Here is a 273,292-nt window from a genome sequence, read left to right on the forward strand (position 1 = left end):
CAATATTAAACTGTTATATTATGGTCCTTATCCCATTCTAACCAAGTCTTCCCCCCTTCATTGACCGACCTTCCTTAATCCAAACTCTAAAACCTCTTGACATCTCCGTTTGGAGATAGAATGACGACTCAGTCAAGGTTGTTCTCTTTTTTTTTTATCATAGTAAGAAAAAATGTAATTCTGTCCTATTGGCAAGTTGTTTGGCAATATTTGGGGGATCCTTTCAACACTATGATTATAGTCTTTCTCTTCCACTGGTATATTTTATCCACGAGAGCAGGGGCCTTGCCTTGCTTATTCATCACTGAATCTCTGTAGCCTAGAATAGGTTCAGGAATGTGAGGAGCTCCCTATTGTATACATTATTCATTTACACATGTAAATTACTGTACAGGGGGATTTATGGAAATTTTTTAGAATAATATTTACTATTTTAATCTCAACCTTCTGCAATAAATTTGGAACCTAATTCCCTTGCAAGATGTGATTTCACAGTATTGAATTTTTTCTAAAAGATAAGAATATCAGAGAATGGTCTTACAGAGTTTCTTTTTGGTGGTAAACTATCCATCATTTGTGAATGGAGTCTCCTGATCATGGTGGAAGAGTTTTCTTTCTTTGTTTTTAATTCATTTTACTTGGCATTATGAATTAAATGGTATCCCTAAAAAAAGATACATTGGAGTCCTAACTTTTCATACCTCAGAATGTGATGCTGCAAACCAGCATGGCTAGTAATTCCAGGTCCTGAGAGAGAACAGCACAGAATTAAGAAAACAGACTCACTGAGAAAAAAGGATGGGATCAGGAGACCTCTGCAATGCTGATGGCAAGATCAGAGAGAGAGATTGCCCCTGGTCTGCCTTATATTTACAGTGTAGAAATTAAAGACTTTAAGCCAATATACAAATAAGGAAATCTCTGATACAAAACCACTTATCTGAGGCATAAATGAGATTCCTCATAAGAGTGCTCCACCTCACATCATGGAACATTCAAGGGTGTGGGGAAAAGCTTAGTATTGAGAAGATCTTAGTATTAAAAGTATGGGAAAGAACTTAGTCTTAAAACTAAGGCTTAGGCTAAAGGACCTTGCAAGTTTACAGCCTGTCTCCCATACCCAATGCAAACTAAGCGAGCAAACATATATATCATATTTACAAACTTATTTGACCAAAGTTCCACCCCTTTTGCTCACCTTACAATTAAAGTACAAGAATTTCTAGACAAGAAAATTAGGCACATTACACAAATTACAATGACAACAGAAATTATACAGTTTCAACAATTACAAAGGTACATTTCACCAGTCACTGAGCACTTTGCCAAAAGTGCAAAATGTCCTCGGACTTCTTTCTAGCAGTAAGAAAAGATTCCTGGGGCAGAGGATTGCCTCGGCAAAGCCGCCCCTCATCTCCATCAGGTTATTTCACATTGTCCAAAATTTGTAAGTCTATCCAACAAAGGAGCCAGTGCCCACTCCGGTCATAGTCTAGGAATTAGTCCACGCACATGGGGCCTCAGCCACCTCCCTCATTCCTGCCGTCCTGGCAGGTCTTACACTGTCCCAAGAAGCAGCATGTGGCAATGGTGGTCAGCTTTTCCATCTCTGCTCCGGAGAGCATGATGGCATCCACTCCTATATGCCAAAATTGCAGACCCACCAGGGGCATAGCAGATATTCCTTACTGCTGGGCTCTCACCTTCTGGAGACTGTAGACAGCATCTTCAGCCTTCTCATCCTCAGTAGAGGAGCTGGAAACGCCAGCTCCCACCACCGGGCTCGAGCCCCGGGCTGCCGCTGACTGCCGCCCCTCGGGCCTTGCAGCCCCAGCCCCGGCCTCAGCACCAGCCTCTCGCCCCTGCTGGCTCTCCACAACGTCCAGGGCAATCTGCGACTCACGAACTTGTGATTCCTTCTTCAGTGGCTGCTCCATTTCCAGGCGAATCTCGTGAACCTGGTTGACCTCCTTCTCCGGTGCTTGCTCCAGCTCCAAGGTAGGCATCTCTTTCTCCTACGTTTGCTCCAGCTCCTTCTACTGCTCGGTTTGCAGGTTCGGGCAGCTTCTTCCACAGAGCTCTCAGTTTTCTCACACATGGCTGTAAAAGTCAGCCAGCCTATGTTCCCCAAAAGGACAGCCATGGGGAACCATAACAGCAACCAGTCCTCTACTCCACCGCTCAAAGGTGGTGGTGGCTCCATACTGATCTGATTCAAATCCTGCCACAGACTATGCCAAATGTAAGGCCAGGAGCCATGGCCACCATCACAGCCGCCTGGCCCATGCAGGTTCGCATTTGATTCGGACAGACGATAATGAAACAACGGAGCCAAGAACTGGTGGGCCATTAGCTTTAATTCTAGCTTGCACCCGACGGGCAAGAAATACACACAGTGGGAAAACACTTCCCTTTCCATTCAGGGCTCCCAAAGCCACTGACTTATTCGAGTTTCCTAGAATCAAAGGTTTGTACCTCACCAGCCTTATTCACCTCTGTTCCCCATCTCCTGGCACCCAATGTGACCTTCTTTGGAATATCCTTTGGAAAAGATTTTTACAAGATAATCAAACTAAAAAGAAGTCATTAGGGTGGGCCCAAATTCAACATAGAAGATGTCTTTATAAAAAAGAGACATTCAGACACAAGCACACACACAGGGAAAATACCATTTGAAGATGAGGGAACTACGGAACACCAAAGATTGCCACAGGAAACTGAGGAAGAGGCACAGAACTCTCCTGGCCCTCAGGAGAAGCCAACCCTGGCAACACCTTGATCTTAGACTTCTAGACACCAGAACTGTGAGACAGTAAATTTCTGTTTTCAGGCCACTAATTTTATGAGTTACTTTGTGAACCACAGCCCTAGAAAACTAATACACTTGGCAAAATAAAAAATGATTGGACTTCAAATTTTTTTGGGATGCCTTTCTGTTTTCTTGTTTTTGTTTTGCTTGTGTTTACTTGCTTTCAAAAAATCAAAAGCCTAGAAATCACTCTTTAGATGTTATCTAATTCTAAAGCTCTCAAACTTTTTGGATTTCTTTTTTTTTTTTTTTTTTTTTTTTTTTTCATTTTTCCAAAGCTGGAAACGGGGAGGCAGTCAGACAGACTCCCGCATGCGCCTGACCGGGATCCACCCGGCATGCCCACCAGGGGGCAATGCTTTGCCCCTCTGGGGCGTCGCTCTGTTGTGTCCAGAGCCATTCTAGCGCCTGAGGCAGAGGCCACAGAGCCATCTCCAGCGCCCGGGCCATCTTTGCTCCAATGGAGTCTCGCTGCAGGAGGGGAAAAGAGAGACAGGAAGGGGTGGAGAAACAAATGGGTGCCTCTCCTGTGTGCCTTGGCTGGGAATCGAACCCAGGACTCCTGCATGCCAGGCCGACGCTCTACCACTGAGCCAACTGGCCAGGGCTTTTTTGGATTTCTTTATGCTTTTAAAAGCTGGGGTCCCAAAAGTTCTTGTTTATGTGGTTTACATCTATTATAATGTACCTGATTAGAAATTAAAACTAAGAAAATTTTTGCCCTGGCCAGTTGGCTCAGTGGTAGAGAGTCGGCTTGGCATCCAGGAGTCCCGGGTTCGATTCCCGGCCAGGATACACAGGAGAAGTGCCCATCTGCTTCTCCATCCCACCCTCTCTCCTTCCTCTCTGTCTCTCTCTTCCCCTCCCACAGCCAAGGTTCCTTTGGAGCAAAGTTGGCCCAGGCGCTGAGGATGGCTCCTTGGCCTCTGCCTCAGGCACTAGAATGGCTCTCGTTGCAACAGAGCGACGCCCCAGATGGGTGGAGCGTCGCCCCCTGGTGGGCATGCTGGGTGGATCCTGGTCGGGCGCATGCGGGAGTCTGTCTGACTGTCTCCCCGTTTCCAACTTCAGAAGAAAAAAAAAAAAAAACTAAGAAAAATTTTAAATGGATATTTAATTCACTTAAAAATAACAGATGCAGTAGCTCAGTGGATAGAACATCAGCCTGGCGTATGGATATCCTGGGCTTGATTACCGATCAGGGCACACAGGAGAAGCAATCATTTGTTTCTCTCCCCCTCTGCTCCTCCTGAAGCCAGTGGCTCAATTGGTTCAAGCGTGGCCCCGGGCACTGAGATAGATTGGTTGATCTGAGCTTCGGCCCCAGACAGGGGTTGCCAGGTGAACCCTGGGGTGGGCACATGAGAGAGTCTGCCTCACTATGACCCCTCTTCTTGCCTAAAAAAATAAACATCAAAGAAACAACAACAGTAATGGGCCTTGGTTGGGTCAGTGGATAGAGCATTGGCCTGGCTTACGGATATCCCAGGTTCAATTCCCAGTCAGGGCATACAAGAGAAGCGACTCTCTGCTTCTGTTCCCCTCCCTCTCCCCCTTCTCTCTCTCTTCCCCTCTCACAGACAGTGGCTGGACTGTTTCCAGTGTTGTCCAGGTGCTGAGGATAGCTCGGTTGATTGGAGCATTGGCCCCAGATAGGGGTTGCTGGGTGCATCCCAGGGCGAGCACATGCAAGAGTCCATCTTTCTTTCTCCCCTCCTCTCACTTAAAAAATAAATGAACTCATTACATGTTAATATAAATATTTTTTATATTCCATAACAAAAATAATTTAGTGAGTGTCATAGCATTGTTTTACATTAATGTAAATCTCTTTAATGTTGGAATTAAAAAAAAAAATTAGGTTCTCTTTTCAGTATCTGTATTCAGTCAGTTCTATTATCACTCCTCATAGTGTAGCCTCCAGAAAATTCCATTGTACACTTGTGAAACAATGCAAGTTAAAAAAAAAAGAATCTTAGTATTATGTGTAAATGATTTGACCCCATGGACCACATTTAAGGGCCACTGATCTAATTCAATATCCAATCGAGCACTAGAATCTCGGTACTATTAATAAAACCTCTACTTAATATTACATGATATCTAAGGGCCTTTATCTAATTAACATCCTACACAGGTTTCCCATAAAAGCCAAACTAAACTATTAGCTGACTTTGTAGGTTAATTTTAGGTTTCATATCTCTCATGGGGTGTGTTAATTAAAATATTGTGATGGAAAAAAACCAGACTTTGTCGGCAAACAAGCTGGAGTTAAAATATCAGATCTGTCTACTGTAGGCGTAGGCAAATTACTTAATTGCATTAACCCTTTCATCACTTATTTTATTAGTCAGAATTAAGTAAATCAACTTTGCATAGTTTTTTTGCACAGTGTTTGGACTATAAAAAGTATTGACTAAATAATAGTTTTCTTTCTCTCTCTCTCTCTAGAAAGAAAGAGATAGACAGACAGACAGGAAGGAAGGAAGAAAGGTAAGAAGCATCAACTCATAGTTGGAGCACTTCAGTTGTTCATTGACTGCTTCTCATACGTGCCTTGACCAAGAGGCTCCACCCAAGCCAGTGACCCTTTGCTAAAGTCTTAAACTCAAGCCAGTGACCATGAGATCATGTCTATGATCCACACTCAAGCCAGCAACCTTGCACTCAAGCTGGTGAGCCTGCTCTCAAGCCAGTGATCTTGAGGTTTTGAACCTGGGACCTTAGCATCTCAGGTTTTAAGCTTAGGTCAACTGTGCCACCACCACTCAGGCGACTTTTCTCTTTTTCAATCATATGTTTTTTATAAGTTAGTATCTTTTATCGGAAATCTGATTACCCATTATGATCACTGTTCACCCACTGAAGGTTAATTTCTATTTCTGTACAAATAACAAAAAAGACATAAGCCACTTCTGAGATACCAGACATGCAAACTCAAATTATTGAAGAAAGGAGGAGAGACAGTTTGATTATACAAACATAAGAGCTGACCATTCTCAAATTTTTGTCATCCATGTGAGCTACAAATATAACTTGTTTGAAACTAATTAATTCCTTATATTAACATGGATAAATTTTACAGACTAGGTTCCAAGGTGGAAAATAGAAAGGAAGTCACTGAGGAATTTAGCATGGGCTCCACAGGGAAGAGAAACAGAGCAAGAGGCTATGATCTATCTGGGAAGAGAGTCCTGGGTCACTCTAAGTGGGCCACTAGCCTAAAGGAGCTGAACATGGAATGTCACATGCCATGAGAGAAGAAGGAAGGAGATGTTGAATGTATGTTTTGTTCATTTTGACCAATCATACTTAGCATTATAAATGTTCTTTCATTTAAAGTCATTATGATTTACATTTCATAAACCAATAGTGACACTTGGAAGGTTGGGTTTTTCATACGTATCTTGTAAGTAACACTGTTGTATTTAAATTTCAGCCAGCCTAGATCTAAATGTTTTTAATGATTTAAAAAATAATTTTTAATGAATCACATAAATGAACCAGTTGGAAGAGCTTTCTTTTATTTTTCCCACCCATCTCTTTATTTCTCTCCTTTTTGGCAACCATCAGTTTGTTTCCTGTATCTATAGGTCTCTTTCTACTTTGTTTTGTTTATTCATTTGTTTTCTTTTGTAAGATTTCACATGTAAGTGAAATCATGTAGTAGTTGTCTTTCTCTGTCTGACTTATCTCACTTAGCATTATAACCCCTAGGTCCATCCACACTGTCATAAGTGGCAAGATTTTGTATTTTTTATTTCTGGGTAATATTCCATTGTGTGTGTGTGTGTGTGTGTGTGTGTGTGTGTGTGTATGTGTGTGCGCGCGTGCGCACGCGCTGCGCGCATTACTCAGCAATAGATGAATGGATAAATTAGTTGTGAAATATGGTGGCCTGGCCTGTGATGGCACAGTGGAGAGAATGTTGACCTGGAATGCTGAGGTCCCTGGTTCGAAACCCTGGGCTTGCCCAGTCAGAGCACATATGACAAGCAAGCAATGAACAGCTAAGTAAAACAACTCTGACTTGGTACTTCTTGTTCCCTAACCCTCTCTTTCTCTGTAAAATCAATCAATCAATCAATAAGAAGTTGGGAGATATATATACTGATCACAAAAAAATTAGGGGATATTTCAAAACAAATATGAAGCAATAAAATATCCCCTAATTTTTGTGAGCAGTATATATTCATTTATTGATGGACAGCTAGGTTGCTTCCATATCATGGTTGTTACTAGTAATGCTGAAATAAACATAGAGGAGCATATGTCTTTCCAAATTAGTGTTTTTGTTTTCTTTGGATAAATACCCAGAACTGAATTGCTGCGTTGTATGGCAGCTTTATTTTTAATTTTACAAGAAACCTTCATATTGTTTTATATAGTGGCTGCACCAAGTTACAATATTACCAATAGTGTACAAGAGTTCCTTTTTCATCACATCCTTGCAGCAATTGTTATTTGTTAACTTTTTGATGATAGCCATTCTAACAGGTAAAAGGTGATGTTTCATTGTTCTTCTGATTTGTATTTTGCTGATAAACTGGGGAACAATTTTTTTTTCATTTTCTGTTGCATGAGATTTTAGAACTGTTGTAGAATATTTCTGAATCACTGATTCCAAATCTGAAATCCGTTTTTTGGTGCATGCTCAAGTTTTTATGCAATTTTAATTTCTTTTTGTTACAGTTAATGGCATGCATTGGTTTTTAAATTGGAGTTAAAGGGCAATGACTCTTGGATTGAACATAACCACAAGGCAATTAATGTTTTACAGACATCACTTTTACATAATTGTAGTTGTTTTTAAATGTAAAAAATTATTATCTGATAAAAACACCCTCTTATTTTGTTTTAAGATTGAATCATGGCTTCTTCAAGTAGGTGTAAATGTAAGAATAGTCCTGACACCTTCTGTTATATATGTGGCTGTTACACACTTCAATGTCAAAGGCGCAATATTTCATCATTTGTGACACATGCATATATTGCCTATTTTCAAGTTCCCGTTGGTGATCAAGACAAGAAATGGGCCCCTCATATTATGTGTCATAATTGTAAGGAAATGCTTCATGATTGGACGAAAGGAAACCACAAAGAAATGCCTTTTGGTATTCCCATGGTTTGGCATGAACCTAAGAACCACAGCAGTGACTGTTATTTCTGTCTGATCATACAAAGGGCATCGGCAAGAAAAAGTGGCATATGATCGCATATCCTAATATTCCTTTAGCAATACAACCTATCCCACACTCTGAGACACTCCTGATTCCAGTTTTCAATGGTTTTATTTCTTCTAAGGACAATGAAAGTGAACATGGTGATCCAGTGTATTTTGATAAGATGCATGAGGAAATGGTTGTAGAATCTGAAGGGTCTTCTTCTGATGCCAGGCAGTCATTAACCCCTCAGCAGTTTAGCCAACTCGAATTGAATGACTTAGTAAGAATGACATAAAAGTTGTCCTCGACTTTCTGAAATATGAGGAGTATAACTGGATCATTTGTGTGGATCTTAAAATGATAAATTTCCTGCTAAGACAACAGAAAGGTTTCATGAAGTACCCTTGCTTTCTGTGTTTGTGGGACAGCGAGCTTGGGAGAAACACTGGACACAGAAGGAGTGGCCGAAACATGAAGCTCTGGAAGTAGGGATGCAAAATATTGTGAATGAACCTATAGTTAATTGAGACAGTATCATTTTCCCCCACTTCACATCAAACTTGGCTTAATGAAGCAGTTTGTTCAGGCTTTGAATAGGGAAAGTGAATGCTTTCAACATATTATTTCTGCTTTTCCTGCCTTGTCTTTTGAGAAGATAAAAGCAGGTGTATTCCATGGATCTCAAATTTGAACCCTCATACATGACAAAGAATTTACCAGGAAGATGAATGAGGAGGAGAAAGCAGCATGGCAGTCTTTTGTGGCAGTTACAAAGAACTTCCTTGGCAACAAAAAAGCAGAAAACTATGAACTTCTGGTTCAAAGTATGCTGTTGGCTTTCCGCGACATTGGATGTAACATGAGCATTAAGATTCACTTCCTGAATAGTCACCTTGATGGGTTTTTTGAAAATCTTGGAGCTGTTAGTGATGAGCAGACTACTGATGGAGCATCAAACGAGATTATCCTCAACAAGTACAGAAACACAAGAGCTACAAATGCAAATTTTGGCCTGAATAGAATTTAAACAAGTTTTGTGCAAATTTTATGATTAAAATAAGTGTTTTAATATGTTCTATTTTGAAATTGTAGACAAATTCTGATGCAATCATATCTTTTAGTGTATTAGTGTATTTACTGCATTATATAAATTTATATTTTCACAAAGATGATGCCCAAGAAGATATTCTATTTCATTATGTTAAACCAAATGTTGAAAATTATACAATAAGATGAAAACCTAAAATCTTAAATTGCAAAAGAAAACTGTAGCTTACAGAGAAAAACTGTCAGATTTGAGATCAGCACACTAAAATTAGGTAAGAAAAATTGTTTTTGTGGATGCAACAAAAATTTTGTTCCCCAGTGTAATTAGTGATGTTGAACATCTTTTCATATATCTGTTGGCCATCTGTGTATCCACTTTGGAGAAATGTCTATGCAGGTTCTCCTCCCATTTTTAATTAGATTGTGTTTTGTGTGTTGAATTTTATAAGTTTCTCACAGATTTTGGATATTAACCTCATATCAGATAGGAATATCTTCTCCCATTCAGGAAGTTGTCTTTTGTTTTGTTGATGGTCTCCTCTATGCAAAAGCTTTTTAGTTTAATGTAGTCCCATTTGTTTATTTTTTCTTTTGTTGCTCTTGCCCAGGAGACATCCAAAAAAGATATTGCTAAGACCTATGTCAAAGAATTTATTGCCTATGCTTTCTTCTAAGAGTTTTACGGTTTCAGATCTTACACTTAAGTCTTTAATCCATTTTGAATTTATTTCTGTATATGGTGTAAGAAGGTGGTCTAGTTAATTTTTTTTGCATTTATCTATCCAGTTTTCCCAACTATCTTTACCCCACTGTATATTTTTGTCTTCTTTGTCATAAATTAATTGCCCATATAAGTGAGGATTTATATCTGAGCTCTCTATTGTATTGTATTGATCTTTGATCTATATATCTGCTTTGATACCAGTACCATGCTGTTTTTAAAGTGCCGACATTGTACAAAGTGTTTAGTCTCCTTGAAGAATTTTCCCTTAAGAACAGCCATAAAGGTCTAAACTAATCTTTAAGAAAGTGCCTGCTTCCTAAAGGGTAATTATGTGCCCTGGACATCTGTGAGAATTTAAAGTTTTCTGACCCGCAAGTGAGAATTGGCTTATTACAACTGAATCACTTCATCACTTGAAAAGTCATTTCCCTCAAGTATTCTGGAAGGATTTAAAATACCAAAGTATACAAAATAAAATGAAAATAGTTTTGATTGCCAGCACTTGTATCCAAGAATTTTTAAGATTCGGTTCAAACACGTTGTTCATTACCTGATTTAGTCTGGGTGGCATTACCAATGTGTGTTCCTGCATTTGGAGTTACTCTTAACTAGAAAGAGGCTTTAATTTCTATGTCAACACTTCAAGCCAATAGACAGCAATTAAGAAAAACAAACAGCTATTTGTTTGAAACACTAACCTGGAGAGGAGGAATGTTAACATAAATATATCATACCTTTGACTTCTATTAGAGCATCATGTTTGTCCTCTATTAGAGCATCATGTTTCATAATGGCTATAAGCAAATTTGGAGCCCTTCTTGCTATAGTCATGCAGTTACCCACCAGAAATGGTATCATTCCAAATCACTTCTGTTATTGAAGCTATTTATTTTCAGAACCCTGAAACAAGAGACCTGAAATTACTGTTTTGGGTGGTACTTCCTGATGCCAGGAGGTGGTGTTTGAATTAAAAAACAAAAACAAAAAACAAAAAAAAACTGAACTACAAATAAAATTTTAATCAAAACTTTTATGTGACTGAAACATTGAGAAAAAGAATTCTTTTTGGTAGCAAACAACAACCACTTTTCCTAAAATGTATTTTATTCAAGTTCAAAAATTAATGCAAAAGGATTGATCTGGCAACTAACATAAGGAATATTTTAGTGTACACAGTGAAAACTCCATTCAGAAATTTATTAGTTTTAAAGTTTATTTGTTAGCATAGTAGATGCTTAACAAATATTTATCATGATATCATACACTAATAATTGTCAAATATTTATTTCGTACAGTGTTCTCATTATGACACATGAGGCAATTAATTAAATGGGCAATTTGCTTTGCAATTATGGGATGAAAACTCTGTAGTATTAATGCCATAATTAGAGATATTAACTATGTTCCAAGTATGTGAATATTGCTGAGAACCACAGAAGAAAGCTTAAAGAACAGACAGGGAGGGCCCTGGCCGGTTGGCTCAGTGGTAGAGCGTCGGCCTGGCGTGCAGAAGTCCCGGGTTTGATTCCCGGCCAGGGCACACAGGAGAAGCACCCGTCTGCTTCTCCACCCCTTCCCCTCTCTTTCCTCTCTGTCTCTCTCTTCCCCTCCCGCAGCCGAGGCTCCATTGGAGCAAAGATGGCCCGGGCACTGGGGATGGCTTCTTCGCCTCTGCCCCAGGCGCTAGAGTGGCTCTGGTCGCAACAGAGCGATGCCCGGAGGGGCAGAGCATCGCCCCCTGGTGGGCAGAGCATCGCCCCCTGGTGGGTGTGCTGGGTGGATCCCGGTCGGGCGCATGCGGGAGTCTGTCTGACTGTCTCTCCCCATTTCCAGCTTCAGAAAAATACAAAAAAAAAAAAAAAAAGAACAGACAGGGAGAGTGAAAACAGAGAGAATAAGAGGGGAAAAAATATCTATTGAAGGAGGGAGTGGAAAAAAAACAATTTGAGGTAAGTATAAAAGCAATAACAAGATTATAAGTAGAGTAAGAATAGTTAAGCTAGGAAAAGATCATTCTATTTTATGCTTATAAATGATTGTTATAAATGAAATACTGGTAATATTTGGAGAATAGAATCCCATGGTACCCTGTATTCTTATGATGTATTTCAAACTGTGCCAGCCAATATGGTAGCCCCTCGACACATGTGGCTAGCACAAAATGAGATGTGCTATAAGTATAAAATATATACAAGTTTTGCCCTGGCCAGTTGGCTCAGCAGTAGAGAATTGACCCGGTATATGAAAGTCCCAGGTTTGATTCCTAGTCAAGGCCCACAGGAGAGGCGATCATTGCTTCTCCAACCCTCCCTCTCCTCCTTCTCTCTCTCTTCCCCTCTCACAGCCAGTGGCTTGGTAGATTCGAGTACATCATTCCCAGGCACTGAGGATGGCTCCATCGAGCCTTTGCCTCAGGAGTTTAAAATAGCTTGGTTGTGAACATGGCCCCAGGTGGACAGAGCATCAGCTCCAGATGGGGGTTGCCAGGTGGATCCATGTTGGGGCAATTGTGGAAGTCTGTCTCTCTATCTCCCCTCCTCTCACATTAAATACACACACACACACACACACAAATTTTGAAAAGTTAGTACAAAAAGAAATAAAATCTCATTAAGTACTTATTGATTGCATGTTAAAAATGATAATTTTTTAGATATATTATATTAAATAAAATATACTATTTCAATTAATTTCAACTTAAAAAATTTTTTTTTAATGTTGCTACTAGAAGATTCAAAATTATATATGGGTGTAAGGCCAGTGGGTGTGGCCATACAGGTTCCCATTGGATTTGGGCAGATGGTAAAAGAACTGTGGAGCTGGAGGATGGTGGGCCATTCTGTATATTAGACTCTTTTAACAGCAGATGAGCAAGCAGGCAGAGAAAACTGATTCTTCCTCTCTCTCAGGACTCACCAGCAAACAAGTTTGGGGAAAAACTTCTTCTCTGGCAAACAATAGCAAATAATAGCCCCTCCTAATGGCGGCAGGCAATCCACAATTTACAACCTGCTGCTGAGGGCAAGCTCCAATCAGGCAAAGTACAAGGCAAGCAAGCCTAACACACTTGTTTGCCCAACAATGGGGCTAACATTTATATTGGCAATGCTGATCTAAAGAATTGCTGAGGGGTGCCTGACCAGGTGGTGGTGCAGTGTATAGAGCGTCAGACTGGGATGTGGAGGACCCAGGTTTGAGACCCCAAGGTCACCAGCTTGAACGCGGGCTCATCTGCTTTGAGCAAGGCTCACCAGCTTGAGCCTAAGGTCACTGGCTCGAGCAAGGGGTCACTCAATCTGCTGTAGCCCCCCAGTCAAGGCACATATGAGAAAACAATCAATGAACAACAAAGAATTGATGTTTCTCATCTCTCTCCCTTCCTGTCTGTCTGTCCCTCTCTCTGACTCTCTGTCACACACACACACACACACACACACACACACACACACACACACACACAAGAATTGCTGAGGGGAGACTAAAGGGGACCTATTGTAGAGTTCCTAGAGGGAATAGCATACATCTTGACTATTCTTGTTTTTCTCCCTTTTAGTTGTTTTGGCATCATTGCACATAGTAGACTAGTGGATGGAACAGAGGAAAAGTATACATAAAGGGTAGTTGGAGCCCTGGCCAGTTGACTCAATTGTTAGAGTGATAACCTGGCTTATGGATGTCCTGGGTTCGAGTTCTGCTCAGGGCACACAAGAGAAGCGACCATCTGCTTCTCTTCCTCTCCCTCTGTTCCTTCTCTCCTCTTCCCCCTCTGGCAGTCAGTAGTTCTATTGGTTCGAGCATTGGCTTCAGAAGCTAAGGATAGCTCAGTTGATTTGAGCATTGGCCCCAGAAGGGGGTTGCCAGGTGGATCCCAGTCAGGGTGCATGCGGTAGTCCATCTCTCTATCTCCCCTCATCTCACTTGGAAAAAGAAGAGACATAATAATATTACTATTAATTTTCATTTTTATGTTTTGGGGGGTTTAATAGCCCTAACTTTGGAGGCAGCAGTTTGGGGGCAAAGAGACACAGCTTTGAATTCTCCTAATAGCACTGAAGTACCCCAACTTATTTAATCACCTCCCTCCTGCTAGACAGTTATTTGCAATTAAGAGTGCCTCAGAAAGCACTAACATTTGTGTTGGTGAACACACAATACAGAGTACAGATGATGTATTGTAGAATTGTGCACCTGAAAACTGTATAATTTTGTTGACTGGTGTCACCCTAAAAAATTCAATAAAAATGGAAAAATACAAATATATTAGCATTATAGGCAGAGGCTAGTGGTGCAAAAAATTGTTTTTGCTTTTTTATTAATTATATATATATATTTATTTTTTATTAAGTGAGAGGTAAGGAGGCAGATAGACAGACTCTTGCATGCGACTGGACCAGGATCCACCTGGCAAGCTTCCTACCCGGGAATGTTCTGCCCATCTAAGGTCATTGCTCTGTTGCTTGGCAACCGAGCTTTTTTAGTGCCTGAGATGAGGCCATGGAGCCATCCTAAGCACCAGGGGCAAACTTGCTAGAACCAATCAAGCCTGGCTGCAGGAGGAGAAGAGAGAGAGAGAGAGAGAGAGAGAGAGAGAGACCGGGAGGAGGAGGGGTGGAGAAGCAGATAATGGCTTCTTCTGTGTACCTTGACCAGGAATCAAACCCAAGACTTCCACACACTGGCCAGTGCTCTACCACTGAGCCAACTGGCCAGGGCCAAAATTTTGCTTTTTTAAAATAAATAAGTGCCTAATTAATAGATAGATTTTTTTTTTTTTTAAGTATGGGCATGTTTATTTCTATATGAGAAATGCAAAGCTGAGATTTGGTCGAAAAGTTACTTTCTAAAAGAGTCTTAGCAATGCATGCTCCCATAGATGATAATGTATATTTTACCACCAAACCCTCCCAGTATTGGATGTTATGAATTGTCTTAATTTTTGCCAATCCAAGAAAGGAAAATTAGTTTTTGTTAGTGTGATAGTGAGAACAATTTTTTTGTCTTTTCTCATTTCCTATTCAATGAATTATTTGTTCTTCTTTTGCCCATCTTTCTCTCTTGAAAAAAATAAATTATAAATAATTTTACATTAGAGTTGTTAACCTTGTATTATATGTATTATAAATACTTTTCACAGTCTCTCATTTATATTTCAATGTTTTATGAGGAAAGTTGCCAAATAAATATTTTACACTTTACTTAGTCACATGTATATTTGTAAGAGAGGAAAATATTTTCCTCTAGCCTCTTATGTTTAATACTTGGAGTCCTGCAAGTTAAATTAAACTGACAAAAGGCAGATTAACAGGAGGAAAGGAATAACATTTTTCTTTTTAATTTTACATACACAGGGTTTCACAGAAAAGAAGAGAAAACCCAAAAAGTACAGTGTTGTGTCCATAAAGTCATGGTACACTTTTGACCAGTCACAGGAAAGCAACAAAAGATGACAGAAATGTGAAATCTGCACCAAATAAAAGGAAAACCCTCCCAGTTTCTGTAGGATGATGTGGCAGCATGTGCGCATGTGCAGATGATGATGTAATACCGTGTATACAGTGGAGCAGCCCATGGCCATGCCAGTCGAGATGTGGACGGTACAGAGGAAAGTTCAGTGTGTTCTGTGGCTCGCTAAATTCGAATCCGTGATCAAAGTGCAACATGAATATCAGCGCATTTATAACGAAGCGCCACCACAAAGGAATAACATTACTCGGTGGGATAAGCAGTTGAAGGAAACCGGCAGTTTGGAGGAGAAACCCCGTTCTGGTAGGCCATCAGGCAGTGACGAGTCTGTAGAGGCTATACGGGATAGCTACCTAAGGAGCCCTAAAAAATCTGTGCGTGAGCCCACATCGAACTGCACTGAATAGGTATGAAACTAGGAGAGTTTTTCTTTTATTTGGTGCAGATTTCACATTTCTATCATCTTTTGTTGCTTTCCTGTGACCGGTCAAAGTGCACCATGAGCCTGACCTGTGGTGGCGCAGTGGGATAAAGCGTCGACCTGGGATGCTGAGGTTGCCTGTTCGAAACCCTGGGCTTGCCTGGTCAAGGCACATATGGGAGTTGATGCTTCCTGCTCCTCCCCTTTCTCTTTCTCTCTCTCTCTCCTCTCCTCTCTGAAAATTGAATAAATAAAATTTTTTTAAAAAAATTGCACCATGACTTTACAGACACACTGTAGTTAGGCTTAAGAGTCTACATACTATTTTAACAAAGGGCAATAAATTGTGAAGTGACTAGACAAAGAAAGAGGTGTTTGGGCTTCTAGGAGCAGTAAATTGTGGAAAAGAAAATACATACCTGAGGAAAACAAATGGTAGATAAGGGTTATTTAGTAAGACTTTTTGTGCAACTCCTTGGTGCCATCTCCATCTGTGGTGACAAAGATTGCTCTCCTCCTAGTGCAGGAGAGAGGAGGGGGACACCTTCACAAAGGAAAATTTATTCCCTGTTTTTAGTTAGATAGTGGAAAGGCAGAGAGTTCTGCCTATGTCTACTTTTTTCTCAATTACCTTCAACTAAAGATAATCTTTATGCCACAGTGTGATATTTTGGGGTGGCATATTCAACTTTTATTTTATGGCTTCTAAGTTTCCTTTCTTTTCTTTTTTTCTTTCTCTTGGTGATAGGGACAGATAGGGACAAACAGGAAGGGAGATGAGGAGCATCAGTTCTTCGTTGCAGCAACTTAGTTGTTCACTGATTGCTTTCTTATATGTATCTTGACCAGGGGCTAGAGCAGAGCGTGTGACCCCTTGCTCAAGCCAGTGACCTTGGGCTCAAGCCAGCGACCATGGGGTCATGTCTATGATCCCATGCTCAAACCAGCGACCCTGCACTTAAGCTGGTAAGCCCGTGCTCAAGCCAGATGAGTCTGTGCTCAAGCTGATGACCTCAGAGTTTCGAACCTGGGTTGTCTCTGTGCCAGTACTATGCTCTGTCCACTGGGCCACTGCCTGGCTGGGTTGTAAGAAGTCTTTTCTAACCTACAGTCACAGCTATTCTCCTAATTTTTCAACCAATACATTTTTGTTATATTTTAATCCATAATCCTTCTAGAATTTATATTCCATATGGTGCAAAGTAGAGGCCTAATTTTGTGTTTTCCATCTAGGCAGCCAGTTATTGCTATTCCTTATTAATTTAGGAAAAATATAGATTTTTGCTATTAAACTGAAATGCCACCTTCATAATATATTAGTATTCCATGTATAGTTAAATTCTTCTGGATTCTCTGTATTTGTCTTAGCTACTTTAGATTACTAAAGAGTTATCACAAACTAAATAATATTCTTCATCTTTTTTAAAAGACTTTATTCATTTTAGAGAGGAGAGAGAGAGAGAGAAGGGGGGAGGAGCAGGAAGCATCAACTCCCATATGTGCCTTGACCTGGCAAGCCCAGGGTTTCAAAGCAGCAACCAGAGTGTTCCAGGTCAACGCTTTATCCACTGTGCCACCACAGGTCAGCCCATTCTTCATCTTTTTTTCTTTAGTTTTTCCAGCTTTTATTACGTCTGATACTCATCAATGTATTTTGCTTAATTTTAAAAAAATGTATTAGCTATCAGAATGCCTGGCGTGATGACCAAATTTGTAAGATTTTAAAATGACTTGTAGTGAATAACTTTTAGAAGATCTTAAGTATTTATTTAGGCTCCTTGATTTAGTCAGATGATATTTATTTTCTTTTTTAATGAAATTCTGTAGCATTACTGAATACTGCTTGTATTCAAATTCACCTCTACTCGTGCTAGGGGAAAAAAGAAACAGTTTAAATAGTGCAAATAACCTGATATTCCACTCAAGAAATACCAGCCCTAGACAATTTATATAGTTATGCCCAGTTAGTCATATGGGGGAAAAAAGTACATCAGTGATTTTAACTGCTATTGATAGATTAATCTCATTGGTCTAACTCAGGAGTTGGGAGCTTTTTTGGCTGAGAGAGCCATGAACGACACATATTTTAAAATGTGAGAGCCATATAACGACCCGTGTACATTACGCATTATCCAATAAAAATTTGGTGTTATCCTGGAAGACAGCTGTGATTGGCTCCAGCCACCCACAACCATGAACATAAGCGGTAGGAAATGAATGGATTGTAATACATGAGAATGTTTTATATTTTTAACATTATTTTTTTTTATTAAAGATTTGTCTGCGAGCCAGATGCAGCCATCAAAAAAGGTTCCCGACCCCTGGTTGTTGGCAGGGCTGCTAGCTGATAACTTTGTCAACATTGTGGTGGAAGAAATTAAGGAATTCATTAAAGATACTAAAGAAGAACTAAGAAAAACTTAAGAGAACAAATATATATTTTTTAACTTGCCTATATATTTGTATAAAAAATCATTATAGGCCCTGGCCGGTTGGCTCAGTGGTAGAGCGTCAGCCTGGCGTGCAGAAGTCTCGGGTTCGATTCCCGGCCAGGGCACAGAGGAGAAGCGCCCATCTGCTTCTCCACCCCTCCACCTCTCCTTCCTCTCTGTCTCTCTCTTCCCCTCCCGCAGCCGAGGCTTCATTGGAGCAAAGATGGCCCGGGCGCTGGGGATGGCTCCTTGGCCTCTGCCCCAGGCGCTAGAGTGGCTCTGGTCGCAACAGAGCGACACCCCGGAGGGGCAGAGCATCGCCCCCTGGTGGGCAGAGCGTCGTCCCCTGGTGGGCAAAGCGTCGCCCCCTGGTGGGCAGAGCGTCGCCCCCTGGTGGGCGTGCCGGGTGGATCCTGGTCGGGTGCATGTGGGAGTCTGTCTGACTGTCTCTCCCCGTTTCCAGCTTCAGAAAAATACAAAAAAAAAAAAAAATCATTATACAGGGTGGAGTAAAAGTAGGTTTACAGTTGTATGTGAAACAGAGTTTATTCTTGTATTGTTCATTAATTAGTGTATTTTTTCTTTTTTTTTATTAAGTGAGAGGTGGGGAGACATGGAGGCAGATAGACAGTCTTCCACATGCACCCCAACTGGGATCCACCTGGCAAACCCACCATGGTGATGCACTGCCCATCTGGGGCCACTGCTTGGTTGCTCCAAACAAGCTATTTCAGTGCCTGAGGCAGAGGCCATGGAGCCATCCTAAGCGTCCGGGGCCAAATGGCTCAAACCATTCGAGCCATGGCTACAGGACAAGGGTGGGGAGGGAGAGGGGGACCAGTGGAGAAGTATATGGTCACTTCATCTGTGTGCCCTGATCTGGAATCGAACCCAGGACTTCCACATACCAGGCTGATGCTCAATAGCTGAGCCAACTGGCCAGGGCTGTATTTTTTCCATATGAACAATTTCAAATCTAGCTGTGACCCACCATGTTTTATATATTTACATATAAATATATTTAACTTTAACTGGCAAATATATTTTATGTATTAATTTATTAATATATTAACATATTAAAAACGTGACATTTCAGTTTAATAAGAGAAAGATGGGTCACTCCTAACTTAATAAATGGCAATGACTAGCTCTTTATATGGAAGATAGTGAGGCCTCTATCTTGTACCATTTGCCATAACAAATTCTATAAAGATTATAGATTAAATATACTATATATTTTTTTTATTATTTTGGGGGCTTTCAAGGACAATTTGAGTATATTTAACTTTAGCTTGCAGATAACTTGAGAATTTAATTTCTGTGATGAATGAAAGTTAATGGTGGGCAGTTATCAAGAATTAGGAAAGACATAGAAAAATATGTCAGTTCCTGCCTTCAAGGAGCATGAAGAAACAATATATTTAATGGGGCCATATTAAGAATGTGGGACATTAAATAGTGTATTATATCATGAATGATAAAATATGTGGTCAAACATCACTATATAATTGTTGAATGAATCAATGAAATGAATGGACACAGACTATCCAAACACTATTCATGTATTAAACCTGAATCTGTATCTACAATATACTCAATTTCTAGCAATATTTAAAAATAAAACAATTAAAACTGCAAGAGTAAACATGCTTATTATTTGAAAAATTCAACCGGTTATAATTGCAAAAGGTTGAAAGTCTCTTCCAATCCTCATTTACCTGACTCCCAGAGATAACGTTATACAGTTTATGAATCTATCCAGAAACTTTGCATGCCATACACATACTTTCAAAGAAGTAGGCTGTATATAGTCCTCCTAAAGCTGATATTTTTTTCATTTTTTCATTTGATTACGTACTGATCTACTTAATTTTTTTTAGTGCCTGCACAGTGTCAGTATATCAGATCCTAAAATAAAAACGTAATCATTTCTTTATTGATAAACATTCAGATTATTTCCTATTTTCCACTGCTAAAAACAGTATACCAGGTAATAGCTTCATACCTCCTTGTGTCAGATTATCTGTAAAACAAATTGCCAGAAATCTCCTGAATATTTCAAATTGCATTTTTGATGGAGGCAGAAACTGTTTTATCATGACCTGGTTTGAACCGGTCAGTTTAGGTAAATCAATGCTGTCAGATGTGAAGATGAACTGGTGGCAACATCAAGATCAGTGTTTAGTTTTTTTCTTTTTAAATCTAAGAACATGTTCAGTCGTTCCTTTCTTTTCTTAGTTTTTCCGTGTATTCCTTCAGAAGCTTGGGACGTTTGGCTAAGAATATATTGTGCAGTCTTTGGTAAAGGAAATGACAGTTGTCCAAAGAATCTCACAGGGCATCTACGTAATTATCTTGTGAAATGATCTCGTCAGAAGAAACAAAAAAGTAGCTTTTTAACACACTCTCAAATACTTTACTTGGGACCAGTACTGGTCTTACAACTTATTTTCAATTTGTGGCAGAAGGCTGATTACTACACTGGGCTTTTTGACTTCCTCAAAAACTGGAGGGAAAGAGGATCAAAGTACTGCCTCTCCAGGTTAGGACGAAGAGACCCAGGGAAACCGCGTGCTAAGTTTGGGAGGGGTCTGTTTACTTCTCGCTCTCGCAGTCCTTACCGCGAGGGTTAGAGGATGGGTTAAAAACTTCCGGGCTCCATTACAGCTTTACTCTCTCCATTCCCTGAAAAAAGGAGTCTTCACGTCTCAGTCCGTTTCTAAAGCATCGGGCTTCTCTCAAAAGCCACAGGCAGAAACACCGCCTCGCGCCCAGACTAGGCTGTGAATTTAAGTAGGGAGCGAGACCAAAGAAACAAGCGAGGAAACCCGGTCGGCATAACACCCCGCGGCTAAAACACTGACCGCCTTCCCGGTCGCCGCGGGCTCCGCCCTTTAGGGGCGGGGCTGAGAGGCATTTCCGGGTTGCGGCGGAAGTGGAATATTTGAAACCTGCAGGCCGTTTGGTGGGATGTTTCCCCTCGAGAATTGAAAAGTGAGGCGGGCGTTCTGGAACTTCTGCTTCGTCCTGGTGAGTGGCAGGGGAGAGAGAAGAAACGGAGTGTTCCAGGGACAGAAGCGGGACCGTCGCGTTCGGAAGACGGAGCAATGCAGCGGGGGCCTCGGACTGCCTTTGGGGTTTGTCGCGCGGCGGGGCCGGAGAAGTCGGGGCGCTCCCGGCGGTGGGCGTACACAAGCCAGTTGTGATAGTATTGAGGTTTCCGAGGCCCCACAGTTCGGAGGCTAAACCTTGTTTCATCTCTGACTTTTTTTTTCTTACTCTGATTTTCTGGTAATTGCAGTTTAGCATTTCCGCCAATTCAGTTCGAATGCTGAAGCGTCGACAATAGTTACATCTAATTGCGAAAGGATTAGCACACGTGAAAGAATCTTTCTTTATTAAAGATGGAAGGTTAGAATCTTCCTTTATTAAAGATGAGAGATTGGGGATAGGTTTAGAATGTAGAGATGCTCGACGTAGCTCCGCGTTCTTCCTGAGCGGGATACCCGTAGTAGTCTTTATTATACTTGACCGCAGGGAAGTGACAGTCTTTGAAATGCCTGGCAGGGATTTAAACTGAAATCTGAGTATCCTTTGTGTTTAAAACCCGGATACTTTTCTTTCAAGCTTGACATTTTCATGCACCGCAAAAATCCAAGACTCTTGCTCATTTAAACTGGCTATAGTTACAGCAGTGACTTCACAAGGGTCTTAGTTTCCTAATAATAGGGATAAGGTTTAGTTAGTTCCACAGATCTGCCGCTCACCCTTATTCATTGACCAAGTGGGTTATTGTGGAGTCATTTTGGAAATACTCGACTCATATTTCCAGCATAGTGTTTTCTTTGTTTTGGGTTTTTGGTGGGTTTTGTTTCACTTATTTTTAGTGATGAACTACCTAAAATTTCAACTCTGTCTAACCCCATTGCAGTCAGGCCTTCTGAAATACTGCTTTCAAAAATTAGGGGATCAGGGAATGTGCAGATACTCCCACTACTTTCAGCCATAGTGCATTTTCACCAATGATATAAAAGTTGGTTTTGCATTTCATTTGCATAATTGAACAATTTTCTTTGACTTGTTTGCTTTTCTGATGTTCTTGTTTAATAAAAAAAGTCAAATGCTTTTTTTATCGCTTGATACTCATTTTGAAATATCCCCTAATTTTTGTGAGCAGTATAGTTTAAATGTGTATCCTAAATGTGATTATAAATGAGTGCTTTAAATGTATAGAAACTTTATATATTGAAAACTCAGACTAATTTTGTCTTGCTTTATAAGAATAGATATTTTGTTCGTTTATGATTTTAACACCAGGTAACATAACTTGTCAGTGTATAAATAGCTCTTAAAAAGTAAGACCGTAATAATATTCAGAATAAACATTCCTTCATTCATTGCCTCCTACTCCCTGTTTCCCATTCCTGCTAATGATTTTTTGTTTCATTATTAGCCAGGAGAAATTGATTTAAATATTAAGTATTGATGATCTTTGATTTAAACATTTTGTGTAAGACTGTATAACAGAGACATTAGCTGATCCTTTCCTAAGAATTGTAGGCAACTATTATGCTCCTTTTGTTTAAGCTGCCTACAAATGGTTATTTTTTTTTTTAAAGTTAATCTGTTTCTTTTTCTTACCTGAATTCTTTCCATTGGGTTTTTGCTCTGTCTACCTAAATCAAATCAATGAGTTTCAAATTTAATTTCATACAGGATACCTTGAAGGGTTTATGTGCTGATTTCTGCACTTCAAATCTCAGTGTACCCCGCTGGAGGATGGGGTTGAGGAATCTGTATTTTAGAAAGTTAGAAAATTTGGCCAGAGTTTCAAAAGCACTGACTTGATCTTTTCTAAAGAGGTTTTATACTATAATACATTGGTTAATGGCATAGAACTAAAGCCAGTACCACCTCTACCTCTTGGTAGCTGTTTGACCCTGAGAAAGCTATTTAACTTTCCTGTGGTTTAATTCCCTCAGCTGTATAATGGGGATAATAGCAAACCTACCTTGTAGGATTATTGTGAGAATCAAATAAGGCAATACATACACACATCTTAGAATAGTATGTGGCACATAGTAAATGATACATATATCTCCTATTAAGCATTGTACAAACCACATTACAGACATTATTATCTCAATCTTCACCAGTAACACTACTTTCAGATAAAACTGAAGCTAAGAGGGGTTCAGTAATTTATTTTCACACAACTAATAAGAGGTTTGAAGTGGGCTCAGAAACTAGATTTAATTGGAAGTTTATGACTTTTTTAATAAGTAATGCTTTTTGCCCTTTTCTGCAGTCTGACCTAAATTTTGCTCCACAAAAGTTTCTGATGGCTTCCTGTTGCCTACCATATAAAATTTATATTTCCTAGCTGTTTTTTACAAAGCGTTCTCAATGTGGTTCCAACCTCTGTTTCCAAGCGTCGTCTTCATAATATTCCAACACCCTTTTCCAACTTCTGATGTTTTAGCTATACTAAAATTCTTCAAATCTATTCTCTTTTTTTTTTATCATAGTCATTGACCTTTTTTATTTCACCTTCAAATTTTACCCAGCAAGTTTCAGTACCTTCCTAGATTTCCCCAGGCAGAGTGCTTCTTCCTCCTGTGCAGTTTAGTTGTAAACATTGTAACACTGTACCAAGAGCTGTTGTCCTCTGTCTTTATATCTGCAAATTCTTGATGGAGAACAGTGACTCCTTATGCTCAAACTTTGAGTGCTTATTTTAAGGAGTTAACATGTTGTGTCTTGTTAATACTGAAAGAATGTAATTCTGTGTGTTTTATTAGAGGGATTTTAGTCATATCATCTGGTTTGTAAATTTCACAAATATGGAAAAGTAAGCATTGAAATCACTGTTTCAGAAGACATTTCAAGTGGGAAAAAAATTTTGAGCAATGTTTATGAACATTCACAGAACTCCAAATGCTTTATACATATTTTCACACTAGTCCTTACAGCCATTTTATTATCTCTATATTCAGATGAAACTGAGGCATCAAAAAATCTATCTAGTAACTTAAAACATTTTTTTAAACTTAATTTCCTCTTAGTGCAGTGGTCTTTTCATTATACGAATAACATGTAGTGTAATTTAAAAATTAACTTTATAAATAGAAAGCCTTGTTTGTACATGAATGTTCATTTCTGCATCAGTTTTAAATTAAAATATTGAGGAATTGAAAAACAGGTTAGCCTTCCTTTTTAGTTTGAACAGTTAAAGCAGTTAAAGCTGTTACCTGACGTTGCCTGCAACCTTTTTTCTTCTTTTAATTTTTCCATTGATTGAGAGAGAGCATGCATGTGGAAGGGAGAGGGAGAGAGAAGCATCAATTTGTGATTCCACTTAGTTCCCTTTAGATGTATACTCAATTGTTTCTCGTTCTTGCTCTGACTCTTGCTGGGGATTGAACGTATGACCTTGGTGCGCCAGGAGAATGCTTTATTCACTGAACCTCCTGGCCAGGGCCCCACAGACTTTCTTTAAAAACCTGTGGGACAATGTAGGGACATCATCCTAAGGACTAGTGGATAGGGGTTGGTCTAAGGATGCTTCTATTCCACACACCATCTCCAGCCAAAGTTGTACCAGGTATTTAAATAACAGCTGAATATCTGATGTGGACTCGACCATTCACATTATTTCTCTTGAATTTGGAGTTGGGATACCAAGACTATTGGGAGCCAAGCTAGAAAAGTTTTCATATGCTGAGATAACAATGGACTCATGAAGAAAAACGAGCAGTGTGCATAGGGAGCTGATATGCAGAGGAAGAGGGTGGGGAATGTGTTTCCTAAGGACTAGTTATAAAATTAGTCAATATAAACTTGTAACTTTCTTGTTTTTCTTTTTCTTTTTTTCTGTTAAGACTATAATTTAAAGAGCAATTAAAAGTTTACAGCAAAATTGAGGGGAATAGAGAATTCCCATGTATCTCTTGTCCTTGCACATGCATAGACTCTCATTATATATAGTTTGTCAACATCTCCCACTAGAGTGGTATATTTGTTTCAGTTAATGAACCTACATCGACACAATAATCTCCCAAAGTCCATAGTTTAATTATGGTTCACCCTTGCTGTTGTATATTCATTGGGATTGTATAAAAATGTAATGACATGTATCCATCATGGTATCATACAGAATATTTTCACTGTTACAAAATTCCTCTGTGCTCCATCATTTCTTCCTTCTTTTCTCACAACCACTGATCTTTTTACTGTCTCCATTGTTTTTTGCCTTTTCCAGACTGTTATATATACTACTCACAAATATTAGGGGATATTTCAAAAGGAATATGAAGCAATAAAATATCCCCTAATTTTTGCGAGCAGTATACTTGTATCTTTTTTAATATATATATTCGGTGCTATAAATTTCCCTCTGAGCACTGCTGTCACAGCATCCCCCAAATTTTGATATGTTATGTTTTTATTTTCACTTAATTCAAAATACTTTGTATTATCACTTGAAATTTCTTCTATGACCCTTGTGTTATTTAAAAGTGTGTTTAATCTTTATGCATTTTGGGATTTTCCAGTTATCTTTCTATTACTTATCTCTAGTTTAATTCCATTGTGGTCTGAGAGCAGACATTGTATTATTTCTTTTCTTTCTTTCTTTTTTTTCTTTTTTGTTTTGTTGAGACAGAGATCTACAGAGAGAGGGACAGATACAGACAGAAAGACAGGAAGGAGAGAGGTGAGAGGCATCAATTCTTCATTGCAGCACCTTAGTTGTTCATTGACTGCTTCTCATATGTGCCTTGACGTTGGGGCTACAGCAGAGTGAGTGACTCCTTGCTCAAGCCAGTGACCTTTTGGGCTCAAGCCAGTGACCATTGGGTCATGTTTATGATCCCACGCTCAAACCAACGACCCCACGCTCAAGCCCAGTGAGCCTGCGCTCAAGCCGGTGACCTTGGGGTTTCGAACCAGGGTCCTCTGCGTCCCAGTCCGACACTTTATCCACTGTGCCACCACCTGGTCAGTCATGTATTCTCTTCTTTTAAATTTGTTAAGGTCTGGCTCTGGCTGGTAGTGCAGTGAATAGAGAATCATCCCAGAGTGCTGAGGTTGCCCATTCTGTCAGGGAACAGATGAAAAGAAATCAATGCATGCAAAATTAATCAGAACAGCAAGTTGATTCTTCTCTCTTTCTATCTCTTTTTCCCCCTCTCTCTCTACTCTCTCTCCCCTTTTTCTCTCCCCCTCTCTCACCTCTCTCTTCTCCTTCTTTCTCCTCTCCCTCTCTTTCCGCCCTCTCTCTCTGCCCCTCCCTCTCTCTTCCCCAATCCATCTCTTCCTCTCTCTCTCCTTATCTCCCTCCCTCTCCCTTTCCTCCCTTCCTTCCTCTTAAATCAGTGGGAAAAAAAAACAACTTTTGTTAAGATCTGTGGTCTGTGCCTGACCAGGCGGTGGCACAGTAAATAGAGTGTCGGACTGGGATGTGGAAGGACCCAGGTTCGAGACCCCAAGGTCACCAGCTTGAGCACGGGCTCATCTGGTTTGAGCAAAAGCTCACCAGCTTGGACCCAAGGTCGCTGGCTCGAGCAAGGGGTTACTCGGTCTGCTGAAGGCCTGCGGTCAAGGCACATACGAGAAAGCAATCAATGAACAGCTAAGGTGTTGCAATAAAAAACTGATGAATGATGCTTCTCATCTCTTTCCATTCCTATCTATCCCTCTCTCTGACTCTCTCTCTGTCCCTGTAAAAAAAAAAAAAAAAAATCATCTGTGGTCTGTCTAGGTTAATATACCATGTAAGCTTGAGAAGAATGTGTATTCTGTTGTTGAATGAAGTAGTGCATTATATCTACTTAATTGATGATGTATTCAACTGTGCCCTTACTGATGTTTTGCCTGTTAGATTTATCCATTTCTGATGGAGAGGTGTTGAAGTTTCTAACTATGGTTGTGGATTTATCAGTTTTTCTTTGCAATTTTTCTAGTTTTTGCCTCACAAAGTTGAATACTCTGTTGGTAGGCGCATACATGTTAAGTATTATTATACCTTCTTGGAGTATTGACCCTGTTATCATTACATAATGCCCTTATTTATCTCAAATAAGCTTTCTTACTTTGTTTTTTTTTTTAAGATTTTATTTATTGATTTTACAGAGAGGAGGGGGGAGTGAGAAGTATCAATTCATAGTTGTTTCACTTTAGTTGTCCATTGCTTGCCTGCTGTTTGTATGTGCCTTGACCAGGCAAGCCCAGGGCTTCTAACCGGCGATCTCAGCATTCCAGGTCGAAGCTTGATCCACTGCACCACCAGTGCTTCAAATATATATATGTGTGTGTGTGTGTGTGTGTGTGTGTGTGTGTGTATATACACACACACACACACACACACATATATATATTATTATTATTATTATTATTTATTTTTTGGTATTTTTTTGAAGTTGGAAATGGGGAGGCAGTCAGACAGACTCCCGCATGCGCCAGACCAGGATCCACCTGGCACGCCCACCAGGGGGCGATGCTCTGCCCATCTGGGCCGTTGCTCTGTTGCAACCAGAACCATTCTAGCGCCTGAGGCAGAGGCCATGGAGCCATCCTCAGCGCCCGGGCCAACTTTGCTCCAATGGAGCCTTGGCTGCGAGAGGGGAAGAGAGAGAGAGAGAGAGAAAGAGGAAGGAGAAGGGGAGGGGTTGAAGCAGATGGGCGCCTCTCCTGTGTGCCCTGGTCGGGAATCGAACCCGGGACTCCTGCATGCCAAACCGATGCTCTACCACTGAGCCAACTGGCCAGGGCCTGCTTTCTTACTTTGAAGTCTGTTCTGTGTGAAGTTAATATAGCTTTTCTTGCTTTCTTTTGATTAGTTTAGCATGATATATTTTCCTCTACCCATTTACTTTTAAAAATAAATTGATATTTAAAGTGGATTTCTTGTAGTTAACATATAATTGGGTCTGACTTTTCTGACCCACTCTGACAAATCGGTCTTTTAATTGGTACAGTTAGACCAGGCGTCCCCAAACTACAGCCTGCAGGCCACATGCAGCCCCCTGAGATCATTTATCCAGCCCCCTGCTGCACTTCCGGAAGGGGCACCTCTTTCATTGGTGGTCAGTGAGAGGAGCACTGTATGTGGCGGCCCTCCAACGGTCTGAGGGACAGTGAACTGGCCCCCTTTGTAAAAGCTTTTGGGACCCCTGATTTAGACCATTAACATCAAAGTAATTTTTTTTTTTTTATGGCACAGAAAGAGAAACAGAGGAGAGCTAGGGACAGACAGGAAGGAGAGAAATGAGAAGCATCAATTATTTGTTGAGGCACCTTAGCTCTTCACTGACTGCTTTCTCATTTGTGCCTGGGGGGGGGGGGGTTACAGCAAAGTGAGTGAAGCCAGTGACCTTGGGTTCAAACCAGTGACCTTTGGGCTCAAGCCAGCAACCATGGGGTCATGTCTGTGATCCCATGCTCAAGCCTTTGACCCTGGGGTTTTGAACCTGGGTCTTATGCATTCCAGTCCGACGTTCTATTTACTGCGCCACCTCCTGGTCAGGCTCAAAGTAATTATTGATATAATTGGAATTATATTTGCTATGTGTTACTGTTTTCTGTTTGTTGCCTTGTTCTTTGTTCCTCCTTTTTGTCTGCCTTCTGTAATTTTTTAATTGAGCAGTTAATATGATTTTATTTTCTACTTTTTCTTAGGATATCAGTTATCCTTTTTTTAAACCTCTTTTTAGTGGTTGCCCTGGAGTGCAATATACATTTACAACTAATACATAACCAAATATATTGTTGCTGGGTTTTGGGGTTTGTTTTTTTTTTAATTGATTTTAGTCAGAGAAAAAGGGAGGGAGGGAGAGAAAGACAAGAACATCAATCTGTTCCTGTATGTGCCCTGGCCAAGGATTGAACCAGCAACCTCTGCACTTCTGTCTGATGCTCCAACCAACATCTGGCCTGGGCAGCTATTGTTATTTTGAACAAATTGTTACCTGTTAGATCAAGAAAAATAAGTTTTTATTTTACCTACACTTATTCCTTTTTTGATGGTTTTCATTTCTTTATGTAGATTTTTATTTCTGACCTATATTTTTCTTTTTTTTATTATTTTTTTTTATTTTTCTTCTTTTTCCAAGTGAGAGGAGGGGAGATAGATTCCTTCATGCACCCTGACTGGGCTTCACCTGGCAATCCCTGTCTGGGGCTAATGCTCTGCCCATCTGGTGCTATGCTTGCACCTGAGCTATTTTAGTGCCTGAAGGAGAGAGGCTCTATGGAGTTCTCTTAACTTCTTGGATATGTGGTTTGCTGTCTGACTTTAATTTGTTATTGTTTCAAATATTTCTTCTGTTCCTTTCTCTTTTCCTTCTGGCATCCCCAAAATGTGTATGTTACACCTATAGTTCTCCTACAGTGTTCGGTTTCTGTTCTGATTTGTTTTTAGTCTTCTAAGTTTTTTTAAAGTTTCTATTAAGATGTCTTCAAACTCAGCAGCTTTTTCTTGAGTCTACTAGTAATCTCATTAAATATATTCTACATATATGTTATAGTCTGTTTTTTGTTGTTTTTTTTTCTCTTTGGCATTTACTTTTGGTGCTTTAATAGGATTTCCAACTCTGCTTACATTGCCCATCTGTTCTTGTATACTGCCTGCTTTATCCATTAGAACCCTTACATATTTAATCATAGTTATTTCATATTCCTCATTTAATAAAGTTTCAACATATTGCTATATCTGGTTCTGATGCTTGCTCTTTCTAAGTTGTGTTTTTTGCCATTTGGCATGCCTTATAAAATCTTATTGATAGCTGACATGCTGTAAATAGGCTAAGTAATATGGTAGTAAGGTGTGGGGGAATGGGACGTGTTCTATAGCTCTATGATGAGGTCTCAGTCTTTTCACAAACCTGTGCCCCTGGACTATGAACTTTACAAATATTTCTCAATTTCTTTTCTCCACCATTGTGTGGGTCAGGATGCCTAGAGTGGGCTAGAGTTGGGTATTTCTTTACCCAGGTCATTTAGGCTTTGATAGTACCCCAGCAGTTGAGGTTCTGCCTAACTGGTTTTCCTGAAGACAGGCCTTATTATGAAAGATAGATTGCTTTAGTGTATTTCAGAATGGTACTTTTTTCTCCCTCTGATGAAATCACAAGATTTTTCTCTGATATTTACTGTGTGTTCTTCCTCACATTCCAGGTGGTAAATCTCACAATATTGTGAGAGGGCCAGTGATGGGTCCTTCAGGAGATTTAAAATCTCACAGTTGTCTCTACTAAGCCTCCAGCAACTGGTCCATTGTAGCTCAGGTATTCCAGCCAAGCACTGGATCCCACAGCCATTTCAGCTGATACTTCTTTATTCAGGTAAGCTATGATTCCTAGTATTCACCTGTCTCTCCAGTCCTGGGCACATTGGTATGCCATGTGGCCACCCCTCTCTCTTTCTTTATTTTTTAAATTAATTTTGATTGGGTGACATTGATAAATCAGGATACATATGTTCAGAAAAAACATCTTGAGGTTATTTTGACATTGGATTATGCTGCATTCCCATCACCCAAAGTCCAATTGTCTTCCGTCACCTTCTAACTGGTTTTCTTTGTGCTTGTCTCCTCCCCCAACCCTCTCCCTCTCCCCCCCCCACCCTGTAACCCCCACACTCTTGTCCATGTCTCTGAGTCTCATTTTTATGTCCCACCTATGTATGGAATCATATACTTCTTCATTTTTTCTGATTTACTTATTTCGCTCAGTATAATGTTATCAAGGTCCATCCATGTTGTTGTAAATGACTCAATGTCATCATTTCTTATGGCTGAGTAGTATTCCATGGTATATATGTACCAAAAAAGCTATTTAATCCACTTGTTCACTAACGGACACTTGGGCTGTTTCCAGATCTTCGCTATTGTGAACAATGCTGCCATAAACATGGGGATGCATTTCTCCTTTTGAAACAGTGCTCTGGTGTTCTTGGGGTATATTCCTAAAAGTGGTATAGCTGGGTCAAAAGGCAGTTCGATTATTAATTTTTTGAGGATTCTCCATACTGTTTTCCACAGTGGCTGCACCAGTCTGCATTTCCACCAGCAGTGCCAGAGGGTTCCCTTTTCTCCACATCCTCACCAGCAATTATTCTGTGTTGTTTTATTGATGAGCGCCATTCTGACTGGTGTGAGGTGATATCTCATTGTCGCTTTAATTTGCATTTCTCTAATAATTAGTGATGTTGAGCATTTTTTCATATGCGTATTGGCCATCTGTATGTTCTCTTTGGAGAAGTGTCTATTCATTTCTTTTGCCCATTTTTTGATTGGATTGTTTGTCTTCCTGGTATTGAGTTTTACAAGTTCTTTACAAATTTTGGTTATTAACCCCTTATCAGAAGTATTGTCAAATATATCCTCCCATTGTATAGTTTGTCTATATATTCTGTTTTTATTGTCTTTAGCTGTGCAAAAGCTTTTTAGTTTGATAATAGTCCCATTTGTTTATCCTGTCTTTTATTTCACTTACCTGTGAAGTCAAATCAGCAAATATATTGCTGCGAGAGATGTCAGAGAGCTTACTGCCTATGTTTTCTTCTAAGATGCTTATGGTTTTATGGCTTACATTTAAGTCTTTTATCCATTTTCAGTTTATTTTTGTGAATGGTGTAAGTTGGTGGTCTAGTTTCATTTTTTGCAGGTAGCTGTCCAGTTTTCCCAATACCATTTGTTGAAGAGGCTGACTTTACTCCAATGTACGCTCTTACCTCTTTTGTCAAATATCAGTTGTCCATAAAGGTGTGGGTTTATTTCTGGGTTCTCAGTTCTGTTCCATTGATCTATATGCCTGTTCTTATGCCAGTACCAGGCTATTTTGAGTACAGTGCCTTGTAGTATAACTTGATATTCGGAAGTATGATACCTCCCACTTTATTCTTCCTTTTCAAGATTGCTGAGGCTATTCATGTTCTCTTTTGGTTTCGTATAAATTTTTGGAATATGTGTTCTATATATTTGAAGTAAGTCATTGGTATTTTAATTGGGATTGCATTGAATTTATAAACTGCTTTGGGTAATATAGACATTTTAATGATGTTTATTCTTCTTAATCATGAGCACGATATATGCTTCCACTTGTATGTTTCTTCCCTGATTTCTTTTATCAATGGTTTATAATTTTCTGAGTACAAGTCCTTAATCTCCCTGGTTAAATTTATTCCTAGGTATTTTATTTTTTTTGTTGCAGTGGTGAAGGGGATTGCTTCCTTAATTTCTCTTTCTGACAGTTAGTGTATAAAAATGCCTCTGATTTCTGAGTATTAATTTCATATCCTGCCACCTTGCTGAATTCATTTATCAGGTCCAGTAGTTTTTTCACTGTGACGTTAGGGTTTTCTATATACAATATCATATCATCTGCAAATAATGATAGTTTTATTTATTCTTTTCCAATTTGGCTGCCTTTTATTTTATTTTTTTCTTGTCTGATTGCTGTGGCTAGGACTTCCAGAACTATGTTGAATAAGAGTGGTGAAAGGGGGCACCCCTGCCTTGTTCCTGATCTTAAGGGGATTGCTTTTAATTTTTGCCCATTGAGTATGATATTGGCTGTGGGTTTGTCATAGATGGCCTTTATCATGTTGAGATATGTTCCCTGTATTCCCACTTTGCTGAGAGTTTTGATCATGAATGGGTGCTGGATTTTATCAAATGCTTTTTCTGCGTCTATTGAAATTATCATATGGTTTTTCTCCTTCCTTTTGTTTATGTGATGAGTCACATTGATTGATTTGCGAATATTGTACCAGCCTTGCCTCCCCAGAATAAATCCCACTTGATCATGATGTATGATTTTCTTCATATATTGCTGGATCTGGTTTGCTAATATTTTCTTGAGGATTTTAGCATCTAAATTCATCAGGGATATTGGCCTATAATTTTCTTTCTTTGTGTTGTCTTTGCCTGGTTTTGGAATCAGAATTATACTCGCCTCATAAAAGGAGCTTGGAAGTCTTACTTCATCTTGAATTTTTGAAATAGCTTGAGAAGGGTAGGAGTTAGTTCTTCTTTGAATATTTGGTACAATTCACTTGTGAAACCATCAGGCCCAGGACTTTTCTTTTATGGGAATTTTTTGATAACTGTTTTAATCTCATTTGTTGTAATCGGTCTGTTGAGATTTTCTGAGTCTTCCAGAGTAATTTTTGGAAGATTATATATTTCAAGGAATTTGTCCATTTCATCTAGATCAGGGGTCTCAAACTCGCGGCCCGCCCACCAATTTTGTGCGGCCCGCAGACTAATCAAACTTCGTGGATTAGTCTGCGGGCCAGTCTGCGGGCTGCACAAAATTGGTGGGCGGGCCGCATGCGGCCCGCGGGCCCGAGTTTGAGACCCCTGATCTAGACTGTCTAGTTTTTTGCGTACAGTTCTTCATAGTATTTCCTTACAATATTTTGTATTTCTGTTGTGCCAGTTGTTATTTCTCCACTCTCATTTCTAATTTTATTTATTTGAGTCCTCTCTCTTTTTTTCTTGGTGAGTCTGGTTAAAGGTTCATCGATCTTATTTACCTTTTCAAAGAACCAGCTCCTGGTTTCATTGATCCTGTGTATTGTTTTTTTAGCCTCTATGTCATTTATTTCTGCTCTGATCTTAATATTTCCTTCCTTCTACTATAGTGCTCTGGGCTTTACCTGCCGTTTTTTTTCTAGTTCTTTTAGATGCAGGATCAAGTTGTGTATTTGAGCTTTTTCTAGCTTCTTTAAGGTATGCCTGTAATGCTATGAACATACCTCTCTGAACTGCTTTTGCTGTGTCCCATAAATTTTGAGTTGATACATGCTCGTTATCATTTGTTTCTAGGAATTTTTAAATTTCTTCTTTGATATCATTGTTAATCCATTTGTTATTTAATAACATGCTATCTAGTTTCCAAGTGTTTGAGTATTTTTCAGTTTTTCTATTGTGGTTGATTTCTATTTTCATGTCATTGTGATCCAAAGTGCTCGATATGATGTCAATCTTCTTAATATTGTGGAGACCGCTTTTGTGCCCTAACATGTGGTCTCTCCTAGAGAATGTACCATGAGCTCTTGAAAAGAATGTATATTCTTCTGTTTTAGGGTTAAAGGTTCAGAAGATATCTATTAAATCGAGTTGATCTAGTGTGTCCTTTAAGTCTGCTATTTCTTTGTTAATTTTCTTTCTTGAGGATCTGTCTAGTGATGTTAGTGGGCTATTGAAATCCCCTACTATTATAATATTGTTGTTGATCTCGCCCTTTATATCCATCAAAGTCTGCTTTATATATTTAGGTGCTCCTATATTAGGTGTGAAGATATTTATAACGATTATATGTTCCTGTTGGATTGCTCCCTTTATCATTATTTAGTGACCTTCTTTATCCCTTACTATAGCCTTTGTTTTAAAGTCCATTTTGTCTGAATAAGTATTGCTACCCTAGCTTTTTTTTCATTTCCATTTGCATGAAATATTTTTTTTCATCCATTTATCTTCAGTCTATGTGCATCTTTTGTTTTAAGGTGTGTCTCTTGTAGACAGCATATGTATTGGTCCTGTTTTCTTATCCATGCAGTTACCCTATGTCTCTTGATCGGATCATTCAATCCATTTACATTTAAGGTTATTATTGATATGTAATTGTTTATTGCCATTTTATTCTTTAAAATTGTATTCCTCTTTTTCTATATTCTTTTTCTCCTTTGATCTTTTACAACAGGCCCCTTAGCATTTCTTGCAGCCTTTGTTTGGTTGTAGTGAATTCCTTGAGTTGTTTATTTCTCCTTCAATTTTAAATGGTAGCCTTGCTGGATAAAGTAGTCTTGGTTGTAGGCTCTTGTTCTGCAATACTTTGAATATTTCTTGCCATTCCCTTCTGGCCTCAAGTGTTTCTGTTGAGAAGTCGGAAGTCATCCTTATGGGGGCTCCTTTGTAGGTGATAGTCTTTTTCTCTAGCAGCTTTTAATATTTTCTCCTTATCACTTAGCTTCGGTATTTTAATTATTACGTGTCTTGGTGTAGATTTCTTTGGGTTTCTCTTTAATGAAGTTCTCTGAGCTTCTTGATCTTGTGAGACATTTTCCTGCCTTAATTGAGGGAAGTTTTCAGCTATGATATGTTTCAACAAAGTCTCTATCCCTTATTCTTTCTCTTCTTCTTCAGGAGCCCCTATGATGCGGATGTTATTTTTCTTCATGTTGTCACAGAGCTCTCTTAGAGTTTCCTCAGACTTTTTGAGTCTCTTTTCTTTTTTTTGCTCTGCTTCTGTGCCTTCATTTATCTTGTCCTCGAGTATCTCGCTGATTTGATTCTCAGCTTCATCCATCCTGCTTTTAATTCCTTCCATTGTGTTCTTCATTTCTGATATTGTATTTGTCATTTCTGACTGATTCTTTTTTATTATCTCAATGTCCTTTTTTATATTTGCTATCTCTTTAAGTGTTCGTAATGACCATCTATTGTTGTTCTAATATCTTTGAGCATCCCAACAATCGTTATTTTAAACTCTGCATCTGGTAATTTGGTTATATCTGACTAATTCATACCCTTTTCTGGGGATTTTTCTTGATTCATTTGTGTTGCATTTCTCTGCCTTCTCTTCTTTGTGTAAAAGAAGGTTTTGGTCACCGGAGTCCACTGGGTGTGGCCTCTGTGTTCCCTAGGTGTGGTCTGTCTGCAGGCCTGCCACACCCTCTGCTGTTGTTGCCTATGGTGTTTGGTTATGGTTGTTGCTGGTGCCTGCCCACTGGGGCTGTTGCTGTGTTTTCCACTTCTCCTTCACAGGAGTGACTATGATCACGTGCTCGGGTGTAGAAGCCTGGGTGGCCTTCACCTTCGCCCTGCCCTCGCGGGTGGCGTTTTGCTCTGCCCTGAGCGCAGGGGTGAGCACCTTTGCTCAGCTGCGGGTCTCCACCTGATTTCTGGCTTTTCCCCCACCCCTGCAGGAGGAGCCTGCTCATGGCAGGGCTGCTAGCCTTAGCTCCACAGGCTGGGCAGAACTGTGTGCCCATGCTCAGTAGCGGGATTCTGTCTGTTCTGGGCTATTGGCTCCATCCCCGTAGGAGGAGCCGGCTCCCAAGTCAGGCTCCAAGCCTTGGTTCCAGGGGCGGGGCAAGGCTGTGCTCCTGCACCCTTGCTCAAGGGTTGGTCTCACCCCTTCTGGGGCTCCTGACTTTTACCCGCAGGCTGGATTGTAGGTCGCCCGCAGCTGGGCTTGACCACTTTTGTATGTCCCCAGCCGGGCAAGACTGAGCTCACACTGGGCCTCAGTGGTGGCCAGCTGGCTTCTGCCCTTGCTGATAGAACAACACTTCTGCATCCTGCCTCCCGCCCTCTGGCTAGCCCTCAGTAGCGTGGGTGGGGGTGCTGCAATTCATTCCCTAACACTCAGTACTATAGTTCTGAAAGCTCCCTCCTTCTAAGCGACTCTGCTCTAAGTGCCGCAGGAGAGCTTGTTTGGCTGGTAGTCCTTCCCTTTGCAGTTATTGCTGTTTCCAGGGGAAATATTCACTTCAGATTTGGGGAGTGACTCGTCCCATGGGTTAGGGTAGCTATCTCTCAAAATGTTTCTCCCTGTGCCTCCTAGATTACACTCTCTTACCGCTTCTCCGGTCCCTTCCTCTCCCCCTGTTCCCCGGAGCCCCAGGTGAGTGATTGTGAGAGAGGTTTTCTGCGTGGCCCCTTTAAGAAGAATCCTGGGTCTGAGATTTCAGACTCTTTCTCACAAACAGTATCCTGTCTTGTTTCCAGCTAAATACTGCCCATATGCCTCTTCTAGGCTCTGGGGCTGCAGGCTGCGGCTTTGTTCCTGGGACTCAGGACCCTCCCCTGTATGCTAAACTCACTTCCCGCCAAGTGAGTCTCTCCCGGCTGCCGTTCACTTGGGGAGCTGGGCAGCCTTCTCCGTGTTTCCGCTTTTCCTACCAGTCTCAGTGTGCCTTCTTCAGTGTTCCTTGGTTGAAGAGTCCTTTTTAGTCCAAAGTTGGTTTCCAGATGATGGTTCTTAAAATTAGTTTGTAATCCACTTTGATTCTGGGAGGTGAGAGTTGGTACATCCACCTACTCCATCGCCATCTTGTCTTCTCTTTTTTTTATTTTTAATTAAGTGAGAGGTGGGGAGGCAGTGAGGCAGATTCCTACATGTCCCCTGACTGGGGTCCACCCAGCAAGCCCACCTCTGAGCAATGCTTTGCCCATCAGGGGCCACTGCTTTGTTGTTTGGCAACCAAGCTATTTCAGTGCCTGAGATGAGGCCAGGGAGCCATCCTCAGTGCGCAGGGCCAACTTGCTTGAACCATTTGAGCCATGACTGCAAGAGGGGAAGAAGGGGTGGGGAAGGGTGGAGAAGCAGATGGTTGCTTCTCCTGTGTGCCCTGACCAGAATCCAACCTGGGGACTTTTACATGCCCAGCCAACATTCTACTGCTGAGCCAACCAGCCAGGGCTTCACCTCTCTTTTACATCCAAGTATTCATTATTGTCCTTTCAGCTCTTCTTGCCAGGATACAGTAGTGACTTACAAGCTCCTAACATGCTGTATTTCCTTTAATTTAAACAAATATCTTTATTTTTGAAGAAAATTGTTAACTCTTAAACATCTGTCTAGTAATGTAATTTGTATTGAATGGTATTCACCCACTTTAGGAGTACAGTTTAAAGAGTTTTTTTTAGATGTATTTCATTTTTTGGATAGTTGACAGTTTGTTTTATCCATTGACAGTTGATGAACATTTAGGTTGTTTATAGTTTTGGGATATTACAGATAAAGCAACTTTGGACATGTGGACTATGGGCATATGCTTGTATTTCTTTTCATTGCATCATATGTTATGTGTACATTTAACATTTTTTATTGAAGTAATGATCACATTTATAAAATTAACCATTTTAAAGTGTACAATTAAGTGATATTTTAGCACGCTCAAATGTTGTGCAATCATCACTTCTGTCTAGCTCTAAAACATTTTATTACCCCAAAATGAAAACTCATACTCATTAGGAAGTTGCTCTACATTCTCTATTCCCGTGTCCCTAGAATCCACAAATCTGTTGTCTCTGTGGATTTATCTGTTCTGGATATTTCATATAAATGGGTTTATTCAATGTGTAATCTTTTCTATCTGCTTTATTTCACATAGCATATTTTTGAAATTCCTCTATTTTCTGACATATATCAGTACTTCCTTGCTTTTTATAGCCAAATAATATTCCATTATCTGAATATACCACATTTTATATACTTATTCATCTGTTGATGGACCAATGAATTGTTTTTATATTTAGCTATTGTGAATAGTTCTGTTATGAACATTTGTGTATAAGTTTTTGTTTGAATTCCTGTTCTCATTTTTTTTTTGGCTAAGTACTTAGTGTAATTGCTGGGTGATATTGTAGTTCTGTGTTTAATGTATTGAGCAACTGCCAAACTGTTTACCACAGTAGCTGTACCATTTTACAATTCCTTCAGCAAAGTATGAAGGTTTCATTTTCTCTATATCCTTTTCAACACTTGATTCCTTTTTTAAAAAAAAGTCATCTTAGTAGGCATCAAATGGTACTTATTGTGGTTTTCATTTTGCATATCCCTAATGACTAATAACGTTGAGCACAGTTTTATGTGTTCTTTGCCTATTTAAATATTTTCTTTGGAGAAATGTCTAGCTAGACCCTTAGGTTATTTGTCTTTTCTGAAAGTTTCTTATATATTATGGATTCTAGGACCTCATGAGGTATATGATTTCCAAATATTTTCTCCCATTTTTCAGGATTGTCTTTTCACCCTTGATTGTGCAGTTCAGTTTATTTACTTTTCCTTTGTTTTTATTTATTTATTTATTTTATTTTATTTTGTATTTTTCTGAAGCTGGAAATGGGGAGAGACAGACAGACTCCCACATGCCCCCGACCGGGATCCACCCGGCATGCTCACCAGGGGCGAGGCTCTGCCCACCAGGGGGCGATGCTCTGCCCCTCTGGGGCGTTGCTCTGCCACGACCAGAGCCACTCTAGCGCCTGGGGCAGAGGCCAAGGAGCCATCCCCAGCGCCCGGGCCATCTCTGCTCCAATGGAGCCTTGGCTGCGGGAGGGGAAGAGAGAGACAGAGAGGAAGGAGGGGGAGGGGGTGGAGAAGCAAATGGGCGCTTCTCCTGTGTGCCCTGGCCGGGAATCGAACCCGGGTCCCCCGCACGCCAGGCCGACGCTCTACCGCTGAGCCAACCGGCCAGGGCCTGTTTTTGTTTTTTTGATGCTTGTGATTTTCGTGTCATATATAAGAAATCGTTGCCAAACCAAAGGTCATAAAGATTTATATAACCTTATGTTTTTTCTAAGATTTTTATAGTTTTGGATCTTTCATAGTAGATCCCAAGTCTTTGATTGAGTTTGAGTTAATTTTTGTGTATAGTGCAAGGTAGGTGTCCTACTTAATTCTTTTGCTTGTGGCGACCCAGTTTTACCAGCACCATTTGTTGAAGAGACTATTCTTTGACCATTCAGTGATTTTGATACCCTTGTCAAAAATTAATTGATGATAAACATATGGGTTTACTTCTGAACTCTTTTTCTGTTGATCTGTATGTTTATATTTATGCCAGTACCACCCTGTTTTGATTACTGTAGTTTTGTTTTACATTTTAAGATTGGGAAGTAACGTGCCTGAACTGCGGTGGCGCAGTGGGTAAAAGCATCGACCTGGAACACTGAGGTCGCTGGTTCGAAACCCCGGGCTTCCCTGGTCAAGGCACATATGGGAGTTGATGCTTTCTGCTTCTCCCTCCCTTCTCTCTCTAAAATGAATCAATAAAATCTATAAATAAATAAATAAATAAAAATAATTTAAAAAAAAGATTGGGAAGTAACAATACATCAACTTTTTCTGTTTTAGATTGTTTTGGCTATTCAGCATCCTTTGCAATTTCTTATAAATTTTAGTGTTTTGTTTTTCCTTTTTTTTTTGTATTTTTCTGAAGCTTGAAACAGGGAGAGGCAGTCTGACAGACTCCCGCATGCGCCCGACCGGGATCCACCTGGCACGCCCACCAGGGGGTGACTCTCTGCCCACCAGGGGGCGATGCTCTGCCCCTCCAGGGCGTTGCTCTGTTGCGACCAGAGCCACTCCAGCACCTGGGGCAGAGGCCAAGGAGCCATCCCCAGCGCCCGGGTCATCTTTGCTCCAATGGAGCCTCGCTGTGGGAGGGGAAGAGAGAGATAGAGAGGAAGGAGAGGGGGAGTGGTGGAGAAGCAGATGGGCGCTTCTCCTATGTGCCCTGGCTGGGAATCGAACCCAGGACTTCTGCACACCAGGCCGACCCTCTACCACTGAGCCAACCGGCCAGGGCCAGTGTTTTGTTTTTCATTTCTTCAAAACAAAGGCCATTGTTGTTTGGATTTTTTTTTTTTTAAGGTTTTATCTATTAATTTTTGAGAGAGGATGGAGAAAGAAGCAGGCAGCATCAACTCATAGTAGTTGCTTCATGTATGTACCTTGACTAGGTAAGACCAGGGTTTCAAACGGGCGACCTCTGCATTCCAGGTCAACAGTTCATCTACTCTTGACACCACAGGTCAGGCCAGGCCATTGTTTTTTTATTTTGGTTTGTTGTCTTTGTATTTTTCTGAAGTGAGAAGCGGGAAGCAGACACACTCCCACATGTGCCTGACTGGGATCCACCCAGCATGCCCACCAAGGGCTGATGCTCTGCCCATCTGGGGTGTTGCTTTGTTGCAACCAGAGCCATTCTAGTGCCTGAGGTGGAGGCCATGGAGCCATCCTCAGCACCCGGACCCTCTTTGCTCCAGTGGAGTCTTGGCTGTGGGTGGGGAATAGAGAGGTAGGGAGAAAGAAGAGGGGGAAGGGTGGAGAAGCAGATGGGCACCTCTCCTGTGTGCCCTGTCTGAGAATCGAACCCAGGACTTTCACACACCAGGCCAACACTTTACTGCTGAGCCAACTGACCAAGGTAGGCCATTGGTTTTTGATAGAGCTTGCATCAAATCTGTAGGTTGCTTTGGAGAATATTGCCCTCTTAACAATATTAAGTATTTTGAAGATTCCAAGATAGTGACAGAGTAGGCAGATGTTCCAACTCCCACTTTCTAGGACCAAATTGGATTACAACTAAATTTAAGAACAGTCATCTTGAAAAACCAACTTTGGATTAAATGAAGAGGAGTACATAACCAAGGATCACAGAAGAAGCCACATCGAGACTGGTAGAAAGAGCAGAGACACAAAAAGGGCTGCCCTCATCTCTGGAGCAAGCCGCAGCTGAGGGTCCGGAGGGACTCTCAGTGGCCCGGAGGTATGCCCTGAGAGGCGAGGGACCTAAGTCCCAGGCCAGGTGCCCCAGCCTAGAGCACCAGATCCTAGAAAAGGTGCCCACACAGCATTTGGCAATGAAAAGGAGGAAGGTCTTTTCGGTGATAACAGGAGCTCTCAGACGCAGGCTCTTTCTTAAATGGCCCACATAAAAGATCTTGATCATAGCCACTTACCCAGGGCTTTGGCAGAGGGAGGGCTGAGAGGACTAGAGTTACATGAGGAGAGTGTGAAGATGGTCCAGGGAGAGACACTGTGGGGGATGGCCACTGGAAAACCTGTACTAAATCATTCTCAAATATTGTAGTTGCTGTCTTGGGTGGAGCAGACCCCTGCCCCCATATGACACCAGCCTGGGGAAAGCAATGCCCCACCCTCAGAAATCTCTCTTGCCCCACACTGTGGAGATTGGGATGTTCTGAGAAGCCAGAAAGCAGAGGGTGTGTCAGTGACTTAGTTTTCTGGTGTTGAGGCTGGAGCTTTCTCCTGCACTGTCCCAAGACTGTGACTGGTGCTTCTACCCCATGGGAGATTCAGTAGAAACTGTCTGGACTGCAGGCAAACCAAACCTCTGGGTCTCAGAGGCAACTCCCTACGGAGGTCGGTGAAAAAAGTCAAGATAGACTGATACCTGCAGTCAAGGGGCGGGGGCCATACCCACCACCCTTCCTGACCCTAGAATTGCCTCAGGCTCTAGATTGTAACAGAAGTTCTGTTTCACTGGTGGAACCAAACAGGCAGCCAGCAGACAAAAGCTGCAGAAGGTGGCTCTCAGAGAACCTTGGCCTTTTGCTGACCTTTCCCCAGGCCCAATGTGGATAAAAGCCATCCTAGATGTGTGGCTTGGTATTTCTATGTGCACCTGGGCCCAGCAGAGATAGCCACAAACTCTGGATTGATTGTAGCTCCGAAAAGGTTGCTGAGGCCCAGTCACAGGCAGTCTCCCTCACTTATGTGTGCTGGGTTTCCTCCAGGGAGACCCAGGGTTGGCACATCCAGTGGCCAGCTGCGGAGAGGATTAGTTCAGGGCTTAACAACATTGCTGGTGGCATGTGCTAAGGGAGCGCTTATCGGGCAACAGACACAGGTGTGGCGAGTTCTATTTTCTGTGGTCAGCACTGCACAGTGACTTGTGCACATTGGTTGGGCTAGAGCTTCAGTCAACTAACCTGGGTCCTGGATATCCTGCCCTGCTGGGCCAGTTTCCACAGGGGGAACGGAGACATTCAACATAGACATTCAAGGTGTGGGTCCCCTCGAGCCTATTGTTCAGTCCAGTTGAGGGGCATAATCACTTTCTGGTGGGGCACAGTCATCCCCAGGGAAGGGCTCTCTCAGTCTTCCTCCCTGAGACCAGGGACTCCATAGCTAGAAGAACCTCTGCAGAGGGGACTTTTGGCCCCACCCAACCAGAACCTGCTGCTCACCTTGCTGCAGAGAGAGAGAGAAGTGGAGTGTCCAGCAGTGTCTGAGGGATTGGGCTCTAGTGTAGAGTCCCCTTTCCCCATACTGAACTCCTGACCAAGAGACCTCTGAAGTAGAGGGTCCAACTAATGCATTCCCAACCTCAGCTGCCCTAATCTACCAAGCTTGCAACTGTAGAGGGGTTGATGGTGTAAGGCTAGTCTAAACCCATTCTGCATTCTTTCTACAGAAGACCAGGAAGCTGCAAGAGGAGGTGGGGCAGCTATAAAATGGAGGCAAATCTTACAGAGCTTGGGGCTTTTATGAATCTACCGTCATTTCTAAGCAGAAGGAAGCGGATTGCTATACACAGTTGGCCCCTCCCGCACTACCCGGGCACAGAAAACACAGACTCAAACAGCAAAGAGAGCCGTAGCTCCAGACAGGTAGCCCATGGCAGGTTACAAACAACTACTTGCACCTATCCAAGACAACCCAGCACCAACACAACCAGTAGTGGGTGGCAGACTGTACCAACAGTAGACTCAGCTAACTATACAAGCGGCACACCCAAAGGAGGAATCCAGCAGGCACCAGACACTACAGAGAATAAATACGTCCAAGACAGACACTGTACATTGTCTTAATACACATGATCAAGGTTGAACCTTAGAACCAGCCAGCCTGAAGAGATAACCTCACCCATGAAAAGGCCAACTGCATTCAATATTCACATATAACAGGAGGATAAATATTACCCTCAAGAAGCATTCCTAGAGGAGGGAACTCAGGTGGCCTGGAGGTCAGTACCACTGAGCCCATCTTCCTCATAAAGATGGCACAACAAATTTAAGTCAGAGCAAAGCTACCTAATATACAATATGGCAGACGGAGAAATATGAACCAAATGAATTGAGAAATTCCCAGAAAAAAAAAACAAAACTAAAAAATGGAAGTAACCAAACAACCAGATTCAGAGTATAAAATAGTGGTTATTAGGATGCTCAAGGATCCTAGAGCAACAATGGATGATCACAATGAGAACTTATAAAGAGATAGCAAGCATCAAAAAAGACATTGAAATCATAAACCAGAGCCAGTGAGAAATGACAAATATGTGCCTGACCTGTGGTGGCGCAGTGGATAAAGCGTCGACCTGGAAATGCTGAAGTCGCTGGTTCAAAACCCTGGGCTTGCCTGGTCAAGGCACATATGGGAGTTGATGCTTCCAGCTCCTCCCCCCTTCTCTCTCTGTTTCTCTCTCTCTCCCTCTCTCTGTCCTCTCTAAAAATGAATAAAATTTTTAAAAAGTATTAAAAAAATGACAAATATCAGAAGTGAAGACTGCACTAGATGACATCAGCAGCAGGCTAGATGAAGTGGAGGATTGAATCAGCAATGAAGAAAACAAGATGAATATAGGCCTGTGATGGCGAACCTTTTTATAAAAACTGCCCACTTTTGCAGTGCTGGTCAATCTGGTCCCTCCCGCCCACTAGTGGGCATTCCAGCTTTCATGGTGGGCGGATACCTTTTATTTCTTTTACCTGATTCCTGTGCAAGGTCTTCCAGTATTATGTTAAACAACAGTAGTGAGAGTGGGCACACTTGTCTTGTTCCTAATATTCAAGGAAAAGCTTTCAGTTTTTCACCACTGAGTACAATATAGCTGAGGATTTGTCATATATGACCTTTATTATGTTGAATTACTTCCCTTCTGTACTTATTTTATTGTGTTTTAATTGTAATGGCATGTTGTGAGGATTTGTCATGTATAACCTTTATTAAGTTGAATTATTTTCTTCCTGTACTCATTTGATTGTGTTTTAATCATAAATGTATATTGTATCTTGTCAAATGCTCTTTCTACTTCTGTTGGTACAATCATAGGATTTTTATCCTTTACTTTGTTAATATGATGTATCATATTGGTCTGTACATGTTACGTTGAACAATGCATTTTTGTGCTCCTGGAATGAGCCCCACTTCATTGTGATGTATTACCTTTTAATGTATTCAATTTGATAGTATTTTGTTTAGGATTTTTGCATCTATATTCATCAAAGTTATTGGTATGTAATTTGTGTGTGTGTTTCCTAGCCAGATTTTGGTTTCAGGGTAAGTAATATTGGTCTTATAAAATGAGTTAGGAAGAATTGTTGCTTATTCAATTTTTTTGGAAGGGTTTAAGAAGGATGGGTATTAAAATCTTTGTGTATTTGGTAGAATTTCCTAGTGAAGCCATCTGGTCTTGGACTTTTACTGTTGGGAGTTTTTTGATGACTGTTTCAATGACTTTACTGATGATCAGTCTATTTAGATTTTCTAATTCTTCATGATTTGTATAAGAAGGTTATATATTCCTAAGAATGTCCATTTCTTCTGGGTTATCAAATTTTGTGGCATAACCTTTCTGTGGTCTCTGTTGTACCTTCTCTTATGTTTCTGATTTTGTTTGTTTTTCTCTTTTTTTCTTTGTGGGTGGGTCTATCCAGTGGTCTGTCATTTTATCAATCTTTTCTAAGAACTCTTTGTTGCACTTTTTTTCTATTGCTTTCCTACTCTATTTTGTTTAATTCTGATCTAATTTTTATTTCCTTCTATTTACTTGGTCTTTATTTGTTTTTCTTTTTTTTTAGGTCTTAAAGATAAAATGTTAGGTTTGTTTATTTGAGGTTTTTCTTCTTTCTTGAGTTATAATGCTATAAATTTCCCTTTTATTATCAGATTGGCAGCATCTTCAAATTTTTGATGTGTCATATTGTCAGTTTCATTTGTCTTTATATATTTTGATTTCTTCTATTCCTACCTTGACTCAGTCATTGTTTGGTAGCATGTTGTTTAACCTCCATATATTTGTTGCTTTTCCAGCTCTCATTTTGCATTTGATTTCTAATTTCAAAGCATTGTGGTCAGGGAATAAGCCTGGTATGATTTCAATCTTCTTAAATTTGTTGAGGATAGTTTTGTGCCTCAACATATGGTCTATTCTTGAATCTAAGTGCTGTAGAGACTAAAGTATATTCTGGTGTTCTGGGATGAAAAACTCTTATCAATTATGTACATTTGGTATAATGTGTCATTTAAGACCAATATGTCATTATTGGTTTTCTGTTTGGATGATTTACCCATTGCTCTCACTGGGGTATTTAGGTTCTCTACTATAAGTTGCATTTTTATCAGTTTCTCCTGTTCTATTAGTAGTTGCTTTATATATTTTGGTGTTCCCAAGTTGGGTACATATAGGGGGGTGAGCAAAAATAGGTTTATAGTTTGTGAGTACACGAAACAGAGTTTATTCTTGTATTATTTATTTATTAATTATTGTATTATTTATTGTTTTATTTGTCTTATTATTTCACATACTTATGATTTATCTTTTAGCTAATGATGACTGGTAATTTAACCTACTCTTGCCCATCCTGTTTATTTTAATTTTTTTTTTTTGTATTTTTCTGAAGTTGGAAACGGCGAGGCAGTCAGACTCCCGCATGCGCCCAACCGGGATCCACCTGGCACGCCCACCAGGGGGTGATGCTCTGCCCTTCTGGGGCATCGCTCTGCCACAATCAGAGCCATTCTAGCGCCTGAGGCAGAGGCCACAGAGCCATCTCAGCGCCCGAGCCAACTTTGCTCCAATGGAGCCTCGGCTGTGGGAGGGGAAGAGAGAGAAGAGAGGAAGGAGAGGGGTAGGGGTGGAGAAGCAGATGGGCGCTTCTCCTGTGTGCCCTGGCTGGGAATCGAACTCGGGACTCCTGCATGCCAGGCCAACGCTCTACCGCTGAGCCAACCGGCCAGGACACCCATCCTGTATATTAATGTTATGTCTTCCTTATTTTCTTTTTAAGATTTTATTTACTGATTTTGTAGAGAGAGGAGGGGAGGAAGCAAGAAATACCAACTCATAGTTGCTTCACTTTAGTTGTTCATTGCTTGCTGTTGCTTGTTGCACATGCCTTCACTAGGCAAGCCCAGGGTTTCAAACTGGTTACCTCAGTATTTCTGTTCGAAGCTCAATCCACTGTGCCACCACAGGTCAGGCAGTATTATGTCTTTTTGATATACTGTCCCCTTAATCATTATAAAATGTCCATCTTTGTCTATTGTTACTTTTTTATCTTAAAATCTATTTTCTCTGGTATTAGTATGACTACATTCATTCTTTTCTGTATGCCGTCTGCTTGGAACATTATTTTTCATCCCTTTCTCTTTGAGTCTGTGTTTGTCTTTGCAGTTGAGATATTTCTGCTGAAGTCACCATTTGTGGGGTTTTTTTTGTTTTTTAATTCATCCCTCTGCTCTGTGCCTTTTAAGTTGAGTTCAGTCCATTTACATTTAGGGTGATTATCAACATAGGAGGATTTCTTATAGTCATTTTATCTTTTGTTTTCTGGCAGATCTGTGCCTCCATTGTTTCTTTTCCCTTGTATTTCTCTGTTATTTTAGATTAGTAGTATTTTATGATTTAATGTTTTATGTCTCAATTCTAGATGTTTGTTTCGTTGTTGCCATTAGGTTTATGAAAAAAGTTTCATATGTACAGTAGTCCTTTCTTTCTGATTGTATCTTTTCTCCCTTCACCTCTGCAAGTTTAGTTCCTTTGTTTTTGTTGTCACAAAATATCCTTCTTTGTGCTGTGCTTTCATTTCCAAACGGTAGTACATTTTTTTTTTCAAGCTTTTACCTTCTTTAACCTTTATGTTATAATTAAGTGTTTAATACCCTATTCTGAACAGGAGTTGCAATTGCATGCTTCTTCTGTGTGTCTGTTAGTCATTTTATAGTTTTGTATCCTTTTGTCTCCTGTTTGAAGTTATGCAGGTCTTGTGGGGGTAAATTCCTTCAGCTTTTGTATGACTGGAAAAGCCTTTATTTCTTCTTTGTAGCTAAAGAATAACTCTGCTGGATATGTTAGTTCTGGCTAGTAATTTCTCTCTTTCAATAATTTGAGGCCCTGGCCAGTTAGTTCCGTCAATTAGTGTGTCATCCCAAAACGACAAGGTTGTGGATTTGATCCATGGTCAGGACACACACGGGAAGCAACTAAGTGAAACTACAAAATGACTGTTTCCCATCCTCCTCCTCTCTCCCTTCCTTTCTCTGTCTCTCTAAAAATCAATCAGTAAATAAAAAATTAAGCTCTGGCCAGATAGCTCAGTTGGTAGGAGCATTGTCCTGAAGCACAGAGGTTGTCAGTTCATTCCCTGGTCAGGCACATAAACGAACAGCTTGATGTTCCTGTCTCTCTCCCTGCCTTTCTAAGAAAAAATAATTAATAATAATAATAATTTGAATACTTGATCCCACTCTCCTAGTTTGTACAGTTTCTGCTAAAAAACTCTGATAATCTAGTGAGGTTTTCTTTGTATATTACTGTCTTCCTTTCCTTAACTGCCTTGATAATTATTTTTTGTTGTTAATTTTTGACAATTTTAATATAATGTGCTTTGAAGAAGGTCTTTTAGATTGAGATAATTAGGTGTTCAGTTAGCTTCTTAGATTCAAGGATCCAGTTTTTTCCTTAAGTTTGGGGAGTTTTCAGTTATTTGTTTTAATAGGTTTTCTGTCCCTTTCATCTTGTGGATACCCATTATTCTAATATTGCTCTTTCTTTTTTTTTTTTTTTTTTTTTTTTTTTTTGTATTTTTCTGAAGCTGGAAACGGGGAGAGACAGTCAGACAGACTCCCGCATGCGCCCCACCGGGATCCACCCAGCACGCCCACCAGGGGGGATGCTCTGCCCCTCCGGGGCATCGCTCTGTTGCGACCAGAGCCACTCTAGCGCTTGGGGCAGAGGCCAAGGAGACATCCCCAGCGCCCGGGCCATCTTTGCTCCAATGGAGCCTCGGCTGCGGGAGGGGAAGAGAGAGACAGAGAGGAAGGAGAGGGGGAGGGATGGAGAAGCAGATGGGCTCTTCTCCTATGTGCCTTGGCTGAGAATCGAACCCGGGACTTCTGCACACCAGGCCGACACTCTACCACTGAGCCAACTGGCCAGGGCCAATATTGCTCTTTCTGAGTCAAATAATTCTCATAGAGTTCTCTCATTTTTTTTTTACTCTTGATTTTCTTCTTCCACCTCAGTCATTTCTAGATTTCTATTTTCTTCATCACAACTCTTTCCTTCTCATGATCTATTATTTTGTAAGCTCCACAGTTAATTCTTTATCTCATTTATTTAGAGTTCTTCAGTTCCATAGTTTCTTTGGTTCCTTTTTATAGTTCCAGCATCTTTTGGTGAAGGACTTCTTTGGTTCACTGATTTTTTTTTTTCTGAGCTCATTGAATTGCTTTTTTGAATTTTCTCTTGTCTCATTGAGTTTCTTCAGAACTGCAATCTTGAATTCTGTCATTCAGGTCCCAGTCTCTCATATCTTTAAGTTTACTTTCTGGAGATTTTTCCTTTTCTCTCTGAACTACTTTGGTTATTCATTGCTATGATGGATTAATCTCTGCATGGGCATTTATGGAAACAAAATATATTTTTTAAGTATTTGACTTTGCTGTTTATCAGGTTGATAATTAAAGGTCTTTTTTCCTGTAGGGTGGTGGTGAAGCACGAGTTTTATTTTCTTTTACCTGTGCTAGGGCTTCCAGGTTCTCTGTGGACAATGTCACCTCGGCTGTGGGAAACACCCCATATTTCTCAAGGAGGTAGGCGTCCTTTTTACAACATTGCCTCAGTCTCAGAGCACCATGTCCATGGTGGGAAGTAGTGAGCTATGAGTCTCCTGACCCGTGTTTTCCTTGCACTGCCTTCCCGTAGCCAGAAGCACCCACAGAGCTGTTCTGAGTTGACCCACTTGCCTGCCATGCTCTCTTGATGGGTTAGGGACAGGTAGGTTTTGGGAGCAGTTCACACAACTTTAGCTCTGTTCTTTCTAGTGGGTTTAGCCACAGTGAAAACAGACCACTTAGGCTAGAAAGTTATTTTTGCTTTTTTACATCTTCCAAGTGAGGATTTTACTGCTGGGTGAGCCAAAGGAGGATAGGGTGGATAGTTCCCATGACTGCAGATTCCTTTGTCCAGGGATGGCAGGTTTGGAATGCTGCTACCCTTCACTGTGGGAGATGGGCTGGCAGGGTCGTTGTAGCCTAAGTCTTGTTTTGGGACTGAGCCTTTCCCACTCTTTTAATACTAAGATCTTTTAATACTAAGATCTTTTTAACACTAAGCTTTTCTCCACACCTTCAACTGTTGCATGATGTAGGGTGGTACACTGTTATGAGGAATCCAATCAGTGCCACAGATGAGTGGCTTTGTATCAGAGACTTCCCTATTTGTACATTGGATTAAAGGCTTTAATTGTCTATAAAGCAAAGACTGGGGGCTCACTCTGATATTGCCATCAGCATTGAAGAGGCCTCCTGATCCCATCCTCTTTTCTCAGTGAGTCTATTTTCTTAATTCCATGCCGTTCTCCCTCAGGACCCGGAATTACTAGCCACGCTGGTCCACGACACTTTGCATTGCTTCTCTACCCCTGACCCTGGTCTCAGCCTCAGTGTGTGCTGGCCACCAGGCCTGCTTGCTGTCTCTTCCCCTCTGGTTTGCTCAGTGGGGGTTGCACCCCTAACTGTTCACTGTCGTTGGTTATATCCTTTGGGTCAGTGAAGCACTCTGGGTTGCATCTGTGACTCTTATCTCTATCCTTTCCCCATCTTGTTGGCTCTGTTCACTCCCATACACCCTTCAGATGTCTCAATGCCCAGATCTCAGACATGTTTGTGTGCTAAGCAGGAAATCCTTTGTTGAATTATAGCTATCCAACTTTTTGTAACTTCAAGGCGGAGGCCTGGAAGTCCTCTCACACTGCCATGCTGCTGACATCGCATAAGCTGCAACATTTTCTTATTCCCAATTCATTAGGCTGTTTTACACATAATATCATGTGTTCTGAAAATAGAGATATTCTTGCTTTCAACTTGGATGCCTTTTATTTCCTTCTTGCTTCATTGTTCTAGCTAGAAGTTCTGGTACAGTGTTGAGTTGAAGTTGTGAGAGTGGACATTATTGTTTTGCTCCAGATTTTATGTGGAAAGTTTTCAGTCTTTCACCACTAAATACCATATTCTCTTTGGGATTTTCATAGACATCATTTGTCAGGCTGAGGAAGTTCCCTTCTATTCCTAGATTGCTGAGTTTATTACCATGAAAGAGTGGTGGATTTTGTCAGATTTTTTTTCTGCATCGATCAAAATGAATGTCACTTTTTTCATATATTTTGTTAATGTTAAACTACCCAAGCATTCCTGTGATATATCCCACTTTGCTTTGGTGTATAGTTCTCTTAACAAAGATTTAGTTTGTTGGTATTTTGATGATTTTTTCCATTTGTATTCATAAGGTGTCTTGGTCTATAGCTTTTCTGTGATGTCTTTAGCTTTGGTATCAAGGTAATGCTGGCTTCGTAAATTAAATTTAGAAGTATTTCCTCTTCTATTTTTCAGATCAGTTTGAGAAACATAGGTACTGGTTCTTCTTAAATACCTGTTAGAATTCACCAGGTAAGCCTTCTATGCCTGGTCTCCTCTTTGTTGGTAGGTTCTTGATTACTGACTGAAGCTCTTGATACACATCTGTGAAATTTTCTATTTCTACTTTAGTTTGCTTTCTAAGATTAACTTGTCAGCATACAAGTATTCATATAATCCTTTTTATTTTTGTAATTCTGTAGTGTTTTTGTTTCTGATTTTAGTATTTTGAGAGGTTTTTTTCTTGGTCAGTCTAGCTAAAGGTTTGTTAATTTTGTCAATCTTTTTAAAGAACTAGCTTTTGGGTTTTTTTCTCTCTATTGTATTTCTAATCCTTTACATTTATCTTCACTCTAATTTTTATAAATTCCTTCCATCTACTAGCTTAAGTTTCAGTTTGCTCTTCTTTTTCTAGTTCCTTTAGGTATAAAGTTAGATTCTCTCTTTTTTTTTATGACAAGGAGAGAGAGGGGCAGATAGGGACAGACAGACAGGAAGGGAGCGAGATGAGAAGCATCACTTCTCGTGCAGCACCTTAGTTGTTCACTGATTACTTTCTCATATGTGCCTTGACTGGGGGGCTACAGCAGAATGAGTGACCCCTTGCTCAAGTCAGTGACCTTGGGCTTCAAGCCTGCAACTGTGGGGTCATGTTTGTGATCCCATGCTCAAGCCAGTGACCCTGTGCCCAAGCCGGATGAGTCCATGCTCAAGCTGGTGATCTTGGGGTTTCAAACCTGGGTCTTATGTATCCCAGTCCAACACTCTATCCACTGTGCCACCGCCTAGTCAGGCTATCTTTTTTAAATTTCTTTATTTATGGCTGTAGATGTCCCACTGATCACTTTTGTTGTATACCATGGGTTTTAGTGTGTATTCATTTTCATTTGTCTCAGATCTTCTCAAATATTCCTTGTAATTTCTTCTTTGACCTTTTGCTTGTTTAAAATTGTATTGTTTAGTCTTCACAGTTTTGTGAATTTTTTAGCATTTCTTTTTTCATTTCCTTATTCATTGTTTTGAATTTCTTTTTTAAGTGTGTGTTCAATTCCCAGGCTTTTTTTATGAGGCCATATTACCCTACCCTGGTATAAGAACCAGATAAGATACAGGCCAAAATGATCAGTATAGATGCACTAGTTCTCAACAAAATGCAGCAAACTAAATTCAACAGCACTTAAAAAGATCATACATCATGATCAAGTGGGATTTATTCCTGGATGCAAGGATGGTTTAGCATATGCAAATCAAAAAATGTGGTCCATCACATTAATGGAATGTGTTGTAAAAATCAGTCACCTTAATAGTTGCAGAAAAAAGCACTTACGAAAAAACAACATATTTTCATAAAATTCTCAACAAATTGGATAAAGAGGGAACATACTTAAACATAATAAAGGCCATACATGGCAAGCTAACATTATATTCAATGGTGGGAAGGTTGAAAGCTTTTTTTGTAAAATCAGGGAAGACAAGAAAGGAGTATACTCTTACCACTCCTATTCAACATAGTACCAGAAGTCCTAGCAGCAGTCAGGCAAGAGAAACAAAAGGCATCCAAGGCCGTAAGGTATAAGTGAAATTATCTGTTTGCAGATGATGTAATTTTATATATTGAAAATCCTAAAAGTCCCACCAAAAAACTGCTAGAATAGTCAACCAGCTGCAATGTGAGGAAATTTGGCTTACTTTATTATATTAGGTATCTATTGCTGTGTAACAGTTCACTCCAAAATTTGGTGACTTGAAATAATAAACATTTATTATCTGACAATTTCTGTGGATCAGAAATTTGGGAGCAGCTTAATGGTGTGATTCTGGCCTAAGGTCTCCCAGGAAGTTGCTCTCAGACTGGCAGCCAATCTGCGGTTGTATGAAAGCTTGACTGGGGCTGAAGAATTTAGTTCTAAAATAGCTTCTTCCCAAGGCTGTGCATGAAGACCTCACTTCTTTGCCAGGTGGACCTCTTTATTAAAGAGCATCTTAAAAGTCCTTGTGACATGGCAACTGGCTTCCTCTAGTACAGGTGACCCATGAAAGGAAAGTCACAATGCCTTTTATGACATAGTCATGCAAAAGGCTTTTTGGTGGAAGCAAGTTACTTAGCACAGCCACAAACAGGGAAAGGGCACTCAGGCTCTACCTGTGGAAGAGAGAAGACTCGAATTGAGTATCACTAACTGACCAAGTGAAGGTAAGCAGTGGAAGAGACTCAGCATGCTTCTGGACAGTGGCTTTCTGGATTGCTTTATTAAATTATGAATGATTTATCAAGGAAGAGGGAAATAGTGTGATTTTATTTTTAAGATTAAGTCTGTTATTAAGACATGGGCCGTTATTGAGTATATACTTATACAACATTGTTTTTCTCCTACTACTTACAACATCTTAAACTTTACATACTGGAAGAAAAATGATAAAAATTCAACTAAAATATGTGAACCATCTTTATTATTTATTTTTTGCTGAAGTTTTGTTTTGGAGATGGTTGTTTAAAATAAAGCAATAGTCAATCAGGATTTGGAAACAAAGGTTTTATTTTAGGGGCCAGGGATAAGAAAGAAGGCTAAAATGAACGGATCAAAAGTATGAGTTATAAAATGTTTTTAGAACAATTTGGGATTAACTTTTATATAATTTTAAACAAAAATTTTAAAATAGTAAACTTTTATATATCCTTTATCTATACTCACTAGTAGTTTGTGTTTTGTGACATTTGCCTTGTCATTCTTCTGTCTTAAATAAAATCAGCAGTGATAAACCTGTAGTGTAATATGTGGTGGTTAGGTTTTTTGACTCATTGCAATGACAGATTGCAGACCAGGGAAACTGCGGGGCTTCTCACCAAAGGGTAAATGAATTCTTAAAGGGTTTTGGTAAATCCAGTTTTGGTGGCATTTAGTTGAAATTTAAATGAAGTAATATTTTCATAGGGTCAAAACAAAGTCAAGGCTTTGTGTAAAGGAGAAAACATCAGGTCTGGACTACAAACTGGACCTAGGGTGTTGTTTCCTTGAGAACTACAAAATTAAGAGAGAAGAAGAATATTGGGTTCAGAAAACCCTTGTGAAGTATGTGGATTTATTTCTGGGCTTGTTCCATTGGTCCACGTTAAATAGTGTATATTAATACATTTTGATAAACTATATAAAGTGCTTACTAGATATTAGCATACATAGAAGAACCTTTTCCATTCCTATTTTGATAGCCTTGGAGATCTTTCTTATGTTTTGCGTGTGACCAAAGATGTTTAGAGGCTTTTCAGTATGGTCCTCATACTTGTTGTGGTACTTTTTTTGTGTGTCATGTGAGGTTGATGTTTTTTTATATTTTTTTCTAAGTATGAGAGAACACTTGTTTAGTACATAGTACTAAGTTGGTAATTAATGAGCATCTTCCGGTACCTTTTTAAATGTAACATAGTTGTCTATATAATTTTTAAAAAGTGTAGACAGGACTTAATCACACTGTTTACCAAGAGATGCCTTGGATCCTTGCAGTGGGAAGAATAACAGATTTTTATGATTTCTTTACAAAAAAATTTAGTCTAGAATCTTGCCCATTTATATCAATATCTGTAGTATAATTATTGATCACATTCAGCAAACACTTATTAGTACTGTGCTAAATTATGTGGGGATTTTACACTCAGGGAATTTAGCAGTGTAGCTAAGGATTTAACAAAATTGAAATACATATCATGTAAAGTAATTTTTTTTCAGAGAGAGAGAGGGACAGACAGACAGGAACGGAGAGAGATGAGAAGCATCAATCATTAGTTTTTCATTGCATGTTGCAACACCTTAGTTGTTCATTGATTGCTTTCTCATATGTGCCTTGACCACAGGCCTTCAGTAGACCGAGTAACCCCTTGCTGGAGCCAGCAACCTTAGGTTCAAGCTGGTGGGCTTTTTGCTCAAACCAGATGAGCCCGTGCTCAATCTGGCAACCTCAGGGTCTTGAACCTGGGTCCTCTGCATCCCAGTCCAATGCTCTATCCACTGTGCCTCCACCTGATCAGGCTGTAAAGTAATTTTTAAATAATGTTTGCATTAATGCAGTTGAAAGATTTTAAAATATTTTTAATAAAGTTACCTCTATTGTAGACCTCAGTCATTATTCTGGGTTCCAGTAAATTTAAAACTAAACAATAGATAGATGTAATTCACTCACAGAGATGAGATGGTAAGGGATTATAAAATAGATTGGATCTCAAATATAAATTTGTTTTGGAAACTGAACTAAACATCATTTATAAGTTAAAATTTTTGTGTTTACAAGTTCTGTTACCATGTGTTTATGGAATTTTCTGCAATAAATTCTTAGGAATGAATGGATTGATGTATGATATGCTGAATTTATTATTAGAAGTTGAATTATTAAAAAGGCATTTTATCTTCCTATTTATGGTATTATATTTTTTAAGATGAATCCACCTTGCCCCCATTTGCCTTTTAGCAAGTTTAAAATTGGGCTGCCTGGGGGAGGTAGTAGAGGGTAAAGTGAATCAAATACTAAATGGTGTTGAAGGAGACATGACTTTGGGTTGTAAACACACAGTGCAATATATAGATGATGTATCGCATTCGTACTTGAAACATATAATCTTATTAACCTATGTCACTCCAATAAATTTAATAAAATTAAAGGAATCAGACTGTGTTCCTCAATCAGTTTTGGCCTAGGTAGGCCAGTCTGCAATCATTGTATGAATATGTGTAAACATTATAAGTGTCGTCATATGCCTGTAGCATATAATCAATGCCTCTTAAAAAGAAAAAAAAATCCAGGAAACACTAAAGAATAATTCCTTTAATTGGTTGTGTGGAGAGGGATAGGAAAGAAGCTAGACCTACTTAATTGAAAGCCTGCTTATAGTGGGATAATTTAGTTTTATGGATTCTTTTATGAACTATTGATCTTGATGGCACAGATGCTTTTGTAAGAAGAACCAGAAAATACTGAAGACTTGGAATTAAAGTACTGTAATTCAAAAGACTGGGATTATGATTTTTTACAAAAGTAATATATGAGAAAACTAGTGTTCAGACTCAAAAACTTCTTAAAATCTGTATGTATGAAATATAAATTTTAAATTGTAAGAAAGCATTGATGAAATTTGATAGTAATCTTTTTGGGTTTGGTCCTTTGATATTAGTATTCTGTGGTATTTATCATGCATGCTCTTTCATTATTTTCATGTAAGTGACATAGTCACTCAGTTATAGGTTAGTCTTTTGGCACTTCCGAGTTCTCTCACCTCTCTCAGCACTAGTTTTACAGCTATAAAATGAGATTATATTTACCTAGCAGTATCATTATGTTTATTTTTCCACTTAAATTCCAAGAGCCAACACATATGTTATACTTGAATCACATAACATTGCAAGTAGGCTGTTGGAAAAGTTAAACTTTAATGTTATTAAAATAATATTCTTGCCCTGGCTGGTTGGCTCATCAGATAGATCATCTGCCTGGCATGTGAATGTCTGGGGTTCAGTCCTGATCAGGACATGCATGAGAAGTGACCATCACTTCTCTTCCCCTCCTTCTCCTCCTTCTGTCTCTCTTCTCCTCCCTCTCCTCCTTCTCTCTCTCCCACCTTCTCTCTCTCTTCCTCTCCCTCTCCCCCTTCTCTCTCTCTTCCCCTCCCATGGCCAGTAGCTCCATTGGTTCAAGCTTAGGCCTCAGGCGCTAGGTTGATTCAAACATCAGCCCCCTGGTTGCCTGGTGGATCCCAGTCCCAGTACATGTTGAAGTCTATCTCCCCTCCTCTCACTTAAAAAAAAAAAAAAAAGTATTCTTTCTCCATTTGATGTTTTGGCACCAGAGAACAATTAGAAAGTTATATTTTGCCTGACTAGTGCTGGCACAGTGGATAGAGTGTTGACCTGGGATTCTGTGGATCCAGGATCAAAACCCCAAGGTAGCTGGTTTGAGCTCAAAGTCTCCGGCTTGAGTACGTATTGTAGACAGGACCCTGTGATCACTGTCTTGAGCCCAATGTCACTGGCTTGAGCAAGGGGTCACTGCCTCGACTGGAGCCCCCTGGTCAATGTACATATGAGAAAGCAATCAATGAACAGCAAAGGTGCCACAACTAGGAAGTAGATGCTTCTCATCTCTCTCCCTTCCTATCTTTCTCTCTCTCAAAAATATAAATAAAAATAAGGAAAAAAACATTTTAATAATGAATATAAATAATCTTATTTGTTTACCAGTGAGGATTGAGGAGACAGAGGCATATCAGTGTTTTTCAGTATGTAAATGGTTGAGCATGATCGGGAATTAGAATGTGATGTGGCAGTTAATATGCTTGCAGCTCTGTATACAATCCCTGTGAATATAACAGCCACACATATAGCCAGATGGATTGTTTTGTAGGCTGCTTACATATGAATGCCATTGCTACTGATTATTTGATTTTTTTTCCTAAACAATGAACAAAAATAAAAGACAAATTTCCTTCACCGTACATAGGAGTTGTAGGTTAGAAATATTGTGTCCTAAAATAGCAAGAAAAAAAGGATGATATTTATGCATATTGGAAACTCATTTTGTCTTAAAATAGCAGGGAAAAAATACTATTTAGGGTGAAATGACTTAGGTTCTAGATTAATAGGGATTTGGGGGTGTTTTTTTTAACCTACTTAAATGTCCAGCTGGAAATTCAGAAGTCTAAACCATGATTTTCAATCAGTGTGCTGCAAGAATTTTTAAAACATGCAGTACCTGACTATTTAGTCAAGAGCACTGACCTCTTTTCCCTTAGATTATAAAATAAAATTGACAACAGCCAGCACAGTAGCCGTCTGGTGATTTGAATGAATCAAAATAACACCTTTTTTAGGGGGGGGGGGTCAAATCACCAAAGGTATATTTTTTTGGTGTGCCACAGAATTTTAGTAATTTTTTATATGCCTTGAGATGAAAAAGGTTGAAAATTGCTGGTCTAGATTGTTCTTTGTTGTCTATGTCTGTTGGGTCCATTGCGGGGTGTCTTAATAGCCTGGCCTCTCTCCATTGAATATAAGGAGGCATCTTAATTCCCTCCAATTTTAACAGTGTCTCCATACTTTACCACCCTGGTTGAGAACTATTGACCTTAGTTGTATAAAAGGTGAGAAAGTCAAGTACTAGAGTATGAAATGATGTGCAACTTATTTGTAATCATGCATTGATGAGCTTTAATTAAATTGATAATTTTAGACTCTTAAAATTGTATGTTTTTATTTTTCCTAGTAAAATGAATGAAGATAAACCTGGTGACTCACAGTCTCTTGGTAAGTAACTATTTAAAATATTTTCAAATAAAATTTAAAATATTAAGATATTTTACTCGTGGCTTTTTATTATAATAAATCTCTTTAGAATGATACTCAAACAATAGAAATGAATTCCCTGATCTATGCTTACTTCATACAACCATATACTGAAGTACAATATTGTGTGTATTCATTTCAACAGAAGTCTGCTATAAGAAGACAACTTGTCATATTTTATTTGTATTCTCTCTATATATTTATCTGTATAGTTTGTATCTGAATAAAACATTTATTTACTAAATAATTTTTACATTCCCCTTACAAAAGGAAAATACAGGTAAGAACAACTTAAATAATACGTGAAAGTTTAACATGAAAATGAAAACTTACCTCTGAATAGTCACAACAGTCTCCTCACATAGATATAGACCTTTGCTTTTAATTGTTGTTTTCTTCATTTATATATTGAATTTAAACAGTATTTATTGACTTGTATCATGGAAAATGAGGAATTTGAACAGTTACTTTATACTGTTCTGCCACCAGTTCTCCCCTCATCTACCCTTTTGAAGATTTATTTTTTATTTTCTCTTGAATTAAAGTATTATAATTAAAGTGCTATACGTTGCTTGTCACTTTTAAAGAGTATCTGTTGACTCTGTATCATGTTGGATAAGGTGTTCTTAAACCTCTCTCTGCTTTCTTGATTTTCCTACAGACTTCTGTCAACAATACTAATAGTTCTGAAACTTAGTAATAGTGTATTTCTCAAGTGCAAATATTAACTATCCTGTTATTTACTTAATATTTTTGCTGATTGACTCAGTTTTTTATATGTTTTTCAATATTATAATGCACCTAGTATCATTTGCTATAGTAAAAGGTGATCATAAGTATAATGAAATCAGAACAATTTTACTGAATTTTAAACATCAAAATTAAAAAACAACAAAGTACAAATAAAAAACAAAAGTAACCTACTTATAAAAAATGCATGCCTAAAACCTAATCTGTTCTGAATGCAAGGTGAAAGGAGGAGGGGAGCCTTTGGAAAGCACAAGCTCAGAATATAAATAAATAGCAAATGCAGCTCCATCCAAGCATACACATCATAAGGAACTTTTCTCTGTAGTCTAAGCTCATTCCTTTTATTCTTCTACCTCTAACTGTATAAGTGGAGGCACTGGAGGTGAAGAAGTTAAGGTGGGAGCTGCTGGTATAAGATGTCCAATATTATTAACAAATAGCAGTTTGCTTGTAATTAATATGATCAGTTTACTTTCTATGGGGAAGGAGAGGTGCTGAACTCTTTTAAAAGATTGGAGGAAGGGACATTCATTTTGGTTTATCTCATTAAACTGGAGTAAAGAGGGCAAATATTGGGGGGATATTTCAAAATTTTACATTTTAGCCCTGGCCGGTTGGCTCAATGGTAGAGCGTTGGCCTGGCGTGCAGAAGTCCCGGGTTCGATTCCCGGCCAGGACACACAGGAGAAGTGCCCATCTGCTTTTCCACCCTTCCCCCTCTCCTTCCTCTCTGTCTCTCTCTTCCCCTCCCGCAGCCGAGGCTCCATTGGAGCAAAGATGGCCCAGGCGCTGGGGATGGCTCCTTGGCCTCTGCCCCAGGCACTAGAGTGGCTCTGGTCGCAACAGAGCGACGCCCCGGAGGGGAAGAGCATCGCCCCCTGGAGGGCGTGCCGGGTGGATCCCGGTGGGGCGCATGCGGGAGTCTGTCTGACTGTCTCTCCCTGTTTCCGGCTTCAGAAACATACAGAAAAAAAAATTTTTTTAATTTTAGCTCATGTCCTATTATTTTGTAACTAACCTGTTAACAAATATATAGAACCTTTTTAACACATAACATCCATTCTTGATTAGTTAAGGTAAATAAGACTAGCTGCTGTTATAGGTTAACCCTGAATTATTAATGGTTTAACACAACAAAAGTTTATTACATGCTCATGTTACAGTCTAGTGTGGATTGGTTGGGAGAGATGGGGCAGATGTGGAGTTTCTGTTCCATGTAGTCATTTAGAGGAATGATTCAAGTTCCTTCCACCTGTGATCCTCAGTCTTTTACCTTCAGCTACTGATTTTCTCATTGTTTTAGTAGTACTGTATATTAGAAATTTTCTGTATAAGTAAACATCATGTGGAAGAAAACATTGCTAATTACCATATTTCCCCATGTATAAGATGCACATTTTCCCAAAATTTTGGGGGTCTAAAAACTGGGTGTGTCTTATACAGTGGTTGTAGAAGTGTGGTATTTCAAATGCCATAGATGGAACTGAGGATAAGGCAATATATGAAGACAGTGATTTGTTGTCAGACACAGATGAGGACAAGCTAATGGATGGGAGTTTTGACAGTGATGAGGAGTTGTATGAATTTTATGGTGAATAAAACCTGAATTCAATAACTTTATGTACTATATATTTTTTTAATTTTGGGCCCCTAAATTAAGGTGCATCTTATGCATGGGAGTATCTTATACATGGGAAAATACAATATAATACTTATTATAAATAAAATATTAACATTCACTTTTATGTATGTGACATGCCCTTTTAATTATATTGCTATTACTATCTCCTCATTAGGCATAGTTAGAGGTAGACACTGTTATCCTTATTTTTCAGAGGAAGAAGCAGAGCCATCAAGTGTTTGTGTGACCTGCCCAAGGTTACACAGTGAGAGTAGAGCTGAGTATTAACAATTTACCTTTACAATTTGCCTTTTTAAAATTATTTTTAAATTATTATTATTTTTTCGTTTTTATTCATCTCGCTAATATTTATTGACAACCTGTTATATTCCCTGTGTTCACTAGAAGGGATATAGATGGCAACCTGGAAAGCTTACACATTATTTACCTTATGGTAGTAAGTGATCTGTACACAATAAAGGCTAAAACCAAACAACACTAAGAAATCTCATGGAGGAGTTTGCTCTTAGAGTTCCCATGAATTCAAGGAGCAGTTTGAGATGTTTGAGTTAAGGTGATCTTAGAAGAATTCATCTTGAAGGCTGAAAGCCTAGGGAGGATCCAGAAAAAAAGAAGAGAGGAAAGGGGAAGACACCTTATGTTTGGGTAGTACCATTTCTTCCTACCATACCATCTTTCAACCTCGTTCTTCTCTGGCCCTACTCTCAGACAAATGTGTAAGTGTGCATCTGTGTGGCTCAGTAATGGAAGGCTAGTGCTGATTACACATTGGTTATATTTGGTTCTGTTTCCTGTGTTCAGCCTACTTAGACTGGGGTCTGTATTCAGAAACAGTACAGGAAAGAGTGGCACATTTCTCTGAGAGCTGTTGACTTGTGTAAAATATTAACATGACTTCATAGGAAAGGAATGAAGTAGGTGAGGGACATGCTGATTGCTAAGAGACAGATGCAGGATTTCAGTGGCAGTCAGTGTTCCTGACATGGGTGAACTGAAGAACTGGGAGCTCGTATCAAGAGCTCCTGAAAGCAGTTAACGAGTTCATCTTATATATGGTTTCAATACTTTGTGGACTATAGAAGAAACACTTCATAGAAGAAACACTTCATTTTTTTGAAAGGGATGTGAGCAGGAATGGTGGTAGCTTATGCATTATTTTTAGAGCCTGCTGTCTTACTTGGTCCTCACAAAGGAGAATGACAACATTGTCATGGTAGTTTCAGTGTAGGTGATGGTGGAAATACAGATGTTGAATTTTGGAGCTTTTTTGAATTGCCTGTAATCTGGTGACCTATAATTAGGTTTATGGCATATTAAACCTCAGTATTTTTTGATCCATCATTGTTGGAATGTGGTTTGTTTCTTTTTTGTTTTATTTTTATTTTTGACTGATGTGAACATTAGTACTCAATGTTTGTTTGACTATGTTTTTATTTAATTGGCATGTATACCCAGGATTGGAATGAGAAATGTCATATAGTAATTATGTTTAACTTCTTTAGGAACTGCCAGACTATATTTTCCAAAGTAACTACCATTTTACATCTACACTAGCAGTATATGAGAGGTCCTATTTTTTCCACAACCTTCCAGATGTTTGTTATTATCTGTTAATTGTTATAAATGTTATTACATTTTGATTATAGCCATCATAGTAGGTGTGGAGTGGCATCTCATTGTGGTTTTGATTTGCATTTCCTTACTAATAATATTCAGCATCTTTCAATATGCTTATTGATGATCTATCTTCCCTGTAGAAGAATCTATTCAGATCTTCTGTCCCATTTTAAAGTTGGGTTGTATTTTTCTTGTGTAATTTAAGAGTTTCTTAACATTTGGAACACTAGACTTTTAAAGGTACATATACGATTTCCAAACATATGCTCCCATAATTCAGATTATCTTTTTACTCTTTCATTAGTGTCCTTTGACGCACAAAAGTTTTAAACTTGGTTTAGTTATTTTTGTTTTTCTCTCTAATTACTTTTGCTTTTAGTGTTTTGTGATATCTAAGAAACTGTTGCCAGATTCAAGGTTATGAAGATTAACTCCTATATTTTCATCTAAGAGTGTTATAATTTTGACTTTTACAATTAGGTCTGATGTATTTTGAGTTAATTTTTGTATATGGTGTGTGGCAGGGATTTGATTTTTATTACCTAGCATGTGACTATCCAGTTGTCCTAGCACCATTTGTTGAAGAAACTATTCCTTCCACCATGGAATGGTCTTAGCATTCTTGTTCAAAATTAATTGAACTTGGATGTATGGTTGTGTTTCTGGACTGAAATTCATTATTTAAGATTATGGAAAATGTAAAGTCACATTATTGTTTTAGAAGTAAATGTTGTAAATTTAAATATGTTCATGCAGAAAGAATTGAACACTTCAATTGAGAAAAGCACTAATTCCATAAGTTTGGGTTTTTTTTGTAACCACTGCACTCTTATCCATGTCTCTGAGTCTCATTTTTATGTTCCACCTATGTATGGAATCATATAGTTCTTAGTTTTTTCTAATTTACTTATTTCGCTCAGTATAATGTTACCAAAGTCCATCCATGTTGTTGTAAATGATCCAATGTCATCATTTCTTATGACTGACTAGTATTCCATAGTATATATGTACCCAAGCTTTTTAATCCACTCGTCCTCTGACGGACACTTGGGTTGTTTCCAGATCTTCGCTATTGTGAACAATGCTGCCATAAACATGGGGATGCATTTCTCCTTTTGAAACAGTGCTATGGTCTTCTTGGGGTATATTCCTAAAAGTGGGATAGCTAGGTCAAAAGGCAGTTTGATTTTTAATTTTTTGAGGAATCTCCATACTGTTTTCCACAGTGGCTGCACCAGTCTGCATTCCCACCAGCAGTGCAGGAGGGTTCCCTTTTCTCCACATTTTTGCCTGCACTGATTCTGTGTTGTTTTGTTGATGAGCTCCATTCTGACTGGTGTGAGGAGATATCTCATTGTGGTTTTAATTTGCATTTCTCTAATGATTAGTGATGTTGAGCATTTTTTCATATGCGTATTGGCCATCTGTATGTTCTCTTTGGAGAAGTGTCTATTCATTTCTTTTGCCTATTTTTTGATTGGATTGTTTGTCTTCCTGGTGTTGAGTTTTACAAGTTCTTTATTAATTTTGGTTATTAACCCCTTATAAGATGTATTGTCAAATATATTCTCTCCATGTGTAGTTTGTCTTTTTATTCAGTTCTTATTGTCTTCAGCTGCGCAAAAGCTTTTTAGTTTGATATAGTCTCATTTTTTTTTATCCTGTCTTTTATTTCACTTGCCGTGGAAATAAATCAGCAAATATATTGCTGCGAGAGATGTCAGAGAGCTTACTGTCTATGTTTTCTTCTAAGATACTTATGGTTTCATGGCTTACATTTAAATCTTTTGTCCATTTTGAGTTGATTTTTGTGAATGGTGTAAGTTGGTGGTCTAGTTTCATTTTTTTGCAGGTAGCTGTCCAATTTTCCCAACTCCATTTGTTGAAGTGGCTGTCTTTACTCCAATGTACGCTCTTACCTCCTTTGTCAAATATCAGTTGTCCATAAAGGTGTGGGTTTATTTCTGGGTTCTCTGTTCTATTCCATTGATCTATATGCCTGTTCTTATGCCAGTACCAGGCTATTTTGAGTACAGTGCCTTGTAGTAGAACTTGATACCCGGAAGTGTGATACCTCCCTCTGTATTCTTCCTTTTCAAGATTGCTGAGACTTTCGTGTTCTCTTTTGGTTCCATATAAATTTTTGGAATATGTGTTCTATATCTTTGAAATAAGTCATTGGTATTTTAATCGGTATTGCATTGAATGTATAAATTGCTTTGGGTAATATAGACATTTTAATGATGTTTATTCTTCCTAACCATGCGCACGGTATATGCTTCCACTTGTTTGTATCTTCCCTGATTTCTTTTATCAATGTTTTATAATTTTCTGAGTACAAGTCCTTAATCTCCCTGGTTAAATTTATTCCTAGGTACTTTATTGTTTTGGTTGCAATGGTGAAGGGGATTGCTTCCTTAATTTCTCTTTCTGACAGTTAGTGTATAAAAATGCCTCTGATTTCTGAGTATTAATTTTGTATCCTGCCCCCTTGCTGAATTCATTTATCAATTCCAGTAGTTTTTTGACTGAGACTGTAGGGTTTTCTATATACAATATCATATCGTCTGCAAATAATGATAGTTTTACTTCTTCTTTTCCATTTGGATGCCTTTTATTTTTTTTTCTTGTCTGATTACTGTGGCTAGGACTTCCAGAACAATGTTGAATAAGAGTGGTGAAAGGGGACACCCCTACCTTGTTCCTTATCTTAAGAGGATTGCTTTTAATTTTAGCCCATTGAGTATGGTGTTGGCTGTGGGTTTGTCATAGATGGCCTTTATCATGTTGATGTATTTTCCCTTGTATTCCCACTTTGCTGAGAATTTTGATCATGAATGGGTGCTGGATTTTATCAAATGCTTTTTCTGCATCTATTGAAATTATCATGCGGTTTTTCTCCTTTTTATTTATGTGATGAATCACATTGATTGATTTGCGAATATTATACCAGCCTTGCCTCCCCCGAATAAATCCCACTTGATCCTGGTGTATGATTTTTTTCATATATTGCTGAATCTGGTTTGCTAATACTTTGTTGAGGATTTTAGCATCTAAATTCATCAGGGATAATTGGTCTATAATTTTCTTTCTTTGTGTTGTCTTTGCCTGGTTTTGGAATCAGAATTATACTCGCCTCATAAAAGGAGCTTGGAAGTCTTAATTCCTCTTCAATTTTTTGAAATAGCTTGAGAATGGCAGGAGTTAGTTCTTCTTTGAATATTTGGTAGAATTCACTTGTGAAGCCATCAGGCCCAGGACTTTTCTTTTTTGGGAGTTTTTTGATAACTGTTTCAACTTCATTTGTTGTAATCGGTCTGTTTCGGTTTTCTGATTCTTCCAGATTAATTTTTTGGAAGATTATATGTTTCAAGGATTTTGTTCATTTCATCTAGATTGTCTAGTTTTTTGGCGTACAGTTCTTCATAGTATTTTCTTACAGTATTTTGTATTTCTGTTGTGCCAGTTGTTATTTCTCCACTCTCATTTCTAATTTTATTTATATGAATCCTCTCTTTTTTTCTTGGTGAGTCTGGTTAAAGGTTCATCGATCTTGTTTACCTTTTCAAAGAACCAGCTCCTGGTTTCATTTTCCTCTGTATTGTTTCTTTACCCTCTATTTCATTTATTTCCTCTCATTTTTTTTTTCTTTTACTACCTCTGGGCTTTACTTACTGTGTTTTTCTAGTTCTTTTAGATGCAGGGTCAAGTTGCTTATTTGAGCTTTTTCTAGCTTCTTAAGGTATGCCTGTAATGCTATGAACTTCCCTCTCAGGACTGCTTTTGCTCTGTCCCATAAATTTTGAATTGATGTATGTTCCTTATCGTTAATTTGTAGGAATTTTTTTATTTCTTCTTTGATCTCATTGTTAACCTATTTGTTATTTAATAACATGCTATTTAGTTTCCAAGTGTTTGAGTATTTTTCAGTTTTTCTATTGTGGTTGATTTCTATTTTCATGCCATTGTGATCAGAGAAAGTGCTCAATATGATTTCAATCTTCTTAAATTTGTTGAGACTGCATTTGTGCCCTAACATGTTGTCTATCCTAGAGAATGCATCATGAGCACTTGAAAAGAATGTATATTCTGCTGCTTTAGGGTGAAAGGTTCTGAAGATATCTATTAAATTGAGTTGATCTAGTATGTCCTTTAAATCTGCTGTTTCTTTGTTAATTTTCTTTCTTGAAGATCTAGCTAGTGATGTTATTGGGGTATTGAAATCCGCTACTATTATAGTATTGCTGTTGATCTCACCCTTTAAATCCATCAAAGTCTGTTTTATATATTTAGGTGCTCCTATATTAGGGACGTAGATATTTATGAGTTATATCTTCCTGTTGGATTGCTCCCTTTATCATTTTGTAATGACCTTCTTTATGTCTTACTATAGCCTTTGTTTTAAAGTCCATTTTGTCTGATACAAGTATTGCTACCCCAGCTTTTTTTTTTTTTCATTTCCTTTTGCGTGAAATATTTTTTTCCCATTCTTTTATCTTCAGTCTATGTGTATCTTTTGTTTTTAAGTGTGTCTCTTGTAGACAACATAGTATGGGTCCTGTTTTCTTTTCCATGCAGCTACCCTCTGTCTTTTGATCGGATCATTTAATCCATTTACATTTAAGGTTGTTTTTGATATGTAGTTGTTTATTGCCATTTTATTCTTTAAAACTGTATTCCTCTTTTGCTATATTCTTTTTCTTCTTTGATCTGTTTACAACAGGCCCCTTAGCATTTCTTGCAGCATTGGTTTGGTTGTAGTGAATTTCTTGAGGTTTTTTTTTTTTGTCTGTAAAGCTTTTTATTTCTCCTTCAATTTTAAATGATAGCCTTGCTGGATAAAGTAGTCTTGGTTGTAGGCTCTTGTTCTGCATTACTTTGAATATTTCTTGTCATTCCCTTCTGGCCTCAAGTGTTTCTGTTGAGAAGTCGGAAGTCATCCTTATGGGGGCTCCTTTGTAGGTGATAGCCTTTTTTTTCCTAGCAGCTTTAATATTTTCTCTTTATCAATTAGCTTTGGTATTTTAATTATTACGTGTCTTGGTGTAGATTTCTTTGGGTTTCTCTTTAATAGAGTTCTCTGTGCTTCTTGAACCTGTGAGACATTTTACTGCCTTAATTGTGGGAAATTTTTAACTATGATATGTTTTAACCAAAGTCTCTATCTCTTGTTCTCTCTCTCTTCTTCTTCAGGACCCCCTATGATGCGGATGTTATTTTTCTTCATGTTGTCACAGAGCTCTCTTAGAGTTTCCTCAGACTTTTGAATCTTTTTTCTTTTTTTTGCTCTGCTTCTGTGCCTTCATTTATCTTGTCCTTGAGTAACTCGCTGATTTGATTCTCAGCTTCATCCATCCTGCTTTTAATTCCTTCCATTGTATTCTTTATATTTGATATTGTATTTGTCATTTCTGACTGATTCTTTTTTATTATTTCAATGTCCTTTTTTATATTTGCTATCTCTTTATTTAGGTGTTTGTAATGACCATCTATTGTTCTAATATCTTTGAGCATCCTAACAGTCGTTATTTTAAACTCTACAACCGGTAATTTGGTTATATCTGACTCATTCAGGTCCTTTTCTGGGGATTTCTCTTGATTCATTTGTTTTACATTTCTCTGCCTTCCCATTTTGTCTGTGTAAAAGAAGGTTTTGGCCACTGGAGTGCACTGGATGTGGCCTGTGTTCCCTAGGTGTCGTCTGTCTGCAGGCCCGCCACCCCCTCTGCTGCTGCTGCCTAGGGCATTCGGGTATGGGTGTTACCGGTGCCAGCCCACTGTGGCTGTTGCTGTGGTTTCTGCCTCTCCTTCATGGGAGGGGCTGTGATCATGTGCTTGGGTGTACAAGCCTCGGTGGCCTAGGCCTTTGCGCCTCCCCCTCGGGTAGTGTTATGTGCGGTGCAGGCTGCAAGCCTTGGCCCTGAGGGCAGGGATGAGCACCTTTGCTCAGCTGCGGGTCTCTGCCTGATTCTCAGCTTTCACCCCGCCCCTGCCAGAGGAGCCTGCTCATGGGACAGCTGCAAACTTTGGCTCCACGGGCCGGTCCTTAAGTATTTTTGAAGATCTAAAAAATATTTTTAATATCTATTTTCTTTTTCACTTTTAGCTTGTGTTTTCTGTCGTAAAAATGATGACTGTCCTAATAAGTATGGAGAAAAGAAAACTAATGAGAAATGGAATCTCACTGTACATTACTATTGTTTGGTGAGTATAATTTATAATTAAACCTTAGACATTTGCTATTCTTCTAAAAAAGAGAATTAGATCCTGATAACTGGTTTCTGAGAAGTGGATAAGTCATTTAACTTCTCTGGTTCTCATTTTGTCTATATGTAAAAATAGGATTTTCATTATCAAATTCTAAGATCCTGAAATTACTGGATACGTATAAAAACCTATAATTAGTACCTATTTATTTTTATCTAACCTTATAGTGCCTAAGTGGAAAAAAGGATTAAATGGTTCAGTCTTAAGGAAGTTGTTCTTTTTGCCACTTTCTTGTTTTCAGTGTTGCTAGTGGTAAATCTCATAAGACTTTTGAAGGTTAAGGAAGTAAAAGGAAAGCATTTTATTTCACAAAGAATCTGGAAAAGTTAATATTTGTAGAAAAGGAAAGAGGCTAATTTACGGTGGATCACTCAAAAGGAAGAAAAAGTGATTTCATACTGAAAACTAGTCTCTCGTTTGTTCCTTCTACCAACTTCTCACTTCACTGTCTCTGTCTTAAGTTCATATTTTATGGGTTCCTCCATAGTGTCTCACAGCGTGAAATCTGACTTCTCCCAGAGGAAGTGATGGAAAAAAGAGAGAGAGAGAGAGAGATAAACCAAGATGGAATCATATGACCTGGTCTTTAGTCACTTACTACTGTTACTTTTTGCTTTATGCTATTTGGTAGAAGTGAGTTACTGAGTCTAGCCCACCGTTCAAGAGGAAGGGAATTAGGCCTCACCTCTTAAATAAAGATGTATCAACAAATTTGTGGACATATTTTTATAGTCAACACATATCCATGTAAAAGCTCTTTAAAATGCTTCCTTGAGAAAACATCTGACATATTCCTTGGTTCTCTAAGACTATGATTTTGTGTCTCAGTTACCCTATGGATTAAATAGACTTGTAGACTGGTCTGAGAACCTAATTACTTTGTACTAAGACTTAAGGGAATATGAGTTGGCATTCCAAATTTGTTTTTAAGTAGGGGTTTATTATAATTTGCATCACAGAAGAAAACTTTTTCCTTTTTTGTGTTTATTTCACTTTTTATGTAGTAGAATTAGGAAAGCTATTTTATTAGTGGGTTGTTTTTCATAACTAATTCTTAAGTAATGTATGTTACTTGGTTTTCTTAAGAATCTAGAATACCGATTAAAATAAGCCTCTTTAATCACAAATTTAAAGTATTTTTGAATTATTTAATTTATTTAATGAAATCAAAATTTTTCTTACATTCTCTTTCTAATGAGTTTAATAATTCAGAAAGATACTATCCCTAGGCTCAAAACTTACAAGATTCTATTTTATTGTGAACAGAAAAGTATGGTAATGTTACAAATAACAGTGGAATGTTAGAGATGAAAGAGAGATCATGTAATTTAGTCTAGTGATTTTATTTTTGTATTTAAGGTTAGAGGCATTAAATTACTTTCCTAAGGGTCCAGAAAGTTGGACACACAGCCTGGTTTGCAAGCCAGGATTTCTTATTCACAGTCCTATGCTTTTTCTTCCTTTAACATATTTAAACTGAAGTTAAAAATCAATTTTTAAAAATTTAAATAATTATGATTCAGTGAGTTTCCAAAGTTGTCTTTCATGAATCCAGCTAGTTTGACAACCAGAATTATTACCAGTAATCTGGATTCTCTCTTAAGTATTTACTGTTATTACACTTAAACTTACACCTTTCAGTATTGACCACTTTTTCCCTCTAAAGCTTATAGTTTATTTTTTGCTTTCCTTATTTGCTTTTTCTGTTATTTTCTGTAAAACTTTGGAAACCAGTTTGAATATATTAACTATTTATATACATTGTCTTTCAAATCAAAGAATGTGCGGAGCCTCTTTGATCATGAAAAGTAACTAGTAGTATAGGTAAGAGGTGATTGAAATTTGAGTTGTTTGATGTCTATTTTTATTAAAATATTATATATATATTTACTTATTTACTCCAAACTAGTTCTTTAGAGTTTGTTTTCTAATTGAGAATATATTCATAGTTGATGTCAAGTGGAATTTGGCAAAGAGGTAAAGAAGAGGAAGGAGTTTATGGTTTTTTAATAGAAGACATAAGGAAAGAAGTGAATAGAGCTTCTAAACTGGTAAGTAATTATTTTACTCACTACTCTAAATACCATCAATATTGTTAATATTAAAGAATTCTTTTTCATCAGTTTCTCCACTAGAAATTTGTAAAACTTTGATTTTATGCTCCAGTGCTTACTGATGCAAATATGGTAAATTTCAGAACATTTGTAGTTTTGCAAATGAAAGGAAACTTAACTGCTCCTGGATAGTATATGTGACAATATTGGTTTCACTTCCTTATCTTATTCCACCTGACCCATCATTTCACTGACTGTTGCCATCAGAATAATGAACATATTTCACCGCTGCTGTTTTGCAAAATTCAATCCTGAGTCAACTCAGCCATTCACTTTTCGTTCTAATACTTCAGTTGCTGGGTTGGAATGATGAGTTGAGGTAAAAAAAATAAATTATACAACTATGCAGACCAATAATTTATGATCTCCAGACCTTTTTTGGCCTTCTGTGACATTGTGTGCTTGTGATCAGTTCCTTTTCCTGTTCTCCAGGATTAATATTCTGAACTTTAACTCATTCACTTAGTTATAATTTGTGTATCTTCTGTGTGATAGTTAATAGATTATGTGCACGGAAAGAACTGTAGGTCTCCATGTGGTCTGAGTAGAAATAATGAAAGTGAAAGAATGAGAAGGTTAAATATGAAGATAGAGTAGTGGCCTGCAATCTGCAACAGATAATTAAAATAATGTTGTTTATCCCCCTTCCTGTCTCTGACCATATCCCACTTTCACCCCTTGGCAAGTCTGGAAATTAAGGAGGATGGGAAACAAGCACTTCATACAAGACATTCTGTAAGGGAAGCATGTAGAGACCTTTATTTTAGTTGAAGTAAAGAAATGGAGGCAGTTTTTTTAAAAATGTTGAGGATGAAGAGGTCTTGATGATAAAATAGAGGCTCTAAAAAGCACAAGAGAAAACTTTGGGGGAAAGGTTATTTCTGCCTTTATCTAAGGGCCACATGAGAGTCTTAGTATCAAAATTCCTCAACCTCCTGCTGATAGTTAACTTGCAGTGAAAGAAGTCTTCTAAAGGTCCCCTTATACAAGGTTTGGAATACCTGTTTTCTTAAAACATCTGAATTCTTTTGAGTATACTGTATTGTGAACCTTTGAGAATATATTGATCCTATAGAGGTATCTCCATTTGTGACCCTAAACTTGAATTCTGTATGTCATTTTACTGGAAGAGCACCAGATTGGCAAGGTATTCTCCTATGACCTGGTGATACTTAAGGGATCAATGTTAATCTATAAGCTCTTCAGTGGTGATCATTATAATGGCCATCTCAAGGATTTCAAAATGTTTTATGTACTGTTCTGTATTTTAGTAATGATTGATTCTTCTAATAGCCTTTCTGTTTGTATACCACTGTTGTAGTTCAATTAGTGGCAGTTGTATTGTGTTTATTTTCTAGAGCGTTATAATTAATTAACACAAACCAGGTTATTTAAAACAGAAATTTATTCTCACAATTCTGGAGACCAGAAGTTCCAAAGCAAGCTGTCAGAAGGATTAATTCTTTCTGGAATCTCTGAGGGAGAATCCATTCCATGTTTCTCTTCGAGCTTCTGGTGGCTGCTGGCAATATTTGCATTTCTAGGTTTGCTGCATTATAAATAACTTCAGTCTCAGCTTCCTTTTTCACATGGCCTTCCCCTCTGTGTACCTGTCTTTTTTGTTTGTTTTTGCTTGTGCCTTTGTCTTAAATGTCCCTTTCCTTTCACTTACAAAAACATTAATCATTTGATTTAGGGACTACTCTAAATCCAAGATAATCTCATCTATGAGATCTTTAACTAAAATCTACAAAGAACCTATTTCCAAATAACGGTACCAGGAATTAAGACTTGATCTGAACACATCTTTTTGGGCGTCACTATTTAACCTACTATGGGTACCTAACATGTTTTCATTTGGTTAGGATAGAGTGAGTGAGGATAGCCAATTTTTTTTAGATTGGTTTTTAGTATTATTTTACTGTTCTCCTTGATGAATATTTTCCAATTATGTATTTTCTTTTGAGATTTGAATGAGTCTTTCATGTATAGCCATTATATTGATAAACCCTTCTGGCTTTTTAGGAAGTAGGAAGAAAAGAATCTTCTTTTTCATGTGCATGTGTTAGGTTACAGATGTTTCCTATATCAGAAATTGTTACAAGAGTGAATCTTCAGTGTCTAGCTTGTTTCTGGGTAGAAAAAAAAAGTGTTTTCAAGAAATTTCTTTAATATATCATCACCACAAATGTTGTATAAAAAATAATATTCTGACTCCCCAAAAAGAAGAATGGTGCTCAAATTTTCCATGTTGTGACCCCTATTTATTTTCTTCTAGAAATGCTGTGTTTGTAAGAAAACTGGTGCTTCAATTGGATGTGTTGCACCCCGATGTAAACGAAGTTATCATTTCCCATGTGGCCTTCAGAGAGAATGTATTTTCCAATTCACTGGCAATTTTGCGTGAGTTAACTGTGAAATATGAAAAATGATGGTTAAAGATAAATGGATAGCCTGACCTGTGGTGGCGCAGTGGATAAAGCGTCAACCTGGAATGCTGAGGTCGCCGGTTCAAAACCCTGGGCTTGCCTGGTCAAGGCACATATGGGAGTTGATGCTTCCTGCTCCTCCCCCTGTTCTCTCTCTATCTATCCCTCTCTCTCTCTCCCCTCTCTCTCTAATAAAAATGAATAAATAAAATCTAAAGAAAACAAAAAGTATATTAAGAAAAGGACGTTTAAAAAAAAAAAAAAAAAGATAAATGGATAATAGAGATGGATATTCTAACATTATAATTCCCTTGTTAAATTTTTTCCAGCTACACTGAGTTTATACATTTCATGTACATTGTATAAATACATATAGAGCGAATATATATATGGAGTCATTTCTATCTGCAAAGTCTTGAGAATTGTCATGTCTGATATGGACTTTTTTAGCTCTAGAATAAAAGATGGAACTGTAAATGTCTATTCATAGTGAAAATTTCACCTCATATATTTCTAAATTTTTATATTGTTCGTTAGATTTAATAGTGCAGTGTTCTTTCACAAAGCCATATTTATTTCTCTTTGAGTAAATTGAAGACATTTAAATTTGGTGAAGTCCAAAATAAATATTATGCCCTGCAATAATGCCCCTGAGAGTTTTGTTTCATCGTATGAATTTTGATATTTGGTATTATGAGTGTTCCATTTCTTTTAGTCTTTGTGTTCTTGACAAATTTAATGGATTTTTACTATGTACATAAACTGCAGTTTTGATAATACAAATGAACATAAATTTAGTTATGAAATAAGTTATTTGTAATTTATTATATGATTAAATTTTTTAATTTTATGTTCCTTTAACTTTATAGTGTTTAATACAATGTTTACATATTCTGTTTCTAACAATATTATATAGGATTTTCAACATAATATTAGTTATTGAAATTCTGTGAGGTAAGTCTTACCACCATAAGATTCACATTTTGAAAGTTCATCATGGTCATAGATTATAAAACTGATTTATAGTACCTAGTGTCCAGTGTATTGCAGGTTAGTTATGAGAAAGATATTAATAAATTTTCTCTTGTAAATGTGAATTGTAATGCTAGCATAGTTATGCTCTATAATTTATTAAATATTGGTTTTAAATAATTTACATTTTTAGGTCATTTTGTTGGAACCATCGACCTGTTCAAATAATTACACCTAATGATTACAGTGAATCCTCACTATGTACAATTTGCTTGGAATTTATTGAGCCTATTCCAACTTACAGTGTATTACAAAGTCCTTGTTGTAAAAATGCTTGTTTTCATAGAGACTGTTTACAGGTAAGATGTTTTATAAGCTTTTCCTAATATAAAATTTGTTGCTTGCTAATTTGAATTTTAAATTGGAATGAGTTAACATATATTTTAGCTCATACAACTTATAACTTTTAAAAGCAGTTTTATTGAAGTATATTTTACATATAAAATACACAGTATTATACAAATAATATTTTAATACCTTAGATACTGCTTTTTAATGTATATTTACCTAAGGATTTCTTTGTCCTTCACAATGAACAAAAATGCAGGTTTTAATTCCCAAGTTATTTATATATTTAAGCTTAAAAAACCAATGTATGGAGGCCTGACCTGTGGTGGCGCAGTGGATAAAGCGTCAACCTGGAAACGCTGAGGTTGCCGGTTCAAAACCCTGGGCTTGCTTGGTCAAGGCACATATGGGAGTTGATGCTTCCTGCTCCCCCCCCCCTCTCTTCCCTCTCTATAATGAATAAATAAAATAAATCTTAAAAAAAAAAAAGGTTATAAAAAAAACAAACCAATGTATGGAAATGATCACATATCATTACTATTTATAATTGTAATCTAAGCTACTTCAATGTTATTGGCCTTTTTTCTTGTATGTCATACTTGACAAGTTTTCAAGTAAATGAAATAATATAAAACCTGACATTAAACAATTTAATATGATTTTATTCAAAAAATACTTGAAAGTTAAAAAGATGTTATTAATAACATCAAATATGTAGTATAAGTGTATGAAAGTGGTGACTGATAGACAGTTACAGCTAATAGAATGCCAAATAACAAAGGCTTAAGTTAATACTGTTTTTTAAAACATAGCTTTTATTGTTTACTAAAATAGAAGGTTACTATTGAAAAGGGTCCCTACCCTGTTCATTGTAGCGAACTATTTTGTGAGTACTTTTGCACTCCATCGTCCTTTGCTACTGTTAATCTCCATCTTCTCCCCCTCTTTCTTTTTGTTGTTGTCACAGTTTAAATTTGGTTTTATTGTGTTCTTCTTGGAGCTTTTACTTGTGGCTCTGTTTTTTTTTGTTCTTTGTATCTGATTGGAGAACCCCCTTTAGTAATTCCTGGAGTGGGGGTTTTCTGATGATAAATTCCCTCATCTTTTCTGTATCTGTGAATGTTTTTATTTCTCCTTCGTATTTGAAGGATAGCTTTGATGGGTATAGTATTCGTGGCTGAAAGTTCCTCTCTTTCAGGACTTTAAATATTGGGGTCCACTCTCTTCTAGCTTGTAGAGTTTCTGCTGAGAAATCTGATGATAATCTAATGGGCCTTCCTTTATATGTTGTATTCTTCTTTTCCCTGGCTGCCTTGAGAATTTTTTCTTTGCTGTTGGTTTGTGTCAATTTCATTATGATATGCCTTGGAGTAGGTTTGTTGGGGTTAAGAAAACTTGGAGTTCTGTTTGCTTCTTGAACTTGAGGCTTTAGTTCTTTCCACAGGCTTGGGAAGTTCTCATCTATTATTTGTTTGAGTATGTTCTCCATTCCATTTTCTCTCTCTTCTCCCTCTGATATACCTATTATTCTTATGTTATTCTTTTTGATGGAGTCAGATAATTCTTGTAGGACTATCTCATTTTTTTTAATTTTTGAGTCTCTTTCTTCTTCTCTCTGTTGTGCCTCAAGTTGCTTGTCTTCTATTTCACTAATCCTCTCTTCTATCTGACCTGTTCTATTAGCTAAGCTTGTTACTTCGTTTTTCAGCTCGTGAATTGAGTTTTTCATCTCTGTTTGATTTGTTTTTATAGTTTCAATTTCCTTGGACATATATTCTTTGTGTTCACTGAGTTGTTTTCTGAGCTCCCTATATTGCCTTTCTGTGTTTTCTTGTATATCTCGGAGGATTTTTAGGATTTCTATCTTGAATTCTCTGTCATTTAGCTCCAAGGTTTCCAATATATTAAATTTTTTCTCCATAGATTTTTCCTCATCTAGCTGTGTTACCTCTCTTTCTTTTGTATCCATGATATTCGATTTTCTCTTCCTTAATGGCATCTGAGGGTGGTTTTGTTGATAGTATTAATGAGATTTAATAAAGAATAAAAAGTTAAAAAAAATAAAAATAAATAAAAAATCGAAAAGAGTTGTTTTTTTAAAAAAAAATTAATAATGAAATAAAGAAAAATAAAATAAAATAAAAATTTTTAAAAAAAGGAAATTATTCCCCCCCTCCTTTTTTCCTCTCCTCTCCTCTCCCCTCTTTCTTGAGAAAATCTTGTGGTGGACTGTGAGTTATAACAAACAATGCCTGTGATGGAGGGCCTGAATTGGGGAAAAGTAATAAAGGGGCAAAAAAGAAAAAAAGAAAAAAAAAAAGGAAAAAAGAAAAAAAAAAGAGCGTATGGACCCACAAAAAGCAAATAAGGAAAAAATTTGGGTCAAGAATAAAATGATTTGCTTTTAGGTGTTGGTTGTCTAAGAGTTATGATGAGAGGAATAAGAGGAAAACGGAAAAATGGGGGGACAAATTAAAAACTTACTATTGTATTTAGTGGAACAAGAACTAGATAATATGGAGAGCCAGGGATGGGAGCACTGCTAGTGAGTTAAAAAGGTGAAGTAAAAACCCCCCAAAATGCCACAAACATAGGTTTGAGTCCCAGATAAGATAATTTGTTTGTTATTGAGGTTTGAATGAGAGGAGATGTAAAGGAGAAAGGAAGAAACTAATATAGAGGGAGAAAAGAAAGAGAGAGAGAGAAAAAAAAGAGGGAACCACTAAGAGAAGAAAAAAGAAAGGAGAGAGAGAGAGAGTTAAGGGTTTTGGAGTGCAACCCTCATAGAGAGAAAGGAAGAGAAGAGAAAAGATAATGGGAGATGTAACACTTATGGGTAGTGTAGTTCAAGGAGAGGAGAGAGTAAGACCAGTAGAGAGTTAATCGGCCAAATTGGAGGAAGAAAAAAAAGTATCAAGAATGAAGATAAGAGAAACAAACGAACAAATATAATAAAATGTGATAGGTTATAAAGTCTGCAGATTATTCTTGATTTTGAGAGGTTATCTTCTTGCTTTTTCTTTTCTCTCCCTCTTCCTGGTCGGTGACACTGTACCCCGGGTTCTGCCCCTTTGGCACGCTCAGGTAGAGGCTTGCAGTTGATAAGTCTCTATGGCAATGTCATGTATTGTGCTTTAGTCTCATGGGAGTCGAGGCTCATTAGCATTTATAGGCTCCGACAGTGAAAGAGTCCGTGTTCCTGGAGCCTTTCTCCTAGTCTTTCCTTCCTCAATTAGTAGCCTGATAATCCAGCTATGGGGTTGCTGCTGCCTCTGCCTGGATAGTAAGAGGCTCAAAGAGCTGGCAACTCCCCACTCTATTTCCACTCAGCACAGGGCTCTGGGTAAGGCTCAGTCAGTCAGAGCTGCTAGCATAATCAGGCAGGCTTTCCGCCCACTCAAAGACCACTGGCTCTGCCACTCTGTCCGGTAACACAAGCGGGCGCCCACTTCTGGGGGGCGCTTGGAGGAAACTCTCACTCACTGTCTGCGACCAGGATATCCAGCCAGCAGTCTCACGCTCTGAGTGAAACCCCCAACCGCAGGGAAAAGTTGCAGCGTTGGAATTGAGTCTCGCTCCGTCCCCGTGCGCGGCTTTTGCAAGGCGCTGGGGCGGCTCGAGATTTCGCTTTGGCCCACACAAAGGCCCCTGACTCTGCCCCTCTCTGCGATAACACGGGCGCACACTGCGGAGGCACTCGGAGGAATCGCTCACTCCTTATCTGCGCGCGCACACCAGGATATGAGGCCGGCCGCGGTTCCCTCTGAGTGAAACCCTCACCAGCACGGAAAATCTCCACCGTTGGAAGTAGTTCTCACTCCCTCCCGTGCGTGGCTTTCCCAGGGCGCTGGGGCTGCCCAGAGACTGTCCTCGGCCCACAGAAAGGCCTCTGACCCTGCCTCTCCGTGGGGCAACACAGGCACCCACTCTCGGGGCCTAGGAAGAAATTCTCGCCCACTAACTGCGCACCGACCAGGAGACCGGGTAAAATGGCCGCTCCGCTTGTCTTTCTTTGTTTGGGTTTGGCGCGAGTGTTAGCTTGTATTGCCCGGGTTGCCACAGGATCAGATTTTCCTCGGCTTGGATCTGTGTGCCACAGCCTGGTTCGGCCGTTTGTGCCGCGGCGGCCTGGATCTATTCACCCCCTTTGCCCGCCTCAGTTTCTATATTCACAGTTACCAGAGAAAGCCGCCCTGTTTAGGTTAGTGAGGAAGGCGGAGCATTTCTTACTCCCTTTTTCCTTCGGGGTTTGGTTATATATTTAGCCAATTTTTCACTCAATCATACCTTTGGGTGTATTGCGAAGCATCTGGAAGCTCCAAGTATAGGTTTTTCTGCTTCTGGTTGAAGATCTTGTTGAGTTTTGGGGGAGATTTATCGGTATCGCTTCCTACCCCGCCATTACTCTGACGTCATCTCGAAGGTTACTATTGATTACAGATTATCCACAAAAGGTTTTTTTGTTGTTTTTTCTTTTTTTTTTTCATTGATTTGCGAGAGAGCGCAGCATCAATTCATTGCTCCACTGAGTTTTTCTATTTAGTTGTGCACTAGTTGGCTGCTTCTCATATGTGCCCAGACCAGGGATTGAAACTACGACCTTGATGTGCTAGACGCTCTTTCACTGACCCACCCAGCCTGAGCCCACAAAAGTATTTTTTTTAAGTTAGAAGATATTGTAAATCCTTTTATATTTTAATAGTCTTAAAAGTACTAACAGTAGTCAAAGTAATAAAGCATAATTGGTTACTTTTTTTTTTTTTTGTATGAGCCTTGAACATTTATATTTAGGACTATTCAGTGAAAAATGTCAGGATAGAGCCTTTTTTTTTTTTTTTTCTTTTTTTAGATAGAGCCTATTTTGTTGAATGAATATTAGAAATTCTGCAAATTCTTACAAAGAAGTGTTTGTAAAACAATCCAGAGGGTACAGTTCATAAACATCATGAAGTGTTATCTTTACCTATTGAAGAATTTCACATTATATGAGAATCTTAAAGTAATTTAACTTTATTAAGGGTTTGTATTTGAATGAATATAATTGCTGCCAAATATATTATCTTTTTAATTTTGTAACAGTATGATGATATTTTTCAAGATGAATAAGATTTGCCTCATTTATGTGCTAATAATGAATCAGGGAGAGATTCTCAAACTTGACCTAGTATGCTTAGGATTTTTTGTGATCACTCTGAAAATACCAAATTTCTAATTCTGTCATTAGAAAGTAGAAATAATACTAACAAAAGTGTAGGTCTACTTTATGCAAAATACTCACAAAAATTAGGGGATATTTCAAAAGGAATATGAAGCAATAAAATATCCCCTAATTTTTGTGAGTAGTATATAACATAAAAATACAGCCACATGGATACCTGTTTATGATAGAAATATTAATAAGTTGTTACCTGATTAAAGTTAATTTCTATTCTTTAACACTCCAGTAACCGGTTTTTCTACCCTGATACTAGAGTCTTAACTGAAATAATAAGTGGAGTCTATTTACCCTGTCTAGATAGCTACAACAATACCTGAATAATTGTTTTAAATCTCTGAACTTTGTTAATATAAAAGAGTTAGAGGAAGTACAAACCTATGCAGTAGAATGAGAATTGTATGTGGTTAAGCAAATTTCATTGTTTTTTACTACAACAAATGCTATATATATTGTGATTCTGTGAGGAAAGACTATATATTAGTATTATAAAAAATTGATGGAGCCCTGGCCAATTGGCTCAATGGTAGAGCATCAGCCCAGCGTCTGGAAGTCCTAGTTCAATTCCCAGCCAGGACACACAGAAGTGCCCATCTGCTTCTCCACCCTTCTCCCTCTCCTCTCCTTCCTCTATATCCCTCTCTTCCCCTCCTGCAGCCAAGGCTCCATTGGAGCAAAGTTGGCCTGGGTGCTGAGGATGGCTCCACGGCCTCTGCCTCAGGTGCTAGAATGGTTCCCAGTTGCAGCGGAGCAAAGGCCCAGATGGACAGAGCATCGCCCCCTGGTGGGCATGCCAGGTGGATCCTGGTTGGGTGCATGCGGGGAGTTTGTCTGACTGCCTCCCTGCTTCTAAATTTGGAAAAATACAAAATGGAAAAATTTTACTCTGGATATGTAGAGAATTGTCACTATTCTTGGTCAGTTTGAATTTTTCCATCATTGCTTTAGTCTTGTTGGTATCTTGGATATGTCCCATGGTGTTTTTTTCCTCCTTGGGCACTTACTCTCTTATATCATATCCTATATTTACTAAGATCTTGGTATCTCTTACAATTGCTTACAGACCCATTAGGTTCAGAGATTTTATAACTTGTTACTTTCCTACCACATGGTGTGTGTGGTACTACTTGCTAGTTGTTTGAAGCCGGACTCCTCTTTGTTAAGTTCTTTCTTCACCAGCTACAAATCATTCCCCAAGTCTGTCAGATTTGCTTAATAGATTATTTTGTGTATCCTTTTTTTTTTTGCTATTCTCTGCCTTCTATGTGATTTAATTTCAGGCTATATACATATAATTTTTTTTTAAGTAGACTTTTGCAGGAACCTAATAACTGGTTTTTCTCCTGCATGCCTTATTTCCTGTCATCTCTTCACACTACTGGCTTTGATTTATCTGTTCAGATTCATTACTTAATTTAGTATGGCCAGCATGTAAACCCTAAGTATATTATTGATTAGTTTTCTAATCACATATACTTTCTTTTACCACCTGAGACTTGAGATATGCTATTTTCTAGTTTTTTAATGTTTTTTGTCCCATTTTCCTGGCAGACCCCTGTATCTACTTCCAAAATTATTATTAGTAGTATTTTTTTTTTGTATTTTTCTGAAGCTGGAAACAGGGAGAGACAGTCAGACAGACTCCCACATGCACCCAACCGGGATCCACCTGGCACACCCACCAGGGGCGAAGCTCTGCCCACCAGGGGACAATGCTCTGCCCCTCCGGGGTGTGAGCCACTCTAGCGCCTGGGGCAGAGGCCAAGGAGCCATCCCCAGCGCCCGGGCCATCCTTGCTCCAATGGAGCCTTGGCTGCGGGAGGGGAAGAGAGAGACAGAGAGGAAGGGGGGGGGTGGAGAAGCAAATGAGTGCTTCTCCTATGTGCCCTGGCCGGGAATTGAACCCGGGTCCCCCGCATGCCAGGCTGACGCTCTACCGCTGAGCCAATCAGCCAGGGCTCAGAATTATTTTTGACTCGACCGTTTCTGTGACTTTTTCGTCAGATTTATATAGACTGAGGTACTTCTTCCTCTCTTCTGTGTATATGCTTTAAAAAACTTTTACACTGTATTATAATTGTATATACACAAGAATTCTTTGAAGTAAAATTCCAGTCATTTTATATTTCTGTTTTTGGTAAATAACATAGAGTTTGGCACCCATATATAGTAGGGGTTAAATATTATTAAATGCATGTGTGTTACTAGTTTGTTTGTTTTTTAACGGGATTGGTTCCTCTTTCTAGTGTGGGTTTATGGTTTTCTGTCTCTTTCTGCATAACCTCTTCCTGCTGCTCCTCTCTTAGGAAGAAAATTAACAGATTGAGTTTAAAATAGAGCAAAGGATGCTTTTTATGTAATACTTATTTAAACATATTTCCTAGATAAAGTAACTCAAGATTTTTACTATTTTATTCACAGAGATAGGCAACACAATATTTGGGAACAGAAATGATATTAGACACCAAAGGTTGAGAAGAATATATGGGTGAATAAATAATACAACTTAAGAACAGTCCGCTTACTACCTTAATTTTTTTGACCATTTGGAAAAAAGACCTCCAAATTTTAGCCATGGGATAACTTAGTTTATCAAAGTTTGAGAACCATTAGTGTATAAAGTAAGATTTTATAATATATAAGTGAAAAATAACACATGTACTGTTAGCTTTTAAGTTTATAATCTAATTGTTAATAGATTTTTTATTTTTTACTATAGGTTCAAGCACTTAATGCAGGAGTCTTTTTCTTTAGGTGCACAATATGCAATAATAGTGACATATTTCAGAAAGAGATGTTGAGAATGGGAATTTATATTCCTGAAAGGTGAGTAACATATAGCCTTTTGACAAACGATATTTTAGCCTGATCAGGCTGTGGCGCAGTGGATAGAGCGTCGAACTGGGATGCAGAGGACCCAGGTTTGAGACCCTGAGGTCGCCAGTTTGAGCGCAGGCTCATCTGATTTGAGCAAAGCTCACCAGCTTGGACCCAAGGTCGCTGGCTTGAGCAAGGGGTTACTCGGTCTGCTGTAGCCCCACTGTCAAGGCACATATAAGAAAGCAATCAATGAACAACTAAGGTGTTACAGCGAAAAACTGATGATTGATGCTTCTCATCTCTCTCTGTTCCTATCTGTCTATCCCTCTCTCTAACTCTCTCTCTGTCTCTGTAAAAAAAAAAAAAAAAGATATTTTAAAAGGATTTAATGATAGTGCAAATAATCATTTATGTCTGATTTTGTAATGATGGACAAACAGCCATTTCAAATGAGAAAATGTAAATCCACCCCTTTCTTCGCCTCCTTACCCCCCAGATTGCTAGTTTTTGAGACTAAGGGATTGTGACTTAAATGTCTCATTAGTTGATATATAGTTTCTTAATGAACACCTCAGTTGTATAGAATATTAATTGATTTATATACAAGAATAGTAGGCTTCAAAATCATACATTTAAATTAAGAGAATCAAGATGTGATTTAAAAAGAGAAAAATTTTCTTAATATTTAAAGATAAGGAATCCAGAAATAATGGTACTAATGCTGAAATTGAAAAATAAATGGAAGTGAAATTTTAATAAAAATATAAGTTTTAGAAAGTTTCTGCTTAAGTTTTTATTTAGCATTTGAAAATTCAATGAGACTAAGTGTAGGATAAAATGACGCTAATGGAATGATAGAAGATAATGATTGATTAACTCTAAAGGAAACAGATTTTATCCTCACTCATTTCTAAGTGTGTGAGTAGTTTTTATTTTAGGTTGATTACCAGTCCTTTTATGTAACATTTTAGATTAAAGTATATTTTATGTCTCTTCATTTACAGAGATGCATCTTGGGAATTAGAAGAAAATGCTTATCAAGAGCTTTTGCAGCACTATGAGCATTGTGATGTACGAAGATGTCGTTGCAAGGAAGGGCGAGACTATAGTGTGCCTAATAGGTGTGTTGGGAAGTTCATTTGTGCTTAATTAGTGTTCATATTGAAACCTTCAACTTAGAAGCAGAGTTATAGTTAGTGAAATGTGTTTGCTCTTAGGATGTTTGAAGTTTTCACTTGAGATGAAGTATATTTATATTTACATCTGTTTACAGAAAAATTATTGCACTCAATGTAATTGCAGCTTGCTTACTTGGTGCATTTTCTGAGGCTCTGTTTTCTAGTGCTGCACTGGTCCTATATAGTAGCCACTAGGTAAATGGCTAATGAACACTTGAAATGTGGCTATTCCCAAATGAGAGGTATTGCAAGTATAAAATAAACACTGAAGACTTACTGTGTATCTTAGCTAGGGCTGCCCATAACAAAATACCACAAATTGGGCAGCTTAAACAGTAGAAATTTATTTTGTTGCAAGGCTGGAAGTCCAACATAATGGTATCCACAGATTTGATTTCTTCCCAAGCCTCTCCTTGGCTTGCACATGACTGCCTTCTAGCTGTATCTTCACATGATTGTCCCTCTGTCTATGTCCAGTTATTTTGGAGTAGGGTCCACCCATAGGATCTCATTTTATCTTAATTATCTCTTTAAAGGCCCTCTCTCCAAACAGTCACATTGTGAGTTGCTGGGTTTTAGGACTCCAATATATGAATTTTGGGGAAATACAATTCAGCCTATAACAATAAGAAAAAAGAACTGAAAAAACCTTAATAATTTTATATTGATTACATATTGAACAAAATGATAATATTTTGGAAATATTCAGAGTCATTTCACTTGTTTCTTTTACGTTTTACTAGAAAAGTTTAAATGACATATATGATTTGCTTTGTATTTCTGTTGGATGGCCCTGTCAGAGAGGTTAATTTAACTTGATTAATCTAGCAGTGTTTCTTTTGGATCACTAAAAAGGGGGGGTTTGGCATTTGAAATTTATTGATTATTTCTTTATAATGTCAGAAGTTATTGGCTAATCCCTTTTTTAAATTTTATTTATTTACTTATTTATTTAGAGTGATTTTAGAGAGTGAAAGAGAAACATTGATTTGTTCCACTTATTTATGCATTCATTAGTTGATTCTTTTATGCGCCCTGACCAGGGACTGAACCCACAACCTAGGTGTATTGGGGCAACACTTTTAACTAATGGAACTACCCAGCCAGGGCATGGTTCTAGTCTTAAACAGCAATCATATTGTGCCTTCTGTGTGTTCTATACTGTGCTGGATACTAGAAATCAAGAGCATATTTGTTTTTTAAGATGCAGAATAAAAAGTAACAAAACCAGTTTCATTGAAATATATGTAGGAAATTTCATTAAATTTTTATCGTCAGTATACTGTAGTATTCGAACATGGCATGGTGAAACTGAAAGAATATTGGGGGCCTTGTTCCTCGTGGAAATTAATGGCTGGGTGAGCTATTGATTTGCAAAGACTAAGCTGAATGAAGTCTTGGCAGCTTTGGAAAGTTTCCTCTAAGGAGCTGTTATCACTCCTGATTTCCCTTTCTGGGCTGGATTTTCTCTTTACTATGCTTGTTACAATATAATTGACATTATTTAAATTTGTCTTATGCATTAGACTAAAAATTCTTTAACAGAGATCTCATTGAAAATGTCAAGTAATATGCAAGAAACATGGTGACTCTGAATATTCAGTAAAACCCTGTAAAGGATTGTACTGAGGCACAGATGAGATCATATAAACAGTAAAGCACTCTAGAGTTCTAAGAAGCAATACGTTCATTAATATTGATACTTTCTAAATTTATTTTAGGCTCTTTTAATTAACTGATAATGTATTTGTATACCACCAGCCCATCCATCAGTAGCTATTGTTTCTGATAGCTAGTTGAGATTGCTATTCCTTGCCTTTTTTCCTGGGCACAGATAACGCTATATGAATGCTTTCTTTGTATTCTCACTGCCTCTCATCCTCTGATAGGAAGGCAATTTTGCTGAAAGGCAACATAGGTATAAAGGTGAGCAGCATGGGTCTGACAGCAGATATAGTGGGTTGGAAGCCTCGCTCTGAGACTTACTAGCAGGGCAGACTTGATTGGACAAGTTATTTACCCCTCAATGCCTTGGTTTCCTCTTCTTTAAAATGAAGGTAATAATGGTTTTTCCTACCTTCTAAAATAGTGAGAATTAAACATTTCATGTGGAGAGTGAGAACTGGGCCTGGTGTATAATAAGCACTCATGTTACCTGTCATCTTTCTTTCTCTTCATCATTAGTTGACAAAATTATTTAGAGAAGTGGTGCTGGGACACACAGGACACTTACCTACATATCCACATCCACACAAAGGGAGTTTTACCCACACCTGCCAGAGGGGAGCGTGTCCAGTTACCTCTCTCATCACCTACTTGTCTACACACTCGGGTATATCCATTTTTATACAGAGAGATTGTACTCATAACCAAACAGAGGATGTCCCACATGACAACTTACATCCACTCTCATATGGAAAATGTGAATATGGACTAGCACACATCGTACAGTGTGGCATGGGAGTGGGGGAACAGATGGGAGAGAATACAAATGGAGGCCAGGTAGTGAGTCTAGGTCCTTTGAGCTGCACAATACTGATGTCTGAGCAAGTTTTCTATAGGAAATAATTCCTCACCTTGGATGGGAAAGATAATATTTTAGGCAAGGTAATGTATTTACTGAATGCTTCTTCCATATCAGATACTCTGGTTTAGCAATCTCCCTATGAGTATAGTCATCTCCAAATATAAAAGGAAAAATTTTTTAATTGCATTCCTTCTGATGTTTATATTCTTTGTATATGTGAATATTCATGTACATGTTGATATTTAAGTTAGAGAATATTTAGCATAGTTTATAAACAATGAAATAGAAAAAATGTTTTAGGGAAAAGTAATGCAGTTATCAAAGTAGTTAATCTCTTTTTCCTCCTTTGGTTGGTTGTGTGTGTGAGGTGGACAGTGTGGCAGTGTGAGTGGTTGTAATCTGACTAAGTTAATACCAAAATGTCAACATCTGCTTCTGTTTATCCCTTCAGCAAATGGGAAATAAAGTGCTGTCAGTGTTGTGGTTCTAAAGGAACACATTTAGCCTGTTCTTCACTACAATCATGGGAACAAAATTGGGAGTGTTTGGAATGTAGAGGTATTCTCTGCAATTCAGGTAATTTATAATTTTGAATAAAGATGTTCTTATTCAAGTGCATATTATCAGAAAGTTTCTACATATATTTATATTATGCTCACATTGGGTTTTAAATCTGCAGGAAGTTTCCAAAAAGCCAAAAAACATGCGTTGTCCAACACTAATAATGTTGGGATAAATGACTGTTTGTTGGAAGAATCATCACCTAAATTACCCAGACAGTCACCTGGAGCCCAGCGTAAAGATTTGCTGAGGTATGTATTTTGAATTGGAGAAAAATAGAAAACTCTATTCTGAGAAAATTAAACAGGAAGTGCCTATCTATACACACTTAGAATTAGCTGATTTTTACAGTAATCCAGAAGGACCCAACAGTAGGACCCAACATTTAATCATGAAATTATGAAATCATGCAACCAACATTTTAAAAAGAAAATGAAACAAAATAGACCAGACTATAAAGTATCATATTGCATTGCATATGGTAGAAAGAATGTATATGAAATAGTTTTAGTATTTATTGCATACTGAGTCATGATGTAAAATTTTTTTTATTATTGATCTTTTTGTGTGTGTGTGTGTGTGTGTATTTTTCTCAAGCTGGAAATGGAGACGCAGTCAGACTCCCGCATGCGCCCGTCACCCGGCATGCCCGCCAGGGGGCGATGCTCTGCCCCTCTGGGGCGTCGCTCTGCCGCAAGCAGAGCCATTCTAGCACCTGAGAAGAGGCCACAGAGCCATCCACAGCGCCTGGGCAAAGTTTGCTCCAGTGGAGCCTTGGCTGCGGGAAGGGAAGAGAGGAAGGAGAAGGGGAGGGGTGGAGAAGCAGATGGGCGCTTCTCCTGTGTGCCCTGGCCAGGAATCAAACCCGAGACTCCCGCATGCCAGGCCGACGCTCTACCACTGAGTCAACCGGCCAGGGCCTATTGATCATTTTTAAGAGCGTATAATAACATAGATCTGGAAAATGTGCTTGAACTGTTATTTGAGTATAGTATAGAGTAAGACAGGAATTTAAAATAAATGCATACCACGTTACTTTGTTAAAAGAAAGGAATTATATTTAATATAGAGAGTTAATGTTTTATTTTCTCATAATTTGTTTAATGTCAGCTCTGTAAGAAGTTTAAGGCATACTTAAAAGTATTATTATATTAATGGCTGACTTTTCGTAAGACAGCAAAATGAGTAACTTTTAAAATAATTTTTAACCATTTAAATAAGACTAGGATTATATCTTTATCCTGTATCAGTTATTTGTTCAGCTGAAGTTAGGATTTTTAAGTGTATGTGGCTTTATGAGAAAGTGTTTATAGAGTCTTATTGTAGCCAAAAGGGAAAAAATAGACAAAGGTAACATTAGTAGCTAAGCATGTGAAAGTACTTTCTTGTTAAAAATAATACTAAGTTAAAACTTAGCCGGACAAGAGAATTTTTGTGAAAATATTTAATAACTAGATTTGCAGGCAGAAGTAGCATACTATTCAAAAGGTGAAGAGTTGCTGTTTTAAGATACCACTGTATTAAATGAAAATTCGCTTTAAATTTTTATATTTTTAGTATCAAAATGACATTCACATTAGTTTTAAATAATTTTAATATTTAGGTTCTAAAGATGTGATACCAGAGAGTGTGATTCCTTGCTCCGCCTCTCTATGCCATCAAGAAGAATAGCATTGGTATTCCCATTCCAGGCAGGAGCAAGGAATCAACTAGCTCCAAGAAGATAGATTTCTGAAGGATTATCTTCCAAAAGATTTTGGTTTTGCTCAGCCTGGATTAATAATAGGGAGTTGTTTGAAGAAAGAAAAAACAACACCTTGCCTACATGGGACATTATAATGGGATGGGAAAATTTATACTTGATGTAGAAAGATGATACACAATATTGCCCTGAACAACATTATTTTGAAGACATTAATTCCAATTACAGATGGAGAAATTGAGGCAGGGAGCAATTAGTCTATACCAGGGGTCCCCAGACTGCAGCCCCCTGACGCCGTTTATCCGGCCCCTGCTGCACTTCTGGAAGGGGCACCTCTTTCATTGGTGCTCAGTGAGAGGAGCACATTGACCATCTCATTAGCCAAAAGCAGGCCCATAGTTCCCATTGAAATACTGGTCAGTTTGTTGATTTAAATTTACTTGTTCTTTATTTTAAATATTGTATTTGTTCCCATTTTGTTTTTTTACTTTAAGATATGTGTAGTGTGCATAGGGATTTGTTCATAGTATTTTTTATAGTTCGGGGCCCTCCAGCGGTCTGAGGGACAGTGAACTGGCCCCCTGTGTAAAAAGTTTGGGGACCCCTGGTCTATACAGTCACCTGGAGGTCTTGTTAAGGCAGCTTGCTGGGCCCCTTCTCACAGGTTCTTAATTCTGTTTATCTGCTGTGGGCCATAAGAATTTGCATTTCTAAAACGTTTCCAGATGCTGCTGCTGGTCTGAGACCACACTTTGAGAATTACTAGTATAGGCTAAAAAGTACTACTTAAAAGATTGTGAATTCTGTTTATAATATTAGTTCTATTAATTAACTTTATGATTAAAAATACATTTAATTTCTTAAAACTATAGTTCTCTCATATAATAAGCAGAGACTACATTTGCTCTGTTTTTAAAAGATCTAATGAACATGAAATAAGATACAGTTAAGTAAGTGTATGTTGTAGCCACTGGCCAGAAAGGTGAGAGTTTGAGCTTTTAACTCATACCTAAATCTACTGACTTGATCGAATTTGAGATAGTCATCTGTCAACATTCTCATAAATCATTTATGACATTAAATGATTTTAACTTGATAGGTTGGGATGAGAGAATCAAAAATTTTAAATAAGTTATCAAATAACTGTTTTGTGTTCCAGTGGCAGCCACTGTCTGATTTTGGGTGGGAAGAATTTCCTTTTCATCTTTTTCCTTTCTTTTTTATTGGCTGTGTAACTGCCATGTCGCAAAGTGTTTTAGAGTACTTACCACTGTGTTTAAATTCATGTTTTATAGGCAAGGCAACAAATTTAGAAGAGACATTTCAACAATAATTATAGAGTTAGGATTTCAAATTATTAAAAAAACTAAAAGGTTATATATCAACAAAGCTGATATCTGGAACAGTGCTTTAAATATATTCAGAAATAAGAAATTTAATCCTTCGTACACGATTCAAGTAGTATATGTTAATGAAAATGATAAATTTGGAAGAGAGCATCCTGGATCAAAGCAAGAATTCCTAAGTCTTTTAATGCAACACCTTCAGAACTCACCATTGTTTGAAGGGTCCTTGTCAAAGAACTTGTCCCTAAATTCTCAAGGTAATTATTTATTATTGTACATACTGAATATACCATGTGTAAAGAAAAAGATAGCTGGTTAGAAAGAGATAACTTTTATACATGTGGTTAAAATATATAATTTACTTTGTTTATAAAATACTGATAGAATCATGGCAAAAAAGGGGTGGAAAGATTTTTCAATGCAAATTTTGTAGTGAAACATTTTCTTTAAGAATATTCTTATTTTTTTATAGCAGAATCCTACTTGAAGTGATTCCATAATTAACTGTAACTTAAAAATGTATTTTATATTCAATCTAATTTTATCTGAATAAGAGTGGCCAAGTGGGATGGATGAATATCTGAGCCTTCTTGTTCAAATATTAGGAATTTAGAGTTGGCATGTTTCTTTACAACCTAGGATATTTGGAACACAATTTTATGGTTCATATGTAACAGTTTAATGTACTTTTGCTTTCAAGAATTTTTCTCACACAATTATGTATGGGATACTTTTCTGTATTTCTAGTGAAGAGTTAATGTGATTAAAACAAGCATCTTAAAACACTGGTTAATTTTAGCATTCTTTTTTAGGAGCTTTTTTTTTAATATCAAAGTATACATTTTATTTGTCATCCAAAGCAGTGTTTATGCCAAAGGTGTTATAAAGATTGTGGCTTCTTCACTTTAACATTTTAGTCATGTCTTTCTGACATGGTCACCTTAATGAGTTAAAGATGATACCCTGGAACCCTAGCAGTTGGAAATGGGAAATCCCCTGTTCTCATGAGTAGTATATTCAAGATGAGTTACTTCTGCAGATGGCAAAGCTTATCTATTTTATGTACATTCTTATTTGCCTCAATTTCAGATAATGATATTTATACAACTTTTGCTGTAATAGGAAATTGGAAAGAGTGAGAAGACTTAATTTCATTTGAATTTCCTCTTATGTTTCCCTAGAACTTCCTCACCGTTGCCTGAAGCATCATTGAAATAATTCAGAAACTACCCGCAACTATTTTTACTAGATACAGTACACATAGTTTAATTCTAAACTCCCTTTAAATATCCAAATAATTAGTCATGTTAACTCAAGGCAGTTTTGGTACGGTAGAGAGTACATGAATTTAAATGACAAAATCTGAATTCACTTTGTATACATCACTTAAGTAGCTTTATATCCTTAGATTAATTATGTAGCCTCTCTGGATCTCAGTTTCTTCATCTGTAAAATGTGCCTGCTAATATATAACTTATAAAGTAATTTCAAGTTTTGTTATTGTTGGTTACTAATAAGTTGCTTTGAACAATTTTTAGAAAAAATAAAATTTTCATGACATTTTTTTGATTTAATCAAAGTAGCCAGAACATTTTAAAAGGCAATTTAAAAAATCTTAAAAGCTATGATATGGTAAGGTAGCCTATACTGTTGGGATTCAATTTTTGTTATTTTGGAACATAATTTATTTAGCATTATATATCAACAACCTTAAAATGTTTATTTTCTTTGAACCCTAATCTCTATCCTAATCCATCCTAATCAAATAATCAAAGATCTATAAACAAGAATATGTAAATACATGTTGATTGTATAATATCACTCAGTGACATATCAGTAATAAAGGGGTGATTTATATTGCTGCATATCTGTGTTAGTTTTAATGCATTCCTTAACTGTAGATTTCAATAATTTTGAAAAATATTAAAAAAATTTACAATATAATTGGAAAAAAACAAGTCAAATTATTCATGCATATATTTATATACACACAAGACACAAATATACGAAAGTGTGTACATTGGTTATTGTGGTAGGATTATATGTGATTTTTAAGAAAATTGTGTTTACTTTTTCTACAATAGGTTATTTCTATTCAGAAAAATATTTTTTATATATTTTAAGTGAAATCTATGTTTTATGTATTATAGCTTCTATGAATTATTTTTTATTTACCTAATGCTTAGGTTTTTTCATTTTTAATTTATTATGTATGTATTCATTATATGTGGTGGTTATCTTAATAAAAGAAGTGTATTTTCATCTATTTACAGCTCTGAGAGAGAATCTTTACTATGAAGCTGGCAAAATGCTTGCCATTTCTTTGGTTCATGGTGGTCCTTCACCTGGTTTCTTTTCTAAAACCTTGTTTAACTGCCTTGTTTATGGACCGGAAAATACCTTACCAATTTTAGCTGATGTTTCAGACTTTGATGTGGCACAGATTATAATCAGGGTAAGAAATGTGCATGTTTATTAAAATGTGCACTACATTCTAAGTGTATTTGAATATAAATGATGAATCTACAATAGATAATAATACTCTGTGGAGTTGTTAAGGGGTGTTATTATTTCTGTTCACCAGCAGAGTCCACAACCAATGAAAAGATAGAAGTAAATAGAAGTAAAAGTCAGACAGGTAGAGGTCTAAGTGCCAGGTTTAGTGTTGATAAAACTAGTTAGATAACATGACTTCAATTTGTGATCAAATTAGCTTCTATTTCTCAGAAGTAGAAGGATGTCTCTGCCCTGCCAGAGACTGTACAAGGCAGGTTCCTAGTTGAATGCTAGAGAGCAGATGAAAGTGTGCCTAAAGAGAGCAAGGACTTAAGTTTACCAATCCGAACACTTCTACTTCCTCCTATAGAAAAATAGGGGTGTGAGGTGGAGAGAAAGACCAGGCTGAGTTTTTTCAATATGGAAACTAGTGGGGAGACTCAACTAAAAATAGCATTCATTGAGTCCTGTACTGCATGTGTTACATATAGAAACTCAATTTAGTTATCATAATGCTGTATTAAGTATCATTGCTTACATGTTACTGATTTGGAAACTAATTGAGATAATGAAAGCCATTCAACTTTTCTTTCTTTTAACCTCCTTTCTACTTAACACTACTCTGTCCATTCATTATCTCAGTTACTAAGCAGTATAGTTGAATGGTTAAAGGCAAATGCTTACAAGTCAGATTTTAGGTTGAAATAAATAGGAACTATAGCTGTGTGATTTGGGCCATGAAACTAGGCTTAATTTTGTTATACCTAACTTTATCATCTCACTTCCTCCTTCCTATGGATTTCTTAACTTATTAGAGGGAGACTTCCTACTACCACTCTCCCAAGTTAGCTGGATCACGGCTTAGAGATGTTCACATTCAAATGTCTTCTTTTTTTCTTTTTCTAATTCCTTATCTCTTCTGACTTCTGCAACCACTACTGTCTTCAAATTCCTCTACTGTTTTCTTTAATATTATACTCTTTGCTACTTTGACTACTTCTGTCGTTTTTAATGCTTCTTCCTATCCCTATAAAATTAAGTATTTTTCAGTGTTGTCTTAACAGCCCTAATTCTATAGTATTTGGAAAGCTTCTTCTCACTCATAACCTTTCTGAATGATTCCCAGACTTGTATTTCTGAGTCCCTAGACTTTTGAGTCCCTATAGACTTTTGAGCCTGAATCTCTATAGACATTTTTCTATATGAAGATAAGAGCCCGACATGTTTAAGACAATTAATTTTTTCAGCTTGATTTTCCTTTTCTTTTCAAGAGATTTCTTGTTTTCAAGACATTTTGGGGAAGAGGTTGTTTTCATTCTTCCATACTTCATTTATCATGTGTTGAGTCATCTATCTGTTTCTAAGAGTGGCTTTTCTTTTCTCTTATTTCCAGTGTGCGTACTATACCAAACTCAAATTATGCCTATGCATAAACATTTAGAACATTATTCTAATAATTCTTTCAAAAGGATAATTTTGACTACATTGCTTTCTTCCTCAGAAATCTCAGTGGCTTCTCATTGCCTGTTGAAAAAGTTCCTGTTCTTCTTTAGGGCATTTAGGACTTCCAGCTCTCCTCATGGCTTTACCTATTCCAGTTTCTGTGGACCTGTTATATGTTTGTTTATATAGTCAATAAATGCTATGTACCCAGCACTGTTTTATCACTGAAGATACAATAGTGATCCAAAGGCCCTGCCTTTTTGAAATTTATCTTCCAGAGGGAAGAGAGAAGATAAGCAAATAAATATGTAATATACAGTTGACCTTGAAAAACATGGGGGTTAGGAGAACCCTTAAAATCCACATACAATTTTTGATTCCCCCAAAACTTAACTATAGTTGTCCATCAGTATCTGCAGAGGATTGGTTCTAGGAACCACCTTCTCCACTAAAACAAAATCTGCAGTTGTTCCAATCTCTTAGATGAAATGGCATAGAATAAAGCCCTCCACATTTGCTGATGCAAAACCTATGGATGCAGAGAGCCGATTATATTGAAAAAAATCGGCATATAAGTGGATCTACACAGTTCAAACCCGTGTTGCTTGAGGGTCAACTGTACTGTCATGCAGTAAAGTATATTATAAAAATTATGTATACTTTTAGATATATAGATATTTAGAAATAATGCTTGGGTATAATAAGTTAGAGCTCAGGCTGAGATGCTATAACAAAAGACAATGTCTAAAAAAAAATGTTTCTAAGAGTGGCTTTTCTTTTCTCTTATTTCCAGTGTGCGTACTATACCAAACTCAAATTATGCCTATGCATAAACATTTAGAACATTATTCTAATAATTCTTTCAAAAGGATAATTTTGACTACATTGCTTTCTTCCTCAGAAATCTCAGTGGCTTATTTCTTCTAAAATCTGGTGTATAGATTTTGGGGGATAGGGGTTGGCAAACTATGGCCGTAGGTCAAGTCTGGCCTGCTGTCATCTGTGTGTAAAGAAAGTGTTATTGAAACACAATACACCCATTTGTTGTAAATCTCTTTGTAGTGTTTTCACACTACAGTGGCAGAGTTGAGTTGAGTAGTTGTGACAGACATATGCCCCACAAATCAAAAATGCTATCTGACTTTTATAGAAATGACTCCTAGGCCCTGGCTGGTTGGCTCAGCGGTAGAGCGTCGGCCTAGCATGCGGAGGACCCGGGTTTGATTCCCGGCCAGGGCACACAGGAGAAGCGCCCATTTGTTTCTCCACCCCTCCGCCGCGCTTTCCTCTCTGCCTCTCTCTTCCCCTCCCGCAGCTAAGGCTCCATTGGAGCAAAGATGGCCCGGGCGCTGGGGATGGCTCTGTGGCCTCTGCCCCAGGCGCTAGAGTGGCTCTGGTCGCAACATGGCGACGCCCAGGATGGGCAGAGCATCGCCCCCTGGTGGGCAGAGCGTCGCCCCATGGTGGGCGTGCCGGGTGGATCCCGGTCAGGCGCATGCGGGAGTCTGTCTGTCTCTCCCTGTTTCCAGCTTCAGAAAAATGAAAAAAAAAAAAAGAAAACTATATGATTTATGTTAACATAAAAAAAATTGTTTTAAAAAAAAAAAAAAAAAGAAATGACTCCTATTTTAGAGGTAGAGTTGTGATACACCTAGTCACCCAGGGAATTGAATTCCATCCTCTCCCTGGTACGTAATCACTTAGGATAGTGTCTGTGTCTACATAGCCAAAGCTTGCTCTGAAGGGAGAAAGTGGAAGTAGAGGGCAGGGAAGTTGAACACATTTTCACTCACATCCCATTGGATAGCCCTAGTCACTCATAGCCACATATAGCTCCAGGGAAAGTTCGGTTATGTGCCCAGCTAAAATGCAGGATGGTGGTTTTTGAAGGATGAAGCAACATATACCCAATTCTTAGTCTCTCGCAGAGGGTGAAATTAGTATTTTGAACCGGGTAGTCAGGAAGAACTTCAGAGACTTCAGCAGATATCTGGAATGAATGAGAGAATCGTGTAAATGTCTAGGAGAAGAGTTTTATGGAAAGTAGTAGTAGAAAAAAATATTTTCCATTTAATAGACTTGACTGCTAGTCAATAGTCTTTTTAACTTTCTCTTTCTGTAACTTTATTCAGAAGCTAACCTATATGAAAGTATCTAGCACATAAATGGTCAAATATTTCTTTGTTTATGCTCTTCTCTGAAACACTCAAAATGTTTGGACCTAAGTCGCAGCTGATATTCTTTCTCTTTCATAAAATTTCAGGTCATCTGTGTTGCCTTTTTAGTGCAATGTAACTGTTCTGTGTCAGTTATTGCCTTTTGTGTAAGTAATTTTCTGTTTAAAGTGGCATTATACTCAAGGTTTCTTGAAGGCAGAAATATACAATATTTATTATACTGGATTGTCAGATATTTATTCTAGAAAAATAATTCTTGGTATACTTTCATTCTACTCTGGTATACTCAAGAATTGAGGATAAAGTAATGTATCATTTGAAATGTAAATATGAAAAAAGAAAGATAAATATCATTCAAAAGTGAAAGGGGAAACTGGGTATATTTTCTTCTTCATTACAGATTAATGCTGCAACAAAAGTAGCTGACTTAAACTTAGTTATGAATGAATACTATAACTACCTAGAGCTTATTGGATGTCTAAGAATTATCACATCATTAAGTGATAAATATCTATTGGCAAAAGACATACTTTCTTACCATGTAATTAAGAGAGTCCATGCACCTTTTGAAAGGTAAGATTTTTTTATATGTGAAGATTCTCTCAAAATACATGTTCATTGTCTTATAATATGATATATAGTTGATAAAAAATGTTGTTTTAAAATAATGCTTTAAAACTAACCTGTTAGGGGTGATTACTGTCTTGACAATTCTTTATAGAACTGCATAAATATATTATGCTTATGTAGGAAAAGTAATCATTATCTCAATTTATAATTATTTTTCTAGTATTATAAATTTATAAAATTATAAAATATAATTTTAAAAATTCTTACCACATAAGCCAACTATTTCATCTCTACTCATTCATTTAATAACTATATATTGAACACCTATTGTCTGCTGGGTAATAGGTACTAAGCATTCTTTGACTAACAAGGTAGATATGATTCTTGCTCTTCAGCTTAGAACACTGGTCTTCAAACTTTTTGTTCCAATAGTACTTGAAAGAAGTTTGAAAACTTACATATGTCCTTTACCCCCCTTTTTGTTAAATAACTCAAAACATAAAATATGTATGAAAGAAAGTAGGTGGAAGGCTATGCCATGTAATCATCATTCATATCTAACAATTATCAATCAGCCTGTGGCCAGTCTTGTTCGTCTATCCTACCCTTGTTATTGGCTCCAATATTTTTTTCAAGCTATTAGACATCATGTTATCCCAGAAATGATCAGGGTTTTTTTGTTTTAATTTTAGTATCATTAATCCATAGATTTAAATATACTGTGTTTAAACTGTTATAGTTATGATCCTTACTGAAGTCCAAATTGTCTCATTTTTGACCAATATAAGCCTTGTATTGTTTCTTTGAGTTGATTTTATGTTGACCTGTAATGGTCTTTGATAGCTTTCCTGCTATATGGCATAACAATGTATTTCAGTCTCATTTAGTCATTCTGGCCTAAGGGACCTTGGTTTCTTTGAAGGAGGAATGGTAATTCAAACCTGCAGTCTGGATGCTAGGGATGCTTATTTTTGCCAGGTTGGTCATTGTTCCTAGGCTTTTTTGGTGGACCAAAGCTGGAAATGCAGGGTGTTGTTTTGTTTTTGTTTTATAAGATAAAATACATCATGAGTATTTTATATACTGATACTTCAAATTCAGTACTACAAGATGTTATACTTTTTCTTTACCCCATGTTCAGAATCCCAGTTCTCAAAGGTACTGGAGAATTAGAATATGAAATGATTTCTCACTTCATTTATTCTACATTTTATAAACAGTAGTCTCAGAAGAAAATACCAACATTATCACCAATAACAAATAATGAAAGTAGGTTAAAATTATTTTTAGTAAGAAAAATGGATTTATTATTTTAAGGGTCTTGTATTATTGAGTAATGAGGAAGCATCAATTAACTTTAAATGATATCAAGTATGTATCTTTTAAATGAAATTCTAAACTAACAAGAATAGAGCATGTAACTTCCAAGCCAGTTTGGTGGGGATAGGTGTAGAAATAAATGTATTTAATCTTATAATAGACAGAAAATAGGAACAAAAACAAGCAAAGGAAAACTCATGTTCAGAGAAAGCACACTATAAGTAGAAAAATAACTAAATTTAGATTGGTAATTATAATACATGTCAGTAGCTTAAACTCTTGTATTAAAAAGACAGTATTTTAAATTACATTTTAAGTAAAAGACCTTAAAGCAAAATAAAAAATTAATGAGATTCTAATAATCTTTTTTTAAAATCTTATTTTTAAACGACCCTATAATAATATTTAAAAAAATATTCTTTAGGAACATTAAACAGTCTTGAATCTATTTTTTTTTTTTTTTTTTTTGCATTTTTCTGAAGCTGGAAACAGGGAGAGACAGTCAGACAGACTCCCGCATGCGCCCGACCGGGATCCACCCGGCACGCCCACCATGGGGCGACGCTCTGCCCACCAGGGGGCGATGCTCTGCCCACCCTGGGCGTCGCCATGTTGCGACCAGAGCCACTCTAGCGCCTGGGGCAGAGGCCACAGAGCCATCCCCAGCGCCCGGGCCATCTTTTGCTCCAATGGAGCCTTGGCTGCGGGAGGGGAAGAGAGAGACAGAGAGGAAGGCGCAGCGGAGGGGTGGAGAAGCAAATGGGCGCTTCTCCTATGTGCCCTGGCCGGGAATCGAACCCGGGTCCTCCGCACGCTAGGCCGACGCTCTACCGCTGAGCCAACCAGCCAGGGCCTTGAATCTATTTGTACCTAAAAACATGGCCTCAAAATATGTGAAGCAAAAACTGACAAAATACACAGAAATTATTAAAATAGTTGGATATTTTAAACAATTCTCTTAGGAATTAATAAGTTTAAACATACTAATAATTAGTGAGGGTCTAAACTAGCAGTGAATAAAATATCAATTTTGAAGAAGGTTTATAAAAGGAAACAAGGCAAATACAACATTAAAAAATCTTTACTGTTAGGCACACAAATAAAAAAATTAAAAGAAAAATACATGCAATCATACAATTGTAGGTGCAAGAAAAGTATTTCATACATTTAAACATTTCCACATACTTTTAAACTAACAGAAATACCATTATAAAGGGTTTCTTCTAAACATTCAGCAAACATCCCTAATGGTGAAATGTTATAAGCATTCTACTTAAGGCCAGACAAGTCTAGGATACACATACTTACCTCATTCATTTTCACAATATGATGAAGGCCCTAGCAGAGTAACAAGACTAAATGAGTAAATGGTATTAAGGATTGGGAGAACTGAAATTAGCATTTGTAGTCCACATAAATGTCTACCTAAAATAAGCTAAGAATTTCTTCTGTAAAGAGTTTTAGCAAGGTTACTGGATACAAGAGGTAAAAGATTCAGGCCGGAGGTTTGTTAGTGAGAAGTAATGGTAAAGAAATTGGTAAACAGAGCAACTAATTGTACAATGTTTAATTTGGGGGTTTAAGATACAAGATAGAACCAAAAAGAATTTTTAACTAGTGTAGGAAGAGTGGGAGCTATTGAGATTTTTAAGTGTTCTCTTCAGGAAGAGGGTAAATACAGTAGCCAACCACCCCCCCCCCATCCACAGTTTCACTTTCCTCGGTTTCAGTAACTTCATGATCAATCACGATTCAGAAATATTAAGTACAAAATTCCAGAAATAATTTATAACTTCAATTGTGCACTGTTTTGAGCAGCATGATGAAATTTTGCACCATCTGAGATATGAATCATTCCTTTATCCTACATATCAATGCTGCATGCTCTGCCTTCTCCTTAGTTGGTAGCCGTCTTGGTTCTCAGATGCACTGGCTCGGTATTGCACTGCTTGGATCCAAGTAACACTGAACTTCACTTTAGTCATGGCCCCAAAGTGCAGTAGTAATGCTGGCGGTTTAGATATGCCAGAGAGAAGTGATAAAGTGCTTTCTTTAAGTGAAAAGTCAAACATTCTCAATTTTAATAAGGAATGAAAAACAACCATATGCTGAGGTTGCTTAGATCTACAGGAAGAATGAATCTTCTGTGAAATTGTAAAGAAAGAGAAAAACTTCATGCTGGTTTTGCTGTTGCACCTCAGATTGCAAAAGTTATAGCCACAGTGCATGAAAAGTCCTTTGTTAAGATGGAAAAGGCACTAAATTGTGAGAGGAAGACATGAACAGAAAAAGTATTCTGATTGATAGCAACATTTTACACCAGAAAGCATTAGCTTATATGAAGATTTCAGCAAGGATCCTTGAAACAAGTGACACCATACCATTTATTGCAGTGAGGATGGTTACAGAGATTCAAAAATAGGTTTAGACTGAAAAACGTAAAAATTATTGGAGAAGCTGTTTCTGCCCATGAAGATACTGCTGACACATTTCCAGTAGAGTTGAAGAAGTTGATTACTAAGGAAAAAAGGTATATGTGTATAGGAAAAAACATAATATATTAGGGTTCGGTATTATCCATAGTTTTAGGCATCTACTAACAGTCTTGAAACATTATCTCCCATGGTAAGAGGGGACTACTATACATTGACTTCCTTTAAATTTTAAATACACCTATTAAAATCTTAAAAGGTAACTAAAAAATAATTAGTATGACTTTTAAAATATAAAGGAAATTGGTATTTTAAAAAATAAATACAAAGGTGGGCAGGAAGGAATGAAAACATTTTCTAAAAGCAGTGCCTTTGCCCAAAATAAATAGGAATAGTTTCCTATTATAGTAACAGTAAGTGAAAATTACTCTCAAAAAGCAAATTGCCGTAAAGTAAATATACAGTATGGTAACATTTATATAAAGTTTCAAAACAATGAGTGCAATGCTAGCTTTTATTTAGGAATACACATAGTGAAACTAAAATTAAATGCAGGCTAGAGTAAAAATTTCAGGACAGTAATTAAATAACAATTTCAAATAGGTTTCTTTGTAGAGGTAGAGAAGAGAATATGATGAGGGCAGGATTTAGTTGAGTCAAGAGAATATTTTTCTTAAAAATAATCTGACCAAACATGCCAAAATGTTAGTATCTTAAAATCTAGTGTAAGTTTTTGTAGATTTCTATTATTTCCTGTATTTTCTTGTACACTTGAAATATTTCCTAATTAAAAATAAAAGTTTGCATTGAGCCCTGGCTGGTTGGCTCAGCGGTAGAGCGTCGGCCTGGGGTGCAGGGGACCCGGGTTCGATTCCCGGCCAGGACACATAGGAGAAGCGCCCATTTGCTTCTCCACCCCCACCCCCCTCCTTCCTCTCTGTCTCTCTCTTCCCCTCCCGCAGCCAAGGCTCCATTGGAGCAAAGATGGCCCGGACGCTGGGGATGGCTCCTTGGCCTCTGCCCCAGGCACTAGAGTGGCTCTGGTCGCGGCAGAGCATCGCCCTCTGGTGGGCAGAGCGTCGCCCCTGGTGGGCGTGCCAGGTGGATCCCGGCGCATGCGGGAGTCTGTCTGTCTCTCCCCGTTTCCAGCTTCAGAAAAATACAAAAAAAAAAAAAAAAAAAAAATGTTTGCATTGAGTGGAGAGCTCAATGGGTTAGATTAGAGCATCATCCTGAAGCACAGAGGTTGCTGGTTCAATCCTGGGTCAGGGCACATACAGAAACAATGTTCCTGTCTTTCTCTTGCTCTTTCCCTTCCTCTCTCTAAAATCAATAAAATAAACATTGCCTGACCAGGCAGTAGCACAGTAGAGAATCGGACTAGGAAGTGGAGAACCAAGGTTCAAAATCCTGAGGGCGTGAGTTTGAGCTTGAGTGCGGGCTCGTCTGGCTTGAGCACAGGGTTGCTGGCTTGAGCATGGGATCATAAACATCACCCCATGGGCACTGGCATAAGCCCAAAGGTCACTGGCTTGAGCAAAGGGTCACTCACTCTGCTGTAGCTCCTCAGTCAAGGCACATATGAGAAAGCAATTAATGAACAACCAAGGAGACTAAGGAGCCACAACGAAGAATTGATGCTTTTCATCTCTCTCACTTTCTGTCTGTCTTTCTGTCCTCTGTGTCTGTCACACACACACAAAAATAAATAACCATTTAAAATAAAAATAAATAAAAGTTTAAGGTGAACGTAAGTTTTGCTAAAATTTGCTTCAAAGGTAAACAGAAGGTGAATGGTAAAAACAAAGAAAGAAAGGTAAGGGTGGAATTGTGGAGGGCTTGGTAGCCGTGTTAAGTACTTTGGACTTGGTTTCGTGGACAAAAGTGTGTGTTAGTTTCTGGTGAGTGGCTTAAGACACTAGAAATTTATTCTCTCTCAGTTTTGGAGGCTCAGAGTCCAAAATCCAGGTGTTAGCAGGGCTACCCTCTTTCTGACAATTTAGGAAGACAATATATTCTTTGGCACTTCCTGCTTCTAGGTGGCTCCTGGCATTATTTGGCTTGTGGTTGCATAACTCCAGATCACTGAATCTTTATCACATGGCCTTTTCGTCTCAGCATGTCTCTTATAAAGACACTTGTCATTGTCACTGGATTTAGGGCCAGAACGTATAACCTAGATAGAATGATCTCAAGATCCTCAATTATATCTGCTTAAAGCTTTTTCCAAATAAAGTCACATTCACAGGTTCTAGGGAATAGAATGTGGAAATATCTTTTGGAGAGCCTCCATTCAACCTATCTCAGGAGGAATGACGGTGTTGGGTTTATTTCAGGCACATACCTATGGTTATAGCATGAAAAATTAACTTGGAGATTTACACACTTGCAAGTAGTTTGCAACAGGGTGGTAGTGGGTATATGGAGAAGTGAGCTAATAAAAGGGATTTCAGAAAGGAAATCCATAGGATTGGTAATTAGGAATGGCACAGAGAACAGTCAAGGGTGACTTTCAGGTTTCTCTATATTAATTTGATGGGTATAATGAAGGCATTTACTGACACTTGTGGTCCAGATTTTTTGGTAATAAAGATTAGCTTTCCTTTGGACTTAATAAATTTAGGTGCTTAGAATATGTGGTACACAATATCTGTCGATGTATATCTGGGCTGGAGAGAATACATTTCATAATAATGATGAGCCTATACCTGCTAAATGAAGCCATGGGAGAAATGGGCGTTGTTACAGATCCATGAGAGAAAACAGCAACGTTTAAGACAAACTAAAGAAAAAAGAAGGTTTTTGTAAGAAACTGAAAAGGTCTGGTCAAAGAAAAAGGAGGAAACCAGGAGACTGGTGCCTAAGAAGATCATTCGTGAACTTATGGTAGTTTTTCCTGAGATGTAAACAGGAGTGGAGGAAAGTGAATGGAAATTAAGAAACGGAGATAGATGGAATTGACTGAATTTTTTTTCCTTATTCAAAGATAGGCACATTTATGTGCTCTTGAGAAAGAGCCTAGAGAAAGAGAGATGAATCAGTGTGGCAGGGTTCCTGTGGTAGGGAGTTCAGAGCCACAGATAGGACATCAGTCTGATATAATTCCTTCATTCTTTGCTTACTAGTGAGAATGTATGTTTTTAGAAATTCACTTGTTCCTTTTATTTTATTAATTATGCATTCATATTTTTTTATTATTTTTTATTTTATTTATTTATTTATTTATTTATTTATATTTTTTTACAGAGAGAGAGAGTCAGAGTGAGGGATAGACAGACAGGAACGGAGAGATGAGAAGCATCAATCATTAGTTTTTCGTTGCGCATTGCGACACCTTAGTTGTTCATTGATTGCTTTCTCATATGTGCCTTGACTGTGGGCCTTCAGCAGACTGAATAACCCCTTGCTTGAGCCAGTGACTTTGGGTTCAAGCTGGTGAGCTTTTTGCTCAAGCCAGAGGAGCCTGCGCTCAAACTGGCAACCTCGGGGTCTCGAACCTGGGTCTTCCGCATCCCAGTCTGATGCTCTATCCACTGCGCCACCGCCTGGTCACGCGCATTCATATTTTGTTTATTTCCTATTGGAGTGTGTTTTTAGAAAAATGTATTTTTTTATATATTTATAAATTAGTTTTGGCATGTATGTTAAAGTATTCTCCCACTTTGTTTTCTTTTTAGCAATAGATAAGTTTTAAAATGTCATGTGGCTAAGGTTTGCAATCTCTTTGCAATTTCTAGGAAACTTCATTTTTATACTAATTAACTTTGAAGTGTAAAATACTTAAGAGTTCTACGTTTTTCCTCTTAAAAATTGCTAGCTCAATTTTAAAACTATTCTATAAAGCCAGGCAAGTAGACATATAAAAGATTCATTTTATATTAAAATATTTGCTTGTTATGAATTTGAAGTTTCATAGCACATATAGTATACCCATAACTTTTTTTAATCTTTTTTTCTCACATCTCTGTATATGTGGTAGTAAATTAGCTAGAATGTTAATTCTCTCTCATAATACCAAACACATGTATAAATGTTTACTAATTACTTTTCTTCTCTTAAGTTTTAAGCAGGGTCTGAACACTCTTGGTGTTCTGGAGAAAATTCAGACTTATCCAGAAGCATTTTATAGCATCTTCTGTCATAAACCTGAGAATCTTTCTGCAAAAATCCTTCGTGATCTTTTTACCGTACCCACGATATCTGATGCACAGTCTTTGGGATTTTGGAACAGTTACTTACAGGCTGTTGAGGGTATGTGGATGTTTTATTTAACTGTCTTAGAATGTTTGTTTTAGGATATTAGTTTATTTCTTTGAGTTTTGCTTTTCTGATAAGAACTTTCATCAGCTAACTCCATATTTACAAAACATTTAAAAACAAGTTTATGTGACTAAGTTGAAAATGATGAGGAAAGGTTACAGAGTAAAATTATAGTCTACAGTGTTTTCCTCTATATAATTTAAGATGAAAAGCATTCTTCCTAGGAATTTTAAATATATGGGTATTTGCCACTGCATAGAATAGTCTAAAAGGTAATTGTTCATTTCATCTTTTTTCAAAGTTAAGTTGAATTATCTTTCAACAATTGGTTAGGGCTGTGATAGTGATAATCATTGAGCATAAGCAATGTGAAATCCTTTTGTATTGTTTTACAACAAATGTTTTAGTTTTTCTCTGCATTTTTTAAACTAATTCAGCAATTTTCAACTGGTATGCTACAGAATTTTATAACATGCAGTATCTCACTATTCAGTCAGGGATACTGACTTCTCTTCCCTTAGATTGTCAAATAAAAAATGACAACAGCCAACATCATAAGAGCTGTCTGGTGTGAATGAATCAAAATTATACTTACTTTTTTTGTCAGATTGGCAAAAAATACATTTTTTGGTGTGCTTCAGAATTTTAGTAATTAGTTTTTGTGCCATGAGATGAATAAGGTGAAAATCACTGTTTATCAATTAGTGGTTATCTCAAAGTAGTTTAAAGTTGTTTTTAATATATCTCAAAAAAGATAGAGTTTCATAACCCACTGAACCTCTTGGACTCTATGATAATTTTATATTAGAAAAGTCATTCAAATATACAATGAGTAGTTCAACTAAATAATTTTGTGAGTCCTACTTTGAGATTCAAATAAACATTTATTGAATGTACTGTTTTCCTATTACTAGACTTAACTTAATGATTTAGTTTGCCAAAGATAAATGTGGGAGTCTCTGCCTTTCAAAATTCCCAGTCGAGTTGGGAGCCTGTGATGGTACAATATATAATGAACTTTTTCTTCTTTCTTTTTTCTCTTTTTGGTAACTTTTCAGATGGTAAATCTGCAACAAGAATGGAAGACATTCTTATTTTTGCAACTGGTTGCAATTCTATTCCACCTGCTGGATTTAAACCCACTCCTTCAATTGAGTGCCTTCATATGGATTTTCCTGTTGGAAATAAGTGTAATAACTGTTTAGCTATTCCAATCACCAGTACATATAAAGAATTTCAAGAAAAGATGGACTTTGCCATAAGAAACAGTCTAAGGCTAGAAAAGGAAGAAAGTTCTCACTACATTGGACATTAAGATGTTTTAAAGAGATGCTTCTTTAAAAGCTGCTACTGATACTCGTGTTTCAAAAATCTGGCATCACTTTTGAACAAACTTGTCAACTTCTTGGTCCATTAAAATTTATGATATGAACATAACATTTAACCTAAAAAGATTTTTGTTAAGGTGTACCAATCAAAGTTGATGTTGTTTTTCTATTTTGTTAGTATATGTGTTTCATAAGCTTCGTGAGTACTTTTAGAATGGTTGTACAGACTTTCTTCAAGTATAGTAGCATGGTATATATAAGAAAATTTAAACTCACTGTTTTTGTAAATTTATATTAGCTGTAGGATGCCACAATGATTTTTTCTGGTTTTATGCAAGTTTCAAATTACTATTTTCGTTTAAAGCCTTAAATAGAAAGGCTAACTGGTAAATCCTGTTATATAAATCAAAGGCATATATTCTTGGGTATGTGTTATATGTATCCTTTTCTAGGATGGCACTAAATTGGTTGTTTGAAATGTTATTTTAGATTACTGACTTATATTGAAATAGACCCACACTGAACTTAATTTTGTCTAATGGGAAGTATTACATAAAAAGCGGAGTTGCACAAAAATTCTACAATCTATGGACATTCCATAGTCTTAAAAACACTTCTGAGGTAGATAAAATATAGTTGAAAATACTAAAAAAAAGTCTTTTATAAAGCCTTGGCTTTAATCGTAGGGTATTTTTTCCTGTCTGATCCATAATTTTTCAGGTATCTGAATGATCTCTGCGGGTTGTCACGTGGTAGGTTTGGCTATTTGACACTTACTTAATATTGAGATGGTTGTATGATATGTAAGTTCACATCACTGCATTACTGGTACCTGTTCTGCTCTTGAAAGGTCTCTGTTATAGAAATATGTAAGAAAGAAATACAAGTAGAATGAAAAACCCACTCTAATCTCGCCTGCAGAATTAACTGAAGTGTTTCAGTGTATTCTTTTATAAACTCTTTTGTTTTCGTTTAACTTTATTAATGTTGTTCTTTAACATTTATCATGTTACGTAAAGTAACAAATCATGTAATAACTATAGTATTTGAAGATTATCCCCACCAGCCATGTCCCCACATTTATATGTCCTTTTACTAAAGAAGAAATTGGAAGTCTAATGTCTCTAATCTGTTATCAAATATAAATGGGTTTTCCACCAAAGTAAATCGTATTAGAGGCAAATCACTTGGTTGTAACTACATTTTTCTTGATATACAAAGCAGGTATCAGCTATCATCATATTCTTATCCTCCCCAAGAGACATCCTTAGGTTACTGATATTTGTAAAGAAAAATGACAGGGTTGATTCAGTATTGGTAATAGATCTCTTAATACCAAAGGAAAACTAAAACATAATCTCAGAATAATTTTCTTTGTTACACTTACCAACAGATCCAGCAGGTTAAACTTTCTCTTTCATTTGAAGTTTTTAAGAACATTAAACAAGACATTTGTCTTATGTTAAAGTTAGATTATTGAAAGTAATTAAAGGAACTATTAGCAAAAAAGAGTTTGAATATTGAATATAAACCTTAAACTTGCCATATAGCTATTATTTCAAATGTGTTCATAAATTGGAAATTTTATTTCTTAACCTACCTAGTTTTATAAAATTTAAAAAACCACTAAACCAATACAAATCAAAAAAATCTAATTTAAACTATTTTCTGGTTATTTGTAGTTTTTTATTGCTTTTTAGAGAGAGAAAGGGAGAGAGAGAAACATCAGTTTGTTCCACTTAAGTTATGCTTTCGTTAGGTCATTCTTGTAGTGTCCTGACCCCAGGGATCGAACCAACAACTATTGGCATATGGGAATGATGCTCTTAACCAACTGAGTTACCAGCCCCAGGGCCTGGTTATTTCTAGTTTTAATTAATTTCCCTACAGTTGTAATTAAACAGATAAAAACTCACATACTCTTTAGGTGGGGAGGGGTGAGAGGAAGGAAGCACCCTTGGTTGGGCTACAATTAAAAACAGTATTGTAATTCCTCATTTCACTTATTTTATGCATAGACGGGGACTTAGGGAATAATGTGGTGTAAATAGTCATTTAGGATATTCACAATTTAAACTGAAGCATACATACTCATAGAAAAATGTTTTCTGATTTTAAGGATGTTCCATTAGTATGATTTTTTAAAGATTAATCTGTGTAGTCAAGGCTTATCAGAGAAACCTGTAGGTTGTTTTCTGCAGTTTATGTCAGACAGTTGGTATTATGATTGTTACTTTTCTATTCATTGTTATAGCCAGTGCACAGTTCTTACTGATGTTGATTTTAAAAAGGAATAATGCTATAAACCTTTATAAATGCTTAGTGTATGTGTATTTCTTAAATGTTTCAATCTAAATGGCATATATTTCAAGCCTGTTTTCTATTGTTCTCAACATTAAGGGAAACCAAAAATTTGCCTATTATGTATGCATCTACTGTTCATTGTCTTTGATTAGTTTTATATTTATTGTTTTTAAACAGTTTTTTAATTTTTGTGAGAGAACTGCATCTGAGAGCCTTTTATAGAATTCTCTACTATAGTATACTTGGTTGATTTAGTATTTAAGGTAAACATTCTTTAAAATATTAGGAACTAGCTTATGATTTTATATTTTGTCATATTTAATTCCCATATTACGAATAAGCCATTCTTTGCTTGGGTCAAGTAAAAAGCCTTCATTTGATTACTAATTTGAGAAATCACTTTGGTTTCTACTTTATACGAAAACATTTTATACTTTTTTTCTAATTGTATGGAAGCTAGTGGAACTTTTGTACTCTATGCTGAATGATAAGGAGCATATAATAGGTAAGTTTTTCAGTGACTTTGCCTTTAATATTCAGTTTATAGAAAATTATTAGAACTAGATTCTTCTTAAAAATATATAATCTTTTTTTTTTTTTGTATTTTTCTGAAACTGGAAACGGGGAGGCAGTCAGACTCCCGCATGCACCCGACCGGGATCCACCTGGCACGCCCACCAGGGGGCGATGCTCTGCCCATCCGGGGCCTCGCTCTGTTTCGACCAGAGCCACTCTAGCGCCTGGGGCAGAGGCCATGAAGCCATCCCCAGCGCTCGGGCCATCTTTTGCTCCAATGGAGCCTGGCTGCGGGAGGGGAAGAGAGAGACAGAGAGGAAGGAGAGGGGGAGGGGTGGAGAAGCAGATGGGCTTCCACCACTGAGCCAACTGGCCAGGGCCAACATATAATCTTATATAGTGAGTATCACATGCTTCATAGTTACTGTTAGAGTAAGCTGTTAAACTTATGCTTCAAGTAATACAATACAAAGTGTTATGCTTCAGTTAATTTACAAAACATAAGAACACATTGAATGATTGATTGCTTGAATATGTATTACATGTAGTTTAGGAATATTTGGATTGCTTTGAAGAGACTCAATTTTTAAGTTTTCATTTTGACTGTTTTTCAATTACCAATATACTCCAGTAACTACTGTATGCCAGGTATTGTGCTAGTTTATGTATCTGCCTATTTCTCCCTGCCCCCTTTTTTTAAAAGACAGATGTAGCAAAAAAAAAACAAAAACAAAAAAAAAAACATGACACTTAAAATGATGTTTTCTAAATAAATATGTTTATGCTACTAAATGTGAACTGCTTATGTTAAACTCATTTAAGTAACTTGACAGAATTTAACAAGGTTTAAGTTTCCAAAAATATTAAGTAGGTGGAAGATTCTTTCCTCTCCACATTTGAGAGATCCTGCCAACAGTCATTGGTTTATACTTAGGAAGCTCTCAAATGAGCTATTCTGAGGTAGTTTATGTTAAACTATTCCCTAATGAAAAATAGTAGTTTACCAGAATAAATTAAGCCAAAAATTTGGGTTGGTAGAGTGGGTTAAAAGGGCACAGTAAATTAGGTTAACTAATATTCTGAAGCCACAGCCTGATTATTTCTGATTTTAATAATATGTAATAAATACCTTAGTCTCAGCCTTGCAGAGACTGTCTACTGCCTCTGGTCTGATCTGTAGGGCATATTTTTCTGTACATTTATTGACCACATTATGCACACTCCTGTTCAAGAAAGTTTTTATCATTTCCTTTGTAGATACTGTATATAAATGTGAAACGTTTTCCTAACATTTTCCTATGACATATAGTCTTAGGGAGAAGTCTGATGGAGCTGAAATGATTAATTGATCTGCATTTGAGAATAAAAGTACCCAAATGAACAAGGCTGGTCTTTCAGATGTTGGAAGGTGGGAAAGCCTGTGTATTTTATATTCCATGGACTTAAAAAAATGAAGTAGGACTTTCCCATAGGGTAGGAACTGTCATTTCTGTTTAATTACTACACACCTAGATCATCAGTGATTCCTTCAAAATATTGGTGATAGCACTGAATAAGAGTATATATTCCAGTTCATTTCTTAGTGAGAGCCCCCAGTTCCCAGACCCTGGTAACCACTTTTCTGCTGTTTCCACAAGTTTGACCTTTTTTAAAGATTGTACATATAAGTCATACAACTCAGTAACAAACTTTCAGCTTCAAAATGAATAAGGTCTGCAGGTCTAATAATTTAGCATGGTGAATAGTTGATAATCTGCATTATATAATTGAAATTTACTTAGAGTAGAACTTAAATGTTCACATATATATTTGATGGTTGTGATAACTAGATAGGGGAATCCTTTCACAATGCATATGTGTATCAATCATCCCAATGTGCACTTTAAGTATCTTACAAATTTTGTTAATTATTTCTCCATAAAGCTGAAAAATAAAAAATTACACAAGGAAAAAGAATGTAGGCTCATTATTAGGGTGTTTCCTAATGGTATTTAAAAGAAGATCACCTGTCTATAAAATTCATAAAAGTAAACGACTTATTTTTGAAATAGATGATGTTTTATTATAGAAATGTGCTTTTTGTGTAATTGTTAAGGTAGCTTTTAACTGATATATTAATTTCAAAGGTGTTTTCAAAGTAGTATTTGAGGCACAGGGTCTATAATTTCATTTCAGAATTTGGTGCAGCTTCACAATGAACATACTCAACAGCTAATGCAGTGTGGCCAGTGAACTCTGTTGAACATATGGGAAGTGAGTTGTCATTGTGTATCCATTTTTGACATCCAGTAAAAATCTATGGATTAAATTAGTAATCATCGATAGCGATACATTTCATCACTACATAGTTTCAAGTGTACATTAAAATACCAGCACAATCCACTTATCCACTCTTCCCCCAGTAATGTTTTGTGATTTGCAATTACCAAAGGCTATGGGAGGAAATAATTGCCATTTTGCATCCTTCTGGTTCCTGTGCCCACGTTAAGCAAAACACCATTAAAGCTAGACCGTTTTGCCTACTAGATGACATTGAGAAAAATGTTCCAAAGCCGCCTTCACCAGGAAAGGGGAGCAAAGAGGCAGGCTTACTATGTTCCAGGAGCTTCACTAGACGTTAGTCCCGTGATGCTTAAACCCCCAAGTGTTCTCATCAGTGATGTGTAAATGACCGAACAGTTAAGTATTTAATTATGTACTTGGCACTACACCACTTTCCCACCCCAAAAGCTCAACTTGATAAAAGCTGCCACTTGAGAACTGGTGGCTTGATTCGATAAAATAAGAATTCTTACTATCCCGCAGCTGAGAAACACTCGAGTGCTCAGGCGTTAACGCACTGGGTTTCCTACCTCTGGTATTTGAAGCCCTGGGAGGGTCACCCTGGAAGAGGCGGATCTGGCCTCAGAACTTCCTTTGGCCACGCCCCCCGGGCTTTGCTTCCGGGGCGGTGGGGGCGGCCACGTCACCTTCGGCCTCTGCTCGCCAGCCGGGCAGTGGATGGTGGGAGCCAAGATGGCGGCCGCTAGTATTCGAGAGCGACAAACAGGTACTGAGTTTATTCCCTTCCTGCGGTCCTGTGCCTGCCATGGGGACGTCCTTTTCTGGTTGTCGCTCTCACTCGGTCGCAGCGCGTACAGCTTGGAGGCGGGCCGCCAGGAGTTTAATCCAATTCCTGCGTCGAGAGACCCTCCTTCGGAGTTTTTATGGAAGAGATGCCGTTGACTTGATAACTCGGCCTCTCCGCGTTGCAGAGGGGGCTTCAGGACTGGGGTCCTGCTCCTACTGGGCCCCAAAAGGTCTCGGGACAAGATCTGGCGGATGGCATTTTCTCCTCTGTGTTGCCACCTGTGAGGTGTCTTGGTTTGTTTCTGTGCGTGATTCAGTTCTTTGCGGCTTATAAATGTTGAAAAGGTTTTTTTTCTGGCACGTCCATCACAATTACGACAATTAAGTACAGTCTTTTCCGGGCAGCTTACTTTCTGCCATTCACCTTTGGACCAGTCATTTGGAAGTACCTGAAGAGAAATACCTGGTGGTAGAGATTTCACCAGCTTGCTGAAATGGCATTGAAGAATGGGAAATAATAGGTTTCCTATTTTAACTCTTTGACAAGTTAGTGTTTTAAAACTACATATACAGTCAAACGTAGTGGGGGGAGGGAGTACATATTTCCTCCCTTGAGTTTTGATATTTTTCTTAGATATTCCTTGTTTTGCCTTAATTTTTTCTAAACTTCTGATGCTAACGTGCATTATATGGTAGCTGCACACTGATGGTTTATACCTGTTAGCTAATTGTCTTAAAAGTTGGCTAATTATTAATTCTGAAGAGCTAATAGGAATAAGCCATCAAAATGTGCATACTTGGAAATTCTGTCTCCTACTTACTTTCTTTGGCATATAAGTCTGAATAGGAAAATAATTGGTTACAATGAATGTGACCTGCAACAAGGATTTTTTGTGTTCTTGACTCGTTCCTTTGGTATTTAAAAAAAAAATGACAGATATCAGTCTAATGACACAGTGCCTACTGAGTTGTGTTCTGCTTTCCCCAATGGGTAATTTAGTATAAACTATCAGATGAAAGCAGGCATAACTTAAATATGTGAAAGTCCAAATAATATTTGGGGAATACCTGCCATTCATTTTTTATGTGTAGGCAAATGGAAGCCCACTTGTCTTTGAGATATGGTTCGGACAGCTTAATGAAGCTCAGTGAATTCGGTCATACTATATATGAAAATAAAGAAAATAAGATGTGAAGACTGTACAAATTCAACGAAGCTTTCTGAAAAATGAAAATTGTGTCAAAATTTTTATATGGAAAAACTTAGAATTTAAAATCTAATAGTATAATTTTGATTTCTGCAGAAATAAACTTCATTTAACAAGATTTTACATCATTTATAGATAGGTTATGCCAGGTTAATCATTTATCATCTTAGCACTCTAGTTGAGTTCTGTTTTATTTTCAGAGGAAGATAAAAGCCCTTTATATTGCTGTTGTAGCAGAAGTAAACATTTCCTGATGTCTGTTGAGAATATTTTGGGAAATACTATAGCTCACTGGCAATTTTCAACCAGACAGTGGGATATAGAGGAGTTTGCGATCTATTTGGATAGATAATAGCTGATACATTGAGCATTTAAGTGTTGCCAGGCACTGGTTTAAGTGATTTTTGTGCGTATTATTATTTTCATTTTGCAGATGCCTGTTTTTTGCTTTGCCTGTGTGAAGGATCTTTATTTATCTTTAAAGGTCATCTCAGAAGTCATCTTGTTTGTGAAAGTTCCCGGGACCACTCCCCTCTCTATTCTTACCTTTAGTTCAACAAGCAGAATCCTGTAGTAGGATCATCATAGTCCTTAGTGCATGCTTCTCTGTTGTGGTTCTTGCTCAGCTCCTCCACTTTTCTGCATTGGAGAGCCACAGTTCAGCTGCTCTCTCTGTTGCGATCTCTTGAACCTCTTGGCTAAATAGAGACTAAACTGGTGACCTCCAAGTTTCTTTCTCCAGCTTGTCCCTCTTCTCTGAATTCAGTCTGCCCCATATCAATTAATGGCAGCCCCATCCTTGTTGCTCAGGTAAAAACCTTGAAGTTTTCTTGACTTCTTTCATATCCCACATCAGATCTGTCAGTAACTCTTGTCAGCTCTACTCTGAAAATATTTCCACCATCTGACCATTGTCATTGTTGTCACCCAGGTCCAAGTCATTGTGGATTTCTGCAATAACTGCAGAAATTTGGTCTCCTTGCTTTTACATCCCTGTTTCCCTTCATTTTTCTTCACATACTACCCAGATGTCACATATTTGCTCAAAACCCTCCAGCTGCTTCCCTTTTCAATCATGTAAAAGTCAGTGATCTTATAGTGGTCTGCAAGGCTCCATATGATCTGATCCCACTTAATTTTCTGACCTCATTCCTTATTACTCTTCCTTTTCTTTGAACACATCAATGTTCCCACTTCAGAGCCTTTATATTGGTTTCCTCTATCTGTAATATTCTTTTAGAGATATCTGTGGCTCACTTCCTCACTTCCTTTAGGTCTTGATTCAAATGTTACTTTCTCAGAAGGCCTTTCCTGACTGTTTAAAATTACACAACTCCTACTTCCCCTCTTTCCTTCCTTTTCTCCATAGTACTTCTTATGATCTCACATGCTATGTTTTATTTATTTTGTTGTCTTTCTCCTGCAACTAGAATGAAAGCTACTTGAGGCTAGTTATTTTTTATTCAGTCTGTTGTATTTAATGCCAGTAGCTAAAGCTGTGTCTGGTAGATGGTAAACACTCACTAAACACTTGTTGAATGAGTAATAAATATAGTTAAGCATATATAGTGAATGAGTAAAGAAAACATTTCAGGTAAGGGTGAAACTACATTGACCAAGTCTAGGGCTGTGGACAGTATATTTAGAACCAGTAAGGAAAATTAGTTTGTCATTTGAGTTAAAAGAAATGATTGAAGCCTTTCGGGCATTACTCTGATGAAAGTAAAATTACATTCCTATACTTTATTTGGACACTGGCTTTGCAGTTTATTAACAAATCCAGTGTGTCAAAATCCCTGTTAGCAAGTTAGTCTGCCCAGAATGGGAATATTCACCTTCATGGGATTGAGAAGGCAAATCCCTGCTGTTACTGGCCTCTCTCATTTAGCTAAGGCCCACCTCTGGAGAACACTGCACCTGGGACTCCTGTGCAGCTCAGGCTGTGCTTCTTCCTAGTTGTCCCCTGTCAAGAGTGTGAACAGCTCTTCCCAGAAACAAGACTTTCTCTCTCTTGGGCCCTGAGTGCCAGGGTGGTGGAATTCATTGTCTGGAGCTGGAGAAAGAGCTCCTCTAAAGCACTGTGGGAGAATTAATCCTGGAGCACCTTCTGTGTGCCTCCTGTGTTATTTCAGTTTTAAATAACTGTACCAAAGTGGTTTTTGTTTATGTATTCTTTTATATAATACCATAACACCCATAAGCTTCTGAAGTAGTTGTATTGGTAATGTGTTATTGGCTCAGCATTAAGTACTAATATTTTACCAAAATATTATGTCTGCAGGCACACACACAAAAATACAAATGAATCACTGAAGTACAATTTCTTATTTTACCTGTCTCAAAAAACAAGCATTTAATAGAAGTTTTTCTAGTGAGTGAATGAAAATGCTATAAATTAATACTTAAGTGATTTCTGTATTATGATATAATTCTCTGGTAGGAGTTAGGCTTGTAGATTATTCTGTATTACTAAATAAAGCCTAATCAAAGTGCTTGTAAAAATCAACCAAGTAGATTTTAGTGTTACCAATCTTTTAGAAATTAAATTACCAAATGATTATTCTGCCTTAACTATTTGGCCATCTCATCTTCACATAGATGTATATTGAGATTTTTATTTTCCTTACAAAGTATACTTGAGTTGTTTAATACATGAACAGATGAGCAATAAAAACCACAAAATACTATAACATAAAGCATAACTGCTGTGATTTTAGAAATGTTTTTTCTTAGCAGGAGTTCTCAGTTCTCTACCATGTCTGTGAAATTCTCACTTTTTCTATAAAGCATATAATAATTAATACAACTTTTCTATGAATCTGACAAGATAAATTGGTCCTGAAATGTAGCATAAAATAACTAAAAACACAGACTTGCTGTATGAAGATTTTGTACATGAACCAATTAAATATATAGGTAATTTCTGTTTTTAGAAAGATTGATCTTAATCTATGCTTTCAGTTGTACAGTAGACAACAGCACCAGTTATCCATTGAGACCACTACTAGTTCATGATTGACAAAATTTCTTTTACATCTATTATACAACATAGTGTGGGATTGTCAGAAGAAATGGGAAAGACTTCTTTTTGAACATTTTTCAAAAATGTTCAAATTTAGAAAATGTTATAATTTAGAAAATCCAAAACACATACCACTTAGCCATTGATGGAATGCTCTTATAAAAAGTCTGACCCCATGCCTGACCAGGCGGTGGCGCAGTGGATAGAGCGTCGGACTGGGATGTGGAAGACCCAGGTTCGAGACCCCGAGGTCTCCAGCTTGAGTGTGGGCTCATCTGGTTTGAGCAAAAATTCACCAGCTTGGACCCAAGGTCGCTGGCTCAAGCAAGGGGTTACTCGGTCTGCTGAAGGCCCACAGTCAAGGCACATATGAGAAAGCAATCAATGAACAACTAAGGTGTCGCAGTGCGCAACGAAAATCTAAAGATTGATGCTTCTCATCTCTCCATTCCTGTCTGTCTGTCCCTGTCTATCCCTCACTCTGACTCTCTCTGTCTCTGTAAAAAAAACAACTAAGCTTTATGGAAAAGTCTGACCCTGCTTCTGCATAGCCAGGCATTTAAGTCATCAGTTTTTGTTTTGTTTTTTTGAGAGAGACAGACAGAGAGAAGGACAGATAGGGACAGACAGACAAGAGAGAGAGATGAGAAGCATCAATTCTTCATTGCAGCTCCTTAGTTGTTAATTGATTGCGTTCTCATATGTGCCTTGACCAAGGGGCTACAGCAGAGCGAGTGACCCCTTGCTCAAACCAGCGACCATGGGGTCATGTCTATGATCTCACACTCAAGCCAGCGACCCCTCGCTCAAGCTGGTGAGCCTGTGCTCAAGCCGAATGAGTCCACGCTCAGGCTGGCAATCTTGGGTTTTCGAACCTGGGTCCTCTGCATCCCAGTCCGACGCTCTATCCACTGAGCCTCCGCCTGGTCAGGCTGATTCCATCAGTTCTACTGGTACTCCAGTAGATTTGTGCATTTTGTTCTGAAGTATTAAGTAATTAATGTGGGGGGAAAGCAAAATCCTAAAGAACAATGATAATATTTAATGAGACTGTTTTCATTTCCAGTGGCTCTGAAACGTATGTTGAATTTCAATGTGCCTCATGTTAAAAACAGCACTGGAGAACCAGTATGGAAGGTAAGAGAGTTTATTTTCATCAGGAGCTGTTTCCCTTTTTTTAACCCTCAGTGATTGTGATTGGAGAGAATTTCTTAATATTGAACAGTAGTACATTTCAATTGTAATGCATGACTACATATTTTACTTTAAAATGGCTTCTTAATGTGAATCTTTTTGATAAATACTTTATGGAATCAGACAGGTGATGACAGTAACATTTCTCTTGAGAATCCCGTTCTCCTGGGTGGCGCCACTCTGATAGGTAAACTCTGGTTGATGTTTTGTTCCTTAGCTTTGCAAGACCAGAATTTGGATCTTGCAAGCTTACTCAGTGTTAGTCAGAGGGGAGGGGGAGGGCTGGAGAAGCAGATGGTTGTGGACAAGTCCTGCCCAGGGTGAGGACGACGGAGATGCAAAGACCCGACTCCGGGGACCAGGTTCAGTGATGCAGATCCACTTTATTCAGGAAGTAAACTAGCTTATATACATGGGTTCAGCCAATAGGATGTTATACTAGGACAAATGGCCAAAAAAGATCAGGAGGCTGCCTGGCTAGCACTGAGTCTTTTCCGTATAGCGGTGGAGCTCCCTCCAGGGTGTGCCGGCGAGGGTTTATCCTTGCTGGAGTGTTCTCACAGCATAGCATCAGCCACAGCTGCCAGGTAAATGCTCTGTACTCTACCTACAGATGGTCACTTCTGTGTGCCCTGACCAGGAATCAAACCCAGGGCATCCACATGCCAGGCTGATGCTCTACCACTGAGCCAACCAGACAGGGCCTTATTATAACTTAAGATGAAAATTTTATAGTCTCTAGTATTTTTTTCAGTTAGAGTTGACATTCAATATTACATTAGTTTCAGGTGTACAATATAGTAGTTAGATATTTATGTAACTTATGAAGTGATCCCCCAATAAGTCTAGTACCCACCTGGTACCATACAAGTTTATTAAAATATTATTGACTGTTCCCTATTATGTACCTTATATCCCCATGATTCTTTTCAAATTATCAACCTGTACTTCTTAATCCTGTCACCTTTTTTACCAAACCCCCAAGTCCCCTTCCATCTAGCGACATCAGTTTGTTTTCTGTATCTGTGAGTTTGTTTCTGTTTTGATTTTTTTCATTTATTTTATTTTTTAGATTTCACGTGTAAGTGAAATCTTTCTCTGGAAGATTTAGTTATCATAATACCCTCTAGATCCCTCGGTGTTGTTACAAATGGTAAGATTTCATTCTTTTTCTTGGCCAAGTAATATTCCATTGTATACATGTACCATTTCTTCTTTATCCATTCATTTATTGCTGGACACTTAGGTTGCTTCCAAATCGAGGTTATTGTATATGAAACGTTCTTCTTTATTACCTGTGGGCTTTTTAAAAGTCTATTTTAGGCCCTGGACAGGTAACTCGGTTAGAGTGTCACCTAATATGTAAGGTATTTTTCCCCACCGAGAAGGAAGGAAGAGGCCAGAGCCACAAAGTGTGGAATAGCAAACGGCTTTATTGAGTACAGAGCACGCATCTCGCCCGGCAAGGTTCCCTGGCCCCGAGGAAAGAAAGATGGAGGCTAGAGAAGTTGCAAAGATTAAACCACATGGGAGATATTTAAAGGGTCCCTCTAGGGAAGTGGAGCTAACATGATGTGGTGAAATCCCACTGGCTGGCAGACGATCTCTTTTTTCCAAACGGTTCCTGTGAAGCCTCCTTTTGGCGAGCTTGGTTGTGGAGATCGGAAGGTGGTGGTTTTGAGGGGTGTCAGGAGGAACATCTCTATGTGGTTGTGAGTTGAGAAACTTCACGGATGCGGTCCTATAAGGATTTTTAAAAAAAAGAGGAGTAATAGGGGGATTTGCAGGGTCCAGCCTTTTAGTGAGCTGGAGATGGATGGAGTCCAGTGGTTCCGACTGCCAGTGGTCCTGTAAGGAGGCAAGCTTGAGGCAAAACTGCATGTCAGGAGTGGTGTAAAAAGGGGAAAGGGAGAAGGTCCCATCCATTCCCATAACCGAAACCTGTGAGGGAACTAGAGGTCCAGAGTATGAAGGCAAAACAGAGAAGGCAGCCCCCATGTCCACAAGAAATGAGATGGACTTACCCACTTGTTGCAGAACCCTGGGTTCTCCGAGTCCAGGCCGTGTCCTAGGAGTTCGAGCGATGCACCCACCTGGCTGGATTGGCCTTCCCATTCGGGTGGCTTGTCTTCCACGTAGAGGCGCTGAGGAAAAACCTGTTGCCCAAAGGGGCAATCACTCCGCCAGTGACCGGGCTGCTTGCAGTCACGGCAGGGCTCAGTGGGCAGCTGCTGGCAGGGGCCCTGCTGGGACCAGTGGTCCTGCTTGCCACACTTAAAGCAAGCTGCTGGTGGCTCTGCTGGTCTCAGGGTTGCCACAAGAGTTTGGGTTTGGAGAGTTACTTTTTGCTGCATGTGGGGCCTGGCGGAACAGCCTTAACCTGTTTTTACTAGTTGGGACCGTTAAAAACTTTAAATGCCATGTTCACAGGTTCTGGATAGGGGCTTGGGGGTTTGGGAACAAGAGGAGGGAGGCTCGTGCGGAGCCTGGCACCCAGATCCTGCAGGAAACGCTGGACAGGGCAGGAACTTCATGCAAGAAAATTGGGGTTGGACTTCCTGAAAACTGGTGTAAGAGCCAATGCCAGGCTGAGAAAGGCCTGACGGAGGAGGGACTTAAGAACACAGTGAGGGGAGGGGCCCCTGGCCAGCAGGGGAGGAGAAAGAGATGGTAGTGGTGAATAAGAAACAGGTTTTTGAGAAGGGTGGGGAGGGGACAGAAGGCACCATAATGGGAGTCGACATCCGGCACAACAAAGGCTAAAAGTTTCGTGCAAGGAACCCAAGAGCCAGGACATCTACCTAAGGCTGTTTGTTAAGCTATACAGATTTCTGGCCAGACGAACCAACTCAACCTTCAACCAAGTGGTGCTGAAGAGGTTATTCATGAGTCGCACCAACTGGACACCTCTGTCCCTTTCTCGGATGATTCGGAAGATGAAGCTTCCTGGCCGGGAGGGCAAAACCACTGTGGTTGTAGGGACTATAACCGATGACATGCGGATCCAGGAGGTGCCCAAACTGAAGGTGTGTGCCCTTCGAGTCACCAGCTGGCACCCGAAGCCGCATCCTCAAGGCTGGGGGCAAGATCCTCACATTTGACCAGCTGGCCCTGGACTCCCCCAAGGGCTGTGGCACTGTCTTGCTTTCCGGTCCTCGCAAGGGCCGAGAAGTGTACAGGCATTTCAGCAAGGACCCAGGAACCCCTCACAGCCACACCAAACCCTACGTAAGGTCCAAGGGCTGGACGTTCGAGCGGGCAAGAGGCCGAGGGGCCAGCCGTGGCTACAAAAACTAACCCCAGATCCTAGCTTATTAAAAAGAAAGATGGAGGCTAGGGAAGTTGCAAAGATTAAACCGTGTGGGAGATATTTAAAGGGTCCCTCTAGGGAAGTGGAGCTAACATGACATGGTGAAATCCCACTGGCTGGCAGACGATCTCTTTTTTCCAAACGGTTCCTGTGAAACCTCCTTTTGGCGAGCTTGGTTGTGGGCGGTCCTAGCCAAAGTCCCCGGGTCTGAGTTCCCCACGTGACCATCCCCCATTATCCACGGACCTTACACAATACGTCAACGTTTCAGGGTTCAATCCCCAGTTGGGACACATACGAGAAACAGTCAATGATGGCATAAATAGCAGAACAAGTCCAACAAGTCAGTGTTTCCCTCTTCCTCTTTCTGTCTCTTTTTCCCATCGTCTTTCTCTAAAAATCAATTTAAAAAAAAAAAGTATTTTATCTCATAAAGGTATGGCTTCTCCAGGTTTTTGTTTGTTTCCGTTTTCATGAAATAGCCTTTCTATCCCTTTACTTTCACTCTGTGTTTGTCGTGTTTGTCTTTCAATCTGAGTGGGTTTCTTTTAGGAGCATATGTATGGGTCCTTTTTTTTTTTTAATGATTTGAGAGAGAAAGGAACATCGATCTGCTCCTGTATGTGCCGTGACTGGATCAAACAGGTAACCTCTGTGCTTCGGGATGGTGCATATTTATTTATACAATACATTTTTAAATAAAATATGTATTTCCGATGGCTTTAGGCGACCCCTGTATTTTGGTCGTTCGACCCCCACCGGGGTCACGACCCACAGGTTGAGAACCGCTGCTCTAGAGCTGTCTGGCCACGGCATACGTATTGATCTTGTTTTCTTTACATTCAGCTACCCTATGTCCTTTAATTGGAACATTTAATCCATTTGCATTTAAAGTAACTTGATAGGTCTGCTATTGTTGCCATTTTATTTATATTTTTTGTCTTTTTTATATCTTCTTAAAGAAGTGCCTTTAACGTTTCTTGTAATACTGGTTTAGTGGTGATGAAGTCCTTTAGCTTTTTCTTGTCTGGGAAGCTCTTTATCTTTCCTTCGATTCTAAATGACAGCCTTGCTGAGTAGAGGGATTTTGGTCATTTGTCCTTGCTTTTCATCACTTTGATTAGTTCATGCCAGTTGCTTCTGTTCTGAAATATTTCTGTTGAGGAATCAGCTGACAGTCTTATGGGAGCTCTCTTGTACATAACTGCTTTTCTCTTGCTACTTTTAAGATTCTCTGTATGTAACATTTTGCATTTTAATGATGATGTGTCTTGGTTGGACCTCTTAAGTTCATCTTGTTTGGGAGTCTCTGCGTTTCCTGGATTTCTATGTCTATTTCCTTCGCCAGATTAGGGAAGTTTCAGTAATTATTTCTTCAAATAGGTTTTCAGTTTCTTGCTCTCTCTCTTCTCCTGGTGCCAAATGTTGTTACACATTAAGTTGTCCCAGATTTCCTTTAAACTGTCCTCATTTTTATTTTTATTCTTTTTTCTTTTTGCTATTTCCATTGGGTGTTTTCTGCTATCTTGTGTACCACCACATCACTGGTTCAGTTCTCTGCTTGATCTGATCTGCTGTTGATTCCACCTAATGTGTTCTTTATTTTAGTTATTGTATTTTTCATTTGTTTCTTTTTTATGGTTTCTGTCTCTTTGAGTAAGTTCTCACTGATTTCATCTATTCTTCCTCTTAAGTTCATCTTATTCCCCTATAACTAGTGTTTTGAGCTCTGTGCGTGGTAGTTTGCTTGCCTTCATTTTATTTAGTTCTTTTTCTGGAGTTTTGTCCTGTTCTTTCATTTGGGATATGTTTCTTTTCTCCTTATTTTGAATGACCCCCTAAGTTTATTTCTAGGTACTGGATAGAGCTGCTATGTTGACCATTCTTGGTAGGGTGCCTTATGTAAGAGGTGTCCTGTAATAGGTACCAAAGTGGGGTCCAGGGGTGTAGACTCCCTCGTCATCTGAGCTGGGTACTCCAGGGTATCTCTTCCGCAGGTTGTATGCACCCTTCTGTTGTAGTTGAGCCTTAATTGCTGTTGGTACTTCAGTGGGTGGAATTGACCCTCAGGCTGACAAATTATGAGGATTGGCCTTAACTACATTGGATAAGCTGTAGTGTGGGGGTTGACCCCTGGAATGGAATTCACTCTAGCGAGACTCTGGTGCCTGACAAGTTTACCCTTTGGGTGTGTCAGTTGTGGAGCTAGTTTGCTGGCACTCTGATCTAAAATTGACCACTGGATGTGTTGGGTCTGGGGCCTTTTGGGAAGGGCTCTGGTGCAGGTGCAGGTCAGCCAATCCCCTTACCTGGCCAGGGCTACGTGGTAAAAGTTACAAAGTGATCTGTGGTTGTTTGCAGCTGTATTGGACTTGGAGGTACCTGGGAGAGGCTATGCTGCAAACCGAGGCTGACTACCTCTCATGCCAAGGGCCACTTGGCAAGAGATATAGGGCATGCTGATGCCAGCCGATGCTTGTTTGGGGTCTGTGGACTTCGGGAGACTTTATTGAAGTCCACAGCATGAGCCAAGGCCGACAGCTTATGAGCAGTAGCCACCAGTTTGTACTGGTGCGTGGGTTGGGTAGAGCAGGTTTTCAGCAAATCAGCAAGATGAGTCCAATTTGATGGAGGCTCAGATTTGCACCCTCCTGCACCTGCACGCTGGTGGAGGTGGTGGGCTCAGCAAAGGAACAATGGCACCTGCCCACAGTTTGGTCCCAGAGAGAGCTGTCCCTCCAGCCCTCACCCTGAATCCAGGTAATTCACTTCCTCCCCTATGTCCCTAGAGTATTTTTCGAGCGGCTACTCTGTGCTAGAGTCCAGAGTAAGTGAGTTTGTGAGCAAATAAGTCTGTTTTGGGCCTGTGAAGGCCTGCAGCACCTAGGTCTACAATAGCAGTCCCACAACCCCTCGCCCCTCAGTTAGACACAGCCCCTGCTGGTTTGCACACCCACATGTTTTGGCGAATCTTCTTTCTGGGCTGTGCTACCCTGTTCTTCAGGAGTACCTCCACAGCCAGGATATCCATTCCAACTCTTAAGGTGTGGGACCAGACAATTCTGCATCTCCACCCCTCCTACCAGTCTCAGCATGGCTGCTTCTTCATCTAATTAGTATAGGTCACTCTGTTCCACAAACCGTGGCTCATGAGCCACATGCGGCTCTTTGGCCCCTTGAGTGTGGCTCTTCCACAAAATACCACATGCAGGCGCTACCTTGATAAGGGATGTACCTACCTATATAGTTTAAGTTTAAAAATTTTTGCTCTCAAAAGAAATTTCAATCGTTGTACTGTTGATATTTGGCTCTGTTGACTAATGATTTTGCCAAAAACAAATCTGTTCAGCTAGTCCTCAGGTGGTTCTCAAGGGTGGTGGATCTATATTTAGTTGTAACTTTGATATAGTTGTGGGAAGAGGTAAGCACAGCATTTACCTACTTTGCCATCTTGACTAGAAGTCATCTAGTAATTTTTTAACCTGTTATAAGTAGTCTAAGAAGAAATTTACATAATTATTAATATATTTTAGCCTAAGTAAAATGGTTTTAACCCTTTGAGTAGTGAATTTTTTGTTAACCCTTTGAATGAGGATGTACATGAGCATTCATACTACTCGAAGGGTTAAGAATGGAGTATTGTGCTAATGGACATTTTAGTGGAAAATATTGAATTGGAGTATGTGTAAGAATTTGTTATACTTGATTTATTAAAAATGTTTTTCAACATTGTCTTAATATGAGTTCTCTATTGACTACTCACTGAAAATGATATTTAAAAAACTTTTTTTTTTGATAGGTGCTTATTTATGACAGATTTGGCCAAGATATCATATCCCCTCTGCTGTCTGTGAAGGAACTGAGAGATATGGGAATCACGCTGCATCTGTGAGTTTTAACATATTTATAGTAATGGCATTTGTTTTCAAATATGTTTTTATTTTTATTTTTTGTGGGGTTTTTTTTTTACAGAGAAAGAGTTAGAGGGATAGATAGGGACAAACAGACAGGAATGGAGAGAGATGAGAAGCATCAATTATTAGTTTTTTGTTGCGACACCTTAGTTGTTCATTGACTGCTTTCTCATATGTGCCTTGACCGTGGGCCCTCAGCAGACCGAGTAACCCCTTGCTTGAGCCAGCGATCTTGGGTCCAAGCTTTGCTCAAACCAGATGAGCCTGCGCTCAAGCTGGCGACCTCAGGGTCTTGAACCTGGGTCCTCCACATTCCAGTCCGATGCTCTATCCACTGCACCACTGCCTGGTCAGGCTCAAATATGTTTTTATAGATTTCTTTGGCCACTTTAAAATCAAATTATAAGGAACATTTATAGAGAAAATGTTAAGTTACAGTACTTGTATAGAACATTTTTTCTTTTATCATCCAGCCGTTTACTTCTGAAATTTAAAATAATCCTCAGTCTAAGGCTTTCAAATTTCAGAATTTAAATTTTCTCTCATATTATTTCCTACAGACTGGATTATCTTTTTATGTGAAGGAAAAGAACTGGTTGTATTAAGGTATCTTCCAGCTCTGAAAATATTTATTTCTTTTAATTTAAATATACCTTTTAAAACACAAATATCTAAATTAGTTTACTATTAGTATGAAAGATATAAGCAACTATGGAATGACTTTTAATCACCATCAGAGGCTATGTTGTCTTCTTAACTACTGAATGTATTTAATTATGTCGCTTCTGATATGTTTGATTTTTTTAAAATTGCACGTGCCTCTTTCATTCTCTTGTTTATAGAAGAATGACTAAAATATTGTAACTAGAAGGATGTATATAGAAGACTGTACATAGAATATTATAGAAATAGAATGTTAGCCATATTTCTTGATATAAGGATGGTAAAATCTTACAATGAAGAATAAGGACATTTTGAGATTTGATTTTAGATATTTAAATCAATATATTCCCTGGATTGTATTAATAAAAAAAAAAATTTCAAGGGATAAAAATCTCTTGAGTGCTTAGATGATCTCTTGTGCATTCTATAATGAAGTAATAAATACAAAAAAAAATGCCTTAAAGTTGTAAGGAAGCATTTATATATCTTTCATTTTAGAAAAAACATTAGATTTTATTTATGGTTAAATTTTTTCTCTGCTTCTACAGACTTCTTGAGCTTTCTCTTTTACTTCTGTTGGAGAATTTTACTTTCTTCCCACTCACCTCCCCCCAGCCATTTTTCTATGAAAAATGGGAATAAAGTTGATTTTGAATGTGTTTTCTTTCTTATTCAAGGAAGACATTAGTAGAATAGACTATCTGACCATAAGAGAGATTAAAAGTAAAGCAACTAGAGTAAAAGTAGTGAAGACTAAGAGGAGATTAGGTCTTTACTGATACATAAATAGTGACACTAATCTAAGGAGAAAGCTGGATTAAACGAATAATCGCAGCAAGAGCTTTTATAGTACTGGTTACTGCTATTGAACTAGTAAACTCCTACTTTGAGAAATACTGTTTTAAACTATCATTTAGATAAGTGGCTAAGAAAAAAGTGAGTTTTATGTTCTTTATGTCTTCTAGGCTTCTGCACTCTGATCGAGATCCTATTCCAGATGTTCCTGCAGTTTATTTTGTAATGCCAACTGAAGAAAATATTGACAGAATGTGCCAGGTAATGTGAGTTTTTCTTTTCCTGACTCTTGCATATGGAAACAAAAAACTCTTCGATGTACAGTGTGAAAATCAGAAATTCCCTTACTCAATTTCCCACTTTGATTTCTGAGACAGTCTTTGAGTTAATTTTAAATATTAAAAGACTGTATATGAATTTTAAATACTAGAAGGCTAGACTGACAGATTAAAACTTTGGGGACTGAAGAAGTATTATATTGATTAAGACTGAGTCTAGCTTTAAAAAAAACACAAAAACTCTGACCTGTGGTTGCACAGTGGTAGAGCGTCCACCTGGAATGCTGAGGTCCCTAGTTTGAAATCCTAGGGTCGCCAGTTTGAGCGCAAGGTCATCAACATGATCCAAAGGTCTCTGGCTTAAAGCCCAAGGTCTCTAGCTTAAGCAAGGGATCACTGGCTTGGCTTGAGGCCTCCAGTAAGGGCATGTATGAAAAGCAATCAAAGAACAACTAAGGTTCTGCAAGTATGAATTGATACTTCTCATCTCTCCTCTCTCTCTCTTCTCTCTCTCTCTCCCTCTCCCTCACTCCCTCTCTCTCCCTTTCCCTGCCCCCCCCCCCCTCTCTCTCTCTCTCTGTGTCTCACTATCTCTCTCAAAAAAGAAAAACAAAACAGAAAACCTAAGTATATAGCTTTAAAAGTAGGGTTTTATTTTTCTAAGATAATAGGAAGCCTGGAAATAGGAAGTCCAAGCTAGTACAGCAGCTCTATGAGGTGAACAAAGACACCAGCTTTCTCTATCTTTCTGATCTATCATCTTTAGTTTGTTGCTTTTCATTGTCTCGCTGGATGCACGTAGCTGTTACTGTAGTTATCACATCTTTGCATACACAAGAGGTTGGGGAAATGGATATGCCAACCCTGACAGTTCATTTTGATCAGGAAAGCTAAGCTTTCCTGGAAACTCCCAGAGATTTTTTTTTATGCCTCACCAGGTACAGTTTGATTCAAAGGAGTCTGCAAAATTTAATATTTAGATGAGTGTACTGCTATCACAAACAAAATCTGGATTCTTTTAGCAAGGAAGAGGGGGAAAATGGATGGATAGCTAATTGTTTCTGCCACAAATCACAAGCATCTCTACTTGTTATTTACTGTTGAATGAAGTTACTAATTAAATTGTTAATGAAGATTACATAATTGGTGTTTTATGTATGTAGTGATGTTTGGCTTTCTGTTTTACCCTGCATACCATAAAATTCACCCTGTTGAAGTATACAGAGTACATACAGTTCAGTGGTTTTCAGTATATTACATGTGAGGAGGATCATTTACATGATCTGTTGTATCTGGCTTCTTTCTTTTAGCATAATGTTTTCAAAGTTCATATTGTAGCATGTATCAGTACTTCATTCCTTTTTATTACTGAATAATGTTCTGTTGTGTGAATATACCAAATTTTATCTTTCCATTAGTTAATAGGTTACTTCCACCCTTTAGCTGTTATAAGTAAGCATTTGTGTACAAGTTTCTACATAGACATGTGTTTTCATTTCTCTTATGTTCATAAATACATATGAGCAGAATTGTTTGGTCAAACGATTACTTAGTTATCCTTTTCAGGAATGGCAAAACTAATTTCCAAAGTGGTTGTATCGTTTTATATTCCATCCAGTTTGTGAGGGTTCTAATTTCTCCAGATCCTTGCTAGTACTTTTTATTAGCTAACATTTCAATTGTAGCTATCCTAATGGGTATAAGTGGTATCACTATTGTTTTGATTTGCATTTCTCTGATGATTAGTGATGTTAAGTGTCATTCGATGTGGTATATCTTTGGAGAAATATCTATTCACATCCCTTGTTCAATTTTTAAATGGGTTGTCTTTTTATTATTGCATTGTTGGAGTACATGTTTTGGATACTAGACCCTTATTAAGTATATTATTTGCAAATATTTTCTCCCATTTTATAGGTTTTTTCACTCTCTTGATGGTATCCTTTAGAGCACAAAAGTTTTTTTTATTGGAAACTTAATTTTAAATTAATCTTTTTCTTTAGTTACTTGTACTTTTGGTATCATATTTAAGAAACCATTGCCAAATTTCTGTTTTCTTCAGAGATTTTTGTGTATGATTTGAGGTGTCATTCTTTTGCATGTAACCATCCAGTTGTGACAGCATCATTTTTTGAAGAAGTTATTTTTTCTCCAATGAATGTTCTTGGCAGGTTTGTTGAAAATTACCAGTGGATACTTTGGTTTATTTCTGGACTCTCAGTTCTGTTCCGTTGACCTGTGCTGTCATGCCACACTGTCTTGATTACTCTTGCTTTGTAACAAATTTTGAAGTGGGAAATAGGCCCTGGCCAGCTTGCTCAGTGGATAAGTGTCAGCCCGGCACATGGACATCCCAGGTTTGATTCCCAATCAGAGCACACAAGAGAAGCAACCGTTTGCTTTTCCCCCCTCCATTTCCCCCTTCTCTCCCTCTTCCCTTCCCACAACCAGTGGAATGATTGGTTTGAGCTTTGACCCCAGGTGCTGAGGCCAACTTGGTTGGTCTGAGCATCAGCTTCAGGTACTGAGAATAACTCAGTTGGTCCAAGCACATCAGCCTTGGGTGTTAAAAATAGTTTGGTTGATTTGGCATTGGCCCCAGATGGGGTTGCCAGGTGGATCCCAGTGAGGGGGTACATGTGGAAGTCTGTCTCACTGTCTCCCTTCCTCTCACTTAAAACAAAATAGTGGGAAATTGAGTTCTCCAATTTTGAACTTTGTTTTCAGCATTGTTTTGGCTTCTTTGAATCCCTTGAATTTCCATATTAATTTTAGGATAGGTTTATCAGTTTCTGTAAAAAAGCTACCTGCGGTTCTGATAGGGATTGCATTGAATCTGTAGATCAATTTTAGAGTATTGGTATCTTAGCAATATTAAATTTTCTGATTCATGAACATATATTTCTATTCATTTTGATCTTTAATTTTAATAATGTTCTGTAGTATGCAGAATATAAATTTTGTACTTCTTTTGCTAAATTTATTCTTTATATTTTTTAAAGCTTTTGTGAATGAAATTGTTTTCTTAATTTTATTTCTAGGATTGCTCGTTGCAAGTGTATAGATAATGAATGCCAGCTGATTTACATATTGAGCTTGTATCGTGCAACCTTGCTCAACTTCTCTGTCCTTTTCAAATGTCTCCATCATTCTTTGACCTCTTCTTTTTCTGGCAAAGTAAGATGTTCCAGTCTCATTTTGTACTTTCTCTGTCCCAGCCCAAGATTGAACTGTGTAGTTGTCTGAGGAGCCCGGTGGTTTTGTAGAAAATAGTATTTAGAAGTTAGCATCTGGGCATTGCTGCTAAGGTGTCACAGTTCTTAGGCCCTCTCACTAAACAGAGAGCTAGGAAACATATATGTCCATGTACACACACTTTTATATTTGTATTTAATTTTGTCACTTCCTGCTTATTTCTCTATTTAGACAGAGAACCTCAAAAACTGTTTCAGTTCAGAAATAGAGGATTCATTCAAGCTTTTCCTTTTTCCCTTTACAAGTTTGTAACTTTCTCTGACAGTGAGAAATACGGCTCTCAGTATCCTCAACATATTTTCTCAGTCTCAATTCTCAATCCTTTCATGAATCTCCCAGCTTTTATGGAACCACTGCTCAGCTCAGCCACCTCCCTCACATTGTCTCCAACTCCTCAGTTTTTCACATTTCAACATCTCTGAAATCAGATCCACTTATAATTGATGATGTGTTATAGAATTTTATTGGAAGCATTAATTCTTTTTTTCTATTTTAGAGAGAGACATAGACAGACACAGGGAAGCAGGCAGGTAGGCAAGAAGGGAGAGAGATGAGAAGCATCAACTCATAGTTGCTTCTCATACATGCTTCGACCAAGGGACTTCAGCCGAGCCAGTGACCCCTTGGTTAAGCCAGCTACCTTGGGCTCAAGCCAGCAATCTTTGGGCTCAAGTCAAAGGTTTTGTTTATGGATCATGTCCAAAGGGTCATGTCTGTGATCTCATACTTAAGCTGGCAACCCTGCACTCAACCCGATGACCCTGAGCTCAAGCAGATGACCCTGCGCTCAAAGCGATGACCTTGAGGTATCATAGCTAAAATCTCAGTGTCCCAGGTCGGCACTGTATCCACTGCACCACCACTGGTCAGGCGGTAGCATTAATTCTTTGTTAGTGTTATATAAAATAATGATGCCTGTTACATTACATAAAATAATGGTGCCAGTTAAAATTGACAGTATCTTAAATTTGAAAAAATATGATTATATAGAAATCAGTTTGCCTGAAATTGAAGAAGATAAGTAAATTTGAGTTAAGAATTACTATATTGGTAAATCACACTTCTTTTGGATGATTGAGAAGGAATACTTCTGGAATTGATTATTGGAATTATGTCTGCATGGTGACAGAATTATTTGTTGTAACATGTTGTGATAACATGATCAGAGCAGTAGAAAGCAAGTATCTTCTGCCAAGTATAAGCATTTCTCTATATAAGAGAGCCATTTCTGGATATTTCTAAGAGAAATGCAGACATGTTATTTGAAAGCAGTTTTGTAAAATATGGTAATTAGTAGAACTTTATTGATAATATAATTATCAATATTGTATAAATTGATAAATTTGTATATTGATAAATATACAATTAAATATTGTATATTTTAATTATTAAAATATACATTAGTTATGTCTGGTAATCAAATAACCAATACTTACTTCTTCATAACTTTGTTCTCTTGGGATACTTTATTTTTTCAAATGATTGATTTTAGAGAATCAGAGAGAGGAAGTGGGGGAGCATTCATCTAGTGTTCCACGTAATTGTACATTCATGGATCATTTCCCATACATTCCCTCACTGGGGATTGAACCTACAACCTTTGTGTTTCGGGATGACACTCTAACCAACAGAGCTAACAATCCAGGGGGATAATTTTTTTGATTGTCATTTTTATATAACCTTTTTTAAAATACTTACATTTTCCTTCAAACCTTGCTCTTACAGTATCTAAAAGATTTTTATTTACGACTATCCTTTATAATTTCCTATAAGAATGAAGTATTCATTGTATTTATAGGATCTTCGGAATCAACTCTATGAATCATATTATTTAAATTTTATTTCTGCTATTTCAAGAAGTAAACTGGAAGATATTGCAAATGCAGCATTAGCAGCTAGTGCAGTACCACAAGTAGCCAAGGTAAGAGATTTTGGTTGGTTGATGACAATTTGTTAATATAAATTTAGTAATATTCTGAAACCTGTTAATTGATATAGGTGTTCAATATACAAAGGACCAGAACCACCTAAGAACTATTTAGAAAAAGTTCTGATAATGTGAATTATCTTAAACTTGACGTAGGCAAAATAACAAAACTAAAGGGTACCTATGTAGTGAATCTGAAAGACTGAACTTGTATTATCTATAATCACTATATTCAACATACAATCTCTAGATCTTTTCTTAGGAGAGAGGATCAAAAGAAGCTATGTTGCATATTATAAGAAAGATGAAATTCACAATAGGCCAGCAATTCTACATTGTAGTGACAGGTTCAGCTTATGAATAAATCTGTAAAGTATAATATATTCTTGTTTATAGCCCTAATGTGCCTTGTGCTTCTTGAATTTAGAGAAGACATAAATGAAATACTGGGGAGTGGTATCGAGCAAATAAGAGACTAAATAACCATGCATTTACTTTCCATTGTTTTCTTGCTGATAGATTTAGATAGTCCAGTCATAGATGTAGTTTACTACTATATCTGATTAGTTTTTGAAGCTTATGTCTTAATGTTCTTGCTCTTCCAAAATTATTAATTTTACATAAAATAATAGTAATGGTTTTCAATTTATTTAACTGAATTGAACATATTTCAAGTAGTTTTCTTTTTTAGTGTTATTTTTTCAATTACAGTTTTAATTTTCTTCATTTATCCCCTAATTTATACTTTTAAAGATTTAGTATAATTTTTCTTCACTTATAAATGTTAATGATAGGAAAAGTTACTGTGACTTTCTTAGGAAAGTGTGGGTACACTGACTATAAAAATTTTAGTTGTGCTTTTTCCTCAGAATTGATATCTATTCCCTTCCTAACCATAATTCTTAAAAAATTTTTGTCTTTATAAATTTTGTTTTCTGAAAACATTACTCTCTTCCTTGGTAATTTATTGCTCAATGTCTTTTTATTATTTTTTGATATTAACTCATCATTCTTACCCAGTTAGACAATCAGCTACATAGTATAATTTTTAGCTATTTTATATAATTGTATTTTCCCGTTTTTGCCATTGGTAGATTAAATCAAACTAAAGGAGCTTTAAATATTGTAAAATTGATTTGTAAACCTTTTCTTTTATTTCTAGGTTTTTGATCAGTATCTCAATTTTATTACTTTGGAAGATGATATGTTTGTGTTATGTAATCAAAATAAGGAGCTTGTTTCATATCGTGGTATGTAAAAATAGGATTAGTGAATTCATTGTTAACAAAATGAATGGTGTATGGTTAAAAAAAATGAAAAGTTTAGTGCACTACAAAACCAGCCCTGTTTATACAGTAGAGCTGAATAAGATTATTTTAAAGCACACGAAGAATATGAATCTCAATCTGAATTCTGTCACATATAAACAACATTAAGTTGATAAACCTGTCATGTAAGCTCAGCAAAGGGCCAATTTGTTTTTACCTTTTAGGGTACCACACAGCACCTTACATGAATGGTTCACTAATGGCAAGTAAGACACCATTGTTGTAGTAAGATTCATTTCATTTAATCTTCTAGTACTTTGACCCTTTGAAAAGAACAAGTTACTTTACTTCTCTGTGCTTTAGTTCCTTATCTATAAAATGAGGATAATAATACTATCTACCTCATAGAATTTTTTTGAGCATTAGATGGATTAGTGTGTATAAAATGCCTAGAAAATTTTCTGCATGTGGTAAACACTCAGAAGAAGTTGGCTAGTGTTGCTGTTTGTCAAGATCAGACAGCAACAAGGAGTCAGCAGCTTACAGAATGAAGTATAAGTACCATTCTCAATTATAGGTTGTTAAACTCTACAGTAGTGGTATTGAGTATTGGTATTGCATCAAAGGCTGTCTAACCACCTCTGAAAGTTGTATTTCAATTTTGGTAAACTGACCATTCCTGTGATATAGATTAAAATTAACAGACATTCATACACACAGATACACACACACACACACACACACACACATATACACATATATACATACACATACATTATATTGTCTATGTTGCTTTGTTGTTTTTTTGTAAGAACACTTAACATGAAATCTACTCTCAACATTTTAAAGTATACAATATTGGTAATAATAGGTACAGTGTTGTATAGCAGATTTCTGTAACTTCACTCATCTTGCTTAACTGAAATTTTCTACCCGTTGATTAGTTATGTCAAATATATATTTTTTAAAAACAAAGTATCTTTTCTCTTTTTTTTCTTTCTTTTTTTTTTTTTTTTTACAGAGAGAGAGAGTCAGAGATAGGGACAGACAGACAGGAACAGAGAGAGATGAGAAGCATCAATCATCAGTTTTTCATTGCAACACCTTAGTTGTTCATTGATTGCTTTCTCATGTGGGCCTTCAGCAGACCAAGTAACCCCTTGCTTGAGCCAGCGACCTTGGGTCCAAGCTGGTGAGCTTTGCTCAAACCAGATGAGCCCACACTCAAACTGTGACCTCGGGGTTTCGAACCTGGGTCCTCGGCATCCCAATCTGACGCTCTGTCCACTGTGCCACTGCCTGGTCAGGCTAGTTATGTCAAATATTTTGAAGAAAATTGTAGACCATAGAGGTAATTAGCCAATTTAGTGAAATAATCATTAATTTTCTGCTTGAGGATTAGTATATTTGATAACTATGATTTCAGTGGTTCTTAAGTAGGGAATATGTCCCCGCTCAAGGGAGCACTTGGAAATGTATAAGTGCCAATTGTACAATGGACAGGGCTGCTACTAGCATTTAGTGAGCAGGGACTAGGGGTGCTGAATGCTGTGCAGTATGTGAACCATGCTGGCACAGAGTTTTCTACCCAAAATGCCAGTTGTGCCCTATTATGAAAGTGGACCAAATGATAAACTACCTAAAAGAGAACATGGGTCTTTTGGATTCATTGAGCTCCTTGGTATGCTTTCTTGTTGAAATTAAACACATTTCTGAAAGGGTTTATTTGCTGAATTACCTATGTAAGAGATTTTTGATGATAGTTGTTATTTATAGAAGTCTGTTTACAATTAATTGAATTTAAATTAATCAGCTATTTAAGTTATATGTTTAAAACCTAGTTCCCTTAAGTCTTCAAACTAAACTTAAAATTTTTTACCTGACCAGTGGTGGCACAGTAGATAAAGCATTGACTTGGAATGCTGAGGTAGCTGGTTCAAAACCCTGGGTTTGCCCAGTCAAGGCACATACAGGAAGCAGCTACTATGAGTTGATGCTTCTTGCTTCTCCCACCATTTCTCTCCCTCTCTTCTCTTTAAAAATCAGTAAATCTAAAAAAATTATTTTTTGACACAGTACTTATAAATCTGGTTACAGAAAACAAACACCTTTACTTTTTCTTTAATAAGTTAACTCAACTGGAACAGACTATATTCTAATCAGTCCCATTTAACAAGCTTATTTAGCGAGCTTAGTTTGTTAAATTCCCTCAAACAGTTTTAATTTATAAATTCAGTATATTAAATTTTATTTTTTAAATACTTCAGATACAAGATCAGGTAAATTTATTAATCCAATAAGCACAATCTGCCCAAAATTTAACTTTTTGTTTGTTTTTTGTGACAGAGAGAGGGACAGATAGCGACAGACAGGAAGCAAGACAGATGAGAAATATCAGTTTTTCATTTCAGCACCTTAGTAGTTCATTGATTGCTTTCTCATATGTGCCTTGACTGGGGAACTACAGCAGAGCAAGTGACCCCTTACTCAAGTCAGTGACCTTTGCGTTCAAACCAGTGACCATGGGGTCATGTTGATGATCCTACGCTCAAACCAGCGACCTCTCACTCAAGCTGGCTGAGCCTGCACTCAAGCCAGCGACTTCAGGGTTTCGAACCTGGGTCCTCTGCATCCCACTCTAACACTATCCACTGTGCCACCGTCTGGTCAGGCATAAGTAATTTTTAAAAATAATTAAATTCATAGTTAATCCAAGTTCATTAAAGATTTAAATACTTACAATTTAATTTTCTTATACTACCTCTCAATTTAAAAAAATTCACATCTGAAATTAATTAATTATTGAATTTAAAGTACAAATATAAGTATAATCACATCTTTAATTGCCCAGATTCTCAGTGGTATAGTTATGATATAATAATAATTATAGATTGCTTTATAAATAAGCACTTTACAATAGAAACTTATTTACTCCTTAGAATTACTTTGTGAGTTAGGTATTATTTCCATTTTCCAAATGAGGAAACTGAGTATCAAATATTAAGTACCTTAATAAGGAAATGGCAGAACCAAGTTACTAAACACAGGTGCTCACCCCAGAGGCAGCACTCTTGACCAGGTGCCAGATCCTCTCAAACAGTACAAATGCTTTAATGGAACTTAACAGATTATTCCAAGTGTAAATATACTGAGGCAGGGAATTGGTTATCTGCTTTCCATGGATTGGGAATTTGTTAACCAAAGTAGGCAGATTTATGGTCTCAGTGAGACTCAGACTACTATCTCAAATAAAGTCGATTGATACTGTAAGTGAGTTGATGTTATTGATGGGCAGGTTTTTAACTATTTAGGTCAGCTCTCAGAGTGTGGGACTAGGGTATAGTATCGGGGAGCTAGAGACTTTTTATATAGATTTTCTTATACCAGTGATTAACAAAGTGAGCTGAGTGTTTTCTTGGATTGGTGTCCTCGGATTTTACATATTTGACAATATATTCTTATGCCATTTCTGTCCCTTGGTTTGGATAGATGCAGTCTGTACCAGCAAGTAGCAGCTCATTTTTTCATCCAGATTCTGTGTTGCCTGGTTGAATTCTTTATTATTTTTATGTTCTCTGTCTATACGGACAAAGTATTTCTATAAATACTTTGATATATCTAGTTGGATTCTCCTTTCCCTCTCATGCCAATCACAGGTTATATTGAATTTAATATTTTTTTCACATTGAGGATGTCAAAAACTTAAAAATATTATATAGATAACGCTTTAGTCTGATCTTTTAACAAAGAGTTACTGAGCATCTCCTTGTCAGACACTGGGCCTAGGTATTGTGAGAAATAGGAAGATGAATAAGGCAAAGTCTCTGACTGTCAAGGATGGTCTTTGCAGCAATGTTTCTGAAAATATAGCCCCAAGAATCACCTAAGGTACTTGTCAAAATTGCATATTTCTTAGAATTACAGTATTTCAAACCTATTGAATTTAATTTCTAGGGGAAAGGGTTTAGAATCTCTCATTTTAAACAGCTTCCATAGAACTTTTTTTCTCTTTGATATTCCTAGAATAACTCTTATACCCACTAAAGTTTGGGAACCACTTCTGTAGAGTCTAGTTAGATCAGAAAAGAAATTGATATAACTCATTATAATAAAAAGAAAATGACATGTGATGTTGGTCTTTCATAATTGATTTGCATTGTCCTTTTCTGACAGTATTTGAAGATCAGTAGCTTCTTTAGGCCATCTAGTGTTTGTGAATAAAATTATGGAATACAGTATTTTTCTATTACTTTGGTAAAAATTTTGTACATTTTATGTGGTGGCTTTTTTTATTATTATTACTCTGATATTGATACTACTCATTATTACTCATATTGAGGTAATATAATTTTTAATGGATACTTGTAGAGTTTAAAGCATAAAAAATTTTGTTTGAGCATGACATATGTTGTCAAACTGAGTGTTGATTAGGAGTTTAGTAATTTTAAGCATTTAATAAATTTTGGTCTCTTTTCCTCCTTTACGTGTGTCACTTTAGCTATTAATAGGCCAGACATCACGGACACGGAGATGGAAACTGTTATGGATACTATTGTTGACAGCCTCTTCTGTTTTTTTGTTACACTGGGTAAGTTTTCAAGTCTTTCTGGTTACTTTTTCAAAGTGAGTTATTTCACAACTCGTTTTGTTACACTATAATATCCTCTTTTTGTTTGTTTGTTGTTGTTTTGTTTTGTTTGTATTTTTCTGAATTGAGAAGTGGGGAGGCAGAGAGACAGACTCCCGCATGCACCTGACCGCGATCCACCCAGCATGCCCACCAGGAGACGAAGCTCTGCCCATCTGGGGCCATTGCTTCATTGCAACTGGAGCCATTCTAATGCCTGAGGCAGAGGCCATGGAGCCATCCTCTGCACCCGGGCCAACTTTGCTCCAGTGGAACCTTGGCTGCAGGAGTGGAAGAGAGAGATAGAGAGAAAGGAGGGTGGGAAAGGTGGAGAAGCAGATAAGTGCTTCTCCTGTGTGCCCTGGCTGGGAATTAAACCTAGGACTTCCATACACTGGGTTGACGCTCTACCACTGAGCCAACCGGCCAGGGCCTCTTTTTTTTTTTATACACTCCACACATGCACTTATTTAGACTATATGTAGAAATAACCTGAATGAATCCATATCTAATTATAAGTGGGGATCATTTCAGTGTGTTGGAATCAAGAGAGTTAACATTATACATGGCTAAAATTTGACTTTATGACATGCATGAATAACTGCCATCAGAACAAAACAAAGTTTAAAAATTGGCTAGTAGTCATTTTTACTTCTGCAGTTGACTGAGCATGCTTTGTATAGAATCTAAAATGTAACAGTTGCAGCATATAAAGAATACAATGACCTCACGAGGCAGTGGCGCAGTGGATAGAGCGTCAGACTGGGACACGGAGGAACCAGGTTTGAAAACCCGAAGTTGCCAGCTTGAGCCCAAGGTCACTAGCTTGAGCAAGGGGTCACTCAGTTGGCTGTAGCCTCCCGGTCAAGGCACATATGAGAAAGTAATCAATGAACAACTAAGGTGCTGCAACAAAGAATTGATTCTTCTCATCTCTCATCCTTCCTGTCTGTCTGTCCCAATCTGTCCCTCTCTCTGTCTCTGTCACACACACACAAAAAAAATTAAAGAAGACAGTGTTCTAGGTTTGTACTATGAACTTTTCAGTGCAATTATTTTTTCTATTTTAGGATTTATGCCTTTATAAACCTGCAATAATAAAAAAATTAAGAAGTCTAATGAGTTGATTTGATGATGAAGCCAATTTTTAGGAGCATTTTAAATTATATGAAGCATCTGTTTGTTTTTTAAATTTTTATTTTAAGTGAGAAGCAGGGAGGCAGAGAGACAGACTCCTGTGTGCACCCTGACCGGGATCCACCAGGCAAGCCACCTACCTGGTGAAGCTCTACCCATCTGGGGCTGTTGCTCCGTTGCTCAGCAACTGATCTGTTTTAGTGCCTGAGGCAAGGTCATGGAGCCATCCTCAGTGCCGAGGGCCAACTTTCTCCAACTGAGCCATGGCTGCAGGTGAAGAGAGAGAAAGAGAAGGGAGAGAAGGGATTGGAGAAATAGGTGATCGTTTTTCCTGTGGCCCTGACCAGGAATTGAACCCGGGATGTTTATACACCAGGCTGATGCTATACCACTGAGCCAACCGGCTAGAGCAGAATGTGTTTGGGTTTTGGGGGTTTTTTTCTTAAATAAGAAGCAGGGAGGAGGGAGAGAGTCAGACTCCCACATGCACCCCCACCAGGATCCACCTGGCTAGCACACTAGGGGGCTCTGCCCATCTGGGACTCCTGCTCCATTGCAACCAGAACCATTTTAGCACCTGAGGCAAGATCGTGGAGCCATCCTCAGGGTTAGGCCAACTTTCTCCAACTGAGCCATGGCTATGGGAGGAGAAGAGAGAGAGAGAGAGAAGGGAGAAGGGTGGAGAAGCAGATGGCCACTTCTCCTTTTTGCCCTGGCTAGGAATAGAACCCAAGACATCCACATGCCAGGCCAACGCTCTACCACTGAGTTAACTGGCCAGGGCCTTTATTATTTTTTAAATTAGTATTTCAAGAAAAGCCTATAATACTTCATTGTTAATTTGTAAAATAAAAATAACAGTACCAGACTGCTGAATTAGCTAAATTGTGCTCATTCTTTTCCTTTAAGTCAAATTAAAGTGAATCTTGTGAATAGAGATTAAACTTACTCTCTGAAACTGCTTACAGGGAGTAAAATGCTGATTTAGTGAACCCACTGAAAAAATCTGGTCACAGTGATTGGCCAACACTAGATTAAAATAGCCTTTCAGGCTCCCTAATACAGTGGTTCTCAAACTTTTTGAAGTTGAGACAAATTTAAAATCCTACAAATAATTGTAGGCACACTATATACAAATTTCTGAGAAATGTTATAATAATTAAGTCAAATATATATATATATATATATATATATAAAGTCCAAGCGTGCTTTTATGGTAATTAAATGAAATAAACACGACAAAATTAAATTTATTCTGACATTAAAAAACATTTTTATGTTACATTTTTTGAGTTATGCTTTTTAGAATTCGTAAAAAAGGGGTTAAAAAATTTTTTAAATGACAAAAAAGTTATCCTTTTATACGTATAGATACATACTTAGTAAGATTTAGAAAATTCGGCAGGTCCTGGTGCAAATGTGTTAAGTTTTTTCATTCTTGTGTTTATGAGAAACACGAGCCTGATGTGTCCTAGCGATTTCTTCAGTGTTTGGGCATATATTTGAAAAGCAAACTCTCATTTCCTCATCAATATATTGAAGAATTCCTCTCTTTTTACTCTTAATTGTGTTGAGTGCAGAAAACCCCCACCATACATGTCATCTTAACTTTACACCAAACAAAGGATAGAAGAAACTTGCCTCTAGTCTTTCTGGGGATGGGGGAGGGGGTAGTGTAAACACTCCATCACCACAGCTTAACAGCCTTTTGCAATCTAATCAAGCAAGTGAGTTGGAAGGTTGGGCAGACTGTCAGTTTACAGCCAATTCCCCACACCTCTGTCCCCCAAAAATCTAAATTCCAAAAACCCTGTTGGTTTTTCGGTCCTCAACAGGCACATATTTATCTGGAATATCATAGGGCGCACCTGGAAATCTTTTAGGGCGCACACTTTGAGAACCACTGCCCTAATGTTTTCTTTATAAATGGAAAGGTCCATTTCTGAAAGCTTGCTTTTACTCTGGAGGTTATAAATCCTTTTATGTTTGTAGCTTAAAATTGTATACATCTTTTATATATTATTTTTTTGTTATTATATGTTACTATATATGTTAATTTATGCTGATAAATTGTATAAGTATCCATTTTAATTATCAAGAGTGGAAATCATTGCTGACATCTATTGTTAAAATAGGTGCTGTTCCTATCATCAGATGTTCAAGAGGAACAGCAGCAGAAATGGTAGCAATGGTGAGTTTATGCCAAAATCCATTGAGGATAAATATTGTTAACTGTTTTCTAAAAGTACCTTAAATGTTTGTTAATTTAAAGTATATGATTGCTATGGGTTATATGTTAAATACCAAAGGCAAATATCATATTTTTATTTTGTAACATTAGAATTCCACCAAAAATAAAAAGTAATCCTGTTCTTCTATGTAATGAAGTGAAATTATATACTCCAATGTGCTGTTCACCCTATTTCTTTTTTTACTTAAATGTATATTCCTCATTCAGCCTTATTTCTCCAAATAGTATTTTATACCTATTTGATGCCCCCAAATCATTTAATATTTAACTGTATTTAGCAAATATTTATTAATAATCATAATCATTTTTTAAATAGTGAGATGTATTTTGCTACCCAACTATATATTGAAGAAAAATATAGGTTCAGCATTCAAATTTGCTTTAAAGATTAAAAGGTAAGAGATTAGAGAAATTACAGAATTACTACAAAGGAAGGAGGGTAGATGGCATGGAAAGATAGAGGAAGACACACTGACATTTTTTAGTTTTATTCGCCCAAAGGAATCACTTACTGGTGGAGGGCACTTTCTTTCACATACTCCATTCCTGTTCTGGAGCCTCTTGCAGCCACCACTATGCAGTCACCCTCATTGGTACAACAGAGTCACGTCTGGGCTAAAAGGTTGGTCCTTACTGCATAGCACTTCCTGTACCTAAAGTATAAATAGTCAAGGAAAAGTGATTGTTAATGAAGCCAGGCCAGTGTCATGGTAGATGAGGATTTGGTCTTTTGAAGTCCAAGTTATGATGGTATTGAATATAAAGATAAAATATTTAGATTTTAGAATTGCTATTTTGTAAAATAATTTCAAGTTTCTTAGGACACTAAGAATTCATTATATATTACTCTATATAACATTCTGTGAAACTTCTTTAAGATTTAATGTAAAATTTGCTTTTTTCAGAAACTAGACAAGAAACTTCGGGAAAATCTAAGAGATGCAAGGAACAGTCTTTTTACAGGTGACACACTTGGAGCTGGCCAGTTCAGGTATTATGTTAGTTAATGTATTGAAAGGACTTGAAAAGGAAACACTTGTAGAGTTTTGGGGGGTTTCTTATCTGATATAATACTCTTATACTTGTAGTTGAAATTTGTTTCTTTTTTAAAAATGTAAACAGGATAAGGGTTTTGACTCAGATTGCTTTTGAAATGCAAATGAAATATTTACCTTACTCTCTTTTGTTAGAAATTTTTGTTTTGCATTTTTATCCTCGCTTGGAGAAAATTTTTTGTTATATGGGTTTGAAGGTCAGAAGCCATTTCCTTTAAATTCTAAGTTAGCATCTTGGTAATAAAAAAAGTTAAAACTTGTAATGCTTATACCTGTTCCTCCGTATTAACTTGTTTCCATTTTTGTATTGAAATACTAATAACTTAAACTTGTAAAGCATTTATCTTTTTTTTTTCTTTTTCTTTTTTTACAGAGACAGAGAGAGAGGGATAGATAGGGACAGACAGACAGGAACGGAGAGAGATGAGAAGCATCAATCATTAATTTTTCATTGTGACACCTTAGTTGTTCATTGATTGCTTTCTCATATGTGCCTTGACTGTGGGCCTTCAGCAGACCGAGTAACCCCTTGCTCAAGCCAGTGACCTTGGGTCCAAGCTTTGCTCAAACCACATGAGCTCACGCTCAAGCTGGTGACCTCGGGGTCTCGAACCTGGATCCTCCGCATCCCAGTCTGATGCTCTATCCACTGCGCCACCACCTGGTCAGGCGCATTTATCTTTGTTAGTGTGTCTAGCATGAGTAGATAATGCCAAAGTTACTAGCTGCCCAGTTATTATTGAATAGAAATACTTTAAAACTGTCCAGTATAGTAAATTAACATTTGAATATTAAAAATAATGGGCAGTATTGGATTGAAGAAATAAAGAAATTCACATAAGTGACTGAGAATTATTTTAAGGGAAGAGATAGTTATTTTGGAAAATTAATTCTTACCCCCAGTTAAAATAAATTCTGTGGAAAATAAATTAATACTCAGAGTGTAACTGCTCTCTAGATATAATAATTTTTATAGTGAACTTCCTTAGACTTCAAGTCAGTTTGATGGCACCTACAGTCTTATACAGTATACTGTTCTTATAATTTGGAGTTAATGCTAACATTATGTTTCGATTGTTCAACTGTTTCAGCTCCCGTATTATATTCAGTGGTTTTATTACTGGTCTTAAATCAGTGTTTCTCATTAAGTGGAGCAGAAACATCAATCTCTCACCTGATTATTGCAATAGAAGCAATCACTGTGTTGTCATCCTTACGAAATTTTCTTCTTATAGTGCCAATATAAAGGAACTATTTTATTTGGATGATTTTTAAAATTTACATTATTATAATATAGTTGTCTTATTTTTAATTTGTTGGATGTATTTCTAAATTACTTTAATTAGAGGTTAACAACCTTGAGGGACTATTGTTAAATACATTTGAATCTAGTTGTAGACTAAATGACACTGCTAAATATCCTATAGTGTATAGGACAACTCCCCACAATGAGGAATTATTCAACCCCAAATTTCAAATAGTGCTGCGTTAACAAGTCCATTCATAACCTATCCTCCTTTGCCTGCCTTCCACCTAGCTCTGCAGTAATAAATGATAGTAGGAGGTAAGGGTGCCACTCCTCCTTTCTATTGCTAGTACACCCAGTGGGGTGTGAGTTACTAAAATGGTCAGACATCCCTGGCTGAAGAAAATACATATAGTTAACATAACCAGAGAGCAATGACTTTGAAAATTAATGCATAAACCTGTGGTGGTGCAATGGATAAAAGTGTTGACCTGGAACACTGAGGTCACAGTTCAACACCCTGGGCTTGCCTGGTCAAGGCACATGTGGGAGTTGATGCTTCCTGCTCCCCCCCCCCTTCTCTTTTTTTCTCCTCTCTAAAAAAATGGATAAATAAAAATCTTAAAAACCAAAAGAAAGAAAAAAAATTAATGCATACTTCTGATACAGTACTACCACTAAAGCAAACACATGGGAACCAAATGACTTTCTGCTTCAGTTTGCTTTAAGTCTAGTCTGTTTCACACCTATATTGTAATTATGGAGTGAAACAATATATGAAGTGTCTGGAAAGTGAATAATTATCTAATTAGGTACCCTAGTAGCATGATGTTACAGTTTTATATAATTAAAATGAGATAAAGTTTTGTGAGGCTTTTCTCTAGAGTCTGCTTTTTTAAATTTGTGTTTACAGGGAAAAAATTGTAATTTGTAGTTGATGAAAATGTCAAACATTTGTGTAAATTTATAAGATTCTACTGTATTTTCTCTGAAGCTAAAGGTGGCTTTTCCTTTTTTTAAAAAAATGTGAAATATAAATCTGGTTAGAAGTGGTTTATTCTTACTTCGATAACTAATAATTCTGTAACAGTATTTATATAGATCTTTGTCTTTTAAAAATTTCCCTAAGTAAGACTTATAATCCAGCGTTATACCAGGCTTTGAGTATTCCACAGTATTACTTTTCTTGACTGACTGGACTAGAAATTTTTTAAAAAGCAAAGTAATATGGAATGTGAATGTTAGTATACTTTTTGTTTGTATCAAAGTGGCATATATTGGGAAGTATTAGAAAAGTTAGGTGTATACACAGGTATCAAGATGTATGTAATTTTTAAAAATATATTTACAGCTTCCAGAGGCCTTTATTAGTCCTTGTTGACAGAAACATAGATTTGGCAACTCCTTTACACCATACCTGGACATATCAAGCATTGGTGCATGATGTACTGGTAAGAGGCTGAATATACCACTTTTTATTACCATGTAACAGTTAGTGGTCCCCTTCATTTAAAAATAACATCGTAACTCCAGAAATACTTGAGATGGATGGAGTTGAGAAATATGAACAAAAATAGTGATGGGCTTTGGTATTGCTGGAGAATAGTGGAGTTCCAAACTTAACTTTAAGTTATAACTCATTGGTATTTTGGTCATGATAAGAAAATGGGAATGGAAGAATATAAAAAAATGAATGACCTTTTTTTTTTTAGTGAGCGAGAGAGTTGGGCGGGGGAGTATAGACAGGAGTGGAGAGATGAGAAGCATCAACTTATAGTTGTGGCGCCTTAGCGGTTCATTGATTACTTTCTCATATGTGCCTTGACTAGGGGCTCTAGCCGAGCCAGTGACCCCTTGCTCAAGCCATCGACCCTTGGGCTTCATGCCAGCAACCATTGGGCTCAAGCCAGGGGCCATGGGTCATGTCTATAATCCCACATTCAAGCTGGTGAGCTTGCACTCAAGCCAGAGACCTCAGGGTTTCAAACTTAGGTCCTCAACATCCCAATCTAACACTCTATCCAGTGCACCACCACCTGGTGAGGCAAATAACTTTCTTTGGTATACTAAGTATATAAATAAATATGTTCTCCTTAGGAAGAAAAGCTGTAATTTCTCCTGTTTTTCTAAGAATCATTTAGGGCTCATTTTATTGTAAAAATAAACAGCGTTTTTATATTACACCCTATTTTCTGAAGTAATTCCACAAATGTAATTTCATGATTACAAGAAATATCTGTATTTATGTATAGCAGATGATACACAGAGAAAAAAAATAGTCCCAATCTTCAAAGGCAATGGGAAGAAAACATGTACACGATTTCTGTTCAAGACATATGTAATAGGGCCAGAATAGTTTCCATTCAAAATAAAATTGAGACAGCTTAAAGAATTTGAACCCATATCATTGGCTTTATCAGAACTATATCTCTAATTTATGACCATCAGGTCTTGGGATTATAGTATTTATAGTATAAGGTCTACCGGAAAGTTCTGTCCATTTCTATCACAAGTTTCGACACGTAAGCACATGTTTATTTCGCACATGTGTGCCTCTCTATTTTTATCACTTAATGTATACATACTGACGTAGCAAATTAACTAAAACAAAGTTGATTCACGTTAGTCTTATGTGTGAAATGATAGTGTACCCATGGCTACTGATAAAGTTCATTTACGCCACTGTAATTTTTACAAATTTCAACAGGAAGAAATGCTACAGAAGCATGTCTGTCACATCCACCATATTCCCCGGACTTAGCACCCTCCGACTATCACTTGTTTTTGTCCTTACAAATTTTTTGAAGGGCAAAAAATTCAAAAATGAAGAAGATATCAAACAAGCACTGGTTCAATTTTTCGCATCAAAAGATAAAACATTTTCCAAAAATGGGATATACAAATTGCCCTCACGCTGGCAAGAAATCATTAATAATAATGGCAATTATATTATTTAATAAAGTTTATTGACGGTAAGGAAAATTTGTAGTTTGTTTTATTCCAAAAGTGGACAGAACTTTTCGGTAGACCTTATATAATAGTAGTATCATTATTGCAAATATTGCCTAAAATGTCATATACTAAGGAAATGAAAGACATGCACTAGATGATTTAGACTTAAACAGTTTATTTTTTAAAACCTAGATTTAGCTGTAAAGTATATTTTAAATCAGATTTCAGGATTACTAATGGAAATTGGCGATTCTGCACAATTCTCTATTCTAGAAGTCCTATGCCATTCTCAACTCCTATGATGTGTGTCAATGAAATAGTAGTGAACTCTGACTCAGTACAGAGAGCGAGAAGAATCAAAAGGACCATGGAATTAAACCCTGAGTAATGGAATATGGAAGCTAGTTTTAGGAGGTCAAGAAAGAGGCTGCAGAAGAGAAAATCATTCCACCATTGGAATGCCTGTTCTCTGCCAGAACATTCTAGACCCTGTTTTAACACTAAATCAAGGAAAATATTTCTTTCTTGTGGAGCTTACATTCTAGCAGGAGAGACAAGGTAATAAGTAAAATAAACAAAATATGTAACATTTCAGAAGGTAGAAAATACTCTGGGAGAAAATTAGTAATGGTGAACAGGATTGCAGTTTTAAAATAGGGAAGACCTACTGAAAAAGAGACACATTTGTGGAAAGATATAGAGGAGGTAAAGTAGTGAGTTTTGTATCTCTATGGGAGAACAGTATTCTAGCTAGAAGGGTGCCCAGTATCAAGGCAGCCCTGGTGGCCAAAGCAAAGGCAGGCAAGAGATGAAGTTAAATAGGACACAGGAAATAATATAACACAGGTCGGCTATATTCATTCAACCTTTTTCATCTCATAGCACACAGAAACTAATTACTGAAATTCTGTAGCACACCAAAAACATATTTTTTGCCAGTCTAACAAAAAAATATAGGTATGATCTTGATTCATTTACACTGGATGGCTATTGTTGTGTTGGCTGTTGTCGTGTTTTTATTTGATGATCTAAGGGAGAAGAGGTCAGTGCCCCTGACTAATTAGTCAAGTATTACACATTTCAAAATTTCTTGCAGCACACTGGTTGAAAATCACTGCTTAAAACGTTACAGGCCATTGTAAGGATACTGACTTAATTTGAGAGAAATAGGGAGTCACAGACAATTTTGAATAAAGTACTGACATCTGATACACATTTTAAGAGTATCACTTTAGCCCTGGCCATTTGGCTTGTTGGGTAGAGCATCAGCCAGGCATGTGGACGTCCTGGTTTCGATCCCCGGTCAGGGCACACATGAGAACCAACCATCTGCCTCTCTTCCCCTCCCTTTTCCCCCTCCTCTTTCTCTTCTCCCACAGCCAGTGGCTCAAATGGTTCAAGCTTCAGCCCTGGGCACTGGAGATGACTTGGTTGGTCTAAGTATTGGCCTCAGGTGCTGAGGATAACTCAGTTGATTCCATCATTGACCCTAGATGGGTGCCAGATGGGTCCCGGTTGGGGCGCATGCGGGAGTCTGTCTCACTATCTCCCCTTCTTGTACTTTAAAAAAGAAAGTATCTCTTTAGCTGCTGTTTAGAAAACAGACTCCTTAGGCACATAGGAAGAGTCAGTTAGGAGGTTTTACTATTATCTTAGCAAGAAATGATGGTAACTTACACCAGAACAGAAGTGGTGTGGTTTGTGATAATCTGTTGAATGTAGACTAAGATTTGCTGATGAATTGGAGATGAGATCTCAAACACAGAGGAGTCAAAGATGACTTCAGTGTTTTGGCCTTTGCAAATGGACAGGTCTTATTTATTGACATGGAAAAGAAATGGAAAGAGCAGTTTCAAGAGAAAGCGAGGTTGAATTTTGAACATGTTAAATGTGAGATACCACTTATTAAGGTATTCAAGTGTAGATATCAAATAGGTAATTAGATACATCAGTTTGGAGTTCAGGAGAAACATCTGGTCTAGAGAAATAAATTTAGGAGTAGTCCATATATAGATGGCATTCAAAGTCAAGAGATAAGATGAGATCACCAAGGGAATGAGTATAGAGAGAAGAGGTTCAAGAACTGAACTGAGGCATTTCAACATTTAGAGGTTAGATAATGAATAGAATCTAGCAGGAAGGAGCAACCAATGAGGTATGAGAACTAGATCTATATCATTTTTGAAGCCAGTGCATTCAATGTTTAAAAGAAGAGGCAGGCATCAACTTGGACATATGCTAAGGACCCAAGTTACCATTGCCTGTGGCAGTGTCAGGCTTATTAGTGACTTTGGTAAGAGCAGCTTCCATAGTGTAGAGGCAAAATACTGACATGGGTTTAAGAAAGATTGGCAGGAGAGACATAAGAGTGAATATAGATAAACCTTAAGAGTTTTGCTATGTAGGCAAGTTGAGAAAAGGGGTGAGTTTTGGAAGGGGATGCCATGTAAAAAAATTTTTTTTTATTTTATATATTGAGTTTTGAGGATACAGTTAAAGCTGGAGACAGTGCAACAAGCAAGGGTTTAGGGTAGAAGAAACTAAAGAAACGAGCCTAGGCAGGGCTGTTTTGGCTCACTGAGAAATAGAAGTGACAGTGAAAGAAGTGAGCCAAGGTGGGGCAGCTGTCAGCTCACTAGGAAGTCAGAAAAGGAGGGCCTTGGAACAGATTTTGGGGGTTAGTCCAGGATGAGCTGCCTCTGCCAGTTGTTCCCCTGGTTGCAGGTCTCAGGAGGTCTCCCTTAGAGTTTAAGAGATGCATGCCTGAGAGGGAAGAAAGGAGTGGGCCTGATCCCAGAAGGGAAAGCACCACAAAAAAAAGAAAAGATTTTTAACAGAAAAGTTACAGCATTGTTGTGTATCAGTGGGAATGATCAACAGAGAAAAGTTGATGCAAGAGATAAGAATATCCTATAAGTCTATAAGAGGCAGTAGTTACCAGAATAACTATAGGCTAGAATTTCTCAACCTTTTCATTATTGACATTTTGGATTCAGTAATTCTTTGTTGTGGGAGGCTGTTCTGTGCATTGTAGGATGTTTAGCAGCATCCCTTGTGTTGACCCTCAGTGTTTCCCAACCTTTTTTGTGCCATGCCCCACCTTAACCTTTCTAAAATTTTTATGTCCCCCCCCATGTAACATACATAATTTTTAACATTAAAAAATTGATTTGTTCACTTAATAAACATAAATGATAGGTTCTAGGAAGAAATCACTATGCAATTGTTAACAAAACACAGTAAGTAAAATTTCAAAACATATAATGAAAAACAAATTTAAATTCCAAATAATTTTAATACAGATTTTTCTATATTAATTTATTATTTTAATTTAGTGTGATCCTTGCTCTTGATGCTTGCTGCACAGAGATTTTATATTAGGTTCCAATTTGGTTAGCTTTAGTCTCAAGTCTCCACGTTGTGTTATATCCAGCCGATTTCTTTTTTTTACCAGTAAATCATTTACAGCACTAAATCCACATTCAGCTAAAAATGAAGATGGAAACGGTAGCAATAGTTTTCTTGCACATTTGGTTGAATTTGGGTATTTGATTTCTGTTTTCTCACAAAGCCATGCCATCGCTCCTTTGATATTAAATAAAGCTTTAACTGACTCATCATTTTGCAATTCTGCGAGTTCTTCTTGATACTGCATATTTGATATATCAGACAAATCCACTAACATTGGCTGCATCATCCATGTTGGGAAATCAATTTGTTTTAAATCAGAAAATCTTTCTTTTAAATCAGCCGATAGAATATTCAAATGATTGACAATAACAAGTAAAGCGGTATCAGTTACTTCACATTTTTGGAGCCAATGAAACTGTTTAAAGTTTTTGTTGTTAAAATGTTTCTGACAGAACTCAATATTGGTAATGAAACCAAATATCTTTGCTTTTGCATCGACAAGAGTTTTATTTGTTCCTTGAAGTTGCTTATTTAATATATTTAGTTTTTCAAAGATATCAGCTAAATAACTCACAAATGCTTTACCATCTATTGTTAACAGATACTTCATTTCAGGTTTGTCGCTTAAAAAATCACTAAGAGTATCAAACAGTTCCATAAATCTTTTCAAACAGTTTCCTTTAGATAGCCATCTTACTTCAGTATGAAGTAAAAGTCTCACATGGTCTTCATTTTGTTCTTCACAAAATAGCTTGAAAAGACGCTCACATTTGGCACTAGCTTTAATAGCATCAACACACTTTATTACTGTATGTAATACTTCATTCAGAACAGGCGAGATGTTTTTAGCTACCAAGTTTTCCCTATGAATAACACAATGCACAAGAATCATTTCTGGATTCGCATCTTTCATCCATTTTAAGCAGCCATTTTTCTTGCCCATCATATTGGGAGCACCATCTGCAGCACAAGATGTTATATTTTTCATTGGTATATCATTGACATCTAAGTAGTTTTTTAGCTTATTATATATATCTTTGGAGGTAGTGGTGCTTTCTAATCTTTTACAGAACAACATTTCTTCAGCAAAATGTCCTTTATCAATATATCTTACGTAAGTTATCAATACTGCCTCGCTGTCTCTCAAAGTTGATTCATCCATTTGCAAGGTGAATTTTCTTGTTTTCAGCTTTTCAATAAGTTGTTTTTCAATATCCTCACTCATTTCGTCTATTCTTCTGCTAACAGTATTATCACTGAGTGGCATAGCTTTTACATCTTTGTCATCTTTTTTAAGAACCGTTTTAAGAAATGCTGATATTGACGGTTTTATTAAATTCTCTCCTATACTGTGATTTTCTCCAGTTTTAGCGATGAATAAAGAAATTTGATAACTAGCCTCAAGAACACGATTATTAGTTGAAGTATGAGCAGTAGAGACTTTAATGTTGTTCTTTTTTCAAAATTTTTCTTTAAAGTTTTAAAGTAACTCAAATCTGAATTAGTATGAGCAGTATGTTTCACCTTCAAATGCGCCTCAAGACGACCTCGTTTCATTGATTCGTTGGTCAAGCATTGCTGGTATAAAAGACAAAAAGGAATCCGCTCATCGTGAACAGCGGGTATGAACCCAAATTTTAAATATTCCTCCGAATATTGATGAGTTTTTTTCTTGCTTGCACCACTCTTTTTACTATGGGCTATAAGAAATAAAAATAAGATCAATTAAAAACTAATATTAAAATATGTGTTAAAATATATTCAATGTGACAGAGTAAACGTATACTAAAAATTCATATTTATTTAAAGGTATATAACACATTTACTACACTACCACCGCAAATCAAAAGGTATCTATATTTTTTCCACTTGACAAAATTTTCTGGAAAGTTATGCTTCTAAAATTAAAATTGTCGTGCATGCACTATTATAGGCCCAATAACATTTATAAAATATTAGTGCTTTCTAGCCCCGATGCAAGAAGTACTTAATAAAGAGTTTAATATTGATAAAAATAAAATCAAATACTTACCAATTATATCTATACTATATATATATGTATATTTATTAAATCAACGAGCTTTTACAACAGTTTTGACTGACACTTATTTCAAATTAACACCAACTGAATGATGTGAAACACTACAGAAGTTGTGATGGGCCAATTAGGTGAGAATAACTGCGTTGTTTAGCGAGTTTTTAAAACGTCCAGGGTTCCCCGCGGCAGACGGCACACTCCGCGGTGAACCCAGGATGAAGTTTACTTGACGACACCAGTCACCCAGTTGATATTTTGGTCTCGTCAAACGAAATTATACTTAATAATTATTTACTGCAATTATTTAAGAATTGCATTTTTTGTTAAATTTGGCACCGATATCTAGCACTGCATTTAAATGGCCCGGGGCGAAAGAGTTAAAGTCGCGTCAAGTCCATTTTCAAGTTGCCCCCCTTAACTATCGAATTATCCCCCCTGTGGGGCGTGGGCCCCACGTTGGGAAACACCAGGTTACTCAGTCTGCTGAAGGCCCACGGTCAAGGCACATATGAGAGAGCAATCAGTGAACACCTAAGGTGTTGCAACACACAACGAAAAACTAACGATTGATGCTTCTCATCTCTCCGTTCCTGTCTGTCTGTCCCTGTCTATCCCTCTCTCTGACTCTCTTTCTCTCTCTGTCTCTTAAAAAAAAAAAAAAGAATCTGAGAGTAGCAGGGAAGACATCTGTGCCAGTCTTGGGTTCACTGATAGGAGATGTGTGGTGACTAAAAATGAAGTGGTTAATATGTAAGAAGGCTACAGGGGACAGCCAGTTCAGTTAGAGCGAGAAAGTACTGTGAAAGTTTAGAGTTGATGGTCAGAATAGGAGATTTTGCTGATGACCAAGAATGAATTCCAGAGGAGACAACAGCTGTTTCAGGAGTCAGGCGAAAATGAGATCCAAGATCCGTAGGGGGAAGTATAAAAAGCCATACAAGGATTGATGGGCATGATGAGATTGTTTCTGTAGTCTCAAATTAGATTTTGTTGATGGGGCCCTGCCTTGGGTAGGACAGAGGGGCACCGTCTGAGAACATACAATTCAGGGATCACCTCTTCACTCTTCCCAGTGGTTTGTGGAGAGGCTCTATAGAGTTTTAAGATACTGGGGTCCTTTCTAATTACTGAACTTGAAGAGTTCTTTCAGAAATAAATGTACACTTTGGTTTGACTAGAGGAAATAAGATGTATGTCAAGTAATTGCAATAAAAGAAATATGCTCTAAATCTCCATTGTCAGAAGAAAATATTGGGAAATGTAACTTAGAGCAGAGATTTCCTTGAGGTTTTCACTGTTCCTGAGTAAAGGACTATGAAGTGAGTTTTTATAACCAACCTTTATGTTAATTTTTTTGGTGCTTTACTTTTATTCTTGTATCCTTATGAGATACACTAATTCTTATGTTCTAAGTTTTTTACTTTGCTTCACAGAATAAAAAGTTGGCAACCTATATCTTTATAGAATGCAGTGCAACCACTATTCATTAAGTGCCTACCCTGTACCCAACACTGTGTGAGTCACTGGGGTACGGGTGAACAAAGCAGATGTGATCCCTGCTTGCATATTGGGTAGAATAGTGGGTTTTTGTGACCATTTGGGTTATCTTATTGTTGTTTTTATTTTTTGTTATAAATTATACAGCAATATACATCTCTAGTTAACTTTTGGGGGGTAGGTTCTCAGAAATTATACTATTTAAGCAGTCTTTTCTCAGCATTATTATTAGAATATTAAGGTGTTATGAAATAGTTGTTTTTTTTTTAATTTAACACAGGAGTTTTTTTTGGTTTGTTTGTTTTATTGACTTTAATGAGAGAGGAAGGGAGGGAGAGAGAGTGACAGGAACATCAATCTGTTCCTGTATGTGCCCTGACTGGGAATAGAACCAGCAACTTCTGTGCTCTGGTTGACGCTCTAGCCAACCAAGTATCCAGGCAGGACGAAAAAAGTATTTTGAGGAAAGATTGGTTTTAGTAACTATACAACTTATATTGACAATCCTGTTCATTAATTTTAATACAGTTTCTAGATGTGAAAAAACTATAACTTGAGATATCATAAATTTGATGATTGTTAAAGCTGCTGCTTTTGAAGTTTTCCTCCAAGCTTTTAAAATTCTTAATTATACTCTTGACTTCCACAAGATGGAGTAAAAGTTCTAGATAGGAACCATTAACTTGAAATTGGAGCTTTTTATATTAAATATCTTTGCCTAAAAATCTGGAACATTGATAATATTTATATATCAGACCTTGGTCACAACTATGAAAATTCACACAGCTTTCCTTTGTGCCTATATTAAACATAGTCATTTAGTATAGGAAATAGACTCTTCTGGTGAAGAACTCTGCATTGCCCTTTCCTTATCTTGGGATATAAAGAGCAAAATTAGGCCTGACCAGGCGGTGGCGCAGTGGATAGAGCGTCGGACTGGGATGCGGAAGTACCCAGGTTCGAGACCCCAGAGGTCGCGCACGGGCTCATCTGGCTTGAGCAAAGAGCTCGCCAGCTTGGACCCAAGGTCGCTGGCTCCAGCAGAGGGTTACTCGGTCTGCTGAAGGCCCGTGGTCAAGGCACGTGTGAGAGAGCAATCAATGAACAACTAAGAAGTCGCAAGGCGCAACGAGAAACTGATGATTGATGCTTCTCATCTCTCTCTGTTCCTGTCTGTCTGTCCCTGTCTATCTCTGCCTCTAAAAAAAAAAAAAAAGCAAAATTAGTATTAGAAGGACATGATACCTTTCAATACATCTTGGTTGTGAGAGGGGTGGGTTTGATTGTTCAGGTTATCCTTAGGCAGAAGGACAGATATTATTCCATCTCGGTATCTCTCCTTTTTTGGCCTTTGTTTTTTCTAGTCTTAGGTGCTTTTTTGTGCCTTTAGCCCTCTGACTCTTATTAGAAACCTTAAATCAGGATTTATACTAACATATTTAGGGAGTTTAATAAAGTTTATTTATTTATTTATTGCCACTCAAGGAAAAAAAGGAAGTGGTTTCCAAATTAATATATACATTTAAAAAGTTATTAGGAAAGCATTTTAGAAGCACTTACTTTATTAAAGATAATTTGGTTTCAATATAAAAGATGCCTAAGTATAGTTCAAAATTTGAACGTTTGAAAGTTGATGCTACGTTGACCCTCTAATCTTTAACACAAAACTTCTTACCACTATGTTGGCATAGTTTCAGGCATTTGCCTAAAACTCAAAAGTATAACATAAACATTACTCATTTAATCCAAGCACAGATTGTTTATAACTGAACAAATTGAAGTTGTTCATAAGAAGTTTCTACTAAAGGTGTGTAGGCTATGTATAAACCCAGAACACAGGCTTGATTTCATTCATTTTTTTAATGGTATGGTATTCTTTCAGCATTTCCATGTTCATTGCTATTTGTGAATTTGGGTTTAATTTTTATGTAACCTAACAGAAAGAAAAGCATTATTATTTACTAACCTAGCGTTAGGTGCTACTGGGTTTTCCCTCTTATATCTTCGTTGCTTAGTATATAAGATTTTGAGACATTTATTTTATCTTTATATAATTAAGCATTTTATAAGTACATTGAATTTGCTAAGACTTAGAAATTTAATCATTAATTAAAACTTATCTTAGAATTAAGATGATTGAATTGCATCATGCTAGATAATTTATTTATATAATTTATTTCTTGCTCATGGTTCATTTATTCAGTTACTGATAGCCCTGTTTTATCTCTAGCTCCCTATTCAGAATAGAGTTTAAACCATAAAATACTGCTATTACATGAAGGAACCCTCAGGCCAGAAGGATAGGAAAAGGTTAGAAAAAGTATTCATTTTCACTTTGGTTTTTTTTTATGTTTGTTTTCAGAGAAAGGGCAAAAAAGAAAAATCAAGCCCCACTGGAGTAAAATTAATTCTAGGTAAAGAATTGTAGCAACTACTTTTCTAACTAACTTAAAATTTATGTGAAAGGGAGTACTATTATTGTGACTTCTATTGGAATTTTTTTAAAGTGTAATCCATCATCAAGTAACAGATCAGAATACTAAGACTCTGTGAGTTTAAAAATCATATTTAAGATTTTTATATTGGGCCTGGCCTGTGGTGGCAAAGTGAATGGAGTGTCGACCTGGAACACTGATGTTGCAGGTTCAAAACCCTGGGCTTGCCTAGTCAAGGTACATACGACAAGTGATCAACGAACAACTAAAGTCAAGCAGCTATGAATTGATATTTCTCATTCCTCCCTCCTCCTCCTCTCTCTTTAAATCAATAAATAAAATATTTTTTTAATAAAGATTTTTATATTGGAAACAGCTAAGCATCAAGAGGCCTGGTCAAATAAATAGAGCTGAACATTAGACTACTACATAGGTATGAGAAACGTGAGATAGATGTACATAAGTAAATAGAGAAAGAGCTCTAAAATACATCATAAAATGAGGAAAGTGAGGTAAAAATATATATAATATAATCCAACTGTTTTAAAGAAAAATTAAAAAGATATGTCTATGCTGATATGTGAAAGATATTTTTCTAGTATATATAAGAACCTTAACATAGTTTTTAAATATTTTTAAAATTTTTAATCCTCTATAGCTACTGCTTTAGTTGAAATACACAAATAATTAAAAGTACATTTGTGTGAAACAAAACATTGGAAGGAAGTCTTCTAAATTTAATATCCTGTACTTTGTCCTTGGAAATCATAGAAAGGGCAACAAGTATCTGTTATTTTCCTGTTGTAGGAAATGTTATGGTTCTTATTTCAGAAAACTATTATTTGATACAGGATTACTTTTCTTTTTAGGATTTTCACTTAAACAGAGTTAATTTGGAAGAATCTTCAGGATTGGAAAATTCTCCAGCTGGTGCTAGACCAAAGAGAAAAAGCAAGAAGTCTTATGATTTAACTCCAGTTGATAAATTTTGGCAAAAACATAAAGGAAGGTAAGTAAGAAAAACATCGTTAAGTAAAAGAGTCACCCCTTAAAAATAAATGAAGATTCACCCTGACTTAATTTATTTGATTAAGAAAATCCAAAAGGTCATGGCAGTTCATCTACACAATGAATAGGAGCTATAATTAAACAGTCCATTGATATATGTCATTATTGCCTGATTGCTTCCTGACTGCTCTGTTGTTTCTTGGTAGTTGTTTTGTAGGGGCCACTTCCCCTTTCAATAAGTTTATACCATATGATTCCGTAGATTTTACAGTCTTCCTAAATTTTTGTTGCTCTCCCCACTAACCTTCAAAAAGGTCATTTCTGCCTCTCATTAAAATGGGTTTTTGCAATAGAGAAACATGGAGGTCTGATTTTCCCTTTCTGGTTCGTTTGCCTGCATACAAACCTAGTTTTATATATCTGTGGAAAGAATGCCAAAGCTGGAAAACCAGATTTATTTAAAATCCATTGGAAATGATAAGTGAAAAATTGTAATAGTTTGTCATGTGATTTATTTTAGGCAAATACACAAATCCCATGTGGTGCTCTGTCCCCTTGAAGTTTAGACTACATTGTGGGCTCACTAATTGTTGTATCATGGCTAGAGAAATCATTCTAAACCAACAAACAAAAATTATGCCTTTGAGAGAAAAAGAATATTTCTCATCAACATTTATAGTAGAATAATATTATTTTGAATATTTTAAGTGTTACTTGTATCACTATATAAATATGTCTATGTCTTTGATATTGCTGTTCTTTTTGGCCTCATATGTTGAAAGAGAAGTAGGATCTAGAGGTTTAACATGTTGGGGGGTTTTGTATGTTTTATCTTTTTTGTTGTTGTTAGCAAGACAGAGAGAGACAGACAAGAAAAACAGGAAGGGAGAGAGATAAGAAGCATCAATTCGCAGTTGTGGCACTTTGGTGGTTCTGATTGCTTCTCATATGTGTCTTGATCAGGGGGCTTCAGCCAAGCCAGTGAGCCCTTGCTTAGGCCAGCAACCTTGGGCTTCAAGCCAACGGCCTTTGGGCTCAAGGCAGTGACCATGGGGTCATGTCTATGATACCACGTTCAGGCCAGCAATCTTGCATTCAAGCTGGTGAGCCCGTGCTCAAGCCAGTGACCTTGGGATTTTGAACCTGGGACCTCAGCGTCCCAGGTTGATGCTCTATCCACTGCACTACCACTGGTTAGGCTGTTTTATCTTTCTTTTTCCATAAGTTTTTAAATACTGAAAAGTTATACTAAAAGCAAAGAATTTTATTTTTCTCTACAGAGAAAGCCATTATGTTCTTCTCTCTGACTATGGCAAATTTAAGTTCTGTTATGATTTACTTTCATTTTAAATCATTTTCTTTTTAGAATTTTATAGTCTACATTTCAGAATGATGAAGTACAAGCAGTTATATTTACATTATTCATAGAGGATGTGTAATGTATTTTAAAATTAATTTTATAATTTGCATTCCCTAATAGAATAAAAACTTTAAAAAATTCTATACCCAAATATGGAAATTTCAAATACTTTCTTTAGACCATATGTTTAGGAATAATCCGATAGTTCAGCAGAATGGTAAGAACTTTAAATTTTTGTTGTACGTAGGAATAGCCCCCACACAACTCTCATTCTTAATGTTGCACTAAAATAGTAATGTGGACACAAAGGACACAGAGACAGTATAGAGTTAAACAAGTGACTTAAATCTCTCGAGTTTCATTTCCTCATCAGTAAAATGGAGGGATGATAATTCTACCTATTGCTCAGAACGTTGTTATGAAGATTGAGATAATATAAAGTGACTTGCCAAAGTCATCCAGCCTTAATTGGTAAAAACAGGGTTAAAACCCAGTTCTGGCAGATTCCAAGTCCCTGATCTTAACTACTAATATTGTATATCTGACCAAGGTTGTAAATAGTATTAAATGAGAAAATAGACACAAATTATTATCAGAGTGCTGGCATGCAGTAACCACTCAATAAATGTAAGCTGTAATTATTGTCTGTTAGCTCTGAGATCTGAAGCTACTAGAGATTTGAAGGATCATCTAGTTCAAGCAGCACATTTTATGTGCTCAGTGCAATTTTTACCAACATAGACTCTGCTGGAGTTGGGGTTAGTGCCTGCTTTGGTCATACTAAACTGGACTATGCTCCTCAAAACCCTTTAAGAATTTCTGTCATTTCAGTCAGTCTCCATTGGATGAAATGTACTGATCATTAATGAAGTGTTATCAAGTGTCAGGGCTGAGGAGACAGGAAGGTTTAGTTACTGATGAGATGTGACCTTTTTTTTTTAAAGAGAAAAAGTTTCTGGCTTCCCCTAACGTTGTAGGTGAAAAATACTTGTTAGGAGTCATTTCATAGTCAACGTATATTCATCTGGAATTATTCAAGATTAGTCCAGAGTGACATTTTCTACCAGAACTACTCAGTGATAACAGATCAGTTGTGTCTGAAGTCTATAGAAATTACTGCTAAACTGCACTCATATGAAAGAAGGTAGCAGATGTTAGACCAACAAAACTGTCACCTATGTTCTATTTTTACCAGTAGTGTTTTAGGATATTAAGCTTACAGAATTAAAAGATTTTTTTTTCAAAGTTACTGGCATGTAATGCTTTTTAAATACCTCCTTTGTAGTTGCATGGACTCTGACTATGAGTTAATTTGGGAGGTAACATTTAATTGATGTTTGATATGCCATCTTTGTTTTTCAGTCACTTAGATATTTTATTTTTCTTTCTAATAGCATATAGTTGAAGAGAAAATGTGATATGGTTAGTGAAGAGAATAAAAATAAAATTTTAATTTCTTTAGATGTATAAGTGTTATGATATGCATTTTAAAGAAATAGTATTTGTAATACACAGTTACAAATTAAACAGTGCACGGGGTTAGGGGCAAAGATTTCTCCCCAGCCCCCACCCCCACACAATGGAAAATTTGCATATAACTTTTTTTTTCAATTACAGTTTGCATTGAACATTATTTTGTATTAGTTTCAGGTACACAGCCTAGTGTTTAGACAGCCACATACTTTACAATGTTTGCCCCAATATTTCAAGTACCCACCAGGCAGTTCATATAGTTATTATAATAATATTGTTGACTATATTCCCTATGCTTTACTTAATTCCTGTGACTATTTTGGAACTACCAATTAGTAGTTCTTAATCCCTTCACCTTTTTTACCCAGCCCCCAATTCCCCTTCCCTCTGGCATCCATTATTCCCTGTATCTGTAAGTCTTATTTCTATTTTGTTTGTTCATTTATTTCTTTAGATTCCACATATAAGTGAAATCAGTGGTACCTGTCTTTCTCTGTCTGGCATATTTCATTTAGCATAATACCCTCTTGGTCCATCCATGCCGTCACAGATGATAAGATTTCATTCTGTTTTACGGCTGAGTAACATTTCATTGTATGGATGTGAAGTTTTTTTAATCTACTCATGTGTTATGGGTATTTAGAGTACTTCCGTATCTTGGCTATGTGAACATATAGGAGTTCCTATATTCTTTCAAATTAGTGTTTTGAGTGTCTTCAGATATATACCCAGAAGTAGAATAGCTTGTCCATAAGGCAGTTTCATTTTTAATTTTTTAAGAAATCTCTGCACTGTTTTCCACAGTGGCTGCACCAGTCTACAATCCCACCAGCAGTGCAGGAGGGTTCCCTTTCTCCGCATCCTCACCAGTACTTGTTGTTTGCCATCTGGCAGGTGTGAGATGATATCTCATTGTGGTCTTAATATGCATTTCTTTGATGATAATGATGTTGAACATCTTTTCATACATCTTTCAGCCAGTTCTGTGTCGTTTGTGGAGAAGTGTCTGTTCAGGTCTTCTGCCCACTTTTTAATTGGATTATTTGTTTTTGTAGAGTTGTCCTGAGTTCTCTATAAACTTTGAGTATTAACCTTTCTGTGTAATACTGTTTCAGTCCATTCCCAGAAGTTGCAGAATCAGTTCAGCAAGAACTAGAATCATACAGAGCACAGGAGGATGAAGTTAAACGACTCAAAAGCATTATGGTAAGATTCTGTTTACTTTTTTAGAATTGTAGAGAAACAGAAGAATATCTGGAGGGAGAAAGAAATTAACTATTTTATCTCTCCTAAAAATTCAAGGCTATTTATTGCTTTATTTTTTAAAAAATGAACTTATATTAAAGATTTCTCATAAGGAAATCTCAATACTGAGAAATAGAGCAAAATTTTTTAAAAGAATAATACGAATCTGGTTTGAAAAATATATATATATGCACCTTTATTTTAGAAAGTGTTTTAGAAATACATGTTTCAGTGCTACTCATACTATATTTTGACCTAACTTCAGATTTTAGCTCTACTGTTTATGACTATGTGACCTGTGACAAATTTGGGGGCCACTTTCTTTATCTGAAAACACCAGCTGATCCTTTTTGAAATCATCCACCATTTGTTAGGCTGTTTCTGGCTGGAACTTTTCTATAACTGTCAAAAGGCATATGCTTGCGCCTTAAAGGAGAATTGTTATTCTGAGTGACCTAAACCTTACTGTTTTATCAGTGATCTTAGAAATATATTGATTTTTATGCTTGGGCTTGGGATGTGTGAGTTGTTACTGGGACCTTTTTCTCCTACCCAGGGACTAGAAGGGGAAGATGAAGGAGCCATAAGTATGCTTTCTGACAATACTGCTAAGCTAACATCAGCTGTTAGGTAAGGAATACATCACATCCTCTTTGAAGTCTTTGTGTTGATAAGATTTATTTAGAAGGTTAAAAATTTGTTAATATTTTTAATAATAGCATATACCTTTAAGTTTAAAGAACTAAATTGTGTTTTACATGATCAAGCTGGTTTAAGTTCCTTCTTTCATACAGCAGATCATTTGCTTCTTTCACTAGGTGGAGAATTGTATGATGGGGATAATTTTACCAAGAAGATTTTATTAGTGATAAAGTAATGCAAGTTATATAATTGTTACTATTACTTTATTAACTAAAGGTTAAGTTTCATTGGGATATTTTAAATGCCATCAAGGAGAGAGGAAACTTTTTTAGAAATATAGATACAATCATATTTTCATTCTTCTGATATTTTGGAACCAGAAAGTGAATGGTGGAGCCCTGGCTGGTTGGCTCAGCGGTAGAGCGTCGGCCTAGCGTGCGGAGGACCTGGGTTCGATTCCCGGCCAGGGCACACAGGAGAAGCGCCCATTTGCTTCTCCACCCCTCCGCTGTGTTTTCCTCTCTGTCTCTCTCTTCCCCTCCCGCAGCCAAGGCTCCATTGGAGCAAAGATGGCCCGGGCGCTGAGGATGGCTCTGTGGCCTCTGCCCCAGGCACTAGAGTGGCTCTGGTCGCAACATGGCGACGCCCAGGATGGGCAGAGCATCGCCCCCTGGTGGGCAGAGCGTCGCTCCATGGTGGGCATGCCAGGTGGATCCCGGTCGGGCGCATGTGGGGGAGTCTGTCTGACTGTCTCTCCCTGTTTCCAGCTTCAGAAAAATGAAAAAAAAAAAAAAAAAAGAAAGTGAATGGTGGAATAATGATATTTGGGAAACAAGACTATTTTAAACTAAGAGGCACTTCACCTGTATTAAATTCAGTTGATAGTTTAACTTGTCATTTTGTTACTATTTTGCCATTCTAAGTTTCCTCAGAGAAAACACCTAGGCATGAGTTTTATTAAGGTCTCTGTCATTTTCTTAGAAAATTTAATGGTTAATTTTCAATGTTTTGATACTTACAGTTCTTTGCCAGAACTCCTTGAAAAAAAAAGACTTATTGATCTCCACACAAATGTTGCCACTGCTGTTTTAGAACATATAAAGGTAAATTTAACTTTTATCCCCTTCACAATATAATTTCTATTTATGTAGGGCTTTATACTTATTTTATACTTTGTAAGTGCTTTCATATTCATGATCTCATTAAACTTTTACTATAACATTATGAGGCAGCATTATTGTCTTTATTTTTTGCAACTGAGGAAACAATCTAGAGAGGTTGATGATTTGCCCAAGGTCACAGGTTCAGTAAATAGAAGTTAGAATCTCATATCTCTGTTATGTCACACTGCTTAATACTGTCTCTACACATATTATTCTATTACCAGACCTGTATCTAACCATCAGTACTACAAATACAGACATTCATTTTATCATACTACTATCTAAAATAGCCAGTAACATTATTTCATTATGAAACTGGCTTCTGAACTTTTTAGTTTTAGGTTAGCATTAAAGCTTCTTACTATCTCCTATGTTACTGTGATTTTGAAACAAATATATGTTGTTATCATAGTATTTTCTCATTACTTTATTCATGATTATCCCATATTAGCTTGACTTAATTAGTTCTTCAGCATTCTACAGGTATTTATTCTCTGGACATGGGGCTGAATTTCATGACAGCTTGACTATATGCCTCTACTTTCCTTTTAGTATGATACATTTGAAAAAGCGATGTAAAAAAGCTGAATATGCTTGCTGGCTGCCAAAGATAACACCTTGAATTTATGGAAAAGGGATTTAAACATTTTTCTTTTTTTAATGATTTAAAAAGTCATAGAGCATAAGAAAGGCACTAATATAGATAGTGAGCATTATGCAGCATGGAATTTAAACATGCATAATTTCTATTAAGCTGACAGCCTTGTTTTTTCTTTGTTCCACATCTTGATATTGATAATTGCTGTTTTCATGTTCCTGTAGAAGTAGAAACACAATTGTTCAGTTGATAAATGATTCTGCTGATATTTTCCCTTTTCTATGTAGCATCTGTGTAAAGCAGCGGTTCTCAACCTGTGGGTCGCGACCCCTGTGTTTTGGTCGTTCAACCCCCGCCGGGGTCGCGACCCACAGGTTGAGAACCACTGGTGTAAAGTGATAAAAGACTGCCCAGGTCTGAGGTCTTTTGAGAGATTTTAGGAAAGTTCACAGCATGAGCCAAGACAGGCCATTTGTAGGGGAAGCCACTGCCAGCGGCTTGGGTGGGGTGGGAATCTCAGTTATCACCAGGGTGGGAGAATCAGTGTTAGCCACAGTGATGGAGACTCAGACATGGCACCTGCCTGCTGGCTTTTTGATGGGGGCTCAGCAAAGGAACAGTGGCTTCTGCCAGCACTGCTGTCTGGGAGAAAGCTGCCCCTCCAGGCCTCACCTCAAAACCAGACAATTCAGTCTTCCCCTATGTCCCTAGTACCTTTCAAGCTGCTACCCCAGCACTGAGTTCAGAGAAAGTGAGTCAGAGTAAATCTAGGTGTGAGCCCTTTAAGGATCTGCCTGGGACTCTAGCAGCCCTCTGTCTCACTTCTCACTGGTTTTCACAGCCAGAAGTTAAAGGGACTTCTCTTCCCAGCACTGGAACTGTGGGCTGGGGTCCTTGTGTGGGGCAGGGACCCCTTGCTCCTCAGAGGGAAAACTACAGCTAAGATTGGCATCCCAATTTTTATCCACACGTGAGTGTGGGACCAGCCCTTTCTGCATCTCTGCCCCTCCTACCATTCTGGAGGTGGCTCTTCTGTAAATCTTGAGTTGCGGGACTTCTGTTCAGCTAGATTTCATGTGGTTCTCAGTGATGGTTATTCTGTAGTTGTAATTTTGATGTGGTCGTGGAAATATGCCAGAACCATGTTTACCTACTCTGCCATCTTGACCAGAAGCCCTGGAAATCATACTTTTTAAACCTTTTCTTTAGCAATTCATATGACTTTCCCTACTTGCTGGTGGTTGAGGAATAGCTTCTGGGACTACTTAAATACAGCTAGTGCTCTACTTACGACCATGATTGGTCGTAACACAATTTGGTTGTAAGTTGAGTAGGCTATATGTACAATACAGTACTGATGGTATAAAAATCTTTAAGTCATATTTTATCATCATTTTCTTTCATTATTATATATCATAATTTTCTTTGTTCATTTTATGCCATTTGTATCATCTCTACACCATTTTGTTTCTTATTTTTACATTTGTCAGGTTTAAGTAAAACACTACATTACCAGTACAACTGGTTTAATATTTGCAAAACATACAAAATTACAAAATACAGGTGCATACAAAAATACAAAATATAGGTGCAAAATATACCATAGGAAACATTTTCCCAATTGCAAAACATATCAAAATATATAAACATGTACGAAACATTTTATTGGCCAGCACTGTCGTATGCCCAGCTGGGCAACGCTTGCGCTGCCAGACGTGGAGCAGTTGTGGCTAGTGATTGTGATCGTAGAGTCGAATGGTTGTTAAGTTGCATGGGTCGTAAGTCGATCAATACCTGTAATTTGCAGACAAACTTGAATTTATTTTAATTATTGTTATCCCACTTACATACCCAAATTAAGTATTTGTTAGTATCTGATACCTAAACAAAGGAAAACTTACATGTAAATCATATATATTAAAGAGAGAAATGGCTTTATATGCTTTTTCATCTAATGTTCCCATTTGAGAGGAAGAGTTGAAACATAATGCTCCATCCCCTTGTAGCCAGTAAAGAGCAAGCTGTTAATACACCATTGTGGATCAGGTCTGCATTCGTGCTGAATCCTCAGTTTTGTTTTGCTACTTCTTGTGGAGAAGTTAAGAGGTACTGAATTAGGTCTAAAGATATCATCTGATCAAGCAAACCTGTACAGCCCTAGGTTTAAACTCTGAGCAAGGCTTAGCCCTTGCTAGAAATGGTAGCTTTTAACACAGCCCATCCTCCAGGGGCTAATTTTTCATTCACTCAATTTTTTTTTAGAAGAAGATAAGCTTTCGAAATAAAGTAGAAATTCTCTTAATGGAGCTCTACTAGTCAGCACACCAAATTAACTGATACCCTTTATTCCCTCTGTAAAACATAGTGACAATTGACCACATTGTTGACATGCTGACAACTGACAGCTAATATGTCACAAGTTGCATTTTTTGCTTACCAAAGAAAGTTGTTTGTATTTGAATCCAGTCTACTTATATCAGTTTATGAATAGAAAAAGGATTATTTCTGTAAAACTTCATGTCTTAGGAAGATTCAATGCAATAAATTCAATTTATTCAACTATAAAAGATTGGAAATTTTCAAAAGTACTAAAATTGCTTTGAAAATATCTAAGTATTTTTGTTCCACTTCCCAAAAACTGAAACTGGAAATCATAGATTATCTCTTGTAGATATGCTTTATGCAAGAAAGAAAAAAGATGTTAGTGAACCTGTGTACTCAAAGTAAAGGTCTTAGAGCAGCATCAAGATTGACAGAAAATTGTCTATTTTAGGTCTTAAATTAAAGGGCAATGTTTAAAATGTATATACGCAACACAGATCTTTTTCTATCATTTGATTTACTGCTCACTACTCTACTGATCACAGTATAGAAGGAATTTTACTGTACTAGAAATTAGAGCATTTCTAAGGCTGCATTTTGAGAGATCTGTTTAAAATGATCTGTTGTCCAATATACATACCAAGTGGATGTTCCTGTGACTTTGTTGTCTTTTCTTTAAGGCGGGAAAAATATGTTCAGTAGCAGGAAGTCCCCAGGGACAGACTATCACTATCTTCTCCCTCTTCCCATCCCAAATGAGATTAACCATTATGAGAGTTTGAATAAGTTTATCTTACTTTAAGAATGACCAAAGATAGCCCGACCTGTGGTGTCGCAGTGGATAGTGTCGACCTGGAATGCTGAGGTTGCCAGTTCGAATCCCTGGGCTTGCCTGGTCAAGGCACATGTGGGAGTTGCTGCTTCCGGCTCCTCTCCCCTTCTCGCTCTGTCTCCCACTCACTCTCTCTTCTCTCTAAAATGAATAAATAAAATCTAAAAAAAAGAAAGAATGACCAGAGGTAGCTCTTAAATGACTAGAATACCCTTCAATGTGTCATACACAGACTTTCTGGAGAGTACTTCCACATCTCAAAAATGTGAAAGTACCGTTCTCTAGCGCTTTGCTCTCACTTCTCTGCCATCTGCTTATGTGAAGGTGAAGCATTGTCATTTAACAAGGCCTAATTTAATAGATTTATAAAGGTTAAATTAAAAGAAATAAAGACTTCCCAATAAGAAATAAGCAATTCAATTTTAAAAATAGCCAAAATATTTGAACAGTCTTTTTATTTTTTAGAAAATTAAATTTAACAGGGTGACACATTGGTAACAAGAATACATAGATTTTGGGCAAACATCTCCACATCACTTGGACAAACGATTATGTTGTATACCCATCACCCAAAGTCAAATCACCCTCCGTCACCTTATATTTGTCCCTTTTTATACCCTTTCCCTTCTGTCCATTCCTCTCCCTCTTCTCCTTTCCCCCTCCCCCTGGTAACCACTGCACTCTTATCTGTGTCCATGAGTCTCAATTTTGTATCCCACCTATGTATGGAATCATATAGTTCTTAGTTTTTTCTGATGTACTTATTTCACTCAGTATAATGTTATCAAGGTCCATCCACGTTGTCGTAAATGATACTATGTATGTTATCGTTTCTTATGGCTGAGTAGTATTCTATAGTATATATGTACCACATCCTCTTTATCCCATCCTCTATTGAAGGGCTTTTTGGTTTTTTCCATGTCTTGACCATTGTGAACAATGCTGCAATGAACATGGGGGTGCACATGTCTTTACATACCAGTGTTTTTGAGTTTTGGAGGTATACACCCAGTAGAGGGATTGCTGGGTCATACTGTAGTTCTCTTCTTAATATTTTGAGAAACTGCCATACTGTCTTCCATAGTGGCTCTACCAGTTTACATTCTCACCAGCAGTGAATGAGAGTTCCTTTTCTCCACAGCCTTTCCAATACTTATTATTACCTATCTTGATGATAATAGCCAGTCTAACAGGTGCGAGGTGGTATCTCACTGTAGTTTTGATTTGCATTTCTCTAACAGCTAGTAAAGATGAGCATCTTCTCATGTATCTATTGGCCATTTGTATTTCTTCCTAGGAGAAGTGTCTGTTCATGTCCTCTCCCCATTTTTTTATTGAATTGTTTGCTTGTTTGTTGCTGAGTTTTGTGAGTTCCTTATATATTTTGATTACTAACCTCTTATCTGAACTGTTATTTGCAAATATCATCTCCCATTTAATTGGCTGTTTTGTTGTCAGTTTCTTTTGCTGTGCAGAAGCTTCTTAGTTTGATATAGTTGTTTTTTTATTTAATTCAGCAAGAGGAGGGGAGACAGAGACAGACTCCCGCATGTGTCCCAACTGAGATCCACCCAGAAAGCACCCTAGGGGGCAATGCTCTGTCCATCTGGGGCGTTGCTCTGTTGCTCAGTAACTGAGCTCTTCTTAGCACCTGAGGGGGAGGCCATGGAGCCAACCTCAGCACCCAGGCCAACTCACTGCAGTCGAGCCATGACTGCATGAGAAGAAGATAGAGAAAGAAGTGAGAGGGGGAAGCGTGGAGAAGTAAATGGGTGCCTCTCTTGTGTGCCCTAACCAGGAATCAAACCCAGGACATCAATATGCTGGGCCAACGTTCTACCACTGAGCCAACCAGCCAGGGCTGAACAGAGTCTTGACCAAAAAAGAAAGAAAGAAAGCTGGAGTTCAGGAGGAGTGGAAGAGGATATAGGGGGATAAATGTGATGGACAAAGACTTGACTTGGGAGGGTGAACACACAATATGGTATACAGAGATGTGTTGTAGAATTGAGCACCTGAAACCTGTATAATTACAGTGTCACCTCAATAAATTGAATTAAAAAATAAAAATATATATAGGTAGCAAATAAGTTCAACATCAGTGGTCATTAGAAAAATGCAAACTAAAACCACAGTGAAATACCACTACACATTTATTAAAATTTCTTAAATTAAAAAGATAGATCATGTCAATCTTTGGTAAGGATACAAAGGAACCAGAACTCTGATAAATAAACTGCTGGTAGAAATGAAAAATGGTATTATCCACTTTGGAAAATAGTTTCTCATTCTCAAAATATTAAACACAAACCCAACATATGCTTCAGCCATTTCACTCCTAGGCATTTACCCAAGATAAATTAAAGCATGTGTTCATTACACAAATGTTCATAGCAGTATCCCCAAAACTGGAAACAACCAAATGTCCATCAACAGGTAAATTGGATAAACAAATCAAGAAATATTCATATGATGGAATACTAGTCAGCAATAAAAAGGAAAGTACTATTGATACAATAATATGGATGAATCTCAAAATAGTTACAGAGTAAAAAAAAATCACATCGAAAGAAAAAAGAGTATATAAAATGTTAGGTGGTAAGCACACTATGCAATATACAGATGATGTATTATAGAATTATAGACCTGAAACTTATGTAATCATATTAACCAATTTCACACCGATTAACTTAATTTTTATTTAAAAAGTACATAATATATTATTGCATTTACATAAATTTTCAAAAACTGAAGCTAATCTATAGTGACAGAAAGTAGGTCAGTGCTTGCCTATGGACAGGAAAAAAAGTGTTGGAGAACAGAAAGGGAGACGTTTGTTAGGGAACTTTCCTGGATAATGAATGATATGTTCATTATCTGGATTGTATTCATAATTTCATGGGCACATATGTATATTAAAATTTACCAAATTTTGTCTATTATATGTCAGTTGCTCTTTAAGAAAAGTGAAAAATTCAAACAAAGCTTTGTGGTTACCTATTTTGAATCTTATAGATAAAAACATTTTTGTTTAAGTCATCAAGAAAAGCAAAAGTAGGCCTGATCTGTGGTGGCGCAGTGGATAAAGCGTCGACCTGGAAATGCTGAGGTCGCCGGTTCGAAACCCTGGGCTTGCCTGGTCAAGGCACATATGGGAGATGATGCTTCCAGCTCCTCCCCCCTATCTCTCTCTCTCTCTCTCTCTCTGTCTCTCTCTCCCTCTCTCTCTCCTCTCTAAAATGAATAAATAAAATAAAATAAAAAATTAAAAAAAAAAAAAAAGAAAAAAAGAAAAGCAAAAGTTGATTTTGGTAATGAGAGTTTTTGACCAGGTTTAAAGTGACCTAGAATAATAGTAAGATCAGACATCCTTGCCTTTTTCCTAATGTAGCCATTGACTTTTGTGTATCAACCTTGTACCTTGCAGTCTTGCTATGGTCATTTATTAGTTCCAGAAGTTTTGTGTTGTGTTTTTGCGATTTTCTATATTGACAATCATGTCTTTTGCAAACTAAGATAATTTTATTTCTTTCTTTCTACTCTGTATATCTCTTATTTTATTTTATTTTATGTTTATTGCCTTAGCTAGGGCTTCCTGTATAATGTTGAAAAAGAATGTGAGAGCGGGTATTTTTGCCTTGTTTCTGATCTTAGCAGGAAGATATCTAGTTTCTCATTTGCATTCTGTTTTCTGGAAGACATTGTAGAGAATTGGTATAATTTCTTTCTTTCTTTTTTTTAATTAATTTTACTAGGGTGACATCAATAAATCAGGGTACATATGTTCAAAGAAAACATGTCCAGGTTATCTTGTTGATCAATTATGTTGCATACCCATCACCCAAAGTCAGATTGTCCTCTGTCACCTTCTATTTAGTTTTCTTTGTGCCCCTTCCCCTCCCCCTTTCCTTCTCCCTCCCCCCACCCCCTGTAACCACCACACTCTTGTCAATGTCTCTTAGTCTCGTTTTTATGTCCCACCTATGTATGGAATAATGCAGTTCTTGGTTTTTTCTGATTTACTTATTTCACTCCGTATAATGTTATCAAGATCCCACCATTTTGTTGTAAATGATCTGATGTCATCATTTCTTATGGCTGAGTAGTATTCCATAGTGTATATGTGCCACATCTTCTTTATCCAGTCTTCTATTGAAGGGCTTTTTGATTGTTTCCATGTCTTGGCCACTGTGATCAATGCTGCAATGAACATGGGGCTGCATGTGTCTTTACGTATCAATGTTTCTGAGTTTTGGGGGTATATACCCAGTAGAGGGATTGCTGGGTCATAAGGTAGTTCTATTTTCAGTTTTTTGAGGAACCACCATACTTTCTTCCATAATGGTTGTACTACTTTACATTCCCACCAACAGTGTATGAGGGTTCCTTTTTCTCCACAGCCTCTCCAACATTTGCTATTACCTGTCTTGTTAATAATAGCTGATCTAACAGGTGTGAGGTGGTATCTCATTGCAGTTTTGATTTGCATTTCTCTAATAACTAATGAAGATGAGCATCTTTTCATAGCTTTGATAGGTATATAGTATTCTTGGCTGAAAGTTCCTCTCTTTCAGGACTTTAAATATTGGGGTCCACTCTCTTCTAGCTTGTAGAGTTTCTGTTGAGAAATCTGATGATAATCTAATGGGCCTTTCTTTATATGTTGTATTCTTCTTTTCTCTGGCTGCCTTGAGAATTTTTTCTTTGTCGTTGGTTTTTGCCAATTTCATTATGATGTGCTTTGGAGTAGGTTTGTTGGGGTTAAGAAAACTTGGTGTTCTGTTTGCTTCTTGAATTTGTGGCTTTAGTTCTTTCCACAGGCTTGGGAAGTTCTCATCTATTATTTGTTTGAATATGTTCTCCATTCCATTTTCTCTCTCTTCTCCCTCTGATATACCTATTATTCTTATGTTATTCTTTTTGATGGAGTCAGACAATTCCTGTATGGCTTTCTCATTTTTTTTAATTTTTGAGTCTCTTTCTTCTCTCTGTTGTGCCTCAAGTTGCTTGTCTTCTATTTCACTAATCCTACCTTCTATCTGGCCTGTTCTATTAGCTAAGCTTGTTACCTTGTTTTTCAGCTCGTGAATTGAGTTTTTCATGTGTTTGATTTGTTTTTATAGTTTCAATTTCTTTGGTAATATATTCTTTGTGTTCGTTGAGTTGTTTTCTGAGCTCCCTAAATTGCCTTTCTGTGTTTTCTTGTATATCTCTGAGTATTTTTAGGATTTCTATTTTAAATTCTCTGTCATTTAGCTCCAAGGTTTCTAATATATTAAATTTTTTCTCCATAGATTTTTTCTCATCTATATGTGCTACCTCTCTGTCTTTTGTATGCATGATATTCAATTTCCTTTTCTTTAATGGCATCTGAGGGTGGTTTTGTTGATAGTACTAATGAGAATTAATAAAGAATAAAAAGTTAAAAAAATAAAAATTAAAAAAAATATTATTTCCCTCCCTCCTTTTTTTTTTTCCTCTCCTCTCCTCTCCCCTCCTTCTTGAGAAAATCTTGTGGTGAACTGTGAATTATATTGTGCTAAATAGAACAAAAACTACTATAATGGAGGGCCTGAGTTGGGGAGAAGTGATAAAGGAGCAAGAACATGGGGTATGGACCCAAAAAATGCAAAAAAGGAAAGAATTTGGGTCAATAATAAAATGATTTGCTTTTAGGTCAGCGGTTCTCAACCTGTGGGTCGCGACCCCGGTGGGGGTCGAACGACCAAAACACAGGGGTTGCCTAGACCCACAGGCTGAGAACTGCTGTTTTAGGTGATGGTTGACTAAGAGATATAATGAGAGGAATAATAGGGAAACAGGAAAAAGGGGGAAAAAATTTAAAAATTACTATTGTATTTAGTGGAGCAAAAACTAGGTAAAATGGAGAGCCAGGGTTGGGAGCACTGCTAGTGAGTTAAAAAAGCGAAGTAAACAACCCCCAAAGCACCACAAAGTAAAATTTGAGTCCCAAATAAAATAATTTGTTCATGATTGAGGATTGAATTAGAGGAAAAGTATAGGAGAAAAGAAGAAACTAATATAGAGGGAGAAAAAAAGAAAGAGGAAAACACAAAAAGAAGAAAAAAGAACAAAAGGAGAGAGAGAGTTAAGGGTTTTGGAGTGCAACCCTCATAGAGAGAAAGGAAGAAGAAAGGAAAGATAATGGGAGATGTAACATTTATGGTTAGTATAGTTCAAGGAGATGAGAGAGTAAGACCAGCAGAGAATTAAACAACCAAATTGGAAGAGGAAGAAAATAATCAAGACAAAAAGATAAGAGAAACAAACGAACAAATATAATAAAATAGGATAGGTTATAAAGTCTGTGGATTATTCTTGATTTTGAGAGGTTATCTTCTTGCTTTTTTTTTTTTTCTCTCCCTCTTCCTAGTCGGTGACTCTGTACCCCAGGTTCTGCCCTTTAGGCACGCTTAGGTAGAGGTTTGCAGTTGATAAGTCTCTATGGTGATGTCATATATTGGGCTTCAGTCTCGTTGCCAGTTGAGGCTCATTAGCATTTGCAGGCTCTGGCAATGAGAGAGTCCATTTTCCCAGAGCTTCTCTCCTAGTCTTTCCTTCCTGAATTAGCAGCCTGATGATCCAGTAATGGGGTTGCTGCTGCCTCTGCCTGGAGAGTAAGAGGCTCAAAGAACTGGCAACTCCCCACTCTATTCCCACTCAGTGCAGGGCTCTGGGTAAGGCTCAATCAGTCAGGGCCGCTAGCATAATCAGGCAAGGCTGGGAGCCAATTGTTTTCAAGGTGCCTTTCTATGCGCCTCTAGGCCATCTCGAATGCCTCAGTACTCTGTGTGACCCCTTTCCCCAGGCTTTTGGCACTTTCTAACCTGTTTTGGCTGCGTAGAAGATGCCCTAGTGACTGTTTGCAAAGCAGGAGGACTTACAAGCTGCCAAATCCCTCTTTTTAACATATAGCCCTGTGTATGCAAGCTCTGCCAATCAGAGGTTGCCCCCACCCCTATGTGCGTAGCATAACAAGAAGTACCAAAAAATGTCTCCCCTCTTGTCTTAGATTGCTGACCTGAGAGAGATCTTGTCAGTTAGGGTCGCATAAGTCAATTGGGAGGCGAGCAGACTGTGGGTTAAGCTAATCCTTCACGGGACTGTTACCTTGTATGGCTGGGTGAGGCATCCCACCCACCCAGAGAAGTTTGAGCATAGGGAATTTTGCTCCCGCTCACTCCCCACGCACCGCCTTTCAGGGCACAGGGGCAATCCCGAGACTCTGGTTTCGGCCCACACAAAGGCCTCTGACTCTGCCCCTCTGACCGGTAACACGGGCGCCCACTCCCGGGGCTCTAGGAGGAATCTCTTGCCCACTATCTGCGTGCGCCGACCAGGAGATCGGGGCTGATGGCTGCCTCACTTGCTTTTCTTTGTCTGGATTTTGGCGTGAGCGTTAGCTTGTGTTGACTGGGTCGCCACAAGCACAGTTCTTCCTTGGCTTGGATGTCTGTGCCACAGCCTGGTTCGGACATTTGTGCCACAGCCTGGTTCTATTCACACCCTATGCCCGCCTCCAGTCTCTCCAAGGGACATGGAGGATAGGACAGTACAAACAATCCAGCATTATAGCTAAAATGGAGGTGTGGAGAAAAACTTAACCTTTAGCAACTTAACCAAGCAAATGAGGTGGGGGGTTGGGATGAATGCAAATACTCAGCTTTATAGCCAATATGGAGGAGTGAGGGGGGTACTTAGCCTTTTGCTAAGCCTCAAACTTACAGAGGTTTTGCCACTTGCAGTCTCCCACAGTTGTCTGGGTTTCCTTCTGCCTGGAGGAGCAGAAAGACTTGGTGAGCACTCCCACTCCCACCGGAATGAATTAGTAGAGCAGCTGGTGCAGGGACCTGAGCAGGGGACACAGCTCTGGGACACTGCTGATTTTCCTACAATCCCCCTGCAATCTTTGCTCCAGGCAGAGAAATAAAGATACAAAGCTTCCCAGTCCCCCAAACTTCCAGAACTCACCCCCTTTGCCTTTGGTGTTAGGGTACAGGGTTCATCAGCAGCACACCCTAGAACTAATACTACAAAACCACTGTTTTCCCTGAGCAAAGGGGGTGCTCTGTGTCTGGTCCCTGATCAGAGTGCAGGGGAGACCACACTGATGCCCGAGGTTGCCATTACTGGGAGAAAAAGCAAAGTGGCAATGTTCCCCCAGTCCACCCCTCACCCAGCATCATAGATACATTGATGACAGCCAGCATTGTGGTAGATCCCAGAGCTAAAACTTGTGATTCTGCACCACCTACTGGAAAATAATAGAAAAACTTGGGCCCTGGCCGGTTGGCTCAGCGGTAGAGCGTCGGCCTAGCGTGCGGAGGACCCGGGTTCGATTCCCGGCCAGGGCACATAGCAGAAGCGCCCATTTGCTTCTCCACCCCTCCGCCGCGCCTTCCTCTCTGTCTCTCTCTTCCCCTCCCGCAGCCAGGGCTCCATTGGAGCAAAGATGGCCCGGGCGCTGGGGATGGCTCTGTGGCCTCTGCCCCAGGCGCTAGAGTGGCTCTGGTCGCAACATGGTGACACCCAGGAGGGTCGCAACATGGCGACGCCCAGGATGGGCAGAGCATTGCCCCCTGGTGGACAGAGCGTCGCCCCTGGTGGGCGTGCCGGGGCGCATGCGGGAGTCTGTCACTGTCTCTCCCTGTTTCTAGCTTCAGAAAAATGCAAAAAAAAAAATTAAAAAAAATAATAATAAAACAAAAAAAAACTTGGAAGTAATATGAAAAAATGCTACTTATACAAATGCCTAGACAGAGAAGTCATTCTAATACCATGAATAACCAAGGGAGCAATGCAGTTCAAAAAGAAGATGAAGGCCCTGCCTGGTTGGCTGAGCAATAGAGCATCTGCCCAGCATGTAGAAGTCCTGGGTTCAATTCCTGGTCAGGGCACAAACGAGACGTGACCATCTGCTTCTCCATCCAACCCCCTTCTCTCCCTCCTCTCTCTCTCTCTCTCTCTCCCCCCCTCTCTCTCTCTTGCTCTCTCCTCCCCTCATCTTTCTCTCCTCCTGCCCTCTTTCTCTTCCCCTCCCGCAGCCATAACTCAAACACTTTGAGCAAGTCAGCCCCAGGCAGAGGATGGATCCATGGCCTTGTCTCAGGCACTAAAATAGCTCAGTTGCCATGCAGCAACAGAGCAGCAGCCCCAGATGGGCAGAGCATCACCCCATAGGGGGCTTGCTGCGTGGACCCCAGTTGGAATGCATGCAGGAGTCTGTCTCTGCCTCCCCACCTCTCAGTAAAAAAGAAAATGAAAAATCTCCAGAAAGCAAACTTAAACACTGGAAATTAGTGATATGACAGAATCTAAGATTGAAGTTCTGAAAATACTCAACAAGATGTGAGAAAACACAGGCAATTTAATGCACTCAGAAAACAAATTAATAAACAAAATGAGTACTTTACTGAAGAGACTGAAATTTTTAAAAAGAACTAAACAGGAATTCTAGAGATGAATAACTAAATGAGTGGGATCAATAATGAACTAGTGAGCGTAGGAAATAGAGCTGACCAGATGGAGGAACAAATTAGTGATAACAGAGAAATCTAGAAATGATACAGAGGGAAATAGATAGAAACCTAAGAATAAAAAAAAGTGATAAGCTCTACAAGAACTATCTGACTCCATCAGAAAGTGCAATATAAGAATAATAGGCATACTAGAAGAAAAGAGGGAGAAGTTAATGGAGAGCCTGTTTAAACAATTGTTAATGAGAACTTCCCAAACCTATGGAAAGAGCTATATCCTCAAATTCAAGAATAAAACAGAACACCTACTTACCTCAATCCAAAGAGGCTTTTTCAAAGGCACTTTGTATTTAAACTTTCAAAAATGAATGACAAAGAAGGAATTCTCAAGGCATCCAGGGAACAGAATGAAGTAACATATAAAGGAAATTCCATTAGGTTATCATTGGACTTCTCAGCAGAAACTACAAACCAGAAGAGAGTAAACCCAAACATTCAACATACTAAAAGAGAGGAATTACCAGCTAAGAATCATATAGCCATCAAAGTTATCCTTTAAATATGAAGGAGAAGTAAAGACAAATAAACAGAAGCTGAGGGAATTTATCACCAGAAAACCCCCACTGCTGGAAAATACTCAAGGGGGTTATTCTACCTGAAACAACAAATATTACAAAACTACAAGTAAGATCTCCAACAAACTTATAGCAGAAACAGGTATAATTTATGACAACAAAAGCATAAAAGAGAAAGAGAAAGGTCTGAATTAGCAAAGGAGGATGGACAGCAGATGCATTCATGAGACAATGAACTACTATGTATATGAAATTTTGTTTTTCAATAACCTAATGGTAACCACACACACACACACACACACACACACAAAAAAGACACATAGCTTAAGAAAACAGGAAACAGGAAAGACATGGAATACCACCAAACAAAAACAACAGACAGAAACACAAAGAGCCAATGGAGGCACAAATCTATCAGAAAACAAAGATAAAATCACTATAAGAAATCTTATATCAGTCATTACCCTAAATGTAAATGGATTGAATACACCAATAAAGAGTAACAGACTGGAACAAAAATATGAAACTCAAACATATGCTGCCTTCAGGAGGTAAATATAAACTGAAAGGGCAAAGTTAGACTCAAAGTGAAAGGGTAGAAAATGATTCTCCAAGAAAATAACATTCAAAGAAAAGAAGGTATAGCCATACAAATATCTGACAAAACTGATACACAAGACAACAAAGGTAACAAGAGACAAAGGGGACATATCAGAATGATAAAAGGAACACTACATCAAGAAGACATACTTCTTAATATATATATATATATGTGTACCGAATCATGGAGCACCAAAATATATAAAACAACTAATAACAGAACTAAAAGGAGAAACAGACAAAAAACACAATCATAGTTGGGGAACTTAATACTCCATTGACATCTCTAGATAGATCATCCAAACAGAAAATCAATAAAGAAATAACAACCTTAAATGTCACATTAGACCAAATGGACAAATTGACATTTATAAAGCCTTTCATCCCAAAACATCAGGTTATACATTCTTCTCCAGTGCACATAGAACTTCTCAAGGATAGACCCTATGTTGGGTCACAAAACTTGCCTTAATAAATTCAAGATTGAAATTATACCAAGCATATTCTCTGACCATAATTCTTTGAAATTAGAATTCAACTGCAAAAAGTAAGTAAAGAAACCCACAAAAATGTAGAAATAAAACAACATACTCCAAAAAATGATTAAGTCAGAGGAGAAATCAAAAGATAAAGAGACAAATGAGAATAACAGTACCACATATCAAATCTTCTGGGTTGCAGCAAAAGCAGTAATAAGAGGGAAGTTTATATCATTTCAGACTTATCTGAAGGAATAGGAGAAATCTCAACTAAACACCCTAATATTACATCTTCAAGAACCAGAACAAGACGAACAAAGGCAACCTAAAGTCCTCAAAAGAAAGGAGATAATAAAAATTAGAGCAGAATTGAATGAATTAGAGAACAAAAAAAAAAACTATACAAAAAAATTAACAGAAAAAAGAGCTGGTTCTCTGGACAGATTAATAGAATCTACAAACCCCTGGCTAGACTCACTAAAGAAAAAAGAAAAATGACTTACGTAAACAAAATCAGAAATGAAAGAGGAGAAGTTAACATAGACATTATAGATATACAAACATATCATACTACAAGACTATGAAACACTATATGCCACCAAATTCAATAACATAGAAAAAATGGATAACTTCCTAGAACTACTATATACAGTATAACCTTCTTAGACTGAGTTATAAAGAATTGAAAAACCTAAATAGACTGAAGAACAGTGAGGAAATTAAAACAACCATCAGAAACCTCCCAAAAAATAAAAGTCCAGGACCAGATGTCTTCACTAATGAATTCTACCACACCTCCAAAGAAGATTTGATATTTACTATTCTCAAATGCATTAAAAAAAAAAAATCTAAGAAACAGTACTTGCTAACACATTTAATGAACCCAACATAACTTTGCTACCAAAACCTGTCAAGGGCAATACAAAAAGAGAATACTACAAACTAATATCTCTAATTAATACAGATTTAAAAATCCTAAACCAAATACCAGCAAAGCATATAGAACAATACATTTAAAAAATAATACATCACGATCAAGAAAGGTTTATTCCAGGGGCACAGAGATGGTTCAGTACACACAAATCAGTCAGTTTAGTATACCATATTAACGAAGCAAAAGACAAAGATTTATGGTCCTATAATATATGCAGAAAAGGCATTCGATAAGATACAACATCCATTTATGATTAAAACACTCAATAAAATGGATATAGAAGGAACATACTTCAACATAGTAAAGGCCATATATGGCAAACCGTCAGCCAGTATTGTACTCAATGGTATAAAGCTGAAAGCTTCCCCTCTAAAATCAAGAACAAGACAAGGATGTCTACTCTCACCACTCTTGTTCAACATAGTTCTGTAAGTCCTAGGTAGAGCATTCAGGCAAGAGAAAGTTAAATAAAGGCATTCAAGCCTGACCAGGTGGTGGCACAGTGGATAGAACATCAGTCTGGGATGCAGAGGACCCAGGTTCAAAGCCCCAAGATCGCCAGCTTGAGTGCGGGCTCACCAGCTTAAGTATGATGTTGCTGGCTTAAACATGGGATCATAGACATGACTCTATTGTCACTGGCTTGAGCCCAAGGTTGCTGGCTTGAGCAGGGGGTCACTTGCTCTGCTGTAGCCCCCGGGTCAAGGCACATATGAGAAAGCAATCAATGAATGACTAAGGAACCGCAATGAAGAATTGATGCTTCTCATCTCCCTTCCTGCCTGTCTGCCCCTATCCCTCTGTCTGTCTCTCTGTCAAACTCACAAACACATGCATTCAAACTGGGGAAAAATAAGTGAAGGTGTCACTTTCTGCAGATAACAGAATTCTTCATGTAAAAAAAACCTCAAAAACCCCACCAAAAAAATGATCAGAAACAATAAACAAATACAGTAAAGTCACAGGATACAAAATTAATCTACTGCTTTATTTTTTTTAATTTTTATTAATTTTAATGGGGTGACATCAATAAATCAGGGTATATATATTCAAAAAAAACATGTCCAGGTTATCTTGTCATTCAATTATGTTGCATACCCATCACCCAAAGTCAGATTGTCCTTCGTCACCTTCTATCTAGTTTTCTTTGTGCCCCTCCTCCTCCCCCTTCCTCTATCCCTCCTTCCTTCCCCCTCTCCCCCATAACCACCACACTTTTGTCCATGTCTCTTAGTCTCGTTTTTATGTCCCACCAATGTATGGAATCATGCAGTTCTTGGTTTTTTCTGATTTACTTATTTCACTCCATATAATGTTATCAAGATCCCACCATTTTGTTGTAGATGATCCGATGTCATCATTTCTTATGGCTGAGTAGTATACCATAGCCATATCTTCTTTATCCAGTCAATATTTTTTTTTAACAGTGAGTAAAGCCTTTAAGCAAAGTCTTGGCCAATACAAGAATCCATAAAAGAGTAGTGTCCTTAACATGTTGACCAAGTCCAAGTTGGCACCAACACCATTCCAAATCCCTGCGAATGCAACCCAACCCCAGTTCAGTTCGTTAGGAGCTATCACAAGGAGCAGGAGTCCAGAAAAAGTCCACATCCAGGAAAAGTCCGCATGGCACTAGAATTATTTTCACAATTCTATACTTTGCAGCTCACATCCAAGTCCCAATGACCGCTGCTTCTAGCTGGTAATGATCCAGGTAGACTGGAAAAGCCATCTGCAGCATATGTGGAGATGGAGCCTCTGTTCTCTGCCTGGAGAGATGAGACCAGGGTGCTTTTCCCTGGAGCTCTGCAACTGTGGTGTGGTAAAGAGAACCTTGGGATACACTAAGCTGGGTGGCAAAGGTAAATTCATAATAGAAGTTGGCAAAAGGGGGAGAGAGAGCTCTAAATTAGGAGTAGGTCCCAGCCTGAAATATGCGTGGGGCATTGAGGTAGAAGGAATAAAGAAAACACTATATATTAAACAAAGCAGCAGAAAATAGGATTATCAACACCCACAACAGAGATCTTTGAGGGAAGAATAAAAAACCTGACTATTTAGGCAAGACATAGTTAAGTGGCCTTTGTGCAAATGAGATCAGTTTACCTGCTTCTTGGAATAAATACCCTAGGCTCGTCCACGGTGTCAGTGTCGTAGATGGGCCCAACGGCCCTGGGTACCTTCAGCCTTCAGTGGCAAACCCCAGCATTCTGGGCAAGGTTAGGTCATAGGTGGCTGGAGCAGGGCTGGAAGAGACTGAACCCTCCCTTAGAGGAGCGAGGGGGAAGCCTACCTTCCAGTGTCCCTGTTTCCTCACAGCAGAGACATGTAAGTCTGGCAGGCTTTAGCTCAATGACCTTTTCACTATTGAAGCAGGACCCAGATGGATTCCTATGAGACTTCTTTGGGGCGTTGGAGCCTTTAAGGGCATATCCTAAAAGCTGGTAGTTCACCTGATCTCTGTTGGGCTTTTTCTGCCTCTTGGTACCTTAAAAGCCATGCTCAGAAGATCTCGCTGAAGGGTTTGAGGATTCCCATCCGCCTGTATAAAACTTTTCTGTATATCTGGAGCTATTTGGAAAAAGACTAAACAGTGTTATTAGCTGGATCAAATAAAAGAAGGTAGAAGTTTGCAGGAGAAGAAGATTTGGCGTCTCCTGTTCATCAGCATTGAAAAGAAATTTAAATTTTTTTAAGTAAAAAGCATGATATGGTAGACCTGTAGGAGTTCCAGGATATGACTCCCCCCTTTTAAATTTTTTTAAATTGACCTTAAAATATTTGCTGGGTACGCTTTAATAATACCTTGACTTTAAAGATTGTAAGAAATACCCATAATTCGAACGGTTTGACACAATACAGTAAATGCTTTTGCTGCGTATGCAGGAGCATTGTCAGTTTTAACCAGTTTAGGAAATCCAGTAATAGAAAAATGCATACAGACAATGAGCTATAACCTGCTTAGCAGCCTCTCCTGTTCTGGCTGAGGTTACTATGTATATAAATCCAGAATAAGTATCCACCGTAACGAGGACATAGGACTGTTTGCCAGATGAAGGTATATGAGTAACCTTCATTTGCCAAAGTTGTCCTGGTAGGAGTCCTTGAGGGTTAACTCCAAATGAAGGGACAGATTGTAGTATAGGACACCTTGGACAGGATTTACCAATCTGCCATGCTGCTTCCCAAGAAAGTTGAAGCTGTTGACACAGGGCTGCAGCGTTTTGGTGATGAATAGTATGAGACTGAATTGTTCGATCTGTCATGGTTGCTCCAAATAATTTTCTTTTGGTTAGCTTGATCAACAAGGGCATTCCCTTGTGCTAAAGCTCCAGGGAGCATGGAGTGAGCTCGAGTATGTCCTATAAAACATGGAGCTCTATGTTGTCATACAAGTCTTTGAAGGAGGAACAGCTGAAATAGTTCATCCGCAGTTGTCCCTAAGACAGCAGTCTTTATAGTGGAGACAACCATAAGTAAATATTTGCTGTCTGTATATAGATTAAAGGAGGATTATGGCAAATGCTGAAAAGCCATGATAATGGTGTATAATTCTAGTCTTTAAGCTGATTTTAAGTTGACTGTTTCAGTATAAAGTTGTCCATTGATTTGCAAAAGCGATTTGCCATTTAGTGGAAGTTTCCCAGAGCCATTGTTGTTGATCTTTGAAAAAAGGAACAACAATAATTTAGAGGCTCAAAACCTGTAAGCTGTAAGGGTTGCCTATGCCCCTTGATAATCCAGGAGGCAACAAGATCAAAATATGGAAGTGTATTCCATGGGCTATTAGATGGTTCAATGTGCCCAAGCTGTAGCTGCTCTTGTACCAATCGAGCAGCTGCCTTAAGTTTCTCCTGAGAAAGGGCCCTTTGGTCTACCCATACAGGAGTATCTGATTTTCAATTAATTGGGTCTGCACAATGCATTATTGGGGTAGCTGGAGCTACCAAGGCCCCTATGCTAATTTTGATATCCTAATCCACACCTTCCGGTATTGGGTGCCATTTCAATGGGGGTGAGAATTCCTCGCTGTTCTTTCCCTAATAGTCCCTTAGTGGGCAAAAGTCCCCGATCAAGCATCTGAGTACTGACTAAACCATTAGGACTGACAAGCAACACTCCCATATTTTTCAAAACGTCTCTACCCCACAGTTTAACTGACCATCCAGGGAGCACGTACTGCTTAAAAAATCCAGAATGACCTTCTTAACTTCCCAATGTAAAAAACTAGAACTTTGTTGAGGGGATTTACTCTGCCCTATACCTTGTAATTCTGTGGCTGCTACATGAGTGGGCCAGGAAGGAGGCCAGCGTAGCTTAGCAATAACAGATACATCAGCTCCAGTATCTAAAAATCCTTTAAATTTATGCCCTTGTATTCTTAGTTCCATTACAGGGCATTCCTGGCCTATTTTTTTTTAAATCCAATTGGCAAAATCAGAGGAGCCAAATCGCCAATTTTCTTGGGGCCCCTTTTGCAGTATATGGCCTCAGAAGCAGAACTAGCATCCTTATACTATTCTTCTAACTACCTGAATTAGCCCTGAGACAAATTCTTTTTTTTTTTTTTTATTAATTTTAATAGGGTGACATTGATAAATCAGGGTACATATGTTCAGAGAAAACAGCTCTAGGTTATTTTGACATTTGATTATGCTGCATTCCCATCACCCAAAGTCCAATTGTCTTTCATCACCTTCTGACTGGTTTTCTTTGTGCCCCTCCCTCTTCTCCCCCCGCCCCACCCCGTAACCCCCACACTCTTGTCCATGTCTCTGAGTCTCATTTTTATGTCCCACCTATGTATGGAATCATTTAGTTCTTAGTTTTTTCTGATTTACTTATTTCGCTCAGTATAATGTTATCAAGGTTCATCCATGTTGTTGTAAATGATCCGATGTCATCATTTCTTATGGCTGAGAAGTATTCCATAGTATATATGTACCAAAGCTTTTTAATCCACTCGTCCTCTGACGGACACTTGGGCTGTTTCCAGATATTTGCTATTGTGCACAATGCTGCCATAAACATGGGGGTGCATTTCTTCTTTTCATACAGTGCTATGGTGTTCTTGGGGTATATTCCTAACAGTGGGTTAGGATAGCTGGGTCAAAAGGCAGTTCGATTTTTAATTTTTTGAGAAATCTCCATACTGTTTTCCACAGTGGCAGCACCAGTCTGGTCTGAATTCCCACCAGCAGTGCAGGAGGGTTCCCTTTTCTCCACAGCCTCGCCAGCACTTATTCTGTGTTGTTTTGTTGATGAGCGCCATTCTGACTGGTGTAAGGTGATACCTCATTGTGGTTTTAATTTGCATTTCTCTAATGATTAGTGATGTTGAGCATTTTTTCATATGCCTATTGGCCATCTGTATGTCCTCTTTGGAGAAGTGTCTATTCATTTCTTTTGCCCATTTTTGGATTGAATTGTTTGTCTTCCTGAAATTAAGTTTTACAAGTTCTTTATAAATTTTGGTTATTAACCCCTTATCAGACGCATTGTCAAATATATTCTCCCATTGTGTATTTTGTCTTTTTATTCTGTTCTTATTGTCTTTAGCTGTGCAGAAGCTTTTTAGTTTGACATAGTCCCATTTCTTTATCCTTTTATTTCACTTGCCTGTGGAGACAAATCGGCAAATATATTGCTGCGATAAATGTCAGAGAGCTTACTGCCTATGTTTTCTTCTAAGATGCTTATGGTTTCACGGCTTACATTTAAGTCTTTTATCCATTTTGAGTTGATTTTTGTGAATGGTGTAAGTTGGTGGTCTAGTTTCATTTTTTGCAGGTAGCTGTCCAATTTTCCCAACACCATTTATTGAAGGGGCTGTCTTTACTCCAATGTATGCTCTTACCTCCTTTGTCAAATATCAGTTGTCCATAAAGGTGTGGGTTTATTTCTGGGTTTGCTGTTCTGTTCCATTGATCTATATGCCTGTTCTTATGCCAGTACCAAGCTGATTTGAGTACAATGGCCTTATATTATGACTTGATATCCGGAAGTGTGATACCTCCCACTTTATTCTTCCTTTTCAAGATTGCTGAGGCTATTCGTGTTCTCTTTTGGTTCCATATAAATTTTTGGAATATGTGTTCTATATCTTTGAAGTAAGTCATTGGTATTTTAATCGGTATTGCATTGAATTTATAAATTGCTTTGGGTAATATAGACATTTCAATTATGTTTATTCTTCCTAACCATGAGCACAGTATATGCTTCCACTTGTTTCTATCTTCCCTGATTTCTTTTATCAATGTTTTATAATTTTCCGAGTATGAGTCTTTAATCTCCCTGGTTAAATTTATTCCTAGGTACTTATTTTTTTGGTTGCAGTGGTAAAGGGGATTGATTCCTTAATTTCTCTTTCTGACAGTTCATTGCTAGTGTATAAAAATGCCTCTGATTTCTGAGTATTAATTTTATATCCTGCCACCTTGCTGAATTTATTTATCAGGTCTAGTAGTTTTTTTACTGTGACTTTAGGGTTTTCTATATACAATATCCTATCATCTGCAAATAATTATAGTTTTACTTCTTCTTTTCCAATTTGGATGCCTTTTATTTCTTTTCCCTATCTGATTGCTGTGGCTAGGACTTCCAGAACTATGTTTAATAAGAATGGTGAAAGGGGGCACCCCTTCCTTGTTCCTGATCTTAAGGGGATTGCTTTTAATTTTTGCCCATTGAGTATGATGTTGGCTGTGGGTTTGTCATAGATGGCCTTTATCATGTTGAGGTATGTTCCCTGTATTCCCTCTTTGCTGAGAGTTTTGATCATGAATGGGTGCTGGATTTTATCAAATGCTTTTTCTGCATCTATTGAAATTATCATGTGGTTTTTCTCCTTCCTTTTGTTTCTGTGATGAATCACATTGATTGATTTGCAAATATTGTACCAGCCTTGCTTCCCAATAATAAATCCTACTTGATCCTGGTGTATGATTTTTTCCATATATTGCTGGATCCGGTTTGCTAATATTTTGTTGAGGATTTTAGCATCTAAATTCATCAGGGATATTGGCGTATAATTTTCTTTCTTTGTGTTGTCTTTGCCTGGTTTTGGAATCAGAATTATGCTTGCCCCATAAAAGGAGCATGGAAGTCTTCCTTCCTCTTGAATTTTTTGAAATAGCTTGAGAAGGATAGGAGTTAGTTCTTCTTTGAATATTTGGTAGAATTCACTTGTAAAGCCATCAGGCCCAGGACTTTTCTTTTTTTAGGAATTTTTTGATAACTGTTTCAGTCTCATTTGTTGTAATTGATCTGTTTCAGTTTTCTGATTCTTCCAGATTAATTTTTGGAAGATGATATGTTTCAAAGAATTTGTCCATTTCAATTGTATTCCTCTTTTGCTATATTCTTTTTCTTCTTTGATCTGTTTACAACAGGCCCTTTAGCATTTCTTGCAGCATTGGTTTGGTTGTAGTGAATTCCTTGATGTTTTTTTTGTCTGGAAAGCTTTTTTTTTCTCCATTGTAAATGATAGCCTTGCTGGATAAAGTAGTCTTGGTTGTAGGCTCTTGTTCTGCATTACTTTGAATATTTCTTGCCATTCCCTTCTGGCCTCAAGTGTTTCTATTGAGAAGTCAGAAGTCATCCTTATGGGGGCTCCTTTGTAGGTGATAGACTTTTTTTCTCTAGCAGCTTTTAATATTTTCTCTTTATCACTTAGCTTTGGTATTTTAATTATGATGTGTCTTGGTGTTGATTTCTTTGGGTTTCTCTTTAATGGAACTCTCTGTGCTTCCTGAACATGTGAGATGTTTTTCTGCCTTAATTTAGGGAAGATTTCAGCTATGATATGCTTGAACAAAGTCTCTATCCCTTGTTCTTTCTCTTCTTCTTCAGGAACCCCTATGATGCGGATGTTATTTCTCTTCATGTTGTCACAGAGCTTTCTTAGAGTTTCCTCAGACTTTTTGAGTGTCTTTTCTTTTTTCTGCTCTGCTTCCGTGCCTTTATTTATCATGTCCTCTAACTCGCTAATTCGATTCTCAGCTTCATCCATCTTGCTTTTAATTCCTTCCATTGTGTTCTTCATTTCTGATATTGTATTTGTCATTTCTGACTGATTCTTTTTTATTATTTCAATGTCCTTTTTTATATTTGCTATCTCTTTATTTAGGTGTTCGTAATGACCATCTATTGTTATTCTGATATCTTTGTCCATCCTAATAATCATTATTTTAAACTCTGCATCTGGTAATTGGGTTATATGTGATTCATTCAGGTCCTTTTCTGGGGATTTCTCTAGATTCATTTGTGTTGCATTCCTCTGCCTTCTCATCTTCTCTGTGTAAAAAAGGTCTTGGCTACTGGAGTCTACTGGGTGTAGCCTCTGTTCCCTAGGTGTGGTCTGTCTGCAGGCCCACCACCCCCTCTGTTGTTGCTGCCTAGGGCGTTTGTGTATGGGTGTTGCTGGTGCCTGCCCACTGGGGCTGTTGTTGTGGTTTCCGCCTTTCCTTCACGGAGTGGCTGTGAGCACGTGCTCAGATGCACAAGCCTTGGTGGCCTGGCCTTCTCCCTGCCCCTGTGGGTGGCGTTATGCTCAGCCCTGAGGTCAGTGGCAGCACCTTTGCTCAGCTGTAGGTCTCCACCTGTTTCCAGGCTTCCACCTGGCCCTTGCAGGAAGAGCCCGCTCATGGGACAGCTGCAGGCCTTGGCTCCACAGGCCAGGAGGAACTGCGTGCCCACGCTCAGTAGCGGGACTCCGCCTATTCTGGGCTTTTGTCTCCACCCCTGTGGGAGGAGCCAGCTCCCAAGTCTGGTACAAGCCTCGGTTCCACGGGTGGGGCAAGGCTGTGCTCCTGCGCCCTTGCTCAAGGGCTGGTCTTCACCCCTTCCGGGGTTCCTGCCCTTCTCCCGCAGGCTTAGCTCAGTTGCCAAGCAATGGTCCCAGATGGACAGAGCATTGCCCCATAGGGGGCTTGCCGGGTGGATCCTGATTGCGCGCATGCGGGAGTCTCATTTAATAATAATAATAATAATAATAATAATAATAACAAAATGGTGCTGGGAAAATTGGAAAGCTACATGCAAAAGAATGAAACTAGCCTACAGTTTGTGCCCATGAACAAAAATTCAAAATGGATCAAAGACCTAAATATAAGATCTGAAACAATTACGTAGAAGAAAATATAGGTACTATACTTATGGACCTTGGCCGTAGAGAACAATTTATGAATTTGACCCCAAAGGCAAAGAAAGTAAAGGCAAAAATAAATGAATATTTATTTTTATATAATTTATTTTTAAATAAATAAATGACTAGATCAAACTAAAAAGCTTCTTCACAGCAAAAGAAACCAAAAATAAAACAAAAAGGCAACTAACCAAATGAGAGATGACATTTGCAAACAACAGCTTCAACAAGGGGTTCATATTCAAAATACGAAAAGTACTCAAAACTCAACACCAAACAATCCAATTAAAAAGAATGGGCAGAGGGCCTAAACAGACACCTCTCCCATGAAGATATACAAACAGCCAACAGATTCATGAAAAGATGCTTAACTTCTCTAGCTATTAGGGAAATGCAAATCAAAATACAATGAGATATCACCTCACATCTGTTAGAGTAGCTATTATCATCAACAAAACAGGTAATAAGTAGTGTAGGAGAGGTTGTGGAGGAAAAGGAACCTTCTCATTGCTGGTGAGAATGTAAACTAGTACAACCACTATGGAAAAACAGTATGGCAGTCCTCAAAAAATTAAGAATAGAACTACCATATGACCCAGCAATCCCTCTACTGGGTATCTACTCAAACATTTGTTTGCAAAGACACAAGCACCCCCATGTTTATTACAGTATTAATGGTGGCCAAGACATGGAAACAACCAAAATGTCCTTCAGTAGAAAATTGGATAAAGAAGATGTGGTACACATATACAATGGAATGCTACTGAGCCATAAGAAAAGATGAAATACTGCCACTTAAAATAGCATAGATGGACCTTGAGAATATTATGCAAAGCGAAATAAGTACAAAAAAGCTAAGAACTATATGATTTTACTTATATGTGGGATATAAAACTCAGACAATAATATTGTGGTTACCAGAGAGAAGGGGGTGGAGGGGTCGCAGGAGATAAAGGGGACCAAATACATGATGACAGAAAATGGTTTGACTCTGGGGGTAGGCATACAGACCATGGGTCAGAGATGTACACCTGAAACTGATAGGATCCTATTAGCCAATGTCACTGAAATAAATTTAATAAAAATTTTAAAAAATTTAAAACTTCTTACCAGAAAGGAGAATTTCTGGGTTTTTCTCTAAGCAAAATGTATCTTAGAATCATACTACCAAAGACATTGCTCATATCCAGCATTATCTAGAATAAATTTAATATTATGATGATGCAGTATTTTATTATCAGTTACAATCTGGGAATTCATGGCAACTTTAATGGAATTCAAGGGTATAATATTAAAATATAATTAAATGAAGGCAGTTTTATAAGTCATCAGGTAGTAAGGTATAAGTTTATATCCTTTTAGTATCTAGAGGGGAAAGAATTAAAGATTTGTACATTCTTTAATATACAGTGTGTCCGAAAAGTCCTGGTGCACTTTTTGTATTTTTCTGAAGCTAGAAACGGGGAGAGACAGTCAGTCAGACTCCCGCATGCGCCCCACTGGGATCCACCCGGCACGCACGCCCACCAGAGGGCGACACTCTGCCCACTAGGGGGCGATGCTCTGCCCCTCAGGGCCGTCGCTGTGCCACGACCAGAGCCACTCTAGCGCCTGGGGCAGAGGCCAAGGAGCCATCCCCAGCGCCCGGGCCATCTTTGCTCCAATGGAGCCTTGGCTGTGGGAGGGGAAGAGAGAGACAGAGAGGAAGGAGAGGGGGAGGGGTGGAGAAGCAGATGGGCGCTTCTCCTGTGTGCCCTGGCCGGGAATCGAACCCGGGACTTCTGCACGCCAGGCCGACGCTCTACCACTGAGCCAACCGGCCAGGGCCATGGTGCACTTTTGACCGGTCACAGGAAAGCAACAAAAGATGACAGAAATGTGAAAATCTGCACCAAATAAAAGGAAAATCCTCCCAGTTTCTGTAGGATGATGTGGCAGCATGTGCGCATGCACAGATGATGATGTAACACCATGTATACAGCGGAGCAGCCCATGGCCATGCCAGTTAAGATGTGGACGGTACAGAGGAAAGTTCAGTGTGTTCTGTGGCTCGCTAAATTCGAATCCGTGACCAAAGTGCAACGTGAATATCGGCGTGTTTATAATGAAGTGCCACCACATAGGAATAACATTACTCGGTGGGATAAGCAGTTGAAAGAAACCAGCAGTTTGGTGGAGAAACCTCGTTCTGGTAGGCCATCAGTCAATGACAAGTCTGTAGAGCAGGGGTCCCCAAACTACAGCCCGTGGGCCACATGCGGCCCCCTGAGGCCATTTATCCGGCCCTTGCTGCACTTCTGGAAGGGCACCTCTTTCATTGGTGGTCAGTGAGAGGAGCATAGTTCCCATTGAAATATTGGTCAGTTTGTTGATTTAAATTTACTTGTTCTTTATTTTAAATATTGTATTTGTTCCCGTTTGGTTTTTTTACTTTAAAATAAGATATGTGCAGTGTGCATAGGAATTTGTTCATAGTTTTTCTTATAGTCTGGCCCTTCAACGGTCTGAAGGACAGTGAACTGGCCCCCTGTGTAAAAAGTTTGGGGACCCCTGCTGTAGAGGCTATACGGGATAGCTACCTAAGGAGCCCTAAAAAATCTGTGCGTGAGCCCACATCAAACTGCACTGAATAGATATGAAACTGGGAGTTTTCCTTTTATTTGGTGCAGATTTCACATTTCTATCATCTTTTGTTGCTTTTCTGTGACCAGTCAAAAGTGCACCATGACTTTATGGACACACTGTATTATCACTTTTTAGTTTGACTTTTGATAGGAGTTGGACAGCAGAGAAGTTGAGGTTACACATTCAGATTCACGCCTAGAATGCCGGAAGTACGTTGGTTTTGTTCGAGAGGTAAAAAAAGTATATATATTGAATATTTGGAAATGAGATAACCAAATAGATTGATAACCTGTTGTAGAAATAAAAGATTCTAACCAGGTTTCACATAAGTACACTGTCCCATCTCTTCACAGAAGTGAGGTAAAGGTATAGGGTGATTATTATTCAACACATCTAAGGTACTCTGACATATGAGCAAATGCCCCAAAGTAAATATCTCCAGCCACCTGTGTTATAGAACACCTTCAAATATAATTTATGGCTCATATTTTTGCAACGTAATTTTTCATGTTGGCAGACCCATTCAAACTACCAATATGAAATGCAAAAATAAATACATGAAGAACTGAAAATATATTAATGTGTTATTTTGTTCTATTATAAGAAGTAATTGAGCTTTTAGAGAATTCCAGTCATCTTGCAGATACAAGACATACAATAATGAACAAGTAATCACAAGGAGTTTATACTCTAATAACATATACAGCCATTATCATGCAGCATACAGGTGCTACCCATGTAAAGGATAGGGTGGATATCCATATACAGCCCTAAAAAAAAAATGATAGGAACTGCCCTGACTGGTGGTGCAGTGGATAGAGCATCATTCCAGAATGCCAATGTCTAGCTCGATCCCAAGGCCCCAGCCACACGGTCACCAGTTCAATCCTTGGTTAGGGCACATGTGAGAAGCAATCAATGGCTATACAACTAAACAAAACAACAAAGTGATGCTTCTTTCTTTCTCTCTCTGCCCTGCCCCGTCCCTTCCTCTCTCTCTCGAGTCAATGGTGGAAAATGATGAGAAGAACTAAACATAAGAAAAAAGAAAGAACAAGAGATGCTAGAGTATAAATGATCTTCAGCATAGGTATAGGTTATATTCTACTAACAGTATAGTTCTAAATTCAATTTAGAGTAGGATATACTTTCCTGTAGCTGTTATGGGATAGGTCTCTGTTCTATAAACCCTCTTTAATTCATAATGTGAAAGATTCCTAATGTGTTGAAACAGAGAACGGTTTTTCATTCTGTCTCCCACCTGTGACAACTAGGAGAAGAGGACTATTTTTTCTTGCCTTTACTTTCACTGCTGACTAATGTTTGGGGATAGAATTAATTGGGGATTGGAAAAGAGGGAAGGCCAAGAAATACCACTGTAGATTTTGTCATCAACCAGTCTTTGACCAAGGTAAGAAAAGAGAATCATAGCTAGCAGTGAGGAGGGAGTACCCACAGTGATAGTGTCCGTAGCTAGAATGGTAAGAGGCACAGTAAAAAGGACAAATACCCCTCAATTGTAGGAAGTAAAGGGAATTAATTTTATGTCCTATATGGGTCCCATGACAAATGTTTTCAAAGGCAAAATTTGTATACTGCAGTTGACCTTTGAACAATGTGGGAGTTAAGGGCACTTCCACCCCCAGTTGAAATCGAAAATAGCATTTTCGGTCCATCTGCGGTTGCTTAATCCACAGATGCAAAACCCATGGATACAGAGGGCCAACTGTATATTTATTGAAAAAAATGTGTATATTAAGTGGATCCATGCAGTTCAAACCCCTTTTCAAGGGTCAGCTGTACTTGTACATCCCAGATAACTCTTAAAGAGTTTTTCATTGTAAGGAAAGGGGACAGCTGGTTTTTAAAAGGGATTTTTGAGAAATTGTGGCTCTAGAAATTCACTAGCTACAATTTATATTCCATGCATAGTCCTTTGGTTTTCTATAAAATTTCCTTTTTATTCATTCATGATATTTATTGAAGCTACCAAAAATCTGTTTATCTTGACCTTGTTATTTTGTTTTATATTTTTAATTTGTCTATTTTCCATATAATTCCTGTTTTCCAAATTTTATTCTCCTTTGAACTCATATTGTTAAAAATAATCAATCTTGGAGACTACAGAAGTTATTTCCCTAATCCCTAATATGTGTTAACGCGCATTTCAAGAAATTGGGAAAGGACCTATAGATATTATGTCATCTCTGGCCAAAATAACATTTTGGCACATATACATAAATTATGTGTATTTTTAAAAATCCAAATCTGTACTAATTTACAATTATACTTTTTTTCATAAAGCATGTACAAAAGAAACAATAAATTGTACTTGAGGAAAATAAAATTTTCCTACTCTTTATCTGTGGTGTGCATTGGAGTCTGACCTGGATTTGAATCTCAACTCTACTACTTCTACTCTAGTAACTTAAATAAATATGATTCTGTGTGTCTGTTTCTTCATCTTTAAAATGGAACTAATAATTTCTAGCTTACAGTATTGTTTGGAGAATTAAAATGAGGTAATCTAGGTTGCAGTTCTTAAACACTGTTCTCCTACCCTTGAGCTCCATAAAGACATTTAATGGGTAACATGTACCCACTTTATGTTTAGGGTTCTGCAGAAGATACAGTTTGAGAAAAACGGTCCTGAGGTTCACTGTCTAAAAACATTTAAATGCCATAGCTGTAAGGAAAGTGCCTGTACCTAATACTGTCGATGCTGAAAGATACTATGTAGGTTAGAAAATTTCTACTCAGCCCTCTCTCCCTCTCCATGGGACTCCTTCCCAGTTAGTGCATTGAAATGCATGTTACTTTTGTTTAACTGCTTAACTGAGGCATAATTCACATACAATATAATTCATCTATTTAAAATGTATAATTCACTGTTTTTCAGTGTATTCACAGAGTTGTACAACCACACCCATAATGTAATTTTAGAACATTTTCATCACCCCTAAAAGAAACTCCCTACTCATTAACAAACTAAGTTGCTTGAGTATTTTATTTCATTGCTTTTTAGAAATTAAAGTGTAAGTTAATGCATTAAGAAGAACAAAATGGCCCTGGCTAGATAGCCCAGTTGGTTAGAGCATCAACTCAAAGCACAGAGGTTGCCAGTTTGATCCCTGGCCAGGGCACACACAGAAATAGACTGATGTTCCTGTCTCGCTCGCTCACTTGCCTGATCAGGGCACATACGAGAAACAACTATGAGTTGATGCTTTCTGCTCCTCTCCTCCTGCTTTTCTCTCTCCTTCCTCTCTCTAATAATAAAATATTATTATTTAGTAAATTATTATTATTAGTAGTAGTAAATAATAAAATATTAAATTTAAACAAAAAAAGGCCTGACCTGTGGTGGCGCAGTGGTAAAGCGTCAACCTGGAACACTGAGGTCGCCAGTTCAAAACCCTGGGCTTGCCTGGTCAAGGCACATATGGGAGTTGATGCTTCCTGCTCCTCCCCCCCTTCTCTCTCGCTCTAGCTCTCTGTCTCCTCTAAAATTAATTAATAAATAAAAATAATTTTAAAACAAGAACAAAATGAATATTTTTCTACTGATTTATGTAAGAACATACATTATATTTAATTTTATGTGTCAGATTACTAAAAGACTTGATTATTTACATTTTTCACTTCTAGAAGTTTATTCATCTATTGTCATGATTTTTAAAGATGACTCCTTACCTGTATATGTCCTGATCTTAGCATAGAAATTCAACAGTTGTTTTCTCAAGTACTTGTTTTAAGCCATGTGCTTCATTAGGCTATTAGGGTTAAATGATGAATTAAATGCACTCTAGGGAGTTTATACTTTTATTACTCTCCATGTAAACAATGGAAAATAATATAGTATGATCATTGTTGTTATGAAGAAGTATATAAAGTGCTCTTGGTGCACATTTAAAGGTGTAATAAATTCTTCCAGCTGGAAAAGAGACTGGGGGAAGGGCAAGAAGGGCAAAGAACTAATCAAAGAAAGAGTTGCAAAGAAGCTGGTCCTAGAAGAATGAGTAGAATTCATCACGCAGGTGATGGGAGGGAATATATTCTTAAAAAGCTCAGAGAATAATCAGAGCCTAAGGCTAGATGCACAGTGTTTAATGAAAAGTCAGAATTATTTGCTGTAACTAGGGGAAACTTACCCTAGTATATAGGGGTTAAACAGGAAAGGTTGGCTAGAGCAGTGGTCCCCAACCCCCGGGCCCGTGGACCAGTAGCGGTCCGTGGGCCATTTGGTACTGGTCCGCAGAGAAAGAATAAATAACTTAACATTATTTCTGTTTTATTTATATTTAAGTCTAAACAATGTTTTATTTTTTAAAAATGACCAGATTCCCTCTGTTACATCCGTCTAAGACTCACTCTTGATGCTTGTCTTGGTCACATGATACATTTATCCGTCCCACCCTAAAGGCCGGTCTGTGAAAATATTTTCTGACATTAAACCGGTCTGTGGCCCAAAAAAGGTTGGGGACCACTGGGCTAGAGCACATTGTGAGGCTCGGCAAGTCAGCTTACACCTTACTTGATCACATTCCCTGCTTCAGTCTATAGATAATGAGTGTTTTCTAATCGAATATTCATATTAACATGATTCCAACTACCATCATCCTAGTTCCTCAGGAGTTATCTTTGACTTCACTACTTTGCTTTTCATATCCATTCTCATATTAATTATTTAATATCTGACTCTTCCTTTCCATTTCCAGAGCCACTACCATGGTCTCTTTCCTAGAATCTTTTCTAGTTCTTTCATTCATTTTAACATATTTTTCCATTTCTAGGCTTCCCCTCATCTATTTTGGTATTCAGACTAGCTTTGTACAGTACCTAAGTAGCTCATATATCAGGGAGTCTGAAGAAGATGAAGGGCCAAAGCGTTTATGAAAAGGAAATCTCTAATAGTGCTTATTATACTCTTATCAGGCGCTCATTGATAAGGAAATTCTCTATGTACTGATGTAGGATATATTGTTGAGTGATAGCAAGGGTCAGAAGAATACAGTGTATTTACCTTTTGTGTCAGAAAATGGAGAGGTATTAGGATATAGACCCTATTTGCTTATACTTATTTGAAGAAAAACCCTGAAAAACTATACAAGAAATAAAGTAAATATCCATAGGAATATGTGGAAATGGAAGAGGCTGATGGTTAGGACAGATCTCAATGTATACCTATCTATGTTGTTTGGAATTTTAAACTGAATATTTCATCTATTTAAAATTCTGGCCTTGTGTGCCACTATAGGGGAGTGGGACTGAGGGACTCTGCTGACCTCCTTTTGCCTCATATACAAAACCAGTTCTTAGTCTACCAGTCAGATTTCTCCAGTCTGGTTATGCCTCGGTTTGACCCCTTTAACTAAAATGAACTCTTATTTATCCCTGTCTCCAAATTACTCAAAATTCAGCTCAAATTTAATCACTTTCTACTCTACAATTGATTAACTATTTCATTGTCATCTTAGCTTAATATATTACATATTTATGTTCTGTATTTATAGATTGATTCTTTGTTGGTATCTATAAATATTCTAATTTATTTCATAAATGGTTTTTGTTCCCCCTTAGATTATCAACCAGTGTGATGCAAGAATTTTTAAAACATGCAATATCTGACTAGTCAGGGACACTGACCTCTTTTTCCTTAGATTGTCAAATAAAAAAAACACAAACAGCCAACACAACAATAGCCATGCAGTGTGATGAATCAAAATTATACCTATTTTTTTTCTGTCAGGTTGGCAAAAAATATATTTTTTGGTGTGCCACAGAATTTTAGTAATTTCTGTGTGCTGTGAGATGAAAAGGTTGAAAATTACTGCCTTAGATAGTTAACACCTTCAATAGAAAACGTGTTCTTTTCTCTTTTTTGTATTATCTTAAACAGTGAAACATAATTTAATAGATACTTGCTAATAATTTTTATTTCCTCTGGAGGATCCTTATGTTAATTTCATTTGGATAATTTTAAGCAACAAATTTTAAATTTGGGAAAAGGTGTAATACTGAGAAGCTAAGTTTGACTACTTTTCATTATCTATAACTTCAAAGTATTAACTGGGAATATTAATGAGGAAAAACAGTTTTATTTAAAAACAACTGGAAATTATTTAATTAGGATAACTTTCTGTCCAGTTAAGGTGAAAATATGTATATTGTTCACTACAAAATGTAATTATAACATGACCATTAATTTGCATGGTAATCAATATTATTTATATGCTAGTTACCAATTCATACATTGAGATTTGTGTGATTTTTATCTTTGCTAATATAAAGATGACATGCAGAATTAATTTTTGACTTTATAAGTCAGATATGGTAAACAAAATAGTCAATTCATTGTTTTTCACATTAAGTGTATGATCAGAAGTAAGAAGCTTTAAAATAAATTATATTAGGAAATGAACATTTGCTTTTAAAATCAATCATAGATATAGAAACTTGTAAGCTGGGAAGCCAGCCCTCAGTGTGTTTTTATTACTTGAGGTATTCTAATCTAATATTTATTTTGAAACAGGCAAGAAAACTAGATGTATATTTTGAGTATGAAGAAAAAATTATGAGCAAAACTACTCTGGATAAATCTCTTCTAGATATAATATCAGACCCTGATGGTATGTACCATAAATGTGAAGTTAATGTTTCACATCTGATGAATACAGCATTTTCAATTTTAGTAAAATCTGAATAGAATTGTTTTTATGATAATCTGTGCTAATAATGTGATGATTTAAATGACCTATTTTCTGTTGAGAAGTTTGTAGCATAGCAGTTTATAAAGTAGAAAAATCGTTTGCATTTTATTTTATTGAACTTTTCTTTGATGGTATTTAAGCACTTTTTATATTCATTTACTTAAAGTGATACATCAAGCTCAGTTTCTTCTGGTTCTAGGAAGAGTGAAGGTATTATAATATTCAAAGCAGGTGTCTTTAAGTGATACACTCTAATTAATTTGGTTTAACCATAGAGAGTTTTCTAAAATGATGTATCTAAAACTGAATTCTATTTTAAATATTTAGGGAATTCACTTTTAAACTCTTTTGTCATTTTTTTTATATTTTATATTCATCTAAATATATTTGTTGGATTTTTTAAAATAAGGTATAACTATTGGTACTTAGAAAATATAATTTAATATTTCAATTATAATGGGATTGATATAAGATTTTAGTCTATAAAAATCTCTAAATTTTAGAGACTTATTTATCATTTCAGAATAGTTTTCAGTTCAAATCTCAACTCTTTTCCAGAATTAATAAAAAACATATAAGCTCTATTATCTCATATTTTGCACTAAAGCTACTCACCTGAATGATGATGGTTTTTGAGTTAAGAGTTTTTGTATAAGCTTTAGACTTTATTTCAAATTGAAAGTAATTTTTAAAAATCCAAATTATTTATAATTAAAGGTTCTATTCATAAAACTTTTGAGAAACCATAAATACTGCTCACACTTTTAAAAGGCCAGATTTGTTGTAAGATGATAACATTTTAAGTATTTTGCACTTTACAGTGAAAAAATGCAAAATATATTTATATATACGTCCATTACTTCAGAGTTATTTACAGTATTTTTTAAGTAAAGTTAAAGCTAATAGTGTGTTGACAAAAAGGCAAACAGACTTTTCTTTTTTCTTTCACCTTTCTCAAACAGTTTATTTTTAAAGACATTGCCTAAGGCCGAGCAGTGTAGGCATTTATGCAAAGCAGGAGTCTGTTGTCACTTTTGCCCAGAACAAGAGGTTGGACCCTGAGCAGAACAAGGGCATCTGCGTGTGTGGTAACGGGAGGCTTGGTGATCCTAGTGTAAGGTGTTGAAGTCTGGCTGAAAAGAGCAGTGCCGCTTGTGGAAACGACCCAGCTCAGAGTGTAAGCTCTAACAGGTTGCTGTGCAGGGGCACCATAGGCAAGTGAGTGAGAGGAGTGGCCAGGCATGTGGGCGAGTCCTTTGTAGGTTGTCAGAGCCCAAGTGAGTAGGCGCTTCCATGCAGGCAGAGGATGGCGGCAAAGATAAGGCACTTGTTACATATGAAGGACTGGTTAAATTAGTGAATATATCGGATACTATAAAGGGAGCCAGGTTTCCTGGTGGCAGAGAAGGGAGTTATAAACATGGAAAGGGAGAGGAGAAAACTAGAGTGAATCCTGTAATGCTAGATTAGAATCAGAATTGTTTGTGTGGACTTAGTGTTTTCACTATGTATTTGTTAGATAGAGAAATAAATACAGATGTGTATCTGTATACACATATGTATATATGTATTGTTCTAGTTCTGCCAACTGAGCAGGGCTGGGAGCAATGATACTCCAGTAGTCAAGATTTTAGCTTATAAATACCATTTTACACTAGGACTCAACTAGAGCGGGAAACTGAACTAGAGCACAGTTATGATAGAAACTTAGCTGTGACAAGAGGACCCAGGCTGTGGCTGTAGGCTTTAGAGTACTTGCAGTTGTGAAGGATACATTTTTACAATTTCCATTTGGTTCCCCTGTGATTCATGTTCCTTTTAAGCATCCTGGGGCTCTGCAGCCCTTACCATCCTGACTCTTAAAATGCTTAGCAAAGGTTTGAGGACATTTATTAATCCTATAGCAACTATAAAATGTTTCTCCTTATAGAATGGGTACTGTTCCTTCTTTAAGTAGAATGTGTGCCTACTTTGAGAAAAGTCTATGCTAGATGCTAAGGATAGTGAAAGCAACAGCAGGGACCCACAGGCTAAAACTCTGAGGGAGGGGACCATTTCTCTTCTTGTTTTAGGAGCCCTGGTCCTAAGAGCCTAGAGAAGCCCCATTGCTCTTTTTCTCTCTCTCTCTTAACTCTAGCTGCTTAGTCACAGTTGCAGGAAATGCACAATGGAGGGAGTTACTAAAGCCAAAGCTTTTTGGCTGGAGCACCAAAAAGGGAGGGCAAAGGGAAATGGGAAGTACCTAGGTGAAGGGCTAAATGACTTTCCAGTTCCCATATTGGCCACTGGCCAGTGAGACAGATCCCAGTAGTACTGCAAAAGGTTTTGAAAATAAAATCAGTATTGGAACTGCAACCCACGAGAAGGTGGTAGGAACTTCGGCCTGAACTCAGCAAAGCTAATTACTGCTAAAACAACGATATCAGCTTTCTCCTAGAATTTAGACGAGATCATGAATCTCATAACCTAATACTTAAAGTTTCCAAGATACTAGATTTATTTGTAAACATGAAGACTTTGGAGCAAGATCTTTATCACCATTCTTTGTCATATACCATATAGGAAATAAGAACAATTTGAGAATGGGTGTCTGGATTCCAACCATAAAAAAAAAATGGGTGCTTCATCAGTCATGTTTTGAAAACATTCTAGATTTTATTCTGTAATATAAGTGTAACAATTCTGATTTCTTGAGTATTGGGACACAGTATGAAGAGAGTGTGTATTATTATTTGTTGAGTAGTGAAACTGAGTTACTTTTGACTTTTATCACTTGCACCCAAGTAAACCCAGTAGCAGAGGGAAGAATAAATTCATTTTTCTGGACAGTTTTGGGCTTTGAGTAATAATAATAGTAACCCAAGCCACCCACTGCAGCAAGAAATTTCTTTGAAATCTTATGTTTTGTCTTAAATTTTTAGGCAAAGATACTATGCATAAAACATCAGTGTTTTTAATATAAATGTGTTATTTCCCCAAATCGCATATAAGTAATACAATGCCCTTCAGAAAGAGGAGACATGTACAATTCATTAGTGACCCTAATTTGAGAAGTATGATCTTAGGCTAGATAACTTTATTTTATTTTATTTTTTCATTTTTCTTTTTCCTTTGTAGTGAGAGGAGGGGAAATAGTGAGACAGAATGTACACCAACCAGGATCTACCCAGCAACCCCTGTCATGGGCCAATGCTTGAATCAACCGAGCTATTTTTAATGCCTAAGGCTGAAGCGCTTAGACCAACGGAGCCACCCTCAGCACCTGGGGCCAATGCTCAAACCAATTGAGCCACTGTCTGCGGGATGGAAAGAGGGAGAGAAGGGGGAGAGAAGCAGATGGTCTCTTCCCTTGTGTGCCCTGACCAGGGATCAAACCCTAGACCATCTGTATGCCAAGCTGAAGCTCTATCCACGGAGCCAACTGGCCAGGGCCAGGCTAGATGATTTTAGTCAGCAGGGTTTCATTACGTTGACCATATAACTGGTTTCCCAAGGCAGTACCATTTTTATGCTGGTCGTCCTTATGTAATCATTACTAACATCCCCTTTCCATTTCAATATTATCCTGTTTTACAATCATACAATTTTAGAATTACTGTATGATTACCCTACCTATATTTTTCTTTCTGAGTTTACTTCTAAAAAGTAAATCTCACTATTATACACAGTTTGGAAGACCAGCATGGAGATAGTTCCATATCCCATCTCTTTAACCTCAAAGCATTTAATCTTTTTCTATATCTGTATTTTATTTGGTTGTAATTATAGTGTTTAAAACTTTAACACTTCTAAATCAGCTGGATCAAGAACTGTATTTTGTCTAGCCACATTTATATATGCTTTGAATTTTTATAACTTGTAAGTGTTGACTAAATACTTAACCAGAATTATGAAGGGTTTTTTAAAGTCTGTTTTCTCCTATGTAGCAGGAACTCCAGAAGATAAAATGAGGCTGTTTCTTATCTATTATATATGCGCACAGCAGGCACCTTCTGAGGTATGTCTTCTCTATTCATTTATTGGACAGAAGGGGAAATAACTTGTTTCAAAAATAGAAGTAAAAATGACTATGGCCAAATAACTACTTTATTCCTTTCCTTAAAATAAAAACAGGTTATTAAGGCTGGGTCTGTTTACTGCTGAGTTTTATAGCAGTATTTATTGTCACCAAGAGAACTACCCTCTTATTAAATATCTAACCACTTTTAAGTTGTTGGAACATGAACTGAATTCAAGTAGCCAAAATTCTTATTTCTGGAAAAAAGCTATTCTAAATTAAATTAACCAAGTTTGCTATGCTGTTTGAAAGGTTGGTCTTATCATTTCTCTGGATGTGATAATTTTAAAGGTTCCATTCCTTTAAGCTATAGCTACTGATACTTATTTGACTTCCAAGGAATTTATCTTTAATTTCAAGTAAAAATTTGGTAATATTTTAAGGTTGTTTTAAAACCAGTGTCCATTATAAAAGAAGAGTCATTTGAAGGAAAATACTCAGTGTTCCAAAAAGTTCTGTAAAGATTGTAATTTGATAAAATTAAAGATTCATGTCACATGATTTGTGTATGAATAAAGTAGAGGTACTTTATATTGCAATAAGATAACTACTTCTGTATTAGTATATTCCTAAGAATGATTAGAAAATGACAAATTTCCTTCTAGAAGATTTTTGTTCTCACTTGAAGCATGGGTTGTGGGTAATTTTATTGTTTGGGGGTTTTTTCTGTAATAAGCCATCAGTTGCTTTTGAGGGGAAAAAAATTAAGTATTTATAGGCACTTACTTACTGTGAAGGAAAGCAGTGGTTTTGGTATAAGCCTTGTTGCTGGGTTAGAGACCTGTTAACTCTTTCTAATGTTAACTCAGTATAATTTTACTGGATAGGCAGCAAGCACAAGCAGCTCAGAGATGACATCTAGAATTATACTGCTCTTGAAAACTCTTCTTTTGCTGGTGGCATTTATTTTTCAGTGTCTGGTATATTGCAAGACTTTTGGTCAAAAATCTCTGGCATGTTAAAACCGCAAACTAAACCCATCATTGCTATCAGCCAATTATACTTTATCCTAGGAATACATCTATAATCCGTATTATAATTCAGTAAGAAACTGTCATTTCCTTTTTAGAAAACTCTCATTAATGGGGGTATACCTATATCCTAGGGGATTCTCATAGGTGAATCTTTAATTTTTCCATTTATTTGAGGAGGAGGGAAAGAGAGAGTTAAGTATCACTTGTTGTTCCACTTAGTTGTGCATTCATTGGTTCCTTTTCGCAAGTGCCCTGACCGGAGATCACACCCATGACCTCAGTGCCAGGACAGCACTCTATTCACTGACCACTCAACCAGGGCCAGTTATCTCATGAATATATGATTTTAAAACTTAATTAAAAATTTTTTTTAATTTCTGACCAAGCGATGGTACAGTGGATAGAACGTTGGACTGGGATGCGGAGGACCCAGGTTCAAGACCCCGAGGTTGCCAGCTTGAGCGCAGGCTCATCTGGTTTGAGCAAAGCTCACCAGCTTGGACCCAAGGTCACTGGCTCGAGCAAGGGGTTACTCGGTCTGCTGAAGGCCCGCGGTCAAGGCACATATGAGAAAGCAATCAATGAGCAACTAAGGTGTTGCAATGTGCAACAAAAAACTAATGATTGATGCTTCTCATCTCTCCGTTCCTGTCTGTCTGTCCCTGTCTGTCCCTCTCTCTGACTCTCTCTCTGTCTCTGTAAAAAAAAAAAAAAAATTAATTTGACTACATTATTTTATTTTCATTTATTTTTAGTAAGGATTATGTCTTTTCATAAGTTTAAGTGATCATTAAGAGGCTTGAAGCAGATTATGACTACTGATAGCAGATTAATAGCCTCAAAATGCAAAGCAGTAAATATCTTTGGTTGAAGGTGAGCTTAAAGTTTCTGTTTTACAAAATATTTATGGTGGCATTACTATGATAAGCTCCTATAAATTATACAATTTCAACTAGACTTACTCATTAGGAAATAGAAAGGACAAGAAAGAAAAAATAGCATAAGACACCTGCTGCTATTCAGTGAATGAACTTGGACCTCTCCAGAGACTATGAGAGCAGAGCCTGGATCTGCAGTTCCCCAGTCACTGCCATCCTTCCTGTGTGTTTCGGTCTGCAATATTCCCGGTCAAGCCAAGTCTTTTCTTTAATGCTTATCCCAAAGACAGGCCATCTATTTCAACAGTGGAGAAAAAACTGACTCTGTTGGACTTACAGAGGGATGTCAAAGTGCAAAATAGAGATGATCTGGGAGCCTGTCAAAAGGTAATTTTCATCATATGTGATTTTTGTCTCAGGTGCTCACTTAGATACTCATTTCAGATATAGCTCCACTCTACTTAGGTTTCTCGAATACAGACTTTTGCCTTTGGTCTAACTTTTTGAATAATCAAATGACAACAAACAATATGATCTTCTCTTTAATGAAAATAAAATTTTTTGTCATTTATTTCTTTGCTTATTTCAGGCTGATTTGGAGCAATACAAAAAAGCTTTAACTGATGCAGGATGCAACCTTAATCCTTTACAATATATCAAACAGTGGAAGTAAGTTTTATTTCCTCTTTTAATTTTCATCATTTAAGAGCATACCATGGAAGTTGAATTCTCAAGAAAATGGCAGTATTACTAAGAAAATTGAACAATGCCTTAATATTTTTTTAGTCAGTGGTATAAATATTTTATCTGACCCTCTCTATTCATAATTTAAAATAACATAAAATAATGATGTCTTTTTTTCCTAGACATGTTTATATTTTCTTCACTAGTAAAATGAGAAAGTCAAAGAATGAAGTTTTGGGTCATATGTCTCAAAAATATTAAAAGAAAGTTTTAATTTCACTAATCAGAGAAATGCAGCTAAGCAAAATGCAAAGATTTATTAAATATTATGCCAAGGATATAAGTGAATTAATTGGTGCATTTCTGCTGTGCTGTTAGAAATATAAATTGTGGGGAGACCAGTGCCGCTGGGCTTCATTCAGCAGCGATTCCAACACAGCCACCTGTCCACCGCCTGGATCGCATGGGCCAGGGCTACCTTGTAGAGAGAGAGAGGACAGAGGAGCTGTGGCCACAGCTCGCCCTCACACTGCGCACTAGGGCGGGATGTGAATAAAAATGGCAAAGCGGGGGGAGCTGGCCCTGAACCCAAAGCAATGGGATGTGCAGATGGGGGGTAGTCATGGGACCTCCTGAGGTTGGCACCGGCTTGTTCTTTGTGGCGATTTGAGCGGGTGACCTAATAGGTCAGAACACAGACTCCGCATGTCCCTGGGGCCACTCTGAGAGTCGGAGGCACTGTATGAATGGAGCGTAGAGAGCACTGCTGAAATTTTTCAATGTTTCATTGCCTGGAGGAGTTGCAGGATGCACGCCTGTGTCCTCATTGCTCCCAGCTCTGTTGTTTCAGGTGTATCAGGGTACAGAGCTCACACGTGTTCACAGTGGCATTTTGTTCTGTCATTGGAGGAACTGTCTTAGATAACTCTGGTTGCTGAGTTCTAGCAACTTCCATGTCTTTAGTCAAGGTTGGCTGCTGACCCTGAACCAGCTCTGGATAAAGAAGCATCATCTCAGGGTGCTCTGGAGGCTGAGCTGTGGTCTCCTGCTGGTTGGAAGTTTGACCACTTCGGTGGACTTTGGAGGATGAGCCGAGATCTTCTGCTTAGCTGCAGATGGTTCAGTCTCCTGTGGGGCTCCGGCTTTATCCAGACACCCAGGTCCACATCTTTAATATCCAGCAGCATTGGATGCTGAGCTTCACCTGAACCCAGAGGTGAGGCCAGCACCTCCTGACACACATCGTACATAGAGGATTTGGGAGGATGAGCAGGACCCTCGTGCTCGACTGGAAAAGGCTTTATAATGGCAAAGTGCACTTGAGGCAGAGCTGAGCTCCTCTCTGGAAGCTGATGTGAAGCCCCTCCTAACTGAAGTTGCTTCTCTTTCCTCGGGGCTTCTGATTGCTGAGCTTGGGCCTCCTGTGGGGTCAGAGAAGGTTCCACTTCCTCAAGGACCTCTGCAGGTAGAGCTGAGGCTTCCTGTTGGGAGGGAAATTCAGTATCTTCAGAGGTATATGAAGGCTCAGGGGAAGGTTTTGTTGATCCTGAGGTCAGGGTTTGGTTGGCCCCAGGGCGGGGGAGTCAGTAGGTTAGGGTCCAGGGCCAGCTTGAAGCTGAGCTGCCTGGAACGGCAGCCACAACATCTGCCATGCATACAGGGGCCATGGGCCCCATAGGTGCAACCTGAACATGATGTCCAGGGCCCATTGAGCAATCTGCATGATTGGGGCACAGCAAGTGACCTAAGCAAGAGAGATGCCAGCACCATGCACTGAGCTAAAGCTAAATAATTGGCACCTGTGTGAGAGTTGGCAGCCATGTCACAACTAGCAGCCATATCACGTGTGTACCCCTTAGCAACCAAGCACTGCCCCCCCCCCAAGTTCCAGCTTTTATTTATACAACCTTTATTAGTTTGGGGCTGAGAGTAAACTGCAGAATAGTGAACCTTTCTCTCCGAATCACCAGGGACCAAGCAGTCCTTTCCCCCTGCAGAGGTGACAATTACCTCCCGCTGGGGCTCCCGTCACAGTGAGTCTGGATTTGGTGGCATTGAACTCCAGCAGCCCAGGGCTGGGGGGATGGGGCAATTGAGGGGTAGTGCAGAGCTTTCCAATGAGTCCACAGGGCTTGCCACCCCAGGAACTGAGAAGTGTAGTCCAGTTCTAGCAATCTGAACTCAAAGCTGAAATCTCAGAGACATTCTTCCTCCCTGTGGCCATACTACTGACCTACAAAAGAAACACCAGGTAGGGTGGTGGGGAGGTGAAACGTGCCATTTCCTCAAAATTCTTCGTATTCGTGGCCCTGGCCGGTTGGCTCAGTGGTAAAGCGTCGGCCTGGCGTGCAGAAGTCCCGGGTTCGATTCCCGGCCAGGGCACACAGGAGAAGCGCCCATCTGCTTCTCCACCCCTCCCCCTCTCCTTCCTCTCTGTCTGTCTCTTCCCCTCCCACAGCCGAGGCTCCACTGGAGCAAAGATGGCCCGGACGCTGGGGAGGGGCAGAGCATCGCCCCCTGGTGGGCAGAGCGTCGCCCCTGGTGGGCGTGCCGGGTGGATCCCGGTCGGGCGCATGCGGGAGTCTGTCTGTCTCTCCCCGTTTCCGGCTTCAGAAAAATACAGAAAAAAAAGAAAAAGAAAATTATTCGTATTCGTGTCTGATTCTTAACTCATCACTCTATTAGATAGTGACTACCACAGAAACAGTGATGACTCCAGAATTTCTGTAGCTGGGGTTTTGAAGGATGAGCACTTCATTCTGTGAGAGAGGGTCTGAACATACCCCTCCTACCTTGGCTCAACACAGCCCTTAATCTAGAAAAGTGTCACTTTCGAGAGGTCTACCCTGTGAGCACACAGGGAGGAGACACCGAGGGTGTTAAAGCCAGCATGTTAAATAATTTTCTTGAAATATTGTAGCTAGCACCTAATTTGCTTCCTTCACATCCCTTTTCATATATTCTATTTTATTTTACTTCAGTTTATTGTGTGGGCCAATCTCTAGCATGTAAACTCCAAGAGAGAAGGGGCTGCTTCTCACCCCCAGTGTCTAGCACCCACTAATGGTGTTTAAGTGGAATAGATTCTAAGATTGGCCTCATATAAGGATGGATCTCTTGTTGTGTCAGGTTTCTGAAATCTTTAGCATCGATACTGAATCCCTTCCTCATACATGTCACAAGAAGACAGACTTCTTAAAGCCCAAGGCACCATCAGAACTTTTGCTTTCTGTAGTCATCAGAGGTTTCAAATTTCAAAATTCTAGCTAAACATTCTCAGAAGTCTCACACAAGTTAAATGCAAGAACTTATTTTATTCCAACTCTGATTTAAGTTTTTTAAAATAGCAAATGCTTGATTTCAGGGTGCTATCAGAACTTTACCAAATGTTTATTCAAAATAGATTTTCTATACAGTTCTTCTCAAGGTACTGGCAAAGTATGACAAGTGTATAGGCCGAAATAACTTTTGAGTTTTAACAATAATTAGAAATAAAAGCCTTATTCAGTCAAATACCTCTAGCTTAAGTAAAACTATATGATTTCAATTTTGTATTAACAATTTGTCATCCCTAGTCATATGAGTTCCTTACATACCCATTTATACTTTTTCTCCATAAAAGGAAAACACAATGTCCAGTGAATAAACCTTTTTAAATCTATGATTTTAGAATATTAAGCCAGTAACATCAGTGTTTTTGCACCATCAATAGCTATGTTACCTACAAAGTACTCAATAGATAAATCGGTGAATGAGTTATTTCTTATGTTAGGAACTTAATATGTTAATACTTAAGCCATGCCTGGTCAAGGCACATATGGGAGTTGATGCTTCCTGCTCCTCCCCTTTCTCTCTCTCTCTCTCTCTCTCTCTCTCTCTCTCTCTCTCTCCCCCCCCAAAAATCAATAAATTAAAAAATAGAAAAATACCCCCCCAAAATACTTAAGCCAACAGTCTAGTCTACAAAACTTAAAGTATCAGTTAATTGTATTCCTGTCTTAGACTTGACAGAATAGCAGGATTCAAATCCACCAATCATATTTCTTTATGTGCTTTTGGAGTTTCTTAAACCTGCCTGAGAATGTTTTTACTTCCAAAGCATATACATATATACACATTTACCTGATAACCTTCTTCCCAGCCTTTATTTCCTGGAAGTAAAGACCAAAAAAAAAAAAAAAAACTAGTGAAACTAGAGCTTAGCCTAAATAACTCACCACCATGCAATGGTACATATTCTTGGCAAGTGGACATTTTCTAACAGTTTAGAGCACAAAATGCATCATCCCTCTTACCATATTCTTGAGAAATACTGTGTTTCAAAAAGCAAAACATCCAAGAAGTTAACACCTTATCCAATAAAGAAAGGAAAATGCCTGGCAGGCAACATAAAATCGCAGCCCGCACACCAATTCTGCTACTAAAAACATTCACTGATTAAATTGACTTTCAAAATTTAATTAGACCAATTTTTAGTTTACCAAATCCAAAATATTTAGTTATGCCACCCACTGAGGAACTATCAAAACTTTATCACAAGTTCTCACCTAAAAATCATTCATTTAGCCAGTCTTTGATGAGCACCTGCTACTGCTACATGCCAGACACTTTCTGGGAAATGCAAAAGATGTAAGTTTCATATAAGTATATATGGCCCTGGCCAGTCAGCTAAATCAGGAGCATCATCCTGAAATGACAAGTTGCAGGTTCCATTCCTGGTCAGGGCACGTATGGGCAGCAACCAATGAAGGCACAAGTTAAGTGGAATAACAAATGTTTCTCCCTCATGCTCTTTCTCAAATGAATCATCTTAAAAAGGACATATAGTTCTTAATTTTATATAAAGATAAGACAAATGTACACAAGGTAGACTGTCATTAAGAAAAACAAAATATCTTGTAAGTACATTAATACACAAGTATTTTTTTATTTTTTTTCTGAAGTTGGAAACGGGGAGGCAGTCAGACAGACTCCCGCATGCGCCCAACTGGGATCCACCTGGCATGCCCATCAGGGGGCAATGCTCTGCCCATCTGGGCCGTTGCTCTGTTGCAACCAGAGCCATTCTAGCACAAGAGTGAGTCTTAGACGGATGTAACAGAGGGAATCTGGTCATTTTTTAAAAATAAAACATTATTCAGACTTAAATATAGATAAAATGGAAATAATGTAAGTTATTTTTCTCTGCGGATCAGTACCAAATGGCCCACGGACTAGTACCGGTCTGCAGCCCTGGGGTTGGGGACCACTGAGTTAGAGCATCAACTGGAAGTATAGAGGTTGCCAGTTCAGTCCCCAGTCAGGGCACATTCAGGAACAGATTGATGTTCCTGTCTCCCTCTCTCTTTCTCTCTCTAAAATCAATAATAATAAAGAGAAATTGAAAGCCTACTTGAAAAAGTAATAGTGGGAACTTCTCAAACCTGATGAAGGAAATAGACATACAAGTCCAAGGAGCATAGAGAATACCAAATAAGATGAACCCAGAGAGGCTCATACCAAGCCATAATTAAAATGCAAAAGTTAAAGATAGAGAATCTTAAAAGCAACAAGAGAATGACAGTTTTCTACAAGGGAGCTCCCATAAGACTGTCAGTTGATTTATCAACAGAAATTTGTAGGTCAGAAAGGACTGGCAGGAAATATGCAAAGTAATGAAGAGGAAGGACTTAGATTACCCAGCAAAGCTATCATTTAGAATCAAAGGACAGATAAAGAGCTACCAGACAATCAAAAGCATTTCATCACTCCTATACCACTATCACAAGAAACATTAAATGGTTGTCTTTAAAAACAAGAAGAAAAAAATATATATGAATAATAAAATGGCAGTAAATGCATACCTGTCAATAGTTACTTTAAATGCAAGTGGATTAAATGCTCCAATCAAAAAACATGTGACTGGATAACAAAAACCAGACCCTTACATATATTGTCTACAAGAGACTCACTTCAGATCAAAAGATACACACAGACGGAAAGTAAAGGGATTACCAAAGATTCTTGATAAAAATGGAAGTAAAACAAAAAGCCTGGTAGCAATACTTATACCAGATGAAATAGAATTTAAAACAAAGGCTCTAGCAAGAGACAAAAAGGACTCAGCAATTAGACTTCTGGATATTTAACCAAAGAAAACCAAACCACTAAATTGAAAAGAAATATAGATTCATATGTTTATTGCAGCATTATTTACAGTAGCTAAGATATGGAAGCAATTTAAGTGTCTATCAATAGGTGACATGGATAAAGAAGTGGTACATATATATAATGGAATGTGATTCAGCCATAAAAAAAAAAAAATGAAATATTGCCATCTGCAACAACACGAATGAACCTAGAGGGTATTGTGCTAAGTGAAATAAGTCAGACAGAGAAAGACAAATGTCAGATGATTTTATTCATATGTATAATCTAAAAAAAAAAAGTAAACTAGCAGAACAGCAACAGACTCATAGGTACAGAAAACATTTTGGTTGCCATGTGGACCAGGGATTGGAATTGTTGAAAAAGTTTAAGGCATTTAGAAGTTCAAATTGGTAGTTACAGAATAGTCATGGGGATGTAAAGCATAAGGAATATAGTCAAAAATATTGTAATAACCATATGTGATGTCAGATACTAGATTTGTTGGGTAATCACTTCATAAGTTATATAAGTGTCATAATTATGTGTAGTACACCTGAAACTAATATATATTGTGCCTACTATAATTTAAATTTTTCTTTAATTTTTAAATGTGCATAGCTAGAGAAATATGCTAAGTTGTTAGCAGTGGTTAACTCTGAGTTGTAAGTATTGAATATATGAGTACTTTTTATTATCTACGCTTCCATTTGTTTTTTCAAATTTCTTTTGACTGTGTTTTTGTAATAAGAAAAAATACACCAAAAAAAACCTTTGTTTAAAAAAGAGAAACTGAAAACCATATTTTCCAATTTTCATAATATATACACTTAAACATTTGGCTATGTAGCATATGTCGTTTTTTAATTACCACTGTGTGGGAATTCTTTAATCAAACATTTGGTGTTATAAGGGGAAAGAGAGTCTTGGGCATCATTTTCTGTGGTTGCAAAATTTTGAATTCTAATTTGTAACTTTCTTTTTCCAATTATAAGATTTATACCAGTTTACTCAAGAAAATTTTAGAAAACTCAGGTATAAAGAAAGCAAAAATTTACCTGGAGTCTTAACATCCAGAATGTACAAGTAAACAGTGTATATCTTTTCATATGCATATTACATAGTTTTTAAAACTGAAATCATTAATACAAATATAAAAATTTTTATTCTAGGTTTTCAGTTCCTTTCATACCAGTTTTTCATTATCTTAGTTTTCAGTGGTAATGTGTAGTATTAGGATAATGTTCAGCCAAAATGTATTATGTATTATTATATGATAATAAATGTATTACTTATTTATTCATATAGCTGTTTCTAGTGAAAAATAAATTTTTGTTAATGACAAATTCAGTCTGCTCTTGAAGACAGTTGATTCACATCCTCCTTTCTGAACAAGGTTATGATTTTTGTGTTTGGGATTTCTCTAGATTGAAATAGAATATTTTGTCTGGATTGAAATAGAATATTTTTAGCATTTCAACTATCACATCTTAGTAATTCCTTTTTTTTTAACTCTCATAAGATTTTCTTGTTTTTAGGTAGACTTTTTTTTTTACTAAAGCATTTGAAGTAAGAATCATAAAAGAAGATTGACGAAAAATTACAATATGCTACTTAAATATATTATAGAACAGTATGTACAATATGATATAACTTTGTTATTAAAAGTATATATGTTTATATATGCACATGTCCAAAGTTTAGAAGAATATATACCAAAAACATAACAGATTACCTCCAAGCAGAGTGTTCTTCTGGAAGTATTCTGCTTTCTGGACTCTACAGCAAGCATATTCCCAGAAAGAAAAAAAAATTTATTTATTTTTTGTATTTTTCTGAAGTTGAAAACGGAGGCAGTCAGACAGACTCTTGCATGCGCCCGACCGGGATCCACCCGGCATGCCCACCAGGGGGCAATGCTCTGCCCATTTGGGGTGATACTCTTGCAACCAGGGCCATTTTAGCACCTGAGGCAGAGGCCATGGAGCCATCCTCAGGGCCCGGGCCAATTTTGCTCCAATGGAGCCTTGGCTGTGGGAGGGGAAGAGAGAGACAGATGGGCGGAGAGGCTCATACCAAGCCATAATTAAAATGCAAAAGTTAAAGATAGAGAATCTTAAAAGCAGATTGGGCTTTTAAGGGTGGAGAAGCAGATGGGCGCTTCTCTTGTGTGCCCTGGCCGGGAATCGAACCCGGGACTCCTGCACGCCAGGCCGATGCTCTACCACTGAGCCGACCGGCCAGGGCCCAGAAAGAAAATATTTTAAAACCCATCTAAGTGCCATCTTTTTACCCACCTTTCAAGAATTATAGTTTGGTGAGAAGAAATTCTAGACACTTAGAAAGACTCAAAAATAAATGACTGTAAGCATTTATGTGTAAAAGTGTGTAGAATATATAGGATCTAACTAAAAAAAAAATCATTGGTTAGTAGAATTAATGAAGAAAATGATTTTGAACTGAGTCTTAAATGGAGATGTACAGTTTCTGTTGGAGAAGAAGGCAGTAAATTTATGCCCCTAAAGGACAGCATGGACAAAGGCACATATATGTCTGGGAATGAAGGGGTGTGGGAGGGGGAACAGTGAAGAGACTAGATTCCATCAGGACGTGATGGAACTTTTAAGGCAGCAGGTCCATTTCACATTAATGATTAGATAGAAAGGAAAAGAAAGAAAGTTGTGAAGTTTGTAAAATTAGTGCATTGTTTTCTAAAGAATCTCAGTGTTTTAGTACCTACTAAACTATATTTGGGTATTATATCTTAGTTATGGTTACAAATTTAAATAATCTTGGTTTATATAATTATTTTGGTGCTAATTATACTGAAATACTGTATTATATTATTTTTCCTTTTAGACAATGTCTGCATAATGAAAGTTACACTTATTCAATAGATACTTTAATACTATGATACGGAGTGTTACCTCTAATAATCAGCTTTTACAAATAACTTTCTTATTTCTTAGGGCTTTTGCCAAGATGGCCTCAGCTCCTACCAGCTATGGGAGCACTACCACTAAACCAATGGGGTAAGTTTGTTTTTTAATTAAATTTTTTGGGGTGACACTGGTTAACATTCTTAATACAGGTGTCAGGTGCCCAATTCTACGACACATCTCTGTACACTGTATTGTGTGTTCACCCCCCACGTCAAGTCTTTACCCTTCACCATTTGTAAGTTTTTAATCATTCTGATTGGATAAGTGTGGTACTCCAGACCATAATTAGACTTTCGTGCCTTAAGAACACACCGACTTGGAATGCAGAATATTTTTATTGTGAAAGAGAATAAATGCCAACATACCTTTGGCTTCTTAGAGTGTTTAAATTTTCATTTTAAAACGTAAGTTAATATATTTTACATGGTATGAGCTCTATTGACTTCTTTTGCTTCCTTGTTCTTAAAACATTACATTTTTCATTTTCCAAAAATTTATGAAACTTAAAGCTATTTTCACATCAATGTTGATAAGTAGTATAGACTTGAAATTAGGTCTTGAGGCGCTCAAGACGTGGGCATCCTGTTAAGTAATAGGGAGGAAGTCCCCAGGGCTTGATATGATTCCTGACTCTCAGTATCCTGGAGAGTATCCTGTGATTTTCAAAGCAGCAGAACAAGGTTTTAAATTCTTACCTTATTTTTTATAATTTAGAGAAAAAGCATGAAGCCCAGAAAAAAATAGGTTTATCTTAGCCTTAATGTGAACTACCACTTTTAATGAAACAATTTCCAAAATAAACCCACTTGTCATAATGCAGGACCTTGTAAGTGTTTGGCAAGATGAGTCCTCTGGCCTCCCCTTCAGACAATGCAGGTTAGCACACTCCATCAGAGCTGCCTGGGGCCACGGAGTTGCCTAAAAACCACCCATTCCAACAAAGATCACTTTCTATTGCTTCTGTTAAAGAAAGGACTTCCATCTTGTCCATCTCTTCATTTCAGAGGGAAGTAAGGACAAGATAGAGAATAAGAAAATATATTTGGAAAATTATTTCCATATGTATAATAAATAGACTTACCAGTTTCATATCTTAAAATCTTATTGAATATAAGATTTAGATTTCTTTTAGATTTCTTTTTTATTTTATTTTGCAAGAGAGTGAGACAGACAAGAAGGGAGAGAGATGAGAAGCATTAACTCGTAGTTGCATCACCTTAGTTGTTCATTGCTTCTCATGTATGCCTTGACTGGGGGCTCCAGCTGAGCAAGTAACCCCTTGCTCAAGCCAGCAACCTTGGATAAAAAGCTTTTAGATTTCTTATGGAGTTTGTTGTTGAAGATTTTACTAAAATGTGTTACAAGAAAATGTTAGGTGATTTAAAGGCTATCTCTAGCCTTCTGATACTATAATACAGGATTACCAGTCTGTCTCACAAAACATTTTTTTTTACAGGGACAGAGAGGAGTCAGAGAGAGGGATAGACAGGGACAGATAGACAGGAATGGAGAGAGATGAGAAGCATCAATCATTGGTTTTTCATTGCGACACCTTAGTTGTTCATTGATTGCTTTCTTATATGTGCCTTGACCGCGTACCTTCAGCAGACCGAGTAACCCCTTGCTCAAGCCAGCGACCTTGGGTCCAAGCTGGTGAGCTTTGCTCAAACCAGATGAGCCCGCGCTCAAGCTGGCGACCTGGGGGTCTCAAACCTGGGTCCTCTGCATCCTAGTCCGACACTCTATCCACCGCGCCATCACCTGGTCAGGCACAAAGCATCTTTGGATCTCAAGTGAGACACTTGGGAGACAAATATAAACCTGATATGGCAATTCATTTGTTGGTGTTATTTTTGATGTTAAAATTTTAGACAACAAACATTCTTCAGAGTTAAGGTCAAATTCATTAGGTGTGTAATGGTTCACATTTTTATATGGTAGTCTTTATGGTAGGAGAGACGGTATACAAAACAGGATTGGATCTAGTTGCCATGATAAAGAGAACATAGTAACTTTTGAGCTACTCATCAAACATACAGGCATAGATATTATTAATGTTGGTGTGTTTTGAATTCTAAAGCAACTTGTTTTAATTTACTATCTTTAATTTTTTTTTTTTGTTTTAGCATTAAGGCAATCAGCAAAGCAAGTAGTTCTCCACAAATTACAGTTTGCCTAAAAGCTATAGCTAAGGCTAGCCTGACCTGTGATGGCGCAGTGGATAAATCATTGACCTGGAACGTTGAGGTCACCAGTTCGAACCCCTGGCTTACCTGGTCATGGCACATAAATGAGAAGTAACCACGATGAGTTAATATCTTCCCTTTTATCTCTCTCGCTCCTCTCTCTGAAATCAATAAAAGGTCATTTATAATAAATAAATAAATAAATAAATAAATAAATAAATAAATAAAACCTATCACTAAGGCTAAGCAATTAAAATGTTTATTTTGAGGGCAGCTCCTCATTTTTACATTTTATTATTAATTATTGACTAGTCAGAGTATTTTTTTACTATTTTATTGTTAAATAGAATTGCAGCAGTGTTACTGGAATTCTCAGGTCACTTCTGTTTAGTGATAACAAATATAGTAGGTACCGAAGGCATCAGCATGTGGTAGGTATGAATCAAGCAAATATCAGCTCTACCAGAAAGTTCTGTCCATTTCTATCACAAGTTTCGACACGTAAGCACCTGTTTATTTGGTGCATGTGTGCCTCTCTATTTTTACCACTTAATGTATACATACTAACGTAGCAAATTAACTAAAACAAAGTTGATTCACGTTAGTTTTACGTGTGAAGCGATAGTGTACCCATGGTTACTGATAAAGTTCATTTACGCCACTGTAATTTTTACAAATTTCAACAAGGAAGAAATGCTACAGAAGCATGTAGAAATTTATTGAAAGTGTTTGGTGAAGGTACAGTTTCTACTAGGACATGCAGAAGATGATTCGAAAAATTCGAAACAGGTGATTTCGACCTTTCTGATAAGCCATGTTCTGGGCGACCATCTTTGATCGATGACGATGTTGTTAAGACCATGTTGGAGCAAGATCCTTTTCTGACAACATTGGAGATCGCAGAAAGGCTTCATTCAGCTCAGCAAACCATTTCGGACCATATTTGGAAGATAGGATTGGTGTGGAAATATTCAAGATGGGTGCCACATTAATTAAGTCAGAAGAATTTGGATGATCGAGTGGTCATATGCACATCTCTGCTTGCTCGGAACAAAATCGAGCCCTTCTTGAACCAGATGATAACTGGGGATGAAAAGTGGATTACCTATGAAAACATCGTAAGGAAAAGGGCATATTGTGAACCCGGAAAACCTAGCCCTTCCACCTCTAAACCAAATTTGACTCTGAATAAGAGAATGTTGTGTATGTGATGGGACATTTGAGGACCAACACATTATGAGCTTTTAAAACCGAATGAAAAGCTCAATTCAGAGAAGTATTGTCAGCAACTGGATAATTTAAAGACAGCAGTCTAAGAAAAGAGGCCGGCGATGTTCAATAAGAACATCATATGCATCATGATAATGCCAGGCCACATGCTGCTTTGGGGACTCGTCAAAAAATTGCAGAACTAGGCTGGGAAATTCTGTCGCATCCACCGGACTTAGCACCCTCCGACTGTCACTTGTTTTTGTCCTTATAAAATTTTTTGAAGGGCAAAAAATTCAAAAATGAAGAAGATATCAAACAAGCACTGGTTCAATTTTTTGCATCAAAAGATAAAACATTTTTCAAAAATGGGATATACAAATTGCCCTCACGCTGGCAAGAAATCATTAATAATAATGGCAATTATATTATTTAATAAAGTTTATTGACAGTAAGAAAAATTTGTATTTTGTTTTATTCCAAAAATGGACAATTTTCCGGTAAACCATATATTTTATATAGAACATATAGAGAGATAATTTATGCTTATTATGATGCTCTTCTTTTGCCCTTAGTCTCCTATCACGAGTCATGAATACTGGATCACAGTTTGTGATGGAAGGAGTGAAGAACCTGGTATTAAAACAGCAAGTAAGTCCACTTGTTAGAAAACATACTGGTAACTTTTAAGTGTAAGTTGACAGGTTGGTTGCTCAGCTAAAGCAACCTCTAGATTTAGTCAAATTATAACTATTAGAAATAAAAAAAAAGTCAGGTTTTTTTAGTTTTTTGGTGTACTTAAGAATTTTTACATGTGTTTTTCAGAAGTCTGTTGTTGCTTTTTTTTCTTTTAATATGCTCTTGGACTTCACTGACTTTTTTTACTACTATCAGTTTTGTGAAAGTACCTTAATTGAAAAAATTAAACCTATTTAAAATAAACTGCTACGTGATGCATATTATTTAAGTTTAACCATATTAAGAGAATAGACTAATGAACTTAATAGACTAAAGGATGTGTATTAGAATAAATAAAATATTTTAAGTAGAATTTATATTTTAGGGTAATAAAACTATAACTTGACTTCACACTTTCTTTTAGAATAACAGTCTTCTTTTTCAAGATAGGACTTTTTTTTTTTTTTTTTTTTTTTTTTTTTGCCCTGATTGGTTATTTTTAGTGGATAGAGTGTCAGCCTGGTGTATGGAAGGCTTGGTTTCAATTCCCAGTCAGGACACACAAGAGAAGTAGCCAGCTTATTCTCTCCCTCTTCTCTCTCCCTTCTCTCCCTCTTCCCCTCGTGCAGCCAGTGGCTCTCTCGATTGGTTTAAGCATTGGCCCTGGTCACGGAGGATAGCTCGGTTGGTCAGAGCATGACCCCAGACAGGGTTTGCTGGGTGGATCCCGGTCAGGGCACATGTGAGAGTCTGTCTCACTATCTCCCCTCCTCTCAATTAATAAGTAAATAAATAAATGATATTTTAAAATTATTTTTGAACTGTTTTTGTTATTCTAATATATGGATATTCTACTTCAGAGAATCATTTTAATTGATTTGGTTTTTTTCACATAGAATTTTCTTTTTACTTTCTATTATAGAAATTTCCAGATATACATCAGTATACCAAACTCTCCTGAACCCTTCACCAAGCTTCAACTCAAGATCCTTTCATTGTTTTATCTTCCCTACCTAATTTTTTTTTTTTTACTGGGATATTTGAAAGCAAATCTGAAACAGAATACTCACATATATAAGTATTTCATTTTCAGTTTATAATGTGAAGGTTTTTAAAGGTCAGATTAAGAAAAGAGATGGAGTTAATTGTCAGTTATTCAGATGTAAATATTGTCTGTTATTAGGAAAAAAATAGATCTTTTCTTTCTCTGAATTCCTTCATACTTTTGTCTTTTTTATAATGTTTATGTGTGGTATTTTTTATTGGCATTATTAATTTTTGCTTTGATTTTATAACCAGTTTTATTGAGACACAATTGACATACATGGTTTTACTTCTTGATAAGTTCCTTGAGGGCAAGGAATTTCTTCCCCATCTTTGAATTTTAATAGTGCTTTGCATAAATAGGTTATTTTTTATTTGAATAAGTGAATAACATTTTATTATAAAAACCATGTAGGCCTGACCAATGGTAGCACAGTAGATAGAGCGTTACCTGGGATGCTGAGGACCCAGGTTCAAAACCCCAAAGTCTCTGGCTTGAGTGTGGGCTCATCAACATAATCGCATGGCCGCATGGTCTCTGGCTTGAGCCTAAAGGTTTCTGGCTTCAAGCCCAAGGTCACTGGCTTGGCTGGAGCCCCCCCACCCCCACCCCGTCAAGGCACATAGGAGAAGCAATCAATGACAACTAAAGTGCCGCCAACTATGAGTTGATCGAGTTGATGCTTCTCTCTCAATCTCTCTCTCTCTTCCTCTCTCTGTCTCTCTCCTCCCCCCCATTCCTCTTTCTAAAAATAAATAAATAAATAAACATTTTTAAAAGAGTCTCTTGTTCTAGAACTATTTGAGCTAATACAAATCCATTATACAAGTCACACTGTCCTAATGTTCTAAAATTTAGAACATTAAGGTACTGTGTTGGGAGATCTGGGCAGGTGGGGAACTAAGGGGAAAGAGATGTCAGAAGAGACTGCTAGAGATGAATTCTTTCTCACACTTAAAATTCTGAGTAATTATGCCTCATACCTAATATTTCTAAATATTGCTTTGGATTTTATCTTATTAAACATTTGAAGGTATAAATATGGATAGAGGATATCTTGTGCAGTTTTCTAGGTCACTTACTTGTAAGAGTTTTTCTGCTTCATTTATTTCTTGGGCAGCATAAGTTTTATGCATCACAGGTATCAATTATCACATAAAACCATTTGAATAATTTTCACAGATTTGGAATATATTTGGAGGATAATTGTAAAAGAATGTGATGAATAATGTTGCACAAAGTTGCATAATTTAAAAGTATTCTTTAACTTTCTTTGGCTTGTTTGCTAAAACAATCCCTTTTAAAAATGAATTAACAAATAAATTGCAAGCAGTGGAATTGAGTAGATTAAAAAAGACCTTAAGCCTGACCAGGTGGTGGTGCAATGGATAGTGTCAGATTGGGATGTGGAGGACCCAGGTTCAAAACCCCGAGGTCGCCAGCTTGAGTGCAGGCTCATCTGGCTTGAGCACGGGCTCACCAGCTTAAGCAAGGGGTTGATATCTTGAGCATGGGATCATAGACATGACCCCATGGTTGCGGCTGAGCTCAGAGGTTGCTGGCTTGAGCAAGAGGTCACTCGTTCTGATGTATCCCCCTGGTCAAGGCACATAGGATAAAGCATCACTGAACAACTAAGGCGCTGCAACAAAGAATTGATGCTTCTCATCTCTCTCCTTTCCTGTCTGTGTGTCCCTATCTGTTGCTCTCTCTGACTCTCTCTCTGTCTCTGTAAAAAAAAAAAAAGACCTTAAAAAGATCTATCATCTAGTTACAATGTGTGGTCCTTATTAAGATAATGTTTTGAATGGGAAAACTGAAAAATAAATGAATGCAACAGGAAAATTTTAACACTAACTGGATGTTGAACCATATTAAGAAATTATTGTTAATTTCTTCAGGTGTGGTAATAGTGTTATAGTTTTGTTTTTGAAGGTGTATCCTGGAGATATGTACTGAAATATTTATGGCTAAAGTAGTTTGATATTGGGAATTGGTTTTGAAACTGCCTAAGCAAGTAGGCAGTAGGTGAGAATAGAAATGAAGTAAGATTTGCCGTGACTGTTAATTATTGAAGCTGATGATAGAGAATTGGACATGTTTTATTGGACTGACGTAATCCTGTTTTCTTGATTTTATTGCCATTAATATGCTATGATTTTGGAAAGAAATACCATTTCACGTATTTTTTATTCTATTTGTAGATGTTGATGTTGATGTTGGATTCACCTGTATATTTCTTTCTGATTTATAATTTTAACATTTTGGAAATAGATGATCCATCTTATTTTCCGTCCTCCTATCATTTCACTGACAACTTCCCACCCATTCTATCATTGATACAGTCCTTATTCTCAATATATTTCCAGTGTTGTCACTTCATCTTCTTTACTGGCTAATTCAGTCTTCAAGATGAGCGTTCTCTTCAAGGAGGGACACATACTCATTTTCATTCTCCAGGGCTCTGATAATCAGGACAGCAGCAATTCTTGTCCCAACAGCACTGCTGACTTAGCATCAGAGTATTGTCCCAAGCCCAAGGCTGCTAGGGGAGAGTTAGAAATAATTTCATAATGGCCATATAGGGCAACAAGTGGTTAATTTAGGAGAACTAGAGCGGTAAATAATTGTTAACTGTTTTGGGTATAGGGCTATGTATGCTATTTTTCTTAGATGTCTGTTTTTTAATTAATGTGCATTATTTTTTTTTAATTTGTTTTAAAGCAATTATACAATCAGAAGTAAAAGTAACATTTTTATTTAAACTTTTGCAGGAACTAAAAAGACAAAATAATTGACTATGGTCATAAAACCAGAAAGGTTTTTAGAAATAGATTTCTCACTTTTTATTTCCTCTAGGTAAAATTTCTAATTTATATATTTGAAATTTGAACATTTTAGAAATAATGGTCCTTACTTTTGGACAGTCATTGTGTATGGGACTTTGTCTCTCTCATCTATATTTATAGAGGCTTTCTAATTATTTAAGTATTAATCTATTCAATAATATTTTTTTATTTTATTTCTAAAATAGTTTCCAAAAACAATGAAAAATGTGCTTGGCAATTTTTAAAACAATGGTTTTTTATTTAAATAAATTTCATTTATTCTTATATTGAGGTACCCAAATTTTTTATGTTTTTAAAGATAAATAAGGTAACAGTTTATTTGTTTAGTGCAGAAAATTATATGGCTTTGTTTTGTTTTCTCTCTACTGGTGTGTTAGCTGCCACAGTTTAGTTTTTTTTATCAGTAAAACTTTATTAATCTTTCCCTGACCGGTTGGCTCAGCAGTAGAGCATCAGCCCGGCATGTGGAAGTCCTGGGTTCGATTCCCAGCCAGGGCACACAGGAGAAGCACCTATCTGCTTCTCTACCCTTCTCCCTCTCCTTTCTCTATCTCTCTCTTCCCCTCCCACAGCCAAGGCTCCATTGGAGCAAAGCTGACCTGGGCACTGAGGATGGCTCCATAGCCTCTGCCTCAGGTGCTAGAGTGGCTCCAGTTGCCATGAAGCAGTGGCCCCAGATGGGCAGAGCATTGCCCCCTAGTGAGCATACCAGAGTCTGTCTCTCTGCCTCCCCACTTCTCACTTTAAAAAAATAAAGAAAAAAAAACTTAATCTTGTATATAAATTATTTTTAACATAAAACTGATTTTAAAATTATTAACTCAGTTTAAGCCTTTGTTTAGGCAAAGAAGAAAACAAGGTGGAACATTAGTTGGTAAAAGAGAGGTTAGACATTATGTATTTTCTTTATCATTCTCTACACTTGAAGTTTTCTTTAATTTGTGACCGTGTATGACTGTTGTATGATGTGGCAGTGATAGAGGATTCTTTTGCTATTATCTGGTTGTAAAGACCATAAAAAACATAAGGAACTGTCTGTGGACTCATGAACTTCTGAACTATTCTGCTAGAAAGAAATTTTCCTTAGATTATTTAATGACCTATTTACTGGTAGGCTTGTCTTTGGATATATAAAGCAAGGGTATAAAATAAAAGGCAAGATTTAATTGTGTCTTTTAGAAGAATGTTATTTTTATACTAAATGAAGATTTATGAGACATTGGTATAAATATTCAAATTTTCAATTTTCACTAATACAGTAAAAGTAGTATGACATGGCTTTATTACTACAAAGTCTTTTGAGAACTTTTCTCTATTACACAGATCAAATAGTACTACTCGGGGAACTAAACAGAGTTATCTGTAAATAGAGAAATATATATGAAATTAATTTTAGTAAAATGTTTCTGTGATCTAGATTTTTTAAAAATATTCTTTTTCGTATGTTTTAAAGTACTTCATCATCTTTTGTTAGTTTTGCTTGGAACAAATTTATAACTGTAGTTTTATTCTTTTGTATAAAGCTAAGTCTGCACCATTATTCTTTAGGAAAAATAATCATTTAGACTTATTCTTATATACACAAGTTCAATTTTATTTGAAACAACACTTAAAAGGTAAAATTTTGCACTACCTTTTAATTCTAAATAATAGAATTCAGGAGCCACATTTAGTCAGCTTGAGCATTCAGTGCTTGTGTTTATATTAAAAAGTTTTGGCCAACCCAAATATCAGTCAATAATAAAATAGCTTTAATTTTACTTGCCTAAGATCACTTTTAAAGGCTTTTACTTACCAATCTAGAGAAAGGAAAAGAAAAAAATGCACTATTTCCTGTTTGTGCAAAGTAGTATTTTTCTTAGTGATAGTCCATTTTAGTAACAGTAAAATGTTTTATGGCCCAAGGAAAGTAAAACTCCTTGTAAAATAGTAATATGTTATTTAAATAAGCAGATTTCATGTTGCCTTTGTTGTATGAAGTCTCTAAGATACAAACCTTTTTTCCAGGACATCCTGTACAGCTCACAAAGGAAATAAATACCAGTGGACAAAATACCATCCCAGTAGGAAAGCAATTTGAATAGGCGTAGTAGTCAAGTAGTAAATTTTCTATGTTCCATGTGTTGTTATTTTCAAAATAATGACAAAAATTAGACTGAAATGTGACAATAGTATTTCTGATCCCAAGGCATGTAAGCATGTTAAAAGGCAATTTTTTCCAACACCAGTGTTCATGTTCAAAGTGGAATTTGTTCTGTAAGAAGACACTGCAGTATGCCATTGAAAGTTTGGAATTTAGCCTAACTGGTGGTGGCACAGTGGATAGAGCATCAACCTGGGACTCTGAGGACCCAGCTTCAAAACCCCAAGGTTGCCAGCTTGAGTGCAGGCTCACCAGCTTGAGTTGCAAGGTTGCCAGCTTGAGCGTGGGATCATAGACATCCTATGGTCACTAGTTTGAGCCCAAAGGTTGCTGGTTTGAAGCCCAAGGTCACTGGCTTGGCTGGAGCCCCCCAGTCAAGGCACATGTGAAAAGCAATCAATGAACAACTAAAGTGATGCAGCTAAGAGTTGCTGCTTCTCATCTCTCTCCCTTCCTCTCTATGTGTCTGTCTCTCTCTCTTTCTCATTCTCTCACTTAAAAAAAAAAAGAAAGAAAAAAGAAAATTTGGAATTTATCCTAAGCAAAATAAAAATGGTCAGTAAAGTTTGTATTCATTTCCTCATTTTTTTAAAGAGCACAAGTATCATTTTGGCTTAGAAAAATATATATTAGAAATGAAAGAATTGTTAGATACTTAATCTCATACATTTTCACAAATTTTAAGTTACTCTGTTTTTAAAGAAACTTGTAATTTACAAAAAGGAAATGAAAAAAAGTTAACAATGGGAATCTTATATGATGAAAACAAAAGCCTGCAATTGCTAGTATTAAAATACAAACATCTAACAAATGAAATAAAAAGTCCAAACATACAAAAAAAGTCCAAACATGTATCTGTACTGAAACCTGATACACTCACACATTAAAAGGACCTTTAGAGTTAGAATTAGAGTTTTCTGCGAAAACTTGAGTAGTGCCAAGGTTATTTCCGTCTGTGAAACCATGCCCAGAATACTTAATCTTAGAATGTGTTTAATTGGAAGGTGAGCATACTTAACTATAGAATGATTGGGTTGTTTTGATAATAGAGAACTTTGATTTGTTATTCTCATGAAAATACTAATCTTTTCCGCAGAATCTACCTGTAACTCGTATTTTAGACAATCTCATGGAGATGAAGTCAAACCCTGTGAGTAGCATACTTGTAAAAGTCTTAAATGTATTAAACTGACTATATGAAGGTGATAAAATCTGAGTTTTTTGTGACCTTAATTGCAACAGACTACATGAGAGGAAGAAGAGTCCATGTTCTCAAAGCGCCATTTTTAGCTCTTATCACAGATAATAGAAATTGATTTCTCAGCTACTACAACCATTATGGCCAGTTTTCATCCAAATTAAATGTAGATTATATTCTACATGTATTATTAAATGTGAAATATATCCTAAGGAGCAAATGAAAAAGACTAGTAAGCATCAGCTTGCCATGATAAAAGATTACCAGTCCAATTTAATTTTCTGAAAATTAAATCAGGAGAGGAATGCATAGTGAAACATTTAAGTGCATGTGTTCCAGTGCTACTAAATTTCTTAGGGCCAGAAAATAAATTAGAGCTAAATTGTTGGGTAGATAGACAAATGAGTAAATATTGTTAGCATTTACTTAAAGAATGGTTTCCAAGCTATCTGTTTGCAGTTGAGGAAAAGAATGTAAAAATTACCACAATCTGTTTCATAAAACAGCCCAGCTTGTCACTGTGGCAACCAGAGAGTGGTTGTCATCACAGGAGCCTGGAACTGAGAAAGGCAGCATGACCCTGTTCCCAGCAGTATCCCAGTTTGGGTTGATCTAAATCATTATAGACTTGGCAGTGAGGCTTAAGATCCCAGGCTAAGAGAGTGAGAACAGAATTTTCAGATGAATACGTAATTTTTTGTAGTTATTAAAACATGATTCTAATAATACTAAAGGAAATAAAAATAAATTTTAAAACCTGCCCATGTGATAACAAAAATATAATATAATAAAAAATCCCCAAAGGAATAAAAAAATGTCTGTAATAATAATAGAATTGGATTCTTCCATCTGGGAATCTAGATATTGAGAGTGGTATACAATGTAGTAATAGACTTATTACTACATCCTAGAATATAGAAAAAAGGAGCTCTCTTTAAAAGACTGAGAGAAGTATACATTTATAATTAATTATTTTAAAGAATACTACTTCACTACAGTCAGCAAATATCTGGAAGATATTCTAGACATTAATAAAGAATAAAGCCACTGGCCAGCTAACTCAGTGGATAGAGCATTGGCTTGGCATACGGACAACCTGGCACACAAGAGAAGGGACCATCTGCTTCTCTCCCCATTTTCTCCCTCTTCCCCTCCTGCAGCTAGTGGTCAGCCTCAGGTGCTGAGGATAGCTCAGTTGATTTGAGCATTGGCCCCAGACGGGGGTTGCTGGATAGATTCCGGTTGGAGTGCGTGCCAGAGTCTGTCTCACTATCGCCACTTCTCTCACTTAAAAAAAAAAGTATAAATAAATGCAAAATTTTAGACAGATGCCAAATCAATAAGGGGTTAAAGAAGTTTAGTATATTTTATTACTGTCCCTAATCTTTAAATTGAGATGATGAATAACAACAGGAATAATGTTAATCGCTAACATATGTTGTGTACTTGGATGCCAGAAACCATGCAAAACATTTTTTACATATTATCTCCTTTAATTCTTATTAGAATCTTCTAAGAAAAAATCCATTTTGTTGTTATTCTCATTTTATAGATTAGAAAACTGTGGCACAATGAGGCCAATTAATTTGCCCAAGGACACACAGCTAATACATGGGAGAACTGGGCAGGCCACATTTTTTTTCACCACTATACTGTATTATTGAGGGCAAGATCCAGAGCCTTAATGGACTCACAGAACTTTAGAGCTTAAAGAAACATTAGAAGTAATTTTTTAAAATGGAAGAGAGGAAACCAAGAGATGTTAAGTGACTCTTTGCAAGTTATACTATTTAGTAGCAGAATTAGAACCCAAGACCTGTTACTTCTGTATTCCTGCCACTGCTCACTCCACCATGCATATGCCTTCCTCAGCAGTTTCCGTCATACACATAATGCATTGCTAAATTATGAGTCCTTTTCAGATGTTTCTCCAAGTGTAAAAATTCATTTATCAGTTCTATTGACTCTGATTTTATAATTGAAGGAACATTATCACAGGTATTTTTAATTAGGAAAAGTAAATATTTTCTGCTTTGAAAGCATTTTTTCATCTATGTACTAGATGAGGCAGCTGCTTACATTTCTCTGATCCCTCTTCTTTTGACAGATAAGTTGATTTAGAAGCATTAAATAGATTAGCAAAGTGTACAGTACTAAATTAGACCTAGCTAGTAATCTTGAACATATCTTATCTCAAAGGCTTTAAAATGCTGTAAGCTAATTCTACGTGCATTCTTATCACTTACATTTATTAAGTGTTCTCTTTTGGTTTGTTTTGATTGAATAAATTGAAAGAAAGGAATTAAGGCTGTATCAGATAGATTTTATGTTACCTTGTAAATCTAGCTGGTAGTGGTTTCCTGGAGCAATGTATTAATGGATTGACTATATTTGGGCTCACTGAGAGTTTACCACTGGGTATAGGACCTGTCAGCAGCAATGCATGCATAGTTTTTCATCTGTCAGGTTTGGGGGTACCATCCACATGCCAGAAAAGAATGAGTCCTTTGGCTGGTTGGGCCATGGAAGGAGAGGGAGGCAGAGATTAGGAAGTGATTACATTATAAGCAGTACTTCCCAACTCCTTTAATATCAAAAGGAGATCTACAACCCCTTATCCAGTGCTTCTGAAATCCAGAAAGTTCTAAAAACTAAAGGATTTTATATAACTTATTTGGTGGCAAGCCTAACCTTAAATTCAAGTTGAGGCTCTTTATAAGGTTTTTATTTACTTTAACACATCATAAGTGCTCAGTAAATGATGGTGGTGGTGGTAACACAGTCTACCAAGTTAACCGTTTGAGGAGTACGAACATCCATGTACGTCCTTGTGCCTCCTGACCATCCAGAGTACAACCATACATGTGTAAGGTAATGTGAGAAAAAGGCAAACTTATGTTCTTCTTGTTTCCATAAATTGGTTATCAAACAAACATGGTTTTAAGTTAATAAAACTGGAACTAATTTCATTTTTTGAAAAAAACTCACTCCTGGGGGTCAGCGAGCATGAAAAAAACTCACTACTCAAAATTAATAGATTCATTAAAATAAGTTACTCTTAAGTCCAACTCTACCTTTCTTAAGAGAGATTCCATAGTCACGGTAAAATTCTATTTTTTTTTAATAGGAAACTGATGACTACAGATACTTTGATCCCAAAATGCTACGAGGCAGTGACAGGTGAGCTGCTCCCTGTGTTTGTTGTAGGTTTCCTCACCCTGCCAGAAACGGAAATAACACAATTGATTTTTATTATAACTAGTAACTAATATTACAAATTCCAACTACATAGAAATTTGGTAAATACACAGTATACAGAATCTCATTACCTAGAGATAAGCACTGGGAATCATACTTAAAATGTTTGGTGCTTTTCTTTCCAATATATACATTTTTGTTTTTGGTGAAATAATGGTTGTATTACAAGCTGTGGGGGAAAGGCAGAATTTGGATAATGTGTGTTTTTAAGTAAATATTCTCATTAGACCAAATGAAAAAATTGGGTTTTATGTTTAATACCAGTTGTTTTGCTGTTTCTACTTTTTATTTAACTGGTCCATAAAATCTGCGTTGCTATGGATTGCTATAAATACTTCTTTATGAAAGTGAAACATTCTACAGATAATTTCTACATTTTATGACAAAATAGTGTGGTAAGGTATTTGTTTACTTTATCGTGGATATTATTTTTCAAGATTTAATTCATGGTGATACGAAAAATAGCCTACAGGACGCAGAAAAGAATAGGCAGATTCAGGAAGGAGACAAACCTTGGAACCACTGTCGCTAGCCCCAGAGCTTGGGGGAAGCTGCTTTTCTGCTTATACCTAATGTTTGGGATCTTTAGAACTTTGTCTTTGCTTTACCCCAAGCTTTCACATCTTTGTAGGTAGTCAGGATAAATAATCTAATCACTAGGTAGTTTGATTATTCGGTTGTTTTGGTAATTTAAAAGGTTATTCTCATTTCTGAACTTATCAGAAATATAAAAGTTGCAAAAGAAGATGCTAATAGCACCTGCAGCGGGCAAGAAGGAATTTGACAAAGAACAAGTTATAGAAGAGAGAATGAAGAGTGACTGCTAATGGCTATGGGGCTTCTTTGGGGGATAAAAAAAAAATTCTAAAATCAGACACTGATTATGGTTTTACAACTCTGTAAATACACTAAAAACCATTGTGTGTACACTTTAAAATAGTAGATTTTACAACTCTTCCTATCTTGACATTCAGGGGGTTACATTTTTTTCCTTCCTTGCATGTGCGTATGGCTAACAAGAAATATATATTTCTTCTTAGAATCCTACTGAGAAACTCTTTTCATTTGACTTGTAGTTTATGTACGATAGTGAGGAGGACTGTTGGCATTGCTAAGACAGGGGAGCTCAGGCTTTCATTTTTAAGAGTCATCTTCTCCTGAGCTATCTTTTCACTGTTAGGTCTTGGTTATTAGTAACTAGTAATGCTCTGCTATTTAAGTCTCACCTGTGTTCATTCCGTGTCTACTTAGAGAAACTTAAAGCACTCTAGCAAGAAGTTCAATACTGACGAGGTGTTTCCAATTAGGTGGGCCTCCGGTCCCTTCTGTGAAATATTCTGATGGGCCACAGAAATGAGGGAAAGATGATAGAACTGTGGAATCAGCCTCTGAATAATTAAGGGAAGTTACAATAGCTCTCTTCTCTTGGTTGGGCTTTTCAAAAATTGCCTATGAGGAAAAACTAAGTTGTCTTTGTATAGTCTATTTTAGCACTCAAAACAGATATGTATCTGACTCACAAAAGCTTTAAAAAATGTCCTTATTAAAAGACCTCTTGGACACCAAGGAAGTATTTTATAAAGAATAAATAAGCTTTGGCAAAATGCAGAGCCTTCCTCCCTTCCCCCTTTCTCTCCTGAACTGTTATCTTTCCCATACATGTGTTGATAGTTTTTTCACAAATGTAAATACCCACACTGTAATATTGTGTTGATTTTGGTAAAAATTTTACATAATTTACCACTAAAATATATACCTTACTCACTTCACCTCATACCCAGATTTCCGAACCTTACACTGAGCTGCTCTTAGTCTTTCCTTCTCCCACTCAGTCTTCTCCTGTAGTTTTATTTAGAGTCAACAGGTTGCCCCATTTCCTTTTAGACATGTACTTCCTCTGTCTTCTTCCTCTGCATCCCAATTCATTACCTGACTACACAAAACTGAAGGACTCCCTGCTCCAAGAAGGTGAAGGAGGAAGACTGTAACTATGTATCTAATTGTGTATGTGTTTCCTGTGCCTATTTTTATCCATCAGAAGGCTTGGGTGAAATTTTCAGTATGGTTTTTCTTTGTTACAGCTCAGTTCCAAGGAACAAAAATCCATTCCAAGAGGTAAGGTCCATATAAAAATAATCTGCCCCTGACAAAGATGAAAAGATGACCACATAGTCAAGAATATCTTCGTCCTAAACATGGGTTTACTATGATGACTGTGTGGCAATCTTGACAAAGCCAATTCTGTGCACTCAGTTCTTCAAAAAAATTCTTAGCAACTAAATTTTTCTGATTTATAAAGCTTATACTGAGAATCATTTAAGCTTAAAATAACTGACACAAAATTCTCAGAAAAAGAAGTCTTTAAGAAAATTTTGAATGTGTAGAACTTCTAAAATTGGATTCCAGATGTTTGTGAAGATACCATGACTATATTTTCATTTGAAATACAAAGAAGTTTCTTAATAAAAATACAGTAAAAAACATCCAAGAGTGGACAAAAATAGGTTTATTCTTGTATTATTTATTTTCCATACAAACAACTGTAAACCTACTTTTCCCCCACCCTGTGTATTAGAAATTATATAAATGCTAAGCTCTGTTTTTTTCTACCTACAATAAATAACCTCAAGTTCAAAAAATGACCTTGGAGGAAAGCCCTTTGGATTTATGTGCTGCTACTTATGTGAAGAATAGGTTTATTTTCCTCTTAAAGTTTTCTGAAAAATCCCTACCTCATTCACTATTCATTAGACACTATAAATTTATAGACTTTTAGGAACAAATTTCTTTATAATTGCAGTAAGAGGCAGGTAGACTATGACCTTTGCTAGCTAGTATTTGTGGAATATGCTCCAGCCTAAAAACTAGGATGTTTGACAGTTAAAATACTGTTTTAACTATTTCTTTTAATTTTCCTATTTTGGCCTGACCTGTGGTAGCGAGTGGATAAAGCATCAACTTGGAATGCTGAGGTTGCCAGCTCGAAACCCTGGGCTTGCCCGGTCAAGGCACATACAGGAGTTGATACTTCCTGCTCCTCTCTCTCTTTCTCTCTCTCTCTCTCCTGTCTCTAGAAATGAATAAATAAAATTAAAAAATTTAATTTACCTATTTTGTTTCTGTTTACATTTTAGGCAATCGTTTTTGTGGTGGGAGGAGGCAACTATATTGAATATCAGAATCTTGTTGACTACATAAAGGTACATGTCAGTCTTTTTGTTCTTCCCTCATTTGATGTTTCAGAGCTGCTCTGCCTTTATTCTAAAGAATCCCAGCATTTTCCAGGGGGCTTTCCTGATTCTTATATAACCCATTTTCTAGAGATAGTTTAAAAATCCTGCATACAGGGGAAATGCCCATATGTTCATTGTTTTTTAATTCCTATCACATTCATTTCTGGCCTAAAATTATACTTGATGTAGAAAATAATGTATCTCTTTGATGTAATGTACTTTGCAGCTGTCTGTCTTAATTTGACTTGAAATGTTTAGAGCACTCAGGTAAACCCCCTTCCAGAAGATTCTCCCTTGGTGAAATGATGTTATCAAACATGTTTACCTGAATCGTGAGCACTTTTCTCCCATCCTGTTGACTTAAATCAGCAACATACTTCTAACAAATGTAAAATGTCTGCCTTTTCGGCTGACCAGAGCTTTTGAGGTAGCCCCCGAGCTGACAGCAGGGATGACAGACAGCTGAGCAGAGGGTGTAACGTAAAGGGTATGGCCTGCACAGCAAAAGTGCCATTTAAATTCTCCCGCAGGGGCGGGAGAATTAGGGATTGTTAGAATGACATTTTGTAATCTTCATTTATTCACTTACCATTAAATAATGAGCATTCCTCATGTCCTATGTTATGTAATTTAGTAAAGGTAGAGATTTGGGTACAGCAAAAAAAAAAAATTATATAGGCAGTTGCCACAAAGCTTCAAACTACCAGGCACAACTCCTGAGACAGGACATACTTCATCTGCAGAATGTAAACCATGAAGATTTGTATGCGATGCCCTGGTCTCAGGGGAGCATCATCTTGCATAAGGAGGAGTCTTGATAGCCTCTCTGGCCATGTAGCCAGAATCAGCTGCATTGCCTGGTTCAAAAGCAGAAACCAAGAGAACATCAGAAACTAGGTGCAAACTGTACAATTTCTGTAAACTGCTAACATGCTAGTGCAAGTTACCTCCTGGTCTAACCATGACCCTTACACAGGACTGTGTTCATCTCTGTTTGCTGTTTCCTTCAGGTTTGAGCCACGGCCAACCACCTGACTGGTTCCAGGTGTTCTTAAGGATCAACAAATGGTTGCCACAGACCAGCTGAAATTAATCCTGTTCTAATACATTCCACACACTCCCATTCTTGATTAAGCTTTCTTAATTACACTTGTCAGCATTGTTCTTTCTGCATATTTTTATTTACATTTACAGAACAACAAAAACTAGAAGGATAATCAAATGCTAATCATTTGTGTAGTGTAGTGACTGGCATGCAAGTGTAACTTCTGGGAAACACTGCAGTTTACTGAACATTCCAGCACAAACTATGACTGGTCAGCATATAGCAGATACTTTAATGTCCCTGCATCCGGGCACCTTTCTAAACAGATCACCACTTAGGTTTACAGAAATTGTACGCAGTGGTCTTGGGCTCTGTTTCATGCATCATCTTTTACATGCATTTGAGCGGCAACAGTATCCTAATATTGCCTCAAAGGGGGTCCTTTAGAATATGTAAAACCCATAAAATGGGAACCTGTAAAAGAAAAAGAAATATTAAAAGTATTCTAAGTGTTCATCCCCTAGATGTTTTTAGCATCATTAAGATATAGCACATGCATAACATAAATCCTCCTTAAACCTCCCAGGACCTATGTGACACCTTCAGCTTCAGATAAGAAGGCATTCCAGCAGGCCTTCAGGGCAGCTGTAAATATAGCAAAGAGGGTTATTCTCTTGCTCTCACTTTCTTACAAAGATACCAAGGTAATGTTAGCTTTCGTTTTTAGTGTTCACTTATTGTTGACTCCCTTTCTGAGAGTCAAGATTCTCCATTTTTGCATTTGTCATTAGTTTTTACCAGAACTTGGCCCTGGCTCGGATGACCATCAGATTCAGCAGGATGACTGACTTATGGAGCTGGCAGCACTCTAAGACTGGCCAGAGCTTTCCCCTTTGCCCATTCTCAGTCATGAAGACAGTGTGAGCATATAGGCCTGTCTGTCCACTGATGAGGAAGGATGCAGAAACCATTAATCCCAGTTAAGATAGTGAAAAGAGAGACAACCCATTCCACCATTCCTCAGACAGATTTAGAGGTATGGTCTTGGTGTCATGTTGGCAATGCATCTTCTCCTCAGAACTTGTGGATATAGTCTGTGTCCTTATACTACAGGATCAGGCAAAGCAAAAGCAAACTTTGTAGAAATGCAGAAGAACTTTTTGTTAGTTTCTGTGTTACTACCCAATTTCCTTTCTCCCTTATTTTTCCTGCAGTATCTCAATATTCTATCCATTGTTGATTGCCCTCTTTAATTACATGTAACACACATTCCATCACACAAGTCACTCTGTCTCTTATTAGTAAGAGTGGTGCCCCATTTAGAAAGTGAGTATTGCAGTTAAATTCTCAGTCAGTCCACTGCTTTGTGTTTTAATAAGGAATAATAAATCCATCTATTGTAGATGATGATGCTTAGATCACTGTTGAACTGCACTTGCAGCAGAATCAAATTTCTTTATCAAGAATATGTAAAAAGGGAATACAAATTGAAATAGTTTCTGTGATGGCCTCTAATGGTGTTTGCTTCAGTTACCAAGTGTATGAATCCAAATTCAAAATGTATAAAATCTGTTGCTGTCCACCTGAAACCATAGGTAATAGGCCAGTATTAATTCTGTGTGAATATTTTAATTTTTCTTAGGAGTGGAGATGCTGGGCAATCGTGACTTTGTTTAACCTATTGAGGATATCATTATTGTCTCCCTGAAGGTTGGCTGGGTCTGGAGAAGGCAGGCACCAAGGCCAGACTTTGCAGTTCAAACCTGTGTTTTTCAAGGGTTAACTCTGTATAGAAAACCCTAAAGATTATGAAAACTAATAATGGAATTCAGTAATTCAGCATACAAAAGTCAACCCACAGAACGTCTGTTACATATCTGTACACTAATAATGAACTATCAGAAAGAGAAAAACAATCTCATTTACAATTGCATCAAAAAGAAAATACCTAGGAATAAATAACCAAGGAGGTAGAAGACTTATATATTGAAAATTACAAGAAATTGAAGAAGGCAGATATAAAGGGATAGATCTCTATGCCCATGATTTGAAAGAATCATTATCATTGAAATGTTCATACTAGCCAAAGAAATTTATAGATTTAATACAATTTCTATCTAAATTCTAATGCCATTTTTAAAGTAATAGAATAATAAAATAATTTGTATAAAAACACAAAAGAAAATTCCAAATAGTCAAAGCAATCTTGAAAAAGAACAAAGCTGTATGTATCATGGTCCCGGATTTCAGATTATATTACAAGATGATAGTAATTAAAACAGTATGGTGTTGACATAAACACAGATGTATAAATCAATGGAACACAATAGAGTCCAGAAATAAATCTACACCAATATGGTCAATTAATTTGTAGGAAAGGTGCCAAGAATATACAATGGGGACAGTCTCTTTAATAAATTATGTTAGGACAAGTGGACAGACACATACAAGAGATTGAGATAGATTTTACACCATACACAAATATTAACTCAAAATGGATTAAAGACTTGAACATAAGAGCTGAAACCATAAAATTCCTAGAAGAAAACATAGGTAGTAAGCTCCTTGGCATCAGTCTTGGTGGTGATTTTTTAAAATCTGAAACCAAAAGCAAAGGCAAAAATAAATAAGTGGGACCACATCATACTAAAAAGCTTTTTCCCAGAAAAGAAACCATCAACAAAATGAGTGGGAGAAAATATTTGCAAATTTTGTATCTGATAAGGAGCTAATATCCAAATTATATAAAAAACTCATAGAATAACCAAAAAAATCTAAAAAGTGGGTAGAAGCCTGACCTATGGGGCACAATGGATAAAGCATTAACCTGGAATGTTGAGGTCTTTAGTTCAAAACCCTGAGCTTGCCTGGTCAAGGCACATCAAGAAGCAACTACATGTTGATGCTTACTGTTCCTCCCTCACCACCTTTCTCTTCCCGTCCTCTCTCTAAAATCAATACATAAAGTCTCTTTTTAAAAAAAATGGGCTGAAGCCTGACAATGCGGTGGCGCAGTGGATAGAGCATCGGACTGGGATGAGGAGGACCCAAGTTCGAGACCCTGAGGTCACCAGCTTGAGCTTGGGCTCATCTGGCTTGAGCAAAAAGCTCACCAGCTTGGACCCAAGGTCACCGGCTCGAGCAGGGGGTCACTCAGTCTGCTGAAGGCTGTGGTCAAGGCACATATGAGAAAGGAGTCAATGAACAACTAAGGTGTCGCAACGAAAAACCAATGATTGATGTTTCTCATCTCTCTCGGTTCCTGTCTGTCCCTATCTATCCCTCTCTCTGACTCTCTCTGTTCCTGTAAAAAAAAAAGGGGGGGGGCTGAATATCTTAGACATTTTTCCAAAAAGAGATACAGTTCACTAACAGGCACATGAAAAGACACTCAACATATTAATCATCAGGGAAGTGCAACTTAAAACCACAATGAGCTATCACCTCATACCTGTTAGAATGGCTGTTATTAAAAAGACAAGAAAATAGCAGTTAGTTAGTGCTAGTGAGGAGAAGAGGGAACCCTTGTACACCATTGGTGGGGATATAAATTGGTGTAACCACTATGGAAAACAGTATGGAGTTTCTCAAAAAAAATTTAAAAATAACTATCATATGAACTAGTAATTCCACTTCTGGATATTTATCTAAAGAAAACTAAAACACTAATTTGAAAAGATATATGCATCTCCATGTTTATTAAAGCATTATTTACAGTACCAAATATATCGAAACCTCTGCCCATCAGTGGGTGAATGGATAAAGAAATTTGGTCAACCCTGAATGAAATGTACTAACAAGTGATTTATTTGGTCTTCTGCTAGTGCCCAAGATGGACCAACGGGCAGTTGACACTAGTTTGTCAGCACTGTTTAATAGAAAATGTCAAGACGAATGGCTTGCACCTGGTTTCTGTCATGTTTTCTTGTTTCTGCTATTGAGCCTGGTTATCATTTTGGCTGTGTGGTCAGAGAGGTATAAAAAACCCCTCCTTAGGCAACAGTGGAGGTCCCTGCGGCCAAGGGATCTCTGCTGTATCTTGGTGCTTTACAATAAAAAATGACAAGTGTCCTGTGTTACTGAGATGGGATCCTGGGAGCTGTGTCTAGAAGTTATGGGCCCCTCTGATGTTTCCCTGTGCCTTATTTATTTTTATACACTGTGACCTCCACCTTTATTAGTGTCTTATGTAAGTACATCTCATGTGACCTCAAGAATCTCAATTTTATGACCCTGCATAATTGCTGCATGTACATCTCATTTTGAAAAAATTGAGTGAGATATGACTTGTCTTATTTGTTCTCAGAGATAGCCAGCTCTAGGATATTTATTCAACCAATGGTGTTTGTTCAGCTTATACATCACAGAGAAATACCCTTTTTATGGATTACAAAACAGTATGTCCAGTATCCCAAATCTACAAAAAAAGTAAATTCGGAAAATTTAAAATTTGAGTAGTGTGCTCAATTAGAAAAAATTTAATTATAATATTTTTGTTCCTTGATGAATTATATTTGCTTTGTTATAGAATAAACTTTTTATATTACAAAATAAATCTCACAGATTTACCTTCAAGTTCACAGAACATGTAAGAAATTTAGCATTAAGGACTTACCAAATTTCTTAGTACAATGGTTGGCAAACTGCGGCTTGTGGGCCACATGCGGCTCTTTGGCCCCTTGAGTGTGGCTCTTCCACAGAATACCACATGCGGGTGCTACCTCGATAAGGAATGTACCTACCTATATACTTTAAGTCTAAAAAATTTGGCTCTCAAAGGAAATTTCAATCGTACTGTTGATATTTGGCTCTGCTGATTAATGAGTTTGTTGACCACTGTCTTAGAAAACTTTTGACTACTATAATTGGGTTCCAACATTCTGTCGAAATTAAGAATGAAATTCACTGTTGGAAAATGAAATGGAGTATATTAATATGTAAATACTGTATGGCACAGAGGAGACTAAAATGACAGCCCGTGCTGTTTGCACCGTCTCCTACTTTCCATATAACCAAAGTCTAAGAATGTGTTCCTCAGTTATACGGATCCTACACTGCAGAATGTTGGCCTGTGATTTTATAGATAATTATGAAGTGTGGCAGTCATCAGATTCTTTATATTTCCAGTAGAAACAGCACCACACTGCATGCCACTTAACCACTTTATTCTGTGCAATTTTAGAATAAAACCAATCAACTCCCCCCCCCCAAAAAAAGTCGTGTTGTTTTTGATACCTCTTCTTGGGAATATTTACTTAGATCTGATTTCTGTCTCTGATTTTTGCAGGGGAAACAAGGCAAACACATTTTATATGGCTGCAGTGAACTTTTTAATGCTGCACAATTCATAAAACAGGTAAAGTATACCTTTTCAGTTCGTTCTGTTAACATACCCGAAGTTGGGTTAGTGTTTTTCAAAAGAGAACAGAGGATCATCATATTCTTCTGAACCAAATGAAACCATAGAGCTTTAAGAACAGAAGATTTTGCCATGGACAACTATAAAGAAAACTGATAAGTAACATTATGTCCAGTATCCTAAATCTATAAAGTAAATCCAGAAAACTTAAAATTCAAGTAATGTACTCAATTAGGAAAAATTTAATTCAGTATTTTCTAACATACTGTCCACATTTCTGACTTTGCCAAGCATATCACAAATTGGGCTCAGGTGGTATAATGGAATTACATTTACCTTGGAAATGATAACAGCAGGAGGTGAGGTGTACAGGGCTATACATTGTTTTAGGACTTCCCTGTATTGTCCTCAGTAACATTACCTTTAGCTCTTTTAAGCTTGAACTACCTGAGCTGCTCAGTAGACTGAGCAGAATGTCCGCTCACCTTTGCTTGACTGCCACAGGACATTATGTGGTTACGGTATCTTTCATCTCAATACAGTGGCCCAGTGGTATTAATGAGAATTTCAAGTATACGGAAAAGTTGAAGAGAATTTGCAGTGAGCACATGTACACTTCCATTAACATTTTACTGTGTTTCTTTATACCAACCCGTCTAGCCGTCGTTCATTATATCCATCACTCCATCTACCTACAACTTACTTTAGAATTAGCAAAGTGTCAGTACGCTTCCCCCTTAATACATCTGTGTCAGGACCATTACCTAGAGTTCATAAACTGCTCACAAAAATAAGGGGATATTTTATAGCTTCATATTTCATTTTTGATATATTCCCTAATTTTTGGGAGCAGTGTAGTTTGTTTAGGGATTTTTTAAGCCTTTGGAGGTAAATTTTACAGTAATAAAATACTCAAATCTTGTATTCCTGAGTTTTGTCAGATCTGTTTACCTGAGTAACCCCCCCCCCCCAACAAGATGCAGAACCATCTCATCAGTGCTCCTCTGTGGCTGTTCCAGTCGGTCCTGCCCAACACTGACTTGATATTCTTTAATGTGGATTAGTTCTTCCTGTTCTAGAATATCCTGGAAATATAATATTTTTGCTTGGTTAGGTTAACTAGAGGATTCTCAATTTTGTTAATCTTTTCTAATGAGCCAAATGTTTATGCTAATTTTGTGTTTTCTAGTCATTGCTTTCAACTCTTTATCATTTCCTTAATTTTGATACACAAAGTAATCTTTTCCTAGCTTCTGAAGTGGGAATATTAAGTCAGTAACTTTAGTTTTTCTTTTCTAAAATAAGCATTTTAAAACCTATATAATTAAAACTCTTGCCAAACCTGCTTTTGTTTATTCCACAAATGTTATATTTTCATTGTCATTATTTGAAATATTTTTCAATTTTGTATATATTGATTTTAGAGAAGGGAGAATGAGAAAGAAACATCGATTTATTGTTCCACTTATTTATGACTGATTCCTTTTTTTTTATTAAGCAAGGGGAGGGTAGACAAGACAAGAAGGGAGAGAGATGAGAAGCATCTACTCATAATTGCAACACCTTAGTTGTTCATTACTTTCTCATATGTGCCTTGACTGGGGGGCTCCAGCTGAGCCAGTAACCCCTTGCTCAAGCCCATGACCTTGGGCTCAAACCAGCAACCTTGGGCTTCAAGCCAGCAAACTTGGGTTCAAGCCGCTGACCATGAGGTCATGTCTATGATCCCATGCTCAAGCCAGCGACCCCACAGCCAAGCCGGATGAGCCCGCGCTCAAGCTGGTGACCTCGAGGTTTCAAACCTGCATCCTCAGTGTCCCAGGCCGATGCTGTATCCACTGCACTACCACCTGGTCGGGCTATTGGTTGATTCTTATATGTGGAACTGAAGCCACAACTTTGGCTTATCAAAGCAACACTCTAACCAACAGACTATCCAGCCATGGCTGAAATATTTTTAATTTTAATTTCCCTGGTAGTTTATTCTTTAGCCTGTGTATAATGTAGAGATGTATTGTTGTTTTCAAGTGTTTGTCAGTTTTCTTTTTGGAGGATGGGGGGTGAGAGGAAGGGAGATAGTGATGTAGACTCCCTCATGTTTCCTGACCAGGATCTACCTGGCAACCCTATCTGGGGCCGGTGTTCGAGTCACAAGCATTTTTAGTGCCTGAGGCTAATGCACTCCAAGGGAGCTATCCTCAGCACCCAGGGCCACACCTGGACCAATCAAGCCACTGGCTGTGGGAAGGGAAGAGGGAGAGGAGAAGGAGAGGGAGGGGTGGGAGAGAGGGCGCAGGAGAGAAGCAGATGGTCACGTCTCCTGCATGTCATGACCAGGAATGAAACCCAGGACATCCATATGCTGGGCCAATGCTTTATCCACTGAGCCACTGGCCAAGGCTAGTTTTCTCGATATATTATTCTTACTGAGTTCCAATTGAATTCCCTTATGGTTAAAGAATATTCTTCACATAATTTCATTGTTTCAAAATTTACATTTCTTTTAAGACCCAACCAGTAGTCTGTTTGCTAAGCACTCTGTGTGCACTGAATAAAGGACATGCATTAGGCAGAAGTTGAGGGAAGGGTTCTATAAATAGCAAATTTGGTCTGGCTGGTTAATGGCATTACTTGGATTCTATGTCCAAAGATTTTATTCTGGTCCAGTTCATCAGAGACTGATACTAAAATCATCAACTGTAATTGTAGAATTGTCTCTTTCTTTCTTTAGTTATGTCACTTTCTGCTTTTTGTACTTTAGCTGTGTTATTAGGTACATACACATATATAATTGTTGTATCTTCCTAATAAATGGACTCTTTTGTAATTATGCAGTAATCCTCTACATATCTGGTGATGCTTTACCTTGAAGTCTACTTTATCTGATATTTTTTGTGGGAGAGAGATGAGAAACATCAATTCATAATTGCGTCGCTTTAGTTGTTTATAGATTGCTTCTCATACATGCCTTGACTGGGGGCTTCAGCAAAGCCAGTGACCCCTTGATCAAGCCAGCAACCTTGGGCTTCAAACCAGTGACCTTTGGGCTCAAGCCAGCAACTGTGGGATTATGTCTATGATCCCATGCTCAAGCTGGCAACCCTGGGATTTTGAACGTGGGTCATCAACGTCCCAGGTTGATGCTCTATCCACTGCACCACCACTGGTCAGGCTCTACCTTTCTCATGCTTATGGTTTACATGTTATGACTTTTCCATTTATTTTCAACTTATCTATGAATTTATATTTAAAATGAATATCTTGTAGATAACATATAGTTGGATCTTTGAGAGGTTCTTTAGAACCATTTTGACAATCTCTGCCTTTTAATTGGAGGCTATTGGTTTATTAATATCAATTGGTAAATTGATATCAATTTAATTGTGTATATGATTGGATTTAGGGCTACCATTTTACTATTTGCTTTCTATTAGTCTTCTGTTTGGCATTCCTGTTTCTCCTCCCCTGCCGTACTTTGTATTATTTTAACACTTTCTTGAATTTTATTTTAATTCACCCACAGATTTTTTTAGCTGCTATATCTCTGCATTATTAATTTAGCGGTTGCTGTGGAGATCATCATATATATACATCTTTAACTGTTCATAGATTAGGATAAGTATTGTGCCATTTGCATTAATGCAGAAACCTTGCGATCATATGGACCTATTTCCTCAGTATTTATGCTGTGATTGTCATATTTTATATCTGTATACATCATTAACATCACTAGACAGTGGACAGTGTTATCATTTGTTCTTCAGATACAAAGAAATCATTTGCATTTAGACAGGTCTTTTGCTTTTACATAGATATGATTTCTTCATCTCTTAGAATAATTCTGATTTTTCTTTGTTTACTGAAAAACTTCTGGCATTCAGTGTAGCTCAGGTATGCTAGCAGTAAGTTTTCTTGATTTCCTTTTATATGAAAATATCCTATTTCACCTTTATTCTTGTGATATTTTTGCTGAATATATATAGAATTTTGAATTGACAGTTTTTCAACACTTGAAAGATTATTTTATAATCTTCTGCCTTTACTTCTTTCTTCCATTGTTTCTGATAGGAAGTCACCAATCATTCAGATTGGTGTAATTTTATGTAATATATAATTTTTTTCTGACTGCTTTCAATATTTTCTTCAATATCTTTGGTTTTCAGACATTTAATTATGATGTATCCTGTATAACTTTCTGTGTATCTTGTTTTAGGATCACTGAATTTTTTAAATCTCTAAATTTATTTAACACGGCTAGGGGATTTTCAGCTGTTATTTCTTCAAATACATATTTTATGCCCAGTTTTCTTTCTCCTCTTTTGCTACTCCATCTACATATATGTTCAACATTTTACATTATCTCACTGATCCCTGAGGATTCTGTTCATTAGAATGTACAGTTTAAGTTGTTCTGTCCTCAGATTCATTATCTTTCCTCTCTTATACCTATTCTACTGAATAATGAATAATGTTATATTTTCTAGTTCTAGAATTTTCTTTCATTTTTTTTATATAGTTTGTATTTTCCTACTTAGATTTCTTACCTTTTCATTGTTGGCATATTTTTCATGATTTCACTGAGGATATTTGTCATAGCTGCTTTTAAAACTTGATCTGTTAATTACAACACATGGCTCATCGCGTGGTCAGTCTGCATCGCCCTTCCCCTACAGAATGGGCCGTGTTTTCCTGTCACTAATTTTAGACTGTATCCTTGATAGTGCGAATTTGTTTTGGAGACTGGGTAGATTTCTCTAAGGAGTGTTGATTTGTGATTTCAGCAGGCATTTAACTTGGTTAAGACTCAAATTTCAAATGCTGTCTCAGGCAGTTCATATTTCATTTCTTAGTTCCTTTCATTCACATGTGGTTCTGGGTTTTACCATAAATTACGAAAAGTCTTCACACAGAGAGTTTAGGACTCCCTCATTATCACTCTTCCTTTTTAGGATTTCCCCTTCACGCCCCAGTGGCTTTGATTGCCCCCCAAACTCATCTGGTCCTATAGGCCAGAAAGACTGCAGTTTTTCTATCAGAATTGTAGCTGCCAGTGGACACCAGCTATGGCCTGTATTCAGGCTAAGAATCACAGAAGCAGGGAACTCCGCCACTGCTCTTCCCTCCTTCCAAGTGTCCATTGTCTTCCAGAACCTTCTTGCTTTCAGTTGTTCCCCATTGCTTCAGGAAATTGGTTTTGTATTTTATTTAAAATTTGTTTTTGCTATATCTGACAGAATTCGTCCAATAAGCAATAATCCAGTCTTTTTTAATTGAAAGCATTGTTTTTTAATGACCTCTTAGAAATATAAATTAATTAAAATATATGGAGAAGTGATCTGTCAGCCATGAAATCCTGCAGTACATTTTTTCTTTATATTTTCATATTGCATTAATATTTTTTTGTCCTCAGGGTTTTTGTTTTTTATTAGTTGAATTTTCACCTATAAACATTATACATATTTTTGCCATGACAGTGTTCATTGCTGTTTAGTTTTAAAATATCAAAATATATTATTATTCTAGAAATGCAGAGAATGAAATAGGAACCCTAACGTTTTCCATGATGAAGTGTGTGTGTTTTTGTTTTTCTGGTTTTAAAAAGTGAGCATTTTTGCCTGACCAGGTGGTGGCACAGTGGATAGAGCATCGGACTGGGATGCGGAGGACCCAGGTTTGAGTCCCCAAGGTTGCCAGCTTGAGCCCAAGGTTGCTGGCTCGAGCAAGGGGTTACTCAGTCTGCTGAAGGCCCCCAGTCAAGGTACATATGAGGAAGCAATCAATGAACAACTAAGGTGTTGCAACGCGCAATGAAAAACTAATGATTAATGCTTCTCATCTCTCCGTTCCTGTCTCTCTCTCTCCGTCTCTAAAAAAAAATAATAATAATCAACCAATAAATGCCATGCACCTATCCATATAGGTGAAACAACAAATTGATGTTTCTCTCTTTCCTATCCCCCCAAATAAATAAATAAGTTTTGAGGAAAAAAAGTGAGCATTTTTAAGGTATTTAAAAACATGTTTGAATGCATATGTCTTTTGTAATTAATAGTTATATTTATGATTTTATGATTTGTTTTAGCTGTCACAACTTGGACAAAAATAGCACAGAAGAACCTTAATATGAGAATCTACTTGGAGTTGGATAAATGTAAAAAGAAAAGTGTCCTCTGTACCAATGTCCTAACAGTGAAACTTAGACTTATTTGTTAATTTTTAAGGAAATTCTATACTTAATATAATGTGTACTGATTAAAAGAATAAAGCATTTCAGAAATAAATTTTTAACATTGTACATTCTCTCTCCTGTTGTGTTTGACAAGTGAGAGAGTACTTGGAAGGTAAGAAAGCTCTGAATATAATGCTGAAGTATTACTATAAAACTAATGTGTTATTGAAGCTAGTGAGAGTTTTAAGAATATACAAATGTTACTTTAGTGGTTCATGACTCTCCTACTTGTATGCATTATAATTATAAAATCACCTTCCTGTGGATTTTGGTTTCTCATGTTGCCTCTAGATTCTAAGTAGAGATTTTAAAACCACTTTAATGCCTCTTCTCCCTCTAGCATACCTGTGTACATTTTATCACTAAAATCCCTTCTTTATGTAATGGCAACAGTCACAACATATAGAATGAACATATACAAAATGTTTACTCCATAAAGTTCTAAATCATACAGAAAAGTGTTAAATTTGGTTTCAGCCTTCCTGGAATACAGCACCAAGAACGAATGTTGGTCAATCTCAAGGCAGCCAAAAAATACAAGCAAGACAATTGCTTTAGAGAAAAAACTGTTCCTACATAAAGGTCGAGGAGCTTGTCCTACTGATGAGCCTCATCAAGAAGAACCTGTAATTTACAGACAGCACCCTCATCATAAACACAAGATTTACAGGCCTATTTCTGCATTCCCAGACCCCATAAGCCAATGTCTTTATACCAAAGCACACATCAAGAAAAATAACTTGTTTTTTAATTAGTGACCTCCTAATCTGACTTAGTTCTGGGATATAATTTCAAGTATATTTAGGTTGTTATAACAAATTAACATAGACCAGGTGTCTTTTTTTTTTTTTTAAGAGAGTCAGAGAGAGGGATAGATAGGGACAGACAGACAGGAACGGAGAGGTGAGAAGCATCAATCATCAGTTTTTTTGTTGCGACACCTTAGTTCATTGATTGCTTTCTCATATGTGCCTTGACTGCGGGCCTTCAGGAAACCGAGTAACCCCTTGCTCGAACCAGTGACCTTGGGTCCAAGCTGGGAGCTTTGCTCAAACCAGATGAGCCCGTGCTTAATTTGGCAACCTCAGAGTCTCGAACCTGGGTCCTCCACGTCCCAGTCTGACACTCTATCCACTGCGCCACCACCTGTTCAGGCAGACCAGGTGTCTTAAACAACATATTTCTCTTAGTTTCGGAGGCTGGGAAGTCCAAGTTCAAGGTACCAGCAGATCCAGTGTCTAGTGAGGACCCGCTTCCTGGTTTGCAGACAGCCACCTCCTGTGCCTTCACATGGTGGAGAGAGAGAAAGCCCTCTCGTCCCTTTATCCCCTTATAACCTCTAACTCCCAGGACCTCATCCAAACCCGGTTACATCTCACAGGACCCACCTCCAAATACCATTACATCAGAAGTTAAGGACTCAACATGTGAATTTAGGGAAAAGATACAGTCAGTCAGTCCATAGCACCATGTCATCCATCAAAGTGATCAGAGTGGTCATGCTCAGGGCTTAAGGAGAAATATTATGCAGACACAAGGCTAATCAAGGTGATAAGCTACAGAGAAAATAAAGCAATGTCCCTATTTCCTCAGTAAGGAGAACTCAGACTAATGTTATTCAAGAAATGTTAGGTTAAAACTACATGAAAGACAAAGAAGGTGGGGTTTTTTAATGTTCTCTTTGCATTTAATAATAAGTACTTGATTTCCAGTCAAGATGGTGAAGTAGATAAACACTTGCCCCCCTTTCCACAATCACATCAAAATTACAGCTAAATTATAAAACAGCCATTGAAAACCGCCTGAATACTAGCTGAACAGAAGTCCTATAACTAAGGATATAAAGAAGAAACCACGTTCTGGTTAGTAGGAGAGGTGGAGACCCTGAAATGCAGCTTCCACATTCATTGTGTGGTGATTAAGAATTGGAGGAAATAGCTGCTGAGGGTTCCCCTGAGGAGTAAGGGGCCCCACAACAGGCTCCCCAGCCCAGGGCACCAGCACCAGGAAGAAGAGACCCGAAAATGTGTGGTTGTGAAAACCAGCAGAGATTGCATCTGAGTAGCCAGAAGGCTGCTGGAGACCTAGGCTCTGCAGGACTTATGGGGAATGCACACAAACTCACTCACTCACGAACTCACTGTGGGCTCCAATACAGAGACCACAACTCTACAAGCACCAGGGAAGGAACTAAATTGACAGGCTTCAGGGCAGGGGCTAAAGGAACAGGGGTTAAGACAGCTCTCTTCCAGGACAGAAGTGCTGGCAACTGGCACATCATTGTTCCTTTGTTGCGCTCTCCTCCCACCCAGCCTGCAGGCTCAGTGGGTGCCAGACCTGACTCCCTGTTAGCCTGCCTCATGCCGTCTGCCCTGCCCACTACTCTAGCATTTGGTGGAATGTCCTCCAGTGGCTCCTCCACACAAGCAGCCCGCCTCGCCTCACACTGCATTCAGACTTTCCTAAAACTTCTCAAAAGTCCACAAACCCCAACAAAAAGCAGTTGGCCTTAGTGTGTTCTGTGCCTCACTACCCCACGCCTGGCATAAGCAGTGACTAGCTTCAGCTTGGAAGGTAGTCTCAACTAAGTGGACACAAACCTGGCACAAGTGGCAGCCGGCCTCAGCTCACACTGTGGTGCCCACCAAAGGTTCCCTGGCCTTACATCAGTGGCAGCGGCCTTGGTTTACAGAATAGCCTATCCCAAGCTCCTCTAACCCCAACACAGTGGCAACCAACAACAGATCACTTTGTAACTCTTATCAGATGGTCCCAAGCTGGCACAAGTGGAGGCTGACCTTGGCCATTACTAGAGCTCTTCCCTAGAGGCTCCAGAGCCAACTCACCTTATGGCCACCTTCAGACTACTCAGAGCATCACCCAATTAGCCCCACAAGTGATTTCACCCAAAAGGCAGGCTTAGCAGCTACTGGAGCCCCACTAAATGGACTCCTACTTTGTGGGTTAAAGGCCCCTCACAACACTGTCTTCTGCAATTGTGGCCAGTCCTCACAGCCAGTCAGCATGAGGGTCAGTCACACCCACTGATATGCCAACAGCAGTCAAGGCTCAACTACAGCAGGAGGGTGCGTACCCCTGAGCACCCAGCTCCAGTGATCAAAGAGACTGTGCCACTGATCTCCACAGGACACCTAATACATAAGGCTACTCTATCAAGGCCAAGAGATATAGCAGCTCTACCTAATGTATAGGAACAAACACAGGGAGGCAGCCAAAATGAGACACTGAAATAAGTCTCAAATGAAAGAGGACTGAACTAAAAATCCCTATATGAACTAGAGATGAGCAATCTAGATCAGAATTCAAAACACTGGTTATAAGGATGAACTTAGGAGAAAAATCAACTCTGTGAGAACTTCTACAAAGAGATAGAAACCATAAGAAAGAACTGGTCAGAAATGAAGAACACAATAACTGAAATGGAAAATATATTAGAGGGAATCAACAGCAGATTAGATGAAGCAGAGCAGAAAACAACCAGTTGGAACAGGAAAAAAAATTTTTATGAAATCAGGACAGTATCAGAAAGAGAAAGGAGAGAAGGAATTGAAAATCTATTAGAAGAATAATAACTGAAAATTTTCCTAACCTGGTGAAGGAAATAGACCTTCAATTCCAGGAACTGCAGGGTCCTAAACAAGATGAACCCAAAGAGGCTCACACCAAGACACATCATGATTAAAATGTCAAAGGTGAAAGACAGAGGATCTTAAAAACAGCAAGAGAAAAGCAGTTATGTACAAGAGGGCTCCCATAGACTCAGCTGATTCCTCAACAGAGCCTTGCAGGTTCGGAAAGGAATGGCGTGAACCATTCAAGGCGATACAAACACCTACCTACAACTAAGATTGCTCTAACCAGCAAGAATGTCATTTAGAATCAAAGGAGAGATTAAAAAGAGTTTCCTAGAAAAGAAACACCTCGAGGAGTTCTTCACAACTAAACTAGTGTTACAAGAAATGTTAAAGGGACTTTTTTAAGCAGAAAAGATAAAAAATATGAATAAGAAAATATAGGAAAGAAAATATTCTCACAAAGGCAAACAAAAGCAGTAGAACAGCCAACTTTGATACAAAGTTTAAAAGACAAAAGTAGGAAGATCATGTGTAATATGATAAATTAAGAGATATAAACAAACATACACTAAAGAATTTTAAAATGATAAAAACATAATTGTGGAGTCAGTGAGTAAAAATTGTAGTGATTTTAAAATGTGCTCTAGCTTAAGTGGCCATCAATTTAAAATAGACTACTATAAACATAGCTGGTATATATGAAGTAAATAGTAACCATAAACTAAAAATCTGTTAAGAGACATGCAAGAAGTAAAGAGAAAGGAATCCAAACATATTACCAAAGAAAGTCATCAACATACAAAAAAAAGGAGCAAGAGAGTAAGGAACAGAAAAGTACTACAAAACAACCAGAAAAACAATAAAATGACAATAATTAAATACCTATCAATATTACCTTAAATATAAATGGACTAAATGCTCCTATCAAAAGACGTAAGGGGGTTGAATGGATAAAAAAGCCAGACCAGTACAAGAAACCCACTTCAGATTGAAAGACACACTGAAAGTGTGAGAGTAAAGGGATGGAAATGGATTTCATGCAGATGAAACAAGAAAGCTGGGGTAGCAATGCTTATCTCAGACAAAATGACTTTAAAACAAAGGCTAGTGAGACAAGGGTATTTCATAAAGATAATCAGTCCAATAAGAGGCTATAACTCCTGTAAACATCTATATACCCACCATAGGAGCACCTAAATATATAAAGCAAATATTGACAAACACAAAGGGAGACACTTTAGTAATGACACTCTTTGATACCAATGGATAGATCATCCAGACAAAAAATCAGCAATGAAGTAGTGGCCTTAAGTGACACATAGAACAGATTGATTTAGTTGATCTATAACATTTCACCCCAAAACAGAAGAATATTCATTCTTCTCAAGTACCTGTAGAACATTTTCCAGAAGAGACCACATGTTAAGCCACAAGACTCAATAAATTTAAAAATATTGAAATCCTACCAAGCATCTTCTCTGATCACAATGGTATGAAATTAGACATTGATTTCAAGAAGGAAACTGAAAAACAGGCAAACACATGGAAGCTAAATAACATGCTACTAAACAATGAGTGGGTTAACAATAAGGTCAAGAAATAAAGATATTTTGAGACAAGTGATAAAAACACAATGACCCAAAAACATGTAGGTCACAGTAATTCTGAAATGGGAATTCATAGCAACATAAGCATATCTTATGAAACAAGAAAAATCTCAGTCTAACCTTAAACCTAAAGAAACTAGAAAGAGAAAAAGACAAAGCTATGGTAAGTAGAGGAAAGAAATAATAAAGATCAGAGCAGAAATAAACAAAATACAGTCTAAGAAACTAATAGAAAACGTCAATGAAACTAAAAGCTGGTTCCTTGAAAAGATAAAATTGATAAACCTTCAGCCAGACTCATCAAGAAAAAAAAAGGACCCAAATAAATAATACAAAGAAATACAAATAAATAATACAGAAATACAAAGGTTTATAAGAGCATACTACAACCTATTATATCTCGAGAAATTGGACAGCTTGGAAGAAACGGATAAACTTTTAGAAACATGTAATCTTCTAAGACTAAATAAGGAAGAAACAGAAAACCTGAACAGACCCTATACCTATTAACAAAATTGAATCAGTAATCAAAAAATTTGAACAAACAAAAGTCCTATACCAGGTGATTTCACAGGTCCATTTTACCAAACAGTCAACGAAGAATTAAGACATATCCTTCTCAAACTACACATTGTCCCTTGCCATATCATGGTTCATGTTTTGCAATCTCACTGTATTGCGAATTTTTAAATTGTGTATATCTATAATTATGTATTGCAGATTTTTAGCTATATCGGGATTTTGCAGTATGTAGGTATTTTTATATATTATTTTATTTTTGCAACACAATAAGCATTTTCTAGCCTAAAAAACTGAAAAAGTTTTTAATAGTGTGGGGAGGGTTTATAAAGCCTTAGAATATGTGTAAATAATAAAATAAATACAAGGTCGCTACTTCGCGGATTTTTGCCTATCACGGGGGGGGGGGGGGTTCTGGAACCTAACCCCCATGCTAGACTAGGGACCACTGTATTCAAAAAAATTGAAGAGGAGGGAAGGCTCCCAAAATTATTTTACAAGTCCAACATTACCCGGATATCAAAACCAACAAAATACCAAAAAGAAATTATAGGCCAGTATCCCTGATGAGTTTAGATGTAAAAATCCTTCATAAAATCTTTAGCAAACTGAATGCAGCAATATATTATAAAGATCATACAACATGATCAATTGGGATTTATTCTCAGGATGTCAGTTTGGTTCAATATTCACAAATCAATTAACATGATATACCACATAAATGAAGGATAAAAATCATATGATCATGTCAATAAATGCAGAAAAAGCATTTCACAAAATCCAACATCTCATGATTTAAAAAACTCAGCAAAGTAGGAATAGAGGGAACATACCTTGTCATAAGGCCATATATGACGAACCCACTGATAACATATGGGTGAAAAGCTGGAAGCTTTTTCTTTAAGATCAGGAACAAGACTAGGATGTCCACTTTTGCCATTTTTATTCAACATAGTATTGGAAGTCCTAGCCACAGCTGTCAGACAAGAAAAAGAAAAGGCATTCAAATTGGAAAGGAATTAAAATATCATTATTTGCAGATGACATACTATAGAGAGAGAACCCTAAAGCATCTACCAAAAAAACTATTAGAACTAGTAAGTGAATTCAGTAAAGTATCAGGATATAAAATTGATATTCAGAAATTGGTTGCATTTTTATATACCAATAACCACTATCACAAAGAGAAATTAAGAAAACAATCCCATCTACAATTGCATCAAAAGAATAAAACACCTAGCAAGTAAAAGACCTGTACTTAGAAAACAATACATTGAAGAAAGAAACTGAAGAAAATAAAAATAAATGGAAGACTGTAGATAGGAAGAATTAACACTATTAAAATGTCCATAGTAAATGCAATCTACAGATTCCATGCAATCCCTATCAAAATACCAAATGGCATTCTTCACAGAACTAGAACAAATAATCCTAAAATTCACTTGGAACAACAAAAGACCTCAAATAGCTAAAGCAATCTTGAGAAAGAACAAACTTAGAGGAATCACAGCACCTGATGTCAACCTATACTACAAGTCTCTAGTATTCAAAACATCATAGTACTAGCACAAAAACAAACATGGGTCAATGGAATAGAGTAGAGAGTCCAGAAATAAACGCAAACCTATATTGTCAATTAATCTATGAGAAGGAGGCAAGAATATCCAAAAACAGTCTCTTTAATTAATGGTGTTGGGAAAACTATACAAGTACATGCAAAAAAATGAAATTAGATGACTCTTCTTATACCATATGCAAGAATAAAGTCAAAAGACTAAAATGTAAAACTTGAAACCATAAAATTCCTAGAAAAAAAATAGGCAGAAAACTCTGTGATATTCTTAGTAATATATATATATATATTACAGTGGTCCCCAACACCCTGGCCGTGGACCAGTACCGGTCCATGGGCCATTTGGTACTGGTCCACAGAGAAAGAATAAATAACTTACATTATTTCCATTTCACTTATATTTAAGTCTGAACAATATTTTATTTTTAAAAAATGACCAGATTCCCTCTGTTACATCTGTCTAAGACTCAGTCTTGACGCTTGTCTCGGTCACATGATACATTTATCCATCCCACCCTAAAGGCTAGTCCATGAAAATATTTTCTGACATTAAACCGGTCCATGGCCCAAAAAAGGTTGGGGACCACTGATATATATATATATATAATAATATATATCTATATAAATATAATATATATATATTTGGATATGTCTCCTTGGATGATGGACACAAAAGAAAAAGTTAACAAATGGGACTACATCAGACTAAGAAGGAAACCAAACAAACAAAATACAACCTACTAAATGGAAGATATTTACCAATGATACATCCAATAAGGGTTAATATCCAAAATATATAAGGAACTTGTACAACTTAACACACACAAATAAAGAAACCCAAAATTTGATTAAAAATCGGCAGAGGACTTGAATTGGCATTTCCCCAAAGAGGACTTACAGATGGCTAACAGACATATGAAGAGATGTTCAACACCACTAGTCACAAGGGAAATGCAAATTAAAACCACAATGAGATATCACCTCATACCTGTCAGAGTGGCTATCATCAACAAATCAACAAATAACTGTTGGCAAGTATGGGGAGGAAAGAGAACCTTTGTGCATTGTTGTTGTGGGATTGTAATTTGGTGCAGTAAATAGTATTGGAGGTTCCTCAAAAACTGAAAAATAGAAATATATTACCAAGCAATTCCACCTCTGGCTGTATACCCAAAGAAATAAAAAACACTAATTTGAGAAGTTATATGCACCCCTGTATTCATTACAGCATTACTTAACAATAAATAGCTAAGATATAGAAGCAACCTAAGTGTCTATCAATAGACAAATGGATAAAGAAGTGGAATTTATATACACTGAAACATTACACAGCCATAAAAAGGTGAAAATTTACCATTTGTGACAGCATTGATGGACCTAAAGGGTATAACACTAAGTGAAATAAGTCCACAAAGGCTATACCATATGATTTCACTCATATGTGAAATCTAAACAACAAAACAAATTCATAGATACAGAGAACAGCCTGATGGTTGTCAGAGGGGAGGGCAAGTTGGCGGGATGTGTGAAACAGCTGAAGGGATTAAGAAGTACAAATAGGCAGTTATGAAAATTGTCACGGGGATGTGAAGTACAGCATAGGACATATAGTCAATAATATTATAAAAACAATGTATGGCCCTGGCTGGTTGGCTCAGCGGTATCGCGTCGGCCTGGTGTGCGGGGGACCCGGGTTCGATTCCCGGCCAGGGCACATAGGAGAAGCGCCCATTTGCTTCTCCACCCCCCCTCCTTCCTCTCTGTCTCTCTCTTCCCCTCCTGCAGCCAAGGCTCCATTGGAGCAAAGATGGCCCAGGCGCTGGGGATGGCTCCTTGGCCTCTGCCCCAGGCGCTTAGAGTGGCTCTGGTCAAGGCAGAGCGAGGCCCCAGAGGGGCAGAGCATCGCCCCCTGGTGGGCAGAGCGTCGCCCCTAGTGGGCATGCCGGGTGGATCCCGGTCGGGCGCATGCGGGAGTCTGTCTGTCTCTCCCCGTTTCCACCTTCAGAAAAATACAAAAAAAAAAAATTAAAAACAAAACAAAAAAAATGTATGGTGTCAATGGTTACTAGACTTTTTGAGGTGATCATTTCCTGTTATATAATGTCTAATGACAATGTTGAACACCTGAAACTAATATATTATTGTATGTCAACTATAATTGAAAAATAAGACGAGAAGCTGAGGTCAGGACGTCAGAGAAATGGCGCCATGAGGAGCGCGACCAACAAATCTCCCCAAAATTTCAACAAATTCATCAACCAGAGACAGAAAAATCTATCCTTGGAGCATCTCGGAGTCCCAATACTGAAATCAAAGTGCTATCAACAAGACCACCCTCAGCCCTGGCCGGTTGGCTCAATGTTAGAGCGTCGGCCTGGCATGCAGAAGTCCCGGGTTTGATTCCCGGCCAGGGCACACAGGAGAAGCGCCCATCTGCTTCTCCACACCTCTCCCGCTCCTTCCTCTCTGTCTCTCTCTTTCCCTCCCGCAGCCAAGGCTCTATTGGAGCAAAGTTGGCCCGGGCACTGAGAATGGCTCTGTGGCCTCTGCCTCAGGCACTAGAATGGCTCTGGTTGCAACAGAGCAACTGCCCAGATGGGTGGAGCATCGCCCCCTGGTGGGCATGCCGGGTAGATTCTGGTCGGGTGCATGCGGGAGTCTGACTGCCTCCCCGTTTCCAACTTCGGAAAAATACCAAAAAAGAAAAAATAAGACCTCCCTCAGATGCCATTAAGAAAAAGGAAATTGAATATCATGGATACAAAAGATAGAGAAATAGCAGATAGATGTGGAAAAATCTACGGAGAAAAAATTTAATATATTGGAAACCTTGGAGCTAAATAACAGAGAATTTAAAATAGAAATCCTAAAAATACTCAGAGATATATAAGAAAACACAGAAAGGCAAATTAGGGGGCTCAGAAAACAACAAACACAATATATTACCAAGGAAATTGAAACTATAAAAACAAATCAAAGACAGATGAAAAACTCAATTCATGAACTGAAAAACAAGGTAACAAGCTTACCTAATAGAACAGGCCTGATAGAAGGTAGGATTAGTGACATAGAAGATAAGCAATTTCAGGCACAACAGAGAGAAGAAGAGAGAGACTCAAAAATTTTAAAAAATGAGACAACCCTACAGGAATTGTCTGACTCCATCAAAAAGAGCAATATAAGAATAATAGGTATATCAGAGGGAGAAGAGAGAGAAAATGGAATGCAGAATATATTTAAACAAATAATAGACGAGAACTTCCCAAGCCTATGGAAAGAACTAAAGCCTCAAATTCAAGAAGCAAACAGAACACCGAGTTTTCTTAACCCTAACAAACCTACTCCAAGGCACATCATAATGAAATTGGCACAAACCAAAAACAAAGAAAAAATTCTCAAGGCAGGGAAAAGAAGAACACAACATATAAAGGAAGGCCTATTAGATTATCATCAGATTTCTCAACAGAAACTCTACAAGCTAGAAGAGGACCCCAATATTTAAAACCCTGAAAGAGAACTTCCAGCCAAGAATACAATACCCATCAAAGCTATCCTTCAAATATGAAGGAGAAATAAAAACATTCACCGATACAGAAAAGATGAGGGAGTTTGTCATCAGAAAACACCCACTCCAGGAAATAGTAAAAGGAATTTTCTAACCAGATACAAAGAACAAAATAAAAACCACAAGCAAAAGCTCCACCAAGAACACAATAAAACCAAATTTAAACTGTGACAACAAAAAAAAGGAGGGGAGAGATCAGAGATTAACAGTAGCAAAGGACGATGGAGTGCAGAAACACTACAATGAATATGGTAGGTACCCTTTTCATTACTTAATGCTAACCATCCTTGAAAAAAACACCACAGAAGCACATGACTTAGAAAAGGTAGCAACAGAGGAAAGATGTGTGGAATACAAACAAAAACAAATGATAGAAAAACAAAATAGAAGAATCAAACAAGATACAAAACTAACAGAAAGCAATTTATAAAATGGCAATAGGGAACCCTCAAGTGTCAATAATTACACTAAATGTAAATGGATTGAACTCACCAATAAAAAGACACAGAGTAGCAGAATGGATTAAAAAAGAAAATCCAACTGTATGTTGCCTACAGGAAACACATCTAAGCAACAAGGATAAAAACAAATTCAAAGTGAAAGGCTGGAAAACAATACATACTCCAAGCAAAAAACATCCAAAAAAAAGCAGGTGTAGCAATACTCATATCTAATAATGCTGACTACAAGATAGCAAAAGTACTCAGAGACAAAAATGGTCATTTCATAATGATTAAGGAGACACCGAATCAAAAAGACATAACAATCCTTAATATATATGCTCCAAACCAAGGAGCACCAAAATATATAAGACAGCTACTTATTGACCTAAAAACAAAAACTGACAAAAATACAATCATATTGGAGACCTCAATACACTGCTGATGGCTCTAGATCATTCATCAAAACAGAAAATCAATAAAGATATATTGGCCTTAAACAAAACACTAGAACACCTGGATATGATAGACATCTACAGGGCACTTCATCCCAAAACGACAGAGTATACATTTTTCTCTAGTGTACATGGAACATTCTCAAGAATTGACCATACGTTGGGACACAAAAATAATATAGCAAATTCAGAAAAATCTAAATTGTACCAAGCATATTTTCTGATCATAAAGCCTTGAAACTAGAATTGAGCTACAGAAAAGAGGGGGAAAAAACCCACAAAAATGTGGAAACTAAACAACATACTTTAAAAAAATGAATGGGTCAAAGAAGAAATAAAAACAGATCAAAAGATATATATAGACCTTGGCCAGTTGGCTCAGTGGTAGAGCGTCAGCCTGGCATGTGAAAGTCCCAGGTTCAATTCCCGGCCTGGGCACACAGGAGAAGTGCCCATCTGCTTCTCCACCCCTCCCCCTCTCCTTCCTCTCTGTCTCTCTCTTCCCCTCCTGCAGCCAAGGCTCCATTGGAGCAAAGATGGCCCGGGTGCTGGGGATGGCTCCATGGCCTCTGCCTCAGGTGCTAGACTGGCTCTGGTCGCAACGGAGCGATGCCCCGGATGGGCAGAGATTCAACCCCTGGTGGGCGTGCCAGGTGGATCCCGTTCGGGCGCATGCAGGAGTCTGTCTGACTGCCTCCCCATTTTCAGTTTCAGAAAAATACAACAACAAAAAAAGATATATACAGACAAATGAAAATGACAATGCTACATATCAGAATCTCTGGGATGCAGCAAAAGCAGTAATAAGAGGAAAGTTCATATCACTTCAGGCCTATATGAACAAACAAGAGAGAGCCCAAGTAAACCACTTAACTTCACACCTTAAGGAACTAGAAAAAGAAGAACAATGACAACCCAAAACTAGCCGAAGAAAGGAAATAAAAATCAGAGGAGAAATAAATGAATAGAGAACTGAAAAACTATAGAAAAAATTAATAGAACAAGGAGCTGGTTCTTTTAAAAGATCAACAAAATTGACAAACCCCTGGCAAGACTCACCAAGGAAAAAAGAGAAAGGACTCTTATAAACAAAATCCAAAATGAAAGAGGAGAAATCACCACAGATATCATAGATACACAAAGAATTATTGTAGAATACTACGACAAACTATATGCCACCAAATTCAACAATCTAGAAGAAATGGATAAATTCCTAGAACAGTACAACCTTCCTAGACTGAGTCATGAAGAAGCAGAAAGCCTAAACAGACCAATTAGCAGGGAGGAAATAGAAAAACTATTAAAAACCTCCCCAAAAATAAAAGTCCAGGCCCAAACAGTTATACTAGTGATTCTGTCAAACATTCAAAGAAGAATTGGTTCCTATTCTACTCAAAGTCTTCCAAAAAATTGAAGAAGAAGCAATACTACCAAACACATTTATGAGGCCAACATAACCCTCATACCGAAACCTGGCAAGGACAACACACAGAAAGAAAACTACAGACCAATATCTCTAATGAATACAAATGCTAAAATACTAAACAAAATACTAGCTAATCGAATACAACAACATATTAAAAAAATAATACATCATGATCAAGTGGAATGCATCCCAGAATCTCAAGGATGGTTCAACATACATAAAACGGTTAACGTAATAGACCATATCAACAAAACAAAAAACAAAAACCACATGATCTTATCAATAGATGCAGAAAAGGCATTCAATAAAATACAACACAACTTTATGTTTAAGACACTCAACAAAATGGGTATAGAAGGAAAATATCTCAACATTATAAAGGCCATATATGATAAACCATCAGCCAACATCATATTAAATGGCATAAAACTGAGGACTTTCCCCCTTAAATCAGGAACAAGAAAGGGTTGTCCACTCTCTCCACTCTTATTTAACGTGGTGCTAGAAGTTCTGGCCAGAGCAATCAGACAAGAGAAAGAAATAAAAGGCATCCATATTGGAAAAGTAGAAGTAAAGGTATCACTTTTTGCAGATGATATGATCCTATACATCGAAAACCCCAAAGACTCCACAAAAAGATTACTAGAAACAATAAACCAATACAGTAAGGTCACAGGATACAAAATTAATATACAAAAGTCCCATATATGATAAACCATCAGCTAACATCATACTAAATGGCACAAAACTGAAAGCTTTCCCCCTTAAATCAGGAACAAGACAGGGTTGTCCAATCTCTCCACTCTTATTTAATGTGGTGCTAGAGGTTCTAGCCAGAGCAATCAGACAAAACAAAGAAATAAAAGGCACCCATATCAGAAAAGAAGAAGTAAAGGTATCACTTTTTGCAGATAATATGATCCTATACATCGAAAACCCCAAAGAATCTACAAAAAGACTACTAGAAACAATAAGCCAATATAGTAAGGTTGCAGGATACAAAATTAACATGCAAAAGTCCATAGCCTTTCTATATGCCAACAATGAAACATTTGAGAACGAAATCAAAAAAATAATCCCCTTCACGATTGCAACAACAACAAAAATACCTATGAATAAACATAACAAAGAATGTAAAGGACTTATATAATGAAAACTACAAACCATTGTTAAGGGAAATAGAAAATGATACGAGATGGAAGAATATTCTTTGTTCTTGGATAGAAAGAATAAATATAATCAAAATGACCATATTACCCAAAGCAATATACAAATTCAATGCAATTCCCATCAAAATTCCAATGACATTTTTTAAAGAAATGGAATAAAAAATCATCAGATTTATATGGAACCATAGAAAACCCCGAATAGCCAAAGCAATCCTAAGGACAAAGAACGAAGCTGGGGCATTACAATACCTGACTTCAAACTCTACTATAGGGCCACGACAATCAAAACAGCATGGTATTGGCAGAAAAATAGACACTCAGACCAGTGAAACAGAATAGAAAGTCCATAAATAAAACCACATATATATGGTCAAATAATTTTTGATAAAGGAGCCAACAACACACAATGGAGAAAAGAGAGCCTCTTCAACAAATGGTGCTGGGAAAACTGGAAAGCCACATGCAAAAGAATGAAACTCGACTACAGTTTGTCCCCTTGTACTAAAATTAATTCAAAATGGATCAAAGACTTAAATATAAGACCTGAAACAATAAAGTACATAGAAGAACACATAGGTACTAAACTCATGGATCTGGGATTTAAAGAGCATTTTATGAATTTGACTCCAAAGGCAAGAGAGGTGAAGGCAAAGATAAATGAATGGGACTACATCAGACTAAGAAGTTTTTGCTCAGCAAGAGAAACTGACAACAAACAGACAACCAACTAAATGGGAAATGATATTTTCAAACAACAGCTCAGATAAAGGCCTAATATCCAACATATACAAAGAACTCATAAAACTCAACAACAAACAAACAATCCAATAAAAAAATGGGAAGAGGGCCTGACCTGTGGTGGTGCAGTGGATAAAGCGTCGACCTGGAAATGCTGAGGTCGCCAGTTCGAAACCCTGGGCTTGCCTGGTCAAGGCACATATGGGAGTTGATGCTTCCAGCTCCTCCCCTCTGTCTTTCTCTCTCTTTGTCTCTCTCTCCTCTCTAAAATGAATAAATAAATAAAAATTAAAATTTAAAAAAAAATTTTAAAAATGGGAAGAGGACATGAACAGACACTTCTCCCAGGAAGAAATACAAATGGCCAACAGATATATGAAAAGATGCTCATCTTCATTAGTTATCAGAGAAATGCAAATCAAAACTACAATGAGATACCACCTCACACCTGTTAGATTAGCTATTATTAACAAGACAGGTAATAGCAAATGTTGGAGAGGCTGTGGAGAAAAAGGAACGCTCATTCTCTGTTGGTGGGAATGTAAAGTAGTACAACCATTATGGAAGAAAGTATGGTGGTTCCTCAAAAAACTAAAAATAGAACTACCTTATTATCCAGCAATCCCTCTACTGGGTATATACCCCAAAAACTCAGAAACATTGATAGGTAAAGACACATGTAGCCCCATGATCATTACAGCATTGTTCACAGTGGCCAAGACTTGGAAACAACCAAAAAGCCCTTCAATAGAACACTGACTAAAGAAGATGTGGCTCATATACACTATGGAATACTACTCAGCCATAAGAAATGATGACATCGGATCATTTACATCAAAATGGTAGGATCTTGATAACATTATACGGAGTGAAATAAGTAAATCAGAAAAAAACCAAGAACTACATGATTCCATACATTGGTGAGACATAAAAATGAGACTAAGAGACATGGACAAAAGTGTGGTGGTTTTGGGGGGGGGAGAGGGGGAGAGGGAGGGGGAGGGGCACAAAGAAAACTAGATAGAAGGTGATGGAGGACAATCTGACTTTGGGTGATGGGTATGCAACATAATTGAATGACAAGATAACCTGGACATGTTTTCTTTGAATATATGTACCCCGATTTATTGATGTCACCCCATTAACATTAATAAAAATTTATTTATTAAACAAAAAAAGAAAAAGAAAACATTTTTTAAGGAAGGAAATGTTCTCATCAGTGAATGTATGACAATTTTTTAAAGCTTGCTTTATGTTACATAAAAGAAGGTCATTGTCAAGGTTCTAAGACAGGTTTCTATGGGACCTATTAAAGGTTTGGGTACTTTAGAAAAAAACTCTTGGGAAACCTTGACCTTTCTCAAACTGTCCACAGCTTCGCCTTGTCCATCCTGGTTTGCGGTCCTCATCCTGCCGTTCACAATATTGCCAGCTGGGATCACGGTTGCCACTATCTCGGGCTGGGCCGCTCAGCAAGCCTATACCAGCAAGGCCACAGTTGCCTAATTCAGAAACCAGTTTTATCTGTTTCCCCAAGGGTGAGTCCCCTCAGAAGAATTGATGACAGCCCTGAGAAAGCTCAGATCAGGGGTAGAGATCATTAGGAAAGAGAACTCCTCTGCCAGGTGTTTTATAGAAGTTACACTGATTGGTCCTCACAGTCACACTCATGAATAGGTAAGACAGCTCCAGTTTTATAGCTGGAAACAAAGCTCAGAAGGTAAGTAGCCTGCTCAAAGTCGTACCTGGTACATGGTGGAGCCAAAGACAGTGCACATCTGTCTGCTCCAAATCTGTCCTCTTTCCACTTCTTAAAACTGCCTGGTTGAGGAAGCAGGAGGCTTGGAGTCTTGCCAGACCTCTCCTCCCTTACCAACCTTAGTCAGTCACTTTACGTTTCTTCTTTCTCCTGTGTGTGATGAGTTGTACAGAGTAAGAATATCTCTGGTGGGACCCTTGAGGCAATGCAGCTCACCTGAACCCGCCATCTCAGGGTGTTCACCATAACAAATACCTCGCTAGTGAGCTCACACACACATGACCTGGCCGGCTTAGCCACCTGTGAGAGGGTTCCTGGAGTTTGGCATAAACATGGGAAAGGTCAGCTCAGTTGGCATAGATGGGGTTCTACAATGAGAGAAAAGCCCAAATTAAAAAGGACAGAGGAGACTCAAGTAAAAAAAAAAAGTTTACCCTGAAATGGAAGTGTCCATTTCATCATCGGGTAATTCTGTACCAGGACAGAATGCAGCACAGGCACATCTTAGTGTGATCAAAATTGTGGATTGTTGACATGCCCTTGAATTTAGAATTTTTAGGTAATATTGAAAAGAAGTTGAAGTTGGCTCTGACCATTTTAATTCACTTAAATATATACCTAGACTAGACTGTGAACATTAGAAAAAATTCTAATCATTTTTTTAAATTGCAAGACACAGAGCAACCTGACCCTAGGGGCAGGTAAGACAGTACTGATGTGACGTGTGAATAAAGAAAACTGGAAACTGAATTTCTGGTTTATTATACTGACCACATAGACTAAGCAGAGGGAATTAGGAACTAATGCAACATTGTCTTAATTGGCCTAGGTTAAACAGAATCATGAAATTTCAAAAATTGATATCCAAAGAGATTTCCTGGCTGTTCATGAGTGTGTACCAGGCTTTAAATATTTGTAGCTGCTTTTACCATGGAAACCACAGGATGATTCTAATTATCAAGCAGCAACCCTATCAACATAGCTCAATTTTAAGAGGAAGAGCTGGTGGTGCTAAAAGTAAGCTCTTCCAACTAAGATAACACGGTATTCTAAGATTTCAGAGACAGCCACGTGAACTCTAGGACTCTCCTGAAGGATTATGGCTTAGCGACTGTAATTACCTATAGTATGTTGATTTGCCGGCAGACATCACTTTCCACGATTTTTGTCCCTGTGATCGTCTTTTACCCATATGTCTCAGTTGGAGCTGACCCTATTCCTGATAACAACAGTGATTAAGAGACAGACAAGTAACCAAACCCAGCCAAGGAGAGGCAGTTAGACTCTTGCTGAGATCATTGCTTGGGAGGCACATGAAAACCAGCATCTTTTCTGCTGGACTTAAACTGGCGTGCTTTAAACATGAAGATGTAGATGTCACCAAAAGACACCCCAGCATGATGTCAGTGCAGAGCCTGGAGATATCCTAATGACATCCTTTGAACCCCTGGGTCTAGCCTTAGTATATATAACCTGAGTGTTGCAGCCAGAGGCAGACAACAAGTTGAGAAGGATGCAAAAGCCAATGGATGACTTAAATATCCTAAGACAGAGAAATGAAAACCAGACAAAATATAAGAAGCAATGAATTTTCAGGCATTGGACATCAGGAAGCCAGCACAGTGATTCCCAAGAGGAGGAGAGTAAACAACATGAGCCCTACAATTGCACCAGTTTACTCCCTGATATTTTCGGGCTAGAGCACAGGCGGTTCTAGCCAAGAGGCCTCCTGAGTTGCAGAGACAGAGTTGGGCATCTGGGGAGATCAAGGCAGGCTAGACAGAGCAGAATAATGGAGAGAAGAGAGTTCTGGAGATCTGCAGAAGATCAGATGAATATGATCAGAGCATGTGGGTAAGGAAACTACCTGAGGCAAGGGAATGAACCACCTATAAGGGTTATAGGGAGCAAAACAATCTTTGCTCACATGAGACCAGAAATAGTCTATTCCCTCATTACTCATGGGGCATCAGCAGAGCCTCACAGGCTTTTGCCTCAGTAATAGGGTAAATTAGACTAAATGCTATTCTGGTTCTATCTAACAAACCTTAAATGCAAGACCCAATAGGATCAGCCTGACCTGTGGTGGCGCAATGGATAAAGTGTTGACCTGGAATGCTGAGGTCATTGGTTCAAAATCCCGGGCTTGCCTGGTCAAGACACATACAAGAAGCAACTACTATGATTTGATGCTTCCCGTTTCTCCCCTCTCTGTCTCTCTCTTATTCTCTCTAAAATAAAGAAATAAAATCTTGCCTGACCAGGCGGCAGTTCAGTGGATAGAGCATCGGACTGGGATGTGGAGGATCCAAGTTTGAAACCCCAAGGTCACCAGCTAGAGCGCAGGCTCATCTGGTTTGAGCAAGGCTCACCAGCTTGAGCCCAAGGTCACTGGCTTAAGCAAAGGGTCATTAGGTCTGCTGTAGCCTGCTGTTCAAGGCCCATATGAGAAAGCAATCAATGAACAACTAAGGTTCCACATTGAAGAATTGATGCTTCTCATCTCTCTCTCTTCCTATCTGTATCTGTCCCTCTCTCTGTCTCTCTCTGTCTTTGCCACACACACACACACACACACACACACACACACAAAGAAATAAAATCTTTTTTAAAAAGACCCAAATAGGATCAAACTGCTTCCAAGTAATTTAATCATGTGCAAGAAAGCTCAAGAATAGAGGATTACAAGAAAAAATTACATTTTCACTCTGATCAAAGCTTACCAGATAAGATAGGGGAAAATAAAGTTCATGGAGAAAAAAATCTCAATAGAAATAGACCCAGAGGTGATGTCAGAGAAATACACCGTGAGGGGTGCTCCCAATACCTCTCCCTGAAATTTCAACAAATTTAACAACTAGAGACAAAAACAATCCCAGGAGCATCTGAAATACATATACATCAAACAAAGGTACGATTGGGCGGAAAGGTGGCTGAATATATAATCCACTCTGAAGGAAATAAGACGGAGAACGGAGTATTCTGCTTTCCTCACTGACCTGAGGAAGGGCTGCTTTCACTTGGAACTGAGAAAGGGAGGGCTAGGGGAGAGGGAATAAGCTGGCTAGGGCAGAGACGTTCAAGCCAAGGAGAGAGTGCCCACGGCTCAGCTTGAGATCACCAACACGGAGCTAACGCCAGCAGCAAACTCCCGGCAGAGGTGGACAAGCAGGTTGCCTGCGGAGGCTGATATCAGAGCCGCTTTGGGCTTTGTTTACTCCTGGTCTCCCAGTCTGCAATCATGGGCAGTGTGCGATTGGTTCCACCTGGCACTTCAGGAGTCGGTGCTCGTGTTCCCAGATGGACGGGCTGGGCCAGAGACTGTCAGCAGTGGCCTTCTGCGTGGACTGTAGCCAGAGTTTCTGTGCAATCCCGACTCCCCAACCAACAGTGGGGGAAGTGTGCGAGAGCCGGCTTCCTTACGTCCGGACCTATCCAGGAGGGACACCTGTGCCAGCCGACACAGGCTACAAAGTATATTCCTGCAAAAGAGAACTGTGGAAGTGCTGGGAGGCAGGGCGTGCAAGCAGCTTGCTGGAGCTGGCAGCCTCTGGAGAGCAGATCCATGGAACACTGAGGCAAACTAGACATACCCTGGAACCCTTAGAAAGGAGCCTAACCCACAGTCTGCTCACTGCCCTGCTGGCTTACACTGGCAGCTCTGGCTGACAAAGCCTTCTTTCCCAGGGCTGTGATTTAAGCGGAACCAGAGGAGGGACTTAATAGTTCTCAAGGCCTCTTGCTCTGCAGGCAGTGGCTGGTGCAACTTCCCTCCAGCCAATACAGGTTAAAAAGCACATTCCCATGGAACAGACCTCAGAGAACACTGCGGAAGTTGGGCGGGCTGGGCTGTAGGCTTCCCAACAAGGGAGAAGCCTGTGGAGAGCAGACCTGTGGAGCACTGAGGCAAATTTAACTAGATATACCCAGGAACCATAGAAAGGAGCCTGACCAGAAGTCAGCTCACTTCCCTGCCTGCTTAAGCTGGTGGCTCTGTTTGACAAAGCTTTCTTTTCCAGAGCTGTGTTTTGAGCAGACCTGGAGGAGGGACTTGGCAGCTTTTAGGACCTCTTGCTCTGCAGGAAGTGACTGGGGCATCTTCCTGCCAGCTGATACAGGTTACAAAGTGCAAAAAGCCTGGGGAGAGTAGACCCACGGAGTGCTGAAACATACTAGACATGGCTGGAAACTCAGAGAAAGACACCTGAAAAGCAATCGGCTCCCAGCCCTGCCTGATTACGCTGGCAGCTCTGGCTGGCAGAGCCTTACCCAAAACCCTGCTTTGAGCAGGGATAGAGGGAGGATTTGGCAGCTCTTAGAGCCTCTTGCTCTCCAGGCAGTGGCTGGGGTAACTTCACAGCTGGGTCCCAGGCTGCTGGTTCAGGAAGGAGAGACTTGGGGAGAGGCTCTAGGAAAACAGACTCTCCCATTGTCAGAGCCTACAAATTCTAACAAACCCCGCCTACCAACAGGACTAAGGCCTAGTTTATATCATCTCCATAGCAACACATCAACTGCAAATCTCTGCCTAAGAGTGCCACAGGCGCAGAACCTGGGGGACAGCACCACCAGCCAAAAAGAGAAAGAAAAAGGAAGAAGATAACCTCTCAAAACCAGGAAAAATCCAGTCTTTATTACTTTATTCATTTTTTCTTGTATTTTATATCTTTTTTTTCTTCCACCTTGGTCATTTTATCCTCTTTCCATTTTATTCTTTTCTTTTCATTTTGAACTTTATTACCCATAGGTGTTACATTTTTCCATTCTTGTTTTTTCTCTATGAGGAAAAAGCCTTAACTCTTTTTTTTTCTTTTTTTCTCTCTTTTTGTTTATTCTTTTTTTCTTTCACTTTTTCTCTCATTTGATCCTCACTAACAAATTATTTTCTGGATTCAAATTTTTTCTTTGTGGCATTTTGTGTGCTTTTTACTTCACTTCTTATGTCTTTAGCATTTCTTCCAACTCTGGCTCTCCATTCTATATAGTTTTTGTTCCACTTAATACAATAGAATTTATATTTTTCACTGTATTTTTTTTCCTTTCTCTTTCACTATTTATCTCATTTGACCATCATTTACAAACAAATTATTTTATTCTTGATTCAAATTGTTTCCTTGTGGCATTTTTTGGGTTCTTATCTCTTTTTTTGTCTCTTTGTCACTTCCTCCCAACTCAGGTCCTCAGTTCTATGTAGTTTTTGTTCCACTTAGCACAATAGAATTTTCATTTTTTCACCAAAAAAAATTTTTATTGTTTTTATTTTTATTTATTTTTTATCAACTCTTATTAGTGTTATTATACCACTCTCAAATGCCATTGCGGAAAAAGAAATCAAATATCATGGATACAAAAGACAGAGATGTGGCCCTGGCCTGTTGGCTCAGCGGTGGAGTGTTGGCCTGGCGTGCGGGGGACCTGGGTTCGATTCCTAGCCAGGGCACATAGGAGAAGCGCCCATTTGCTTCTCCACCCCCCCTTCCTCTCTGTCTCTCTCTTCCCCTCCTGCAGCCAAGGCTCCATTGGAGCAAGGATGGCCCTGGCGCTGGGGATGGCTCCTTGGCTTCTGCTCCAGGCGCTAGAGTAACTCTGGTCGCGGCAGAGCAACGCCCTGGAGGGGCAGAGCGTCGCCCCCTGGTGGGCAGAGCGTTGCCCCTGGTGGGCGTGCCAGGTGGGTCCCGGTTGGGCGCATGCGGGAGTCTGTCTGACTGTCTCTCCCCATTTCCAGCTTCAGAAAAATACAAAAAAAAAAAAGGCAGAGATGTAGCTCAGATAGATGAGGAAAAATCTATAGAAAAATATTTCAATAGCTTGGAAACCTTGGAGCTAAATGACAGAGAATTTAAAATTGAAATCCTAAAAATACTCAGGGAAATATAAGAAGGCATAGAAAGGCAATTTAGAAAGCTCAAAAAAAATTCAGCAAACAGAAAGAATACATCACCAAGGAAATTGAAACTATGAAAACAAATCAAACAGAGATAAAAATTCAATTCATGAACTGAAAAATGAGGTAACAAGCTTAGCTAATAGAACAGGCCTGACAGAGGAGAGATTTAGTGACATAGAAGACAGGCAACTGGAGGCACTACAGAGAGAAGAGGAGAGAGACTCATGAATTTTTTTAAAAAATGAGAAACTCCATCAGAAAGAGCAACTTAAGAATAATGGGTATATCAGAAGGAAAAGAGAGAGAAAATGGAATGGAGAACATATTCAAACAAATAATAGACGAGAACTTCCCAAGCCTGTGGAAATAATTAGAGCCTCGAATTCAAGAAGGAAACAGAACACCGAGTTATCTTAACCCTAACAGACCTACTCCAAGGGACATCATAATGAAATTGATGTCCAGACCAATGACACAGACCAATGACAAAAAATTCTCAAGGCGGCCAGGGAAAAGAAGAACACAACATATAAAGGAAGGCTTATTAGATTATCATCATATATCTCAGCAGAAACTCTACAAGCTAAAATAGAGTGGACCACAATATTTAAAGTTCTGAAAGAGAGGAACTTCCAGCCAAGAATACTATACCTATCAAAGCTATCCTTCAAATACAAAGGAGAAATAAAAACATTCACAGATACAGAAAAGATGAAGGAATTTATCACCAAAAAATGCCCACTTCAGGAAATATTAAAGGTGGTTTTACGACCAGATAAGAAGAACAAAACAAAACAAAACTACAAGTAAAAGTTCCATCAAGATCACAATAAAAACAAGATTAATCTGTGACAAAAACAAAAAAGGACAAATATTAACAGTAGCAAAGAAGGATGGAGTGCAGAAGCACTCATGAGATAATGTACTACCATGAACATGATATGTATCCTTTCCGTTACTTAATGGTAACCACCCCTAAAAAAAACCACCACAGAAGCACATGGCTTGAAAAAAGAAGTAACAGAGGAAAGAGGTATGGATTACAACCAAAGAGAAACAAATAATAGAAAAATAAAAGAGAAGAACCAAACAAGATATAAAACTAACAGAAAGCAATATATAAAATGGCAATAGGGAACCCTCAAGTGTCAATAATTACACTAAATGTAAATGGATTGAACTCACCAATAAAAAGACACAGAGTAGCAGAATGGATTAAAAAAGAAAATCCAACTGTATGCTGCCTACAAGAAACAGATATAAGCTACAAGGATAAAAACAAATTCAAAGTGAAAGGCTGGAAAACATACTCCAAGCAAATAACATACAAAAAAAAAGCAGGTATAGCAATACTCATTCTAACAATGCTGACTACAAGACAGCAAAGGTAATCAGAGACAAAAACAGTCATTTCATAATGATTAGGGGACATTGAATCAAGAAGACATAACACTTCTTAATATATATGCACCAGACCAAGGAGCACCAAAATATATAAAACAGCTACTGACTGACCTAAAAACAAAAACTGACAAAAATACAATCATACTTGGAGACCTCAATACACCGCTGATGGCTCTAGATCATTCATCCAAACAGAAAATCAATAAAGAAATATTGGCCTTAAACGAAACACTAGAGCACCTGGATATGATAGACATCTAAAGGACATTTCATCACAAAGTGCCAGAGTATTCATTTTTCTCTAGTGTACATGGAACATTCTCAAGAACTGACCATATGTTGGGACACAAAAATAACATCAGCAAATTCAGAAAGATTGAAATTATACCAAGCATATTCTCTGATCATAAAGCCTTGAAACTAGAATTCAACTGCAAAAAAGAGGTAAACAAACCCACAAAAATGTGGAAATTTAAAAACATACTTTTAAAAAATGAGTGGATCAAAGAAGAAATAAAAACTGATCAAAAGATACATTCAGACAAATGAAAATAACAATATGGCATATCAGAAACTCTGGTTTTCAGCAAAAGCAGTAATAAGAGGGAATTTCATATCACTACAGGCCTATATGAACAAATAAGAGAGAGCCCAAGGAAACCACTTAACTTCACATCTTAAGGAACTGGAAAAAGAACAAAGACAACCCAAACCCAGCAGAAGAAAGGAAATAATAAAAATCAGAGCAGAAATAAATGAAATAGAGAACAGAAAAACTACAGGAAAAAATCAACAAGACAAGGAGCTGGTTCTTTGAAAAGATCAACAAAATTGACAAACCCTTGGCAAGACTCACCAAGGAAAAAAGAGAAAGGATTCATATAAACAAAATCCAAAATGAAAGAGGAGAAATCACCACAGATATCATAGATATACAATACAATCTTCCTAGACCGAGTCTTGAAGAAGCAGAAAAGTCTAAACAGACCCATAAGCAGGGAGGAAATAGAAACAACTATCGAAAACCTCCCCAAAAATAAAAGTCCAAGGCCAGACAGCTATACTAGTGAATTCTATCAAACATTAAAAGAAGACTTGGTTTCTATTCTACTCAGTCTTCCAAAAAATTGAAGAAGCAATTCTTCCAAACACATTTTATGATGTCAACATAACCCTCATACCAAAACCTGGCAAGGACAACACAAAGAAAATTACAGAGCAATATGTCTAATGAATACAGATGCTAAAATACTAGCAAATCGAATACAACAACACATTAAAAAAGTAATACATCATGCCTGACCAGGTGGTGGTGCAGTGGATAGAGCGTCAGACTGGGATGCGGAACACCCAGGTTCAAGACCCCGAGGTCACCAGCTTGGGTGCGGGCTCATCTGGTTTGAGCAAAAGCTCACCAGCTTGAGCCCGAGGTCGCTGGCTCAAGCAAGGGGTCACTCAGTCTGCTGAAGGCTGGCAGTCAAGGCACATATGAGAAAGCAATCAATGAACAACTAAGGCGTTGCAACGAAAAACTGATAATTGATGCTTCTCATCTCTCTGTTCCTGTCTATCCCTTTCTCTGACTCTGTCTCTGTAAAAAAAAGTTAAAAAAAAAAAAAAACATCGGCCCTGGCCGGTTGGCTCAGCGGTAGAGCGTCGGCCTAGCGTGCGGAGGACCCGGGTTCGATTCCCGGCCAGGGCACATAGGAGAAGCGCCCGTTTGCTTCTCCACCCCTCCGCCGCGCTTTCCTCTCTGTCTCTCTCTTCCCCTCCCGCAGCCAAGGCTCCATTGGAGCAAAGATGGCCCGGACGCTGGGCATGGCTCTGTGGCCTCTGCCTCAGGCGCTAGAGTGGCTCTGGTCGCAATATGGCGACGTCCAGGATGGGCAGAGCATCGCCCCCTGGGGGGCAGAGCACCGCCCCTGGTGGGCGTGCCGGGTGGATCCCGGTCGGGTGCATGCGGGAGTCTGTCTGACTGTCTCTCCCTGTTTCCAGCTTCAGAAAAATGAAAAAAAAAAAAAAAAAAAAAAAAAAACCATCATGATCAAATGGGATTCATCCCAGAATCACAAGGATGGTTCAACATATGTAAAACAGTTAACGTAATACACCATATCAACAAAATAAAGAACAAGAACCATATGATCCTATCAACAGATGCAGAAAAGGCATTCGATAAAATACAATATCATTTTATGTTTAAAACACTCAACAAAATGGGTACAGAAGGAAAACATCTCAAGATAATAAAGGCCATCTATGATAAAATGACATAAAACTGAGGACTTGTCCCCTAAAATCAGGAACAAGACAAGGTTGTCCACTCTCTCCACTCTTATTCAATGTAGTGCTGGAAGTTCTAGCCAGAGCAATCAGACAAGAGAAATAAATAAAAAGCATTCATATTGGGAAAGAAGAAGTAAAGGTTTCAGTTTCTGCAGATGATATAATCAGAATTGACAAAGAATAAAAACCACAATTCAGGAATTCTCCAATCTGTTAGATACCAGAATTCTCATTGATTTTTATTATGTTTGACCAATTACTTAAACTAGGTCTACAATTATGAACCTCTGTGGGAATAAAATTGATTAAATCATTTTGGGCTACTTTTTGTTAGGTAAGAACCGTAAGAAAATAGGTAAAACAATTCTTACTTTACAAATGAGGAAATATGAGATCAGAGTTCAGCCACTATCCAGAGTCACTCAGTAAGTAGTGGGTTTTGAACTGGTCAGATCACAGTGTAGAAACTTTTCTATTGGAAATAAAGAATTAGAGGATATTAGAACTTAGAGGATAGAAAACAAAAAGATACTTAGAGTATCTGAAGATGCTAGAGTTACAAGGATGAAAAAGATTTATAACTTACCTTATCCCAAAAGATTGAAGACAGTTTCTTGGCTGCTTCTAGGTAATGCATAAGGAGATATGTATGCCACTTTCGGAAATGAAGTTTATAAGTCATAATGCAGGGAGGTAGGTTGTAAGAAAGTCCCTCCAAAGTGAGCTAGTTCTTGTTGAGTTCAATGAGCCCTAGTACAGGTACCCTTTTAGCACATGAATGGTCCGCCGCTCTCTCTACATACTCCAGATAGCCTCTTTTCTGCTCTGGGGAGAGAAAGCCCTTTCTGTACCTTCTCCAGATGCTGGTGCCTTTTTAGGGTCAGCTGGAAGCATACCTTTATTAAATAAATTAGAATATGTCCATATCATGGAACCCTGTACATCTATCTGCAAAAACCAATGAGGAAACTTGCTGTACAGTTATGGGATGGTCTACAAAACTATAGAATATTGTTAAACTAACAACAAAGGTACAGAACACTGCATATAGTATGATACTCTGGGGAAAAAAAGTAAGTACATACATTTATTTATTATATGTGTATAGAGCATGTCAGCAAGGATACACAATAAATTGGGAATATTGTTTGCTGGGAGGTCAGAGGCTTTCATTCTTTTCCTCTTACATATTTTGAGTTTAGTACCAGGTATATATGATCTAGTTCATTAAAACTGAGAGAGAAAAAGACCTTTTTTGGTATACAAGGGGACAATAGAAATAAGCCTCTATACTTTTCTTAACCAGTGTCAACCCAGTAAGTTTTATAAAAATAAAAAATCTAATTGCAGGTCTGATGGAATCTTTTTAAGCTCTCATTTTACTTTTTTTCTTTGTAGCATTTAACGTTATTGTGTACTCCCTTTTTGAAATTCTCCTCCTTTGGCCTCCTTGACTTAAAATGACCAAATTAGAGTCATTTGATTTGCAGTCTGTTCCTGTCATTCCCAAGATTCAGACACAATGGATGAGAATCAAGGTAAGACAGTGTCACTGGATTTGTCATAGAATACTTTGTATAGGAACAGGTAATTTTACTGTATCTTGCCATTGATGAAAAATTAAGATACTACAAAAATATTACAGAGACTTTTTACTAATGTCTCTATTGAAAAAATGTGAATCCACAACTGAGCCTGTGGAGCCAGATTGCCTGAACTCAGTTCCAGCTCATCTCTTATCAGCTGTGTGGCCATGGTCAGGCAACTTAATCTCCATTAATTTCCATTTCCTCTTCTTCAAGAAAGGGAAAATAATTGTCCAGCCTCATAAGGTTGCTGTGGAGAGGGACATATTCCATGAAAGTGCTAGTTACAGAGTCTGAAGCTCAGTGCTTGTCAGCTGTGACTGGGTACATGTTCCATGAGTCAGGACCCTGCCATCCAATCAGGGAGCTGCGATGGTTGCAGCAGGGAACTTTCCACCCACAGGTCCCTCTGGGTCCCCGCGGAGTGGTTCTCACAGACAAGAACCCAGGAGCCAGCTCTTAAGCACTGCCATCTTTAGGCTTTCTGTGGCTTCAACAAAGACATGCCTGAGACCTTCCCAAAGATGCTGCTGTCACTGTGAGCCAAGAAGCCTGCTGTGGCCGTGGCACAGCTCGATTGTGTGGGCATAAGAGTCTGTAAAGAGCAAAGTGAGGTCCGTGCCCCACTCTACCCCCTCACCCAGCTGTGTAAAGTCAAAGAGGCGGCCATCCTATGTGTTCACAATCGTACTCCTCCAGTTAGCACGACAAGTCTTCCTCACTAGCCCCTGTGTAGGCAGCAGTTCAAATATCTTTTCTTGGAAGACCACAAAATGTCCCAAGTTGTTCCCAAGCTGTAGTAACAGGAAGAGAAGGAAATGAGTAATTTTCTTGTTCCTCAGGTGTCATCTCTGATTCGTTTTGCCTCGCTCCTGGCACAGCGTCTGATGTGACCACCCCCGTGTGGTCTGCATGTGGCTAATGGGTGCCAGCTGTCACCTCTCTTTTGGCTGCCCATGTGGCCAAACCTGCCAGGGTCTATATCCCATGTATCTGCCTTGGCAGGGACTCTGGATCCTGACAGACATCAAGAGTCTGCCGTAGTGTCTCAACAAAGACCAGATTCAGCCTCCTGAGAGCTGGCACGCAGGCTCCCTGAAGTCAGAACTATCTGGTAGCCAGCAACCCCGATGCTGACACAAGAACAGATCCGGCCCCGGAGACAACCCTTTGGCTCCAGAGTGCTGGATGCTCAGGTTTCTAATAAACGGCTTGTGTGCAGAAGGAGAGCGGTCCAAAGGCGAGAATGAAGGAGACCACTTTGAATATGAAGCTGGTAAAAATAAGGATAATAGTTTTTAAAAAGTAGAAATAAATTCCCACATCAAAGGGACCTTTGTCCTTTGTCCCCTTTAGGCAATGGACCATCACCTGATGTTTTCCTTCTTTCCTCCAACTCCTCGCATACCCCACCCTCATATCAACAGAGAACTCCACAGGTAGTTAGATTTACCCCAAATACATCCCGAGAATAGATCCAAGGTCCGCAAAACTAAAAAAGCGTTTCCAGCTGCTCTAAAATATTCTAACTTGAATTGCATTCTAACCCAGGAATCCCCAGACCCTGTCATTGAGAAGCTATACATCATTGTATGACCTCATGCCATGTTCTCCTCTCTACGTGTCCAAACTGTATGCCATGTTTGCAAAAATTATAATAAAAGTTTTTCATTTGAAAGGAAAGAAAAAGAGAGGATGGTAATAAATGGAGAACATCAGAGTTTGGGAGCCATTCTCTTAATATTTTCTTAGGAAAAAACTTGTGAAAGGGCCCTGGCCGGTTGGCTCAGTGATAGAGCATCGGCCTGGCGTGCGGGAGTCCCAGGTTCGATTCCCGGCCAGGGCACACAGGAGAAGCACCCATCTGCTTCTCCACCCCTCCCCCTCTCCTTCCTCTCTGTCTCTCTCTTCTCCTCCCGCAGCCAAGGCTCCACTGGACCAAAGTTTGCCTGGGCGCTGAGGATGGCTCTGTGGCCTCTGCCTCAGGCACTAGAATGGCTCTGGTCACAACAGAGCGACGCCCCGGATGGGCAGAGCATCGCCCCCTGGTGGGCATGCCAGGTGGATCCCGGTCAGGCACATGCGGAAGTCTGTCTGACTGCCTCCCCGTTTCCAACTTCAGAAAATAAAAAACTAAAAAAAATAATTTAAAAAAACCTTGTAAAGGTATAGGAATGGAAAAGTTCAGGATTGAATGGAGAGCCCACATGATCCAGTCTAACTTCTCAAATTCCCTCTATGACCCCTCCACCAACCCGGCCCTGACCCAGCCATCCTCAAGGTCTTAGTTGTAATCTCCTCCCAAGACAACCAGAACCATCCTTGTACAGCTGAGCCAAACTGTAAGAAGGCTCAGGAAATTCTACCTTCATATATGAACAAGCAAGTCAAACTTCTGACACCATGCTTCTTTTTATCACCAATTATAAAGGCCATGATTTGGTTTGAAGGAAATTCTTATCAAACAATTATCAGAGAGAAGGTAATTCTAGAACGGCTGATGCTTACATAAAAGCAAGTCTTCTTGCCT

The 273,292-nt window shown here is 37.8% G+C and overlaps 2 protein-coding genes, 1 long non-coding RNA gene, 1 other non-coding gene and 1 pseudogene across 7 annotated transcripts; 4 read left to right on the forward strand and 1 right to left on the reverse strand.

The window, feature by feature from the left end:
* The first annotated feature begins 20,875 nt into the window (after positions 1–20,875).
* Positions 20,876–108,770, forward strand: G2E3 (G2/M-phase specific E3 ubiquitin protein ligase). The gene is made up of 16 exons (XM_066277649.1): positions 20,876–21,091; positions 30,236–30,402; positions 58,486–58,526; positions 68,681–68,778; positions 70,791–70,892; positions 73,234–73,358; positions 74,550–74,715; positions 82,639–82,745; positions 83,744–83,860; positions 86,896–87,020; positions 87,124–87,256; positions 90,003–90,310; positions 92,327–92,508; positions 96,570–96,742; positions 104,552–104,742; positions 105,810–108,770. The coding sequence occupies exons 3-16, from the start codon at positions 58,490–58,492 to the stop codon at positions 106,064–106,066; spliced, it is 2,121 nt and encodes a 706-aa protein (XP_066133746.1). The 5' UTR covers positions 20,876–21,091; positions 30,236–30,402; positions 58,486–58,489; the 3' UTR covers positions 106,067–108,770.
* Positions 84,235–111,868, reverse strand: LOC136336182 (uncharacterized). Its single transcript, XR_010731390.1, has 3 exons — positions 111,752–111,868; positions 95,900–95,982; positions 84,235–84,534 (listed from the first exon to the last, which is right to left on the reverse strand). It is a non-coding gene; the product is annotated as an uncharacterized lncRNA (long non-coding RNA).
* On the forward strand, positions 101,302–101,377 carry TRNAP-GGG (transfer RNA proline (anticodon GGG)). The gene has a single exon. It is a non-coding gene; the product is annotated as a tRNA-Pro (tRNA).
* Positions 111,856–242,818, forward strand: SCFD1 (sec1 family domain containing 1). Of its 4 annotated transcripts, XM_066277652.1 has the most exons (26): positions 111,882–111,948; positions 117,265–117,335; positions 118,465–118,545; positions 124,502–124,590; positions 126,245–126,335; positions 131,406–131,528; positions 132,697–132,784; positions 137,301–137,390; positions 140,702–140,757; positions 141,723–141,808; positions 144,470–144,569; positions 156,321–156,460; positions 160,408–160,498; positions 161,094–161,167; positions 162,201–162,282; positions 196,482–196,578; positions 200,586–200,656; positions 203,158–203,237; positions 212,348–212,410; positions 216,291–216,366; positions 223,527–223,580; positions 226,756–226,808; positions 228,968–229,001; positions 230,021–230,086; positions 236,452–236,520; positions 242,147–242,524. In XM_066277652.1, exons 3-26 carry the CDS (start codon positions 118,543–118,545, stop codon positions 242,198–242,200), a joined length of 1,830 nt encoding a protein of 609 aa, XP_066133749.1. In that variant the 5' UTR covers positions 111,882–111,948; positions 117,265–117,335; positions 118,465–118,542; the 3' UTR covers positions 242,201–242,524. The 4 variants fall into 4 exon arrangements, with proteins under 4 accessions (XP_066133748.1, XP_066133747.1, XP_066133749.1 ...); XM_066277651.1 differs by lacking the exons at positions 118,465–118,545; positions 242,147–242,524 and adding an exon at positions 242,606–242,818 and having other exon boundaries at positions 111,856–111,948; XM_066277650.1 differs by lacking the exon at positions 118,465–118,545 and having other exon boundaries at positions 111,856–111,948.
* On the forward strand, positions 120,123–120,689 carry LOC136334968 (large ribosomal subunit protein eL18 pseudogene; annotated as a pseudogene).
* Positions 242,819–273,292: the final 30,474 nt, after the last annotated feature.

The sequence above is a fragment of the Saccopteryx bilineata genome, chromosome 4 (genome assembly GCF_036850765.1).
Source record: "Saccopteryx bilineata isolate mSacBil1 chromosome 4, mSacBil1_pri_phased_curated, whole genome shotgun sequence".
Lineage (NCBI taxonomy): Eukaryota > Metazoa > Chordata > Mammalia > Chiroptera > Emballonuridae > Saccopteryx > Saccopteryx bilineata.

Bases quoted from the DNA above. Each gene is read 5' to 3' on its own strand.
- G2E3 (XM_066277649.1), top strand. From the start codon at position 58,490: ATGAATGAAGATAAACCTGGTGACTCACAGTCTCTTG. The intron at 74,716-82,638 runs GTAAGATGTTTT...TTTTTACTATAG, and splicing joins TTCATAGAGACTGTTTACAG to GTTCAAGCACTTAATGCAGG. The intron at 92,509-96,569 runs GTAAGAAATGTG...TCTTCATTACAG, and splicing joins TGGCACAGATTATAATCAGG to ATTAATGCTGCAACAAAAGT.
- SCFD1 (XM_066277650.1), top strand. From the start codon at position 111,900: ATGGTGGGAGCCAAGATGGCGGCCGCTAGTATTCGAGAGCGACAAACA. The intron at 156,461-160,407 runs GTAAGTAAGAAA...ATACTGTTTCAG, and splicing joins TGGCAAAAACATAAAGGAAG to TCCATTCCCAGAAGTTGCAG. The intron at 226,809-228,967 runs GTGAGCTGCTCC...TCTTTGTTACAG, and splicing joins ATGCTACGAGGCAGTGACAG to CTCAGTTCCAAGGAACAAAA.